At 45.5% G+C, this 288,358-nt stretch overlaps 3 protein-coding genes and 2 non-coding genes across 9 annotated transcripts; 2 read left to right on the forward strand and 3 right to left on the reverse strand.

Annotated features, from left to right (window-relative positions):
• Positions 1 to 353: 353 nt before the first annotated feature.
• On the reverse strand, positions 354 to 167,942 carry E2F4 (E2F transcription factor 4). 5 transcript variants are annotated; one of them, XM_033941018.1, is made up of 11 exons: positions 167,650 to 167,750; positions 166,903 to 166,992; positions 165,147 to 165,256; positions 164,908 to 165,069; positions 134,818 to 134,861; positions 121,937 to 121,998; positions 102,493 to 102,778; positions 74,329 to 74,517; positions 23,178 to 23,225; positions 5,961 to 6,008; positions 354 to 2,223 (listed from the first exon to the last, which is right to left on the reverse strand). In XM_033941018.1, the coding sequence occupies exons 2-11, from the start codon at positions 166,903 to 166,905 to the stop codon at positions 2,108 to 2,110; spliced, it is 1,068 nt and encodes a 355-aa protein (XP_033796909.1). In that variant the 5' UTR covers positions 166,906 to 166,992; positions 167,650 to 167,750; the 3' UTR covers positions 354 to 2,107. The 5 variants fall into 5 exon arrangements, with proteins under 5 accessions (XP_033796909.1, XP_033796907.1, XP_033796906.1 ...); XM_033941016.1 differs by lacking the exon at positions 166,903 to 166,992 and having other exon boundaries at positions 167,653 to 167,941; XM_033941015.1 differs by lacking the exon at positions 166,903 to 166,992 and having other exon boundaries at positions 167,650 to 167,940.
• LOC117358992 (60S ribosomal protein L36a-like) lies at positions 150,635 to 151,030 on the forward strand. Its single transcript, XM_033941020.1, has one exon. The coding sequence runs from the start codon at positions 150,656 to 150,658 to the stop codon at positions 150,974 to 150,976; it is 321 nt and encodes a 106-aa protein (XP_033796911.1). The 5' UTR covers positions 150,635 to 150,655; the 3' UTR covers positions 150,977 to 151,030.
• A 42,623-nt stretch (positions 167,943 to 210,565) lies between the features above and the next one.
• On the reverse strand, positions 210,566 to 269,951 carry TMPPE (transmembrane protein with metallophosphoesterase domain). Its single transcript, XM_033941014.1, has 5 exons — positions 268,999 to 269,951; positions 267,951 to 268,061; positions 255,227 to 255,392; positions 230,245 to 230,384; positions 210,566 to 210,869 (listed from the first exon to the last, which is right to left on the reverse strand). The coding sequence occupies exons 1-5, from the start codon at positions 269,705 to 269,707 to the stop codon at positions 210,679 to 210,681; spliced, it is 1,317 nt and encodes a 438-aa protein (XP_033796905.1). The 5' UTR covers positions 269,708 to 269,951; the 3' UTR covers positions 210,566 to 210,678.
• A 380-nt stretch (positions 269,952 to 270,331) lies between these two features.
• TRNAL-CAG lies at positions 270,332 to 270,414 on the forward strand. Its single transcript has one exon. It is a non-coding gene; the product is annotated as a tRNA-Leu (tRNA).
• Positions 270,415 to 270,828: 414 nt separating this feature from the next.
• Positions 270,829 to 270,911, reverse strand: TRNAL-CAG. The gene has a single exon. It is a non-coding gene; the product is annotated as a tRNA-Leu (tRNA).
• Between the last annotated feature and the right edge of the window lie 17,447 nt (positions 270,912 to 288,358).

The following is a 288,358-nucleotide window of genomic DNA, read 5'->3' on the forward strand; positions in this document are numbered from 1 at the left end:
ACAGATTATGAAGCACACGGTTATAGTGTGCAGAAAGCAAGTGTATGATACGGACATGTCCCATGAGCCAAGACCCCGAGAAAGAGATGTAGAAGTATTGCAAAATCTCAGCAAAGCAAAACATACCCTGATGGCCAAAGAGCATCCATTTCTCCCCAATATATGAGGCAGCTGTCAGTTGAGACTGGGCAAGCAGCACCATGCCAGCGCCAGCCTGCCTAGCACCAGCTACTGGGTGCTTTCAGTTCAGAGAAGGAAGGAGGTAAGTTCTGCATGGAGAACGGGAAAGAATAGCATGTTCTTTTTCAAAGCACAGAGTTGTTTCATAATAAAAGTTTCTTTTCAACTCCATCTAAAGTGCTAATACAGGAGGCCACATCTCTTTATTAATCAGAAAACGCTTTACAAAAATTATAAGCCTCTCTAACAAAAAACAGGTATAAAAAATAATTTTATATGACGCAAAGTATTTTTTGTTAATGTATATTTTTCTAAATAATTTTCTTCAAACATTTTCTAACTGATATTCAGAGATGAACAAACAGGTTGAGGAAGAGAGCAGGAGTCTGGGCAGTATTATGGATAAGCAATAAAAGGAATGTGGTCACTGCTCTGCTCTGTACCTAGCTGCTCCAGGGCAGTTTTAAACTGGAGTGGGGAATAGGATATTTTGATTCTGTTGCTTTGCTATTAAAAAGTTCACCACCCACCAATCTATTCTTGTTCACTGGGGCACAAAAAAAGAGATAGAAGTAAGCACTGTTTTTACAACATATATAGTGAGTCTTAAGAATCTTCACTAAATTCCAATGGTGTAGAGGATTTGGGGCTCTACTGTGTCATTGCTCACATAAATGCATACTGCTAATGCCTTCAACTCAAGTTTCTGTGTAGCAGCCCCCTCTCCCTGTCTAGCAATTACTGAATACCTCTTTCTCCCATTTTATCCTTCCATCCTAGCAGACATGACTAGATTTGGTGTCTTTACTCCAATTTTATTCCTCCTAAAAGATATTGGCTGGAACTTGTGCTTTTTATAGTTCATTCTTTTCAGTAGGCCTTAGTTACACACAAAACACCTATCAAAGATATAAAACTAGTGAGAATACATTTACTCTCACAGTTCATTCTAGCACTTGCCCTCCTCCTCAACTTCCCACAAGTGGTATCACAAGCAAACAGCAACTATCACCAGCAGGGAAGGGGGATCTCATTTATTGTATCTTCCTCTACCTCAGTGTTCTTTCCCTATTAATTTTAAGGGTAAAATCAGTCACCGTCTCTTGCTCAACTTCAGCAAGAATCACTTGTGACTACTTCTCCCTAGTTCTGTATCCTCAGTAGCTAAGTTGCACATTCAAAATATATCCTGTCAAGCAGCAGAAATAGCCTGAAATTTTCCTGAATACTGTGGCAGCTGGACCTTAATCAGCAACTTGTTGGCTTAGCAGCAGGGATTCTTTCAATTACACATTAAATGCTTTCTCTCAATGAAAGCGTTACCAGATAGCACCAACATGATCACACCCAGTCCACTGAAATATATGCAATGAAGAGGCACTTCTGAGCCCCAAAGCAACTTGTGAATAGCCAGCTCTGGAAATGCTGACATACAAGTCAGGCTTCTTAGCCAAAACTGTGTGTGCATGAAGATCGATGAGGAAATAGGCATGTCAAACTGCTCCAAGGGCTACAGCTTTCTTGAAAGGTCAAAGCCATCCGCTCTCTTGGAGGACTACTGTTAAAACATTGCCACAACTTGTGTTGAAATGAGTAGCCACTGAATCCTCTGAAGGGACTTTAGACCAGAACCAATATTCAATGGAGGAATTGACTCAGATCACCCTTGCAGTCTCTGTCACAAAGGATGTCAGAGGAAATAAGATGGTGAGTCAAAATTGTCCTCCACGTGTGTTTTTGTCTCAGTGAAGTGAGATGATTTCCCCTCACTGAATATATTTCCTTGTTCAAATTCCAAAAACACAAAAGCATTTAATTTCCTTGTTAGGTTGTCACTCACACACAAAGAATCCAAAAATAGACATTTTATCCAAAAATGGTTAAAAGACTGTTCATAGTCACAGAGTTGACTAGCAGAGTTCAAAGGTCAGAGGTTGAGAATGGGTACATCAAAGAGGTCACAGACGCCTTCACTCTCATCTAAATTGTAGATGTAGTCATGGTCTCCAGGAGGAGGGGAAAGTCGGAGCAAGGGAGCAAACACTGGCAAAAAAAAAAAAAAAAGAACATGCTATTAAGGTAACATACAATGTCAAATGTGACTGGCCTTCCCATCCCTCAGTTTTCTACTATAAAACCACCCCACCTTTTAATCCAGCTCTCAAAAGTCCAATGATGCATTGGGCAACCTCAGACTCAATGCTAAATTCAAACTAGAGTCCATCAACATTAAAACACAAGCATTTCCAGACACATCTCAAGGAACTAGTCTACTGGTAAAACTGTAGTGTATAAATTTCCCTTTCTATGGCATCAATATTTTGATTCTTCAACAGCTTCACACAACATGCTCTAGTACTGGCTTAGATTATTCAGAATTCAGTACTCGCTTTGCTGTTATACTCATACAAGGAAACTACTCTAGGTATAATCCAGTTAAATTCTGGAGTTACTTTCCTGCACAAAAAGAATTGGCAGTGAAGTCAGACTAATTAATCCTGACCACCACATTAACTAATCCAGGACCACAAGAACGTGTGCATGAAAACAGTAACTGTTGTGAGTTCAAACCCCATGCTGCTCCTTGTGACCCTAGGCAAATCATGTGATCCTCTACTGCCCCAGATACATGAGATAGATTGTGAGCCCACTGGGACAAATTGGGAAAATGCTTGAAGTACTTGTATGTAAACCACTTTGAGTGTGGTTGCAAAACTACAAAAAGGCAGTATACAAGTCCCAATCCCATTCCCTTACCTGCATCCACATGTTAATCAGGAACAAAACTACATCTAAAGAAAAACTATCTTTTTTACACATACTGTTTCAGATTTTTTAAAGTGCAGTTTTGGTCTATAGCTTTGCTCTGTTCACATTCACAGTGCAAAGTAAACAGGATGTAAGTGCATATTAATACCAAATCAACTAACCCTCTTAGAAGCAGTTTCAATTCTAGATTAGTTATGCTGGGTATAATTAATGCTGGATTAAATGTATACAAATTAAATTTTGCAGTCAGTTCCAGAATTGTTTAAACCAGTGGTTCCCAACCCTGTCCTGGAGGACCACCAGGCCAATCGGGTTTTCAGGCTAGCCCTAATGAATATGCATGGAGCAGATTTGCAAGCCTGTCACTTCCATTATATGCAAATCTCTCTCATGCATATTCATTAGGGCTAGCCTAAAAACCCGATTGGCCTGGTGGTCCTCCAGGATAGGGTTGGGAACCACTGGTTTAAACCACATGTGTCAAACACAAGGCCAGCAGGCCATATCCAGCCCGCCTGGCCTTTTTATGTGGCCCGCAGCAATGTTCCCGAACTTCTCCTTCTCACAGCCAAGCTTGTCTTCCCTCCTGTGCCAGTTTGATGTTGCTGTCATGCTGGAAAATCTGCCGGCCTCGGCAGCGATTCAGCGGTGTTGTCTGTGGCCCCCCTTTCTGCTATCCATCTGCTGTGGTCCACCCGGGCGGAAACAGGAAGTTGTGTGTCATTGGAGACAGACCACAGCAGGCGAAAAGCAGGCGGGGGAACCATATACAACATTGCTGAATTGCCGAGGCCAGCAGATTTTTTGGATTGGCGACATCGGACCGGTGTGGAGGGAACACGCTGGGCTGTGAGGAAAGAGGGACTGGTGCTGGAGGGAAAGACATGCTGGGCTATGAAGAGAGAGAGATGAAGGGAGAGATGTTGGACCTGGGGTGGTGTGAAGGAAGAGTGAAAAAGATACTTGAAGGGAGAACCATTGGGAAGAGAAAGAGAGAAATGGTGGACCTGGGGGGGGAGGGAGGCAGGCAAACAGGGGGAGAGATGGGATGGGGGCAGTTGGGAAGAGAAAGGGAGAAAAGTTGGATCTGGAGATGGAAGGGAGGGAGAAATGTTAGGCCTGTGGGTGGAAAGAAGAGAGAGAGATGCAGCATCTCTTTTTTTCCTCCCATCTCATTGTTCAGCATCATGGGAGGGGGGAGAGAGAAGAAGAACAACAGAAAAGAAAGGGAGCAAAATGTTGGACCAAGAGGAGAGAGGAGGAGAGATAGAAGGAAATAGGAGGCTGGGAAAGGAGTGAGATGGGAAATGGGAGAGCTACAGAATAAGAGAAGATGGAAAATTGATAGGTAGCTGAAATTTTTAAAAGAAGGAGGAGAAAGAGGGCGAGATTTGAGTGGACAGAAGCAGAAAAGAAAAAAGGAGAAAAGTTGAAAGGGAAAAATCAATATTTGAAGACAGGAACTGGAGCAAGAGAGAAGAGGATAAAAAAATGGACAGAAGACACTGGAAAGAGATTAGAAGATAGACAAAATCAGAAAGAGAAACTGGGACCAAAAGCAAAATGACCAGACAACAAAAGGTAGAAAAAATAATTTTATTTTCTATTTTGTGATTACAATATGTCAGATTTGAAATGTGTATCCTGTCAGAGCTGGTGTTAGACAGCAAGCGTGAACTAGGACCTAAAAGAGAGAGGAATACTCTTTTTTATTTATTTTGTATGTAACACATAGCCGGCGTGGGGTTGGAGAGATTATATCCCTATACTTCTACTAAGACTAACCCCCTCCTTTGCTGGCACATAGCATGGGTTTTGGTGCCGGCGACGGTGATTGATCCTACGCTCATAGAAGTCCTGTGAGTGTTGGAGCAGTTGCCGTCGTTGGGGCCCACACTGTACATTAGTAAAGGAGGGGGTAAGTATCTTAATAAAAAATTTGGCCCGCAACTTAGCCTGTGTTATAGATTTCGGCCCCTTACGTGATTTGAGCTTGACACCCATGGTTTAAACAATCTTACATTCAATCTTAAGAGTAGTCTCATTATATGTAAAGAACAAGGAGAGAAGGCAGACTTGACTAATCCTGAATTGAATATAATATTAACTAATCCAGCAATAGAAGAGTCTGTGTTTGAAACTTACATTAGTTTAATATATCAATGTGCAACTCTAGTATAATGTTGAACTTAAAACTATGGAAGGGTTACTGCTTCAACCACACTCCTTACATAAAGTAGAATAAAAGAGATTTATAATGGATTTCAAGCGCTCACTGTTGCACTGCCACTAGAACAAGTCTCGGCGTACACCATACTTGTGAGCTATCATCGGTCCTTGATACTCTTTATTCTTATCAAATTCTTTATGTATTATTCTATCTCTTTTCTTTTAATCTCTATTTTGCTTAAATTATCATTATAATCCCCTTGCGTTGTAATTGTTATGATTGTACTTAACTTGAAGTAAAGTTATACTGCCCTACTTTATGTAAGGAGTGTGGTTGAAGCAGTAACCCATCCGTATTTTTGGAGATTAAGTGTGGAGCACTACCATTTGAAAGAGGAACTTAAAACTATGACAAACAGCGTGTGTGAAAATGTTATTAATGGGGAGATGTTGAGTAAACTCTATTCTCCCCAAAATTAGAACCTTCCATCAGGTAAATAAACAAAATTGAACTTTCCATTTAGGAATGGTCTTTTACAAAAGAAAGGCCCATATCCCAATCTATTTAATCAGGAGAATTTACATGGTTCCACTTAAAATTCTCAGGAACTGCTATGAAGCAAAAGATGCAGCAATGCCTTATGTATTCCATCTGTGGTGTATATCAAGCTCTTCCTGTGATCAGTAGTCCATCTTCTACTATCTCTCCTATGTTTTTCTTCAATTTTTATGTAACCACTCTGGTGCTTTACATGAAGGGCAGTATATCGAGTTTTGAAACAAATAGACAAACATAACACTAGAAAACAAGATGGGAAGAATGAAAATCAGCCAAAACATACCTTCTGAGGACATCAATTCATGCAATAAAAAGTCGGAATTCATACATTCTAAGGAATGAAAAAGAATGGTTAGAAATATTTACATGGGTAGACCCATAAAAAAACAGACCCATACCCTATCCCAAACTGCTGCTGACAAGACTCTTGCCAATCCCCTGCCATATTCCTTAGATGCCAAATGGTGTCCTTCTGAACTCTCATAGAAAGATAACATGCCCCCTACCACAATCCCAGACTGCCTCAGTCAGACACACTTGTTTGCTACACATTGTGATGCACAGAGAAAACAGTAAAGAAATAAGCAGTAGAAAAAAACATGAAGAAAAGCCAAGGAGAATCTCTCTTTGAATCTAAGTTTGACTGGGTGTTAATCTATGCTGTTTACTCAGGCACTGAATACCGTATTTTCACACATATAACGCGCGCGTTATACACGGTTTTTACAAACCGTGCATAACCTTGCGCGTTGTACAAATTTTTTTTTACATAGTTCCCCCCCGACGTCCGATTCACCCCCCCGCAGGACCGCTCGCACCCCCACCCCAAAGGACCGCTCGCACGCACCCCCACCCCAAAGGACCGCTCGCACGCACTCCCACCTGCACCCGCACCCCCACCCTGAAGGACCTCTCGCACCCCCACAGCCTCCCGACCCCCTCCATCATGTAGAAGCTCCTACTGGTGTCCTGCTGCTTCCTCTTGGCGGTCCCGGCCCTTCTGTGAGCACTGCGCCTGCGCTGCTTCTTCCGGCGGTCCCGCCCTTTCTCTAACGACAAGCCCTCTTGCCCCGCCGACTCCCCGACACGATCGGGGCAAGAGGGAGCTCAAGCCCTCTTGCCCCAGCCAACCACGGCACCCCCGACACGATCGGGGCAAGAGGGAGCTCAAGCCCTCTTGCCCCCCCGACTCCCCGACACGATCGGGGCAAAAGGGAGCCCAAGCCCTCTTGCCCCGCCGACTCCCCAACTCCCCGACAATATCGGGCCAGGAGGGAGCCCAAGCCCTCCTGGCTCTGGCGACCCCCCCCCCCGCTAGTTGTTCGGGCCAGGAGGGAGCCCAAGTCCTCCTGGCCCTGGCGACCCCCCCCTGCTAGTTGTTCGGGCCAGGAGGGAGCCCAAACCCTCCTGGCCACGGCGACCCCCTACCCCCACTACATTACGGGCAGGAGGGATCCCAGGCCCTCCTGCCCTCGATGCAAACCCCCCTCCCCCCAACGACCGCCGACCGCTCCCCCAGCCGACCCGCGACCCCCCCGGCCGACCCCCACGACACCCCCCTCCCCCGTACCTTTGTGTAGTTGGCCGGACAGACGGGAGCCAAACCCGCCTGTCCAGCAGGCAGCCAACGACGGAATGAGGCCGGATTGGCCCATCCGTCCCAAAGCTCCGCCTACTGGTGGGGCCTAAGGCGCCTGGGCCAATCAGAATAGGCCCGGGAGCCTTAGGTCCCTCCTGGGGGCGGGGCCTGAGGCACATGGGCTCAACCCGTCCATGTGCCCAAGGCCCCGCCCCCAGGAGGGACCTAAGGCTCCAGGGCCTAGTCTGATTGGCCCAGGCGCCTTAGGCCCCATCAGTAGGCGGAGCTTTGGGACGGATGGGCTAATCCGGCCTCATTCCATCATTGGCTGCTTGCCGGACAGGCGGGTTTGGCTCCCGTCTGTCCGGCCAACTACACAAAGGTACGGGGAAGGGGGGTGGGGGTGTCGTGGGGGTTGGCCAGGGGGGTCGCAGGTCGGCTGGGGGGGCGGTCGGAGGTTCTTGGGGGGGCAGTCGTTGGGTGGAGGGGGGTTTGCCTCGAGGGCAGGAGGGCCTGGGATCCCTCCTGCCCATAATGTAGTGCGGGGTGGGGGTCGCCGTGGCCAGGAGGGTTTGGGCTCCCTCCTGGCCCGAACAACTAGAGGGGGGGGGGTCGCCAGGGGCAGGAGGACTTGGGCTCCCTCCTGGCCCGATATTGTCGGGGAATTGGGGAGTCGGCGGGGCAAGAGGGCTTGGGCTCCCTTTTGCCCCGATCGTGTCGGGGAGTTGGGGGGGGCAAGAGGGCTTGAGCTCCCTCTTGCCCCGATTGTGTCGGGGAGTCGGCAGGGCAAGAGGGCTTGATGTCAGAGAAAGGGCGGGATCGCCGGAAGAGGAAGCAGCGCAGGCGCAGGGCTCACAGAAGGGCCGGGACTGCCAAGAGGAAGCAGCAGGACACCAGTAGGAGCTTCTACATGATTGGGGGGGGGGTCGGGAGGCTGTGGGGGTGCGAGCGGTCCTTCAGGGTGGGGGTGCGGGTGGGAGTGCGTGCGAGCGGTCCTTTGGGGTGTGGGTGTGAGCGGTCCTGCGGGGGGGGGTGAATCGGACGTCGGGGGGGGCATCAGGCTTTCAGGGTGGAGACAGGACTTCAAGGGGGAGAGGAGAGTCGGGGCGGGCGAAAGGAGAGTCGGGGTCTCCAGAGGAGTCGGGGCGGGCGAAAGGAGAGTCGGGCGGCGACTGGAGAGTCGGGCAGCATGCTTGGTATACGGGTGTGCGCGGTATATAAAAATTTCTTTACATAAATTTGTGTTCCCCACGCGCTATATCTGTGTGCGCGTTTTACACGGGTGCGCGTTATCTACGTGAAAATACGGTACTTAAGAACTGATGTACTGTACACAGTATCTGACAAAAAAAAGAAACAAACGCTTATGGAATCTTTCAACATTACAAATTCTAAACATTCCAGAAAATCTCATTCACTATTCTTGTTTCCTTTTGCAAAGAGATGCAAATATAAGAAATTCCAGGAAAGACTGTTGTCCTTCCAGGCAGGATTAGGGATCTGACTCACATATTTACACTTTCAAATTCGTATCAACAATTTTGATGTGCTTTAAAGACGCATCTTTTTATAGAATCTTTTGGAAGTTAGACATTAGATATTTATTCATTTGTATTGCTAATCTCTGTGAACCACATAGAACTTAACAGCCGAAGCATACTGAAGACCATTACAACTCTTATACAAAAGAGGTCATTTGCAGATCATAACCAAAACCAAAGCAATTTCATTAAGCAAGGAATTGGTAAACTGATAAGCTTTAAGGGTTGGGGTTACATGTACATCTAGAAAATGTGTTTTTCTAAGTAATTTCGAGAAAAAGAATTATTGATTGATTGATGCCTGGAGATCATGATAATTTAATTATAGATCTGCTCTCAAGAGGTAGATCTGGAGGTTCGATTTTGTGATATGCATTAGATGTCTTTACAACCACTTCATTGTCTTCTGATTCAGTGGTGAATTCGTTTTACAGTTTTAATTACGATATTCAAAGTTCTTACAGATGAAATTTCATATTGTCTTGCTGCCACCTTGAAAATTCATATGCTAACAAATACTTAGATCCATCATTCAGTACCTCTTAGAGGTTACCAAGTTTAGACATATTAGATTGGAAGAGTACATGAAGTCATTGTTTATGGCTACAGGTCACTATGGAATACATTACCACCAGATTTATGGTTCAATGAATCAATGCTTCAAAATCAGCTAAAAGCCTGGTTATTTCAACAAGCTTTTTCTTAGTCTCATTATATTGTATAATAGTAGTAGTAGTAGTATTGTATAATACTATTGTATAGTAGTAGTAGTATTGTATAATAGTAGTCTTATTATATTATAAGAACATAAGAAATGCCTGCACCGGATCAGACCTGGGGTCTATCCAGTCCGGTGATCCGCACACGTGGAGGCTCAGCCAGGCGTACCCTGACGAATACACTAGTCACTCGTATCCCTCAATGTCTCCTGCAAGAAGATGTGCGTCCAATTTTCCCTTAAATCCTAGAATGGTGGTTTCCTCCACTAGCTCTTTCGGGAGAGAGTTCCAGGCGTTCACCACTTGCTGTGTGAAGCAGAACTTTCTGACGTTTTTCCTGGCCGTGTCCCCTCTCAGCTTCAGGCTATGACCTCTGGTCCGAGTCTGGGTTATATTTGCCAATGTGAATAACGCTGTTTCTTGCTCTCCATCCTTTCCCCCTGCTGGTGAGTGAGCTTGCTCCATTTTGTCGATCCCTTTTAGCAATTTAAAAGTCTCTATCAGATCCCCTCTCAGTCTTCTCTTCTCAAGGGTGAATAATCCCAGTTTTCTGAGACGATCTTTGTAGCTCAGGTTCTCCATACCTTTTACTAGCTTTGTTGCTCGTCTCTGCACCCTCTCCAGCAGTGTTATATTCTTCTTCAGGTATGGAGACCAGTGTTGGACACAGTATTCCAAGTGTGGTCTGACCATCGCTCTATAAAGCGGCATTATGACCTCCCTTGATCTACTCGTGATTCCCTTCTTTATCATGCCTAACATCCTGTTAGCTTTCTTTGCCGCTGCTGCGCATTGAGCTGATGGCTTCAGGGTCCTGTCTATCAGTACTCCCAGGTCTTTTTCTTGTTCGCTCTTCCCCAATGTTATACCTAACAGTTTGTACCCATGCTTCTTGTTTTTGCTGCCCAGGTGCATCATTTTACATTTTTCTACATTAAAACTCATCTGCCAATTTTCTGCCCATCTCTCAAGTTGCTTCAAATCTCTCTGGAGTTCTTCGCTGTCTTTTTGTGGCCTGATTGCCCGGCATAGTTTTGTGTCATCTGCAAACTTGATGATATCACTGGTCGTTTCTTCTTCCAGGTCATTTACGAAGATATTGAATAAGATAGGCCCAAGAACCGAGCCCTGAGGCACACCGCTAGTTACTTCCTTCCAGTCTGAGTACTTCCCATTTATGCCCACTCTCTGTCTTCTGTTTTCTAGCCATTTTCCTATCCATCTTAGTATATCCCCTTCTATTCCATGACTTTGTAGTTTTTTGAGAAGTCACGCATGAAGTACTTTGTCGAACGCTTTCTGGAAGTCCAAGTATATTATGTCAACTGGTTCTCCGCTATCGACTTGTTTGTTCACTCCCTCGAAAAACTGAAGTAAGTTTGTCAAGCACGACTTCCCTTTCCTGAAGCCATGCTGACTACCTCTCAGCAGGTCATGGTTATCCAGATGCTGTACTATGCTGTCTTTAATCAAAGCCTCAACCATTTTCCCAGGGACCGATGTGAGACTCACAGGTCTATAGTTTCCCGGTTCTCCCCTTGATCCTTTTTTGAAGATTGGTACGACGTTCGCTATCTTCCAGTCTTCTGGTATCCATCCGGTTCTAATTGACATGTTAGCGAGGGATTGCAGTAGTTCTCCGATTTCCACCTTTAGTTCCTTTAATACTCTCGGGTGAATTCCATCTGGGCCAGGGGATTTGTCACTTTTTAGTTTGTCAATCTGATAGTATATCTGGTCCAGATCCATCTTCATTGTGGTGAGGCTCTCGTCTATTTCCCCCTTGAAAACTTTCACTGTTTCGGGTATTGATGTGGTGTCTTCCTTGGTAAAGACAGAAGCAAAGAAGGAATTTAATCTGTCTGCAATCTGTTTGATGTATCCTTTTCTTCCTTGGTCGTCGAGAGGACCCACTGTCTTCTTTGCAGGTTTCTTCCCTTTAACATATCTAAAAAAGGGTTTGAAGTTTTTGGCCTCTTGGGCTATCTTTTCCTCATAGGCCCTTTTGGCTTCTCTCACAGCCTTGTGGCACTTCTTCTGGTCATCTTTATGACTGTTCCAAGCCTCAGTTGTTTTCTCGCGTTTCCATTTTTTAAATGAGTCTTTCTTTTCCCTAACTGCATCCTTCACCTCTTTGGTTAGCCAAGCTGGTTCTCTTTTGGCTTTAGTTTTCCTTCCTTTGGCTATCTGCGGGATGTAGATTCTGTGCTTCGGTGATAGTATTTTTTAGTAGGGACCATGCTTGCTCTACCGTTTCGATTTCGGCTATCCTTTTCTTGATCCTTTTTCTTACCATGGCTCTCATGTTATCGTATCTTCCTTTTTTAAAGTTAAAGGTCATGGTTAAGGTCTTTGTTTGCTTCCCCTTCCCGATGTTGAGTTTAAAGTAGATCTTACTGTGATCGCTCGTCCCTAGCGGGACCGTGACTTCTACTTCTTTTGTTTGCCCAGTTATGCCATTTAGGGTCAAGTCCAAGGTGGCGTTTCCTCTTGTCGGTTCTCCTACCATTTGTTCTAGGAAGCAGTCACCCATCATTTCCAGGAACTTTATTTCTTTGCTGCAGCTTGAGGTTACTAGGTTCCAGTCTATTCCTGGGAAATTGAAGTCTCCCATGATTGTTACATTGCCCATCCTACATTCATGTCTTATTTCTTCTATCATCTCAGAGTCTGTTTCCTCCGTCTGACCTGGGGGTCGATAGTAGAGACCTATTTTTGTGTCTGCTCTGTTCTGTCTGGGGATCTTTACCCAGAGGGACTCCAGTTTCTTTTTCTCCTCCGCCTTTCCTTCTCCAGTAGATTCCAGTAGATTCCTTCTCCAGTAGAATCCAGTAGATTCTACTCCTTCCTGGACATATAGGGCAATGCCTCCCCCTTTCTGCCCTGTTCTGTCTCTTTTGTAAAGCTTGTATCCCTGCAATACTGTATCCCATTCATTTTCCTCGTTCCACCATGTTTCTGTTATGCCAATGATATCTATTCCTTCGCGTCTTGCTAGTGTTTCCAACTCCCCCATTTTATTTCTCAGGCTTCTGGCATTCGTGTACATACATTTAAGCTCCCTTTGTGCTGCCTTCTTGGATTTTCTGGGCTTCACAGTCCTTATTGTATCTTTCATGGCATCTATTTGCGCTCCATTGTTGTCTCCCTCATTTGCTTCAAGTTCTTCCCCTTCATCTGAGCGGACATCCTTATTTCCTGCTGTCCGGGCCATCGACTGTTTGTCGACTGTCCGCTCTCCCCTGATCTTCAGTTTAAAGTCTTCTCAATGATCCTCTTCATGTTTCCAGCCAATATTCTCGCCCCTTCTTTGGTGAGGTGTAGTCCGTCCTTCCTATAGTACCTGCTCCTTCCCCAGAACGTCGTCCAGTTGCGCTCGAAGTCAAAGCCTTCTTCCTCGCACCATTGTCTCATCCAGGCGTTGATTTCTCGCCTCTTCGCATCTGCTCTCGGTACCGGGAGGATCTCAGAAAATGCCAGTCACCTCCCTGACCTTCAGTTTTCTTCCAAGTGAGCGGAGCTAGTTCTTCATTTCCTCCCTATCATACTTCCTCCCTATCATATTGTATGTTATTTTATTAAGTATGTGATTCTGTAAGATGCCTAGATCAGTAGATAGGCAGGATATACAATTTTTTAAAATAAAATAAAATAAATATGTTGATGCTTTACCAAAAAGTCTCCACTAGAGAGCATAAAGGAAAGTAAAGAGCTTTCATAGCACCAATTCCACTGGTCAGCTGCTGTCAAAGTTTGGCCCTGAATGTGCGACACACAATACCACAATCCAGTGTTCTCCCAAGCGTCTTTTAGCTAGGCGCTTTACCAGGCTAATTTAGGTGAGTGCCTGGCTGTCATCTCACATGAAAAATGCTGAATCCCAGAATGAGGCTTGAAATTCAGACAAACAGTCTGGAACAGCACTGTCAAATAGTGAAACCACAACTACCCTTCAAAATCTGGTTGACAGGACAATACTGGCTACAGTGGTTCTTATTACAGGAGAAACTCACAAATCTCTCCGGTTTGTTTGGTCCTTTGTATTTTTGTACTTTTCCGGTAACACCTCCTTTCCACTTCTCTCCATCAACAAAATTGGGAAACACTGTCAGGTTTGCGCGGTGGAAAGCCACTCAATTCAAAAAGAAGTTGGACACTTTGGCAGGAGTCTTATTTTTGTGCAGGAGTTAAGAGCTCAGAGGAGCATCTGTTGTTCAGTATAAAGTGATTTGGTGGTACGACTGGTATGTTTACACGCTCAGGGAGAGTTTCAAAAGAAGAATGAGAGTTTGGTGTTGAGGGAGAGGGGTAGACGACGTACACTAGCAGCTATGCTTGATATTACAGGGGAAAAGGCATATGAATTTGTCTTTTTTGTAACTTTTTAAAAAACATTTCTGCATTGGCACCTTCTCTGCCTGGCCAAGGGTGCTTGGGGGTTGGCCCCCTTTTATTTTCCCATCTTGGTTGCAGCAGAGTGGTGCTGATGATGCTGCTGAAGATTGGGAAGGTGAGTCTTTAGCAGGGTGTTTGGAGGTGCACTTTGGTGGGCGGGCGCTAGTGGGGGGGGGGGTTCTGTTTACTTCCCCTTTCTCCATCATCATCTTCCATAGGCATTTGCTTGGCACTGATGCACCTTCTTGTTTTGGTTGTCTCTTGACTAGAGAGTAAACTCTTTTGAGCAAGGACTATCTCTTCTATTGTGTGAAAATCGTATGAGGTTTAAGAAACAGCTAAAGCCACATTTATTTGTAGATGCCTTTATATGATGTTTATAGTGTGGCCATTGCTTTCTCATGATGTTCTGTTATGCCCTCTAGGGTTGTGAGATGCTGAAGATGTCTAACCGAGTATATCATTGTAACATTCTTAGATTTAGTTGATGTTTGCTTTGTGTACTGCTGTTTGTTTTTAATATTATATGTTTTGTTCACTGCCTAGATTTCAAGTGGTTTATGAATTTTTTTCAATAAATAAAATTAATATGTTTTGATGTACAGCAGTGTATATGTCTATTAGCACTATAGAAATGAGAAGTAGTAGTCATCTTGCTTGGCGGGTGGGGTGGTATAGCGATGCAGAAAAGCACAGTTACTTACCGTAACAGGTATTATCCAGGGACAGCAGGCATATATCCTCACATGTGGGTGACATCATCCACGGAGCCCTGATGCGGACAGCTTTTTCAAGCAAACTTGATTGAAGATTTTTAAGTTTGCTCTGCTGCTCCACGCATGCGTGCCTTCCTGCTCCACTAGAGGGCGCGTCTCCTCCTCGTGGTCTCCAGTTCACTTAACCAGCAAAGAAGCCAACTTCGGGGAGGCGGGTGGGTTGTGAGAATATATGCCTGCTGTCCCTGGATAACACCTGTTACGGTAAGTAACTGTGCTTTATCCCAGAACAAGCAGGCATGATATTCTCACATGTGGGTGACCTCCAAGCTAACTGAAAAGGGATGGAGGGAAGTTGGCAATTTAAGAAAATAGATTACGCAAAACCGATTGACCAAACCGGCCATCGCTCCTGGATAATTTATCCTGACAGTAGTGGGAGGTGAAAGTATGAACCGAAGACCATGTGGCAGCCTTGCAGATTTCCTCAATAGGCGTGGACTGGAGGAAGGCTACGGAGGCTGCCATCGCTCGGACCTTATGTCCCGTTACTCGACCGTGCAGCGCGAGACCAGCCTGAGCGTAGCAAAAGGAAATACAAGCAGCCAACCAGTTGGACAAGGTGCGCTTGGAAACTGGGTGACCCAACCGATTAGGGTCGAAGGACAAAAACAATTGTGGGACTGACCGATGAGACTGAGTGCGTTGAAGGTAAAAGGCCAATGCTCTCTTACAGTCAAGGGTGTGGAGCGCCACCTCTCCGGGGTGAGAGTGGGGCTTTGGAAAAAACACGGGCAAAACAATGGCCTAGTTGAGATGGAAATCAGACACCACTTTGGGCAAGAACTTAGGATGAGTGCGGAGAACCACCTTGTCGTGGTGGAATACAGTGAAAGGCGGGTCCGCCACCAGGGCCTGTAGCTCACTAACCCGCCAAGCGGAAGTGAGTGCAAGCAGGAATATCACCTTCCAAGTGAGAAATTTAAGATGGCATTTGTCAAGCGGCTCAAATGGAGGTTTCAGGAGTTGAGCCAGAACCACATTAAGGTCCCAAACCACCGGGGGAGGTTTGAGAGGAGGGTGGACATTCAAAAGACCTTTCATGAAACGAGAAACTAAGGGGTGGAGTGAAAGGGCTTTCCCCTCTAGGGGCTGATGAAAGGCAGCAATCGCACTAAGGTGTACTCGAATAGAGTTGGTCTTCAGGCCGGAGTGAGATAAGTGAAGTAAATACTCCAGGACCAAAGAGACCGGGACCGATACCGGGTTCTGGCTGTGAGAGGAGCACCAGGACGAGAATCTGGTCCACTTTTGGGAATAGCAGATTCTAGTCGAGGCCTTCCTCGAGGCCTCCAATATCTCCTTGACTGATTGAGACATCGGAAGAGAAGTCAGGGGGAAAGAAACCAAGCATTCATATGAAGAGACTGAAGATTGGGATGTAACAGTGAGCCCTGACTTTGCGATAACAGAGAGGGAAACAGAGGCAGAGGCAGCGGATCTCTGGCATTGAGTTGCAGTAGAAGGGAGAACCAAGGCTGGCGTGGCCACCGAGGAGCGATCAAGATCAGGGTGGCTCGCACCGATTTGAGGTGGACCAGCGTCCGCAGAATCAGAGGAAAAGGCGGAAACGCATACAGAAATCTTCCCTCCCAATCCAGGAGGAAGGCGTCGGCCTCGAGACGGTCCGGGGAGTATATCCGGGAGCAGAAGTGAGGCAGCTTGTGATTGAGGGGGGAGGCGAATAGATCTATCTGAGGCGTCCCCCACCTTTCGAACACCTGTCGCAAGGTCTGAGAGTGCAGTGACCACTCGTGCGGTTGGAGGAGGCGGCTGAGTCTATCTGCCAGACAATTCTGCTCTCCTTGTATGTACACCGCTCGAAGGAAGATGTTGTTTGCGACCGCTACTTCCAAAGGCGCAGAGCTTCCTGACAGAGGGGCCAAGACCCTGTCCCCCCTTGCTTGTTTACGTAGTATATTGCCACCTGGTTGTCGGTCCGGACGAGAACCACCCGGTCGTGTAGCAGATGTTGGAAGGCCACGGCAGCGAGGTAGATGGCCCGAAGTTCCAGCACGTTGATGTGACAGCGACAATCCTCTGCTGACCACATTCCCTGAGTGCGTAGGCCGTCCAGATGAGCCCCCCCAAGCGTACTCCGACGAGTCCGTGGTGAGTACCTTGCTGTGTGGAGGGGCAAACCTTTGGAAAGATTTGAAGAGTTGGCCCACCAGCGGAGCGATCGTTGCAAGGAAGGAGTCACTTGCACGGGGCGGTTGATCGGGTCCCGGTCCTGACGCCATTGAGAGGCCAGAGTCCACTGAGGGATACGCAGGTGGAGACGGGCGAAGGGTATGATTTGGATGGTAGAGGCCATGTGGCCCAGGAGTGTCATCATCTGCTGCGCTGAGACCGAGGTCAGCAGCGAAATCCGTCGACTCAGACTTACTAACGCCTCCAGACGCGGAGGGGGAAGGAAGGAACGGAGGCGGGTCGTGTCCAGCACAGCTCTGATGAACTGTAAGGATTGAGAGGGGTGTAGCTGGGATTTTGGGAAGTTTACCTCGAACCCCAGACCCTGAAGGTAGATAATAGTCTGTCGGGTCGCTGAGATAACCCCCTCCCTGGACGGGGCTTTGATCAGCCAGTCGTCCAGGTAGGGGAATACCTGAAGACCCTGAGAGCACAAGGCAGCTGCGACCACCACGAGGCACTTCGTGAAAACCCGAGGTGACGATGCTAGGCCAAAGGGAAGGACTCAGTATTGTAGATGAAGGTCTCCCACCTGAAAACGCAGAAACCTGCGGTGAGCGGGATGCACTGGAACATGTGTGTAGGCCTCATTCAGATCGAGGGAGCAGAGCCAATCACCCTCGTCGATCAGAGGATAGAGAATCGGTAGGGAAAGCATTCAAAACTTTTCCCGTACCAGGAATTAGTTGACTCGTCTCAAGTCCAGAATTGGGCGCAGGTCTCCCGTCTTCTTCGGCACCAGGAAGTAGCGGGAGTAGAACCCTTTTCCCCGTTGGTCGGGGGGAACCTCTTCCACTGCCCGCAAGCGAAGCAGGTCTTGAGCTTCTGAGAGAAGGAAGGGTAACTGAGACCGATTGGGAGGGCACACTCTTGGAGGGCTGTCTGGAGGAATGTCCCGAAAGTTGAGAGAGTATCCTGATGAGATCACGCCAAGGACCCATGCGTCCGATGTGACTTGTTCCCAGCGAGGGTAGAAGGCTCTGAGGCGACCCCCGATGGGAAGGAGGCCTGGGACTGTGGCGGAGGGGGCCAGCCCCCATCCGCGTATCCCGTCAAAAGGACGGGGATGGTTTGGCAGTTGCAGGCGGTTGGGACTTGGGCGGAGCCCGATGGTGAGCTTGCGGACGTCGAGGTGGAGGCCGCGAGAAGGCAGGAGCAGATTTTTGTGGATAGCGGCGCGGGGAGACCCTGAACGGCCTGGACGCGAGAGGTTTAGGCTTAGGCCTGACGAGGGAGGCAAACGAGCGTTCTTGTTCCGAAAGGCGTTTCGTAGCTGCCTCGATGGTATCGTCAAAAAGTTCTTTGCCCACACAGGGGAGGTTAGCCAACCGGTCCTGTAACTTGGGGTCCATGTCTACCAGGCGCAACCAGGCTAGATGGCGCATGGCGATAGCGAAGGCTGCCACCCTGGAGGAGAGTTCAAAGCCATCATAGGCCACATGGAATAAATGGAGGCGTAGGTTGGAGAAAACCTCCAAAAGCAGGCCAAAGGCTCCTTGGCAGGAGGCCGGCAAATCAGTCGCAAAGGCTCCCAGTAGTCCAATGAGGTGTTTCAGGTAGGACGTGAAGGTGAAGGTATAATTTTGCACCCTGGAGGCCATCATGGAGTTCTGGTACAGTCTCCTGCCGAACTTGTCAAGGGTCCGACCCTCTCGACCTGGGGGGACCGCCGCTGAGACCCGGGAGGAGTGAGCCTTTTTTAAGGAAGATTCTACCAACAGCGATTGGTGGGAGAGCTGTGGGTGCTCGAACCCCGGACAGGGTATTGTCCGGTATTTGGACTCCATTTTGGAGGGGACGGCTGTTACCATATAGGGGGTCTCCAGATTCCTGATGAAAGCCTGTTGGAGTACCTGGTTGAGCGGTAGGCGAAGGGATTCTCTGGGCGGTGACGGCATATCCTGCTCCGCAAGGTACTCCTTAGAGTATCTTGAGTCGGACTGGAGGTCTAAGTCCAGAGCGTGGCCCATGTCCTGGACAAAGCGAGTGAAGGAGGGATGGGACATTCCCGAAGCCCCGTGTGGGGACGGTGAACGAGACCTCCGTCGGGCGGAGAAGGACGTGGAGGCTTCCCTCGAATATCGAGGTTCAAGCTCCGACCCCCGCTCTGAGACCGGGGAGACACTGCGAAAGTGTTCCGGGGTCGTGGATCTGCGTCGTCTCGAGGAGCCCCTCGGAGACGATGCCAGGGTACGAGGTACCGATCGATGTCGAATCAGCGACCTGGACCCGGACTCCCTCGGCAAAAGCCTGGGACCTCGGTTCGGAGCCCCGGACCGAGGGGGAGATAAGATAATCTGAGGGTTGGAGAGTGATAACTCCGTCACCTTCAGCGGTTCCGCACGAGTCGTCGGGGAACGGCCCCGTAGAGTGGGAGAACTCCAGGCCTTCTTCGAGGTATGGCGGTTCGAGGTATCGATCATTTTGGAGCGACGCTTCGCCCCACGGCGGTCCGTGGAGGGAGAGCGTCTCGAGCGCCTCGGCGAGGAATCCGAGGAGGATGGGATGCGGCGAGGCTGGCGCACCTTGCCCCGAGGGGGCTCGACGCGAGGCTCAGGCTGGTCCGGCGCACGCGAGATCGAGGTTGGTTGTAGCTGGGCCAGCGCAGCGGACAGCTCCGACGAGATCATCGCCCTGAAGTGGAAAACAGGTACGGACAGCATCGAGGGCATGTCCGATGCCGCAGTGCACTCCACCGAGGGCGTCCTCGATTTTGAGTATTCCCGGGTGGTGGAGGCACGTCCCGAGGGCTTGGAGGACTTCGCCGGGGCCGAAGGTATGGAACTTCCACCATGTGCCACCGGTGTCCCCGAGGCTGGCTTCTTTGTCGGCGTGGATCCTGAAGAAGGAAGAGGAGACTTACCCGGAGCCGAGGCTTTCTGCGTACCCGAGGACTTCGGGGTCGAGTCTCGAGGCGGTGCCGAGGTCAAGGCCGGGGCCGAGGCCGACCTCGAGGCCGAGGTGGTCTGGTCGGCGGTAAAAAGATCCGCCATGCGGGCTTTCCTTCGATGGAGGGCCCGGTTCTGAAAAGTAGCGCACTGGGGGCAAGAATCGGTTGGATGGGCGGCCCCCAGGCAGAGGATGCACCGGCAATGCGGGTCTGTGATGGAAAGAAGCCGCTTGCACCGGGTGCACTTTTTAAAACCGGTCAGAGGCCGGGACATAGAAAACGAAACTGGCCGCGGCCGGAGTAGCCACGCGGCCACGGCGACCCGGAAGCCTCTGGGTCGGTCCAACGAAGCAGGAACAAATAATAAAACAAGAGAAAAAACGCGCACAGCGACTTAATCGATAAAAAGAAAAAACAAATCGCGGTGCTAGAAGGCAGTTGGGGCAGAGCCTAAAAATACACGACTTCTAGGCTCAGCGGAAAAATTTAAACTGGAGACCACGAGGAGGAGACGCGCCCTCTAGTGGAGCAGGAAGGCACGCATGCGTGGAGCAGCAGAGCAAACTTAAAAATCTTCAATCAAGTTTGCTTGAAAAAGCTGTCCGCATCAGGGCTCCGTGGATGACGTCACCCACATGTGAGAATATCATGCCTGCTTGTGCTGGGATAAGAGCTGTTTCCCAAATAATGACCCCTATACTCAAAAGCTTTACGTGCTGGTAAGCCTCATTAAAGCAGGCCGTCACGGAAGCTCTCCTCCTGATGTTCATTAGAGTTCTCTGGGACTGTTACTGATCCCTGTAGTAGCCATCAAAAACCATTTGCAAATGCATTGCAAGGAGCTTATTAGTATTTTAGTGCACTCTTGTAATGTATGAAGCTGCTGGTAGCTATTGTGCCTGTGCGCTGCACAACAGCTGCATATGCCCCCCCCCCCAACAAGACAAAAAGAAAAAAAAAATGTAAAGCCTGCAGTGCTGTTCTTCCCTTTTGCCCAGCTAATGGTGGCTCTGGAATCCCAATCAGCTGATAGCTGGCAGAGGGGAGAGCCAGTTCTGCTGATTTGTAGCTTCCTCTGTTTTTTCATTGTTTTCACTTTTCTTCCTGACAGCGACAATACTTGTGCATCTTGATTTATGTCATAACAACTATTTAAAATTTTTGTTAGGATTGCAGGATCCTGAATTGGATACTTCTTAAATTTAATAAAAATATTCTGGAGTAAGTCTGAAGTTCTCCCGCTTAATGTTCACTGTACCAAAGGTTTACTTGACTCATACTCATTTATATGGAAAGAAGATGGATTGAAATACTTAGGTATTATCATTAAAAACACAATAGAAGACACAGTGAAGGAGAATGAAAAACTTTTATTAAAGAAAATAACAGAGATGTGTGAGCAATGGAATCCTTTACATCTTTCTTGGTGGGGAAGAGTTCAAACGATCAAAATGATGATATTGCCTGTGGTTTGTTATCAAATGAGTATGATACCAATTTTTTTCCAGGGGTCATTCTACAAAAGGTTAAATGGTATCCTTACTAAATTTGTTTGGTTGGGTAAAAGACCTAGAATTGCTTTAGTATCTACAAAAGATGATTATGGAGGGAGGGGTAAATTTTCCAAATTTTTATAGGTATCATCAAGCCTATATTTTAAGACAGGGTATGTATTGGATCCTCCCAGATCTTATGGAAAATGTTCCAGATTGGTTATATTTGGAACGGCGGCTCCTGTTTCCTTTACATTTGTCTCATCTTATTAGTATAAATTTGCCCAGGAAATATAAAGATAATAGAATTTTGCTTGACACATGGAAGACCTTACGTTATGTTAGTAATTTATCACCAGATCCAATTTCTAAATCATTAAATCAATCCATTTGGGTAGACTAAAAATTGGCGGGTTTAAAATCATCTGGAAGCATTGGATTATTGCAGGTATACGGACTTTAAATGATGTTATTATAAATGGATCAATGCTTAGTTTTTCACAATTGCAACATAAATATGGTTTAAATAAGTCACAAAGTTTTAAGTGGTTGCAATTGAAGCAGGCTATTCAGGAGGGGTTCCCTGAATGGAAAGTTCTTAATTCTCAGTATAGTTTGGAATTCCTATGCTTTCAGGTGGATTTCTTGGGTCACCAAGCCGCACAGTGGTATAAATTGTTGTATGGGTATTTGAATAAAAAACTGTCCTTAGAGATATTTGGAGCATTGAGCTTGGGCATCAAATTTCTGTCTCTCAATGGCCACGTTTTTGGTCTTGGGAGAATAAAAACCACAAGGGCAGCATCTATGAGACAGACTTGTTTTATTTTGTTGCATACAGCTTTTTGGACCCCAGTTCGTTTACAGAAGTTGGATAGCTCTAGATCCAATAGATGCTGGCATTGTGGTTTAGAAGCAGGGACATTAGATCATTTAATATTTTTCTGTCCCTATATAAATGCCTTTTGGAAGTTAATTTGGTCCCAAATTAATTCATTGTTAGAAAATCATGTTGCCCTTTCATACAATACTATATTATTTGGTACATATATGAGATTTAAAAGCCCAATTTCTGCAAATAATAATAAACTTCTATTAATATTGACAGGGGTTGCCATTCAGCAGATTACTGGAAACTGGAAAGATTACACTTTTTGGTGGAATTCAGTATGTGATATTTATAAAATGGAGAGGGTGATTGCCATGCAACAAGGAAATTATCATAAGTTCAAAAAGATTTGGGGGCCATTGATTAATTATTCTAATGATCAGACATCTTAAACACTTTAGTATTAGATAAAATATAGGGGGGTGGGAATGTGAAAGATAATTATTGATAATTGGTTACTATTAATATGGGTGGGTGGGTAGGGATTCTTTTATATTTATATATTTGAAGGAATTTAAGTAAGATTGTCAAGTGATTAGTTAAAGTTTTTTCTGTTTGAACATTATACACTTGCTGTAATATTTGAAAATGAATAAAGATTTAAAAAAAATAAATAAATATTCTGGCACAAGTGTCAAACCTTAAAAAAAAGTCATATTGAGCATCGGAAAATAATTAATAATAATTAACTAGTGCACATTTAATTTTCTCCACTATCAAATTTCCCCATCCCGCCCCACCTGGCTACTTTTTCATGCCACCCAGCTGGAAAACATTTCTGGGGAGAACACTACAATCTATTTCACTACTTTGGAAATCTGGTACCAAATCACTGAACTAAAGAAGCAGAAGTTATAGGAGATTGCTCAAAAGAATTAGTCTTTGCCATACCCTGTTCTAAAACCAGCTTTAAACTACATGGGAATAAAGAAGGGAGATTTGCATGAAAAGAGCAGGAGAGGGAAAAAAATCAAAAGATTAATAGAGTAAGACAGGGTTTGAGAAAAGAGAAAGAAATGACATACCTTTAGTGGGGTCAAACATTTCTGATAGGTCTTTGGGAAATTCCAGTACTGGAATGAAAGAAAGATATTAGGTTCCATCATTTGTCACATGCCTACACAGTGGAAATATATTACATTACATTACTGATTTCTATTCCGCCTCAATTTATTCATAGGAGATTTGACCCAAGGACTTAGAGGAAAAGTATCACTGTTTGCCGACGACGCCAAACTATGCAACATAGTAGGCAAAAGCAGTGTACCTGACTTTATGACGCAGGACCTACGACAGTTGGAACAGTGGTCATCAACTTGGCAACTAAGCTTCAATGCCAAAAAATGTAAAGTAATGCACCTAGGCAAAAAAAACCCACACAGAACTTACACACTAAATGGTGAAACCTTGTCCAGTACCACGATAGAACGTGATTTAGGAGTGATCATTAGCAATGATATGAAGGCTGCAAATCAGGTGGAGAAGGCTTCGTCCAAAGCAAGACAAATGATGGGCTGCATCCGTAGGGGTTTTGTCAGCAGAAAACCTGAAGTCATAATGCCACTGTACAGATCCATGGTGAGACCTCATCTCGAGTATTGTGTTCAATTCTGGAGACCACACTACCGGAAAGATGTGTTGAGAATTGAATCGGTTCAGCGAATGGCTACCAGGATGGTCTTGGGGCTCAGGGATCTCACATATGAAGAAAGACTAAAAAAACTGCGGATGTACTCGCTGGAGGAGCGAAGAGAGAGGGGGGACATGATTGAGACCTTTAAGTATATCACGGGGCGTATAGAGATGAAAGATGATATCTTCAGTCTTACAGGGCCCTCGATAACCAGAGGACACTCGCTGAAAATCAGGGGAGGGAAATTTCAGGGTGATGCTAGAAAGTACTTCTTCACCGAAAGGGTGGTCGATCATTGGAACGAGCTGCCTCAGCAGGTGATTGAGGCCAACAGCGTGTCAGATTTTAAGAGAAAATGGGATATTCACATGGGATCAATAGGGAAGTAAAAGTCAGGGAGTAGGTCATTGGTATGGGCAGACTCGATGGGCTATAGCCCTTTTCTGCCGTCAATTTCTATGTTTCTATGTAACCTTGGAGTTCTGGGCGGATTACAAAAGAGACAACTGGACATTTCCAGGATAATTACAGAGAGAATTCTGGTCATTTTCAGGAGAAGTTGCAAAAATAATGGAGCTATATATTTCAAGAGCGACAAGATGCTGTACAAATAGGAAATAGTGCAGATCCAGTATATATACCGTTAGGGAAGCAGTTGACATGCTTGAGGCTAAAGAGAAGGGAACTGGTGAAGGGGGGAGTTGCGTTGAGAGGGGTCCGGTTGGGGTTAAGCCATCTGTATAAATTTTTTGAAAAGGTGGGTTTTGATTTCTTTGCGAAAATATTTGTAGTCGTTTGTTGTTATCAGCAGGTTGGAGATAGTGTGGTCCAGTTTCGCTGCATGCGTCGCCAGCAGACTGTCAAATATCTTCTTGCACTGGGTGCCTTTGAGTGGGGGGTAGGTAAAAGGGGTCTTAGTTCTTCTTTGCCTAGTGGTGGCATTTTGGTACAGGCGGTTGTTTAGGTAATTGGGGGCTGTGCCATTTATTGTTTTGAATAATAGACAGTATAGTTTGAATTGAATTCGTGCTTGCATTGGCAACCAGTGTGAGTCCAGGTAGGCCGCGGTGACGTGGTCAAATTTTCTCAGTGAGTAGATTAATCTGAGTGCAGTGTTTTGGATTGTCTGTAGTTGTTTTATCATTGTTGCAGGGCAAGGCAGATAGAGTATGTTGCAGTAGTCCAATAGACCTAGTACTAAGATTGGACTACTAGCCTATATTGCTCTTATTCTACCCCTCCCTAACTCTTAAGCACAGCCCTATCATTAGGATAGAAAGATGTGAAGGAAAATTATGTTCTTACCTGTTAATTTTCTTTCCTTTAGAAGCAGCAGATGAATCCAGAGATTAGTGGGATAGCTCACATCGACCAGCAGGTGGAGATAGAGAAACTGATTAATAGGTGGTCTTATAGACTGGCATTTCTCCTGTCCATCCAGTAACGCTCCTTGCCCAAGCATCCAGGAATAGGAAAAAATGAGCAGTCAACAAAAAAACTTCTTTCCAGCAATGAAGAACAAAGAGGAAAATACAGAATACAACTACCAACAATAACACAACTGAATCGCGCAACACAGAAAACCGACAGACCATCCGCAGAAATGGTGGGGCTCTGGATTCATCTGCTGCTTCTAAAGGAAAGAAAATTAACAGGTAAGAACATAATTTTTCCTTCCTTAGCGCAGCAGCAGATGAATCCAGAGACTAGTGGGATGTAGCAAAGCAAAACTCAAACAGGGTGGGAAGCCAACGCCGCCTCCGCAATAACCGAAGCGCCAAAACTAGCCTTTGCATGGGCTGCCACATCCAACCGGTAATGCTTCGAAAAGGTATTCCCAGAAGAACAAGTAGCTGCACGACAAATCTCCTCCAAGGCAAGACCCCCGGACTCCGCCCAAGACGCAGCCATCCCGCGAGTTGAATGAGCACGAAGCTGTTCTGGCAACCGCTTCTCTGTCATCAAGTACGCTGAAGCAATCGTCTCTTTGACCCAACGAGCAATGGAAGCCTTAGACGCAGCCATACCTTTGTTCCGGCCGGCGAACAACACAAAGAGGTGATCTGACCGACGAAAGTAACAACTCTTCGTACATCAAGGACACACAAGGAAGAGAAGCGCTCCCCCCAATCCTCCCGCTGAAAAGCCGGTAGGAACAAACACTGGTTCACATGAAAGGAAGAAACCACCTTCGGCAGAAAGGATGGCACCGTTCGAACAGACACACCAGCATCCGAAATGCGCAAAAAAGGATCCCGGCAAGACAGAGCCTGCAACTCCGACACTCTTCTGGCCGACGCCATGGCCACCAAAAATACCGTCTTCAACGTGACATCCTTCAGAGTAGCACTGGACAAAGGCTCGAAGGGAGCCACCTGCAACCCCCCAAAGACAAGCTTAAGACTCCACTCTGGACAGGTTTTCTTAAGAGGAGGCCGAATATGGTGAACCCCTTTCAGGAACCTCGCAACATCAGGTTGAGACGCAAGCGCTGAACTAGACACCCAGCCTCTGTAACAAGCAATGAACTTTCAGGGAATTATAGGCCAACCCTTTGGTGACGCCTTCCTGCAGAAAGGAAAGAATAGCTGACAGGGACGCCCGGAAGGGCGAAAGACCCTGAGCATGACACCAAGACTCGAACACCCTCCAGATTCTAGCATAGGAGGCAAAGGTAGAAATCTTTCTGGCCTGAAGAAGAGTGGAAATCACCTTTTCTGAATAGCCCCTACGCCTCAGCCGCGACCGCTCAAGAGCCAGGCCATAAGACCAAAGTGAGACGGATTTTCCACGGATATCGGACCCTGAGTCAGTAAGTCCGGAGTCACTGGAAATTGCAACTGATCGCCCGTCGACAGCCGTATCAGGTCGGCGTACCATGGACGAAGCGGCCAATTCGGAGCCACCAGGATTACTCTGTCTGGAAAGAGAGAAATGCGGTGCAACACCCGACCTGTCATCGGCCAAGGAGGGAACACATAAAGAAGACGACCTGGAGGCCACGGAAGAGCCAACGCGTCTACCCCCTCCGAGTCCCGTTCCTTCCATCTGCTGAAGAACCGAGGAAGCTTCGCATTGCGAGAAGAGGCCATGAGATCCATCTTCGGAAAACCCCACCGTTGGACCAGCAGGTCGAACGCCCAAGCGGACAACTCCCATTCGCATGGATCTAGAAGATTTCTGCTGAGAAAGTCTGCCTGAACATTTTCGTGACCCGCAATGTGCGCCGCTGAGAGAAGAGGAACATGAACTTCCGCCCAGCGAAATAGGACCATCGCCTCGCCGGCTAACTGAGGACTTCGGGTCCCCCCCTGCCGGTTGATATATGCCACCACCGTGACACTGTCCGAAAAGACCCGTGTCGGTCGGTTCTGAACTAGGGACTGAAACGTCTCAAGCGCAAGCCTGATGGCTCTCAACTCCATCATATTGATCGACCACTGCGCTTCCTCCTGAGACCAAACTCCCTGCGCCGAGGACTGAAGGCACTGTGCTCCCCAGCCCAGAAAACTGGCATCCGTCGTAACCACGACCCAACCCGGCGTCGCAAGCGGCATTCCCCTGAACAGATTGACCTCGCTGAGCCACCACTGCATGCTGAGGGCAGCTTGAGAACTCCACCGGAGACGCCGATCGTAGTCCTGAGACACCGGGGACCACCGGGAAAGAAGAGACTTCTGCAATGGCCTCATGTGGAACCGAGCCCAAGGGACCACCTCCAGAGCCGCCACCATCGAGCCCAGAACCTGCACATAATCCCAAACCCGTGGTCTGGGCGACTGGAGAAGAAGATGAACCTGAGACTGCAACTTCTCTCCCCGGTCCCGGGGCAGAAACACTTTCCCCCGACAAATGTCGAACCGGATGCCCAGATGTTCCAACGACTGGGACGGGGTCAGGGAGCTCTTGGGAAAGTTTATGACCCACCCCAAAGACTGAAGGAGAGATATCACTTTCTGGATAATCGACAAACTCTCCTGCCTGGAAGAGGCGCGGATCAACCAGTCGTCCAAGTAAGGGTGAACTCGAATCCCCTCTCGGCGCAGAAACGCGGCTACCACTACCATCACCTTCGAAAAGGTGCGTGGAGCCGTGGCTAGACCAAAGGGCATCGCCCGAAACTGATAATGTTGGTCTAGGATCGCAAACCGAAGAAATCTCTGATGCAGAGGCCATATGGGTATATGGAGGTAAGCCTCCTTGAGATCTAAGGACGTGAGGAACTCCCTTGGCTGAACCGCTGCAATTATTGAACGAACCGTCTCCATACGGAAATGCCGGACCCTGAGAAATTTGTTGACCCGCTTGACCCCCCCTTCTTGGGCACAATGAAGTAAATGGAATACCTGCCGAGATCCATCTCCTCCGGGGGAACCGGCACCACAGCCCCCAGATCCAGAAGCACTTGAAGAGTGAGACGCACTGAGTCCCGTTTGGCCGCCCCATTGCACGGGGACACCAAGAAAGAATCGGCGACGGGAGAGGAAAACTCTAACTTGTAACCGTTGCGAATAATGTCCAAAACCCACTGATCTGACGTTATCTTGGCCCACTCCGCGAGAAAGGCAGACAGCCGCCCCCCCCAAGAGAATGGCGGAGGGAGCCGAGACCCCGTCATTATGGATTGCGCATCCGCATCCGCCGCCCAATGACGGAGCCACAAAGATCTGCGAGAAACCACAGACAGAGACATCTGTTTTGCAGAAGCACGAATAATATCATACAAGGCATCCGCCAAATACGCCAGACCAGACTCCAGATCTGCCACTTCTGCGGGAACCGAACTCCCGGACTCCATCATGTTATCCGCCAACGCCTGAGACCACTGCAGACATGCCTGAGCAGCATAAGAACTGCAAACCGCAGCTTGCAAGGTGACCGCTGCCACCTCAAAGGACATTTTAAGCGAAGATTCAATCTTCCTATCCTAGACATCCTTCAGCGCAACGCCCCCTTCAACAGGCAAGGTAGTCTTTTTCGTGACAGCGGCCACCAATGCATCAACCCTAGGCAGCTTAAATTTCTCCAGTTCATTCGGAGCAATAGGGTACAACTGCTGCAAGGCTTTCGACACCCGCAGACTGGCCTCAGGCGTGTCCCATTGCGTCGCAATAAGCTCCTGCATGGCTTCATGAACCAGAAAGGACCCAGGCGGCTTTGTGTCCTCGCCATAAGGGGGTTCGCGGACCCAGAAACCTGCGGATCCTCTTGCGAGATGTGCAACCCCTGCAAAGCCTTAGAAATTAAAGAGGAAAGTTCTTCCCTGTGAAAAAGACGGAGCGCGGAAGGATCATCCACGTCCCTACCTATCGGCTTCTCCGCATCCCATTCCGCCACCTCACCTTCCTCCAACGACTCTGGAAGAGACAGAGACAAGGGGGAGACCGAGGCAGGGTCTCCCTCCTCCGCGGGCGCAAGTCTGCAACGCTTCGCTGCCTGAGACTGCACCGGAGGGGAAACATTGGCAGTAGGAACAGGAGCAGAAGTAGTAGAAATAGTAGCCGGAGTAGGCATCAAAGGAACATTTAAAAACGCAGCCTGAGAGCCCTGTAAGAGGAAGGCACGGTGCATCAACATTATAAATTCAGGCGAAAATGAGCCCTGCCCAAATCCTGCCGGCCCGGCCTGTACCGCGCAGGGGAGTGAAACCGCGCCTTCCCCCATCGCTCCCACTGCTCCAACAGCCGCCGAACTCCCTTCAGATGCAGACGTGCCCTGAAGCGTGGCCGACTCGACCACGAGAGAAGAGGAGCTTGAGCGTGCCTCCCCAGCGCGGGAAAATTCAAATTCACTGGCCGGGAGCAGTGCATCTTCGGCCGGCGCAGCAGCACAGCCCCGACGATGTTCTGCGCTTCCCACAGCGTGAACACCGTTTAACCGACTCAGCCGCCATATATATATATATTTTTTGCTTGGATTACAATGGAGAAAGCCCGCCAAACAAACGATGCTGCCCCAAAACAAACACCAGTAATCAGCCAACCGAACACATCAAACCAGTAATCTCTACTCATCCAAACCTTCCACCTAGCACAACATCACAAGTTAAGGCTGGCAGTTGCAAACTGTAAGCTGACCAAAGGCACAGCACAGCACAGTTGAGGCTCTGTTTTTTTTTGGGGGGGGCGTTTAACTGGAAAGAAGAAAAAAAGGCAGAGCCCAAAGGAAACCCCTCAAGCCACTGGAGGGGAGGGTGGAGATGGGACCTGGGAGGGCCCAGGTGTAGCTCCCAAAGCTGGCACCGCTCAGCCAGACACCCCTTTCTCTCTGAAGAGAAAAATTCTCAACAGAAGAAATGAAAATTTATAGAAATTCACCCGGCACAGCCAGAATCCAGAAGCTAGATGCAGAGTGACTACCCCTGCTGGGAGATAGAGCATACTGGATGGACAGGAGGAATGCCAGTCTATAAGACCACCTGTTAATCAGTTTCTCTATCTCCACCTGCTGGTCGATGTGAGCTATCCCACTAGTCTCTGGATTCATCTGCTGCTGCGCTAAGGAAAGATGCGTTGTCTGGTAAAATATTCAATACATTTATTTTAGACATAATTTTGTGATCATCCCTAGAAAATTGCTTTTAGTAACAAGCCTGTGAAGATAGAGATTCACATATCTAGGTCAGGAGACAAGGAACTCTCATACTATTTTACAAGATGCACCACAAAACATAGATTATAAAATAGAGTCAGGACTGAATGTAAAAGACCTTTCACTTACAGTCCCCATCTCTGTTCCCCATCAGTACATTTCTTTTTCCTAACATGTCAACTTTATCCTTCTCCTCTGCTGAAATCTTAAAATTGATTAGGTCTGAAAACACCCATGAGGAAAGCTGGTAGAAAGTAAAATGGTAACTAAATTCAAACACCCTCAGGACAGATACAGGAGGTGGTAACTAGATATCCAACAGAAACTGTACTGGTGCAGTCCACAAGAGCAAGTGAGCAGGCTGGGCAGGCCAAGAGCCCCTTATTCACCTAATGACCACAAATTCATATAATAATTATGTAAATATCTACGACATTTGAAATGTCTACTGCTTGAAAGCACAGGGTATTTCTAGCTAATTTTCATTTTTTAATACTGCTGCCTCTTGTAGATAAAGTATCATTATTGCAGTTGCATGAAGTATATGAATGGAGCACAGTTATATGCAAGACCTTTACTAGTTTTGTCATAGTTCATTTAGAAAATACAGGAATTATTACATATTGCTATAGTAATTTACTATACTGTAAATCATGAATTTGCAGGATTGGGATGAGACTAAAAGGAGCAGAGGGGGTGGACAAAATATGAAGCTTGTTAGTAATCAAAGGCAAAATCCACATGTTTACAAAGCTCAAAAGATTTCTGAATCTTAGCCTGGTTCTGGCCCATATCACCAAGTAGGTCAAAAATAAAGCAGCAGCCACAAAATAGCTGTCCCATGCCAAATCCTAAACACTCTCCCGGAAAGTAGTACATGTTTTCAGTTTCTGTCACTACAGGCAGAAAGCAATGATGCTCTGGAAAGCTAAGCTTTGTCAAAATGAGAAACAGCAAAACTATTCAATAAACCTGGCCATTCTGGCAACTTTAAACAGCACAAGATACCTAAAGCTCATGGAGTGAGTGTGCTAGGGCACAGCTGAAAGCTGCAGCTGCTGGCAGAAAACCTGCCAACATCCACCTCATAATGGAAATAGAGTAGGCACACAAAATTACTCTCTCCCATCTGGCATGAATTAAGGCTGTTTGGACTCCTGGGAACAAAAAGTCTATACTCCCCACCCCTAATTCTTCTCAAAATATAGCATAAGTGATTTTCTATATTTTAGACAGGTTGAAAGAAGGATATCTAAGGCATCAAAAGTCCCTTATACCCATTTACCCTTTTCTAATTCTTTCAAGCCAGCATGGCCTATTTCTTCTTCCAACCAACTCCCATGCACCTCTCCCTGTTTCAGGGCCATGGACTGACAAGTTGCTCCTCTCCCACCACTAACATTTAGGGATGATACTGAGCTGCAGCTGCTGATCTTTTCAGCATCACAACAGGACAGTGAAACTCCTATTTTAACAATGCCAGAATGGTGTGAGCTCATCTTTAGCTTCGGTTTGGCTGCAGCAGGGCAACTCAACCTGTGTCCAGATAACATGAGTGTAAATCCAGCTATGCCCTCCAATTTTCCATCTCTCTCTAACACAATAGGAAGGATTAGATTTTTACCTTGATAATCCTCTTTCCTGTAGAACACTATACGATTCCTTACAGATAGGTTAAGCACCCCAACTCATGTCATTTTCTTCTCTCCACCCCCTTGTCTTTCTGGGTTGTGCCCTCCTCTTCTCAGGCCATACCAAAGCAAATGAGAACCCCTAGGACAGGAAATGTAAACAAGATGGGGGGCCCTCAGGGAACTCCCCAATCCAGATAATTTGAATCTGCTCTGCAATAGTAAACAAGAGTTAATAAACAACTATCCTAACAAGGCAGCAAATAAGGTGAGAAAGCAACCAACTACCTGTGTACAACCGGCATTAACAGTTGTACAGCTCTTAGCAAAACAAAATATGCCGATATTGATCTCGGCACTAACATGCCAGCATTGAAAGAACTCTGCTTCTCTTCCTTGGCTACCTCCGCTGAATACTCATAAGAACATAAGCAATGCCTCTGCTAGGTCAGACCTGAGGTCCATCGTGCCCAGCAGTCTGCTCACGCGGTGGCCCAATAGGTCCAGGACCTGTGCAGTAATCCTCTATCTATACCCCTCTATCCCCTTTTCCAGCAGGAAATTGTCCAATCCTTTCTTGAACCACAGTACCGTACTCTGCCCTATTACGCTCTCTGGAAGCGCATTCCAGGTGTCCACCACACGTTGGGTAAAGAAGAATTTCCTAGCATTCGTTTTGAATCTGTCCCCTTTCAACTTTTCTGAATGCCCTCTTTTATTATTCGAAAGTTTGAAGAATCTGTCCCTCTCTACTCCCTCTATGCCCTTCATGATCTTGTAAGTCTCTATCATATCCCCTCTAAGTCTCCTCTTCTCCAGGGAAAAGAGACCTAGTTTCTCCAATCTCTCAGCGTATGAAAGGTTTTCCATCCCCTTTATCAGATGCGTCGCTCTCCTCTGAACCCTCTCAAGTAACGCCATGTCCTTCTTAAGGTACAGTGACCAATATTGGACACAGTACACAGTAACCTACCACATCCGCATCTATTCCCTGTGCATATCTCAATACTACATCTGTCAGGAATAAAGCTTTCCTAATTCATGATTGGATCATTAGCAAGCAAATAGCCTGTCTTTTTCTAACCGAAACATGGCTACTATCGGAAGATGATCCAATAGTAATTGACCTCCTACCAGACAATTTCAAAATCCTTACGCTAAACCGCCTGGGAAAAAAAGGAAGGGGATTAGCAATTATTCTTAAAGAAGGTTTTGAGTTCAAATTACTAGATTCCAAAGTGACCGACCAACTAGAAATTTTAGCCTGCAAAATCAGCAACCGTCAGTTAGAAGAATCCCTATCCTGCATATTATTCTATGTCCCACCAAAAAGCTGGCCAAAAGCCAAAGAAGACTTCTGTGAATTTGTCCTACATAATGTAATTGGTCCTTCCTACAATATCATTGCAGGAGATATAAACATACACTTAGATGAAGAGGACAACACAAACGCGAAAGAGTTTAAACACTTTCTATCCCTACTCAACTACAACCTCCCTTTACCCACACAAACACATGAAAAAGGTCATCATTTAGATGTGGTAACCATGTCCATAAAAGAAATCCCAGACCCTGTCTTCTCTCTACCGAAAGGCTCCTGGTGCCACGATATCTGGTCTGACCATTTTACTTATTATTTCAAGTTAATCTGGTCTTATAGTAAAACTAAAACACGTCCAATGATAAAAAGAGAACACCACACAAGAGGCTATATTAATCCAGAAGAATATTGGTCACACTACGAACTGCAAACGGAGATAGAAGGAATCGATTTCTGGGATCACTGGATGATAACCAGCACATCCATTCTAGATAAAATTGCCCCCAAACGTAATAGCAAAAGCAATGCTAACAAATATAACAAATGGTTCGACACCGAACTTCTATAAACGAAACAACTAGCCAGACGATTGGAAAGAATCTGGATAAAAACAGGAGAATCAGTAGACCGTAACAAATGGAGAGCTAATATAAAAATCTACAAATAAATGATAAAAGACAAACATAAAGCATTCTACTCCACTAAAATCAACTCATCTTGCAATGATTCGCAAGGAGTCAATACAAAAGAGCTATTCAACCTGGTCACGAATTTATTCGACACCACTCGATACACTATACCCACACACGACACTAAGTTACCCTCTGCGAATGACTTAGCACTGCACTTCGATTCAAAAATTAAAAACCTTAGAAATCACTGCTCAACAAACAACCCTAATGATCATCACATAGCTAACACTCAAGGAAATGACATACCAGCAGACATGATCTGGAGCTCCTTTCAAGACCTAGAATGGAGTGATTACACCAAACTATACAACAAATACTCTAAAACTTATTGCGTTCTGGACTCATGCCTCCCAGAAATTATGAAAGCGGCACCATTACAATTCAAACTATCGATGCTACAATACCTGGCCCACAACCTAAAAAAAGCAATGTTACTTACCATAACAATTGTTATCCAGGGACAGCAGACAGTTATTCTCACTAGTGGGTGACGTCATCCGACGGAGCCCCGATGCGGACGTCTCACAAGCATATTTGCATGCGCGAGTGCCTTCCAGCCCGATGCACTGGGCGTGTCTCCTCAGTTCAGATAGCTAGCAGAGAAGCCAACCCAGGGGAGGTGGGTGGGATGTGAGAATAGCTGCCTGCTGTCCCTGGATAACAACTGTTATGGTAAGTAACATTGCTTTATCCCAGGACAAGCAGGCAGGTATTCTCACTAGTGGGTGACCTCCAAGCTAACCACAATGGGATGGTGGGCGAGTTGGCAACTTAGGAGAATAAATTTTGTAATACTATTTGGCCAAACTGTCCATCCCGTCTGGAGAAAGTATCCAGACAATAATGAGAAGTGAAGGTATGAACCGAGGACCAAGTAGCAGCCTTACAAATCTCAATCGGTGTCGATCTGAGGAAGGCTACAGAGGCTGCCATTGCTCTGACCTTATGGGCTGTGACTTTACTGTGAAGGGGTAATCCAGCCTGGGTATAGCAGAAAGAGATACAAGCCGCCATCCAGTTGGAGATGGTACGCTTAAAGATAGGGCGCCCCAACTTGTTCAGATCAAAGGAGATGAAAAGTTGAGGAGCAGTTCTGTGTGGCTTGGTGTGTTCCAGGTAGAAAGCCAAAGCACGCTTACAGTCCAGAGTATGAAGAGCTGATTCTCCAGGGTGAGAATGAGGCTTTGGAAAAAACACTGGAAGAACAATGGATTGATTCAGATGAAATTCCGAGACCACTTTGGGGAGGACCACCTTGTCATGATGAAACACTGTAAAAAGGGGGATCCACAACCAAAGCTTGAAGCTCACTGACTCGACGAGCAGAAGTGAGGCCAATGAGAAACACCACTTTCCAAGTGAGATACTTCAGAAGAGCCTTGTTAAGAAGTTCAAATGGAGGCTTCATAAGCTGAGAAAGAACAACATTGAGGTCCCAAACCACTGGAGGTGGTTTGAGGGGAGGGTTGACATGAAAAAGTCCTTTCATGAATCTGGAGACCACAGGATGAGCAGAAAGAGGTTTCCCTTGAAGAGACTGATGGAAAGCAGCAATCGCACTCAAATGGACTCGGATCGATGCAGACTTGAGGCCAGAATGAGATAAGTTCAAAAGATAGTCCAACACAGAGGATAAGGAGGCACGTTGAGGCTCCTTATGACGAGAAAAACACCATGCAGAAAATCTAGTCCATTTTTGGGAATAGCATTGTCTGGTAGCAGGCTTCCGTGAAGCTTCTAAAACATCCCTCACAGCTTGGGAAAACTGAAGGGAGGTTACATTGAAAGGAACCAAGCTGTCAGGTGTAGCGACTGCAGGTTGGGATGAAGCAAAGATCCCTGATGCTGCGTAAGCAGAGATGGAAACACTGGTAGAAGGAAGGGCTCCCTGCTGCTCAGCCAAAGTAGAAGGGAGTACCAGGGTTGTCTGGGCCACCGAAAAGCAATCAGAATCAAGGTGGCCCGGTCGGACTTGAGTTTTACCAGTCTTTTGAATGAGAGGAAACGCATACAGAAAGAGATTCCTCCAGTCCAGAAGAAAAGCATCTGCCTTGAGGCGATGAGGAGTGTAGATCCTGGAGCAGAACTGAGGCAGTTTGAAGTTATGGGGGGCTGCAAAGAGGTCTATCTGAGGCGTTCCCCACAGAGAGAAGATGTGATGAAGGGGCGTGGAATGGAGAGTCCATTTGTGAGGCTGTAGAAGACGACTCAAGTTGTCCGCCAAGGCATTGTCCGCCCCCTGAATGTAGACAGCTTTGAGGAAGGTGTTGTGGCGAACTTTCAGAGCTTCCTGACAGAGGGAGGCAAATCCCGTGCCTCCCTGTTTGTTGACTTAATACATGGCGACCTGGTTGTCCGTGCGAATGAGAACCACCATGTCGTGAAGGAGATGCTGAAAAGCATTGAGAGCATTGAAAATCGCTCTGAGTTCCAGTAGATTGATGTGACACAGGCGGTCCGCACTGGTCCAATAGCCCTGAGTGCGCAGACCATCCAGATGAGCCCCCCCAAGCATAGGTCGAAGAGTCGGTCGTGAGAACCTTTTGATGGGGAGGCATGTGAAACAGCAAACCTCTGGAGAGATTGGAAGACAGCATTCACCAGCGAAGAGACTGTGTCAGAGCAAGAGTGACCTGAATGTAGCAAGTCAGAGGATTGGATACCTGCGTCCATTGAGATGCCAGGATCCACTGAGGAATTCTGAGGTGAAATCTGGCAAAAGGAGTCACGTGTATTGTAGAGGCCATGTGGCCCAGAAGAACCATCATGTGGCTCGCCGAGATGGACGGGCGAGAGGTCACTGATTGACAAAGACGAAGAAGGGCATCCAGGCATTGCGGAGGAAGGAAAGCCCTGAGTTGAATGGTATCCAGAACAGCTCCAATGAAGGGAAGAGTCTGGGAAGGTTGCAGATGGGATTTTGGGAAGTTGATCTCGAACCCCAGACTCTGCAGGAACCAGATCGTCCTTTGGGTCGCCTGGACGACTCCCTGAGACATGGAATCCTTGATGAGCCAGTCGTCAAGGTAGGGAAACACCTGAAGACCGTGGTTCCTGAGTGCTGCGGCCACTACCAGGCTCTTGGTGAAGACTCTGGGAGACGAAGCCAGGCCGAAAGGAAGCACTCGGTATTGAAGATGAAGATGTCCCACCCGAAATCTGAGGAATTGTCAAGAGGCTGGATGGATGGGAATATGAGTGTAGGCCTGCTTGAGATCCAGAGAGCATAACCAGTCGTTCTGCTCGAGGAGGGGATAGAGAGAAGCCAAAGTTAACATGCGAAACTTCTCTTTGACCAGAAACCTGTTGAGCACCCTGAGGTCCAAAATAGGCCGCAGATCGCCTGTCTTCTTCGGAACAAAGAAGTACCGGGAGTAAAAACCCTTGTTCCGTTGGTCCAAAGGGACCGGCTCGACAGCCCAAAGCCGGAGCAAAGCCTGAGCTTCCTGAAGAAGAAGGGCGGTCTGGGTTAAATTGGAAGGATACTCTCTTGGAGGATGTTCCGGAGGAACTTGATGGAACTGAAGAAAGTATCCCTCTCTTACGATGGAAAGGACCCAGAGGTCGGTGGTGATAGTCGTCCATCGATGGTAAAAATGATGGAGACGACCTCCGATGGGAAAAACAGGGGAGGGCAGAACGATGGCAGTTATGCTCTCTATGAGACAGTCAAAAAGGCTGAGGAGCCTTGGGAACAGCAGAAGTTGAAGGTTTTAGCTGCTGCTTCGGCGTGTGCTGTCTCTTAACAGAAGCCTGTTTCAGTGAGTAACGCCGCTGGTAGATCAAAGGCGGGCGTGATGGACGAGGCGGAGCAGGCTTGGGCTTCGGACGGAGAATAGCCTGGAAAAACTTCTCGTGGTGAGATAGCTTCTTGATCGCCGCCTCGATGGACTCATCGAAGAGGTCGGCTCCAGCACATGGGACGTTGGCCAGCCTGTCCTGAAGATTCAGGTCCATATCGATGGTCCGAAGCCACGCCAGGCGTCGCATGACCACCGAACAAGCAGCAGCCCTCGCCGAGAGCTCAAAGGCGTCGTAAGCAGACTGCATCATCTGGAGCCTCAGTTGGGACAACGAAGCCAGGACCTCCTGGTACTCGAAGCGAACCTGCGAGTCCAAATAGGGCAGAAACTTTTGCAGAACTGAGAGGAAAAACTCGAAATAGGTGGCAAAATGAAAACTGTAATTCAGGACTCAAGAGGCCATCATCGAGTTCTGGTAGATGCGTTTGCCAAATCGGTCCATGGTCTTGCCCTCCCGGCCAGGTGGAACGGTGGCATAGACCTGGGAAGGGTGAGACCGCTTTGAGGAGGATTCCACCAGTAGAGACTGATGAGAGAGCTGAGCCCCATCGAATCCCTTGTGGTGAACAGTGCGGTACCTGGCATCCAATTTCCCCGGAACAGCTGGGATGGAGTAAGGAGTCTCGAAACAGCGCATGAAGGTCTGGTCCAGCAGCTTATGCAAAGTAAGCCGGAGGGACAGCAGGTGGTTGAGGGAGATGCATCGTTTCCAAATATTCCATGGAAAATTTGGACCCGTGTCCAGGGTAATGTCCAGATCCACAGCCATCTGTCGGAGGAAAGAGGAAAAAGACAGCTGGTCAGCCAGAGCAGGGCCTCGAGAAGAACTCGAGGACGACGAGGCCTCCGGGTCCAACGAGGCCAGGGATCGGCAGGGAGAAAAAGATCCCAAAGTGTCCTCGAGCTCTGGCATAGGAGGAGGTGAAGACTCCAGAGGCAAATATTCAAGGAAAGGCTGCTTCCGACGAGGCGAGTCATGCCTCGATGAATGCCTCGAGCGATGGCCAGAACTGTGCCTGGAAGTCGGCCTCGATCGTCGAGGCGAGCGAGGCACCGACGAGGCTACCAGCGGGTGAATGGGGCTGGAGGCGGTGGATCGAAGCAGGTGGCTGAGTAGACGCACCCGCCAGGCCTCGAGGCTCGGCATCGAGTCCGGAGGAGGCCCTGGCAGAGTCTCGGCTCCTGGCAACGAGGGAATTGGTTCCAACAGAGGCATTCACAAAGACTCTGCTCCTTGCATCGAGAGAAGCGGTTCCAATAGTGGCATGAGCAAAGACTCTGCTCTTTGCGATGCATGCATCGATGCCAGACCAGACACTCGCAGAGACTCGGCTCCCTGCAACGAGAGTGTACGACGTGGAGGCACCGGAGGCGGCTCAACCTCGCAGGAGGCCCCCGCGTGCCCAGGCTGGATTTGGGAGAGAAGCTTCGGCCCCATAGTAGTAAAGAGATCGATGAACTGCTTCTCCAGCAAGGTCCAGCAAGGAGGGATTCGCATCCGCAATGGGACCTCCTGCACGGATATCGGGATCCCTGCCACCCAGGTGCTTGGACTTAGAAGTCTTGGCCACCTTGAGCACCACAGGGGGAATGGGCTGTTTAGCTACATAGTAACATAGTAGATGACGGCAGATAAAGACCCGAATGGTCCATCCAGTCTGCCCAACCTGATTCAATTTAAATTTTTATTTTTATTTTTTTAATTATTTCTTCTTAGCTATTTCTGGGCAAGAATCCAAAGCTTTACCCGGTACTGTGCTTGGGTTCCAACTGCCAAAATCTCTGTTAAGACTTACTCCAGCCCATCTACACCCTCCCAACCATTGAAGCCCTCCCCTGCCCATCCTCCACCAAACGGCCATACACAGACACAGACCGTGCAAGTCTGCCCAGTAACTGGCCTAGTTCAATATTTAATATTATTTTCTGATTCTAAATCTTCTGTGTTCATCCCACGCTTCTTTGAACTCAGTCACAGTTTTACTCTCCACCACCTCTCTCGGGAGTGCATTCCAGGCATCCACTACCCTCTCCGTAAAGTAGAATTTCCTAACATTGCCCCTGAATCTACCACCCCTCAACCTCAAATTATGTCCTCTGGTTTTACCATTTTCCTTTCTCTGGAAAAGATTTTGTTCTACGTTAATACCCTTCAAGTATTTGAACATCTGAATCATATCTCCCCTGTCTCTCCTTTCCTCTAGGGTATACATATTTAGGACTTCCAGTCTCTCCTCATACTTTCAGTTTTGCCCACCGCATTTCCACTCCTTCCAGACGTTCCCACCCACACAACAATTCCTTGACGTAAACCCCCATCCGAACAAAGTTAGTTTTTTAAAAAATCTAGAACCTTTGCTTTTGAATGAGCCTCTCTATACCCATCTTAATATTTAAACCGTACCATGCAGTAATCACTGGATGCCAGATGATCACCCACTGTAACATCAGAAACACTTTCCCCGTTTGTAAGCACTAAGTCCAGTATGACCCCACCCCGCGTGGGTTCTGTTACCAACTGCTGGAATAGTTCTCCTTGTAGAGAATCCAGAATCTCCCGACTTCCATTTCTGTTCTACTGTACTTAAATCATACTTTTTCCCGTAATGAAAAGCAGAGAGTGCCAGACTGGGGTGAGCGGAGGGAAGAAGAAGAGGGACTAGCCTGATGGTTAGGACAGTGGTCTGGGAAGCAGGGGAAGGGGGTCCAATTCCTATTGCAGGTCCTTGTGTCCCTGGGCAGGTCACTTATTTATTTATCTTAAATAATAAAATGCTAGCCGCACATGCGCACTTGCCTCGCGTGTTCCCTGATCCCTTTTCTGTCGGGATGTGGCAGTTAGTTTTTTTTTCAAAGCTGTGATCGAATGCACTGCTTGTGCGTGTGATTGTTAATGTCCTGGTGGCCCTGACGCAGCGGATGTATGTAATTCCCGTGAAACGCTGGCCGTGTCGGCAGACGGACATGAACTGACTGAGGTTTTTTAAAAAAGACTCCCACAGCGAAGACTATTCAACAATAAAGATAAGTTGTATGGTCTAGCTTTTCAAATTTGGACAATATGCACAGTATTTGCTGAAGATTTTTTTGAAAATGCACTATATCTTCAGTAATGATTGGTGAAGGGTTTATATTAGCTTAGCTTTAAAAAATAGCACAAAAAAAAGTTAAAACTAGTATTTATTGGCCAATGATTGGAGCAGGAGTATTACATCTACGCGGATCATCCCAGCTTGTGATTGTATGGCTGTGCGTAGGCTCCATCTCTGAGGCCGTTTAGCAAGCCCTATAGTGTTAGGGTTTAACAATACTGATGTGTATTGTTTTATATAAGTGGTATTCTATAGTAATTTTGTGATTGAATTTTAGTTGCCAGGCATTAGACCATTCCTCTAACTTTTGCAGATCCTTTTTCATATTTTCCACTCCCTTCAGTGTCTACTCTGTTACAAATCTTGGTATCATCTGCAAAAAGGCACACTTTTCCTTCTAACCCTTCAGCAATGTCACTCACAAACATATTGAACAGGATTGGCCCCAGCACCGAACCCTGAGGGACTCCACTAGTCACCTTTCCTTCCTTCGAGCGACTTCCATTAACCACCACCCTCTGGCGTCTGTCCGACAGCTAGTTTCTGACCCAGTTCACCACTTTGGGTCCTAACTTCAGCCCTTCAAGTTTGTTCAACAGCCTCCTATGAGGAACTGTATCAAAGGCTTTGCTGAAATCCAAATAAATTACATCTAGCATATGTCCTCGATCCAGCTCTCTGGTCACCCAATCAAAAAATTCAATCAGGTTCGTTTGGCACAATTTACCTTTTGTAAAGCCATGTTGCCTCGGATCCTGTAACCCATTAGATTCAAGAAAATACACTATCCTTTCTTTCAGCAACACTTCCATTATTTTCCAACAACTGAAGTGAGGCTCACCGGCCTGTAGTTTCCTGCTTCATCCTTGTGACCACTTTTATGAATAGGGACCACATCCGCTCTCCTCCAATCCCCAGGAATCACTCCCGTCTCCGGAGATTTGTTGAACAAGTCTTTAATAGGACTCGCCAGAACCTCTCTGAGCTCCCTTAGTATCCTGGGATGGATCCCGTCTGGTCCCATCGCTTTGTCCACCTTCAGTTTTTCAAGTTGCTCATAAACACCCTCCTCCGTGAACGGCGCAGAATCTACTCCATTTTCTCGTGTAACTTTGCCAGACAATCTCGGTCCTTCTCCAGGATTTTCTTCTGTGAACACAGAACAGAAGTATTTGTTTAGCACATTTGCTTTCTCCTCATCACTCTCCACATATTTGTTCCCAGCATCTTTTAGCCTAGCAATTCCATTTTTTATCTTCCTCCTTTCACAAATATATCTGAAAAATTTTTTATCTCCCTTTTTTACATTTGTAGCCATTTGTTCTTCCGCCTGTGCCTTCGCCAAACGTATCTCTCTCTTGGCTTCTTTCAGTTTCACCCTGTAGTCCTTTCTGCTCTCCTCTTCTTGGGTTTTTTTATATTTCATGAACGCCAACTCTTTCGCCTTTATTTTCTCAGCCACTAGGTTGGAGAACCATATCGGCTTCCTTTTTCTCTTGTTTTTATTGATTTTCTTCACATAAAGGTCCGTAGCCATTTTTATTGCTCCTTTCAGCTTAGACCACTGTCTTTCCACTTCTCTTATGTCCTCCCATCCCAACAGCTCTTTCTTCAGGTACTTTCCCATTGCATTAAAGTCCGTACGTTTGAAATCTAGGACTTTAAGTATCGTGCGGCCGCTCTCCACTTTAGCCGTTATATCAAACCAAACCGTTTGATGATCGCTACTTCCCAGGTGAGCACCCACTCGAACATTAGAGATACTCTCTCCATTTGTGAGGACCAGATTCAATATCGCTTTTTCCCTTGTGGGTTCCATCACCATTTGTCTGAGCAGAGCCTCTTGAAAGGCATCCACAATCTCCCTACTTCTTTCCGATTCCGCAAACGAACATTCCAGTCCGCATCCGGCAGGTTGAAATCTCCCAACAGCAGAACCTCCTCTTTCCTTCCAAACTTTTGGATATCCACAATCAGATCCTTATCAATTTGCTGCGATTGAGTCGGAGGTCTGTAGACTACCACCACGTAGATAGAAGTTCCATCTTCTCTTTTCAGAGCAATCCATATCGCTTCTTCCTCTCCCCAGGTCCCTTGCATTTCGGTCGCTTGGATATTGATCTTTATATAGAGAGCTACTCCTCCACCTTTATGACCATCTCTGTCCTTCCTAAAAAGATTATATCCCGATATGTTTGTATCCCATCCATGTAATTCACTGAACCATGTCTCTGTGATAGCAACAATGGTTCAGTGAATTACATGGATGGGATACAAACATACCGGGATATAGTCTTTTTAGGAAGGACAGAAATGGTCATAAAGGTGGAGGAGTAGCTCTCTATATAAAGATCAATATCCAAGCGACCGAAATGCAAGGGACCTGGGGAGAGGAAGAAGCGATATGGATTGCTCTGAAAAGAGAAGATGGAACTTCTATCTACGTGGGGGTAGTCTACAGACCTCCGACTCAATCGCAGCAAATTGATAAGGATCTGATTGTGGATATCCACCTGACCTGAGGAGGCAGAGGAAGGCACCGCAGCAGGCGGCGGAGGCGAAGCCGGCACGAACGAAGCAGGCTTGAGACTCGGGGTCGCAGAGGTGGAAGACGGAAGAGTCGAGGCAGAAGTCGAAGGTTTGGCGCTCTTCGATGAGGTCAGCTCCAATGAAGCCTCCATGCTGAACAGCGACTCCCACAAGAAGCAGCGACGCTTGAATGCACATGCTGTAAGTGTGGAGCAAGGCCGGCACGATTTCGGAAGGTGTTGAGACCCGAGACACTGAAGGCAGCATCGATGAGGGTCCGTCAGCGAAATCGCGCGCTGGCACTTGACACACTTCTTAAAACCGGTGATAGGCCGGGACATAGGCTGAAAAAGCTCCGCTACTAGGTCGAAGCCGCGGGGCAGCAGCCACGTGGCCTGCCCGGTTGAACGGAAGGAAAAAATTCAGAGCTGTGGAGTCGGAGTCGGAGGAAATTTTGGGTACCTGGAATCGGAGTTGGAGTTGCCAAACAATGCACCGACTCCGACTAAATTTAGATTGGAATTAAAAAAAAGCAAGTTTAAATGTCCCAATTCACAAAAAGTTATAATTAATGACTTCTCTACTGTAAGAATAAAGACCAATGCATGCAGTGCCTCACGTAACCGCAAAACGAACACGTGCTTCACTATATGGCACGCAACACACAATTTGGAGCACCAATACTTATAAATGTATTCTCCCTTGTTATTGTTTACAACTTATTTCCAACGTTCAACAAGGTTTTCAATACCTCGTTGGTAGAAATCACCTGGTGTAGACTCGAAAAATTCATCCAACCAAGCTCTCCCACCATACGCACAACATCTTTTTACGTGGATGAAGATCTTGTTTCACGCGGAGTCGGAGTCAGAAGTACAAAAAACTGAGGAGTCGGAGTCGGGGAGTCGGAGTCAGAAGTACAAAAAACTGAGGCGTCTGAGTCGGAACATTTATCTACCGACTCCACAGCCCTGAAATTTTGAAAAACAATAAAACACGACGAAAATCAACGATTATGAGTTAAAGAACCCAAAACCGCGGACTTAGAAGGCACAAGTGAAGTTACTTCGTGCAGAGAGTCAAAGACGGACTTCTCGGCTCTGCGCAAAAGTAAGAACTGAGGAGACATGCCTGGTGCATCGGGCGGGAAGGCACTCGCGCATGCGCGGTGCGGGCGACTCGAAACTTCGAGTTTTCTACAAAGAAGCATCCGCATCGGGGCTCCGTTGGATCACGTCACCCATTAGTGAGAATACCTGTCTGCTTGTCCTGGGATAATGGAAAGTTCCTCTCTAATAACGGTCACATAATAATAACAACCCCAATTCTAAAAAATCGCAAAGAACCCTCAGCCCTAATAACCAACTACAGACCGGTAGCATCCATTCCGTTTATTGTAAAAATCATGGAGGGACTAGTACACACCCAACTGATGGACTATCTTAATCAGTTCTCTCTTCTACACGAAACTCAATCCGGTTTCAGACCTTTATTCAGTACGGAGACAGTAATTGCAGCTATTTTAGACAACCTGCACCTACTGTTTAGCAGGGGCCTCAATGCACTGGTTATGCAATTCGATATGAGTTCAGCCTTTGACCTGGTAGACCACAGGAAAATGCTACAATGCCTAGACGCCATTGGTATCAAAGACGAGGTGCTGAACTGGTTTCGTGGCTTCCTTACATCCCGCACCCTATCAGGTATGCTTCAATTATGAGCTTTCCGATACCTGGAACAATCCATCCGGTGTGCCACAAGGGTCACCACTGTCTCCATTGCTATTTAACGTCTACATGTCCTCACTGGGCTTGCAATTAACTCAACTGGGGATAAAACTATTCAGTTATGCAGATGACTTCACGATTATAATCCCATTTGCTGACTCTATCTCAGAAACTATTCCCAAGGCTTCAGAAGCCATAAACGTGATGGAGCAATGGATGACAAACTTCAAGCTCAAACTTAATTCAGAAAAAACAAAAAATTCTTCATTACTTCACCACATCCATTTGACACCAAAACACCTCTATGCATCAATGAACTTAATTACCCCATCCAGCCCACCATAAAGATACTAGGCGTAACTCTAGATCAATGCCTAACCATGAAAGACCAGGTGGACTCCTTAATCAGAAAGGGTTTCTTCACTCTCTGGAAACTCAGATCCATTAAAGCTTATTTCAATACGTCGGCATTCAGAACCCTGGTCCAATCCCTCGTACTAAGTCAACGTGACTACTGTAACATCGCCTACTTAGCCATTTCCCAAAAAAATATGCAACATTTACAACTAATGCAAAATGCAGCAGTCAGACTAATCTTCGGACTAAAGAAATTCGATCACGTATCTCCCTACTACCGGCAGTTACATTGGCTACCGATGGAAGCACGCATAAAGTTTAAATTCGCCTGCTTCTGCTTTAAAGCACTATACGGACTTGCCCCTAAATACATAACTGACCTTTTCTCCTTCTCTGCCAACAGACACAGCACTGTGGGGTAAAGACCTAGATCAACTGCTTTCGCCCACTACTTATGAGGAATTCAGAAAACGTCTAAAAACTCACCTGTTCCTAAAGTATCTAGACAACTGACCCACTCATCTTCTTTCTCCTCCATAGTGATTCCTCTGTCCTATTATCACTTTCTCCTCAACAACGCATTTCCGGTCCTATTAACTCTCTTTCTTCTCCCCTCTTAAGTTCAATCAATTTGTACCTCGCTTAATCTTTTGTAAACCGCATAGAACTTAACGGTATTGTGGTATATAAACTGTTATTATTATTATTATTACTCCAGATGCGGACACACCATCGCCCGATACAATGGCAGGATAACTTCTTTCGTTCTAGTTGTAATACCCTTCTTTATTATGCCTAGCATTCTGTTTGCCTTCTTAGCAGCCACTGCGCACTGTGCCGTCTGCTTCATTGTCATGTCCACCATTACCCCCAAGTCCCTTTCTTGGGTACTCTCATTTAATAACATCCCTCTCATCGTACAGTTGTACCTCAGGTTTCTGTTTCCCAAATGTAATACTTTACATTTCTCAACGTTGAACTTCATCTGCCATCTCGTCGCCCATTCCCCTAGTTTGTTCAAGTGCCTTTGCAATTCTTCACCTAGCCTACAAGTCAACACAGGCATAACAGACATCCGACAGGGCAGGGTGTAAGAAATCATATGCTGTTCTACAGGAAAGAGGGTTATTGAGGTAAGATCCTAATTCTTCCTTCCTGTGCAAACAGTATACGATTCCTTATGGATGGGATGTACCAGAGCAGTCCCGTGCCTATGGTGGGACAGATGAGCTTATGCCCAGCACAGAGGACCCAGAAGCCCCGTCCATTTTTGCGGTCATGTCCACTCTGTAAAATTTTCTAAAGGTATGGAGAGTAGATCATGTGGCTGCCCTACAAATTTCATCAGGCAGCACTGCCCAGGACGAAGCCACACTTCTGGTAAAGTAAGTTTTCATGGTAATTGGAGACTGCTTGTTACAGCTAATTTATGTCGAGAAAACAGCCATGCGGATCCATCGGGAAATAGATTTGGAGGCTGGTCTTCCCTAACAGCAAGAACTGGTCAAGACAAATAGATGATCTGACAGGAGGAACTCATTTGTCAGCTCAATGTAATGAAGAAGAACTTTCCTGGCATCCAGACACTTCAATCCTCTGTCATGTTTCTTCTTGACCGTGGGTTGAAGGTGGAAAACCACACTTTCTGATTCACATGGAATGCCAAAACTTCCTTTGGCAAAAAGAATATAAGAACAGCCTTACTGGGTCAGACCAATAGTCCATCTAGCCCTGGCAAAAACCCAAAGAGTAACATTCCATGCTACCGATCCAGGGCAAACAGTGGCTTCCTCTATGTCTGTCTCAATAACAGACTATGGACTTTTCCTCCAGGAAATTGTCCAAACCTTTCTTAAAACCAGCTACGCAATCTGCTCTTACCACAACCTCTTTACTAAAGAAAAAAAAGAGGGTAATAGGATGATCATAAAGACCATCATATTCTCATTGTTCCAAAAAATGATAATTGCCCAAAACAATTTCTGGTTTCATAACTTCATTTTGTCATCTAGAGTTTTATCTTACTACACTTTAATGAAATTCTTATAGAAAAATCAAACACCAAATATTACTAAGGGAGATGAGCATATCATAAAATTTAAGAACTCAGGTCATAGGACTTTCTATGATTAAATACCATTCCAGGTTTGCATCCTGCTCTCCATTTTTTAATCATATATGCTCACTCCTCCCACCCTACCATATAAATCAATTGTATAAGTTAGGGTGAGAGGAGTGAGAATATATGATAAAAAAATGGAGAGTAGGATTCAGACCTGGAATGGTATTTAATCATAGAAGGTCCTATGACCTGAGTTCTTAAATTTTATGATATGTTCATCTCCCTTAGTAATAATCTTCTTCCGTAAAGACCGAAGCAAAGAATTTATTCAGTCTCTCCACTATGGCCTATCCTCCATGAGTGCCCCTTTTGTTCTTTGATCATCCAACGGTCTCACAGATTCCCTCACAGTTTTTTTCCTTCTGATGTACCTAAAAAATTGTTATGAGGTTTTGCCTCATTTGCAAGTTTCTCTTCATATTCTTTCTTAGTTTTTTTAATCAATGCTTTGCATCTAATTTGCCAGTGCTTGTATCTCTTATTTTCTTCCTTCGTTTCCTTTTTCCATTCTTTAAAGAATATTTTTTTGGCTCCAGTAGCCCCTTTCTCTTCACCTTTAAACCATGCCGGCTCTCAACTTCATCTGCCATCTCGTCGCCCATTCCCCTAGTTTGTTCAAGTGCCTTTGCAATTCTTCACCTAGCCTACAAGTCAACACAGGCATAACAGACATCCGACAGGGCAGGGTGTAAGAAATCATATGCTGTTCTACAGGAAAGAGGGTTATTGAGGTAAGATCCTAATTCTTCCTTCCTGTGCAAACAGTATACGATTCCTTATGGATGGGATGTACCAGAGCAGTCCTGTGCCTATGGTGGGACAGATGAGCTTATGCCCAGCACAGAGGACCCAGAAGCCCCGTCCTCTTCTTTCCACCTTTATTAATACGTGGAATACATCCATGCCTGGTTAACAGTTCTAACCTTTGTAACTGATCCTTTGAGCTTCTTTTTAACCATTTTCCTTATTTTATAATAATCGCCCTTTCAAAAATTAAATGCCACTACAAGAGATTTCTTTTGCGACGTCACTCTAGGTATCAGCTCAAATTTGATCATGTTATAACCAGTGTTTCCCAGCAGAGCCAACAGTTACCTCTTGTACTATGCCTTGCATTCCATTAAGGACCAAATCTAAAATAGCTCCTCCTCTTGTTGGTTCTTGGACCAGTTGCTCCAAGAAGCAGTCATTTATGACATCAAGGAATTTTACCTCCCTAGCACTCGCTGATGTAACATTTAACCACAAAATATAATGGGAGAAAAAGACTTCAGATGTGCTTCATAGGTCTGATAAAACTCTCCAATATCCAATATTCTTCTAATCTTCTGCTTTATATCAATCTCATTAAATAGTTTGTCTATTGTTCACAGAAGTTCTCAGAGTGTGTCCATAGAACAGGTAGATGTAAGCTTTCAAATTAACTGCACATATAAGCAATTAAATTAGTACTTAGTTTGCTATCCCGGATCTCTCTGGTAGCTGACTTGAATTCACTAACTGTTGTGACCAGCTTTATTGGTTTATGTATTCAAGAGAGACACTGCTTGCTATAACACATCCTACCAGCAATCACTCTCAATGGTAAACAATAATTGAAATCGCCCATTATTATATTGCCCAATCTGCCAGCTTTCCTAATTTCTGAAAACATTTCATCTTTATTTATTTTATTTATTTAGATTGTTATCCTGTCCTCCCAGTAGCTCAGAACGGTCTACAAGTAAACATAAGAACATAAGCAGTGCCTCCGCCGGGTCAGACCATAGGTCCATCCTGCCCAGCAGTCCGCTCTCGCGGCGGCCCAAACAGGTCACGACCTGTCTGAATCACCAGAAGGGGCCCCCTTGCCACCTTGGTTTCCCATTGAAGTCCTATCTTCTCATCGAAGTCCTAACCCTCCGGTCTTGCATATTCACGACCTGGTTAGCTTTCTATACTTATATTACATCCCAGCACCTCTTTCAGTATCCCACGATCCCTTTATCACTCAGGAATCCGTCCAATCCCTGTTTGAATCCCTGTACCGTACTCTGCCTGATCACTTCCTCCGGTAGCGCATTCCAAGTGTCCACGACCCTTTGGGTGAAAAAAAACTTCCTTGCATTTGTTTTGAACCTATCTCCCTTCAGTTTCTCCGAATGCCCCCTCGTACCTGTTGTCCCCTTCAGTCTGAAGAATCTGTCCCTATCCACCCTCTCTATGCCCCTCATGATCTTGAAGGTCTCTATCATATCTCCCCTGAGCCTCCTTTTTTCTAGAGAGAAAAGCCCCAGCCTATCCAACCTCTCGGCGTATGGGCAGTGTTCCAGCCCTCTTACCAGTTTCGTTGCTCTCCTTTGGACTCTCTCAAGTACCGCCATGTCCTTCCTGAGGTACGGCGACCAATATTGAACGCAGTATTCCAGATGCGGACACACCATCGCTCGATACAATGGCATGATGACTTCCCGCGTCCTGGTTATGCCCCTCTTTATGATGCCCAGCATCCTGTTGGCTTTTTTCGAGGCTGCTGCGCACTGTGCAGATGGCTTCAGTGATGCATCCACCAGCACACCCAAGTCTCTTTCAAGTCTGCTGTCTCCCAACAATGCCCCCCCCCCCAATTTGTAGTTGAACGACGGGTTCTTTTTCCCTATATGCATGACCTTGCATTTTTCCACGTTAAAGCGCATTTGCCATTTGTTTGCTCAGTCTTCCAGCTTGTCCAGGTCCCTTTGCAGGTCCTCACACTCCTCCCTGAACCTAACTCTGCCGCACAGTTTGGTATCGTCTGCAAATTTTATAACCTCACACTTTGCCTCCTTTTCCAGGTCATTGATAAATATGTTGAAGAGTAACGGCCCCAGCACCGATCCCTGTGGCACACTGCTCGTGACTCCCCGCCAGTCAGAATATTGGCCCTTTACTCCGACCCTCTGCAGTCTACCCGACAACCAGTGCTTGATCCATCTGTGCACATCCCCTCCCACCCCGTGGTTCCACAGCTTCCTAAGCAGCCTTTCATGTGGCACCTTGTCGAAAGCCTTTTGAAAATCGAGGTAAATGATGTCTATGGGTTCCCCATTGTCCACCCGACTGCTTATTCCCTCAAAGAAGTACAGAAGGTTCGTTAGGCACGACCATCCCTTACAGAATCCGTGCTGGCTTGTTCTCAGTAGGCCATTTCTCTCGATGTGCTCGCAAATGCCGTCCTTGATCATAGCTTCCAACATCTTCCCTATAATTTAAGTCAGGCTCACCGGCCTGTAGTTCCCGGGGTCACCCCTCGATCCCTTCTTGAAGATAGGTGTGACATTCGCCAATTTCCAGTCCTCTGGTACCTCTCCAGTTTTCAAGGATAGGTTGCAAACATGCTGGATTGTGCCCGCTATTTCTTGTCTTAGTTCCTTCAGAACCCTTGGGTGGATCCCGTCTGGGCCCGGTGATTTGCCGCATTTTAACCTGTCTATCTGTTTGAGGACATCCTCCTTACTTACCTCTATGTGCTCCAATTTTTCGGCCTGTTCCCCACTCATGAGCTCCTCTGAGTCCGGTATATTAGATGTGTCTTCTCTCGTGAAAACCGACGAGAAGAACGTGTTCAACCTCTCAGCTACCTCTTTATCCTCTTTAATCACTCCCTTCCTATCCCCATCGTCCAACGGCCCCACCTCCTCTCTCACTGGTCGCTTCCCCTTTACGTAACTGAAGAATGCCTTGAAGTTTTTCGCCTCCCTGGCCAGCCCCTCTTCGCATTCCCCTTTTGCTTTTCTAACCTCTCGGTGGCATTCCTTTTGGCATTTCCTGTGCGCCTGGTGATTTTCTTCCGTTGGGTCCTTTTTCCATCTCCGGAAGGATACTTTTTTGTCATTTATTGCCCTCTTTACTTCAGTTGACATCCAAACCGGGTTCTTTGACCGCTTGTTCTTGCAGCCTTTCCTGAAACTGGGGACGTACATTCTTTGTGCTTCCTGCAGGGTGTCCCTGAATAGGGTCCAGGCGCTTCCTACAGTCTCCATCCTAAAGATGTTTCTGAGCTTCCTCCCCACCATTTCCCTCATAGCAACATAGTTTCCTTTCCTGAAGTTGAGCGCAGTTGTTGCGGTCCTCCTTACTATGGGTGTCCCCCTTTCTAATGTGAATCTGATTGCGTTGTGGTCACTGTTGCCTAGTGGTCCTCCCACTTCTACCCCTCTTGCAGGCCCCCCTAATCCGTTTAGGATGAGGTCAAGATAGCACCCCCTTGCGTCGGTTCCCTGACTAGTTGCTCCATGAAGCAGTCCCTCACGGCTTCTACAAATCCTGATTCCCTAGTGCAGTTGGAGTGACCTGTACTCCAGTCTATCCCCGGGTAGTTGAAGTCCCCCATCACTGTTACACTTCCAGTCCTGCATTCCTGTCTCAGTTCAGCTTCCAAGTCGTGTCCGACTCCTTCTGGCGTACCAGGTGGGCGATAGTACAGCCCCAGTTTTATGCCTGCACCCTTGTTTCCCGGCAATTTGACCCATAGCGATTCCAGCCCCTCTGCCTTCGTTGCTATATCCATCCCGACCGAGTAGATAGAGTCCTTTATATATAGTGCTATGCCTCCCCCCTTCTTGTGGGTCCTGTCCCTCCTGTAGAGCTTGTACCCCGGCAGCGCCACATCCCATTGATTTTCCTCTGTCCACCAGGTTTCTGTAATTCTAATGATATCCAGGTCCTCCCCCTTGGCCACGACTTCTAGTTCACCCATCTTGGCCATGAGGCTTCTTGCATTTGCGTATAAGCACCGCAGGTCCCGTCGTTTTTCCTCCACCTCTGCATTTACCTGGGCCGCCTCCCCTTGAATTTCGGGCAGTTTTCCTGTTCCCTGTGCTTCTGCTTTGCCCTCAGCCTTTACCCTCGTAGCTTTTGGCTTCCCACATTCCCGCCACCCCACCTCCCCGCTTTTCCTCTGGGTTTTCTAGCCCTACCGGCCCCCTCCTGGGCTATCATCCCTTGAGCCTCTGTTTGATCCCCCTCGCCTTGTGGCACCCCTATATTGCCCTCAGCTTTCGCCCTCGTGCCACCCAGTCCCCCTGTGTCTCCATGCCCCTTAGTCTCCTCCCAGCAAGCTCCCTTTGCCTGATGTTTTCCACGCTGTCTGATCATAAGATCCACTGGTCCCTCTACTTCCTCCTTGCAGTCAGCCCATTCAGCATCTGTTCTGGATACTGTTGTCCGAAGCGTCAACATCAGATCAGCTGTCGGCTTTCCCCCTCTCCTCAGTTTAAAGCCCTCTCGATCTCCTTCCTCACATTGGCTGCCAGTAGTCTGGTTCCCGCTGTGCTCAGGTGCAGGCCGTCCCGCCGGTAGAGCTTGCTCTTTCCCCAGAAGGACGTCCAGTTCCTCACAAAGTGGAAGCCCTCCTCCTGGCACCATCTCCTCAACCATGCATTCACAGCCTGGAGGTCTGCCTGCCTCTTTGCATCTGCTCTCGGTACAGGCAGGATCTCTGAGAATGCTATCCTCCGGGTACTCCGCTTCAGCTTTCGTCCCAGGACCCTGAACTGGTCAGTCAGTGTGGCCATGCTGAAGTTCCTCCGACTCACATCATTCGTTCCGACGTGGATTATCACCGCAGTCTCCTCTGTCTCTGCTCCGTCCAGGATTCTCTCGATCCTATCAGTGATGTCTCGTGTCTTGGCCCCTGGGAGACAAGTCACTAGCCGGTCCTCCCTTCCTCCAGCTACGTGACTATCTACCTCTCTCAAGACCGAGTCTCCCACCACAATAGCAGTGTAATTGGACATACAAGATTATACAGTAGATTTAAATGTTTGGACATATACGCTGTGCAGCAGTTTAAATACAGGGACTATACAGCAAATTAAGAGCAGTAGTTTAAATATAAGTAGTTTAAATACAAGTTATTTCAGTACAGGCTGAGAGAGGACTATATAGGAATTAGGGGGAAGATTAAAAAGGAGAAGGAAGAGTAGAGGTGGGGCTTAAGGGGAGGGGTGTAGACTGAGGGTGACCTTTAGTTGAAGATGGGGGTCTTTACTATTTTCCGGAATGTCATTAAAGAGTTCTGTAGTCTGAGTTGAGGGGGGAATTGGTTCCAGAGATGGGGAATGTAGTGGCTGTAGGAGCGTTTGCGGGCAGTTTCTGAGAGGAGGGACCTTCCGGGGGGAATGCATAGGCGTGTCTCCGATTCTGAGCAGAGGGTGCTCATTCTGTCCCGGTGTTGGTAGTATAACCCTATCTTTATATTCTGCAGTTTGCACAGGAATGCTTTTCAACATTTTCATAAACATGCTTGTTAACTCTCAAGCAGGATACTGGTGTTAGTGCCTATTACTACACAAATAATATCCTCCTGATCTTATACACCTATTCTCTTTAAGCAAACATTACACCTATGCAATCTTGTCTTGATCCTGCCTCTGACTTGCTTCTTGGCTTACCGGCAGTTCTTCCTGCCCACAAATCTGCCTCACAATTACCCTTGTGGACTGTTTTAAATATCTGGGATCCCTTCTGATCAAAAAGTCTTCACAGTAGTTGAAATTTTTCTTTGCCTTATATCAATTTCAGCAGCCTGTCTCTTTCTGGAAAATTCATCTAAGCAGAATCTCTTATACATTTTAGTGGCATCTCATATGGATTACTGTAATCCTGTCTATATTGGTATATTCTGTTTCCCTAAACCACTGTATCACAAACTGTGTGCCGTGGCACACTAATGTGCCTCCTGAGATTTGAGGTGTGCTGCAAGACCCTGGGGAGGAAAAGAGGCGCCGAGAGGCACATCTGCTCAGATTGAATCCACACAGCAATCTCTTCTTTTTAGCACCCTCCCTTTGAAGCATGCTTCCTAGGGATCTCCATGTGGAGCCTTCATTTTCTAAATCTAAGTCTGGACTCAAGAAACATCTCTTTGGTTTAGCACTAGCAGTGTTTGACAGCACACCATAGCACTGGTTATATTCCACCTCTCTTTAGTCTCCTTGCTCTCTCTCTAATTGCTAGCTTCACTGTTTCCTTTCCTTGACACTCTTGTTTATGGTCTGTCATATACTGGCATTCCCGATTCCTTTTTGTTTTCTATAAGACCATACGAATTGCCGCTGCTGGGTTAGACCAGTGTTCCATCGCGCCCAACAGTCCGCTCACACGGCGGCCCCCAGGTCAAAGACCTGCGCACTAACCGAGATCAGCCCTACCTGCGTTCGTTCTGGCTCAGCAGGAACTTATCCAACCTTGTCTTGAATCCCTGGAGGGTGTTTTCTTTATAACAGACTCCGGAAGAGCATTCCAGTTCTCTACCACTCTCTAGGTGAAGAAGAATTTCCTTACGTTTGTACAGAATCTATCCCCTTTTAACTTCAGAGAGTGCCCTCTCATTCTCTCTACCTTGGAAAAGGTGAACAACCTGTCTTTATCTACTAAGTCTATTCTCTTCATTATCTTGAATGTTTCGATCATGTCTTCTCTCAGTCTCCTCTTTTCAAGGGAGAATAGGCCCAGCTTCCCTAATCTCTCACTGTACGGCAACTCCTCCAACCCTTTAACCATTTTAGTCTCTCTTCTCTGGACCCTTTCAAGTAGTACCGTGTCCTTCTTCATGTATGGCGACCAGTGCTGGACGCAGTATTCCAGGTGAAGGAGTACCATGGCCCAGTACAACGGCATGATAACCTTCTCCGATCTGTTCGTAATCTCCTTCTTAATCATTCCTAGCATTCTGTTCGCCCTTTTCGCTGCCACGCATTGCGCAGACGGATTCATTGACTTGTTGACCAGTACTCCCAGGTCTCTTTCCTGGGGGGTCTCTCCAAATACTGCCCCGGACATCTTGTATTCGTGTATAGGATTTTTGATACCGACATGCATTACCTTACACTTATCCACATTGAACCTCATTTGCCATGTTGCTGCCCATTTCTCGAGCGTGGTTATGTCACGTTGCAGATCTTCACAATCCCCCTGTGTTTTCACTACTCTGAATAACTTCGTATCGTCTGCATATTTAATCACCTCACTCATTCAGAAAAGGACAACAGTAAGCAGCAGTACTTAGAATCACCAATCCCAGTATCATAAGTGTGTTCAGTCCTCACATAAAACTGAGCATGCTGGGGGGAGGAAACTTCCAAGTTGGATGCCTGAGCTATTAGCTCAATGTCCTCTCTAGCTTTAATTGCTTTTTTCATGGCTTCTTTTCACAGCAGTGATATTGCAGCCTCCTGCGTGACTCTCCCTAACAGACAACTTCCTCCATACTATGGAGGCGAAACAGTAAGCTCTCAATCTGGCAGAGTTTACCTACATAAAGAAAGCAAATCCAGACCACAAGGTGGGCAAGTGGGTGGAAAAGACCTCTCCAGAGAGCATAATTGAAAGACCCGGTGACAAATTAACAGGGGCAGGAGGGCCTGACGCAGTTATGGACTTGGGCACTTTTAGCAAACTGAAAGCCTGGATGGCAGAAATAAAGTCAAATGTGAAAGTGGTTCGTGCAGATCTTACCACGGCACAAAGGCATTCCAGCAAAACATTGAAGAATAATGTAGAACTAACCTGCTGTGTGCAACGAGCACCCACATGAGACAGCAGATCTTTATAAGGCAAATTACCCTGCATTACTTAAGACCATTTTTGTAGAGTTGGATAGATGGGAGGGGTTAAATACAAGCTGGTTGGGACATATTTCAGCGATGAAAATGATGCTCCTCTCAAAACTGCTATATTTATTTATGGCATCACCGGCCTATTTCCATAGGCTTAATAGAAAGTTTTTGCTTACATCTGGAGAAAGTGTCCTCCTAGGGTTTGGTGTTCTATCCTTTACCAAACAAAGCTAAGGAGTGGTATGGAGGTGCTCCGTTTTACACTGCATTATAGAGCTGCTCTACTGCAGGAGATTGCTATTTGGGTTTCATATGTGGATCACCCTTGGCTCCAAATTTTTATACCCGATTTTACATTATGATATTGCCTTGGGCTCCACTGGCAGCATTACGTGCATGGCTTCACCAGGATAACCCCTTCTTGGCAGTAATTTTGCATAATTGGTACACACTTCTCAAGCTTATGTTCCCTGAGCGTGTTTATTTTCTTCATACACCCATCCGTGCTACTTAGGGTTTCATAGCGGGTAGGGAGGAACCAATCAGATATCCACCGAGGATCGGGCCGGCTCCTTCACAGAGCTCTGCTGCGGCCCCCCTCCACATCCAACGACGATCGGGCCAGCTCCTGCATGGAGCTTTGCTGCGGTCCCCTTCCCCCTTCAGGGCGTGTGAGCTTGCTCCGCCCCTCCCGTCTAGCTGAGAGCATTCAAATTCGGAGGAGGGAACGGCCTCCTTAACAGATCCACCGACAATCGGGCCGACTCCTTCACGGAACTCTGCTGCGGCCCCTCCTTCACATCCACCGACGATCGGGCTGGCTCCTGCACGGAGCTTTGCTGCGGCCCCCTTCCCCCTTCAGGGCGTGCGAGCTTGCTTCACCCCTCCTGTCTAGCCGGGAGCATTCAAATTTGGAGGAGGAAATGGCCTCCTCAACAGATCCACCGACGATCGGGCCGGCTCCTTCACGGAGCTCTGCTGCGGCACCCCCTCCACATCCACCGACAATCAGGCCTGCTCCTGCACTGAGCTTTGCTGCGGCCACCCTTCCCCTATCAGGGTGTGCGAGCTTGCTCCGCCCCTCCCGTCTAGCCGGGAGCATTCAAATTTGGAGGAGGGAACGGCCTCCTCAACAGATCCACCGACAATCGGGCCGGCTCCTTCACGGAGCTCTGCTGCGGCCCCCCCTCCACATCCACCGACAATCAGGCCTGCTCCTGCACAGAGCTTTGCTGCAGCCCCCTTCCCCCTTCAGGGCGTGTGAGCTTGCTCCGCCCTCCCGTCTAGCCGGGAGCATTCAAATTTGGAGGAGGGAACAGCACTTAGCCGTTCGGCGCACCGGCTAAGGCGCACAGCAAAGGCATGCGCCTTTGCGAAGCGACTGAGTGGAGCATAACCAAGCTCCCTTGCTCTACAGCTCCTCTCCTCCTGTTGCCTGGCACGTCCAAACAATGGGCAAAAGATACTACTCCGCCGCCACCTCCTTCCCCCAGCTACTCGGGGACTGCTAAGGAGAACTTCTACACACCTCCACAAGTCATTCTCAACAACCTGTGCCTGCGTGACAGATCTCTACTTCTGCCCTGGAAGACCCCCACAGGCCCACGGACTGGAATAAATCTGATATGTATCTACTCCAGCAAAACCATTAGCATGACTTTTCCGCATAAAGCATCTGCATGATTACTCCGGACAATTCCTAACCTATTCTCTGCATGATTTAATCTACTAGTTTTACTTCTCTCAAGCCTTTCAGTCTCTTTAACCACTCTATATAAGATGGCTCTCTTAACTAATTATCTGATTTGGGTCCTTATGGTCTATTGCAGGGGTGCCCAATAGGTCGATCGCGATCGAGCGGTAACTCGCCAAGGCAAAGAGAGTCGATCATCCAGGACTCACTTTGCCTTGGCGATCTATCGGGCGATCAATCTTCCTCTCCCCGACGTCAATTCTTCCGTCGGAGAGAAGTTCGGGCCAGTCAATCGCTGCCTAGCTGGGCGGAACTTCCTCTCCGACGGCAGAATTGACATCGGGGAGAGGAAGATTGATCGGCCCGAAGCAGAGAAAGCATGGGGCAGCGGCGGCGTTATCCATTGGTGGCGTTTGGGTCCTGTTCCCCGATGGCAGCGGCAGTAGCAGTGGCTTGGGGAAGGGCAGAGAGAAAGAAAAAAAGGGGGGCAGGCAGGGAAACAGAAGGAAAGAAGAGAAACAGAAAAAAAGAAAGGGGGCATGAAGAGAGAAAGAAAGAAAGGTCAGGGAGAGAGGAAAAAAAGTTGGGGGAGGGAATGAGGTGTGGAGGAGAGGAACATACAGGCTGAAAGAAAGATTGGATGCACAGTCAGAAGAAGAAAGTGCAACCAGAGACTCATGAAATCACCAGACAAGGTAGGAAAAATGATTTTATTTTAAATTTAGTGATCAAAATGTGTCTGAATTTATATCTGCTGTCTATATTTTACAATATGGTCCCCTTTTACTAAACCGCAATAGTGGTTTTTAGCGCAGGGAGCCTATGAGGGTCGAGAGCAGCGCTGGGCATTCAGCGCAGCTCCCTGCGCTAAAAACTGCTATTGTGGTTTAGTAAAAAGGGAGGGGGTGGGTATTTGTCTATTTTTGTATGGTTGTTACTGAGGTGACAGTGCATAGAGTCATCTGCTTTGACCTCTTTGAAAAAACCCCGGAATAGGAATGATAATTAACAATTCTATGCGTACAGTGTGTGTTGTGTTTTTTAAAAATTTTATTCATTTTGACTTGGTCATTTTAAAAGTAGCTCGCGAGTCAAAAAAATGTAGGCACCCCTGGTCTATTGGATCTGCTACAAAAGCAAGTCAGTTGCCGCATTTTTTGCTATCCCTATCCCAGTACTAATAAGATCTCGCCCAACGACTGTTCAGAATGGGGTCCCTTCCAAATCCCGGTTATACCCCCCTCACAAAAAACTAGCAGACCCTATTGTAAAAGACAGCGGAAACTGAGAAAGATTACCTATTCTGTAACCACCGACGCTCCTTACCATCAAAACCTTCACGGTTTCTACTTAAATATACGTTCTATTAGGAACAAGTCACAGCTAGTCAAAGACTGGCTGGAAGAAGCCAACCCCGATTTTGTTCTTCTAACTGAAACTTGGTTGGTCTCAGATAACGACATTATTATACGCGACTGTCTACCTCCTGGGTTTAAAATTTTATCTCTACCTAGAAGCAGAGGTAAAGGGGGAGGATTAGCTATCATCTTAAAAGAATCATTCAAGTCCACAATCCTAGCCTCAAATTCCTCAGCAGACCTCAAAATCATTTCTTGTAAACTCTGGACAGATCATTTAGAAGATGCTCTAATAATTACCCTATTCTACATTCCTCCTAAGAAATGGCCCGCAGGCAAAGACATCTTCTACGAATTCCTCCTTACAAACTCTACACTAGGCCCACACAACCTACTGACAGGTGATCTAAAAATTCATCTAGAGCAGACAGAGCAGGGTGACTCCAAAGATCTTATATCCTTCATTTCTTCACTAGATTTCTTTGTGCCCCCTCCAGAAAAGACCCATCAAAAAGGCCACCAGCTAGACCTAGTCACTTTTTCCACCAAAGAATTAGACAATTAGATTTAATGGAACCAAGCCATATGGACTGACTCTCTTTGGTCAGACCACTGTTTATGTAGTTTCCAATTTATCTGGCAAGTAAGATGCTCCCCAACCAAACCCAAGGTGACAAAAATACCTAAAAAAATGGTAGCTAGCAGAGATATGGTAAACCCAGTAGAATTCTGGTCACACTATGACTTAACTTCTAGTCCAGACTTGGACTCCTTTTCGGTGGACTCTTGGACCAACATGAGTATGCTGATATTAAACAAAATGGCCCCCACCAAACTAAGAAAAATAAGAAACAAAAATCTGGATGGCTGGTACAATACCGAGTTAGGATATATGAAACGGGAGTTACGGAAACTCGAAAGACAATGGTTGAAATCAAGAGACAGTGTGGGAAGGTCAAATTGGAGACTAAAATTAAACGAATACAAAAAACTAATAATAAAGAAGCGCACTAACTTTTACATCCAAAAAAATCAGATCACCGAACACCAACAGTAGAAATCTCTTTGAATTAGTAAACATTCTCTATGTTCTACCCTAGATTCCCCACCATCTGCAGATGATCTGGCAGAATTTTTCAACACCAAAATCATCAATTTGAGATCCAAACTAGCTGGCTCCTCAACCAACCATTTGAACTACCCAGTTGCCCAACACAAAGATGACCCTAGGTTAGATTTGGCCTGGAATAATTTCTCTACCCCATCCTGGCAACAATTCTCCAAATATTACATGAAATACGCCATGTCCTACTGCAGATTAGACTGCTGCCCCCCAAACATTATGAAAGTTGCTCCAGTCTCATTTAAAGCCAAGTTATACAACTTACTAACCAGTACTTTCTCTGAGGATTTAGGCCAGATTTTGATCACCCCAATCGTTAAAAACCCAAGAGAATCTACCAAACTGACATCTAATTACAGACCAATTGCGAGTACTCCCCTATTCGTTAAGCTAATAGAAGGACTGGTCAACCAGGAACTAGTAATGTATCTGGACAAATTTAGCATACTGCAAGACAATCAGTCTGGTTTTCGTTCTGGATTCAGCACTGAAACTGACATGGCATCTCTAATGGACTTCCTTCATACCTTATTCAGTCAGGGTACCAGTGCTCTTATTCTGCAATTAGACCTAAGTAGTGCCTTCGATTTGGGTGACCATGCTATTCTGATTAGAGAATGACACGGTGAAAAAATTGGTCCCCGTCACCGCCCCGTCCCCGTCTCACCATCCTCTGCACCGCCCCGTCACCGCCATTCCCTTCACCGCCCCGTCACCGCCACTGCCACCCCATTCACCGCCCCGTCACCGCCACTGCAACCCCATTCACCGCCCCGTCACCGTCACCGCTGCATACATAAAAGCCTCAAACGGGTACGATTTTATATACTTTTCTTTATTTACGTATAAAGGAAACATTCTTTAAAACTTTAAAACTTAGTTAAATATTAGTTAATAACTATACAAAAACAAACACGACATGTACTTTTAATTGTCCTTATTTTTTAACCCGTGGATGAACAACAAATCATCCACAATCTCTGGATTCAGTCTAGTTCTCCTTTCTTCCACAGTCCTTCCTGCAATAGAGAATGCCCTCTCTGAAGATGTGCTGGTAGCTGGAATGCACAGTATCCCTCGTGCAACTTTTGCTAATTTTGGCCAGCATTCTTGTTTATTTCTCCAAAATCTTAAAACATCAGCATCTAAATCAGTAGAACAAAGATAGCTATCCACCTCATTAACAGCAGCCTTCTGAGGTGATAATGTTTCAAAAAAGTCACTCAGGAAACCAACGGTTGCATCTATTTTCCTTTTTTTGGAGGGACCTGGCCCTGGGAGTTCATCCACTGTGTCGATCTCTGGAAGTGTTGAATGTTGGTCCAGTTTTGAAGTTGAGGGGTCTTCCATTTCAATCTCTTCGTACAACCTCTTTAAAGATACGATTGCCTGTGTTTTTTCATCTTCTGGGAAGATAACTGCATTATTTTTCAGACATGGGTGTAACAGAGAAGCAATGCTGTGTAATGGATAAACTGGGAAATAAGTGGTGAGTAACTGTTCCAAATGTTTCTTTATGGAAGCAATAATTGATGAATCTGTCGCAGTAACAGTTAGATGTTTGAACAACTGAGCACGTGTTGGAAGGACATTGCAGAGGGTAGGTGTTTTATCAGCAGACAAGGTAGATGTAGCTTCATTAAAGTTTCGCAAGACACAAATTGTGTCATTTAATAGTGCTTCATTCAAATCCAAAAGCAGCCTCTGCAGTTTTTTATCCCTATACTCACTGGCCAGTTCTTTAAGATGTGGTAGGTTTTGAGATACCGATTCCAGCATTTTATAGATGCTATTCCATCTTGTTGGAACAGCCTGTTTAAGGCTAGTCTCTAGCTTGTGATGTATTTTTGAATGCTTGACATGTGCGACGGTGTCTTTTGCAAGATTAATCAGCACACTTACATCGGCAATAGGAGAATCTAAGTCGTCATTATGCTTCAATCCATGAACCAACACAAGATTCAAATTGTGGCCTGCGCATGATAGCCACTGTTGTTCTTTGAAGGCAGCCTTAACATTAGCCCCATTGTCAGTGATATAGACATTGTTCTGACGATAAGCACCAAACTCTTCCAAGATTTCCCTCACAGTTGATCGAATGTTAGCTGCAGTGTGCTTATCAAGCAGAGTTCTGGTGGCAAGAATTCTTCCGTGGAGATGAAAATTGTCGTCTACATAGTGTAGAGTCACGGTTATGTATGGCATACCAGTTCCATCTTCAGTCCACAGATCAGTTGTAATGCCAAATTTATTTTGCCGAACCAACACCTCAGACAATGCAGCCTTTTCTTTTTCAGCAATTGCTGAAATATGTCTGGACACTGTTCTTGCAGAGGGGAGTACTTGATCAGAAGAAACTTGACCATATTTCGCACCAATGAAAATCAACATGTCAGCAAGGCGAGCGAATCCTATTCCCTCGACCACAGAAAAAGGTCTGATGTCCATGGCGCACATAGAAGCAACTGAATCAGTAATGTCTGCTTTCGCTGCTGTAGGCAAGGTACTTCTGCTGTTGTCTTCCTTCGGATTCTCTTTGTGTAAAAAGTCCTTGATGCTTTTCGTCACTGCAGTATACTTTTGCCCATTACAGATTGCTGCGTGTGATTTCAGGCCACTGGTACCATCACGCGACCTCCACCTCAAAGCTGACTTGCACTTCTTGCACATGGCGAAACCGCTGTATTGACCATCCACGTTGATGATAAGAAATAACTTCCACACCGGACTAGCCCCATTATTTTCCATGAGAGACAATCGATCGCTGTTCGTTACGATGAGATTCAGCACGGTACTTTTATTCATGATAGTCTAGAAATAAAACAAAAAAAATGACCAAATAAACAAAAAAAGCAATACCAAAAATAGCAGCAAATTACAAACTGTTACAATGGATTCGACTGAATTCATTGCAGCAGTTTGCTTCAGTCATTGTCTTACATATAAATACTCACCTTTGCAGAATGACAATACTTCTTTCAATGATAATGTTTTCTGAAAGATGACAGTATCTTTCCTAGGACCGACATGAAAAAAGGAAGTATGGTTATGAGACTGTGTAACACACTAAAAGACTAAACAGCACATTTTAATTTCTTAATCATTTAGAAAGCATAAAGTTGATATACATGCTGGCAGCACCAAAAAAATAAAAATAAAAAACAAACAAACCATATGATAATCAATATGTACTACTACCAATCGTGGAGAAAATGGAAGATGGAAAATAGAGAATGACACGGGGACATCCTTGACCCCCATCCCCATCATAATAGTAAATAGTACTAATTGTAATTCATTTATCATGTACACTACTGTATATAATATTAATTCATTAAGGTAACCACAAAATTAAACAACCTCTGAAACAACTATAGAAAAATAGACTGATATAAATTCTCAAAACTGACACATTTTTATCACTAAATTTAAAATAGTTATTTTTCATACAATTTTTCAATCACTAATCTTCCACCACCCCTGGGGCTAGCAATGCACAGACATAAAACTACACAATCTTACATGCGAAGGGGTTGGAAATAAAATAATCTTATTGGCTTTGCACTCTGATTAAAAAAAAAGAACCAGCTCAGTGCTGCAAGAGTAGCCAAGCCAGACTTCAGCACGGAGCTGGGATTTTTTTTTTTCACACAAACAGTCCTACTAGAAACCTCTAATGTGGCTTAGTAAAAGAGACCCTAAAAGCAAATAATCTCACCTGCATCAGAGCAAATGAAAATTTAAGCATGAAAATGTGTATGCTATTGGAAAGAGTAGCTCAGCCAGACCTCAGCACCTTACCTCAGCTTGTAACCAACAAAGTTTTCAGGTTTTCAAGAAGCTGCGAAATCCAAATCCTCTGCTCGGCTCCGAAATCACAATCGCTACTGCTGCACTACAAGCCATTTAATATCATGTGCGGCAGTAGCAATTGGTCCCCTACTTAGATCTGACAAATGAGGAGCCAGTATATTGGGGGGCGGAGTCAATGCGGCAACGTGCAAGTTGGATCGTGATTAGCATAGTGACCGCGGCTACGGCTGCAAGTCTCCCCTCCCCCCAGCGATCACGGCAGGAGGGCAACCAACCCCTCCTGTAGACCCCCCCCAACGGCCCTCCCGACAATCGCAGCAGAAGGGTACCCAACCCCTCCTGCCAGTCCTCCCAATGGCCTCCCCTAAGATCGCCGGCAGGAGGGTACCCAACCCCTCCTGCTGGACCCCCCCCCCAACGAACCCTCCCACCCCGGAACCCCCTTAGTCTTACTTTCCAAGTTGGACCGGACGGCTCCTCACACGTATGGCCAGCAGGCTTGCCTCCGTCCAAATGAGGCGGGCCCGCCCCTACCCTGCCCAACCCACAGGATCCTAGGGCCTGATTGGTCTAGGCACCTAAAGCCACTCCCGCTATAGGAGGGGCCTTAGGTGCTTGGGCCAATCAGGCCCTAGGATCCTGTGGGTTAGGCAGGGGAGGGGAGGGGCGGGCCCGCCTCATTTGGACGGAGGCAGGCCTGCTGGCCAGACGAGCGAGGAGCTGTCCGGTCCAACTTGGAAAGTAAGACTAAGGGAGGTGTTTCGGGATGGCGGGGTTTGTTGGGGGAGGGTCCGGCAGGAGGGGTTGGGCACCCTCCTATTGGCGATATGGGGGGCCGGCAGGAGGGGTTGGGCACCGGTCACGAACACGGTGAAACACAGGTAAATAGCGGTTCCTAGAAGGGGGTACATTGGCCTGCGGGGACAAATCTTTTCACCGTTTTTGCGGGCGGTGAAAACTTTTGTCCCTGTGTCTGCGGCGATTTGGCTTTGGAGTCTCCATAACCCGCAGCCAAACCGCAGCCACGCCGCAGCTACCTGCGGGGATCGCTCCCCGTGTCATTCTCTAATTCTGATCGACTGTCTGAAGTCAATTGGTATTTCAGGTAACGTGTTAAAATGGTTTCAGGCTTTTTTGAGCACACGGTCATATCAAGTGTATAGTGACAATAAAAAATCCTTTAATTGGGTAAACTCATGCGGAGTCCCACAAGGCTCTCCTCTTTCCCCCACATTGTTCAACATCTACCTTGCCTCATTAGGGAACTTACTACAAAGCTTAAAAGTTAAATTTTATATCTATGCTGATATCATCACCATCGTTATTCCCCTTATGACTCTGACCTCCAAGACTAAGATTCATCTATTATCCATTCTAAAGCAAATTGAACTATGGATGACCAAATTCAAATTGAAGCTCAACACTGACACAACTAAATTTTTCTTTGCAAGCCCTAACAACAAAATCAAAGACTCATCGATCTCCTTGAATGATCAGGACTTCCCTATTGCCCACTCCATTAAGATCCTGGGAGTCACCCTGGACCGCCAACTCACCCTAAATGCTCACACAGATTTATTTGTTAAAAAACGCTTTTCGGTACTATGGAAACTCAGAAACCATCAGAAAATACTTTGATGCAGCATCCATTCGCTTACTGGTTCAATCTTCCATCCTAAGCTTGCTCGATTATTGCAACATCATTTACTTGGGATCCATCAAAAAAAACATTCTAAGACTCAGAGTCATTCAAAATTCAGCAGTTCGACTGATCTTTGGACTGAAGAAATGGGAACACATAAGCTCCTACTATCAAAAATTCCATTGGCTGCCCCTAGAGGCGCGAATTCTGTTTAAGTTCTCTTGTCTGTGTTATAAATCAATATTTGGTCTGGCCCCCCACTTACCTAGTTTCCCATTTTAATCTGGCAAGTACTTTTAGGCCCACACGAAGAATACATCTGTTCACCTATCCGACAATAAAAGCCTACCACTACAAAAGATTCTTGGACAGAACTCTTGCCTTCCAGGCAGGCAAAAGGAACGATTGGCTTAGTAACATTATCACGCTCTCCTCATCCTACTTCAATTTTAGAAAACTGGTAAAAACGAATTTGTTCAATCGATTTGTAAACTAAAAATCTATACAGCTCTGCTTATTCAACCAGTAACCCTAAGAACTATATAGCTTTCCAATTCTTTCATTATGTAAGATTGTATTGTTGACTTTGATTTTAACCTCTTCGCTGATTGTCCAGCGCTTCTTGCTGTAAACCGCCTCGAACTTCCATGGCTTTGGCGGTATATAAGAATAAAATTATTATTATTATTATTATTACTTGGGTCCGGGCAGGACTGCATACACTGGGACAGCTTTGGGGGGGGGGGAACAGGTGTGATCCTTTGATTTTCTCCATGAGGAATATGGTCTTACTGCTCGGGACGCCTATAGATATACTCAGCTTCATACTTTTTTGTATAAGAAAGCTTTTTGGGAATTAAGCCTGAGAAATATAGCTCTTAAAAAGGCACTACACTCTGGAATGGGTCAGGGTGGCATTTCCAGGATTTATTATGCAAATATATTTTATTGAGCTCAACAAAATCAGCAAACAAGAAACAAACCAAGAACAAGCTAGCTCAGCATTTTAAATAACAACCTCCAATCCCCACAAAACACAGTCCCCAAAGGGAACCCCCCCCGCCCAACCCAACCCAACCCAAAAGAAATAACCCCCCCCCCCCGGGTCCTCCTTCCAAGTACAGTTCAGTCAGCTAAAACAAACAATGGTCAAGCAAACCAGATATCACAAAAGAAAACAGAATACAGAAATTCAACAGTTCAACAAGCGGCTGCGAGCCAGCGGAGTCATAGTCGTCCAAAATGGTTCCCAAGTACGTTGAAAAATACGGCCTGGGAGAGAAGAAAGATCGTTCACATCTCTCCATTCCCGACATCTCCAAAGAGAGTAATCTGGAGCAGCATCCTCAAGCCAATTCAGCAAAATACATTTCAGGGCCACAAGCATAGTCCATTTAAGGAAAGCAGCAGCTCCCCGTACACGAGGGAAATAATGAGGAATAGTTCCAAACAATAACAAAGGGGAGCGGCGAATAGTAATTTTCCAAATGCGCTCCACAAAGACAAAAATAGCATTCCAAAAAGCTTGAACATTTGGGCAAGTCCAGAACATGTGTCCTAAGCCCACTTCGGGAGCCTGGCAACGGAGACAGGCAGCAGTTTCCCGAAGATGGGATAAATATGCCCTCTTTGGGGAGATGTATAAACGAAAAATCAACTTATAATGTTGTTCCCAAAAAGCGGTATACTTTCGAAAGGCAGGCAATCTGCGTACAGCATGCAAAAGCACATTATCCGGCAAATCTACTGCAAGGTCACGAGCCCAAGCCTCCCGTAAAGTGGAATAGTCAAACAAGGGGTACCGTATTTTCGCGGATATAATGCGCACCTGTGTAAAACGCGCACAGGGGTATAGCGCGCAGAAATCACGATGATATGTACCAAAACTTTTCTATACCGCGCTCAGGCATATAACGCGCATGATGCCCGACGCTCCTTTCGCCCGCCCTGACTTTCCGTGCGCTGTCCCGACTCTCCGTTCACCCCCCCTGACTTCCGTGCACTGCCCTGACTTTCCGTGCGCTGTCCTGACTCTCCGTTCACCCCCCCTGACTTTCCGTGCACTGTCCCCCCTTGAAGTCCTGTCCCCCCTTGAAGGTCTGTCCCCATCCTGAAAGCCTGATGCCCCCCCCCCGACGTCCGGTACCTCCCCCCCCCCCGGCAGGACCACTCGCACCCTCACCCCGAAGGACCGCCGACTCCCCAACAATATCGGGCCAGGAGGGAGCCCAAACCCTCCTGGCCACGGCGACCCCCTAACCCCACCCCGCCCTACATTACGGGCAGGAGGGATCCCAGGCCCTCCTGCCCTCGACGCAAACCCCCTCCCCCCAACGACCGCCCCCCCCCAAGAACCTCCGCCCGTCCCCCAGCCGACCCGCGACCCCCCTGGCCGACCCCCACGACACCCCCACCCGCCTTCCCCGTACCTTTGTGTAGTTGGGCCAGAAGGGAGCCCAAACCCTCCTGGCCACGGCGACCCCCTAACCCCACCCCGCACTACATTACGGGCAGGAGGGATCCCAGGCCCTCTTGCCCTCGACGCAAACCCCCCTCCCCCCCCCAACGACCGCCCCCCCCCAAGAACCTCCGCCCGTCCCCCAGCCGACCCGCGACCCCCCTGGCCGACCCCCACGACACCCCCACCCCCCTTCCCCGTACCTTTGGAAGTTGGCCGGACAGACGGGAGCCAAGCCCGCCTGTCCGGCAGGCAGCCAACGAAGGAATGAGGCCGGATTGGCCCATCCGTCCTAAAGCTCCGCCTACTGGTGGGGCCTAAGGCGCGTGGGCCAATCAGAATAGGCCCTGGAGCCTTAGGTCCCACCTGGGGGCGCGGCCTGAGGCACATGGGCCAAACCATGTGTCTCAGGCCGCGCCCCCAGGTGGGACCTAAGGCTCCAGGGCCTATTCTGATTGGCCCACGCGCCTTAGGCCCCACCAGTAGGCGGAGCTTTAGGACGGATGGGCCAATCCGGCCTCATTCCTTCGTTGGCTGCCTGCCGGACAGGCGGGTTTGGCTCCCGTCTGTCCGGCCAACTTCCAAAGGTACGGGGAAGGGGGGTGGGGGGGTCGTGGGGGTCGGCCAGGGGGGTCGCGGGTCGGCTGGGGGGGCGGTCGGAGGTTCTTGGGGGGGGGCGGTCGTTGGAGGGAGGGGGGTTTGCGTCGAGGGCAGGAGGGCCTGGGATCCCTCCTGCCCGTAATGTAGTGCGGGGTGGGGGTAGGGGGTCGCCGTGGCCAGGAGGGTTTGGGCTCCCTCCTGGCCCGATATTGTCGGGAAGTCGGCGGTCCTTCGGGGGGGGGGGGGGATGTATCGGACGTCGGGGAGTCGGCCGGGCAAGAGGGCTTGGGCTCCCTCTTGCTCCGATCGTGGATGCGGGTGCGGGTGGGAGCGCGTGCGAGCGGTCGTTCGGGGTGGGGGTGCGAGCGGTCCTGCTGGGGGGGTGAATCGGGCGTCGGGCGGGGTGGGAACTATGTTTAAAAACTTTTCTATACCGCGCTCAGGCATATAACGCGCGAGGGGTATGCGCGGTAGGTAAAATCGCGTATAACGCGCGCGTTATATCCGCGAAAATACGGTACTCATCTTTCAAATGGCGATGATGGAATTTGAAAGGGACTGGAAGTTGGGAACCAATGGTGAAAGCCGTAGATAACAGCTCGTGGCAAGAGGCATTCAAAGAACCAGAGGGAAAGAGGAAATGTAGTGATGAATTTGCATATAAGCAAAATAATCAGTGGGCGGAAGACCAAACTTCTCTTGCAACTGCTGAAAAGGCTTAATTTTACCATCATCATCAACCAAATAAAATACATAGTGAATCCCCCTAGTTTCCCACCAAGCAAAACTGGGCCCTTCTATCCCAGGTTGGAAGGAACTATTAAAGCGGAGAGGCAGAAAAGGAGTTACAGAGGCAGAGAGAGCATGGAATTTACAGACCCAGCGCCAAACCTTCCGCAAGGGAAGGTGAAGCACTTTCACAGAGAGAGATTCAGGCCCAAGAAAAGGAAGAGAGTGAAAATATGCACTAAAGTGAGTAGTGCAAAAACAGAAGAGTTCCAAAGAAGTGTTAGTGAACACTGAAGTACCCCTAAAAAGATCATTAATGTGGCGCATGCCACAACCAACAGTTAAATAGCAAAGGTTCAATAAACCCAACCCACCCCTGAACCACGGGGCCGCTGCCCTCTTATAAGGCAGACGGGGCCGCTTCCCAGACCAAAGAAAGTGCTGAACCAAGCGTTCCAGACGCCGTTCATCCCGAGAAGACAAATACAGAGGAAGGACCTGAAAGACATATAACCAGCAGGGAACAATTAGCATATTGTAAAGATGCACCCGACCCAAGAGCGAAAAGGGAAGAGATCCCCAAAATTGTAATTTATTCTGGAGAGTCTGGAACAACGGTTCCACATTCAAGCGATACAGAGTAGACAAGTCCTGAGGAATAAAGACACCCAAATATTTCAAGATGGAGTCCGCCCAACGAAGAGGAAATGTACACCTCCACTGGGAACGCAACTTAGGCGGAAAAGGTAAAGCCAAGGACTTATCCAGATTAAGAGACAGCCCAGAATAAAAGCCAAATTCAGAAAGAAGATCTAAGGCCGCCGTCAAAGAATCTGCCGGCCTAGTGAGAATCAAAAACATATCATCCGCAAATGCCAAAGTCTTCAACTCAGTCCCATCAACACGAAGGCCCCGAACTTCCTCAAACCCCCGAAGAGTACACAATAAAGGTTCTAAAGAAAGAAGAAACAGCAAGGGGGAAAGGGGGCAGCCCTGTCGGGTTCCGCGAAGAATAGGGAAAGAATCGGTGCGGGTCCCATTAACTAAAAGCGAAGCCCGCGGGTTAGAGTAAAGAGAGCGTTCAGCATCAAGGTAGAAACCCCCCAACCCAACATATTCCAGGGTACGAAACAAGAAGGACCAATGGACACTATCAAATGCCTTAGAAACATCATGACCGACAAACAGAGCCGGAATCTGATGAGAATGACAATGGGCAAGGGCAAAAAGAACCTTACGGACATTGCAGACCGATTGACGCCCCCGGACAAATACAACTTGATCCTCATGAATAAGCTCGGGAAGATGTGGAGCAAGACGGTCAGCCAACATGCGGGCAGAGCTTAAGATCCACATTGATCAAGGAGATTGGACGATAGGAGCCCGGGGAGTCGGCCTTCTTGCCAGGCTTCAGCAATAAAGAGATAAGAGCCTCGTTTGCATAACGCGGAAAAGAGCCCTGAGCAATAGCCGCGGTAAAGTAAGCCAACAGAGGGCCACAAAGATTGGAAGAGAGAAGTCGGTAAAAGTTTTTCCAGGATTTATAAAGCTTTGCTGATATGGGAGGCCTCCCTGAATCCATATAGGAATACCTGGGAGAGAGGTTGGAGTCTTTTGCACGGAAGGGACCTGGCAGAGGTATTAATAATGTTTATTTCAACTTCCTGTTTCCTATACTGTGGTGGAAAATGGATATAAGATGCATTATCAATGGTATTATATACCATCCAAGTTTAGGAAATTATCAAGATCAGGCACTGATCTTTCCTGGCAATAATGTGGTCAACGAGGGGATTTCATGCATAAGTGGTGACACTGTCCTCTTATTAAACCATATTGGCACATGGTGGACCAACTAGTGATACAAATTATTCATGGACATTACCCTTTGCTTCTGGACTGCTGTCTGTTGAATGCTCCACTTCCAGGTTATAAAAGATCATAGCAAAAACTGGTGGCCCAAATCTTTACTGCAGCACATCTGGCTTTAGCTACATGATGGAAACATCACTCGCTACTGGGGCTACCAGTTTTATGCGCTAAATTAGATTATTTACAAATCATGTCCCAATTGATTGCATTGTGACATAATGCTTTGAAAGCATACCACAAAGTGTGGGACATGTACACTGATTAGAGAGCAGGGAAGTAAAGACTGGTTAGGATTTTAGCCTTTTGCTTTTGCTGAGGTGTCTCATATATTATGTAACTGATGTAAGATCTCGGGAGGTGGGGGAACAAGTGTGGTCACATGTTTAGTAGGGCTAAGAACTCATTATTATGCTCTGTTTTTCTGTATTATCACACTTGTAACAACTGTGCATTTTCATTTGTATATTTTGGAAAGAACATAAGAACATAAGAAGCGCCATCTCCGGATCAGACCTTCGGTCCATCAAGTCTGGCGATCCGCACATGCGGAGGCCCTGCCAGGTATACACCTGGCTTATTTTATAGCCAACCATATCTTTATATGCCTCTCTCAAGGAGATATGCATCTAGTTTGCTTTTGAAGCCTAGGACTGTCGATTCCGCAATAATCTCCCCTGGGAGAGTATTCCAGATGTCAACCACTCTCTGTGTGAAGCAGAACTTCCTGATATTAGTCCTGAACTTGTCCCCCCTTAGCTTCATTTCATGTCCTCTTGTCCGTGTCAAATTGGATAATGTAAATAATCTTCTCTGCTCTATTTTGTCGATTCCTTTCAGTATTTTGAAGGTCTCGATCATATCCCCACGCAGTCTCCTTTTCTCAAGGGAGAACAATCCCAGTGTTTTAAGTCGATCCTCATATTCCAGTTTCTCCATACCCTTCACTAGTTTAGTTGCTCGTCTCTGCACCCTCTCCAGCAGTTTTATATATAGGGAGACCAATGTTGGACGCAGTATTCCAAGTGGGGTCTAACCATTGCCCTATAAAGCGGCATTATAACTTTCTCCGATCTACTCGAGATTCCTTTCTTTATCATGCCCAACATTCTATTTGCCTTATTTGCCGCTGCCGCGCCGACGGCTTCAGGGTCCTATCTATCAGTACACCCAGATCCCTTTCTTGTTCACTTTTTCCCAGAGTTGCACCTGACATTCTGTACTCGTATTCCTTATTTTTATTGCCTAAATTCATTACCTTGCATTTCTCCACGTTGAACTTCATCTGCCATTTCTCCGCCCATTTTTCTAACCGACACAAATCTCTCTGGAGTTCCTCACTGTCCTCCTGCGATCTGATTGCCCGGCAGAGTTTTGTGTCGTCTGCAAACTTGATGATCTCACTGGATGTTCCGTTTTCCAGGTCATTGATATAAATATTAAAAAGGATTGGCCCAAGTACCGAGCCCTGGGGTACACCACTAGTCACTTTCTCCCAGTCGGAGAACTTCCCATTAATGCCCACTCTCTGCTTCCTGTTATCCAGCCATTTGCCTATCCATCTTTGTATATCTCCCTCTATGCCATGGCTTTGTAGTTTCCTGAGAAGTCTTTCGTGTGGAACTTTGTCAAATGCTTTCTGGAAGTCCAAGTATATTATGTCCACCGGCTTTCCACTATCAATTTGCTTGTTCACGGTCTCAAAGAATTGGAGTAAATTCGTCAAACACGATTTCCCTTTCCTGAATCCATGTTGACTGGGTTTCATCAAGTTGTGTGTGTCCAAGTGCTGAACTATGCTATCCTTGATCAGTGATTCAATCATCTTGCCGGGGACAGACGTAAGACTCACAGGTCTATAGTTGCCCGGTTCTCCTCTCGATCCTTTTTTGAAAATTGGCGTGACGTTCGCTTTCCTCCAGTCGTCTGGTATCTGACCAGTTCTGATTGACAGGTTTGCAAGTTTTTGCAATAACTCTCCGATTTCAACCTTCAATTCCTTCAAGACTCTCGGGTGAATTTCATCCGGTCCAGGGGATTTGTCACTTTTAAGTTTGTCGATCTGGTAGTATATCTGATCTAAGTTCACTTCAACTGTGGTGAGGCTGTCTTCTATTTCTCCTGTAAACAGTTTCTCCGCTTCAGGTATTGTTGAGGTGTCCTCCTTCGTAAAGACGGACGCAAAGAAGGAATTTAGTTTGTCTGCGATTTGTTTATCTTCCTTGATGTACCCTTTTCTTCCCTTGTCGTCCAGGGGTTCCACTGCCTCTTTTGCAGGTTTTTTCCCTTTCACGTATCTAAAGAAGGGCTTGAAGTTTTTGGCCTCCCAGGCTATTTTTTCCTCATAGTCCTGTTTTGCATCCCTCACCGCCTTGGAAACATTCAATAAAATGCAAACCTAAACAAAACATGCCTGTGGTGTTGGTGTCAGATGTTTAAAGTGCTGCTACTGATTACTGTGATTTTCTGATATGGGGGAAAGGGGTGTCACTCTGGATGTCTTCAGCTGGCAGGGCTTGGGAATCTCCACCAGTTAAAATATTTAATTTTCACATTTGGTTAAGGAGCAGGGAGGAGGGGAGAAAAGAGAAAACACATGCCCATCCAGATTACCCATTGGCTTGCTCAAAAATTATCATCTGGTTAAACTACTGCTAAGGATGTCTTTTGGATAAACTCCCCTTTCTCCACTTCTCCTCCACTACTTCAGACTTCAAGCTGTGAAATATTTCTCATAGAAAAGAACACTACTGAACAGAAAGGCAGAAATACTTGGCACGTGTACTACTAATTCCCAAATGAAAGGGTACTCACTTTCTGTTGGATCTGGCTTGATTGGCTCAAAGGAGGTGGAGGGATGATGCAGACTAGAGCTGCTGTCTAATGAGGCAGAGGATTGCAGTGGCTGTGTCTCTAAAGAGGTTGGCGATACAGTACTGAGAGGATCCAAGTCCAGAACACTATTACTGTGACTTTGGGAGTCTGTTCCTGACGTGCAGGATACTGGAATAGTACAAAATACAACAGCATGTTTATTAAATGACAATTGAGTCTGAAAATAATAATAACAACAGTTTATATACTGCAGGACCGTGAAGTTCTATGCGGTTTACAATGATTAAAAATGCTACAAATTGAATAGAACTAACAAAGTTGAAAACTAGTGACTAACAGCTCTAGAGATCAGTTAATGTGGGAAAGATTGTACACTTCCCCCTCCCCATTCGCGGTTTCGGCAATCGCGATTTCACATATTTGTGAATTTTTGGGTAGGGGAAAAAAAAGAAAAAAACCCCACAGTTTAGCCTTCCCCCCAGCGTCCCGGCCTTACCTGGTGGTCTAGCGGGCTTTCGGGGCAGGAGCGATCTTCCTACACTCCTGCCCCGTGTAGATCACCAATAGGAAATGGCTGTGGGGAGTTCCCGTCGTAGGCTTGAGAGACTACGGGAACTCACGGCAGCTATTTCCTATTGGGGATCTGCATGGGGCAGGAGCGTAGGAAGATCGCTCCTGCCCCGAAAGCCCGCTAGACCACCAGGTAAGGCCGGGATGCTGGGGGGAAGGCAGGAGGGAGGCGGGGGTGGGTCAGAGCCGGACCAGAAGATATTCGTGGTATTTCACCATTCGCGGTCCGGCTCTGCCCCTATCCCCCGCAAATCCAGAGGGAGAAGTGTACAAATCAGCTACCTAAGTACTTCAGGAACAGATATGTTTTTAGGTGCCTCCTAAATTCCCCATAAGTATTAGTAAGCATAAGTAATTGTTCCAGATCTTTACCCCATAATGCTGCCTGATATGAGAAAAAAATGTTGCTGATGTCTTTTAAATTTACATCCTCTAACCGGTGGAGAAACAAAATTCAAGTGTGAGCTTCTCTTATGTCTATTGGTTGAGAAAGAGAAGAGGTCAGTTATATATTTAGGAGCTAAACCGAATAGTACCTTAAAGCAAAACCATCCAAGCTTAAACTTCACGCATGCCTCGATTGGCAACCAATGCAGGAGTCGGTAGGAAGGAGTTATATGATCAAACTTCTTCAACCCAAAAATCAGCCTGACCGCCGCATTTTGCACCAGTTGTAATCGCTGCATATTCTTCTGGGAAACTGCCAGATAGGTGATATTACAGTAATCAAGTTGGCTCAGTATAAGGGATTGTACCAAAATTCTAAATAATGAAGCATCAAAATATGCTCTAATGGACCGAAGCTTCCAGAGAATTAAAAACAACCCTTTCTAACCAAACAGTCCACCTGGTCTTTCATGGTTAGGCCCTAGTCCAGTATTACACCCAAAACCTTCAAAGTAGATTGAATAGGGTAATTAAGTTTATTGATGCACAGTGATGTTTTAGTATCAAGCGGGTGTGACGAAGCTGATACTGATTTAATAAGGCCAAGAACCAGAAGCAACCAAATATAAAATATTGAGCCATATCCACTTTCAAAAACATTCACTATCCCAAACCCTTGATGACCAAGGACTGCAGAATTATACATCATGCTCCTCATTCAACAAGTGTCAATTCAACCCTCAAAACTCTCCTGCACCTCAGATACCTAGGGATAGGTTCCCCCTCCTGAACTGTCATACATCCCCATCTCTTCTCCCATTGTCCTATACCCCTAATTCCTTCAGCATCCATACTTACTTACACACATCCTTGGGTTCTGTACCAAAAGTATATTCCTTTCTATAGAGCTGCATGTGAATGCGGTTGTTGGGGATTCCACGTGGATGGAATTAGTTTCTCAGGGGCTCTCACAGGTGTGTACCTTTCTCCAGCATTCTTCTCGAAGCTGTACTCGCTCTCTTCCAGCATGAATCCCTGCCCTGCCAGCAGTGCTTCCTAAACACTGCCGGTGGCTGAACCATAAGCCTTCCCTCTGACACAAAATGCATCAGAGGGAAGGCTTCCAGGTCAGCTTCCAGTAGCATGTAGAAAGCACGGCCAATGACTGTGTGAGAAGAAATGCTGTATGGGCTGGGAAGGGAGGGAAAGAGAGCTTTGGGGAAATGAGCTTCAGGGAGGTGGTAAGGGAGGGAGAGATACTGCCATAGGGGAGGGAAGAGAAAAGGAAAATGGATGTGTGTGTGGAATGGGAAGGAAAGAGATAATGCACATGGGAAAAGGAAGAAAGAGAGAGAATTGTTGGACATAGTGGTGGAGAGGAGGGAAAATATTGGATGTGGTGGAGGAAAGAGAATTGTGGGTTATATGAAAAGGGATGCAAGAGGTAGGAATGTTGGACATGGGGGTGGAGGGAGGGAAGGGAGAGATGCAGCATGCTGCTGGAGAGGGGCAATAAGAGAAATGTTGGGCATGGGGCTTTGGGGGGAGGGACAAACGATTCTGCACAGGGGCCAGGGGATGAGATAGGGAGAAATGTTGGATGTGGCAGTAGAGGGGGTGGGGCAAATGCACCCTGGATCCCTCCTATACAGCAAGGGAGGGAATGAGAGAGATGGACAATGAGAGAGACACATTGCACACACAGGTAGAGGAGAGAGGAAAAAATGATATGCAGGAGTGGGGAGAGGGAAAAGAAGGAGATGGATCCAGAGACAGAAATGCTGGATTATGGTAGGAGGAACAGAAAAATGCTGATTGTGGGATGGAGCAGAAGGGGCAAGGAGATTTCAGGCTTCAAGGATGGGGAGGGGAGAAAGAGGCAGCAGATGTTCGGCAGGAAGGGTGAAGGGAGGGAGAACCTGGAAATGGGGCATCATGTGGGGGTGGAGGGTGTTAGCAGGGAAATAAATGAGCAGAGGATTCCCTACAAGAACTGTTCCAGCAGTTGGTAATGGAACCCACACAGAATGGGGTCATACTGGACCCCCATGCTTATAAACAGGGAAAGTGTTTCTGATGGGTTATCATCTGCCATCCAGTGATCACTGCATGGTACAGTTTAATATTAAGATGGGTATAAAGAGGGCTCATTCAAAAGCAAAGGTTCTAGACTTTAAAAAAACTAACTTTGTTCGGATGGGGTTTACGTCAAGGAATTATTGTCTGGATGGGAACATCTGGAAGGAGTGCAAATGCAGTGGGCAAAACTGAAAGGAGCGATTGTAAGGGCGACAAACTATTTTTGAGGCAAGTAAGTAAAAGTAAGAGGAAAAGAAGGCCACTTTGGTTCATAAAAGTAGCTGAGAAGGTAAGGAATAAGAGGTTAGCTTTCATAAACTACAAAAAAATCATAGAAAGTGGAAGACAGGCAAAAATATCTGGAAAAGTTAAAAGAGGCTGGTCTTTTAGTCAGGAAAGCAAAGAAAAAATAGCTGACAGAAAAAGGGGAGACAAGACATTTTTTAGATATATTAGTGATAGGAAGAAGTGCAAAAGTGGCATTGTGAGACTCAAAGGTGAAGGGGAGGACTATGTAGAAGCTGATAAAGGAAAGGCTGAAATGCTTAACGGATATTTATGTTCAGTGTTCATGGCTGAAGCGCCGGGAGCGGGACCACAGAAGACAAACGTGAATAGGGATGGAGAAGTAATAGACCCTGATTGATTTTCAGAGGGTTGTATTCGTGAGGAGCTAACTAAAACAAAGGTAGACAAAGCAACGGGACCGGATGGTGTATATCCAAGGGTGCTTAAGGAACTTAGGGAGGTTCTGGTAGCTCTGCTGACTGACCTTTTCAACGAGACTAGTCAGGAGTGGTACCGGAGGACTGACGAAGATGTGGTCCCTCTCCACAAAAGTGGAAGTAAGGAAGAAGCAGGGAATTACAGGCCAGTAAGTCAGACTTCTGTGATAAGCAAATTAATGGAAAACTTTTAAAACAGAGAATGGTCAAGTTTCTGGAATCCTGTGGATTACAGGACCAGAGGCAGTATGGATTCACTACAGGTAGATCTTGTCAGACAAATCTGATAAATTTCTTTGACTTCGTGACCAGAAAATTGGATAGAGGATGTGCGCTAGATGTGGTGTATTTAGATTTTAAAATTCTTTATTCATTTTTCATCTTACAACAAATACATATATATTAAATATTTGAGACAAGGCTGTCCATTATCTTCTTTGCTTTTTGATATTGTATTAGAACCCTTGTTATTAGCCATTCAACAAGCTAAGTGTATTCCTTATACAGATCGGGAATATAAAGTCTCTGCATATGCAGATGATATACTGCTTCATTTGAGGAATCCAGAAATTACTATTCCATATTTGCTGGGTGTATTTAGATTTTAGTAAAGCTTTGACAGTGTTCCACACATACGTCTAATAAATAAACTGAGTGCCCTCGGGATGGGTCCCAAAGGGACAGGCTGGGTCAAGAACTGGTTGAGTGGAAGGTGACAGAGGGTAGTGGAGATCGCTCTGAGGAAAGGCATGTTACCAGCGGTGTGCCGCAAGGTTCTGTTCTTGGGCCTGTTCTTTTTAACATTTTTAAAAAATCTGAAATATAGTAGACATGCCAGATGGTATGAATAACAAAGAAAGACCTGGCGAAGCTTGAAGAATGGTCTGAAATTTGGCAGCTAAAATTTAATGCTAAGAAATGCAAGGTCATGCATTTGGGCTGCAAAAAACCCCGAGGGTACGGTACAGATTAGGGAGTGAAGAGCTTATGTGCACGACAGAAGAGCGGGACTTGGGTATGATTGTATGTGATGATCTTAAAGTGGCCAAACAGGTTGAAAGGTGACGGCGAAAGCTAGAAGAATGCTAGGTGGCATAGGGAGAGGTATGGCTAGTAGGAAAAAGGAGATAATAATATAATAGTTTATATACTGCAGGACTGAAGTTCTATGCGGTATTGATGCCCCTGTATAAGACTTTGGTGAGACCTCATTTAGAATATTATGTACAATTCTGGAGGCTGCATCTTCAAAATGATATAAAAAGGATGGAGTCGGTCAAGAGGAAGGCTACTAAAATGGTATGTGGTCTTCATCATAAGGCACATGGGGACAGACTTAAAGATCTCAATCTGTATACTTTGGAGGAAAGGCGGGAGAGGGGAGATATGATAGAGACATTTAAATACTTACATAATGTAAATGTATGAGTCGAGTCTCTTTAATTTGAAAGGAAACTCTGCAATGAAAGGGCATAGGATGAAGTTAAGAGGTGATAGACTCCACAGTAATCTAAGGAAATACTTTTTTACAGAAAGGGTGGTAGATGCATGGAACAGTCTCCCAGAAGAGGTGATGGAGACAGAGACTGTGTCTGAATTCAAAAGGGCCTGGGATAGGCACATGGGATCTCTCGGAGAGAGAAAGAGATAATGGTTACTGCAGATGGGCAGACTAGATGGGCTATTTGGCCTTTATCTGCCATCATGTTTCTATGTCTCTAGGATAGTAATTACAATGGGTAAAAATATGGTAATGGGGAGTAGACTGAAGATGGAAAGAACCAGAAGAGTGAGTAGAAAAGAAGATGGAAATTGATAGATAGCTGAAAATTAAGAAAAGTGAGAAAGAGTGAAATCTGAATGGACTTTGGGTAGAAAAGATAAAAAAAGGAGGAAAGAGCTAAATGAAAATATGTTAGAGGTAGTTGTATTGAGGACATGGAATTAGATAGGAGAGACAGATTGTGAGCCCATCAGGACAGATAGGGAAAATGCTTGAGTACCTGATTGTAAAAACCGCTTAGATAATCTTGATAGGTGGTATTATAAATATCTAATAAAAATGAACTTGAAACCAATGGACAGCAACTGCTTGAAGAATTTGCAAAAGACAAGAAAGCAGAAAAAGAGAAACTGGAAAATATTTCCAGACAAAGGTATAAAAGAAAAAAAACCCAAACATTTAATTTTGAATTTATTGACTGAAAATACATTAGCTTTGGGAAATGTGTATAGCAGATGTCTTTGTATTGTATTCAACAGAAAAGGAAATGCACTTCTGTTTTTATTTGCCAAATTTAAGTTTTGGGGTTACATAGTAACATTCCAAGTTCAATTTTTGTCTACTTATTTTTGTTTCTAATTTGTGACCCCTTGTTCTGTATTTGGTGAGGGTCTGTCAACATGATAGAAATGACAGGTGGGAAACTTGGAGGAAAGGTAATTGGGAGGAGGCCTCCTTTATTTTCTTCCATGGCCACCAGCATGTCCCACACTGACCCTGACCCTTGCTGTAGCTGGGGGGATCCTCAAGCATTGCCAGCTGATGACCTCCTCCAAAAAAGGTGGCTGAACTCCTTTCACTGGCAGCATCCTTTTTTTAAAAAAATATTTATTAAATTTTCAAGGCTAATACAGAGTGCAGAAAATTATACATACATTAATAATCAGAATCATCATTACAATCAATCAATAACAATACAAAATGAATTCCTCCCCTCTCCCTTCCAGTACATCCTTGAGAAAACTGAGGTGCCAGCATCTGTGGCTTAAGGATGCTGCTATTGCCTTCCAAGCTTAGTTAAAAAGGAGTTTTGGACACTTTCAGAGGAAGTTTTCAGCTGACACAGGTTGAGAGTCCTCATCGAGTATTTATATTTTATACGAAGGATGTTCAATAATTTAATCTACCACTGTAGGAAAGAAGAGTTTTCAAAAATGTTTTTCTTTATTTAAAAATGTATATACCACATAAAACTATGCGGTTAACATATTGGTTACATACATAAAGCACAGTTACTTACCGTAACAGTTGTTATCCAGGGACAGCAGGCAGCTATTCTCACATGTGGGTGACGTCATCCACGGAGCTCAGATGTGGGTAGACTTGCTTGTAGAAAACTTAGAAGTTTCGAGTTGCCCGCTCCGCGCATGTGCGAGTGCCTTCCCGCCTAGCGCAGGGCACGTCGCCTCAGTTCAGATAGCTAGCAGAGAAGCCAACCAGGGGAGGTGGGTGGGTTGTGAGAATAGCTGCCTGCTGTCCCTGGATAACACCTGTTTATCCCAGGACAAGCAGGCAGGTATTCTCACATATGGGTGACCTCCAAGCTAACCAGAATGGGATAGTGGGAGCGTTGGCAATTTAGGAGAATAAATTTTGTAATACTGTTTGGCCAAACTGTCCATCCCTTCTGGAGAAAGTATCCAGACAATAGTGAGAAGTGAAGATATGAACCGAGGACCAAGTAGCAGCTCTACAAATTTCCTCAATAGGTGTAGATCTGAGCAACGCTACTGAAGCCACCATGGCTCTGACTTTGTGGGCTGTGACTCGACTCTGTAGATGCAGTCCAGCCTGGGCATAGCAGAAAGAGATACAAGCAGCCATCCAGTTGGAGATGGTATGCTTAGAAATGGGATGTCCCGGAATACTTTTGGCGAGATCCAAGATGGCCGCGGTCACGGTTTGCTGAGCAGCTGCCCACAAGCCTTACTCTTTGAAACTTCTCTCCCAGCGATTTTTCGTTTTGGTGTTTCATAGCAATGCCGAAGAGGAGAGGAAAGGGTGTCCCTGGAACCTCGCGGCTCCCTGGAGCGATCTTCATCAACATTGAAGACTTGCTGAGGCGGTTGCAGGGCGCCTTAGGAACGCCGGTGTTGCCATTGCCTGTGGTGCTTCCGGGAGACGGAATGGAGGCATCTTTTCAGGCACATGAGATCTCTTTGAGCCCCGACATGAGAGCTCCCCCTCCCAATCCTCGGGCTGCTAGTTCTCCGGGGATAGAGAGGCAGTCGGAAGTCGGCAAGCGCTCTCTCCCCCAGGTTCCTGGGGACAGCGAGACTACTAACATCGATTCAGGATCTCTGAGTTTGCACCAGAGCCTGAATGTACACGAGGACGGTACAACATTGGGACTAATCCCGACCCAGGAGGAACAGAGAGGAGGAAAGCCCCTGGTTGGTGAGCCTGACTTTTCAATTTCAGATTTGCAAACTTTTAATATTGTAAAACCCCAAGAAGTGACTTTAGAAGCCTTGTGGGATCTGACTGTCAATTTGGTTAGAACAGTTAATACTAACTATTTTCAGATTGAGGGAAAAATAAAATCTCAGGAGAAAGAAGTTCTTCAAATAAAGCAAGACCTGGATGAAACAAAAATAGATATTCAGAATATTAAAGATCAACTTAAGTCTTCCAAATTGCTTCAAAAGATTTTAATTAAGGACAATGTTAATTTAAGAAGGAAGATGGAGACATTTGAAAATTTCTCTAGAAGTAATAATCTTAGATTGATTAATTTTACCCGAATATTAACAGTTACCCCAAGAGAAATGTTGAAACGTTACTTGTTGGAGATATTGGAAGTATCGGAAGATTCATTACCTCCTTTCACTCAGGTCTATTATTTACCGAGTAAAAATCAAGATCACCAAGAAAGGAATCAAGGTCCAATTGATGTTTCAGCTTTACTTGAATAGTCAGATAAAGAAAGTGTAACATCTGCAACACTGATTGTGACCTTGGCTATTACATTGGATAAAAACTGGCTTCTGAGATTATTCTTCAAAAATAAAGAGAAAAAGTTTCTTGATTTTAAGATACAAATGTTCCCAGATTTGGCAAAAGACACACAGAGGCGTCGAAGAGAGTTCTTATTATTAAAACCTGGTATCTTGGCTCTTGGGAGAACTTTCTATTTCCGTCATCCTTGCAAATGTATAGTACAATATAATTCTCAGAAATATGTTTTCTTTGAGCCGTACCAGCTAACGGCTTTTCTTTCTATGTCCCCCCTTGAGAAGGGAAAGGAATGTGGGCTTTGATATTAGGCGCCTGAATATCAGTTAACCGTGTTCCACATATCTTAGTTATTAATTTCTACTTATTCCGTTTATATTACATCATGGATCTTATTTGTGGATTTGAGTGATTAAGCAATATTTACGTTCTTATATAAAATTGGAAGATGTTTTGCTTTTCTTTTGCTGTGATTGCTTTCTGTACAAGTTAATCTTGAATTGATAATTGAAATCTATAAATAAATAAAAAAAAAAAAAAAAAAGAAATGGGATGTCCCAACTTGTTCGGATCAAAAGAGACAAAAAGTTGAGGAGTAGCTCTGTGCAGTTTGGTGCGTTCCAGTTAGAAGGCCAAAGCACATTTACAGTCCAGGGTATGAAGAGCTGATTCTCCAGGATGAGAATGAGGCTTTGGAAAAAACACTGGAAGTACAATAGATTGATTGAGATGAAATTCTGAAACCACTTTAGATAAGAATTTAGGATGAGTACAGAGGACCACCTTGTCATGATGGAAAACTGTGAAAGGTGGATCAGCAACTAAAGCTTGCAGCTCACTGACTCTTTGAGCAGATGTGAGGGCAATGAAAAACACCACTTTCCAAGTGAGATATTTCAGATGAGCCGAAGCCATTGGTTCAAAAGGAGGCTTCATCAATTGAGCAAGAACAACATTAAGATCCCAAACCACTGGAGGTTGTTTGAGAGGAGGTTTGACACTGAAAAGTCCTTTCATAAATTTGGAAACCACCAGATGAGCGGAGAGGGGTTTCCCGTCAATAGGTTGATGGAAAGCAGCAATTGCACTGAGATGGACTCAGATCGATGTAGACTTGAGGCCAGAGGAGGATAAGTGCAAAAGATAATCCAGAACAGAAGATAAGGAGGAATCTTGAGGTTCCTTATCATGAGAGATGCACCAGTTAGAAAATCTAGTCCATTTTTGGTGGTAGCATTGTCTAGTGGCAGGCTTTCTAGAAGCCTCTAAAATGTCTCTTACAGGTTGAGAAAACTGAAGAGGAGTTATATTGAGAGGTACCAAGCTGTCAGGTGCAGAGACTGCAGGTTGGGATGAACTAGAGATCCTTGACTCTGTGTAAGCAGAGACGGAAAAACTGGTAGAAGGTATGGTTCCCTGCTGCTGAGTTGAAGTAGAAGGGAGTACCAAGGTTGCCTGGGCCACCGAGGAGCTATCAGATTCTTGAGCTTGACAAGAGTCTTGAGAATGAAAGGGAATGGAGAAAAAGCATACAGGAAGAGATTCGTCCATTCCAACAGAAAAGCATCTGCCTTGAGTCGATGAGGAGAGTATATCCTTGAGCAGAACTGAGGCAGTTTGTGATTATGGGGAGATGCAAAGAGATCTATCTGAGGAGTGCGCCCCACTGAGAAAAAATGTGATGAAGAGGCGAGGAATTGAGTGTCCATTCATGAGGTTGCAGAAGACAACTCAACTAGTCCGCCAGACTGTTTTTCTCTCCTTGAATGTAGACAGCTTTGAGGAAGGTGTTGTGAAGGTTTGCTCAATCCCAAACCTTCAGAGCTTCTTGGCAAAGAGGGAGAGATCCCGTTCCTCCCTGCTTGTTGACATAGTACATGGCGACTTGGTTGCCGTCCGAATGAGGACTACCTGGTCGTGAAGAAGATGCTGAAAAGCTTTGAGAGCATTGAAGATCGCTTTGAGTTCCAACAGATTGATATGACACTGATGATCCATGCTGGACCAATAGCCTTGAATACAGAGACCATCAAGGTGAGCCCCCCAAGCGTAGGTCGAAGAATCTGTCGTGAGAACCTTCTGATGAGGTGGCGTCTGAAACAGTAAACCTCTGGAGAGATTGTTAGAGAACATCCACCAGTGGAGAGACTGTCTCAACGAAGGAGTGACTGTGATATGTCGAGAAAGTGGCTCGCAAGCCTGCGTCCACTGAGGAATTCTGAGGTGAAGTTTGGCAAAAGGAGTCACATGAATGGTCGAAGCCATGTGACTGAGTAATATCATCATGTGTCTCGCTGAGAATGAAGAAAGGGAAGACACTTTGTGACACAGCTGAAGAAGAGCATCCAGACGCTGCTGAGGAAGGAATGCTCTGAGCTGAATAGTGTCCAGGATAGCTCCAATGAACTGCACATTCTGAGAGGGCTGAAGATGAGATTTGGGAAAGTTGATTTTGAATCCCAAGCTTTGTAGGAACCATGTAGTCCATTAGGTCGCTACAATAACCCCCTGAGATGCTGAATCTTTGATGAGCCAGTCATCCAGGTAGGGGAATACCTGAAGGCCATGGTTCCTTAGAGCTGCTGTTACCACTACTAGGCACTTAGTGAAAACTTTGGAAGATGATGCCAGGCCGAAGGGTAGCACTCTGTATTGAAAATGCAGATTCCCCACCCGAAATCTGAGGTACTGACGGGAGGCTGAATGAATGGGAATGTGAGTGTAAGCCTCCTTGAGTTCTAGAGAACATAACCAATCATTCTGATCTAGAAGGGGATACCAGGAACAACATGCGAAATTTTTCTTTGACCAAAAATTTGTTGAGAGCCCTGAAATCCAGTATGGGTCACAGATCGCCCGTCTTCAAGTTTCAAGTTTATTAAAAGATTTTTTAGACCGCTTAATCAAATATCTAAGCGGTTTAAAATGTAGAATTACATAAAAACATACAACTTTATAAAAACAAATAAAACAAGGGGAACTGGAAGACAATCCGATTATTAAAAGCACAAGACGTATGGACCAACTGCCAACAATAGGGGAGTAGGAGAGAACTACAATTTATATAGAAAAAATTCAACATAAAGGGAAAGTACGATAGGCTGGGGTAAAAGATTACAATTTACTTTATATTTTAAGGTTTTGAAAATTTTAAATTATTAAATTATCAAAATATTATATTATACAACTTTAACAAGATAGAATATTAAAGTATTAAAATATTGAAATATAGAGTATTAAAATATGCCCTTAAAAGGACAGTAGTTATCCAAAGGCGTCTTGGAACAGTTTCAGTTTTGCTTTAAATTGTTTTAAGTCTGGTTCACTACGCAAATAGTTAGGCATCAAATTCCAAAGAGAGGGGGCTGTGACAGCAAAGTTGTTGGAGCACAATGTATTAATCAGTTTTAGAGAAGGTATAACAAGGAGATTCTGAAACGACAAAAGTAGATATTTTGATGTATTATAAGGAATTAAAAGTCTGTTAATAAAATCAGGTTGATTATTTGTTTTAGTCGTGAATGCTAAAAGTAGAATTTTATAACTGATTCTATGTTCAACTGGTAACCAATGTGCATTAAACAGAAGAGGTGAAACGTGAACTAGGAAGTAACGGGAGTAAAAAAAACCTGCTCTGCTGTTCCAGAGGAACTTCCTCAATGGCACAAAGATTAAGCAGAGCTTGAGCTTCCTTTTATTTATTTATTCAATTTTCTATACCATTCTCCCAGGAGAGCTCAGAACGGTTTACATGCATTTATTCAGGCACTCAAGCAGTTTTCCCTATCCTGGTGGGCTCACAATCTATCTAACGTACCTGGGGCAATGGGGGGATTAAGTGACTTGCCAAGGGTCACAAGGAGCAGCATGGGTTTGAACCCACAACCTCAGGGTGCTGAGGCTGTAGCTTTAACCACTGCACCACACTCTCCCTGAAGAAGGGTGGTCTGGGATGGATTGGAAGGCTACTCTCTTGGAGGAAGCTATGGTGGAATCTGAGTGAAATAAAGAGAGTATTCTTCTCTGATTATTGACAGCATCCAGAGGTTGGATGTAATGGACTCCCATTGATGGTAAAAACGATGGAGACGACTTCCTATGGGGAGAGGGGAGGAAAGAGGCAGAACGATGGAAGTTTTGCTCTGTGTGAGACAGTCAAAAAGGCTGCACAGCCTTAGGTGCAGCAGAAGGCTGAGGTTTTTGTTGCTTCTGCTGCTGTTGTTTCTTGGGAGGTGCTCGAGTATAAGGAACCACCCTTGGAGGATAACGCCTCTGGTAGGATGGAAGAGGTCGAGAAGGCTTTGCAGGAGCTGGCTTAGGCTTTGGTCTGACAATAGAAGCAAAACATATTTCATGTTCAGACAATGTCTTGGTGGCAGCCTCTATGGATTCATCAAAGAGGTCATTGCCCTCACAAGGAATATTAACCAGACGATCCTGAAGATGGGGATCCATATCGATGGTGTGAAGACAGGCCAGGCGGTGCATCACTACCGAGAATGCAGTGACCCTGGAGGAAAGTTCAAAGGCATTATAAGATGACTGGAGAAGATGCAACCTGAGTTGTGCAAGGTAGCAGTGAGTTGCTATGTCTATGCTGACAAGGTCTTTAGAAAAACCAGGAAGTATATCAATCAAGTACTTGAAATAAGTAGTGAAAATAAAATTGTAATTTAGGACCCTGGAGGTCATCATTGAATTTTGATAAAGACGATAGCCAAACTTATCCATGGTCCTACCCTCTCTTCCAGGTATGGTGGCATAGATCCTGGAAGGATGGGTCCTCTTCAGTGAAGATTCCACAAAAAGGGATTGGTGAGATAGTTGTGAATTCTCAAAGCCCTTGCAATGTAGAGTTCTATACCTTGATTCCAACTTGCCTGGAACAGCAGGAATTGCATAAGGAGTCTCGAGGTTTCATTTGAAAGTTTGAGACAGAAGTCTGTTAAGAAAAAGCTTGAGAGACTCTGCAGGAGGCTGAGGCATACTCATTTCCTCTAAATACTAGAGTATTTAGAACCAGCGTCCAATTTAAGATCCAGATCCTCTGCCATTTGCTGGAGGAAAGAGGAAAAGGAGAGTTGATCCGCCAAAGCATGGCCTCGAGAGGGATGCAAAGACCACGAGGCGCCTTGGGTGGAAAACGAAGGAGAAGCCTCTCTGGAGTATTGGTATCCCAGTGAATAGACAGACTGGGAAGAGGCATTGGAATCAGCTGAGTCCTCAGGTTCTGCTATTGGTGTCCTCGATCGAGGGATTGGAGGCCTCGAAGAGCTGGAAGGCCTGGACGAGGGAGGCTTCTCCCTGGAAGAGGACCTGCGCTTCGATGAATGCCTCGATGAGGGCCTTGACCGGCGACAAGAGTGCTGCCTGGAAGCAGGTCTCATGCAAGGTCGAGGAGACTTTGCCCTGTGCCTCGAAACGGGCAATGTCTTTGGTGAGGGTATAGGGCTGGAAGCTGTAGATCGAAACCCCATAGACTCAGTGGTTTGGCTCGAGGAATCTCGAAGCACTCCCAAAGACTCGGCTTCTTGTAAGGAGTGTGTATATTTCTTGACCAGACACTTGCAAAGACTCGACTCCTTGCATAGAGTGTATAGATTCAGCTCAAGGCACAGGCAAGGCTCAACCTCTTGTGAGATTGCTGAGTGCCCAGGCTGGACTGCAGGAAGAGTCGAGCAGGACTGTATTTGCTCAGTAACTGAAAAATTCCCACTCTAAAATGGTCTGGATAGTAGCCTGCAATTGTTGATCCGAGTCTGAAACTGGACCACTTGCTGAGGCTAAAGGCTACGAGGTGGCAGAGAAAGCATGTTTCGGCTTGGAGTGATGCTTGGATAGCTTGAGGACCACCGCTGGAACTGTCTGCTTAGGAATCTGACCTGAGAGAAGCTCAGAAGACTTGTCAGATTTACTCGAGGTCAAGGACGATCCAAACGAGGAAGGTCTGATGAGACTCGAGGTCGGAGTTGTGGAGGTGTTGGAGATCGAGGTCGAGGTCGAGGGTGTAGCAGAAGAGTTCATCCTGAAAATCTTCTCCATTTGAACCCGACGACATTTGAGGGCTCGAGGCTGAAGAGTAGCACAGTGAATGCACGACTCCAGGCAATGGTCAGGCCCCAGACACTGAAGACACCAGTGGTGTGGGTCAGTGAGGGAGATCGCACACTGGCACTGGCTACACTTCTTGAAGCCAGTGACTGGCCGGGACATAGAAGGGAAGATAGCCGCTGCAATGTCGAAGCCTGCAGGCTGCGGGCATGTGGCAGGCCCCCGCCAGTCAGTCAACGAAAAAATTAAACTTTTTTTTTTTTTTTAAATGAAAAAAAAAAAAGCACAGAGATCCGATAATAAAGAAAATAAACCACAAACTGCAGTGAAGAGAAGGCATGAAGCGAACTAAGTTCAGCACAGAGAGTCAAAGACATACTTCTCGGCTCCGCAGAAAACTGAGAACTGAGGAGACCTGCCCTGTGCTCGGCGGGAAGGCACTCACGCATTCGCAGTGCGGCAGACTCGAAACTTCTAAGTTTTCTACAAGTAAGTCTGCTTGTGAGGCTGTCCGCATCCGAGCTCCGTGGATGACGTCACCCACATGTGAGAATAGGCTGCCTGCTTGTCCTGGGATAATATAGAGATCACCCTTTATTTTTCAATATAGTCGCCTGATAGCTATATACATTTTCCTGCAATGATTTTAACCCCTTTGACTTCAAACCAGGATGTCACAGTGCCATGACTTTGCCTACAGATTTTTCTGTCTTGAACTTTTCTGAGGTGGGGGATGTGCTTTTACTGTATTCACTCCATTTTGGACTCAGGATTAGAGAGTTGTGCGGGGACAGAAATCCCACCTGTCCCCGCCAAAGTCCCACCCGTCCCCACCCATCTCCGTGAGGACTCCCACCCATCCCCGCGAGGAATCCCTCTGTCCCCACCCATCCCCGCAAGGAATCCCCTCCGTCCCCACGAGGAATCCCCTACGTTCCCACCCGTCCCTATAAACTTCACAAATAGTTATTTCAGTTAATTATGCTACTGAATTAAAGGCTCTGGTAGAAACCCATTTAAAAATAAGCAAAAAGACTTTATTAATTTGGAAATATTAATTGGGAAGAATACATACTTTGTAAACGGGTTTCTACCAGAGCCTTTAATGTTTATAAATTTTTATCAACACAACTAATATACTACTTTATCCTGAAGCAAATAAAAAAAAAAAGAATTTTTTCCTACCTTTATTGCCTGGTTTCTGCTTTCCTCATGTTCTCATTCAATTCCTTCCATTCACAGTAAGGGAATTTCTAAGTACCATTTTACTTATAATTTTAATGCACCCTATTGTCTATTTTCTGTAAACCGCTTAGAATCCTAACGGAGTTTAGCGGTATATAAGAAATAAATTATATTACATTCTCTCTGCGTCTTCCATTTGCTCTGTTACGGTGCCTCTCCCTTTCTCCCTCCTTCCAAATTGGTCTGGCACCCATCTTCTTCCCTCCGCTCCCCCCAAAGTATCTCTGTCTTCTTCCCTGCCAGCGTCTTCTCCTCACTCTCTCTTCCCCATTTCCTTTCAGCGTCCTTCTCCCCATCTTCCCCATGTCCTGTCAGCATCCTTCTCCCCGCCTCTGTTTTCCCCATGTCCTTTCAGCGTCCTTCTCCCCCCTCTGTCTTCCCCATGTCCTTTCAGCGTCCTTCTCCCTCCCTGTCTTCCCCATATCCTTTCAGTGTCCTTCTCCCCCTACCCCCCATCTTCCCCATGTCCTTTCAGCATCCTTCTCCACCCCTTTGTCTTCCCCATGTGCTTTCAGCGTCCTTCTCCCCCCTCTGTCTTCCCCATGTGCTTTCAGCGTCCTTCTCCCCCCTCCCGTCTTCCCCATGTCCTTTCAGCATCCTTCTCCACCCCTTTGTCTTCCCCAGTGCTTTCAGCGTCCTTCTCCCCCCTCAGTTTTACCCATTTCCCTTAAGCGTCTTTTCTTCTCCACTCCACCTTTCCTCCCTTTCTCCCTCCCTGCCCCTTACCTTTGTGGTGCTTCCCCACCCGACCGACAAACGAACAGACCCGGTCCAACAAACCTCCCTGCCCTGTAGCAGCGAATCTAAATTACCTTCTTACAGCAGCTGGAACATTGAAGCTGCTGTAAGAAGGTAATTTAGATTCGCGGCTACAGGGCAGGGAGGTTTGTCGGCCAGGCCTGTTGTCGGTCAGTCGGGGGAAGCGCCACAAAGGTAAGGGGACCTGACCGGCTGTGCACACTCCCCACCCATGGCTGCACCCGGGGCGGACAGCCCCCCCCCCTTTGGTACGCCACTGCCTTTTCCCTACCTGCCCTGCCGCACACAGCCGACCGGAAGTTTTCCCGATGTCAGCGCTGATGTCGGAGGAAGGGAGAACATAAGAACATAAGAACATAAGCAGTGCCTCCGCCGGGTCAGACCACAGGTCCATCCTGCCCAGCAGTCCGCTCCCGCGGCGGCCCAAACAGGCCACGACCTGTCAGAATCATCAGAAGGGGCTCCCTTGCCACCTTGGCTTCCCATTTGAGTCCTGCCTTCCTATCGAAGCCCTAGCCCTCCGGTCTTTCACATGCACGACCTGGTTGGTTTTTACTCATTACCTGGTTAACTTTCTATACTTGTGTTACATCCCAGCTCCTCCTTCAGTATCCCATGATCCCTTTATCCCTCAGGAATCCGTCCAATCCCTGTTTGAATCCCTGGACCGTACTCTGCCTGATCACTTCCTCTGGTAATGCATTCCAAGTGTCCACGACCCTCTGGGTGAAAAAAAACTTCCTTGCGTTTGTTTTGAACCTATCTCCCTTCAGTTTCTCAGAATGCCCCCTCGTATTAGCTGTCCCCTTCAGTCTGAAAAATCTGTCCCTATCCACCCTCTCTATGCCCCTCATGATCTTGAAGGTTTCTATCATATCTCCCCTGAGCCTCCTTTTCTCCAGTGAGAAGAGCCCCAGCCTATCCAGCCTCTCGGCGTATGGGCAGTGTTCCAGCCCTCTTACCATTCTCGTTGCTCTCCTTTGGACTCTTTCAAGTACCGCCATGTCCTTCTTGAGGTGCGGCGACCAATACTGAACGCAGTATTCCAGATGTGGGCGCACCATCGCTCGATACAGTGGCATGATGACTTCCTGTGTTCTGGTTGTTATGCCCTTCTTTATGATGCCCAGCATCCTGTTGGCTTTTTTCGAGGCTGCCGCGCACTGTGCAGATGGCTTCAGTGATGCATCCACCAGCACACCCAAGTCTCTCTCGAGTCTGCTGTCTCCCAACAATACCCCCCCCCCCAATTTGTAGCTGAACAGCGGGTTCTTTTTCCCTATATGCATGACCTTGCATTTGTCCACGTTGAAGCGCATTTGCCATTTGTTTGCCCAGTCTTCCAGCTTGTCCAGGTCCCTTTGCAGGTCCTCACACTCCTCCCTGGTCCTAACTCTGCCGCACAGTTTGGTATCGTCTGCGAATTTTATAACCTCACACTTTACTTCCCTTTCCAGGTCATTGATGAATATATTAAAGAGTAACGGCCCCAGCACCGATCCCTGTGGCACACCGCTCGTGACTCCCCGCCAGTCAGAATATTGACCCTTTACTCCGACCCTCTGCAGTCTACCTGACAACCAGTGCTTGATCCATCTGTGTACATCCCCTCCCACCCCGTGGCTCCACAGCTTCTTAAGTAGCCTTTCATGTGGCACCTTGTCGAAAGCCTTTTGAAAATCGAGGTAAATGATGTCTATGGGCTCCCCATTGTCCACCCGACTGCTTATTCCCTCAAAGAAGTACAGAAGGTTCGTTAGGCATGATCTTCCCTTGCAGAATCCGTGCTGGCTTGTTCTCAGTAGGCCATTCCACTCGATGTGCTCGCAAATGCCGTCCTTGATCATAGCTTCCACCATCTTCCCTATAATTGAAGTCAGGCTCACCGGCCTGTAGTTCCCGGGGTCACCCCTCGATCCCTTCTTGAAGATAGGTGTGACATTTGCCACTTTCCAGTCCTCTGGTACCTCACCAGTTTTCAAGGATAGGTTGCAAACATGTTGGATTGTGCCCGCTATTTCCTGTCTTAGTTCCTTCAGAACCCTTGGGTGGATCCCGTCCGGGCTTAAGCCCTCCCTCCGACGTCAGCGCTGACATCGGGGAAGACTTACGATTGGCTATATGTGCTGCAGCAGGACAGGCAGGAAATGGAAGACGAGCCTCGCAGCAGGGCAGATAGGAAAATCAGATGAGCCTCGCATTGAACCCTGCGGGATCCCCGAGAGCACGAGGGGAATCCCCACGGGATCCTCACACCCTAGGGGGCGTCCCCAAGGGATCCCCATGACCCGAAGGGGGAACCCGCGGGATTCCCATCGTCCCCGTTCAGCTCTCTACTCAGGATCTCTGTGATAAACCCAAGTCTAATCTCCAGTCACAAAACAATCAAAACAATTCACTTGGTCTTCACAGAGCAAGTTCTCCTGAGAACACTGGAGCCTTGTGGCCTTCTGATATGGCATCAGCATTCTTGGAACCCATTTTGCATTAACCTTGGACATGCCCAACTTTTCATGAATTATTTTCCAAACTGTATCTGCTGGGCAAAATAGTGGAAACAATTATAAAAAATAAAATTGTGGAACATGTAAACAAAAATGATTTAATGGGACACAGTCAACATGGGTTTAGCCTCACCAATTTGCTGGACTTCTTTGAAGGAGTGAATAAACATGTGGCTAAAGGTGAGCCGGTTGATATAGTGTATCTAGATTGTCAGAAAGCTTTTGACAGTTTCTCATGAGAGGCTCCTGGGAAGATTAAAGAGAACCATGGCATAGGAGGCAAAGTTCAGTTTTGGATTAGGAATTAGCTATTGGATAGAAAACAGAGGAAGACTGGGCATCTAAGTGGCAGATGAAATGTAAGGTTCATAGACATAATCGCAGAAGACAAAGGCGCGCGCCGACAACTGAGCGCAAGACGGAGGCACGCGCCGAAGAAAATTACTGTTTTTAGGGTCTCCGACGGGGGTTTTTGTTGGGGAGCCCCCCCCCCACTTTACTTAATACAGATTGCGGCGGCGTTGTGGGGGGTTTGGGGGGTTGTAACCCCCCACATTTTACTGGAAACTTAACTTTTTCCCGAAAAACAGGGAAAAAGCGAAGTTTTCAGTAAAATATGGGGGGTTACAACCCCCAAACCCCCAACGCCCCCACAACGCTGCGCGATCTGTATTAAGTAAAGTGGGGGGGTTCCCCCCCACGCCCCCCCCGTCAGAGCCCCTAAAAACAGTAATTTTCTTTGGCGCGCACCTCCGCGCTGCGCTCAATTGTCTGCGCGCGCCTTTGTCCCAGCGCGCTTTTGACCTGACACCGAAATGTAATGTGGACAAATGCAAAGTGATGTATATTGGGAAGAAATAACACAAATCATAGTGGTGTCAGGTCAAAAGCGCGCCGCGACAAAGGCGCGCCCAGACAATTGAGGGCAGCGCGCGCCACCGCACCGCTCTAAATTATTGTTTTTAGCGCTCCGACGGGGGTGTGGGGGGGGGAACCCCCCACTTTACTTAATAGACATCTGGGGGCGTTGTGGGGGGTGGGGGTTGTAACCCCCACATTTTACTGAAAACTTCACTTTTTCCCTGTTTTTAGGGAAAAAGTTCAGTTTACAGTAAAATGTGGAGGGTTACAACCCCCCAAACCCCCCATAATGCCGGCGCGATGTCTATTAAGTAAACTGGGGGGATTCCCCAACAAAAACCCCTGTCGGAGCCCCTAAAAACTACAGTGGTGCGGCGGTGCGCGCTGCGCTCAATTGTTGGCACGCACTTTTGTCTTTCGCGCCGTTGTCTATGAACCATCATAGTTATAAGATGCTAGGGTCCACCTTGGGGGTTAGCACCCAAGAAAAAGATCTGAGTGTCATTGCAGACAATACAATGAAACCTTCTGCCCAATGTGCAATGGCGGGCAAAAAAGCAACAAAGATGTTAGGAATTATTAAACAAGGGATGGTTAACAAGACTAAGAATGTTATAATGCCTCTGTATCGCTCCATGATGTGACCTAACCTGGAGTATTGCATTCAATTCTGGTTACCTTATCTCAAGAAAGATATTGCAGAATTAGAAAAGGTTCAAAGAGCGACCAAGATGATAAAGGGGATGAACTCTTCTTGTATGAGGAAAGACTAAAAAGGTTAGGGCTCTCCGGCTTGGAAGAGAGACGGCTGAGGGGAGATATGATTGAAGTCTACAAAATCCTGAGTGGAGTAGAATGGGTACAAGTGGACCGATTTTTTTACTCCGTTAAAAATGACAAAGACTAGGGGATAATCAATGAAGTTACAGGAAAATACTTTTAAAACCAATAGGAGGAAATATTTTTCTCTCAGAGAATAGTTAAGCTCTGGAATGTGTTGCCAGAGGATGTGGTAAAAGCGGTTAATGTAGCTGGTTTTAAGAAAGGTTTGGACAATTTCCTGGAGGAAAAGTCTGTTATTGGGAAAAGTCTGTAATTGAGACAAGACATGGGGGAAGCTACTGCCTACCCTGGATTGGTAGCATGGAATGTTGCTACTATTTGCGTTTTTGCCAGGTATTAGTGGCCTGGATTGGCTATTGAGAGGAAGAGTTACTGGGGTCAGTAGCATGAAATGTTGCTACTTTTTGAATTGTTGCCATGTACTAGTGACTTGGATTGGCCACCATGAGGATGGACTACTGGGCTAAAAAGACCACTGGTCTAACCCATTAAGGCTATTCTTAAGTTCTTATGAGATGCCTATTTCTTAATTTCTATCTGACAAAATAAAATCCTCAAATTTCTTGGCATATTTCTGTGGAAGTTGCTTCAATAGACTGTCTAGTGTGAGGATCATCTTCAATGGACTCTCTATCCCACTTAAACTGCTTGTTCCAAAATTTTACTTTGTAGAATGGTGTGAGAAATGTTATCACTGAACAGTGCTCCAAATTTAGCAGTTATTTTTTTTTTTTAATTGAAAAGCTTTTATTGAAAAACACTCCAAACATTACAGAACAATTGCACATGAAAGGCAAAAACAAAAATACATAGAGCTGAATATCACACTCAAAAATAGCACATAGAATTAAAATCAACAGCATAGACATGTGCAAGTCCTTCAAACTAATAAAACAATCTAGAATACCCACCAAAACACAGCCAATATCCCCCCTCCCACCCCCCAGGGACAAAGCACAATACCTACAGCTCTCAATAGGGTTGAGAGATAGTCAATTCCAAATAGATACCAAAGATTGAAAAGGAATATGGTTATGAGATCCCCCCCAGCATCGCCCATCTATTCCAACCCCCAGACCAACTCAACGCCCCTGACCACCCCTACCACAGATCCCCACAGAAGCCCGGAATTTGCGCCACACATGAGCATAACCATGTAGTTTACCATGCTGCAAGGCCGTTAAATGATAAAGATTCTGCCAATTAAGCAAACGTTGCTCCACCAGGGCCCACGTGGGAGAGAGCGCCTGATTCCACAGAGAGGCAATGGCCAATCGAGCAGCAGTGAATGTCAACTTACAGAACAAAGAGTCACCCCCAGCCAGATCCAATTGATGCCAGAACAACAAGGCGTGTCGCCAATCGGCCGGTATCTGGACATCTAAGATCCGGGACACCCGATCAAAGACCTCAGTCCAGAATCCACATACCTGCCCACACTGCCACCACATATGAAAATAGGTACCCACTTCCCCACAGCCCTTCCAACATAGATCACTCGCACCTCCCCGCCAACGAGCAACAACCTGAGGGGTATAGTACCACCGAAAGAGAACCTTGTAACCATTCTCAATCAGCAAAGCAGAAATCCCCGCCGAGGAGATCGCCGACCATATGTCACCCCAAGTATCCCAGGGAATAACCGTACCACAATCATTTTCCCAGGCCCTCATGTAGGGAAGGGAGGCCCCCCTACCGTTAAGGCACCTATATATTGCAGAGAGAGCTCCCCTCCGAAGCACCGGGCCCAATAGCAGCTCAAAGGGCATCTTCCCACTCCTCAAGTCTCCTAAGAGTCCTGAGGTCCTAATATAATGTAAAACCTGTAGGTAGGGGAACAGATCTCTTATCCTGAACCCAAACTTACCCCTGAGTTCAGTAAAGGGTCTAACACCTCCCTGGACCGGGTCCCACAACTGTCCCACACACACCAAACCCCAGGACTCCCAGTCTGCAAACACTCCCCCATCCCCTCCCGGAGGAAAGTCAGGGTTGTGTCTCAGCGGGGTGTACCAGGAATGTCGCCTATTCCCCAATAAGCAAGCTCGGGTCTGATTCCATACCCTCAAAGAAGTCACTACTGAGGATACCCCCCCTACCAGTCGCGCCCTACCGGGTACCCATGGCCTATGTAACAAAGGCACCCCATCACTTAAATTTTGCTCAATTTCCACCCACAGTTTCGGCGTCTGCGTCTGCCATTCTAAGAGGGCACGTAGCTGAGCAGCCTGATAATATTTCACCACATCTGGGACCCCCAGCCCTCCATCCCCTCTTCCCATACATAGGACCTTCCTACTCACCCTTGGCCGCCTACCAGCCCAAATAAAAGTAAAAATTTGCCTTTGAACCCCCTCTAGCTTTTTTCTACCCACCCAAAGAGGCAATACTTGGAATAAAAACAACAAACGAGGTAAAATCATCATCTTCACGATGGCCACCCGGCCCAACCAAGAGAAATACAGATCTTTCCAATTAAGCAAATCTTGGCGAATACGACGAAAGAGCGGGGGAAAGTTAAGGTCATATAAATCCACTCCCGGCGGTCCAAAATAAACACCTAGATATCGCAAAGAGCGCTAAACCCACCGAAACGGATATCGATCTCGAAAATGGGACACCCGGTCTGCAGGCAAATTAATGTTGAGGAGCTCTGATTTACCAACATTGACCCGAAAACCCGACACCCCACCATAGATGTCCAACTCCCTCAATATAGCTGGCAGGGAGGTCGCAGGTTCTTCCACCGTGAACAGAATATCATCCGCAAACAAGGCCAGCTTAAAATCCCCTCCCGGTACCATAACCCCCTTAATATCCTGATTCATCCTCACTCACTGCGCCAGGGGTTCTACCGTCAAAGCAAACAGGAGCGGGGAAAGCGGGCATCCCTGACGTGTGCCCCTTGCCAGAGAGAAAGTCTCCGAATAACCACCATTCACCTTAATGCAGCTCAAAGGGCCACTGTACAGAACCCGAATCCAGTCCCGCATGCGTGGGCCCAACCCCACCGACTCTAGGACCCGAAATAAAAAGGGCCAAGCTACCCTATCGAATGCCTTCTCAGCATCGATAGATAAAAACACCGTTTCTCGCCCCCCCCCCCTCGCCCTATCATATAAGTTATAAACCCTACGAGTATTATCACCTACCTGTCTACCTACCACAAAGCCCGACTGATCTGGATGGATCAGGCGAGGAATCCAACTCATCAATCGATCCGCCAAAATTCGCGTGAAGATCTTAGTATCGACCCCCAGCAAGGATATCGGCCTGTAGGAAGCACATTGGAGGGGATCCTTCCCCTCCTTAGCTAACACCGTCACTCCCGCCAAGCGCATAAAGTAAGGGAGGGTACTATTCCCTTGTAAAGAGTTAAGAAAACGCAATAAAGGAGGCAGTAGCAGATCTTGAAAACGTTTGTAGTACCGGACAGTAAAACCGTCCAACCCAGGTGATTTACCAAGCTTCATAGAACGCAACGCGCTACGGGCCTCAAGCAATGTAAGAGGGCGGTCCAACCGCACCCCATCAGCCTGTGTAATCTGGGGCAACTCTGCTGAAGTTAAGTAAGCGTCCTGGTCCCGCGAGGGCCCTGGCTCTTCCGGGGTATAGAGCTGGGAATAATATTCCACAAAACGAGCACGGATAGCATCCTCATTCTGCAACACTTCCCCAGAAGCCGCCCGAAGTGACAAGATCTGGTTGCGCGTCTGTCGCACCCTAAGACGGTGTGCAACCAGTCGACTAGCTTTGTTAGAGAACTCAAAATATCTCTGTTGGAGAAGCTGTAAGTTATGATGTAATCTGTCCAAGTCTAAAGCCTGGAGATCCCTACGGGCCTGAAACAAGCGCTCCCGCAATGTCGCATTCCAAGGAGAACGCTTATGCAAACTCTCCAACCTACCAATCTCGGTTAACAGGCCCGCTGCCTCCTCCCGCCGCTTACGCTGTCGGGCCGATGCCAGGGCTATTAATCTTCCCCTAAGGGTAGCCTTTAACCCCCTCCCAAACCGCTTCCAATGAAGCTCCACACTCCACATTTACATCAAGATATTCTTGTATCCACCCTTCGATCTGTGTTCCCACCTCTGGGTCATCTAAAAGACTATCATTAAAACGCCAAAATTTCCGTCCCGAGCCTCCACCCTCCCCCTGGAATCGCAACCAGACCGGGGCATGGTCCGACCACGTTAGTGACTCAATCCCCGCGGACTCCACCCTCCGGAGTAGTCCCCGCTCCACAAAAACATAATCAATTCTAGAATATGAGGAGTGTATTCCCGAAAAATAAGTATAGTCCCTAACCGAAGGATGTAGCTACCTCCAACAGTCCACCACATTCAAATTGGCCAATGCCTCCCGCAACAGTTTACGATCCCTTCTCCCATAATGATCTGCCCTCCCTGAGTTATCCAAATGGGGGGTCACTGTAAGATTGAAATCCCCACCAAAGACCAGGGCACCCCCCTTGAACTTGAGAATCCGAGGGACCAACTCACGAAAGAAGGTCCCCTGACCCTCATTAGGGGCATAGATATTTACCAGGGAGTATAAGACCCCCTCAATCAAAGCCTCCAACATAATATATCTGCCTGAGGATCCCGCACCACCCTACGTACCTCACACCGGATCCCCTTACGAATAAGAATCCCAACCCCACCCCTCTTAGAAGTGCCCACCCGGGAAGCCCAGAAGGCCTGTGGGAACCTGTGATCTCCAGCCAAGGATTCATGGGACTGCAGTAAATGTGTTTCCTGGACAAAGCAGACATCAGCCCTCAAACGGAGCAATTCCCTATAAAAGGCCCTTCTCTTGTTGGGAGAATTGAGACCCCTAATATTATAAGAGACCAATTTAAACGCCCCCATATTCCAAATGAAATAATGACAATGCAAACCCAACCCCTACAAATATGTCCCCCCTTCCCCCCCCCCCCCCCCCATCCCTCCCCACCCCCCCCCCCCCTCCCCCACAGTGAGAGTCCTCAGATCTCCCACCAACATATAAAGAAGTGAACCATCTCCATGGCCCCTTACACACATCCCTCACACAAACAACAACTATCAAAAACGCTGTGTACAAGATTCCCTCACACACCAACCCCCCAATCCCTCCAGCCCCCATGGCACCATTTACACTCCCCCCTCCCCCACCCCACACTACCCCCCATTTAACATCAACCTGAAACCTTCAACGTCCCCCTCTCCCCTCATCCCAAACCAGGTAGTGTATAACCCCCACACAACACTCTCCCAAGGGGAAAGATTCAACTGTCCATTCCCCCGGAGGGGAGTCCAAAGACCCCCCGCCGAGGCCTGAAACTGGCATTGGAAAAAGGAAATAGACAAGTACATTCAGTCAGCTCTCAGGGAGGAGCACTTGAGGACGAAGCAGTGGCCCGAAGAGGGGGTCCACCCCCTCGGCCACCCCTCCCGCCTCGGGATCCATTTTCCACTCGTTGCCAGCGGGAGGTAGAAGGACGCCCACCCCGGCCAGGCACTACACCTCCCGCCGGGACAGCCTCCTCAGGGATCTCAATACCCGCTTGTTGTAGTAGCCCACGAGCCTCTCGAACAGTGGTAACTCTGGTGTGAACTCCGTTGATGGTAATAACAACACCAAAAGGGTAAGTCCAACGATAGCGCAAATTGCTGCGCTGCAAAGCCTTGGTCACTTCCCTGAACGCCCGCCGTTTCTGGAGCGTGCCAGCAGCTAGATCCTGATAGAACTCCAGCCGGTGGCCCTCCCATGTGACCGTGCCCATCTCCCGGGCTCTGCGGAAAATCCGCTCTTTAAGAACAAAGCTCTGAAGACATAACACTATATCTTTCGGTTGATCCAGTGTCCGGGGTCCCAGCGCACGATGAGCCCGCTCCAGCCCCGGCTCCAATGTGTCGTCTTGCAGGAGCCACCTGATCAGCTTGATTGTAGTAGCACGAACATCCTTAAATTCAGGCAGGTCTGGCAGGCCCCGCACCCTCAAATTGTTACGCCGGGTGCGGTTCTCCAGGTCCTCAACCTTATCCTGAAGAAGTTGGTAATCCGCAGACACCGTCTCCAGTGATCTCTGCATTCCAGTTACACTGTCCTCACAGCTATCCATGCGCATCTCCACCACCTCGACCCTCGTGCCCACCTCCACCAGGTCGGTGCGCAGCTCCTGCACCGCCTCCCGAACCTGCACCGCCACCGCAGAGATTTCAGACTTTACCTCTGCGATCCATCGCTGCATATCCGCTTTAGTAAGCGGGTCCATCGGTAAACTCTCTGGCACCGGGTCCTCCACCATATCTGCCACAGCCGCCAGGGCCCCGCTCGATTTCGCTGCCTCCCCGCTGCATGTCTCAGGGCCCATGCTGCCACGTGTAGCCCGGTTCAGCGCTTGTTCCATCGTGCGCTGGCCTGGTTTGTCGCCGGGCAACTTTTTCCGCGTTGCCATAGTGAGCGCTGCGACTTCACACACCTCACCAGCCCCCGGGAACAAAAAATTGCGCCGTTTTCACACCGAAATGATAGTTATTTCGCCGGCCCGAACAGGAGCTCTCAGTTCAAGCTCCCATCCGTGGCGATGACGTCACTTCCTCTTTCCAAATTTAGCAGTTTCTTACTTGATTCGCACATGGACTTTCCTGATACCGTCTTTTGGAATATTAGACTCACACTAAGCCACAAATGTGCATGAGTAACCTTGAGACATGTCACAACATGCAGAGACTTGTTTCAACACACTTGCTACTTTCTTTCATACTCAGGTAGATAAATTATTGAACGCCCCTCATATTTACATCAGAAGCTCTGGCAGAGACCCATTTACAATGTATGTATTCTTTCCCATTAATATTTCCAAAATAAGTGTCTTTGCTTATTTATAAATGGGTCTCTACCAGAGCCTCAGCAGCATAATTTAATGAAATAACTACTTCTGAAGTTTATGGGGATGGGCGGAAATGGAAAAGATTACTTGTGATAGATGGGGATGGGTTTGATTCCAGCAGGGATGGATTTGATTTCTGCCCTTGTGCTCTTCCCTCCCTTCTGCATCTCCTCAAACTCACAACCACACCTATCTGCCTTGCACCCTGTAATTTCTTTACTCTTCCTTTCAGTGTTCATACCTGCTCACAGACACATCTATGATCTTTTGCTTTCCTGTTCTCGACATAACCATATCCTTCTCTTCTCCTGCACCCACACACCCTTCCTTCGAGATATCCACAGTTCTTCGATATCATCTTCCCCCTTCTGCATCATATCCTTCCTGAACCACTGGACTGCCTTCTCTTTCACTCTTTTACACCCATTCCCTTTTCACTATCCTCCCCTGGCATGCATCTAACATTACATGGGACAGGCCTGCATAAATCTGGCTTTGACTGACCTGTTTTTGTTACTGTAGGGGAACTGGAGCAGTGGGCCTGAGGGCTGGCAGAGGTGGGTGTACCAGGCTGTGCATGGTTGGGAACAGAAGCCTCTTGGTGCCGAGTCAAAGCAGGTCTCTGTGGTGTGGTTGGCATAGCAACCTGAGATTGGACTAGATCATCAGGTGGTGGTACAGGTACTACTACTGGAGGAGAACTGCAAGCATCCTTATTTACCAGCAGTACATCGATTGGACCCGTTGTGCTTTTCAAATGGATCTGATATTTCTTCTGTCCATTGAGACCCTAGAAAACAAACCAAAATCAATAGCAGGACATATGGTGCTATAAATCTCAGCGGAACATGTAAAACATTTAATTAAATTTGTGTATAACTTTTCCTACAACTGAATTTTTACTTAATGCTATTCTGAATATATTTATTTTAATCCAATTTTGCTACAATGGACAAGCATAATGGAGGTCAAAGTAGTTCAAAAATAGGACTACAAATAGAGGTCAAAGTAGTTCAAAAAAGGAGATTATGTACTTACCCTGGTAAGCTCTTTTCCAGTAGACATTCTAGACAGTAGGGTTATTTCCCCATAGCCTCATGCTGAAGAAGGAATCCACTCTGAATTTTTCACTCTGCCTCTATAGTACTTCACTGGGCTGTTAAACTCCCTCTACAGTTAGTACTCAAGCAAGTAGAGCCACCCAATACATGTGAAGTAGAGGCACTTCTAGCAACATGTTCTGCTCAATTGTTCTGCTCAAAGTAACTAAACAGTACTGTTAACTGTCAACACAGGCCTCAAAGGAGCTCAGAAACTACTCCCCAATAAATTGAAAAATATATACAAATTATTCCCAGTCCCCCAAGAGCTGACAGGCATCCAAGAATCAGCTTGGAGAAGCATAAACAGAATGAAAACTGTAAGCAGGCACAGGAAGGACTGGACGGGAATTTAGAATGTCTCACTTATCTACTGGAAAAGAGCTTACCAGGGTACATACATAATCTCCTTTTCCAGTGCAATAGGCAAGACATTCTAGACCAGGGCTGCCTAAGACCGGTCCTCGAGATCTACTGGCAGGCCAGATTTTCAGGATATCCACAATGAATATGCATGAGAGAGATTTGCATACCAAGAAGGCAGTGCAGGCAAATCTCTCTCATGCATATTCATTGTAGATATCCTGAAAACCTGGCCTACCAGTAGATCTCGAGGACCGGACTCGGGCAGCCCTGTTCTAAACAGTAGGGATATACAAAAGCAATCCCCCAAAATCTAGGGTGGGCTTGCTGTGCCGACCCTTAAGACCAAGGACCCAAAGGCAGTGTTATGTCTTGCCGCAACATCCACTCGGTAGAACTTGGCAAACGTGTGAAGAGAAGACCACGTTGCTGCTCTGCAAATCTCCTCAGTGGAGACAGCTCTAGCTTTGGCCCACCAAGAGGCCACACTTCTGGTAGAATGTGCCTTGACGGAAACAGGAGACTATTTCCCAGCAAGAATGAAAGCTAATGAAATGGCCCTATATATCCATCTGGAAATCATGGCCTTGGAAGCAAGAGCACCCCGTTTAACCGAATGAGTCAACACAAACAAATGGTCACAGAGACGAAACTCGTTGGTGACCTCCAAATAATGCAGAAGTTCTGTGACTTGAACCCTGTTGGGTGAAAGGCAGGCAAACACACTTCCTGATTGACATGGAAAGCCAAAACCACTTTTGGCAAGAAAGGAAGGAACTGTCTGAAGGGAAACTCCCATCTCAAAAATGCAGAGGAAAGGGTCCCTGCAAGACAAAGCTTGCAGTTCCGACACACAATGCACCGATTTAATGGGGACTAGAAAAACGGTCTTGAGCGTCAAATCCAAAAGGGTAGCATCTCAAAGAGGCTATAAAGGAGCCTTAGGAAGGCTAGACAATACCAAGTTAAGGTCCTAGGAAGGAAAAGGGCGCTTAACCGGTGGACGGACACAGAGAGCCCCCTTCAAGAATCTGAGATGCCAAGGAAGACTGATGCACCTGGGCTCTAAAACAGGAGAGCCTGGCCACTTGGACCCCAAGAGAAGCCATAATAAGACCTTTATCCAAAGCAACCTGAAGAAAGGCAAGAATTAGTGAGATCAAAGCTGAATAAGGGTCCACCAATGTTGGAAGGCCTTCCACGCCTTAGTGTAAGCCGACACCATAGATGGTGTCTTAGATTTCAGAAGAGTATCAACAACTAGGGCAGAATATCCTTTATCTCTAAGGCTGTGCGCTCAAGAGCCATGCTGTAAGAGCAAAGTGACCCTGATCCTCCATGGAAACTGGACCCTGCATGAGAAGGTCCAGATAGGCACTCAGGCAAATGCTGCAACCCTTGCGCAGCCTCATCAGATCTACATACCATGGTCTGCGAGGCAAATCTGCAGCCACCAGAATGACACGGCCCAGATGAGCTGTGATCCCCTGAATGATCTGGCTGAGCATTGTCCAAGATGGAAAAACATACAGGAGAATCTCCTGAGGCCACGGCTGCACCAAAGCATTGAGCCCCTCATTTCCAGGCTCAGATCTTCAACTGAAGAAGTGATTTACTTTCTTGTTTCTTGCCATGGCCATGAGGTTGAAGCGGGGCCTCCCCCAATACCCCACTATCACTTGGAATGCTTCAGGGGATAGGACCCACTCGCCTGGATTCTGCTTAGGAAGTCTGCTTGAACGTTGTCTACTTCCACCACATGCTCTGCCATCAGTGATAGGAGATGACGCTCTGCCCAAAGAAAAAGAAGGCGGGCTTCACATTCAGGTGCTGAAGATCCAGAATAGGCCTCCAATTTTCTGAGCCTTTCTTTGGCACAATAAAGTAAATGGAGTATCTGCATGAGTCTGAGAGGTCAGGAAGAGTGTGACGCAGTGGTTAAAGCTACAGCCTCAGGACCCTGGTGTTATGGGTTCAAAACCACCCTGCTCCTTGTGACCTTGGGCAAGTCACTTAATCCCCCCATTGCCCCAGGTACATTAGATAGATTGTGAGCACACCAGGGCAGACAGGGAAAAATGCTTCAGTACCTGAATAAACTCATGTAAACTGTTGAGCTCTCCTGGGAGAACTGTACAGAAAATTGAATTAATGAATAAATAAATAAATAAAAACTATAGCTTGAATATCCAGCAAGCGCTGAATGATGGCTTGAATCCTGAGCACTTTGTCCGTCGACTTGAAGGAGAGTCCACAAATCAATTTGTCAGAGGTCGAGCAAATTCTAGGTTGTAATCCAACTGAATAATGTCCAAGACCCACTGGTCAGACGTAATGCGCATCCAAGCAGGAAAAATGCTGAGAGCCAGCCCCCTATCCGCAGAGGGGCATCCATTGGCCTGGCATCATTGAGTCTTTCTGGCAGAGGGTGCAGAATGGGAGGTGGAAGACTGGGAATGCCTGTAGTCAGTGTATCGTCATCTGGAGCCCTGGGAAAATCTCCGCAACATGGCTTTGGTATATGGTCTAGAACGCCATGAGTCATGAAAATTAGAGTGACCAGAACCCCTGGAGGGTCTGGGTCTACTATCGGGCAGAAACTTAGGGTGACTGTCCATCACCAAATTCATAAGGTCGTCCAGACCATTGTGAAACAATAACTGCCCTTTAAAAAGCAGCCTAGACAAAGAAGCCTTGGAAGTGGAATCACTAGCCCATTGACAGACAGAGATGGAGTATGCTCACACTTCTGTCAAAATTCTCAAGAGATCATACATCTGCCATATAATCTGTTCTAGCCATCAGAAGTGGAGAAGGGGGATTCACTGCCTCACTTTCCAGGATGTGCAGTCAAGAGAGACAAGCCACAAACGATGTCACCGAAGCAGCTTTGATACCCAAAGTAGCTGCATCAAAAGGTTTTCTGAGAACCACATCCACCCTGCGGTCCTCCATGTACTTTAACACAACACTACCCTCACTGGTGAGAGAGTCACCTGTGCCACCATAGAATCCATCCTGGGCTGATCCAAAAGCTGACACTCCTGTGCCACAGGGTATAAGCAGGACATAGCTCTAGCAATATTAAGAGAACTCTTCGGCAAGTCAAACTGCTCCGAGACCAGAACATTCATATCAGTGTGCCAGGGGAAGGTAGCTAACAGCAAGTGCACCACATAGCAAGGAAGATGGAGTGGACAGAGCCAGCTGAGAAACTAAATTTAATTCCTGCAATGACACAGAAATGAGATCTGGCAGGGCTGCAAGGTGCAAGGATGCTCCAAAAGCGCTAAATTTGCGCAATCCACATGAGGAAAGCCTAAGGACTTCAAAAGATTAGGTTCTTACCTCTGCTAATCTTCTTTCTTGTAAATCCACTCTTTATTCTGGGAACTGGTGGGGAAGTAGTTATCCCCTAATGCCAGGGGCTCTAGGAAACTTCAGTCCATAGAATTGAGCCCCTCCCATTGTGCTTATCTCCTGGGGCATGCTCTCTGGATCCCAGTTAGTAAACAAGCAGCTAGGAAATTCTACAGGATAAACAGGAAACACAAAAAGAAAGAGCACAGGAAGGGTATAGGGGTACAGAAAGGTTGTTCTGAGATTGAAAACTGGTTTACCAGTAATTGGGCAGGCGACCTGCGAATCAGACTGAAATAAGGTGGGCTCCCAGAATAAAGGGTGGATTTACAAGAAACAAGATTAGCAGAGGTAAGAACCTAATCTTTCACTCTTGTACAATCCCCCTTTATTCTGGGAACTGGTGGGATGCATCAGAGCAGTCCCTAAACATTAGGAGGGAGGAACCGATGAGCCCACTGCCAACCCCAATGTCCCAAAAGCAGCATCCTGCTTGGCCACATCAATCCGATAAAACTTAGAACAAGTGGCTGTCCTGCAAATCTCTTCTGGCAAAACTGCTTTAGATTCTGCCCAAGAAGAAACACCTCTAGTAGAATGAACCTTGACCCCAATAGGGGCTTTTTCCCGGCCCTACATAGGAAGTAGAAATGGTTGCACGAATCCGTCTGGAAATGGTAGTTTTAGAGGCAGGCCTACCCATGTGGGCAGGGCCTGAGAAAACAAACAGATGGGCTGAGAGTCGAAATTCATTTGTGAATGTCAGATAACACAAAAGTAGGCGGCGAATTTCTAGGGACCACAAGATTCGTTCCCGGGTCTTGGAACCAGTGGAAATAAACAATGGAAGAGGAACTTGCTAATTCACATGGAATATAGGAACCACCTGCGGAAGGAAGGCACCATCCGCAAGATCCAAGCGGGAACCGTGAGCCATAGGGAAAGGATCCCGGCACGAGAGGGTCTGAAGGTCCAAGATCCTACGCCAGATGTGACTGACACCAGGAAAACAGTCTGATGGTAAGATCCTTCAACGAGGCCTGTGCAAGGGGTACATATGGCAGATGAGCCAGCGAGCGTAGAACCAGAATAAGTATCCATGGCAGATGCAAGGGAGACTGCAACTGAAATGCTCCTCTCAAGAACCGGACAATGTCCAGAGGAGACACTAGGGAGCCTCTGAGCAAGACAGGACCCAAACAAGAAAAGACCCACGAACAGTACCCTGAGGGAAGCCACAGCAGGGCCCTTTTCCAGGCCCTCCTGCAGAAAACCAGAACCTATGCCACCGAGGCATCCCCTGAGAACTTTTGAACACAAAGCCTGGAAACACTTCCAGCCCTTGGCGTAGGCCGCGACTGTGGAATCCCATTTGCTATGCAGCAATGTAGGAAAGACCGCGGTCGAGTAGCCTCTGGTTGTCAAGGCTGCACAAGCAAGATCCATGCCGTAAGACCAAAATGGTCCGGATCCTGCAAAGTGAATGGACCCTGAGTATGAAGACGAGGGTGGCAAGAAAGCCGAAGGCCCTGACTGAGCCAAAACAGAACCATATCGGCATATCAAGGTTTCCTTGGCCAATCTGGGGTCACCAAAATCACCAGGCCTCCATGTTCTGCAAAGCGATGCAAAACATGCCCTCTCATGGGCCACGGGAGGAAGACGTAGGGTAGACAGCCTCGAGGCCAGGACTGCACCACAGAGTCCAGGTCTTCGCTGCCGGCCTCTTGCCGAAAACTACAAAACCTGACCGCATTCTTAGATTTGGCAAAGCCATGTGGTCAAACGTTGGGTGACTCCACTGTCTCACTATGCACACGTACGCTCTTTGGGAGAGACACCCCTCTCCGGGAGCTAGTGACTGTCGGCTGAGGAAGTTCACTTGAACATTTCTATGCCTGCCCCGAGTGCCGCAGAGCCACTAGGAGCTACTCCCCCCAGGAAAAGAGTAGCCGAGCTTCCATGCTCAGAGGAGGAGTCCCGGTGCCTCCCTGCCGGTAGACATATGCCACTGCTGTGGATACGTCTGAGAACACTTGGACAGCTTGATGATGGAGACACCTCTGGAAATGTAGTAAGGCGAGGTGAAACACCCTCAGCTCCAGGCAAATGACCGACCACTTGCTCTCTGAGAGAAACCACCGGCCCTGTACCGGGGAAGACATATAGATTGCTCCCCAACCAGAATGACACGTCTGTGGAGTGAATCACCCAGTCCAAAATCCGAAGCGGAATGCCCTTGGACAGAAACAGAAAATTCAGCTACCACGGCATGCTGCTGCTCGCTGCCACCATCTGGGGAAGTGGAGCATGCAATGATTCCCGCTGTGGGTTCCATCGGGATAATGACTCCTGCTAAAGGGGGGCGTAGATATCCGCCAGAAAAACTACTCCGGGAATCAGAAAATCCAGATCACGGAGGCCACAACATCAGGATCATGTTGAAGATTAGAATAGCACGCCCGTACACCAAAAGAAGTGACAGCAGTTGCTCTGATCCCGGTCACCGCAGAATCAACAAGGTGGTTGAGAATTAAACTACCCGCCTGTCCTGAACCCCAACATCAGAGGGTAGAGAGGTAAGTTTGGTGACCTTTGGAGAAGGAAAGCACTGGAAAAACTCTAGCACCATGGGGAAAGCTTTACCATGGTCCGAGCGCATATAAGGGTTATCCCAAACCTCCGAACAAATCCGGACCAGATCCATATTATTCAAGTTTCAAGTTTATTCATATTGTTTGATTAAACGCTTAACCAGAAGTACAAAGCGTTGTACAAATAGTAAAAATAAAAGGACATTAACATTTTAAGAAATTAAATGTACATAATTCATTACAGGACATACTTGGGTAACTGTTTTTTAAAGCCATCAGGAAAGGAGGCAGAGTGTGGTCTTCTGGGTGGACTGAACCAACTGCAGGTTCAATTCCCGTCGGGATTTTGAGATGACATCCTCAAGACAATAAGGTTTGAAGAATCTGTGATCGGAGGGATCGTCCACTAGATCTCGAAAGCCACACACAGCTAGGTTAGCCACATCAGCCGAAGCCCCCAAGGAACTCTGAAAAGATAGGGGGGATGGAGAGAGATACCAACTCAATGGCAGGCATCATCTGTCTCCATTCCAGGGTCCCTGGCTGAGAGCACAGGAACAGACTAGAGTCCGGCTTCTGAGGGGGACCAATATGCATAGATTTTTTTTTTTTTAACCAAGCATGCCTGATATCCCCCCGGCAAGGGCCGCTCTGTGCATCTCAGATTTGGAGTGCTTAAAAGATTTATGAGACTTTGCACCAGAACTGCGCTTGCATTTCACTGAAACATCGCAATCACCCTTCAGAGGGTCTCCAGGCGCAGGGAAGATAGCAGTAGATCCAAGAAGGACATCTTCAGAGGTGGAAGGCACTGAATCCATGCACACATTGCCCCTCTTATGGGCCGTGGCACACGTGGAACACGGCTGCGAATCCAACAGCCATCCTCACCAAACGAGGCATGAATCCATGCCATCATGTCCTGAGGAGGCCATCTGAGAAGTATGAAGCAAAAATGACGCTTCTAAGTATAAAAAATATACTTTAAAAAAGTTTAGAAAAAATTCAAGATGGCCGCCACAGGTGCCACTTTTGCCCTAAAATAGCCCAGGAAAAACACAAGGAACCCTGGAAAATAGCGATTTTGCCATTTTAGAGATGGGGGGGGGGTGGTTAGGGCATGCAGGGAAACCACCCAGAAACCCTTTTTCAGGACCTCCCCAAAATTGCTAAACCAGGCAGGCAAACAGCTACTCACCGTGCTCTGTGCTGTAAGGGAGAAATGGTAGGAAAGCTGAACACAGCATGCACAGAGCTTTCTAACCTCAGGAAGCTGCAAAACTGGATTTCAAGTCTTCTGAATATCTCACCTGTCTGGTCAACCCCAGTCAGTGACTTCCGAGACCTCCGGATTACACAGGGAAGATACGGAGTCCGTTCCCGATTCCAGGCGCACCACCATGGAACCGCGCAGCCTACGCTCCACCCATTAGCGAATGAATCCTGGGTGAACTAGCTCCCAATCCCAGAGCCCCAATCTGAAGTGCAAGCTGTCCGGGGGGCTTATTACAGTGGCAGGTAACCCACCCAAAGGCAGACTTTACTTCAAAGTCCACGATCTCCCACCAAAAGAATGTCCCCACAGGGTATTTCCATAGCATAAGGGCAAACCTGCAAAAAGTAGTAAAACAATACACTAAATTTCAGGAAATAAAACATGAGCAGAAGAGAAGAACTCCTACAGCTTGGCTTGTAGGAAAACAAAACTGGGATCCAGAGAGCATGCCCCAAGAGATAAGCACTATGAGAGGGGCTCAATTCAATTGATTGAAGTTTCCTACAGCCCCTGGCAATAGGGGATAACTACTTCCCCACCAGTTCCCAGAATAAAGGGGGCTTGTACAAGAACATCCCAGCAGTTTTCCAGGCAAAATTTACAGTTTTGAAGAAGCAGGGAATCTTAGAAAAAAACAATTGCTAAAAAGCCAAGCCAAAATCGTGATATTTTCCACACTTCCCAAACAGCAAAAACTGCAATTTTAGGATTTTTCAGGAGGAGGAACGCAGTGGAACATTCAGAAATCTTCAAAACCCCACTTTTTCAACCTCCCCGATGTCTCTCACAGGTTGTCAGTCTGTGTACAGAATCAGTACTGCAGCCTGCTTTCAGTTCTCACACAGTAGCTGAATGAGAAAATTTGCTTCAGTAAATCTGATCTTCAGGCTGCCAGTCAGATTGTTATAATCTGACTACCTCCACCCTTGCGAACCATCGAGGCACACCGGGACAGGCAGAGGTGAGATGCCGCAGCTGGCACCCTGTGAGACCACACCAAGCCTCCTAAGGGCAGCTAACAGCCTGCGGTCGATCCCTGATTAACAGAAGGTGAGACCACCTCAGGGATAGCTGGCTAACAGGTATCCCAGAGGGATCGGCCTGTCAGCTACAGACCAAAGTCTGTGAATTTTCAAGCAGGCAGAGCTTCAAATTCTCTCCAAGCACTAAACTACCCGAAAAGGGGATGAAATTACATCGAATTAAAAATAATAAAATGGGGCAAGCAGAACACACACATCTGCAGTCATTGCGTGCAGAAGGGGGGTCACGTGATGCACACTGCCTGGTAAGATGTGTTTCACTTAGGATCCATAGATTCTCAGCTATTAATCTTTGTTTGCCTTGCTAATTCAGCTTGATTCCTGGATATCTTGCATCTGAGGGGTACAGGACTGCGAGGAGCATCCCACAGCACTTTTTCTGCAGAACAGAGAGATGGTAATGCCTGCCAAAACCTTGAAATCCACTCATGAAAAGGGAAAACAATCACCAAGATGGTGGAGGGCCCTCTTCCAGAACCTGCAACTATGAGTGCCTGCCCGCATGGTATCCACAGCATTGGAAAATTGGCTAAATAAACAGCAATCAGCAGTGGAGGGTATCAATGATAAACTTGACTCTCAATCTCAAAGACTCACAGAAGTAGAGCGCAGAATATCGTAGCGATAAGAAGTACAACATGTGCAAACTCAGATCGACCTTCTCCAAAAACAGGTTTCCCACCTTACAGAACGGCTGGAAGATCAAGAAAACCGCCAGACGAGGAATAACCTGAGTGTAGTGGGATTATTGGAATCAGTAAAGGACAATGATTTATACTATTTTTTTTTCACTCCTGGTGCCTCGGGCCTAGCAGGTGAGTCTGCCAGTTTTGTCTGTGAACACGCTCATTGCATTGGCCCGCAGAGAGAAGTAGATATGCACAGATCTGCTATTGCCCAATATTTGAACTACAGAGATAAAGAGCAGATCTTGCACACGTATTGAAAAATGGAAGCGATAGAATATGAGGAATGCTGTCTACTCCTATTTAATGATAATTCCAGCAAGACAGCTCTTCTATGACGAGAGATGGCCCCCAACCTGCACATCTCTCTACAAGAAAGGAATTTGTTTTGCGCTTGTATATCCTGCTAATTTTTGGGTTTAGAGGGGTGGAAAGATGACCCTTCTGCATAGCCATGGTATCGCACAAAAATCATCGGATGATGTTAATGCAACTCCTGCTAAACCTCCCACCCTCTGCGGGATAGTTTTAGCTCAGCTCCTGCATGGTATCAATTTCCTCCATGCACTCTAAGATCCTGAATTCCTGATCACTGGTTTCCTTGCCTGCAAAGTTCCTTACAGGGCCTGAGGGACTTATTCTCTCATCTTACTTTTCTTGTACTATCTTGAGACAAAACGATTGGGACTGCTCTAACATGGAGGCATGACTTTTCCCATTACTGGTTATCATCATGGTGGATCTCTTTGGGGTACATCTCATTGGACTCCCTCTGCTCTATATTGCCTCAGGCTGGTTACTCTATAGGCCAGTGACTCTATAGGACATGGAGGCGAGCTCTCCTCCTTTTGTAGAGAGGTCCGCTGAAGCTCACTCCCACACTTGATATGTTTATATTTGATATTTAAGGCTTGGTATTATTTCAGGTTTTTAAGGCTGGGAGATGGGGGGAATTGGGATGTGTATGGAGTATGGGGTATGCCTGGGGCATATATGAGTGGGGGTGGGGTGGGAGGGGATTTAGTAGACATAGGGTACAATTAATGACTGTTATCACATCAGTATTTGGGGCCCATGGAGAATTATTGATTGGGAAGGCCTGGCTGAGGAGGATCTTTCGAATCAGTCCAAAATTAGTCTATTACTGGCTTTATCATCTTTCAGTTGGACTACAATTAAACTAAGGTGGCTACCTTGAATGTGGATAGTATCCATTCTCCAGTCAAATGGAAAATGATCTTAAATTGGTTTAAAAAAGAAAAAGTGGATATTGCATTCCTCCAAGAGACCCACCTTATTAATTTAGATCATGGCAAGTTGAAGCACAACTGGGTGGGAATGGTGGGCTCCTCTACTTACAATACTCAGAAAAGGAGGGTAGCTATATTAATCTATAAACAACTGCCTTTTATTACCCCAAAAATTCTGACGGACACTGAGAGACGGTATGTTATGATGTTGGGGGATTTGCAATGCTTATGCTCCCTAATGTTTATAATCATAGATTTTTCTCCACCTTGATTTCTAACATAGCATTATAACCCGACTATAAGCTCATTGGGGGGGGATTTCAATATCACGGCTGACCCTGTTATGGATTGCAATCTGGCCAAGCATAGTCCCAAAGACCATTACCACAAAGATGTTAATTTTCTTAAGGAGCAATTGGATGCAACCCTCCATTTTTATACGTTCTACTCTAACCCACATGGTGTGTATGCCAGACTAGATTATCTGCTAATAGCAAAATCTTTAATCTCTATGGGGCGGTGTCCAGATTATGGAGGTCACACTTTCAGATCACTCATCTGTGGTTCTCTCCCTGGTGGTAGTTTTGGAGCTGACAGAGAGAGTGTGGCAGTTCCCTAGCTATCTCTACAGAGACTTGGAATTTCATAAGTTTTTACAAGAGTAGTGGCTAGATTACTGCCGTAATAATACGATGCCAGAAGTTGACCCTCTCGTATTTTGAGATGCTTCCAAGGCAGTGCTTCATGGCCATGTTATTGGCTATGTTGCAGGGAAAAACAAAAACTCAGAGGCCACTCTCCTACAACTCTATAAGGCACTTCAGACTCTGCATAACTCATATTTCTTCTCTGAATGTGACTGATAAGAACAGAACTGGGAGCTTAGAAGGCAAATTGATGATATCTTAATGCAGTAGGTGGCTAGGGACCTTTACGTTCAACACTATAAATTACATAGATGGGTGACAAGGTAGGAAGATAGTTGGCAAAATCAGTCCCCCTAGGAAGAAACAGGTAGTTCTCTCAATAAAAGATTCGAAGGGTATCACTTACACCAAAGAGAGTGACATCATGCTCCAATTTGTCCAATATTACTAGGAGCTTTATAGTAGCTGACCCTTTAATGAAGAGGTTAAAACTACTTTTTTTTTTTAGGATATAACGCTACCTAAACTTCAGGAAGACTAAATTGCCCATCTTAATGCCTCAATATCCAGAGCGGAGGTACTCTTGGGAATAAAAAGATTAAAAGTAACAAAAGCACCTGGTCTAGATGGCTATGGCCCGGAGTACTACAAAATCATATCAGATCTAATCCTAGATCCGCTATGTGCAGCGTTCAATGGCTTAACAGCAGATCAGGGATTGGGAAAATATAACCTAGTACCTACTAAAAGTACCAGCTAATTGAACAATGCATGCCCATGCATGAATTCAATATGCCTGATGCAGACTGGAACTCATTTTCAGCGACAACCAGCGGTAGCAGGAGGCTCTTAACCTCCATAAAGGGAGCACGTCTCAAACAAATGGTAACGGAGCCCACTAGGGCCCAGGCGATCCTCGACCTGGTACTCATCAACGGGGAAAGCGTTTCAGAGGTCTCAGTAGGAGATACGCTAGCCTCCAGCGACCACAATATAGTATGGTTCAACCTTAGGAAAGGCTTCCCTAGATCAAACACGAAAACAAAGGTACTCAATTTCCGGGAACAGACTTTGCACGCATGGGAGATTTCGTCCATCAGACGCTGTAGGACCAAGCGGAGACCGATGATGTAGAAGCTAAGTGGTTAACACTGAAATCAACCATACATGAAGCAACTAGCCGCTTCATAAAATCAGTAAATAAATGACAAAGAAACAATAAACCCCAATGGTTCACCGTGGAGATCTCGCACCTCATTAAGGAGAAGAAAAAAGTGTTTCTCTCCTACAAGCGCACGGAGAAAAAAGAGGCAAAAGTAGAATATAGGACCAGGTCTACAGCGGTCAAAATGGCAGTTAGGGAGGCAAAACTTCGAGTGGAAGAAATTCTGGCAAAAAACATTAAAAAGGGGGACAAATCCTTCTTCAGGTATATTAGTGACAGAAAAAGGAACACAGGCGGGATAGTACGCCTTAGAAGACCGGACGGAAGTTACGTGGAAGCAGATTCCGATAAAGCCGAACTACTGAATGAATACTTCTGCTCAGTCTTCACCTGTGAGGCACCGGGACACGGTCCCCAGTTGAAGGCAACACAAAGCACAGAAGACCCGTTTCAGAATTTTGAGTTCACACCAGGTGAAGTTTACAGTGAACTGGCAAGACTCAAGGTGTACAAAGCCATGGGATCAGATAATTTGCACCCAAGAATGCTCAGAGAATTGAGCGATGTCCTGGCGAAACCGTTGGCTGAGCTATTCAATCTCTCCCTAAGTAAGGGGAAAGTTCCCCTGGACTGGAAATTAGCTAATGTCGTTCCTCTGCATAAAAAGGGTTGCAGGGCAGAGGCTGCGAATTATAGACCGGTGAGTCTCACATCAATAGTGTGCAAACTCATGGAAACACTAATTAAAAGCAAATTGGACACGATCTTGAATGAAGGGAATCTTCGGGATCCCAGTCAGCATGGAGTCACCAAGGGTAGGTCCTACCAATCCAATCTCATCAGCTTCTTTGACTGGGTAACAAGAAAGTTGGACTTGGGAGAGTCTTTGGACGTCGTGTACCTGGACTTCAGGAAAGCTTTTGACAGTGTCCCACACCGCAGGCTGCTAAGCAAGATGGAATCGATGGGGTTAGGAGAGACACTAACTGCATGGGTCAATGATTGGCTGAGTGGCAGACTTCAGAGGGTGGTGGTTAATGGTACCCTCTCTAAAACATCGGAGGTGACCAGTGGAGTGCCGCAGGGCTCGGTCCTGGGTCCACTCCTTTTCAACATATTCATAGGGGATCTGACTCAAGGGCTTCAAGGTAAAATAACACTATTCGCCGATGACGCCAAACTATGTAATATAGTAAGTGAATGCAGTTTACAGAATTATATGGCGCAGGACCTGCTTACATTGGAAAGTTGGTCCTCAACCTGGCAGCTAGGCTTCAATGCTAAGAAATGTAAGGTCATGCACCTCGGAAGCGGAAATCCATGCAGGACGTACTTCTTGAACGGAGAAACTTTAACTAGGACTTCAGCAGAACGAGATTTAGGAGTAATCATCAGTGCAGACATGAAAACTGCCAATCAAGTGGAGAAGGCTTCATCTAAGGCAAGGCAGATATTGGGTTGTATCAATAGAAGTTTCGTCAGCCGAAAGCCTGAAGTCATAATGCCGTTGTACAGGGCCATGGTGAGACCTCATCTGGAGTACTGTGTGCAATTCTGGAGGCCACATTACAGTAAAGATGTGCGCAGAATTGAATCGGTTCAATGGACGGCCACCAGGATGATCTCAGGGCTCAAGGGTCTCTCGTACGAAGAGAGACTGAACAAATTGCAGCTCTACACTCTTGAGGAACGTAGGAAGAGGGGAGACATGATCGAAACATTTAAGTACCTCACGGGACGTGTCGAAGTGGAAGATTATATTTTCTTTCTCAAGGGACCCTCGGCCACAAGAGGGCACCCGCTCAAACTCAGGGGCGGAAAATTTCATGGCGACACCAGAAAGTATTTCTTCACAGAGAGAGTAGTTGATCATTGGAACAAGCTTCCAGTGCAGGTGATCGAGGCAGACAGCGTGCCAGACTTTAAGAATAAATGGGATACACATGTGGGATCCCTACGAGGGTCAAGATAAGGAAATTGGGTCATTAGGGCATAGACAGGGGGTGGGTAAGCAGAGTGGGCAGACTTGATGGGCTGTAGCCCTTTTCTGCCGTCATCTTCTATGTTTCTATGAATTTTTTTGAAAAAGGAAAAAAAAATATCTCAGATATCCATACCAGTGGCACATAAGTGTCAAATGGTAATATTTGGATGATGGTATCTATCATCGATCATTACATTCTGAGAATTTAGCTTTACTGAAAACGAAGCTTATGGAGACTGGTAAAATGACATTCTGCTGTGCAGGAGTTAAAATATGGAAGTCTCTTGTGGGCCAAATACAAAATGCCGTGAAAAGGGTAGTTTTAGAAAATTGCTCAAGACGCAATTATTTGTAGATGCCTTTTTAAGTCAATAATTTTTTTTTTTTAGTGTTGTTGATGAATCATTCATGAACCTTTATATAAGCCTTTGGTGTTATTTGACAATATGTTCTCCGAGGATGATTTGTTTCTTTGTCTAATTATGTTTTTTACAACTCTATGTAAGTAACATATGTAAACCGTTTAGTTTTAAACGGTATAGAAATTTTAAAAATAAAAAAAACTTTTATTGCCATATTTTTCACGCCATAAGATGCACTTTTTCCACCCCCAAAAAAGGGGCTGGAAAAGGGGGTACGTCTTATGGAACAAGTACACCTCCACCACCCCTCCCCCCAACATTCTGCTGCTGCTCGTCGCCCGCTCGCCCCCCACTGCTCCCTGCCACTGCTGGTGCTGCTCGCCGCTAGCAATAGGGCCCACAAATCTTGTCCCGACGTCAATTCTGATGTCGGAGAGAAGATCCGGGTCAGCCAATCGCTTGCCCGGACCTTATCTCCAACGACAGAATTGACGTTGGGTGAAGGCTTGTGGGCCCTATTGCACGCCGTCATCCCTTCCCTTCGTGGAGTTGCGGCAGCAGGAGTCAGCCGCTTTGCCGTGTCTGCAGCGGCATCGGGTGTGCGCGTTGGATGCCGGCTGTTTGGACTTCTGTTGAGGGATTTTCATTGAGGGATTTTCAAGCTCCTGGGACGTCGGCAGTGCTCTAGTTCCTGCGGTGTGGCCTTGAGGATCTTGACAGCCCATTCCTGTGGCAAGTTCAGTGGGGATGTGTGTGTGTGTGTGTGTGTGTTTATGGGGAGCTTGGTGCAGGTGTGCTAATGGCACTGGTGGGGCACGGCCTGGGAAATGAGCCTCTGGTTATTTGGGGTAGTGGGGTGTTGGTAGGTTGGGGTTTACTAGGGTTTGGTGAAGGGTTTTTTTGTGCTCCTTATGGCGCCTGCTAAAAAGTCTTGTTCCAGGGGAGGGAGAGGTGGTGGAGGGGTCGTTCTGCAGCGGTGGCAGTGCCTGTTGGCGGACCAGGGAGGAAGAATCGGCGCGGCAGGGAGGAAGGCAGGCTGGCTTCAGTGTGGGAGGGAGGCAGGCAAGCAGGTTTCAGTGCAGGAGGGAGGAAGGCAGGAAGGCTTCGGTGTGGGAGGGAGAAAGGACAAAGGCTGGAAGGCAGTGAGGGGGACGGGGCAAGAACTCGGGACAAAGGAATGAAGGATGGAGGGAGGGAATAGAGACAATTGTTGGGCCTGAAGAAGTAAGGAAGGAAAGAAAGAAAAAGAAAGAAAGAACTATCTAGTGCAACCAGAAATCACCAGACAACAAAGGTAGGATTTCAATTTAGTGATCAAAATCTGTCTGCTACAGGGTTCAAAGGCATAATTTGGTTCAGAATATTTTTTTCTTGGTTTTTCCTCCTCTAAATCTAGGGTGCATCTTATGGTCAGGTGCGTCTTATGGAACGAAAAATACGGTAAATATTTTAACGTTTTTTTTCTTTTATCAATTTATCTTGATTCTTCAGTTAAACTTGTGATTCTATTTATTTCAAAAAAACAAACTACGTGTCAAAAAACAATAGTCACACAGCGAAGCAGCAAAAATAAAGACTGTTAGAGATAATTTTCTTTGGCAGTGATATAGCTCCATATGCAATGACAACGGGGCAAACAATTTACCTTGAAGAAGTCTTTTCAGCGACACAGGTCCCGTCGGATCATTTGTCTACACAGTGTCAGTTTGATCTCTATTTGAAACAGTCCTGCTTTATCACTGAGCTTAACAACAGAGCTCAAGATGTCTTTTGAAGATCGGAGCTAAGTGTTCCTCCTTTTTCTTTGTAGCAGTTTAAGTGGTTTCTTTATCATAAGAATACCAGTATGTATCATGGAAAGTTTTAACAGTGGATTGAGAGTTATCAGATCGAACAACATTAGTAACTCACTCCACTCATAGACTGCTACTTTGTTTTCTGTCATTGCATATAGAGTTGTATCACTGCCAAAGAAAGTGATATCTAGCAGTCTTTATTTTTGCTGCTTCACTGTGTGACTTTTGGTTTTGCACACAGTTTGTTTTTTGAAATAAATAGAATCACAAGTTTAACTGAAGAATCAAGATAAATTGATAAAAGAAAAAAAAGTAAAATGATTTAACAAAATATTTTTTAGGATTGATGATAGATACCATCATCCAAATATTACCATTTGACATTTATGTGCCACTGGTATGAATATCTGAGATCCTTTTTTCCTTTTCAAAAAAATTCATGAATGGGCATGCATTGTTCAATTAGCTGGTACTCTTAGTAGGAACTTGCATGAATGACTAGATTACATTTTCATTTTTACATAATAGTTTGACATATAACCTAGCTCATATTGTGCTACTGCCCAAGCCTGGGAAGGACCTGGCTCAGATGGGGTCATACCAACCAATTTATTCGTTAAATCAGGATGTGAAACTGCTAGCAGCCATTTTTGCAGCATGTTTGAATGCTTTTCTCCCCTCTCTTATACACACTGACCAGGCTGGCTTTGTCCCTGGATGATACGCCTCTATAAACCTTACTAGAACTTTATTGGCCATTCACAAACACAGGGGCAAGGGAGACCAGGCAGCTATTTTTGGCCTTGATACGGAGAAGGCGTTTGACAGAATCTCCTGACAATACCTGTTTTGGGTCCTCCAAGAGTATAGTATGGAGGGGCTAAGTGGGGTGAAACGCTGAGATATGGCCCTCTAGTCACCCAGCTGTTTAAACTGTCCCCTGCAAGTAATCGTCTATCCACATGATACAGATTGCTGAAAATGGAGATCCCTCTGAATCCCATTACTGGCTAGGTGCGCATTTGAAACATGGAGCTGGGTACCAGCTATGAATCCTTCCAGTTTCTACAGTTATTCCATAACCTCCACATTATGGGAAGTTCTGTGGATCTTAGGGAAACCCAATATTATATCCTACATAGGGCTTATATAACCAGAGAACGGGGAGCAGCAATGGGACTTTGGGAGAGTGGCCTCTGCATAAAGTGTCTGAAGGCGATGGGCACATATACACACTTACTTTTGGAATGTTCTATGTTTACACTGTGGAGACAAACACTGCCTATTTTGAAACAGATTGTTGGTTGCTCCATACCCTGGGATTAGCCTATGCTGTTCTTTGGCGATAAGAGTCAGTGGGAACAGCTGGGTATATCTGCCCCCTACCAGAAATTTTTATACATGACTATTCTTTTGATTAAAGAAGACTTGCTCCAATATTGGCCATCTCTCGATTCTGCCCCGGTACAGGGCTGACGCCAAAGATTGCAAGAAATGGCTGGGTTTGAGATCCAAACTTATAGAGCTTCTCAAAACAGTTTAACCTCTGTGTATGTCTCCTTGTGGAAGGCTTTCCAGGCCAGATGTGTGGTGCGCCCTCAGACAGTCTCTGCTTAGAATGCTGATACCCTATGAGGTACTGGGTGGGAGGGGAGGGTGGTATGAATGTGAGGGGGATGAGTGTTGTGTTTTTTGGAATGGTGAGCTCTTGGTGGTGAAGAATTATGGCTGAGAAATGTAGTGTCTGATATTTTGAGTCAAGTGGATTTTCTTTTTGGGGTTTACTAAGAAACAAAATAAGCTGAATTTGCTATACAAGTTACTATTTAGAGGAATCACAGTCTTCTTCTAACTTACTGTATCCACGGGACTGGACACTCTAGGCCTTTGTATTGGTTCTATGTATAATTTCTGGAATTAGTCAGAGTTATGCTCCACTCCTATTTATTCCTTCCTGAGTTGCTATTGTTCATTGTATGGTTTTGAAGCTTCAATAAAGATTTAAAAAAAGAAGGAAAGAACTGTAGAGGGAGCTAAACAGCCCAGTGAAGTACTATAGAGCAAGAATTAAAAAATCTGGAGTGGATTCCTTCTGCAGCATGTGGATAAAGGGAAATAACCCTACTGTATAGAATGTCTCACCTATTGCACTGGAATAAGAAATTATACAAATAAAATCTTTTTGTAAAACTCATTTTGATAGAAAGGTACCGTCAATTATTCAGCTCTTCAACCCATATCCTTCCTTGCTTTTATACCAATTTCTCCTATACATACTCCACTGCCACTAGCTTTTCTACATGGGACACAATATCCACCTACCTCTGGGATAGGAACTTCTAGGCGAGTGCCTGATGGTGCTCTAATGGCCAAAAGTGTGTCACCTGAAAAAGAGAACCCAGACTTTCAAAAAACCTGTATTGCCTTCTACAAACGAATATCCCTCCAAGCTACCCAAACCCCTTACACTCCTGCACCTAACACCATGCTCTTCTTTTCCTTCCCACATCCTGGGGACAGAAAAGATAAGGATTGTCATATCATTGCCAAAGGGGAAGGCAGAGAAGATTGAAGTCTGCTGGGGCTCACTAAGAACCAGCTAACCAATCTGATCTTCATTCAAATTGAAAGACAACTACAAATTCATCCAATTCAACATACCGTATTTTTCGCTCCATAAGACGTACCCACCTCTAAAAGAGGATAAACCAAGATAAACCATCTATTGGTGGGCATGTCTAATGGCAGGCAGCCCCAAGCCAGTCTGCCTCCAGCCAGCCTGCCACAAGCCAGCCCACCAGCCCCAGGCTAGCCTGCCAGCCCCAAACCAGCCCACCAACCCCAGGCCCGCCAACTCCAAACCAGCCAGCCAGCCCCAAACCAGCCAGCTCCAGGCCAACCAGCCAGCCCCAGGCCAGGCCAATCAGCCAGCCCCAGCCAATCCCCCCGTACCTTTTTTAACTCTGCCTTCCAGCTCCAGCCGGCTTCGCTCCCTCCCTGTCTGCCGCAGTAGCCTTCGCTCTTCCGGGCTCATTTCCTGGCCAGCGGCAAAACAAAGCAGCGTGGCCGTCAGAAGCAAGCTTTACATTCTCCCGCTCGGCCCCGAGCTGCTTTCCGAATGGCTGCCGTAAGTTTTTGCAAGTCCCGTGAAAAACTACAGCAGCCATTCAGAAAGCAGCGCGGGGCTGAGCGGGAAAGTGTAAAGCTTGCTCCTAACGGCCGTGCTGCTGATTTGTTTCGCCACTGGCCGGGAAATGAGGAGCTCACTGGACCACCAGGTAAAAAAAGGGAGAACGGTGATGGCAGATGGACGGACCGAGAGGGGGGGTTAAAACAAAAGGTAGTGCGGCGGCAGCGGGCAGGTGGGTTTAAAAAGGAAATGTGGCGGCAGCGGGGGAGTGGGTTTGGAAAGGTAGTGGAGCGGCAGCGGGTGGGTGGGTTTACAAAGGTGGTGCGGTGGCAGCAGCAGGTGGGTTTAAAAAGGAGGTGTGGCAACAGCGGGCGGGTGGGTTTAGAAAGGTGGTGTGGCGGAAGGCGAGTTTTATAATGGTACTGGGTGGGGGGGTAACAAAATTTATACCTTCGCTTCATAAGATGCTCCGACATTTCCACCCACTTTTGGGTGGAAAAAAATTGCATCTTATGGAGCGAAAAGTACGATATGTCTAATTGTTAAAAGTTCTCTCTGTAAATCACTTGCAAGAAACAGAACTTCAACATGCACATGTAGCCACTTCTGCAACAATTAAAATCTCCTTCCTAACACCTAGGCTCTTCACTGTAGGAAGATGACCATCAATCTCCTTTTCCTATATATACTGACTGCCTCTACTAGTAACACAGTATGTGCTATTATCTCACCCCAGTCTTACTGAATACCACTAACATGCACCCTCAGTTTTGGCTGCAGCTCTCGGCTTTGCACACTCACTTCCAGTTTGCATCCACTAATATAACCAGGTCTTTCTCCTGCTTAGGGTTAGTAGAGTTTCATGATGCATATGTACTTAGGTTAAATCCCATCTGCCATTTTTTATACCAACTTGACCAAAATATCTATATCCTTCTGAATCCACAGTGTAATGCAATCTGCAAAAATAGTTCTCATACATCTCTATGGAACCCCATTTAATGAAAGATTAGGTTCTTACCTTCCTAATCTTCTTTCAGTGATAAGACATAGGATTCTGTATGAAAGCTGTTACTTCCCCTTAGCCACGAATCTGCAGAAGAGTATCTCTTTAAGACCCTGAACTCCCCTTCTGTAGTGGAGAGCAGCTACCTCTTCAGTTGGTCCCAAAGCAATCGAACTCCACTGAAACAGAAGAAAAGAGAAGGAGGGGCATGGAGAGCTTCCCCAGTAACAAATTATATTCTGCTCTGTTCTATGATGTATGATAAAAGAACAAAGATTAATAAACATTTAACATTTTAACACTGAACAATAAGTATGCACATGTGTAGCTAGGCGCCATGATACATTAGATACAAGAAAAGTCATTCCAATATTAACACTGGCTACATCCGAGGCAGGAAGCAGGCAAATCAAAGGCAATGACAGGGCGTGGCATACAGAATCCTATGCTTTATCACTGAATAAAGATTAACAAGTTAAGAACCTAATCTTTCATTCAGTTTCAAAGATTCTGTACAAAGGCTGACATACCAAAGCAGTGCCAGATGTCTAGAGAAGGAAAGATGAGCCTGCCCGCAGTACCCAGAACTCAAAAGTGGCATTCTTCCATGCCACCACATCCACTCAGTAAAACTTCATAAAAGTGTGGAGAGAAGACCAAGCAGCCGCTCTACAAATCTCATCAGATGAAACAGCCCAGGATACCACCCAGGAGGTAGCCACACCTATAGTCAAATGTGCTGCAATTGAGATAGGAGGCTGTTTACTACAGGCAATGTAGGCAGATTAAATTGTCATGCAAATCCATCTGGCTTTCGAGACCTTGAAGGCTGGCTTGCCTCATCTTGAGTGGTTGGTCAACACAAAAAGAAGGTTGGAAAGCCGGGAATCATTAGTCCTCTCCAAGGAGTGCAGGACTATGTGCATCTAGCCTCTGCAAAATCTTGTCCTGTTCTGCTGAACCCGTGGGGTAAAAAGTGGGTAAACAAATCTCCTGATTGGTATGGAAGCAGAAACTATCTTTGAGAGGAAAGCAGGAACAGTCTGCAGAGAAACACCTAACTCCGTAAACCAGAGGAAGGGTTCCCTATAGGAGAGGGCCTGTAATTCTGAGCTCTGCTTTGCTGAGACAATGGTGACCAAAAACACAATCTTAACCATAAGATCCAAGAGGGCCGTGCCCGACAGGGGCTCATATGGAGCCTGAGATAGGCCCTTCAGAACTACATTTGAGGTCCCAGTATAGGAATGGCTTGCACAACAGGGGTCACAATCCAAGCGCCCCCTTGAAAAATAAGTAACGTCTGGATGTAATGCGACGGCAAGCCTCTCCGAGCCCTAAAGAATGAGAGGCCGGCAACCTGTACTTTGAGAGACAAGACCGCTAGTCCCCTTTCAAGAACAGCCTAAAGAAAAGCTAGAATCACAGGGATAGGAACCTTCCCAGGCTCTACTTGGTCCATGACACACCATAACTGAAAAGCCTTCTAGGTCTCCGCATAAGCCACAAAAGTTACAGGCTTCTTCACTTTAAGGAGAGTTGTAACAACAATCTCCGAGTAGCCCTTCTGAATTAGGGCCATGCGCTCAAGAGCCATATCGGAAGATCAAAGCACTCTGGATTCTCCATGAGAACTGGGCCCTGATTGAGGAGCCCTGGGTGAACCAACAGTTTGAGACACCTGCCCCTCTGAAAACACACCAGATCTGCATACTAATGCTGGTGGGGCCAGTCCAAAGCTACCAGAATCACCAGCCCTTGATGATTTGCTATTCTGTGGATGACCCAGCCTACCATGGCCCATGGAGGACATATGTAGAGCAGATCAGAGGGCCAGGGTTGAATGAGTGTGTCCAGCCCTGCTCAGCTCTTTAATTGTAGAAGCAATCTGCCTTCACATTCTTGGCTATAGCCATCAGATCTATGTCTGGTCTTCCCCAGCTCTGTACAATGAAGGTGAATACCCTCTGAGCCAGAGACCACTCCCCTGGATCCAGAGTCTGTCTGCTGAGAAAATCAGCCTGGATGTTCTCTACTCCTGCCATGTGGACAGCTGAGAGGACTTGTAAGTGAACTTCCAAACACCGGAATAACATCTGTGATTTAAGGCATAGGGAAGCACTTCTGGTGTCTCCTTGTCTGTTCACACCACTCTGGCATTGCCTGAAAACAATCTGACGACCTTCCCTGACAGCTCCTTCAAAGCCAAGTAAATGGCTCTCAGTTTCAGATGATTTTCATTTATGGACCATTTGCTCTCTGATGAGGTCCGCTTGCCCTGAAGCAGACGGCCACAGCAGTGAGCTTCCCAGCCACTCAGGCTGGCATCAGTTGTGAGGGCCACCCATGCTTGGATTCTGAGAAACATACCCCTTGACAAAGCATCCCCCTGTAGTCACCAGCACATGCTGTGCTTCACCTCTGAGGTCCAGGAGAGCTGCATCAGCAAAGAGTGGTGCTGCGGAGACCACCTGGACAGAAGAAAGTACTGGAGTGGTCGCATATGAGATCTTGCTGTCCGAGAAGGATTTGGGATGGCAATCCGCCATACTAGCTATGACGTCATCCAGCCCTTTACCAAAAAGCATCTTTTGGAGAGTAGTTTCCTGAGAGTTTGGAGAGTAGTTTCTCTTTGGAGAGTAGTTTCCTGAGAGTTGCCTTAGAGCAGGGGTGTCAAAATCCTCCTCGAGGGCCGCAATCCAATCGGGTTTTCAGGATTTCCCCAATGAATATGCATGAGATCTATTAGCATACAATGAAAGCAGTGCATGCAAATAGATCTCATACATATTCATTAGGGAAATCCTGTAAACCCGACTGGATTGCGGCCCTCGTGGAGAGACTTTGACACCCCTGCCTTAAAGGCTGAGTCATCCGCCCATTGCCTGATCCAGAGCATTTGACAGGTAGAAATGGAGTAAGCTGAAACCTTACTCAGGACTTTAATATCCTAAAAAGCATCAGCCACATAATCCACTCCCTCCTTAAACATGTGTCCCCAAGCTTCGATGAACTTATCCGCAATCTGGTATGACAGGCCCATGCCATGAAGGTGGCAGCTACTACAACTTTGATACCCAAAGCCCGCGCTTCATACTGTCTTTTAAGGATCCAACTTATGGTCCTGTACGCCATTCAGCATCATTCCACCCTCACTAGGAAGGGAGGTGTGTTGGTCATTTGTTCTACTGCAGAATCCACTTTTGGCTGCACAAATAGCTGTTGGAAGTCCGAAGCCATAGGACAGAGCTTAGACATAGCTTGGGCCACTTCAGAGAGGTTTCAGGGGACTCCCATTGGTCAGTGACTAAGGAGGTAATATCTGGATGACCAGGAAAAAAAAAGGTTATCTGTGCGTTACTACCGGTCATAACAGAGCACTGAGAGCTGGAGGACTGCTGGGCATCGAACTTCAATGCAGAAAGGATGTGAAATGGAAGCTCATTTAAAAAGGCGACGAACTGAGGGATTATCACTATGATCCGCAGCTGATCCTATCTCCTGACCTCTGGACCCCAAAAAGGATTCAAAATCATCCACAGACGCAAAGGCTGCTCGACTAGTCAGGAAAGCAAAGATACAAATGGAAGAAAAAATAGATGATATGGTAAAATGGAGAGACTTTTTTTTTTAGATATATCAGTGATAGGAAGACGTGCAAAAGTGGCATTGTGAGACTCAAAAGTGAAGAGGAGAAATATGTAGAAGCTGATAAAGGAAAGGCTGAATTGCTTAACAAATATTTCTGTTCTGTCTTCACGGCTGAAGCACCAGGAGCGAGACCAAAAAAGACAAATGCAAATAGGGATGGAGTAGTGGTAGACCCTGATCAATTTTCAGAGGATTGTGTTCATGAGAAGCTAGCTAAATTAAAGGTAGACAAAGCGATAGAGCCAGATGGCTCTAACATATTAAGCTCTATTAACATATTAACATATTAAGCTCTAACATATTTAGCATTTAGAAAATTGTTATAAACATTTATTTGATAAATTTTTTTAACCTTGGGTTATAATTCACTATGAATGTACAGGAATTTATCACTTTGTTATCTGCATTGAACTGAGAGGTAGCTGCGGTATACAAGTAAATTGTTATATTATGCTGAAGGAACTTAGGGAAATTCTGGTGGCTTCACTGACTGACCTTTTCAATGCCTCTCTAGAGTCAGGAGTGGGACCGGATGACTAGAGAAAGGAAGATATGGTCCCTTTATACAAGGGATCTCAAAGTCCCTCCTTGAGGATTTTCCCAATGAATATGCATTGAAAGCAGTGCATACACATAGATCTCATGCATATTCATTGGGGAAATCCTGAAAACCCGACTGAATTCCAGCCCTCAAGGAGGGATTTTGAGACCCCTGCTCTATACAAAAGTTGAAGTAAGGAAGAAGTACAGAAATACAGGCCAGTAAGTCTGACTTCTGTAGTGAGCAAATTAATGGAACACTTTTAAAAACAGAGAATGGTGAAGTTTCTGGAATCCGGTGGATTAAAGGACCGGCAGTAACATGGATTCACCAGAGGCAGGTCTTGTCAGACAAATCTGATCAATTTCTTTGACTGGGTGACCAGAGAATTGGATAGAGGGAGTGGTGTATTTAAATTTTAACCAAGCTTTTGATAGTGTTCCACACAAACGTCTAATAAATAAATTGAGTGCTCTCAAGATGGGCCCCAAAGTGACGGGCTGGGTCAGAAATTGGTTGAGTGGAAGATGGCAGAGGGTATTGGTCAATGGTGATCGCTTGGAGGAAAGAGATGTTACCAGTAGTGTGCCTCAAGGTTCTGTTCTTGGGCCTGCTCTTTTAAACATTTTTATAAGCGATATTGCTGAAGGGCTGTCAGGTAAGATTTGCCTCTTTGCGGATTGATACCAAAATCTGCAATAGACACCCTAGATGGGGTGAATAACATGAAGAAGACCTACTGAAGCTTGAAGAAATTTGGTAGCTAAAATTTAATGCTAAGAAATGCAAGGTCATGAATTTAGGCTGCAAAAACCCAAAGGAACGGTACAGTTTAGGGGGCGAAGAACTTATGTGCATGACAGAAGAGCGGGACTTGGGTGTGATTGTATGTGATGATCTTAAGGTGGCCAAACAGGTTGAAAAGGTGATGGTGAAAGCTAGAACAATGCTAGGTTGCATAAGGAGAGATATGGCCAGTAGGAAAAAAGAGGTATTGATGCCCCTGTATAAGACTCTGGTGAGACCTCATTTAGAATATTGTGTACGAGGGACCACGATCCAAGATGGCCGCATGCAGGGTTGTCTGAGCTACACTCTCCCTGAAGCTCGCTCGAATTTACTTACTTCGGTATTTTTTTTTTACTTGCTCAGAGCAATGCCGAAGAGGAGGGGATGCAGCGCTGCTGGAGCCTCGCAGCGCTCCAGAACAGCATTTTCGGCAACATCGAGGAGCTGTTAAGGATAATGCAGGGCACGCCGATATCATCGGGGAGTCCCCTGCAGGAGACGCACGGTGGAGGCAAACCTGTGCCGTTCTCCATAGGGTTGGAGACATCGTTGAGCCCCGATGTGAGAGCACCTCCCCCACACCCTCAGTCCACCAGTTCCCCGCAAGCGGAGGCACTTCCGGAAGTCGGAGTTCACCTCCTCTCTGAGGCTAAGGAGAACAAGAGGGGGACTGGGTTGCCGGATTCCTCGTTGGAGCAGAGGAACCTGAGCGTTGAGACTGAGGAGGAAGCGGCAGGGGATAAATGAACCAGACAGGACGTTCGACAAGAGATGTTGCCAGAGGGTGAGCTAACTCAATTAAAATTAAAATTACACTCTGTTCAAATTGAGAAGCCCCAGGAGGTAACATTGGATTCTCTGTGGGATCTTGTAGCTCATTTGGCAAGATCTATAAATCCGCAATTACAACACCTGGAAAAAAAATTTAATGATCATGAAACTGAGATTAAAAATTTAAAGACTGAAATTGAGGGCTCTAAGACTTCAGTACAGAATGTCCACCAAGAATTAAAAGTCACTAAGCAAATCACTGAGACATTAATTAAGGACAATACTAATTTAAGAAGGAAGATGGAGGCAATGGAAAATTTTTCTCGAAACAATAACCTTAGATTGATTAATTTCCCCAGGGCTCCTATGATAGCCCCTAGGGAAATGTTGAAACGTTATATGATGGAAATATTGGAGCTCTCTGAAGAATCATTACCACCATTCACGCAGGTTTATTACCTTCCGCAAAGGACTCAGGATCAACAACAACAGAAATTGGGACAAGATTTAATGAATATATCTAATATCTTGGAAATATCTGACAAAGAATTAGTGACCCCAGCAACTTTACTTTTGATGGTAGCTCTCGCACCAGATAAAAACTGGTTGCTGAGACTTTTCTTTAAAAATAAACAAAAATAATTTTTAGGTTGTAAAATTCAGATGTTCCCAGATTTGGCTAGGGATACGCAGAGAAGGAGACGTGAATTTTTGTTAAGGAAACCTGGTGTTTTGGCCCTGGGGGCGACTTTTTACCTGCAACATCCATGTAAATGTGTAATTATCTACCGTTCACATAAATTTGTTTTCTTTGAGCCATCTCAACTGACAACCTTTCTCTCAACTTCATGTCTGGAGAAAGAGAAAACATGAATGCTCAGTTTAAGAAAGGATGCATTAACCTCATTCAACTAGTCATTACTTTGTAAATGTGATTTTCTTTTTCCTATTTTCGCCGATTACCCACCTTGGATCCTTTTGAGGACTTGAGTTGAAATTTATGCTTATATTTGATATCTTTTATATAGTTTTATATTGTTTGTTGTTATATTAGTTTCTTGCTGAATTTCCTTTCTGTACAAGTTAATGCTTGATTATATTGAAAAATTCAATAAATAAATAATAAAAAAAAAGAATATTGTGTACAATTCTGGAGATCATATTTTCAAAAAGATATAAAAAAGGATGAAGTCAGTCCGGAGGAAGGCTACTAAAATGGTGTGTGGTCTTCATCATAAGGCATATGGGGACAGACTTAAAGATCTCAATATGTATACTTTGGAGGAAAGGCAGGAGAGGGGAGATACGATTAGAGACATTTAAATACCTATGTAATACAAATGCGCATGAGTTGAGTCTCTTTTATTTGAAAGGAAGCTCTGGAATGAGAGTGTATAGGATGAAGTTAAGAGATGAGAGGCTCAGGAGTAAATCTAAGGAAATACTTTTTTTACAGAAATGGTGGTAGATTCATGAAACAGTTTCACGGAAGAGGTGGTGGAGACAGACACTGTATCTGAATTCAAGAAAGCATTGGATAGGCACGTGGGATCTCTTAGAGAGAGAAAGAGATAATGGTTACTGCGGGTGGGCAAACTGAATGGGTCATTTGGCCTTTATCTACCATCATGTTTCTATGTGAAAACAGGAGCATGGAAAAAGACCGGTCATCTCAGTCCTTTTCCAAAGGATCACTGATACTAGGAGCCAGCATGGTATGAGGTGAAGATGCCTGCTTGGGAGAAGTATCCCCCTTAGGCAGAGCCAGCATGCCCACAGGCAGCACAGTGTTTCCTGAACCTGTTAAGTAGGTTTTCCATAAAGGGCTGACAAAGTCAGAAAAGCCTTGCACCAGAATCCCTGAGGACCTGTAAGACCCCAGACTAGAGAATTAGGCTCTCTTCCACCACCATGTGCTTGCTTTTCACCCCTTCATTACTTGTGGTCTCTGAGCGGGACCTCTTCCTCACAGACTAGTCTATCACCTACAAACATCTTGGGAAAAGGGAGGCAAAAGAAGACTATCTGGCCAGATCTAAGGCTGTCAAAAAGGCAGTCAGGGAAGCCAAACTTCAAACAGAGGAAGATCTAGCACGGAACATTAAAAAAGGGGACAAATCCTTCTTTAGGTACATTAGCGACAGGAAGAGAAACAAAAATGGAATAGAACGCCTTAGGCAATCAGATGGAAACTACGCAGAATCTGATACTACCAAGGCAGAACTGCTAAACGAATAATTCTGCTCAGTATTCACCTGTGAAGCACCGGGAGATGGTCCACAACTACAAATAAGAGACAGCCAAAATGACCTGTTTTGTGATTACGAGTTTACACCTAGTAGCGTCTACCACGAACTTTCAAGACTCAAAGTAGACAAAGCCATGGGGCCAGACAATCTATACCCCAGGGTACTCAGAGAGCTGAGTGAAGTTCTGGCTGAACCACTATCCGTACTCTTCAATCTTTCCATGTGCACGGGAAAAGTACCCCTAGACTGGAAAACAGCTAACGTAATTCCACTCCACAAAAAGGGCTGCAGAACAGAGACAGGAAATTACAGACCGGTGAGTCTTACATCCATAGTGTGCAAACTCATGGAAACACTGATCAAACAGGAACTTGACAAAATTCTAGACGAAGAAAATTTACGTGATCCACATCAACACGGATTTACCAGGGGAAGGTCCTGCCAATCTAATCTGATTGACTTCTTTGATTGGGTGACCAGTCATCTGGATGCCGGTGAGTCCCTTGACGTGATATATTTGGACTTCAGCAAAGCTTTTGATAGCGTCCCACACCACAGGCTGTTGAACAAACTAAAATCGATGGGATTAGGGGATACATTCACTACATGGGTAAGGGATTGGCTAGATAGTAGGCTTCAAAGGGTGATGGTAAACGGTACCCCCTCGAAAACGTCAGCAGTGATGAGTGGAGTAGCTCAAGGCTCCGTCTTAGGGCCGATTCTATTCAATTTATTCATAGGAGATTTGACCCAAGGACTTAGAGGAAAAGTATCACTGTTTGCCGACGATGCCAAACTATGCAACATAGTTGGCAAAAGCAGTGTGCCTGGCTTTATGACGCAGGACCTAAGACAGCTTGAACAGTGGTCATCAACTTGGCAGCTAGGCTTCAATGCTAAAAGATGTAAAGTAATGTACCTAGGCAAAAAAAATCCACACAGAACTTACACACTAAATGGTGAAACCTTGTCCAGGACCACGGTGGAACGTGATTTAGGAGTGATCATTAGCGACGATATGAAGACTGCCAATCAAGTAGAGAAGGCTTCGTCCAAGGCAAGACAAATGATGGGCTGTATCCGTAGGGGTTTTGTCAGCAGAAAACCTGAAGTCATAATGCCACTGTACAGATCCATGGTGAGACCTCATCTCGAGTATTGTGTTCAATTCTGGAGACCACACTACCGAAAAGATGTGTTGAGAATTGAGTTGGTTCAGCGAATGGCTACCAGGATGGTCTTGGGGCTCAGGGATCTCACGTATGGAGAAAGGTTAAAAAAACTGCGGATGTACTCGCTGGAGGAGCGAAGAGAGAGAGGGGACATGATTGAGACCTTTAAGTATATTACTGGGCGTATAGAGGTGAAAGATGATATCTTCAGTCTTACAGGGCCCTCGGTAACCAGAGGACACTCGCTGAAAATCAGGGGAGGGAAATTTCGGGGTGATGCTAGGAAGTACTTCTTCACCGAAAGGGTGGTCGATCATTGGAACGAGCTGCCTCAGCGGGTGATTGAGGCCAGCAGCGTGTTAGATTTCAAGAGAAAATGGGATATTCATGTGGGATCTCTAGGAGAGTAAGAATCAGGGAGTGGGTCATTGGTATGGGCAGACTCGATGGGCTATGGCCCTTTTCTGCCGTCAATTTCTATGTTTCTGGGCTTTTCGGGATTCCAAACCCTTGGAAGATCAAATAGAGGCTGTCCAAAGCTCCCATCCCCTTCTCTCGTGGAACACAGTCACTCCTCAGCCGACACATCTTTGCAATAAATGCAAGAATTGGGGCTAGTCTGACCTGGGGCATCCATAACAAAACAAGGGGGTCTGAGGCAGAAAAAGAACTTAAAAATAAAAAAAAATTGCTAAAAATCCAAGATGGCCGACACCAGAAAATTTGTGCTAAAAATCACCCATTGAAGCTAAGCAGAAAAATAAAAAATAGAAATTTAGGGGTTTTGGAGGAGGGGGAACTTAACCCTGACCTCAGCAACCCTCAAAACTGAGATTTTTAGACCCCCGATTTTCCCCATAGGGAATAATGGGAATACTCACTGTGACTTCTGATGCTTGTCAGCTCTTTGAATCAACCTGTCTGCAGAGAAAGGATTTCTACCTCAGAGAGTAGTCCAGCAGATAGTAGTCCAGCATAAGTCGACTGAAGGATATCTTCCGGCTGCCAGTCAGACAAACCTTGATCATGGATTTCCACCCCCAAAGTCCTTGCAACACGCTGGGGGAAGAAATTTCACAGTCTGCCCCCTGAGCTCCTGAAGGAACACAAAGCAGGCTGGCTCTGCAGGTACTCAGAGAGATTGGCCTGGGAGCAGCAGTCCATCCATGTGGGACTGCATCCTTTCCTCAGTGGAGTAAGCTCAAGAAGGGGACCTCTGAATATTGAAGCCACATAGAAAAGTCCAAAGGTCAACGGCAAAAACCACCGAAAATAATAAAAAAGAAGTAGAGCAGATCAAAACACACTTTCTGAGTTTACTTGCAAAAGGAAAAGCTGAAGAGGGAGCTGTTCTCCATTGCAGAAAGGGAGCAGCTAAGAGTCTTAAAGAGATACCCTTCTGCAGATTCGCAACTAAGAGGAAGTAACAGCTTTCATATAGAATCCTTTGTTTTTGAAATTGAATACCTTCTAATCAGAATAGGTGCCAATGCATCCTACTATGCTGGGCCAAATTTTTCTCCATCCCCGCAGGAACTCATTTTCCATCCTGGCAAATTGTTTTCCTGTCCCTGCACCAGTCCTGCAAGCTCTGTCCTCATCTGCACAAGCCTCAAACACTTTAAAATCATAAGTGTTCAAGGTCTGTGCAGTTAAGGATGAATTTACAGGAATAGGGCAAGGACAGTGACAAAACTTGCAGGGATGGGGAAATTGATTCCTGCATGGATGGGGGAAAAATTTGTCCCCTTGTCATTCTCTACTTTCTAGCACAAGAGAAAATTTAATTAACACCTGGACACTGAGTTCCTTGTTCTCCCTAAGGAGCTGGTATCCTTTCGTTAGGCTGACCAAACAGAATAGCCTCCCTTCCCTTTCACCTTCACATTCTTACCTTTGAAGCATCTGCAGATGTCCTCATGTGTTACATATGCTAACGTTTCTGAGGTTAAGGAGAACTTTCTGGTACACACAATGTGCCTTCTGCCTATAAATTCCTATCCAAGCCCCTTCTAGTCCTCTCAAGATTTAAATATACAGATCTTGCTCACATCTATAAGTCATAGAAGGCCTGTGCACACAATACAAATAGGTAGCAACAATGGCTACAATCAATACTGCATCATTTCCAAAGCTGAAATCAGAAAAAAAATTATATGAAGCAGCCCTGGATTAACCATTAAGCAAAATAAGTACATGCTTAGGGGACCAAGGGGAAGGAGGTCACCACAGGAGTTCCCACCTCCCCAGCTATCATGACACTAACTCTTTCACTGCCATCTGCAACATCTATCTCTAATCATTATAAATATATATAGATGTATTGTTTCGTACAACAATTCAGCACTTATTGAGTCTTATTGTCTTTACAGTTAAGCAATGGAAGGGCCAAGGGGCACCATATTTGGGCTTTGCTTAGAGCATCACTTAGACCATCTGGGCCCGGTATGAAGAAAAGCAATCAGAGCAAAAAAATGTGGCAGGATAAAGAAATAGCCCCGATAGGTGATTAAAAAGAATTTCCAAGTGCACACCAATTTGTTTCCTATTAAGGGTTGATAAAAATTAATGATTTTTTAAAAATTGATTTTTTTTAAAGCTCTAAATCAGATATTTTTATGTAAAATCTATTTTTATTAATTAGCAAAGAAAAACTGTCAAGCAACAGTACAAAGGCTCTTTAAAGTACAGTCACAACAGATAACATAGAAATCAATCCCCAAAAACCCTCCCCCCCTTGTAAAGCCCAAGTCAACAATCAACAGCACAAATCACATAAATTGAAAAATAATCATTCTGACAAGGGGGTCCAATACCAAAATAATGATTCTAAACTAATGAAATCTTCTAAGTAATCATCCCCAACACCCAAGCCCCTAAACCTTCCCAAATTTACCAAACTTAATATCCAGGAAGCACAACATAGAAAAGGTCAGAGGTACCATAAAACATCTAGGGAGACGTCATTGCAGGATAAATATAGTGTGAAAAATACAGTACAAGACACACCAGACCATAAGGAGGAAAAAAAGAAAAAATATTTTGAACCAAATGGTGTACTAATATATTTAATAAAATATAGCAGAATAATATTCCAATCATGTAAAATCAACAGCAGTATTAAGAGCCATCATCACTGTCATTAACAAATGAGGAGAGATTTAAGGTTCAAGCACTCTTCTAGTTTTCTATGCTCTGCACTCAACCCCCCTCCCTGCCAGTCTCTGAACCCAGCCCCCTTCCCTCCCAGGCTCTGCACCCAACCCCACACTCCTTGCCAGGCAAATCACAATATGAAGTAATATCAACCCTAATACCTTTTGGCTACAGTTAAAACAAAACTTGCCTAATTCCCCTTACGAACTTGAAGAAATCTGGACAAAAAAATCTGAATCTATATTTGAGTCATTAGCCCCTATTAAAACAAAGGAGATCTCGCCTAAGAAAAAAGTCCCTTGGTATTCTCAGAATCATTGTCAACTTAAGCAAATGTGTAGAAAGTTAGAAAGAAAGTGGAAGAAAAGTAATGCGGAAATAGATAAGATAAATTGGAGAAAGAAGATAAAGGAATATATTTTTGAGATTATTAAAGCAAGAAAAATATATTATGGTAATAAAATCAATACAGCTAAAAATCAAAGTAAGGCTTTATTTTCATTATGAAAATTGATAACATCATCATCAGAACAGATAGGTCAATCTATGAAACCTTCTATAGAAGACTTAGCTACTTTCTTCAGTGACAAAATTTTGAAAATAAGGTCCTCATTTTCCAATGTTTCAATACCTTTTAATATACTTTGTAATGATAAATTCTCTGATGAGATACCAGCTGATACATACTGGCATACTTTTGATATAATAACAGAACATCAACTTAAGCAATTCTGTGTTAAATTTGGTCAGAAAAAATGTTTACTAGATCAGGTTCCTTCATATCTTTTCTGTAATATTCCTTCCTATATTACTACCTGGCTTACAATGCTGATCAACTATATTCTTACCAGTGGCTTCTTTACATCAAATATGGGACAAATTATACTTAACCCATTTTTTAAAAAAACTCTGAATTAGATCCAGCAATAGCTCTGTTACCGCCCGGTTGCAAACATACCATTGTTAACAAAGATTTTAAAATCTATTGTTTCAAAACAACTATCAGAATATTTAGACAAATTTTCAATGCTTCTTCCATTTCTGTTTGGTTTCTGTCCGAATTATAGCACCAAAACTCTCCTTAATTCATTAGTTGCGAAGGTTCAACATTTTCTGGTCCATGGCCATTGTGCTGTCTTGTTGCAGTTTGATCTTTCGGCAGCCTTCAATGTCGTAGATCATGATATTCTTATACAACTTTTGACTGACATTGGATTTGATCAAGGAGTTTTGAACTGTTTTAGTGGTTTCTTAAAACTACGATCTTATCAAGTATATACAAAGAATAAATTTTCTTTACCATGGTCTCCTGTTTGTGAAGTACTTCAAGGATCTCCATTGTCATCCATATTATTTAATATATACATGAAGACATTGAAATATTTGAAATTATCTGTTTCAGAATCAATTTTTATATAAGCTGATGACATTTTTATCTTACTTGAAGTGGATCCATCATTGTTGAAATTTTTTTTTTGTATACTTTAATTTTTTATTGTATTTTCATTATATAACAATAAAACATGTCAAAAGGAAAAATACCATGGAAACAGAAATATAGCTAAATATAAAAAATCAAAACATTCCTGCATAATAATTACAAGTAAAATGATACATTCCAAAGTTCATTAGTCCACAATGAGAGGGACGGACCTATAAGATGACTGAATAAACTTTTACCATCAAAAACAACATTAGGAAAATAAAGATGGCACTTGATAGTCCCCGAGCAATTCCAATTGAGCAGATTAACTGGAGTACAACTCTCATGAAGCAGGTATAGACTGTGTGGAAATAAATTTAGATAATTGCTGCGGCTCATAAAATACATATCTATTACCTTTATATACCATTACACATTTACATGGATATCGTAAAACGAAGGTTGCTCCTAACCGTAATACCTGGGGTCTCAAAAGAAGAAATTGCTTTCTTCTTTTCTGGGTAGGTTTAGATACATCAGGATACATTCTTACTTTATATGACATAAAATAAATATCTCTATTTTTAAAGAACAGTTTAAGTAACCATTCCCTATCGGAATCAATGGCAAACTGTACCAAGAGAGTAGCCGGAACTTGGGCTTCACTATCAGAACTCTCTAGGAAATTAGTTAAATCAAGGCTATCAGCAGACAAATTCTGCTGATTAGCAACTTGAGATTTTATTCTCCCAGGCAAATAATATATTTTAAAGAGGGGTGGGTATGAAGCCTCTGGTACTTTCAAAATCTCATTCAAATATTGCTTAAACATATCTTGTGCTAAGATAGAAAAAACTTTTGGGAAATTTATAATCCTAAGATTACATCTTTTAGTTACATTCTCCAACATTTCAATTCCCACTATCTTTAATCCAATTTAAAGCTTGCTGTTCCAAATTGTTCAATCTAGTTTCAATGTGCCGTTTTATTCTCCAAAGTAGATAATTTGTTCTTAATTTCTGTGTGCTCAGAGAGCATTGTCATGCAAGAAGTAGATAACTGTTGAATTTGATTACCCAGAGAAAGTTATAGACTGGAAATTGCCTCCTAAATTGTCTCCATATTGATGACCTTAGGTCTTTGAAAGGAAGCACTCTCCATTCTAGGACCCATAATAGACAAAGTACCTTAAGCTGCAACAATCGAAGAAACACGAACCAGTTCCTCTTCACGGGTTTGCTCCATTTCCTTCACCCGACTTGTTGAATTATCCTCCTGCCCCTGCACAGGGTCAGGAGACCCGCTCTGTTGAGGCAGAGAGGAACTACCCAGGGCCGATCTAACCTCCGAAATCTCCTCATAGCTCCTGGGTGACTTGGTGGGCTCTGCTCCTCTGGAGATAAGCTGGTGCCTTCAAAAGAGGATCCACTCGCTTCAGCTCGCGAGCCACCTCCAGCCGAAGATCCCTCCGGTCGCTCGACTCGGGAACCGTGCTCCACAAAGGTGTCCATCGGCCTGGTAAAAGAAACAGGTACCTCCGGGAACACCCAGGTCTTAGATTTTCTTTTTACCATCAGGTAAAGTTAAAGAAAAGGTTTTTCCTGGTGACGGCGTCTTCGTGGTAACTTCAAGACGCCATCTTAGGTTTGCTCCGCCTCTCTTATCATCATTGTTAAATTTAACAGCAGATATTAATTCTTGCATATCTAGACTTCAAGATTGGGCCTCCTTTATGCGTATGAAGTTGAATGCCACTAAAACCAAATTGTTATGGTTTCGTCCTATTACTTACAATTTACCTTCTTCTATAAGATTACGTTCCAGTGACTCTAAAGATTGAATACTCATCTAGAATTCTAGGCTTTATTTTGGATTCCACTCTTTCTATGGCAAACCAAATTAATTATTTTAATGGCTCATTACAAATTTTATTCATCAGTATAGATATCCTCATTTATTTATATATGAAAGAAGTTGAGAAACATCTTCCGATATACCTCAATATCTCATAGTGAATATTTCGTCTTCACTTTAACAGACATTCATCGTCTCAATCATTTCATTTCATTTAAATACTATGGGATAAGACCTCAGCGGCTACTTCTGTACAGAATAAATCTGTTATAGTACAGAATTTCCAACGTAGCTAGCCTCCTCATTGGTCTTGTCCCCTACTTTTTCTTCTAGGTAAACTTTTAGACATTAAGGGGTCCTTTTATCAAGCCGCGCTAGCGGGGTTAGCACGGACATTTCATTACACGCTAACCCCCGCGGCCGGCTAAAAAACTAACGCCTGCTCAATGAAGGCGTTAGTGGCTAGCATGGCAGGCGGTTTAACGCATGATATTCCACGCGTTAAACCCCTACCGCAGCTTGATAAAAGGACCCCTAAATATTTTCATGGAATAAATAAATAAATTAATTAATTAATTAATTAATTAATAGCTTAGCTTTTTTTTTGCTTGAGCACTTAAACAGGACTCAAGCAAAAAAAGCTAAGTTACTAATTTATTCCATGAAAATATTTAATGTCTAAAGGTTTACCTATAAGAAAGAGGAGGGGACAAGACTAATGAGGAGGCTAGCTAATTTGGAAATTCTATACTATAATAACTATATGATTCTCATTACAAATTTTAGACATGAAGACAGGAGTTCTAAAGCAGCCTAAGAAATGATCTGTCCATGGTTGCTTAGACCATTCAATTTCCAAAATTGATGATCTTAAATAATCAGAGTCCATATAACAAATAATATCTAAGGCATGACCACGAATATGAGTAGTAACTGGCGAGAAATTAAAATTTAAAGAATTTTTTAAAAGATATAAATTAATCACATCACTGGTATTATCTACCTACTAAGAACATAAGAATTGCCGCTGCTGGATCAGACCAGTGGTCCATCATGCCCAGCAGTCCGCTCACGCAGCAGCCCTCTGGTCAAAGACCAGCACCCTAACCGAGACTAGCCCTACCAGTGCATGTTCTTGTTCAGCAGGAACTTGTCTAACTTTGCCTTGAATCCCTGGAGGGTGTTTTCCCCTATAACAGCCTCCAGAAGAACATTCCAGCTTTCTACCACTCTCTGGGTGAAGAAGAACTTCCTTACGTTTGTACAGAATCTATCCCCTTTCAACTTTAGAGAGTGCCCTCTTGTTCTCCCTACCTTGCAGAGGGTGGACAACCTGTCCTTATCTACTAAGTCTATCCCCTTCAGTACCTTGAATGTTTCATCATATCCCCTCTCAATCTCCTCTGTTCGAGGGAGAAGAGGCTCCTCCAACCCTTTAACCATCTTAGTTGCTCTTCTCTGGACCCTTTCGAGTAGTACCGTGTCCTTCTTCATGTACGGTGACCAGTGCTGGACGCAGTACTCCAGGTGAGGGCGCACCATGGCTCGGTACAGCGGCATGATAACCTTCTCTGATCTGTTCGTGATCCCCTTCTTTATCATTCCTATCATTCCGTTTGTCCTTTTTGCCGCCGCCGCACATTGCGTGGACGGCTTCATCGACTTGTCGATCAGAACTCCCAAGTCCCTTTCCTGGGAGGTCTCTCCAAGTACCGCCCTGGACATCCTGTAATTGTGCATGAGATTTTTGTTACCGACATGCATCACTTTACACTTATCCACGTTGAACCTCATCTGCCATGTCGATGCCCATTCCTCGAGCCTGGTTATGTCACGTTGTAGATCTTTGCAATCCCCCTGCCGTCTTCACTACTCTGAATAACTTTGTGTCATCCGCAAATTTAATCACCTCGCTCATCGTACCTATGTCCAGATCGTTTATAAAGATGTTAAAGAGCACGGGTCCAAGCACCGAGCCCTGCGGCACCCCACTGGTGACTCTCTTCCAGTCCGAGTATTACCCCCACTCTCTGTTTCCTATTCTGCAGCCAGTTTTTAATCCACCCTTGATTCCATGGCTCGCAATTTTCCGAAGTAGTCGTTTATGCATAACCTTGTCAAACGCCTTCTGAAAATCCAGATATACAGAAGGTGTTCGACAAGGTTCCGCATAAACGGCTACTTCTGAAATTTCAGTGAAGCTTTAATATACTATCTAAAAGAAGATCTACAGATTTATTCCAAGCTCCAGGGGGCCGATAAAATAATACTACACCTAGAGGATAAGATTGTAATTCATCCTTTATAAATAAAATCATATATTCTAAATTAGGACTATTCTCTTTCTCTATTAAATTAACATCTAAAAAAGAATGAAAAATAGTAGCCAAGCCACCTCGCTTCCCTACTCTTGAAGTAAAAAGCCCTTTACATCCCTAGGGAAGCAGTTCTTGCTGGGTAAATGTATCTCCTTCAGGTATCCATGTTTCCGTAATGAATAGAAGACCCAATTAGATCATGAATAATCTGTTGTTTATTACATATTGATCGAGCATTGCAATAAAAAGATGGAACAGGAGTAAGAGTATCAATTAAAGACTTAGACAGGCAGTTCTCAGAGGCTAAGGATCTTAACACATTCAAATTCCTGTGTTTCACAGTTTTTCTGCAAAAGAATTTCCTATTACTAACAATGATTGGTATATTATATTCATCCTGAATTAAATTATGGTAAAGATGAAGAGGAATTAAGGATAAACTGAATGACAGTACGTATAGAGCAATATACAGCATAACCAATAATAAAAATCCATAATTTAATTAATAAAAAGCAATAAGATAGTATAAAACCCAATTAATTACCTTGAATCATACATGTAATATTTAAAAAACAGGTCTTAAAAATTAATACTTACAGTTAAAATGAATCTATATAATTCTCAATGTTAAGAATTAAAATCTAAATAATATAAGACTGTAAAATAAACTTCATGGCCATCTTCGAGATCACTATCCTCCTGTTCTACAGTTTCAGCGTTATCTGTCCAGGATAATATTTCAGTCACATCATATACATCAGTGTTCTTCAACCTTTTTTATACCTATGGACCGGCGGAAATAAAAGAATTATTTTGTGGACCGGCAAACTACTAAGACTGAAATTTAAAAACCCATCTCCACCCCATCCCCGCGAGCTTGGTCCCACAAACCAACTGATCCTATACATACAAGCCTCAAATAGTAATGATTTTATATTGAACGTATTTTATTAAACTATAAAAAGAAACAATATTCTGTATAATTGTCATTTTATAAATACAAATAATACAGAGGAAGGATCAACAAAACCCGTCTCCCCTCCCCTTCACATATATCCCATCTTCTATCAAGAAATTATGACAGAATGGTACACAGAAATATCATGCTAACAGAATACCGCAGTCACACATGACAGGAATAGTGTTAGGGGAGAGCAACTAGTGCAACTGCTCCCTGGTCAGAGAGAGCTCCCAGTTATGTCAAACACCAGCTCTAGCAGGATATTTCAAATCTGATATATTCTAATCTCAAGATAGAAATAAAATTATTTTTCTACCTTTTGTCGTCTCTGATTTCTGCTTTCATCGTCTTTTCACTCTTCCATCCAGCTTCTGCCCTCTGTCTTTTCAATCCAGCATCTCCCCCTTCCATATGGTATCTACCTTCTTTCTATGCCCCTCTCCCCTTTCCATCCAGCCTGTGCCCCCTCTCTCCTTTTTACATGATTCATTTTGCTCTCATTTTTATCTTTCCTACACCAGATCTAGCATCTTTGTCCCTCTCTCCTTATTTCTCATCTGACCCCCTTCCCAACAGGTAGGCCGGCCTACATTGCATCATTGAAGCGGGCCAGCCTAGCAAAGGCCCCGAGGCTGCCTCATGAAACCGCGGCTAAACTACTGCTTAAGGGCAGCTGTGTGCCAAAGTTAAAAGCACACAGAGCTACCGCTGCTGGTCTGGAGGTGTGGAGACATATGCGGCAGGAGACCCGGCGAAGGCAGCAGTCCCGGCATACGTGACGGCAACAGGAAGTTGCAAGTCAGCTGACACCAGCACCGCAGTCTCTCTTCCTGCCTAGTATGCAGTTTTTGAAGACCCAAATCCTTCACGGACCGGCAAGAAATTTTTGCGGACCGGCAGTTGAAGAACACTGATATATATATCACATAGCCACAGTATATCACCAAAAGAAATAAAAAAAAATCTGACCATCCAGAAACCACCATAGATAAGTTTGTGATAAAAACCAGCAGATTAGAAAAAGAGATGATCAATAAAAACACTTTCCAGTTAGTGTGACAAACTCTTCTTTCAATCTGATTGAAAACCCACACTTCATTAATATGGTTCAGTCATTGATATCAGGATAGAGTCCACCCAGCAGAGCAGATGTTGCAGGGAAACTGCTGGATAAAGTGTATGACACAGAAATGGAGCAATGTTCAACAGGTCTAGAGGGTAAAGTTATCAGCCTAAATCTTGATGGGTGGAGTAATGTCTACAATGATCCTATTGTATGTGCTTGTGTAACAGTAGCAGTCTTTCTTGTAGAAAAAATTGATAGTTCAGGAAATGACTTACAGCTGAATACTTACAGGAAATAACAGCAAAAGCTATAATAAAACGTGAACAAAAATTCCAGTGTCTACTATACAATTTAGTCACATACAATGCTGCAAATGTATCCAAGATAATGAAGAAATTTGTAAGAGCATGACGAGAATACCAAGCTAATAACATATGTTGCGGTGCTCATTTGCTGCACCATCTAGCCAAAGACTTCAGTGTCCCAGAAATAAAGACTGAAATTGCTAAATACTTCCCTATCATTTTGCAGCAGCAGCAGCTCTGAAAAGAATGGGTGGACCAAGCTAACACTTCCATAACATGTTAGATGGAACTCTGTAGTGGACTGATATGAAAAGTATATCAAGAACTGGCCTGTTCTGATGACAGTTTGTGAAAAAAAAATGAGTGAAAACAGATGGCATTGTTATGGCCAAAATCCTCAACACTGGGCTTAAGAGAAATATTGAAGATATGCTGAGAATTCTGAAACCCATTTCTGAAGCTCTAAACAAAATATAGAACAAATAGCTGTTTTATTGCTGATGCTGTTGAAATTTGGAAGGAAATGAGTGAGCACTTAAAAACAAAACTGGCACAATGACAGAATTAAATTGCGAATGGGACAAGCACAGTCTCCAGCAGTGTTCCCGCTAAGCTGCGCTGGCGTGCGCTGGCGCACAAAATATTACATCGCAGCGCACAAGTTTCTCGTCACAGCGCACACACGTGCTTGCAGGCAGGCGAGCTGGCAGTCCATGTAACGCGTCGCAAAGGTAAGGGGAGGCTGGGGGAGGAATCGGACGTCGGGGTGGGGGTGCGAGCAGGGAGGGGGGCGATCAGAAGAGGCGTACGGCAGATGGCAGGGCGGCGAGAGGAGAGTCGGGTGGGGGGGGGGAGTAACACCGGAAGAGAGCGGCAAATCCGGGCAAGGCAAGACTTGCAGAGGCGTACCTAGGGGGTGCGGGGGGTCGATCCCGACGGTCCGCTCAGCTCGCCAACAAGGAGAGGCAGCCGGACTCGCGTACGCTCCGACCGCCTCTTCTTGGGGATGATGATGAAGATATTGATGATATCTAACTTGAGTGAAGAATTGATTCCATTCCAGTTTCACAACAATTATTCTACAACATATTGAGTGAACTCTTCTCACTGAAGGCAAACTTTGTGCCCAATAAAATGGTTTTCAATATTTTGTTTTAATGTATTTATACTTTTGTGTAGAAGCTGGAATTGATAGATTGTCTAGAAATTGAAAGCATCAAACGTATTGTCTTCTGGACTGTTTTTAATTTACAGTTTACACATATGGATGTAACAGACATAACTACATTTGTTGTAAAACATTTATTAAGATATCATTTCATCCCTACAATTTCTGTAGACTGTTTTAAAATAAATTTGAGTTTTTCTGGTAAAAAAAAAAAAAAATAAAGAATTTTGTACTTTCAAGAATTAATGCGTTGTTTTGTGTTCTTAAAAATATTATTTAACGTTATTTAATTTAGCGTGTAGGCCTAAAATTCCTTTGAATACCTCGTCCTCATGTATCAGCAACTTTGACAACATATTTATTTGGCACTTAGATTTACAGACTGTTGAAGTAATGATTTCACTTTTAACAGCAGTAGCTGACATAGAAAGAATATTCTCTTCCTTTGGACTCATTCATTTCAAAATGAGAAATCATTTGAGACCCAATAAATCAGGAAAGCTTGTTTTTCTTTTCCAGATTATGAACATACAAGAAGATGAAGATCAGTGAGCTACAGAAGACAGTATTTTAAGTTTTTCATGTGTGGGCCTGGCTGATAGTTTAAGGTTTTTTTTAACCACATCAGTTAATATGAATGTTTAAGCAAATACAAGAATACATATGATATGGAACGCTTAGGTTCTTACCTTGATACTCTTCTTTCTAGTAGACATACACTATTCCTCATGAGAACTCTTTTAGGGAGCTTCATTTGCATACTTTTTTGCTCTTCCTCGCTTACATCTGAACAGTCCTTCAACTTCTCAGTGTGTAACAAAGCAGACGGCCAGCTTTGAAGAGGAAACAGAAGAGGAAGAGTTACGGGGACTCTCCCTGAGAAACATATGAGTGTGGAAGATATGTATACATACCCCCTGGATAACATAACATGGTAGCTACTGCCTCTATTCTTGTCAAGGCTGGATCGAAGAAACAAGATGTCTGAATTATCAGGTCTTATTGAGGCAAGAAGCAGGCAAATTCACCACTGACAGGGCGGGCTTCAGGAACAGAGTGCATGTCTACTAGAAAGAAGATTATTGAGGTAAAAACTTAATCTTTCCTTCTAGTACGACAGACACCTGAACCTATGGGATATAACAGAGCAGTCTCTCAAGCTTAGGGTGAAACAGATGAGCCTGCCGCCAGAATCGAAGATCCAAATGTGGAATCCTGTTTAGCCACCACATTCACTCTGTAAAACTTTGTGAATGTATGCAGAGAAGATCAAGAGGCAATTCTACAGATCTCTTCTGGGGAAACTGCAGAGGATTCCGCCCATGAGGAAGCAACACATCACATGGAATGTGCCTTCACAGATATAGGTGGACGTTTTCCACTTCTGATATAGGTGGAAAAAATGGCCATATGGATCCACTTTGAAAGTGTTGCTTTTGATGCTAGACCTTTATGGGCTCTCCAGCCAACACAAACAGATGATCTGACAATCGATATTCATTCATAGCTTCTAGGTACTGCACCCTAACATCTTTTCTCGAACCAGAGGGTGTGTAGGCTTACTTCCTGGTTGATGTGGAAGCTGGAAATCACTGGGCAAGAAAGATGGAATTGTGTACAAGGTCACAGAAACATGACGGCAGATAAAGGCCAAACAAACTATCCAGTCTGCCCATCCGCAGTAAACATCTCTTACTCTCTCCGAGAGATCCCACGTGTCTATCCCAGGCCCTTTTGAACTCAGACAGTCTCTGTCTCTACCACCTCTTCTGGGAGACTGTTCCATGCATCTACCACCCTTTCTGTAAAAAAGTATTTCCTTAGATTACTCCGGAGCCTATCACCTCTTAATTTCATCCTATGCCCTCATTGCAGAGTTAAATATCTATCATATCTCCCCTCTCCCGCCTTTCCTCCAAAGACTGAGATCTTTAAGTCTGTTCCCATATCATTTTCGTAGCCTTCCTCTGGACCGACTCCATCCTTTTTATATCTTTTTGAAGGTGCAGCCTCCAGAATTGTTCACAATATTCTAAATGAGGTCTCACCAAAGTCTTATACAGGAGCATCAATACCTCCTTTTTCCTACTGGCCATGCCTCTCCCTATGCAACCTAGCATCCGTAATCCCAAGAAAAGGATCTCTGCAGGATAAAGCCTGACGTTCTGACACTCTCCAGGCGGACGTAATTGCCTCCAGAAACAGCATCTTGATGGTAAGGTCCAACAAGGATGCTTGGTCCAGAGGCTTATAGGGCATTCTTGTTAGTGCCTGGATAATTAGATTAAGATTAATCTTTACTAAACGCCCATAACCAATTATAAAAAAAATTCTCATTTGTACTCTTACCTAGATGTTACTACCTTGGATTGTCTTTCTATCCTATAACGAATGTAGTTCCTCCCCATCTTCTCTCCATGTTCCAGTATGTTTGGTTAGTTTGGAATTATGTTAATGTGGTTTTAACATTGTATAATTTTTATTTCTGTATTTTGCCTAGAAATTTCTGATAGGTTGAGTGCCCTTTGCTGAAGGGCTTTTGGGCCAAGATTTGGTCTCATATTACCTCCCTGGCGGGTAGTAATATCCCACTCACATATGCATGCTTGATCTCTACTATGCACTCCACTCAGGATCCCTCTATGCATGAGATGTATCACTTAATGTACAACTTCTTTTATTAATTGCAATCTGAATTATTTTAGCCAACTGGAAAGATTTTTCTAATATTTCATACACCGAGTGGTGGAACACTGTTTGTTTGTATGCCCGCTATGAAAGGGTTGCTGCTGAACGTAATAACTCACTCTGAAAGTTCACAAAAATGTGGGCACTGCTGTCCGGTGAAGTAGCATTTGAGTTGCCCCATGTCCATCCTGGTGAGCCAGAATCATGAATACATGACTTGCCTTACTGTATCATCTTTTTGACATATATGACTGCATGAGCCATCTTACAATTTTTAAGTGACACATTCTAATGTTATTATGTCCTCTTATACTTGCGTGTTTCTCTTAGATCTGTACACATAGCTGATAAGCTTGTTAGTTGAGTTACGTTATTTTTATTTGTTCTGTTTTTGTTGATATGTCATGGACCACCTGTACTTACGATTTGTGAAGACTTTGTTATGTATATGAGGTCTGTGCTTGTATTCCTATGACAAAATGCTAATAAAACTGATTGAACTTAAGAAATTTCTGATAGGCGATTATATCAAATTTTAATAAAATTTGAAATGTGAAAGCTTAATTCCACGATGGAAAAGGCTGTCACATTGGAGGGCAGAGCTGTAACATGCCCTTCAAAAATCGTCTACAATCAGGATGAGCAACAAGAGCATTCCTATTGATCCTTGGTCCAAAGTAGGAAAGCCCAGGTATCTGAACTCGCAGGGAGCCATTAGGCCCTTTTCTAGACCTTCCTGGAGAAAGACGAGTACCACCAAGATCTAAGCCAAGCTTGGGTCTTTGGCTCCTCTAAGCGCACCAAGTTTGGAAACACTTCCAGGACTTCGCTTATGCTGTTACAGTCGACTGTTTCCTACACCTCAGAATGGGGGAGCCCACTCTATCTGAGTAGCCTTTGTGCACTAGCACTGCACACTCAAGAACCATGCCATAAGGATCCTGAAGAGCAATTGGGCCCTGCATGGAGAAGCCAGAGATGAAAGGGAAGTTTGAGACTTTGATCTTGTTGCAAACGTAACAGGTCTATATACCACAGGCATCCCAGCCAGTCTGACGCTACTAGAAACACCCTTCCTTGGTGCACCATGATCCTGCGCAGAAGTCATCCCACAGAGGGAAGGCATGTAGAAGACCTGCCTTTGGCCAGGGTTGAACCAGGGCGTCTAGACCTTTGTTTCCCTAACTCATGTTCGACTGAAGAATCGATCCGCCTTCTTGTTGGTGGCTGACACCCCCACAGATTCACTATGCAGGTGAAGGCTTCCAGGACAGTGACAATTTTCCAGAATCCAGGGTCTTCCAGCTGAGGAAATCCGCTTGTACTTTGTCCACTTCTGCTACATACACCACCAAGCGCACTAGAAGATGGGCCTCCGCTCATCAAAACAGCATTTGGGCTTTCTAGCGTAGAGGGACACTCTAGATGCCCCATAGCAATTGACATAGGCCACCACCATTGCATTATCTGAGAAAACTTGAACCGCTTTGTTTTGTAAAGCGCTCCTGAACTCCAGGAGAGCTAGGTGGACAGCTCGAAGTTCCAAGCAGTTAATCAATCACTTTCCCTGAGAAAGGGACCAGCATCTGAACTGGACAACCCTCACAATGTGCCACCCCCCCCCAACCGTAAAGGCTGGCCTCCATCACTAGAATCACCCTGGACGAGATGCTGATGGGAAACCCTCTGGTAAGAGAGTAAGGATTCAACCATCAGACCAGACTGTGAGGAGCTTTTGCTATCCAAGGAAGCTGTAGGTGCAGTGCATCCATCTGTGGGCACCATCAGGAAAAGCAGACACAAGTGCACCCTTGCCCAGGGGACTATGTCCATGGTTGCAACCATTGACCCCAAAACCTGCAAGTACTGCCAGGTCATTGAAAACAAGCTTGCTCCGAGACTCCCATATCTGATACAGAAGCTTTTCTTTGCAGGCTTCCGGAAGACTGGGCACAGGGAAATTTATCAACTATCTGCCGGAACCCGAGTCTTTCTCTTGGACGGGATCCATGGGTTCTAGCAATCTTTTCTAGCTTCCCCACTACAGAGTCTATAAAAAGGTCTGGGAGGGGATGAAAGAGCACAAGCTTGTACCCCTACCATATAATTTCCAGCACCCAGCAATCTGAGGTGGTCTCCGCCTATGTCCCCAAATAGGCAGATAACCTCCCACCGATGTGGGGAGGCTTGGCTGATGACTTGGCATCATAACTGCATCTTTGGAGCTGTGGCACAGTGGAATCCTGAAGACTGAGGGAGTCTGGCCCCTCTAAATCTTTGTATGGAGTTCTGAAATACTCTCTGGCTCGAAGGACCTCCTGAGAACTGGCGGTATCACTTGAGGGTCCGAAAATTACTGCAACCTATCCCCCTAGGGCAGGGGGAGGCAATTTCGGTCTTCGAGAGCCGGAGCCAGGTCAGGTTTTCAGGATATCCACAATAAATATGCATGAGATAGATTTGCATCTCAAGGAGGCAGTACATGCAAACCCATCTCATGCATATTCATTGTGGATATCCTGAAAACCTGACTTGGCTCCGGCTCTCAAGGACCGGAACTGCCTACCCCTGCAATAGCTCAAGGCCTGCTGTCCGGTAAGGATTGCAGCTTATAGACCTGTAGCTAGCCATAAGATCATCCAGGCCCTTCCCAAGAAGTAACTGTCCCTGAATGGCAGTTTCGAGTCACGTTTGAGGAAGAATCACCCTCCCCCACTCACCGGTCCACTGTCTGAGCTACAGCATCCCGCAGGTAGAAAGGGAATAGCTATCTGGTCTGTTGCAGGTGGCAAGATGGTGAACGTCCCAAAAACTCGTAGGACTTATTGCAAAAAATGTTGTAAGCATCAGCCTCACAAAGTGACCCAGTACAAGAAGGGCAAGGACTCTCTTTATGCCATGGGAAAGAGAAGATATGATCGTAAGCAGAGTGGCTATGGTGGTCAAACGAAGCCTATTTTCCGTAAGAAGGCTAAGACCACCAAAAAGATTGTCTTGAGGCTCAAGTGCGTGGAGCCAAACTGCAGGTCTAAAAGGATGCTGGCTATTAAGAGATGCAAGCATTTTGAGCTTGGAGGTGACAAGAAAAGAAAGGGCCAGGTCATTCAGTTCTAAGCTCCTCCTTCCATTGCTTTGTTGCATATTGGAATAAAGATATTTGAAACTTTCTTCTAAAAAAAAAAAAAAAAGAAAGGGAATAAGTTGACAGTGTGCTCATAACTTTGAAAAGATCAAACAAAGCATCAGCCACATTAATCCACTCCAGCCATTACAAACTATAGACCTTTGTCCATTATAATGTCTGGATCGAGGCGATCTTATAGCAGCAAGATCGGGTGACGAAAAGATGCAACCGCAGCTGCTTTCAATCCCGAGGCCATGGTCGCAAGAGCATTTTATGCACAAATCCAAACTGCAGACCTGGGCATTCTTTGATACCACACCACCTTCACTGGGAAAAGAGGTACATTTGGTAACCTGTGTCACCAGTGAAATAATAATAATAATAACTTTATTCTTATATACCACCATACCCAGTGAGTTCTAGGCGGTTCACAATGATTAAACACAGTTACATGCAGTTAAGTATTAATTGGACAGATTTACATTGATTAAACATAGTTACATGCATAGATACATGTGGTTCCCATTAAGTAAACATAGTTACATGCGGTTAAGTATTAATTGGGTAGGTAGGGTAGCGGGATAGGGTGGATGGGGGGTGGGGGTGGGGGGTGAGTAAGATAAAGGGGGGTGGGGTTCTTTAAGGAGGGGGCAGTTAAGTGTCGTGACGTTGGAAGAGGTGTGTTTTGAGTAATTTTCTGAAGCTGAGATATGCTGATGCCTCGAGGATTCATTGGGCTATCCATGGGTTTAGTTTGGCGGCCTGGAAGACGAAGGTTTTGTCGAAGAATTTATTGGAGTGGCAGAGTTTTAGGGAGGGGAAAGCAAATAGCTGGATTCTGTGGGAGCTCTTATTTCTGTGATTCAGGATGAAGTGTGGGTAGATGTAGTTTGGGGCTAGGCTGAATACTGTTTTGTAGCAGAAACAGGCGAATTTAAATAGTACTCTGGATTCCAATGGTAGCTAATGAAGTTTGTGGTAAAAAGGGGTGATATGTTCCCATTTTTTCAGGCCAAATATAAGGCGGACAGCGGTGTTCTGGATCATTCCGAATCTTCTGATAGTTTTCTTCATGGAGCTCAAGTAAATGATATTACAGTAGTCCAGTATGCTGAGAATGGAGGATTGCACTAGCAGGCAGAATGACGTGTCATCGAAATATTTTTTTATGGTGCGTAGTTTCCAGAGTACCGAGATGCTTTTCCTAACTGTGATGTCAGTGTGCTTCTCCAGGGTTAGATGTTTGTCCAGTGTGACTCCTAGTATTTTTAGGGTTTGTTCGAGGGGAAAGGTCGATCCTTTTACTTGAATTGTGGTGTCTGTGATTTTGTCTTTGGGGCTAGCCAGGAAGAATTTTGTTTTGTCGGGGTTTAGTTTTAGTCTGTAGGATTGCATCCAAAGTTCTATCTGATTGAGTGTATTTGAAAGGGAGGTGTGGAATTCTGGTGTGAAACTGGGTAGCGGGATGACTATTGTGATGTCATCGGCGTAGATGAAGAATTTGAGCTTGAGGTAAGGTAGACATTGAACAGGGTGGGGGACAGGGGGGAGCCCTGCGGAACACCACAGGAGTTAACCCAGCTGTATGAAAAGGAGTCATTCTTAAATACTCGGTATGATCTGTTTCTTAGGAATCCCTGGAACCAGTTGAGGACCTGGCCGGAGATGCCGATGAATGCAAGGCAATCTAAGAGAATGTTGTGGTCGACTAAGTCAAAAGCACTGCTCAGGTCTAGTTGCACGATCAATGCGCTGGAGCCCTGGCTAAAGAGTGTGTGTAAGTTGTCTAGTAAAGAGGCTATGATGGTTTCAGTACTGTGGTCGGAGCGGAAACCTGATTGATTGTCATTTAGGATGTTGAATTTTTCCAGATATGTGGTTAGCTCGGTATTCACCACCCCTTCAGTGATTTTGGTGAATAGTGGGATACTTGCAATTGGTCTGTAATTAGACGGTGAATTGGGTGGTTCTTTCGTGTTTTTTATGATAGGGGTTATCGAAATGTGGCCCTGTTCTGCTGGAAAGCTCCCTGTGGATAGAAGGTGGTTTGTCCAAGTCAGCATATTGGCCTTGAAGTGATTCGGAGCAGTTTTCATGATGTGAGGTGGGCAGGTGTCCAGTCTGCAGAAGGAGTTGGAGTATTTGTTAAAGTATTTGTTGAAGGTGTGCCAGTCGATGGTTGTGAATTGATTCCAACTTAGGTCCGTTCTGGACCCTTGGTCTCGTGTAGTCCTGTCTGTGTCTGGGAGGATTGGAAAGTCCCCGTGGGGGTTGAGGGGGGAAGTTAACGAGGATCTTAGTTTCTGTATCTTAGAGTTAAAGAAGTCAGCTAGGGTGTTAGCGGTTAATGAAGATTCGTCATCACGGTTATCAGTGAGTGTCTCTAGGTTGTAGAGGTCGTTGACCAGTTTAAAGAGGTTGCTACTGTTGATTGTGACATTTCCGATTTTGTGGGCATAGAAATTTTTTCGTTTTTCTGTGGTGAGGTTTTTGTAGTTTTTTAGTTTGAGTCTCCATGTTTCTCTGTGTTCCTGAGTTCCAGATTTAATCCAAATTCTTTCTAATTTTCTAAGGTCCCTCTTTAACAGTAGTAGCTCTGAATCAAACCATCCCTCCTGATTTGGAGATCTGGTTCTACGTGTTTTTATGGGGGCTATTTCATTTAAAATGTTTGTGCTGTCTTTGATCCAGGAGGTCATAAGTTGATCCGGTTCATCATTTTGTTTAACAGTGGTTTCATAGTGGGACCAGAATTTGACCGGGTCAATCTTACCTCTGGAGGTGTGGGTTTTGGTGTTTCTTTTTTTGCTGTTTTTAGTGGTTTTTTGTTGGCCGCGAATGGTGAAACTGCATAATTTGTGGTAGGACCATAGGGAGTCAGTCCAGTTGTCTTGGTTCCAGAGGAATTTGGGGTTTATTTGTTCATTGGTGGAGAATGTCACCAGGTCTAGTTGGTGGCCTCTTTCATGGGTTTTGATGGGCGGGGGTTTGAGGTAGCCTAGTTGGGAGATTAGTGACCAAAAGTCTGAAATGTCTGGCTTGTCTGTTTGCTTAAGGTGAATGTTGATGTCTCCGCATAATAGGTTGTAAGGACTTGATAAAGAGTTAGTTAGTAGGCATTCGGCGAAGTCTTCCTTGGCTAGAGTCCATTTATTGGGTGGGATATAGAACAGTGTGATTGTTAGGGAGGAGGCCAATGACTTTGCGGTTAGTGAGATGGCTAGTGTTTCTAAGTTGGGGGAAGATTTGGAGTTGAGAGTGGTGCAGTTTAGATGGTCTCTGTAGATTATTGCTAGTCCTCCTCCTCTTCCCCAAGTTCTGGCTAGGGATAGAATCTTGTAGCCTTGGGGAAGACAATCTTTGATAATAATATCTTTATCTGATAGCAGCCAGGTTTCCGTGAGTAGGACCAGGCCAGGGTTAGTTTCAGTTAACCAGTCTTTGATCAAAATGGATTTGTTTCTCATCGATCTTATGTTTAGGTAGAATTCTTGGAGGATCTGGATGTTAGTGGGGTCTGTTGGGAAGTAGTGGGAGTAAGCTAGTTTTTTCAGTGATCTTTGTATTTTTTTGCGGGGCTTGGTTGATCTGTGGGAGAGGGGGGGGATTGAGGTGGGGGGGGAGCCTGTTTCAATGGGTGAGCTTATTTCTGGATAGTTGTAAGGAGAGTGGGCTGTGATGGTGTGGAATTTGGATTTTACCATGCGGTATGAGGAGTAAAGAACTGGGATGGGGGCAGAGTATGTAGGATCGGCTGTGCAAATCTTGATGGTGAGTAGATAAAGTAGGAGCAGTGTGGCACATTGGTGAAAGTTTGGTCGGGCCATGGCGGCGCGTTTATCTGCTGAAGACAATGTTGTGAGAGGTTATGGGCTGCTGTGGTGTAGTGCAGGCCACGAATTACGATAGGGTTGCAGGGCAATTGGTGGGTTACAGAGTAGCAGGTTATGGGTTGTTACTTTGTTGTAGGGCTGTGCAGTTGAGAGGTTACAGGCTATGGTAGAGATTTGCAAGGTTACAATGGTTTACAAGGCTATCAGCTGTTACAATGTATTACAAATTATGGACTGCCTTGGTTGCTAGTAAGGTGCCCCAATGAAGACTACTGGGTCAAACTTAAAACTATGTCTCCCGAAAGAGCAGAATCATACAACAAAACTGATACTAGTAAGGTGCAGCAGTGTGTTGCAGGTTTACATCTGAGGCTTTTACAGTGTCATGCACAGCTGTACAGAAACAGTTAAGGGTTTTGTAATACTTATTGATCTGGAGGACTGCGTCTGAGGTCCGTGCTCCCACGCTCCTCTCCCGGGGGCAGGGCGCTGCTTTAAAGGAAGGCAGCAGAGTCGCTGGGGTTTCGGGAGGCGGAGCAGGGCTCCCACGCGGTCCGAGGTCGCTAGTGTAGTGCAGGCAGCTCCCGGTGGCAGAGGAGCTGCTCTGAAGGCAGGTAGCAGAATCGCTGGGGTTTCGGGGGGCAGAGCAGGGCTCCCACGCGGCCCGAGGTCGCTAGTGTAGTGCAGGCAGTTCCCGGTGGCAGAGGAGCTGCTCTGAAGGCAGGTAGCAGAATCGCTGGGGTTTCGGGGGGCGGAGCAGGGCTCCCACATGGCCCGAGGTCGCTAGTGTAGTACAGGCAGCTCCCGGTGGCAGAGGAGCTGCTCTGAAGGCAGGTAGCAGAATCGCTGGGGTTTCGGGGGGCGGAGCAGGGCTCCCACACGGCCCGAGGTCACTAGTGTAGTGCAGGCAGCTCCCGGTGGCAGAGGAGCTGCTCTGAAGGCAGGTAGCAGAATCGCTGGGGTTTCGGGGGGCGGAGCAGGGCTCCCACGCCGCCCGAGGTCGCTAGTGTAGTGCAGGCAGCTCCTTTGGGGGAACAAAAAACTGGTTAATTGCAGCATCCATCGGAAAGAGCTTTGGACATAGCTTTGGCCAACCGAAGGGGCCTCTGCAGTACCTCCCAATACACTGTAAACATTCTTTATAAAGTCTTAATGTAATGGAAAACAAGAGGTCTATGCCTTGGTACTGATCAAAAGTGAGCACTGCTTGGCAGAGGACTGAGAAGCCTCTAGCTTTAGTTCTTGAAGGGATTCCATGATTATCCCCACAAGTGCTGAAGGTTTAAACAGCTTGCACACAATTGGGTCCTTGCCAAAATCAGGGGCCTCCACCAGATCCAGCTCCCTCAGAGATGAAGCCACATCTTCTGCTATAAAGTATCCTGAATGAGTGAGTAAAGGCATAGAAAGCACAGTTACTTACCGTAACAGGTGTTATCCAGGGACAGCAGGCAGACTTGCTTGAAGAAATTCGAAGTTTAGAGTCACCCGCACCGCGCATGCGCGAGTGCCTTCCTGCCCAGCGCAGGGCGTGTCTCCTCAGTTTAGATAGCTATGCAGAGAAGCCAACCAGGGGAGGTGGGTGGGTTGTGAGAATAGCTGCCTGCTGTCCCAGGATAACACCTGTTACGATAAGCAACTGTGCTTTATCCCAGGACAAGCAGGCAGGTATTCTCACATATGGGTGACCTCCAAGCTAACCAGAATGGGATGGTGGGAGTGTTGGCAATTTAGGAGAATAAATTTTGTAATACTCTTTGGCCAAACTGTCCATCCCATCTGGAGAAAGTATCCAGACAATAGAGAAAAGTGAAAGTATGAACCGAGAACCAAGTAGCAGCTCTACAAATTTCCTCAATAGGTGTAGATCTGAGGAAAGCTACTGAAGCTGCCATTGCTCTGACTTTATGGGCTGTGACTTTACTGTGAAGGGATAATCCAGCCTGGGCATAGCAGAAAGTGATACAAGCCGCCATCCAGTTGGAGATGGTACGTTTAGAAATAGGATGACCCAACTTATTAGGATCGAAGGAAACAAAAAGTTGAGGAGCAGTTCTGTGTGGTTTGGTGCATTCCAAGTAGAAGGCCAAAGCACGTTTACAGTCCAGAGTATGAAGAGCTGATTTTCCAGGATGAGAATGATGCTTTGGAAAAAACACTGGAAGTACAATGGATTGGTTGAGATGAAATTCCAAGACCACTTTAGGTAGGAATTTAGGATGAGTACGAAGAACCACAGTGAATGGTGGGTCAGTAACTAAAGCTTGCAGTTCACTGACTCTTCGAGCAGAAGTGAGGGCTATGAGAAACACCACTTTCCAAGTGAGATACTTCAGATGAGCCTTATCAATTGGTTCAAATGGAGGCTTCATGAGTTGAGTAAGGACAACATTGAGGTCCCAAACCATTGGAGGCGGTTTGAGAGGAGGGTTAACATTGAGGAGTCCTTTCATGAATTTGGAAACCACTGGTTGAGCAGAGGGGTTTCCCTTCAATAGGCTGATGGAAAGCCGCAATTGCACTGAAAAGTACTCGGATAGATGTAGACTTGAGGCTAGAATTGGATAAGTGCAACAGGTAGTCCAAAACAGAAGATAAGGAGGAATGCTGAGGCTCGTTATGATGAGAAAAACACCACGTAGAAAATCTAGTCCACTTTTGGTGATAGCATTGTCTAATGGTAGGCTTCCTAGAAGCTTCTAAGACATCTCTTACAGATTGAGAAAACTGAAGAGGAGTTACGTTGAAAGGTACCAAGCTGTCAGGTGTAGAGACTGCAGGTTGGGATGAAGCAGAGATCCTTGACTGTGTAAGCAGAGAAAGAAAAACTGGTAGAAGGTATGGCTCCCTGGTGCTGAGTTGAAGTAGAAGGGAGTACCAAGGTTGTCTTGGCCACTGAGGAGTAATTAGAATCATGATGGCATGATCGTTCTTCAACTTGACCAGAGTCTTGAGAATGAGAGGAAATGGAGGGAATGCGTAGATGAAGAGATTCGTCCATTCCAGAAGAAAAGCATCTGCCTCGAGGCAGTGAGGAGAGTATATCCTGGAGCAGAACTGAGGCAGTTTGAAGTTGTGGGGAGCCGCAAAGAGGTCTTTCTGATGGGTTCCCCACTGTGAAAAAATGTGATGAAGAGGCGAGGACTGGAGAGTCCATTCGTGAGGTTGCAGAAGACGACTCAAGTTGTCTGACAAGCAATTCTTTGCGCCTTGAATGTAGACAGCTTTGAGGAAGGTGTTGTGGCAAATTGCCCAGTCCCAAAACTTCAGAGCTTCTTGACAAAGGGAGGCAGATCCCATCCCTCCTTGTTTATTGACATAATACATGGCGACTTGGTTGTCCGTCCGGATGAGGACTACCTGGTCGTGAAGAAGATGTTGAAAAGCGCTGAGAGCCTTGAAAATCGCCGAGTTCCAACAGATTTATGTAACATTGACGATCCGTACTGGTCCAGTGACCTTGAGTACGGAGACCATCAAGATGAGTGCCCCAAGCGTAGGTCAATGAGTCTGTCATGAGGACCTTCTGATGAGGGGGCATTTGAAAAAGCAAGCCTCTGGAAAGATTGGAAGAGAGCATCCACCAATGGAGAGACTTCTTCAAGGAAGGAATGACTGAAATGTGTCCATTGAGATGCCAGGGTCCACTGAGGCATTCTGAGGTGAAGTCTGGCAAAAGGAGTCACGTGTACTGTGGAGGCCAAGTGACCCAGAAGTACCATCATGTGTCTCGCTGAGATGGAAGAGCGGGAAGACACTGTATGACAGAGTTGAAGAAGAGCTTCCAGACGTTGTTGTGGAAGGAATGCTCTGAGTTGGACAGGGTCCAGAACAGTTCCAATGAATTGTAGATTCTGTGAGGGCTGAAGTCGAGATCTGGGAAAGTTGATTTCGAATCCTAAACTTTGTAGGAACCAGGTAGCCCATTGGATCGCTACAATAACCCATTGAGATGTGGAATCCTTGATGAGCCAGTCGTCAAGGTAGGGAAATACCTGAAGACCAAGGTTTCGGAGAGCTGCCGCTACCACTACCAGGCTGGTGAACACTCTGGGAGACGAGGCCAGGCCAAAGGGTAGTATTCTGCATTGATAATGCAGATTCCCCAACCGAAATCTGAGGTATTGACGGGAGGCCAGATGAATGGGGATATGAGTGTAGGCCTCCTTGAGATCCAGAGAGCATCACCAGTCGTTCTGCTCAAGGAGGGGATAAAGAGATGCCAGGGACAACATTTGAAACTTTTCTTTGACTAAAAATTTGATGAGAGCCTTGAGATCCAGAATGGGTCGCAGATCGCCCATCTTCTTAGGAACAAGGAAGTAACGGGAGTAAAATCCCCTGTTCTGCTATTCCAAGGGAACTGGTTCGATGGCATGGAGAGAAAGCAGAGCTTGAGCTTCCTGAAGAAGAAGGGCGGTCTGGGATGGATTGGAAGGATATTCTCTTGGAGGAAGCTCTGGTGGAACCTGAGTGAAATGAAGAGAGTATCCTTCCCTGCTGATGGTAAGCACCCAGAGGTCGGATGTAATTATCGTCCATCGGTTTTAAAAAATGATGGAGATGACCTCCTATAGGGGGAAAAGGAGACAGAGACAGAACGGTGGAGGTTATGCTCTGTTGTAAACAATCAAAAAGGCTAAGAAGCCTTAGGTGCAGCAGAAGGTTGGGGTTTCTGTTGCTTCTGAGGTTGCTGTTTTCTCAGAGGAGGGCGAGTATAAGGAGCTGGCTTTGGAGCAAAACGCCTTTGATAGATAAGAGCAGGGCGTGCAGGCTTGGCAGGAGCTGGCTTTGGCTTAGGTCTGACTATAGAAGCAAATGATTTTTCATGGTCAGATAATTTCTTGGTGGCTGCCTCGATGAATTCATCAAAGAGGTCATTGCCCTCACAAGGAATGTTAGCCAAGCGGTCTTGAAGGTTAGAGTCCCTGTCAATGGTACAAAGCCAGGCAAGACAACGCATAGCTACAGAGCAAGCAGCCGCTCAGGCAGATAACTTGAAGGCATTATAAGATGATTGGAGGAGATGCAGACATAATTGAGATAAAGAAGCAATGACTTCCTGAAACTCAAAATGCATTTGGGTATCCAAATAATTCAAAAACTTTGTTAGAAGAAAAATAAGGATTTCAAAGTAAGTGATGAATTGAAAATTATAATTGAGGACTTTAGAGGACATCATAGCATTCTGGTAGATACGACGTCCGAATATGTCCATAGTTTTCCCTTCCCTTCCAGGAGGGACGGTGGAGTAAACCTTGGAAGGATGGGACCTTTTCAAGGAGGACTCGACGAGCAGGAATTGATGAGATAACCGAGAGTTGTCAAACCCTTTACGATGCACAGTCTTATACCTAGAGTCCAATTTTCCTGGAACAGCCGGTATGGCAAAAGGTATTTCCATGCAACGACCAAAAGTCTGATTTAAAAGCTTATGAAGTGGAAGCTTAAGAGACTCTGCCGGAGGTTGAGGAAGATGCATGACTTCGAGATACTCCTTAGAATATTTGGAGCCAGTATCCAATTGAATATCCAAGTCTATAGCCATCTGTCGCAGGAAAGACGAGAAAGATAGCTGATCTGCCAATGCTTTGCCTCGAGAAGGACTCGAGGATGCTGAGGCAGCCTGTGTCGAAGATGAAGCTTCAGCAGGGAAAAAGGCATCAAAGGAACCTGGTGACTTGGACGAGGCAATCGAGACCAGGACATCCTCGAGGTCCGGCATCGGAGACTTCGAGCGAGGAGTCGGTGGTCTGGTTGAGGTTGGAGTAGATCGAGGCTTCGAGGAAGATGGTCTATTGTGAGAAGAACTATGCCTGGAAGAATGCCTTGATGAAGGCCTCGAATGTCGGTGAGAACTGTGTCTGGAACCAGATCTCGAGGATCGAGGAGACTTCGTCTCAGAGACGTGGGCAGCCGATGCCGATGTATGAATAGGACTAGAGGCTGTAGATTGAAGCTCCAGAGGCTTGGTGGAGGAATCTCGATGCACTCTCAAAGACTGCTCCTTGTATAGAGTGTGAGGATTCTCATAGAGGCACTCGCAAATAATCTGCTCCTTGCTTTACGTGCTTGGATGCCAGACCAGACACTTGCAGAGACTCTGCTCCCTGCAAAGAGTGTGTAAGTTCAGACTGGGACAAAGGAAGCGGCTCGATCTCGCAGGAGTCTGCTGAATGCCCAGGCTGGATAAGAGGAAGCAGTTTGGGTCCCATGTTAGTAAGGAACTGAATAAACTGCTTCTCTAACATGGTCTGGAAAAAAAACGGCAAGCATGGATCCGTGTCTGAAACCGGACCACCTGCTTTGGCTGGAGGTTCCTTCGAGGTAGTGTGAGTGTGCTTCGACCTGGGAGTCTTAGACACTTTAATCACCACCGGCGGAACCGACTGCTGAGCTATCTGACCTGCGGAAATAGGGGAAGATAAAGCAGATGACATCGAAGCAAGAGCCGCTGCAAACGAAGAAGGTCTGATGAGGCTCGAGGTGGAAGCAGGAGGCGCAGAAGGAGCCTCGGTGGGAGTCGAGGCCGAAGACGCCTTCGAAGTCGAGGGATCAGTAGAAGACTCCATCTCGAAGAGCTTGTCCACCAAAATGCAACGACGCTTAAAAGCACGAGGCTCAAGTGTTTGGCAAGGCAGGCACGACCTAGGATGATGTTTTGGCCCAAGGCACTTGAGGCAGCGTCCGTGAGGGTCCGTAAGAGAGATCGCACGCTGACACTTGCTAAACCTTTTGAAGCCCGTGGCAGGCCAGGACATAGAAGGAAAAATAGCCGCCACAAAATCGAAGCCCTCGGGCTGCGGCCGAGCGGCTTGTCCCAAAAAACGAACGGAAGAAGAAAATTTTTTTTTAAAAACTAAAATAAAAGAAATAAACTAAAAACAGCGATTCGTGAGTAAAAAAACACAAACCGCAGTTGAGAGAAGGCACAAAGGAACGAAGTTAAACGCAGAGAGTCAAAGACGGACTTCTCAGCTCCGTGGAAAACTGAGAATTGAGGAGACGCGCCCTGCGCTGGGCGGGAAGGCACTCGCGCATTTGCGGTGCGGGCGATTCGAAACTTCACGTTTCTTCAAGTAAGTCTGCTTGTGAGGTGTCCGCATCCGGGCTCCGATGACGTCCATATGTGAGAATACCTGCCTGCTTGTCCTGGGATAAATAGAGTTATGTTCACTCCCGTCATCTCTTCCAACTGAACTTCCCTGCCTTTTACATGGCACTGCTGCTGAAGAAATGTGCTCTTGGGGAGAGGAAACACCCAGAGCCAGCAGGGCAGGGATCACTGAGGGATCCATGCAGCCCTGGTTAATCAAGTAAGCTGTAAACCCCACATTAATGAATCCAAGGGGAAACTGCTGACCAGGACTTCCACATGGCCCCTGTCATGTCCTTTTCTGAGGTTTTCCAGCTGCATCACAGCTGTGTTTTGCCAGGGACACTCATATGCTGTTCTCTAGTTAAAATTTAGACTTTTTCCCTGGCCTTGGACCAATTGTGCACTGATACCCCCCCAAGGGACCAGAGAAGGCTAAGCCAGCAGCTCCTGCCTCCCCCTTCACGCGCCACAAGGACCACAGATGCTCCTCAGTCAGCCATCTACCTTAAATTTGGCATGAATCCACGTTATCCTGGCCTAAGGAGTAAATCCCACCTATTTTTAAGCAAAAATGAGGTGTTTTGGAGGCAGATAAGAGGCATTTGTTTTCAAATCGAGAAATCCAAGATGGCTGTAGCAGCTGTGATTTTAGCTCCAAAAATGGCCTGGGGGAGCTACACTGAAAAATTAAAAATGAAGAAAATCAAATTTTAAAGACACTCCTCCCCCCCCCCCCCAATTTGGTTTTCCCAGCTGTCAACCTCTTACTCACTGTGCCTTGCTGTGTGCTGGGAGTTGCAAGTGTGGAAGCTACAAACAGCTTACAAGGAGAACCACTGCCTCAACAAGCCTGGAATCCAGACAGCTTGTATCTTCTGACTGCCACTCGAGCCTGATATACTGGTCGGAGAGCTTGAACCCCACAAATGAAAAACAGGGGGGGGGAGGTTTGAGGAAAGCAATCGACTCCAATCCTGCATAAAATCTACTACAGAGCCAAGCAGCCTGCACTCAAGCCAACTGCGGACAAACCTGGAGCAAGCTGTGCTCCCAAGGGAATAATCCCCAAGCCCTCAAGCTGTTAAGTTTCAAGTTTATTAATATTTTCATATACCGACCATCACAAGTATCTGGTTGGTTTACAATAATAAGAGTTAAAAATTATTTTTTTAAAAATTGTATATAAAGAAAATGAAATAAAAATAGGGGGGATAATGTCGATACAAAGACTTAATTACGAGGGATATGAGACATGCAGGCTGTCCAAGTGGATGCACTGCAAAGCAGTCTGCTCCTTGGAAGCAGACTCCCAACCTCAGAGTCAGTGCTCTCCCATAACCAGAGCATTAAGATAAGTAACTTTTACTGCTGATTGATATAAAGTTGAAAAATAAAAAATATTATAATACAGTAATTTCTAAATGGAACATTAAAAAAGAGGAGGTGATATGGGTCTATGATGTAAATTATGAACCGTTAAAAAGCTTGGTACTGGACAGAATGCCCTTATCCAAGTTGGTTTCTGAGACCCTTTAACCTCCTTGTTCTCTTAAAAACACTCTAGTGTGGGATTTTTTTTGTATCTGTGATTTGTTTCAAAGGAATCCTACAAACCATCTTCCTTGATTGGTCAAGTTGAAGGACAGCCCAGAGGTAAGGGCAGAGAAGGTGCAGCAAAAAAGTATACAAACAAAGATCCCTAAAAGAACTCTCACAAGGAGAGGTTGATTACCCACAGGTTTAGGGATAAAGTGTCTGTTGTACTAGAAAATATTATTGTTTTGGTTAAATAAAACTATTTAAACTATTAAGGTAATTATTATTTTTCTTCTTTCAACAAAGTACAACAGAATTAAACTGGAGAGAATTCACCTCACAATAATTTTATAACTATTTGTCTATGTATTTCTAATAGTATAACCAAATCAGTAATTTTTTATAGAACTTTAAAAGTAATCTGAAAAGTTATTTTTCACAAAATGAAACCTTCATCTGGTTGTAAATATTAAGATTATACCAGCAAGGATGAATCTTTCTATAGAAAATTGTGATTTAAATTAAGTCTTTCTGACTAGTGATTTAAATCAAATCCATCTTGTTCCTATTCAAATTACATCTTATAAACTCTAGGACACAGCTCTCTTTGGCATAATGCAATTCTTGAGACCAGCCCTAGCAGTATATCTGAGAGACTGGGATTATAACCAATAAACCTTGGCTTAGAATTGATGTTCAAAACTAATCCATTTTGGAGACATTACTTGGTCTGAGATCACTCTCATGGTTAATAAAGTATTAATCTCAGAAGCATTACATCCACAGGTCACTACAATAACATCTCCCTCTAACATACTGTTCAGGCTGTACTGTAGCATATCTACTTTGCTATGGCAATGATACAGGCATTATTTCAACAGAGATGTGCATTCATTAGAATGCATTTGGTTCATTAATGAGCCTTAATTTTACAGGAAAAATGTACTTAGGGCCTCTTTTACAAAGTCACAGTAATGATATTGCTGTGGTAAATGCACCGAAGCCCATAGGAACTGAATGGGCTTTGGTGTATTTACCATGGCAAAGTTACTACTGTGACATTGTAAAAGGGGCCCTTAATGGGTATTAAACCTATGAATTCACACTAATTCAATCAATTTGCACACATTAAAATATTTTTAAAATGTTATTACATGAATGTACGAAAAATCAAAACACCTACAAATCAGGGATAAAAAGCAAATGAACCAAAAATATCTGTCCTATGCACATCTCTGACAGACAATACCGAATCCCACTACCACTATCCATATAGTGTTGCTGCCAGCTGTTGTTTCTAATAGCACATTACTCCTAAAGAAATGTTGCCACTCATACCCAGGAAATTCTTCTATTAGCAGACCAGGCAGTGGTATCATCAGAAGCAACACGATATATAAAGTTAATGCAGAGAAGAGAGACAGTGTTGTCAGAACGGAGACACAAAGGATATCTACTGTTCTGCACATCATCCGTGACATTTTTGATGCTCTGCTGGACACGGACTCTCTGCTGATCAAGTTCCTGCTCTCGTCGCTCCAAGTCAGAAATCTCTGCCTTCAGATCAATGAGTTTATCTGCAATTTCTCGTGTATTACAGCCAGGCCCCACACCCCTGAGAAAGACATACAAGTAGATTATGCAAGCTAGGAAGCAGGCAGAGCTCAGAACAGAATGGATAGAGACACTTACTTCCATTGAATGCTATTCTTGGATTTCTTCTCAATGAGTCCAATCCCTTCCAGTACGTTTGTGATATCATAGATTCTTCGCTTCTGCCTCACAGCAAGTGTATCAGCTGCCTATCAAGAGCAGAAGGAGATGATCAAGTCACCTGCAGAAATATATGCAGTGCCCAAAAACTTGTTTCAATGCTAAGTGGGAAACTGGTTTAAAATATTTGTGTCCTAAATATAAGACTTCATCTTTTTAACTCAAAACCTCTTTTTTGTCAATGTATCTTGCCTATCCAGCACATCACCTTCAAACTCTCCCTTTCAAAACCAGTATCACCCATGTGTCCTTCTTCCCTTCCCACATCCTCATCATAGTCAGCATCTCCCCCTCATATCCTGTGCTGCCACCCCACCCCCCCATACTAGCATCTTCCTTTCCCTTTTGCTGCAGCATGTATAACAAAAGTGAAAATCTGTATAAAGCTATGTTCATAACAAAACATAAAAAGAAATGGAGCCAGATTAGGCTCATGCAAGGGTACTGTTAGAACACAAGGAAGTTCTGGCAGTTCCACTGTCTGCCATTTTCAGTGCTTTCTTAAAAGGTCAAGAGTGGCTCCAAAGGACTGAAGGCAGACAGATGTAGTTATTCTTTACAAGAGGAAGAGGAGAGGAAATACAGGCCAGTTCATCTGATCTCTGTAGAACTGCTGCTACAGGTGCAGTATCTGGAAATCAACAGACAACATGATCTAACACAATGTGGTTTAATCAGAGGTAGGTCCTGCTAGACAAATCAGATCAAATATTTTGACTGGGTGACAAGAGAGTTGGATCAGGAGACAGCATTAGATGTGTTGTATTTGGAATCAATATGGTTCAGCATGTAACAAACAAACTTGAGGGCTCTACAGAGAGAGTGGTTTGAAAACTGGCTTAGAAAGTGACAAAAAATAATTAATTAATTAAGAATGGCTATTTTATTAGATCACAGCATAAGTATTTTAATCTCTACATCTACCCACTAATGCTGTCATGAAGCATGACAATAGTATGAATAATTAGCATAAATATCTGCAGTTATTAGCTTTGGAAGGTTCTGTGCACCATCCTTAGACAATGAACACACTATCTCAGGAGAGTGATACATGCTGTTATATCTTTACAATGGACTGTACATTATGCTAAACAAGTTTTGGCAAGCTTTCCTTGCCAAGTTAAAGAGAAAGTACTGACTGCTTATTGGTACTGTAAATATAAGGAATATAACAAGAAACCATTTGCACCACGAGGGTCACTGCACTTAGGGCTCCTTTTACAAAGGTGAGCTAGCGGTTTTAGCACACGCTAGCCACTACCACCTCCTTTTAAGCAGGTGGTAATTTTTCAGTTAGAACACGCTATAGCGCTAATCTTGTGCGTGCGCTAAAAATGCTAGCGCACCTTAGTAAAAAGAGCCCTTAATGTATGCTTGCTGGCCAGAACTACTGTAGTTATTAGAGCATCACTATAATCAACAAGGTGTGCATCAATGGTGAAAAATAATAACATTCATACATCCCAACAAGGAACAAGGAGATAGTCTAAAACAATGATGAAACAACAGAGAATCTGTAAAAACCAGTTAGATTGTGAACTTGCTGGGGGATAGATAAGGAAAATACTTATACTATTATTCAGTGTATTGTAAACCACTTTGGGTAAGTCTCTAAATTAAAAAAGGCAATTAAAAGCCCAATAAACAATCATTTTGCCCATTAATTTACTTTTACCATAATATCCAGCTAGCATCTGTATTCAACACTAGTAACAACATCAAATGGTAGAGGGCCTGGAAAGATGCACATTTTCATCATTTTATTCTGAAACATAAAGCCACATTTAAAATTAAATTCAACTGTATATGTAATCTGATGGATTACTAGAACATAAAGATAACATTCCTCAGTAAAGCATAACTGAGTAAGCAAAATAGCATCTATGCTGCTACAATGTGTAGCAAAGGCCAATATATGTGTAGCAAAGGCCAGTATTTCAGGGATATTTCCACTACCCTGTTCATATTCACCAGGCAACCCCAGCAGTACCCAACACCATGTTATGCAGGTTAGGTACGGTTGCAACATTAATCGTGACACAGGATCTTGCTTATATGACAGCATTTTATTAAAACCCCTGCCATGCTGTCATTGGGCACAAGGAAGTGGGGGTACCGCTCGTACACGATGTTCCTGTCACCGGGCAGTGTGTAAGCGGTACCACCAGCAGGCAGCCCAAGCAACAGCCATTGGTTGAAAGAGAGTCGAGCACTAGAAAAGCATGGAGACTGCCAACATAGGAAAATGAATACAAGTGAGTGCCTTTAAACATTCTTAGCAGCATTTTCATGTTCAGCACGCAGACCCCAGTAACAGTTAATGGCTGAGAGAGTCAAGCCACGAGTAAAGCACGAAAAGTAACAGAGGAGAAGAATTTAGGCGATCGACTCCGAAAGGAGTGCATTTAAAGGCTCTTATTACCACTTTCAGGTCCAGCACGCCGTCCTTGGCCTCCTGCAGTAGGGACACGAACTTGGTGGTGAGGAGGCCGAGGCTCTTCTCATGCCGGCTCGGGATCACAGGCAGCTGTGCTGCCGAGTCGGCCATGGCAAGAACGAACCGAGCAAGAGAGGAATCGCTTCCGGGGTCAGGGGGCGCACGCCAGGCTCGGTTCGGCAACGCTGGGCTCTCTGCCTAGCAGCCGTTGGAGGGGGAGGGGGGGTCCGCATAGCACGCCGGGACGGGTTTGAACAGCAAGGAGCGTCTCGCAATTGCACGGCAGACAAAGGGAGGAAAAGGAGAGAGCTGCGAGGGACCGTCTTCAAATTAGCACTCCAGGAGGAAATCGCAGGTCTGTTAAAGACGCGCTTGGCATCTAGGGCTAGTTTACTTTCCAAATTCTATTTGCTTTCATAGCTGCCATTGCTCACTGAGCAGGGTTTCAACATATCATCAGCGATAACACCTAGATCCTTTTCCTGCTTGGTGATTCCGAAATGTGGAACGTTGTAGCCCTCATGCATCACTTTGCACTGTTACATTGAATGGCACATGCCATTTGAATACTTAAACTCCCAGTCTTGCATTTTTTTTACCATCCTCTTGCAATTTAACAACTTTGAATAGCTTTTTGTGTCATCAACAAATTTAATTACCTCACTAGTTATTCCCTTCTAGATCATTTATAAATATCCCACTATCTACCCTTCTCTATCAAAAATGCTGACCAGTTAACCCTACTGTCTGTTTTCAGTTCTTAATCCACAATAGGACACTGCCTCTTATCGTATGCCTTTTTCATTTACTCAGGAGTTGTTCATGAAGTAAGTTGTCAAATGCAATTTGAAAATCCAAAAACACAATGCAAGGTCACTTGGTCAGACACAAAACCAGAGACGTGAAGAAAGTACAAAAGTATCTTTATTCAGCTTATGCAGGACTTCTGTGCAATAAAGGTTCTGCCTCAGAAGTGCTCAAATGAGGAAAAGCAAGTTCCTTTATACCATTCTCATATACATATTGGACACTACAAGGGAGTTTCTAGAGGTTAACTATTGACAGTTTTACAACTCATGATTGGTCCTAATACAAAGCATACCATGGGTCATCTGGGTGTCCTTATGAGCCTATAGTAAATACACACCTTATCTATGCATTGCAGTTTTGATTGTTACATGTTCAGGAGGCAGGTACATTAACACTTTCTTACAGCAGAAACAGGAATGCAACACGTGATTTCCCTGAAAAGGCACCCTACTATAAAGTGACCATATGTCCCGTTTTGAACAGGACAGTCCTGTTTTCGGATCCCCTGTCCCATTATCCCCACACACAGCTTCGGGACACCAAAATGTCCCATTTTCAGGGACAGCGTCCCGAAGCTGTGCGCGGGGACAACGGGACAGGCGATCGCTTCCTGTCCCTCCATGCCGCACCCAAAAAAAAAAAGCGCCTCCCTCCAGGCCCGATTTAAACTTCCCCCCTGGTCCACCGCCGCTGCTCCTCTGCTTACCTCCCTGCCACTAATCACGCCCAGAAGCCTTCTTCCCGACGTCAATTCTGACGTCGCAGAGGACGTTCCGGGCCAGCCAATCGCTGCCTGGCTGACTCGGAACGTCCTCTCCAACGTCACAATTGACGTTGGGAAAGAAGGCTTCTGGGCGCGATTAGAGTCAGGGAGGTAAGCAGAGGAGCAGCGGCGGTGGACCAGGGGGGAAGTTTAAATTGGGCCTGGAAGGAGACTTTTGTTTTCCGCAGTAGGGGGGGGGGGGAATGAGGTAGGCAGGCAGGCAGGCTGGCTGGCTCTGGGGGAGGGAGGTAGGCAGGCAGGCTTGCTGACTCTGGGAGAGATAGGCAGGCAGACTGGCTGACTTTGGGGGAGACAGGTAGGCTGGCTCTGGGGGAGGTAGGCAGGCAGGCAGGCTGGCTCTGGGGGAGGTAGGCAGTCAGGCTGGCTTTGGGGGAAGTAGGCAGGCAGGCTGGCTCTGGGGGAGTTAGGCAGGCAGACTGGTTGACTTTGGGGGAGGCAGGCTGGCTGGCTGGCTCTGGGGGAGGTAGGCAGGCAGGCTGGCTTTGGGGGAGATAGGCCTGCAGGCTTTTTGGAAGGGGGTGGGACAAAGGCTGGAAGGCAGTGAGGGGACATAGGAAGGAGGGATGAAGGAAGGAAAGAAAAAAAGTCAGAGAAGGGGTGGGGTGGGGTTTGTAAGTAGAAGAAAGACTAGACAGATAAAGGCCTGGACCAAAGGGGAAAGACAGGAGGCAGAAGCAGGACTTTGGGATGTGCAGACAGAGGGGGAGAGCCCTGAGGAAGAGCAGAGAGATGCAAGATCATAACAGAGGAGAGAAAGAGAGGGAGTCCTGGAACAAAGGTACAAAGGAGAACTGACATTGGATCTGGGGACACTAAGGACATAGGAAGGAGGCACTGGGGGCACTAAGGACATAGGAAGGAGGCACTGGGGACACTAAGGACATAGGAAGGAGGCACTGGGGGCACTAAGGCCATAGAAAGAGGCACTAAGGACATAGGAACTAAGGCCATAGAAAGAGGCACTAAGGACATAGGAAGGAGGCACTGGGGACACTAAGGACATAGGAAGGAGGCACTGGGGGCACTAAGGACATAGGAAAGAGGCGCTGGGGACACTAAGAACATAGGAAGGCACGAATGGAGTGCCGCAGGATTCGGTGCTTGGACCCATGCTCTTCAACATATTTATAAATGACCTGGAAATTGGTATGACGAGCAAGGTGATTAAATTTGCAGACAATACAAAGTTATTCAGAGTAGTGAAGACACAGGGGGGATTGTGAAGATTTGCAACATGACATAATCAGGCTTGAGGAATGGGCATCAACATGGCAGATGAGGTTTAACGTGGATAAGTGTAAAGTGATGCATATCGGTAACAAAAATCTTATACACGAATACAGGATGTCTGGTGCGATACTTGGAGAGACCCCCCAGGAAAGAGACTTGGGAGTACTGGTCAACAAGTCAATGAAATCGTCCGCGCAATGCGCAGCAGCAAAAAGGGCAAACAGAATGCTAGGAATGATTAAAAAGGGGATCACGAACAGATCGAAGAAAGTTATCATTCCGCTGTACCGGGCCATGGTACGCCTCCACCTGGAATACTGCGTCCAGCACTGGCCGCCGTACATGAAGAAGGACACGGTACTATAAAGGGTCCAGAAAAGAGTGACTAAAATGGTTAAGGGGCTGGAGAAGTTGCCGTACTGCGAGAGGTTAGAGAAACTAGGCCTCTTATCCCTTGAAAACATAATGAAAATATAATGAAGGGAATAGACATGTTGTTTACCCTCTTCAAGGAATGCTCTTCCGGAGGCTGTTATAGGGGAAAAGACCCTCCAGGGATTCAAGACAAAGTTAGACAAGTTCCTGTTGAACCGGAACGTACACTGGTAGGGCTGGTCTCAGTTAGGGCACTGGTCTTTGACCTAGGGGCTTCAGCGAGAGCAGACTGCTGGGCACAATGGACCACTGGTCTGACCCAGCAGCGGCAGTTCTTATGTTCTTAGGTCCTCTATAACCATTAAAAAAAAATTGGCATTATACCGTATTTTTTGCTCTATAAGATGCACTTTTTCCCCCCCAAAAAGTGGGTGGAAATAAGAGTGCGGCTTATGGAGCGAATACTAACTATCCCTCCCCCTCCCCTACCTTAATTTCTCCAGCGGTACAGGCAGTCTAGTGCTGTAGGGCAGGAGTTTTCATCCGGCTTTCTCTCCAGGCAGCGGCAGATCAGAACGGCAGAAGGCATGCGCAAGTTTTTCGCTTCCTGACTTGCCGCTCCGTGAATGGCGCAGTAGGGCAGTAGCTTTCAGCCTCCTGCCTCCTGCCCTTCTCTACCCGAGCGGAACCAGCAGCGGCAGAGCAGCAAGCAGGCAGGTGCGAGTTTATCGTTTCCTGCCTTTCCCGCGCCACTCAGTGAATGGATGTCCAGCAGTTTAGAAAATGGCCGTTTCTCTGCCCTTGATTTCAGACATCTTGCAGGAACAAAAAGAATATTTGATGCAGTTAATGATACCACCTTATTACAAATCAAGAGACCAGACACGGTTCGTGTTTCGGAGAACACACCTTCTTCAGGGGTCCTTGGTTTATAAGGTTTGCAATAAACCGCAATAAAATGGTATAAAACGAACGCCTTTTTTGCGCTGTATTAATAATAATAATAATTTTATTCTTATACTAGTCTTATAGCCCGTTACATTAACGGGTGCTAGAATATGTGTGTATGTCTGTCTTTATTTTTTTTCTCTCTCCTTAGCCGCTTTCTGTATTTCTGTCCGTCTTTTTTTTTTTTTTTTCCTTGGCTGTCCACTACCACCCCTTGCCTGCTCCCCCTTTCCATTCTCCCTTCCTTTTACCTCCCCTGTGTCCTCCACCACCCCATCACTGCTCACCTTATCCAGCAGAAGCCCTTCTCCCTTTGTTTTATCGCCCCCTGTCCATCATCTGTCCAGCAGTAGGCCTGTCTTCATTTTTCTGCCCCCTTCCCTATTCATCAGCACCTCTTTTCTGTGTGTTGCAGCATTTCCCTCCCACCCCACTTCCCTGTGCAGTATTTTCCTTCCCCCCATACCTTCCTCATACTTTCCTTCCTACTTATTTTAAAATGCTTTCCGGGTTTGGCTACCGCCGCCGCAGCCGACATCCGACTCGGGCCGCCGTGGCTGACATCCGACTCGGGCCGCCGCGGTCGACATCTGCCTCGGGGGGGGGGAGGAAGAGAGAGAGCGGAGAGAGTATTGTAGGGGCATGCGCAGTCCTACCTGCGGGTCCCTACATCGCGGCGACGTCAAGAGCAATAAACGCAGGCGGGGATCGTGAGAGTAGCCACCGCTCACCACTCCAGACTGTAAGCCGCGCATGCGCATTTCCTATGTGTCACTACAGCTCACGGAAAACCGGCGCACACATAGGAAGTGCACATGCGCGGCCTAGCGTTTTATTATATTAGATACTGCCAAAGCCATGATAGTTCGAGGCAGCGAAGAGGTCACAATTCAAAGTCATCAATACAATCTTACATAATGGAAGAAGTGGAAGGCTATATAGTTCTTAAGGTTACTGGTTGAATTAGCAGAGCTATAAAAATTCTTAGTTTACAAATCGATTGAACAAACTCATTTTTACCAGTTTTCTAAAATTGAAGTAGGTTGAGGAGTGCATGATAACGTTACTCAGCCAGTTGGTCCATTTGCCTGCCTGGAAGGCAAGGGTTCTGGCCAGGAATCTTTTGTAGTGGCAGGCCTTTATTGTCGGATAGGTGAACAGATGTATTCTTCGTGTGGGCCTAATAGAACTTGCCAGGTTACATTGGGAAACTAGGTAAGTGGGGGCCAGACCAAATATTGATTTATAACACAGACAAGAGAACTTAAACAGAATTCGCGCCTCCAGGAGCAGCCAATGGAGTTTTCGATAATAGGGGTTTATGTATTCCAATTTCTTCAGCCCAAAAAATCAGTCGAACTGGTGAATTTTGAATGACTCTGAGTCTTAGAATGTTGTTGTTTTTTTTAAGGATCCCAAGTAAATGATGTTGCAATAATCGAGCATGCTTAAGATGGAAGATTGAACCAGTAAGCAGAAAGATGTAGTATCAAAGTATTTTCTGATGGTTCTGAGTTTCCATAATAACGAGAAGCATTTTTAATCAATAAAACTGTGTGAGCATTTAGAGTAAGGTGGTGGTCCAGAGTCATTCCCAGAATTTTTATGGAGTGGTCAATAGGGAAGACCTGACCATTCAAGGAGATCGATGAGTCTTTTATTTTGTCGTTAGGGCTTGCCAGGAAAAATTTAGTTTTTTCTGTGTTGAGCTTCAATTTGAATTCGGTCATCCATAGTTTAATTTGCTCTAGAATGGATGATAGATGAATCTTTGTTTCGGAGGTCAGAGTAGTAAGGGGAATAACTATGGTGATATCATCAGCATAGTTATAAAATTTAACTTTTAAGCTTTGTAGTAAGTTCTCCAGTGAGGTAAGGTAGATGTTGAACAATGTAGGGGATAGAGGAGAGCCCTGCGGGACTCCGCAAGTGTTTACCCAACTACAGGATTTTTTATTGTCACTATAGATTTGATCTGACCATTTGCTCAAAAAACCCCGAAACCATTTTAACACGTTATCTGAAAGACCAATTGACTCCAAACAGTCAATCAGAATGGCATGATCAACCAGATCAAAGGCATTACTCAGGTCCAGTTGCAGAATTAGAGCACTGGTACCCTGACTGAATAAGGTATGAAGGAAATCCAGCAGTGATTCAATGACAGTTTCAGTGCTGAACCCAGAACGAAAACCTGACTGATTGTCTTGCAGTACGCTAAATTTGTCCAAATACATTACTAGTTCCTGGTTGACCAAGCCTTCCATCAGCTTAACGAACACGGGAGTGCTCACAATTGGTCTGTAATTAGAGGTCAGTTTGGTAGATTCTTTAGGTTTTTTGACGATTGGGGTGATCAGAATCTGGCCTAAATCCTCAGGGAAAGTGAAAGACAGGAGAGCCAATTGTATAACTTGGCTTTAAATGTGACTGGAGCAACTTTCATTATATTTGGGGGGCAGCAGTCTAATCTGCAGTAGGAATCAGCGTATTTCATGTAATATTTGGAGAATTGTTGCCAGGATGGAGTAGTAAAATTATTCCAGGCCATATCTACCCTAGGTTCATCTTTGCGTTGGGCAACTGGGTAGTTCAAATGGTTGGTTGTGGAGCCCGTTAGTTTAGATCTCAAATTGTTAATTTTGTTGTTGAAAAATTCAGCCAGATTGTCTGCAGATGGTGGGGAATCTGGGGTAGAACATGAGAAGGCCTGTATATCATAGAGATTGTTGACTAATTCGAAGAGATTTCTACTGTTGGTGTTCGGTGATCCGATTTTTTGGGCGCAAAAGTTAGTACGCTTCTTTATTAGTAGTTTTTTATTTTCGTTTAATTTTTGTCTCCAATTTGACCTCCTCACACTGTCCCCTGATTTCAACCATTTTCTTTCGAGTTTCCTTAACTCCGGTTTCACATTTTCTAACTCAGTATCATACCAGCCATCCAGATTCTTATTTCTTACTTTTCTTAGTTTAGTGGGGGCCATTTTGTTTAATATCTGTGTACTCATATTGTCCAAGAGTCCGCCGAAAAGGAGTCTGAGTCTGAACTAGAAGTTATGTCATAGTGTGACCAGAATTCTACTGGGTTCACCATACCTCTGCTAGCTACCATTTTCTTAGGTCTTTTTGCCTCCTTGGATTTGGTTGGGGAGCGTCTTACTTGCCATCTAAATTGGAAACTACATAAACGGTGGTCTGACCATAGAGAGTCGGTCCAAATAGCTTGGTTCCAGTAAATCTTGGGATTGACTAGTTCTTTTGGAGGAAAAAGTGACTATATCTAGCTGGTGGCCTTTTTGATGGGTCTTTTCGAGGGGCGGCACAAAGAAGTCTAGTGAAGAGATGAAGGATAGTAGATCTTTGGAGTCACCCTGCTCTGCCAGCTCTAGGTGAATATTTAGATCACCTGTCAGTAGGTTGTGTGGGCCTAGTGTAGAGTTTGTAAGGAGGAATTTGTAGAAAATGTCTTTGGCTGTGGGCCATTTCTTAGGAGGAATGTAGAATAGGGTAATTATTAGAGCATCTTCTAACTGATCAGTCCAGAGTTTACAGGAAAGGATTTCAAGGTCTGCTGAGGAATTTGAAGCTAGGATTTTGGACTCGAATGATTCTTTTAAGATAATCGCTAATCCTCCCCCTTTACCTCTGCTTCTAGGTAGAGATATAATTTTAAACCTAGGTGGCAGACAGTCGCGTATAATAATGTTGTTATCTTAGACCAGCCAAGTTTCAGTTCGAAGAACAAAATCGGGGTTGGCTTCTTCCAGCCAGTCTTTGACCAGCTGTGACTTGTTCCTAATAGAACGTATATTTAAGTAGAAACCGTGAAGATTTTGATGGTAAGGAGCATCAGTGGTTACAGAGTAGGTAATCTTTCTCAATATCCGCTGTCTTTTACAGTAGGATCTGCTAGGTTTTTGTGAGGGGGGTACAACTGGGATTAGGAAGGGTCCCCATTCTGAACAGTCGTATAGAGAAGGATTAGCAGCTCTAAGATGTTCTGAATTAGTTGAGCGAGACCTTACAAGTACTGGAATGAGACTAGCATGAAATGCATCAACTGACCTGCTTTTGTAGCAGATCCAATAAACCATAAGGACCCAAATCCTGCAACTTCATCCAAACAGGCGTTTGTTTTATACCATTTTATTGCGATTTATTACAAATCTTATCAACCATGGACCCCTAAAGAAGGCATGTTTGCCGAAACACGGACCGTGTCGGGTCTCTTGGTTTGTAATAAGGTGGTATCATTAACTGCATCAAATATTTGGTATAAATAAACTTAGCCTGCATCTTGTACTTATCAGTCTGCAGTTTTCATTTTGTTTCTTCGCTTGCTGCTTTTGCACTACAGACCCTGTTGGATTTCTTTTGTTGTTAGACATCTTGCAGGAAACATTCAAAGTTGGACTTGGACCACTATAAAAAATGGCCCTCCATGCATCCCAGTGGCCATATTTATGCATTCCAATGATGTCATCACAATGGGAGGTACATAAAACAATTAAAACAGTTTAAAAAATGTACAGAAACCATCTGCCCACTTCTAAAAACAGATTAAAACCAGAAAATAATCCATAAATACTACAAAAACTAGAAAATCTTCCACAAATACGTTAATAAATAATGTAAAAAGATATCTAAGTGAAAAAAGTATATTATATAAATAAATACATACAAAAGTAAATAACCCCCCCCCCTTTTACAAAACCGCAAAAGCAGTTTTTTGCGCAGGCTGGTGTGCTGAATGCTCTACGCTAAAAAACGCTATTACGGTTTTGTAAAAGGGGGGGGGGATAAACAAACTATACCACAGCCAAAACGTAAAATGCTAAAACTAAAGAACATGTCACAAAAATACAGCTAAATTCATCTCTTGATTGAGATCATAAGGCCCCAAAGCATCCAGAGTGAATTACACGTACTCCAAGTGCTGCCCCATCCTATTTTCCCAATAGGATCCATTGTTCCCTTTCCACAGTTTTGAGGCACAACATGTAAAAGGTACATCTACATTTTTTGGCTCCGACTCCTATATCACTGTGTTGTATCTTTCTCAGTTTTATCTTCTACACGCAAGTTGAAAGTGTCTGATCTGCTCTGTTTTCAGTTTGTTATTTTTGGGTTTTTATCCTGAATTTAAGGCTTCTTGGTTCTTCAGAGGTCCTTAGTTTTATTTGGGAAGCTCTGCCTGGGAGAAGACACACACGCACCTATCTGAAGTCTATAGCTGGGAGGGCAACCCTTTTACACGGCACCTACCTAGCTGGCTTGCATTGACACTTTTGGAAGGCTTAGGTCCCCTCCCCTAGTAGCAAGGCTTGCTCCTGGTTATTACCAGAGCTTGAGTGCAGGCTGTGTAGTCCTGTGTTTTCCTGAGGACTATCAAGTGCTGGCTGCATTCTATCCCACCCCCGTCTATGTGAGTGGAGCTGTAGGGGTCTTGGGTCTCAATCTATTTGATGGTATGTCTGGCAGTCCAAAGAAACAAGCATTTGGATCTTCTTTATATGCTTGTCTGAGGCAGTAATATTCTCCACCTTCCAGCTGCTGTTTAAGCTGAAGCAAGCACAGCACCAACTGTAATATGAGTACAGTCTATTGTAGTCTATGAGAAACAATGAAGGGGGGGTAACGTTCTTTAATTGCATTTTTTAGTTTTCTGGGGCTAGGATTTGGGTCCCCTTCCTCAAAAAAACCCTTTCCTGAATTTTTTGAATTTTTATTTAGGTCTCCCGGACCATTTTTTAGCTAGAAAATGCTGCTGTGATGGCCCTCTTGGATTTCTCAGTCTGATTTTAAAAGCCTATATAAGTCTCAAACACACCTCAGTATTGTTTAAAATTGTTAGAGATGGACTCCTCAGGCTGTTTTATCCCTGAGTTATGCCAGATTTGCACTAGATAACCGGCTGAGGAGTGTTCATGTTCCACATGCCGCAGGACACATGAGGGGGGTGGGAGTGCTGGGCTTAGCCCCCTCTGGTCCATCTAGGGCAAGGAGTTGCAGGCAGTGTTCCCTCTAAGCGGGCGGGTGTTGTGAGCAAACTTTTTTCACCGTGAGCCAAAAATATCGGGCGCCAGCAAGTTATGAGCCAACTCGCCCGATTCTCCTCTCGCCGCACTGCCATCTGCCGTACGCCTCTTCCGATCGTGCGCTGTGACGAGAAACGTGTGCGCTGCGATGTAATATTTTGTGCGCCAGCGCACGCCAGCGCAGCTTAGCGGGAACACTGGTTCAAATGGTTTTATTTATTTCCCCAAATTTATTTTTGTTATACGCATTGAAAATATTTGATATTGCGTTTAAATCAAAATCTCAATAAACTTGAAACGAGTGCCCGTGAGATTGTGGGAGGGTTAAATACTCAAAACTTAGAAGTTTTTGCTACGCCAGCTTTCTGGTATCTTTACATACAGTGGCGTACCTAGCATATGTAACATCCGGGGCCCATCATTTTTTGGCACCCCCCCCCATCTGTAAGAAAAACATGATTTTTAGTAACAAACCACACGTCACACATGAGTACCTAGGAAAAGGCAGCATCTTACATATTGCAGTGAGCAGTACATCAATACACCCATTGTAAAACTAAACAAGCCAGACCAGCACAGATCAATCCTACACCGTCAATCCTAACAGAAAACCATGTCTTTCGAACACACAGAACACAGAAAACACCTTCGCCTAGTAAGGAATATGTAATCACAAACTAACCCCTCCCTCTTTTACAAAACTGTAGTGTGGATTTTAGCTACGGAGGTAACAGCTCTGATGCTCATAAAATTCTGAGCATCAGAGCTGCTACCACCAAGGCTGGTGCTAAAAACGCTTCACAGTTTTGTAAAAGGGGGGATAAAATAAAAATACATAGACAAAGGTTAAATTGAACCAGCAAGAAGCTGGACTCTGCATACAATGCTTCACAGAAACAGTGACACATGTCTCCTAAAGCAATAAATAAATAGAAATTTTTTTCTACCTTTGTCTTCTGTGGTTTCTCCTTTCCTCATCTTCTTGTAACTCTCTTCCTTCCATCCACTGTCTGCCGTCTCTCTTCCCCTATATGGCATCTTCTCTCCTTCTATGCCCCTTCCAGAAACTGTATGCCTCCCCCTTCCATCTCTCCTTTCACCCCATTGGTCTGGCATCTCTCTCCTCGCCTTCCCTCTCCCACACCTCTCCTCATAGTCTGGTATCTCCCCTTCCCTGATTCTCTGGCATCTCTCTCCTTTCCTTTTCTTCCATCTTTCGCTCCCCCTCCATGCTCTCACATCTCCCCCTTCCTTTTCCCTTAGACTGGCATACCTTCCTCCTACGCTCCAAGCCCTGGCATCTCCTTTAATTCCCTCCCTCATCTTCCTTCTCCCTCCAGCTGGGTACCGCAACACTCTTCCCTGCAGCTCTGCACTTCCCCACAATTGCCATGCTTCGGTTCCTCTTCTTCCTTCCTTCCTCCCCCCCCCCCGCGGGACCCTGCGGCACCATCAACTCTTACTCCCTCTAATGTCGGCCCTGCAGCTCCAGACTTCCTCGCACCTTCTCCCCTCCCCCTTTGGATCGCTATTATTTTAAATGTTATAGCCGCGGAGCTGTATCCATCAGTGGAGATGTCTAACCTCGGCCTGCCCCGGAACTCTTACTGCAGCAGCCGCCCGTCTAGGCAGGAACAGGAAGTCACTGTTGCAGTAAGAGTTCCGGGGCAGGCCGAGGTTAGACATCTCCACTGATGGATACAGCTCCGCGGCTATAACATTTAAAATAATAGCGATCCAAAGGGGGAGGGGAGAAGGTGCGAGGAAGTCTGGAGCTGCAGGGCCGACATTAGAGGGAGTAAGAGTTGATGGTGCCGCAGGGTCCCGCGGGGGGGGGGGAGGAAGGAAGGAAGAAGAGGAACCGAAGCATGGCAATTGTGGGGAAGTGCAATCCCCCCAATGCGTCCCCTTACCTTACCGACGCGTGTGTGCGCTGTGAAGAGAAACTTTGCGCTGCGATGTAATATTTTGTGCGCGAGCGCAGGCCAGCGCAGCTTAGCGGGAACACAGGTTTGCAGGTGGCTAATTTTCTGGGGACAAAAATCCCTTCTAGAGTCTTTGGATAGTGTACAAATGCACAGACGCCTCTGGGCCCTGAGACAAGGTGAGTACCTGCAGATGTCCTTAGAACAGTCTGGTCAGGGCTTTACCCCCAATTTTGTTGGTCTTATATTTGAAGCCTATTTGGAGTATGTGGTGCAGTGGTTGTTGCTACAGCCTCAACACCCTGGGGTTGTGGGTTCAAATCCCGCGCTGCTCTTTGTGACCCTGGCCAAGTCACTTAGTCCTCCATAGCCCCAGGTACGTTAGATAGATTGTGAGCCCACCGGGACAGATAGGGAAAATGCTTGAGTACCTGATTGTAAAACCCACTTAGATAACCTTGATAGGCAGTATATAAAAACACCTAATTATCAGGGTCACTCTGCACCATCTGGGTTCCTGTCAGCTGTTGTGCAGGGGGTATTTGCCCTTTCAGAGTGCAGTGCCACCTCTGAAGATTCACCTACAGGAATCAGAGGTCCAGTCAGAAAAAAACTACGATGACTGGGAATTAGAATCAATTCCTTTACTCCTTCAGAATGAATCTTCAGCTTTGGAGGATTCAGGGTCTCAGGCTGGGGCTAACAGTGAGAATTCTGTGGCAACCCTGGACTAAGAAGAGGACCCAATGGTCTGCCACTTTTTTTAAGCCAGCGGCTTTGCTAGAGGTCAACAGAGAATCTGCGGGTTTTGAAACTTGATCCCCTACAGACTCTTCTGCTCGGATCTGAAGTCAGTCAATGCCATACTGAAAGTGCCCCTGTTCTGGCTGGAGACTATATTTTGGTCATAGCTTCAGTGACTCTGGGGGAATTTTTAGCCTCGCTGGATTTGACAAGGCTTACTTGCATATTCCCATATTTCTAGTTCACAGGTTCCATGTGCTGGAGAGACATTTCTAGTTCATGGTGCACCTGTTTGTCTGGCCACGGTGCCTCATACCTTTACCAAAGTGATGGTCATTGCAGTAGCACACCTGTGGAAGGCAGAGATCTAGGTGTATCCATACTAGGTCAATTGGCTGATTTGAGCCCCTTCCAAGACCAACAGTGGCACAATTTGTCTAACTGCCGCATAGCCTGGGTTGAATCATCAATTTTCAGAAGATCCACCTGGAGCTAACACAATCCCTAGAGTATTTGGGGATCCACTTCAACATGGTAGCAGGCCAGTTTTTCTTCCAGAGCCATACAAACTGAAGCTAAGACACCAGAGTTTGGAGATCCAGGTAAAGCCTTCTCCTATGGCTTAGTGACCACAGAGGTTATTCTGTGGGCCTAAGCTCACCTATCTCCAGGATGTGCTGTTGTCCCACTGGTCTCCATTTGCATTGGTGGTTCCAGCCAGAGTCATTGTCCAAAGGCTTGCCTTTCCAAATATCCTCTTGGATGATCCTGACAACAAATGCAAATCTTTATGGCTGTGTGGGCCCTATATGCGAGGGTCATCCAGTTTAGGTCTGATGGTTACCCTCTGAGGAAATGGTCCACCAACAGATTGGAGTTACAAGCCATTTGTCTATTATTTATTTAGTCAAATTTCTAGCTCGTCCTCCCAGAAGAGCCCAGAACGGGTTACAAGTTTACATACACAGTAGAAGGTTTAGCAACAAGATTACAACTTCATATACAGCAGATAAACAGAATAATAAATTAAAAGAATGAAGAGCACTAGTAGAAATTCCTATGTACATGCTTTGGACACTGAGCACATTAGCCTGGCAAACGATGGGCAACAAGGATGCAAAGTCACATATATAATATACAGAATAACAGATTAAAGGGAAGAACAGCAACAGAGGGATAGTTCTTATGAACTGCATGGAGGAATGAATACATGATTTAGGGATGAGCACAGTAACATGGCAAACAATAGGCCCTATAAGTAAAGAAGCTAGAATTGCAATACATTCTGAAGTATAGGACAGTTTTAGGCATTTATGGTGTGGTTACATGAAGTAGGGAGATAAGATCTTGCATAGTTTTGCACCAAGTGTGCATCTCAAGACTTAGTTACATTACATTAATGATTTTTATTCCGCCATTATCTTGCGGTTCAAGGCAGATTACAGAAGAGGATTTCTGGACATGTCCAGAGGTGTTACAGAGTAGAGCAGGTTGCTTCAGAGGATTGAAATGTTTCATACAGTGTTAGTTAGTCTTCAAGGATTTCTTGAATAGCAGGGTTTTAGTTCTGCCTGTAAGTCATGTGGAAGGCACATTCAGTATGGCAGAATAATTTTGCTGACGTAGAAATAGAGGTTAGGGGCGTGTTTGCAAGAGTCAGGTAAAAAGATGGGTTTTTATTAGTGCTGCCCGATTCAGGAAAAAAAATTTTGATTCGATTCAGCCTATTGAATTGGTTTTTCGATTCGATTCAATTTTCCTGCCCAATTGGGTGTTTTTTTTTCAAACTTCCTGGTGGGTTTATTTTACAGCCTCTTCACCCCCTTTGCCTTCTCCTAACCACACTGGTGCTCTGGTGTAAACAAAATAAACAAAAAAGACTTTTCCTCTCGCTGTTAAATCCTAGTTCACGTTTGCGGTCTAACACCAGCTCTGGCAGGATACACATTTCAAATCTGACATATTGTAATCACAAAACAAAAAATGAAATTAGTTTTTCTACCTTTTGTTGTCTGGTCATTAATCAAATTTTGTTGGTCTCAGGCTCTGGTTGTCTTCTGATAACTTGTTTGCCAGAGTCTCCTTCTTTCTTCTTTCTCCCTGCTAACCATCTATCTTCCATCTCTGTCCTCCCCTTCCGTTTCTCTTCCCTCCCCAGGAGGTCTGGCATCTTTCCTTTTTTTCGTCTCCCTCCACAGATCCACCTTTTCTTAACTACCCTTTCATCCAGCATCTCTCCTTCCTTCCCCACCACCCCAGGGTCCACCATCTCTCCCTTCCTTTTCCCAACTCCCTTCTATCCAGTATCTCTATACCCCCCTCCACACCATCTCTTGCGTCCAACTTCTCACCCTTTCTGTTCCTTCCCTCCTTAATCCCATTGTCCATCATCTCTCTCCCTCGCTCCCTCTCCTCTATTTTCAGACCCATTTCTTTGAACCCCCTTCCCTCCCTCCGTGTACTTCTGTACCAGGGCCCCCCTCCCCTGAAGGTCTGTCCCCCCTTTGAAGGCCTGCCTCCCCCCTTGAAGGCCTGTCCCCCCCTTGAAGACCTCTCCCCCCTTTGAAGGCCTGCCTCTCCCACCTTAAAGGCTTGTCCCCCCTTGAAAACCTATCCCACCCCTGAAGGCCTGCCTGTCCCCCCCTTGAAGACCTGTCCCCCCCCTTTGAAGGCCTGCCTCCCCCCCTTGAAGGCCTATCCCACCCCCCTTTGAAGGTTTGCCTGCCTGTCCCACCCCGAAGGACTGCTCACTCCCCCCACCCCGGCGTCCGGCTTCCACCCCCCTGGCCTTCCGTTTCCGCTTCTTAAATTGCCAACTTCCCTCCATCCCTTTTTACGTAGCTTGGAGGTCACCCATGTGTGGGAATATGCTGCCTGCTTGTCCTGGGATAAAGCACAGTTACTTACAGTAACGGTTGTTATCCAGGGACAGCAGGCAGATATTCTCACAACCCTCCCTTCTCCCCTGATTGGCTTCTTGACTTGGTATCTGAACTGAGGATCCTCACAGGAGATGCGCCCCCTAGTTCGGGCTGGAAGGCACGCGCGCATGCACGGTGCAGCACTCGAAAGCTCGAGATCTTCAAGCAAGTTTGCTTTCGAGGCTGTCCGCTGCGGGGCTCCGTCGGTGACGTCACCCATGTGTGGGAATATCTGCCTGCTGTCCCTGGATAACAACCGTTACGGTAAGTAACTGTGTTTTCTGGGGAGTAGGGGAAATAGAAGGCTGGGTCAAGAAAAATAAGAAGCAGAACAGGCTAAACAGATTTAGAGAGTGGAGTAAGAAGAGTGCTATTAAATTCCCTGTCCCCAAATATAAAACATTAAATTACACCTTTGCAGGAGCAATGGGGTGGGTGGAAAGGACCAGGAGGAGTGAGAGGTAAGAAAAAATTAGGGGAAATGAAATATAATTGGGGGAATAGAATATTGTGTAGATGGGATGAGGGAAGAGAGGAACTTTTTGAGAAAAGTGCTATGAATGATTTGGAGTGAGAGAGAGAAAGTATGATCTTCCTTCTACTCTAAGGACCTCCGCCTGCAGCTGCCGGCCCAGTACCTTGCATTGGAATCAGTGCAGAGGAGGGGGAATAAAAACAGAGAGGATTTTTAAATGTCTGTATCATATCACCCCTGTCCCTTCTCTCTCCTTCAGAGTATACATGTTGAGGTCTTCTAGTCGCCTCTTGTACTTTTGGCACAAACCTCCTACTATTTTCATTGCTTTCCTCTGGACCCCTTCAAGTCTTTTCATATCCTTCGCCATGTATGGCCTCCAAAACTGAACACAATACTCCAAGTGAGGCCTCACCAATGACCTGTACTGGGGCATCAACACCTCCTTTCTTCTGCTGGTTACGCCTTTCTCTCTACAGCCTAGCATCTTCCTGGCTACAGCTACTGCCTTGTCACACTGCTTTGTTGCCTTCAGCTCCCCAGACACTGTCATCCCAAGGTCCTTCTACTCTAAGCTGACAAGTTATGTATACAGTGGGGATGGAACTATATACATCAATCAGGGATAAATCAAAATGAATAAAATATTTATTAAAATATTAATACAACAGTCTCTATTGTGTATTCAATCTGTGTCATGGACCGACATAGTCCGTGTTTCAGCGTTTGAGCCTGCCTCAGGGACACGAATTACATCTAGAGGACAAATATTGATAATGTCAAATATCAGCAATACAATAAACCAAAGACAAAATGAATAAAAATATAGTGTCAGCAAAATAATTGTATAATCTCTGGTTCATGACACAGATTGAATACCCGATAGAGACTGTTGTATTAATATTTTTATTTTTCTCTAATTTCTTTAAGTTTTCATAAACAAAACAGCCAATACAAATAAATACACATATCAAAAATGAAACAAACAGCAGAGTATCCCCAAACCAAACCAATCAAATCCAGAATCCCCATAGAACCCCCCTCCCCCTCCAATTTAAAGAGTGTGCTGTCTTCACCGTATATAAGGTTCTCAAATTTTAGAATAAGAAACAAGAGTATTATATCTCAAAGCGGTCAAAATTTAGACATCAGTTGCAAATGATCCAAACGAGAGTACACAGTTTGTAAAGCAGGAATATTAGGGGAACGCCAACATTGTGCCAAAGCCAAGCGAGCAGCCGTAAATACACAGGTCGCTAATTTCTGCTCCAGGAGAGCAAAGCCAGGAACTCCCACATTAAGTAACAGCATTCCATTAAAACACAACAATGTTTCTGCAAGATTTTAACTAAAACACAACCCACCTGCTGTCAATATAGACGCACACCCGGACATGTCCACCAAATATGGATAAAATCCCCCTTCTGTCCACAGTTGCGCCAACAACGTTCATTGCCCAAATGGGATATAGAAAACAGGCGTTCAGGGGTATAATGCCACCAGTAATACATTTTATAATTATTTTCTATAAAATTAATTGATAAGGTCAATTTCAACAATTCAAAGAACATCTCCACCAGGTAAACTGCGCTCTTCAGGCAGATCACGTTCCCAAGTCACTTTATAAGGGTCAAAAGGGGATTCCTGTTTCAACAAGGCTCGATATATACGAGATACTCCCCCTTTCCCAGCCCCAGCTCATATAGCTTGCTTAAGCCAAGTATCACCCAACGAGAGCTCCCAGAAAGCCCTCTTATATAGATAAGTCCGCAAACGCATATACAAAAAAGACTCTCTATCTGCTTGAAACGAACGCATAGACAGATTATCCCAAAGTTGGCCCAACGTACGGAGGCCAGCTGGTATCCATATATGGCAAACTGAATCATCCCGACCCGGAGAACCAGCTGGCAACGCCACTATAACCATGTGCGAAAAAACCCTACGTTCCGGAAACATCCGTCTACGAACTACATAACAACTATGAAGAACCGCCTGCAAATAGGGGTTAGGTGTTTTCCACGCCAAACGCAAACGGACACTTGGCACCCAAGGCAACATCCATAGGGAAACCCCTGGAAGAAAGCTCTGTTCAATATGAATCCACGGTCGATCTTCATAGGTCTTCAAACATTACAGCTTGCATAATGAGACTCCGTGCCTGGTCCCTCTCAGTACAGATGAAACTAAACGAATCAAAAACAAAACTACTTTGGCTCGGCACAAAATTCGAACACCTGCCCACCCTTTTCGCACTACCCACAGGCGATACACTCCAGCTCGAATTCTCATGCAAGGTCCTTGGTATCATTATCGATTCCTCCCTCTCCCTCAATGACCACTTCAACTCCTTGGCAAAATCATGCTTTTTCAGCCTCCACATGCTGAGGAAAGCTAGATCCTACTTCAGCCAACAACACTTTGCCATCCTTGTCCAATCCATCATCCTCTCCAAACTAGATTACTGCAACGCCATCTACTTAAATCTATCAAAAAAAAAGTCTTCTAAGACTCCAGCTAATCCAGAATACTGCAGCCAAACTGATCTTCTCAAAACGCAAATCTGACCATGGCTCCCCACTCCTTGCCAAACTTCACTGGCTCCCAATAATCCCCAGAATCCATTTCAAATGTTCCTGCCTGGCTTTTAAGATCATTCATGGCATCCTCCCTCCTCTTATCTGGCTTTTCAACAAATTGTAACTCTATCCTTCACCCCCTTTCCCCCCCCTTCTTCATATAAATTCATGTAATCCTTTTTTTTCTTCCTCTCTACCTACTATTTTAAGTTCTTGTAAACCGTGTCGAGCTCCATACTCATGGAGATGATGCGGTATATAAACTTAAGGTTTAGATTAGATTAGATAGGTGACACACATTATTACTTCCTGGGGGGGAAGGGAGTTCTATGGGGATTCTGGATTTGATTGGTTTGGTTTGGGGATACTCTGCTGTTTGTTTCATTTTTGATATGTGTATTTATTTGTATTGGCTGTTTTGTTTATGAAAACTTAAAGAAATTAGAGAAAAATAAAAATATTAATACAACAGTCTCTATCGTGTATTCAATCTGTGTCATGAACCAGAGATTATACAATTATTTTGCTGAAAGTTGAGGACCCCCATACCGCCTTCCAATTTAGGCTTATATAGAATACTCCGGCGAACTCATGGTGGTTTCTTTCGCCAGATATGGGCAAAGCCTTACTTGATAATGAGCGAATAAAAGCAGCAGGTAACACAACGGGAAGAGCCAAAAAAGCATATAATAATTGCAGTAAAATCATCATTTTAATAGCTGAAATTCGGCCAATCCAGCTAAGGTTCAAGACCTCCCATTGTTCAAGGTCATCAAACAAAGCAGATAAACGCTCTGGAAAATTATATCTATACAAATGGGAAGGATCTGCAATAAGACTGACTCCCAAAAAAGTAATAAAACGGGAAGCCCACGTAAAAAGAAAAGCAGATTGCAAGCACTGAATAACATCCGGCTGCAATGTGACATTTAAAATTTCTGATTTAGCCATATTAACCTTAAAACCTGAAAGAGGGCTAAAGCTATCCAATTCTCGAACTACAGCAGGAAGGGAATGCTCCGGGTCACACAAAAGAAGCAAGATATAATAACAGTACCGTGAAGTTCTATGCGGTTTACAAAAGACTAAAAAAAGTTCAAATTGATTGAACTTAAGAGGTGAAAGAAAGAAAGTGGTAATAGGTCAAAAGAACCGTTGAGGAGAGAGAGATGATTGGGTCAGTTGTCTAGATACTTTAGGAACAGATATGTTTTTAGGCGCTTTCTGAATTCCTCGTAAGTAGTGGGCTAGAGTAATTGTTCTAGATCTTTACCCCATAATGCTGCCTGATGTGAGAGAAGGTGTTCATGGTGTTTTTTCAGTTTACATCCTTTAACTGGGGGGAAACAAAGTTCAAATGTGAGCTTCTCTTGTGTCTGTTGGCTGAGAAGGAGAAAAGGTCAGTTATGTATTTAGGGGCTAGTCCGTATAGTACTTTGAAGCAGAAGCAGGCGAACTTAAACTTTACGTGTGCAACTGCCGGTAGCAAGGTGTCACGTGATCAAATTTCTTTAGCCCAAAGATTAGTCTGACTGCTGCATTTTGCATTAATTGTAAACGTCGCATATTCTTTTGGGAGATTGCTAAATAGGCGATGTTACAGTAATCAAGTTGACTTAGTACGAGGGATTGTACCAGGATTCTGAATGCTGACGTATCAAAATATGATTTGATAGATCTATAGAGTAAGATTTTATATTGCTGGGCACCGAGACAAATCCCCTGTATCTCCCCCTGATGACGAATTCAACTCGCAAATGGCTGTAGAAAGTGCAAAAAGCAAAGGTGAGAGGGCACAATCTTGGCACGTCCCATGCGCCAGAGTAATAGCAGGTAGCAAAGTCCCATTAAGTTTGAATCGGGAAAGAGAGGCATCATATAATAATTGAAGCCAACCATTAAAACGCTGTCCAATACCCATTTCACGCAAAACTGTAAATAAATACACCCAACTCACCCGATCAAACGCTTTCTCAGTGTCAAGAGATAAAATCAGTGCAAGAGAGCCCACCCGGTGAACATGCCATAGCAAATGTAAAGCAGATTTAATATTAGCAAATGTTTGTTGGGAGATAAAACCTGCCTGATTAACATGAACTAATTGCGGCATATAGGCCTGTAATCTCAAAGCCAAAACTTTAGTAAATATTTTATAATCAACATTAAGCAATGAGATCGTCTATAGGCCACACACAACAAGGGGTCTTTACCCTTCTTATGAATCAAAGTCACCGCTGCAGTATGCCAAGTGGAAGGTAATGGATGGGAGGTAACGGATGGGCTGCATCAAAATGATTAAACACTCAAACTAAGACATAAGAACATAAGAACTGCCATCTCCGGATCAGACCCATGGTCCATCGAGTCCGGCGATCCGCACACGTGGAGGCCCAGTCAGGTATACACCTGATGTAGTTTTAGTCACCCATATCCCTCTATGCCTCTCGTAAGGAGATGTGCATCTAATTTGCCTTTGAATCCTAGCACAGTGGATTCCTTAATAACCTCCTTTGGGAGAGCATTCCAGGCGTCTACCACTCGCTGTGTAAAGCAGAACTTCCTGGCATTTGTCCTGGACTTGTCCCCCCTTAGCTTCAAACCATGTCCTCTTGTCCGTGTCGCGTTGGACAATGTAAATAATTTATTTTCCTGCTCTATTTTATCGATGCCTTTCAGCATTTTGAACGTCTCGATCATGTCCCCTCGCAGCCTCCTCTTCTCAAGGGAGAACAGTCCCAGTTTCTTGAGTCGTTCCTCATATTCCAAGTTCTCCATACCTCTTATTAGCTTCGTTGCTCATCTCTGCACCCTCTCCAGCAGTTTTATATCCTTCTTTAGGTTGGGAGACCAATGTTGGACACAGTATTCCAAGTGTGGTCTGACCATTGCTCTATAAAGCGGCATTATGACTTTCTCCGATCTACTCGTGATTCCTTTCTTTATCATGCCTAACATTCTGTTTGCTTTCTTTGCCGCTGCCACGCATTGTGCCGACGGCTTCAGGGTCCTATCTATCAGTACACCCAGGTCCTTTTCTTGTTCGCTCTTACCCAGAGTTGCGCCTGACATTCTATACTCGTGTTCCTTATTCTTACTACCTAAATGCATTACTTTGCATTTCTCCACGTTGAACTTCATCTGCCATTGCTCTGCCCATTTCTCTAACTGATACAAGTCGCTCTGGAGTTCCTCGCTATCCTCCTGCGATCTGATTGCCCGGCATAGCTTTGTGTCGTCTGCAAACTTAATGATCTCACTGGATACTCCTTCTTCCAGGTCATTGATGTAAATATTAAATAGGATCGGCCCAAGAACCGAGCCCTGGGGCACACCACTAGTCACTTTCTCCCAGTCTGAGAACTTCCCATTTATGCCCACTCTCTGCTTTCTGTTTTCCAGCCATTTGCCTATCCACCTGTGTATATCTCCCTCTATTCCATGGCTTTGTAGTTTCCTGAGAAGTCTTTCATGTGGAACTTTGTCGAACGCCTTCTGGAAGTCCAAATATATTATGTCCACCGGCATTCCACTATCAATTTGCTTGTTCACGGTCTCAAAAAATTGAAGTAAATTCGTTAAACATGATTTCCCTTTCCTGAACCCATGTTGACTGGGTTTCATCAAGTCGTGTGTATCTAGGTGCCGGACTATTCTATCCTTGATCAGTGCTTCAACCATCTTTCCAGGGACAGACGTAAGGCTCACAGGTCTGTAGTTGCCCGGTTCCCCTCTCGATCCTTTTTTGAAAATTGGCGTGACGTTCGCTATCTTCCAATTTTCTGGTATCTGTCCAGTTCTGATTGTCAGATTGGCAAGTTTTTGCAATAGCTCTCCGATTTCAACCTTCAATTCCTTTAAAACTCTCGGGTGAATTCCATCCGGTCCAGGGGATTTGTCACTTTTAAGTTTGTCGATCTGGTAGTATATCTGGTCCAACTCCACTTCAACTGTGGTGAGGCTGTCTTCTATTACTCCACTAAACACTTTCACTGCTTCTGGTATTTTTGCGGTATCCTCCTCCGTAAAGATGGACGCAAAGAAGGAATTTAGTTTGTCTGCAATTTGTTTATCTTCTTTGATGTACCCTTTTCTTCCCTGGTCGTCCAGGGGTCCCACTGCCTCTTTTGTGGGTTTTTTCCCTTTCACGTATCTAAAGAAGGGTTTGAAGTTTTTGGCCTCTTGCGCTATTTTTTCCTCATAGTCCTTTTTGGCATCCCTCACCGCCTTGTGACATTTCTTCTGATCATCTTTATGTTTTTTCCATGCTTCGGTTGTTTTCATGTGTTTCCATTTTTTGAAAGAGTCCTTCTTTTCTTTTATGGCTTCCCTCACCTGTCTGGTAAGCCATGCCGGTTCTCCCTTACCTTTTGTTCTCCCCTCTTTGGAGATCTTCGGAATGTGGAGATTTTGTGCTTCTGTGATAGTATTTTTCAGTAGGGACCATGCCTGGTCTACCGTTTCAAGTTTGTCCACCTTTTTCTTGAGTCGTTTTTTCACCATGGCTCTCATGTGATCGTATTTGCCCTTTTTAAAGTTTAAGGTTTTGGTTAAGGTTTTGGCATGTATCAACTGCTGGAAAGTTTTGTAAAATTTATTAGAAAACCCATCCAATCCAGGAGCAGTATTCAAGGAGAGAAAATGAACAACCTCCTCCACTTCAACTGCAGTGATAGGTTGCGATAGGCGGGCCGCTTCCCCCTCAGAAAGCCGCCAAAGGGATCTGATCTAAATATTCCACAATCTCTGGCTCCTGAGAGGCTGGATCACCCTGATAAAGTTCAGTATAAAACTGCAAGAAAGCATTGACCATATCCTGTAGAGAAGTACAGCGTGTTTCCGAGGAATCCAGAATAGCTAAAATATAATTTCTCGTGGCCTGAGTTTTCAATCTATGGGCCAATAGCTTACTGCTTCTATCATTAAATTAAAAATATTTTTGACGTGTCTGCCGTAACGCCACCTTAATACTAGCCAATTCCAAAGCTTTCATATCCAGATGCAGTCTAGCTAACTGAGCATTTTCCAGAGCTGACTTACACCGCCCCTTAACCCGCAATTCAAGAATAGAAAGTTCTTGTCACTTGGCCACTTCAGCTTTCATTTTTTCCCGCTTAAGATGGGCTTGCAAAGTAATCACCTTCCCCCGAATCACAGCTTTCAAGGCTTCCCATAATAAAAGGCCTCCCCCAGCTTCCCCGCTCTTACCTCCTTAAGGCAGCTTGCAGGCTCATTGGTGTTATAGCGATCCCTGCAGCTGCCCGTCGTCCTCAGCGGCACGTTCTCTCTGCTACGTCCTGCCCCTGCTCTGACGTCAGGACAGGATCGCGGCAGAGAGAATGTGCTGCTGAGGACGACGGGCAGCTGCAACACCAACGAGCCTGCAAGCTGCCGTGTTAACTTAAAAGTAAAAGCGGGGAAGCTGGGGGAGGATACAGGCTTGCGGGGGGAGCAGGTATTCGCGGCGGGGAGCAGGTCGAAGAGTGCCTTCACGGCAAGAGGGCAGGCTATTGTGGGGGGGGGGGCAGGTCTTCGCGGCGGGGAGCAGGCCGAAGAGTGCCTTCATGGCAGGGGGGCAGGTTTGTGCAGAGGGAAGAGGAGGAAGAGTTCCTTCGCGGTGAGGAGGCAGGCCTGTGCAGAGGGCAGAGAAGGAAGGAGTAAAAGAGGGGAGGAGAGATGCCAGACCTGGGATGAAGGGAAGAGAGAGACCAAACAAAAAGGAGGGGGAGGAAAGCAAAAGAGGTGCTGGACTAAAGGAGAGAGGGAGAAGAAATGCAAGACCACAAGGGGAAGGGTACAAGAGGGACAGATACTGCTCTAAAGTAGGTGGGCAGGGTGCAGGATGGCAGGAGAGATAGTAGGAGAAAGCCTGCACCTGGGGAAGGGGATACAAGAGGTAAGGAAGACAGAAAGAAGAAGCTGGATATGGGGAGAGATATGATGCTGGATATGGAGGGAGCATAGGAACGGGGACAGTATTGGAGAGGAGAATAGGTACAGGGACACAGAAGAGAGATGCTGGATGAAAGGGTAGTTGGGAAAAGGAGAGATGGTGGATCTGGGGATGGTGCGAGGTCCATCGCTGCAGCTGTGGGGGGATGGAGATGAAAAAAAAGAAAGTTGCCAGACCTCTGGGGGAGGAAAGGGAAACAGAAGGGGAGCACAGAGATGGAAGATGGATGGTTAGCACGGAGAAAGAAGAAAGAAGGAGAGCCTGATCAGAAGACAACCAGACCAACATGGGACCAACATGATTTGAAAAATAACCAGATAAGACAAGGTAGGAAAAATAATTTTATTTTCTGTTTTGTGATTACAATATGTCAGATTTGAAATGTGTATTCTTCCAGAGCTGGTGTTGGACCGTGAACGTGAGCTAGGATTTAACAGAGAGAGGAAAAGTATTTTTGTTTGTTTATACCACAGGACCAGTGTGGGTAGGAGAGGGCAAAGGGGGTGAAGAGGCTATAAAATAAACCTACCAGGATGTTTGGAAAAAACCACCCAATTGGACAGGAAAATCAATAGGCTGAATCGAATCGAAATTTTTTTTCCTGAATCGGGCAGCACTACTAGAGACCATCTTCTTTCACTGTTATAATATAATGAACATAAACCCTATATACTGCCTTTTCCTGTTATTGGCTATAGACAGGTTAAAGTGGTACTTCATGACTAGTCCAGCTTAATGAGAAGACACAGTTGCTGTGACATTAAGCTGACCACCTGAAAAATATATTGCGTATTAGTAGTTCTCCACACCGACAAAGGAAACTGAAGTCCCTGGTGGAAAGTCCTTATTGTCCAAAAAGGGCAATTAGGCTGTTGCTGTGTGAGGAATATGCAAATATTTACATAATCTCCTCCATATCTGATGGAGAGGTTTAAAAAATATGTCACCTACAGGTGTGGGTCCATTTGGAAGACGCTGCGTGTGTAACAGATAGCTAAAATGGTACGGGTCACAAAGAATAAGTTCCGAGGCAGTTGATGAAAAATGATGGGTTCCCCGAAACCAATCAATTATAATTTATATTTGAGAACGCATTTGGAGCATTACCATCCGTCGCTCCCCTTTGCTCTTATTTGGAGCAATTCCCCATTACTTCCCCCGTCCACAGGGGGCGGCTGCTTTTCTTAAGTGGACTGTCCTAGTTGCTCTGAAGTGTATTTTGTTGCAGTGGCTTGCGGTTGATGCTCTGGACTACTCCCTTTGGCGCTGTCGAATGATTACCTACTTGATGTGGGAAAGGAGAGATGTGACAGACTTTTCCTCTCTCTTGGGCAGCAGATTTCAGCGCACTTGGGAACCATTTTGGACTACCATGACTCCATTGGCTCGCAGCCGTTTATTTAACTCTTGATTTTTGTTTTCTGTAGCTTACTTTGGACCCTAAACTAAACTAAACTAAACCTTGGGTTTATATACCGCACCATCTCCACGAATGCGGAGCTCGGCACGGTTTACAGGAAGAAAGATGAGAGAGGAACTACAGTGGAGAGATTAAAGAGTTAGGTGTAAAGGGGGAAGGTGAGAGGCCTAAGAGGGGGGAAGTGTTACAGTTTTGAGAATAGCCAGGTTTTTAGGTGTTTGCGGAAGAGTTGGAGGGAGCTTGAGGTTCGGAGAGGGGAAGTAAGGTTATTCCAGATCTCAGTGATTCTAAAGGGGAGGGATGACCCAAGTTTGCCTACATGGGAAATACCTTTTATGGAAGGGAAGGATAGTTTAAAAATTTGGGAGGATTTGGAGGAAGTAGGGGTTGGGGAGTTCCAGTATAGAGGGATAACGGCAGGAAGGATGCCATGTAGGATCTTGTAGGCCAGACACGCACATTTGAAGTGGATCCTGGGGATTACTGGGAGCCAATGGAGCTTAGACAGGAGTGGTGAGACGTGATCAAATTTGCTTTTCGCAAAAACAAGCTTAGCTGCGGCGTTCTGAATCCGCTGAAGTCTGTGGAGGCTTTTCTTGGTTAGGCTGAGGTAGATAGAATTGCAATAATCCAATCTGGAGAGGATGATGGATTGTACTAGGACTGCAAAGTGTTTTTGGTGAAAATAGGGTCTGACTTTCCTTAGCATGTGAAGGCTGAAGAAGCATTTCTTCACCAGGGATTGGAGATGTTCGTTGAAGGATAGAGAAGAGTCTAAGGTGACACCCAGAACTTTGCTTGAGAACTCGAGCTGTAATGGGGGGCCGGTGGACAATGGGATGGAGGAAGGTAGATGGTCTAATTTTTGGCCGAGCCAAAGGAGTTTTGTTTTGGACTCGTTTAGTTTCATATGCATTATGAATGCCCAGGATTGGAGGTTCTTTATGCATGAGGATATGTTCGTGGAGAGGTTAGTGAGGTTCGAGTCGGTCTCAAGGAGGATGAGGATGTCATCAGCGTAAGTGTAAAGAGTTTCAAGGGGGGATAGTTGGAGTAGTTTCAGGGAGGACATGTAAATGTTAAAGAGGATTGGGGAGAGGGGTGAGCCTTGTGGGACACCACAAGTCGGGGTCCAGGGGGAGGATGAGGTGCCGCTCATGTTAACCATGTAAGAACGGGAGCGCAAGAATTTGGAGAACCAATCAAGAACTATGGAGCTAATGCCTATCTCGGAGAGTTGGAAAATTAGAATGTCGTGGTGGACAACGTCAAAAGCTGCGGAGAGGTCGAATTGTAGAAGGACAGCAAACTTGTTACGAGAATGCAGTTGCTGAACCTTAGAGATTAGAGAGGCCAATAGGGATTCAGTGCAGAAGTTGGGTCTGAAGCCATATTGGTAAGGTAAGAGGATGGAGAATCTTTCTAAGTAGGAAGAGAGCTGGGTAGATATGATAGACTCGAGCAGTTTGGTGAGAAGAGGAATATTTGCTATTGGACGGTAGTTGGATGGTATGGAGGGGTCTAGGTCAGCTTTTTTCAGTAAAGGGGTCAATGCGATGTGTCCTATTTCAGTGGAGAATAGGCCTGATAATAGGGCAGAATTTATGAGTTTGGTAAGAGATGTGATGGCCTGTGCAGGGATTTTCTCAAATAGGTAGGAGGGAAATGGGTCCAGGATGCAGTTGCATGATTTTAACTTGAGGCAGAGTTTAAGGGTCTGAGAATCAGATATGAGCTTGAAGACAGTCCAGGATCGGTCGGCAGGGATGGGGTTGAGAGCAGCTAGGGTGGGGTTGGGTTCGGGAGGCACCAGAGAGTTGTAGGAGATTGCGGGCGGGAAGGAGCGCCTTAAGGTAGAGATCTTATCATTGAAGAATTTTGCTAGGACCTCGGCTGAAGGAGATGAGGGAAGAAGGGTGGAGTCATTTTTAGTGGTTAGGGAGCGCCAAATGTTGAACAATGTGCCATTCTGGTTTTTGGATTTGGAGATCTTGTCTCCATAGAAGTTCTTCCTTGCTTTTTTTAATATTGAGTTGTAGAGTTTGATATTGATTCTCCAAGCCTGTCTGTCAGATGAGGATTTGGATTTTTTCCATTTTCGCTCTAAGGCTCGACATTTTTGTTTCAGGTCTCTATGGAATGGAAGGTACCAAGGGACTTTATGGGGATAGGTGATGGATTTAGTGGTTTGGGGGGCGAGGGAGTGGTAGGTGGACTTGGAAAGGGCGATCCAGTTGTGCCAATTGTTTTCAGAGTCTGCAAGCTTGGGAATGGAGGGGAGGAGGTTGAGGAATTTGGTCCAGAACAGATCGCTCGAAATTTTTTTCCGGAAGGTAATAGAATTGGGGGATCGGGGTGGGGATCCGAGATGAGACATGAAGATGGGGAGGCAGAAGGCCCCTAGGAGATGGTCTGACCACGGGATGTGTTCCCAACGGGTGTCTTCGGCAGACGTTTTATAAGCGGTGAGGTCGAGGAACTGGATGAGGTCTAGGGTGTGCCCTTTTTCATGGGTAGGAGCGGATGTGGGGGGGGAGAAACCTAGGGAGATGAGGAAGTCATTGAATTCTATCGTGTCCTTGCTGGTGGAGTCGTCAAGGTGGAGATTAACGTCTCCGATGATTAGTAATCTTTGGAATTTGAGAAAGGCATTAGTTATGGTCTCGAAGACAAGGTTAGAGGAATTGGACCAAGGGATAGGTGGACGGTATAGTAACAGGATGCCCAGTGGGTGAGGACGGAGCTCATCATTGATTGAGGCTAGCATATATTCTAATGAAGCGTGGGTGCCTCTCTCGAGGAGCTGGACATCAAAGAAGGATTTGTAGAGGAGTGCCAGGCCACCTCCTTTGCGGTTGATTCTGGGTGAAAAGAGGCCTTGGTAGCCATGGGTGCAGAGTTCGTTTTGTGTGAAGAGGTCATCTTTTGAGATCCATGATTCTGTGATGCACAGGAATCCAGGATCGAGGTCCTCAAGGAGGTCCTTCAGAATTTGAATTTTATTGCATGCGGATCTGGCGTTGCAGTAAAGGGTCGGGACAGGGGTGAGAGAGTTAGAGGCATGGCAGGGGAGGTTAGCATGGGGGACAGGCTTTAGAGAGGTGGGATTGACTTTGCGGGGTTTTTTTCTGGTGGGGTGATATGCCTGTTTCTTTTTGTAGGTTTTATTGCTACTGTTGTACTTGGAAGGAGGACCCGGGGGTGGGGGGTTGGGAGAGTTTGATTTGGGGGGGGCAGCTTGGGGGGAAGTGTTGGACAGGGTTTGGTTTTGTAATCTAAAATGTTGAGCTTGTTTGTGGTTCCTTTTGTTCCAGTGTTTACTGTTTTTCTGAGCTCAATAAAATATATTTGACTATAATTTATATTTGTTTTTTTTCAAAGAGGTCAAGGCAGATGACTTAAAAATATGCAATGTCACCTCAGTAACAACTATACAAAAATAGACAAATATACTCCCTCCCCTTTTACTAAACCGCAATAGCGTTTTTTTAGCAGAGAGCTGCGCTGAATGTCCCGTGCTGCTCCCGATGCTCATAGGCTCCCTGCGCTAAAAAACACTATTGCCGTTTAGTAAAAGGGGGCCATAGTGCAAAATATAGACAGCAGATATAAATTCCCAAAATGGACACATTCTGATCACTAAATTTAAAATAAAATCATTTTTCCTACCTTTGTTGTCTGGTGATTTCATGAGTCTCTGGTTGCACTTTCTTCTGACTGCATCCAATCTTTCTTTCTTTCTTCCTCTTGCATGCTTCCTCTCCTCCAGACCTCATCCCAACCAACATCTCTTTCTGCCCCTCCACGAGTCCAACTTTTTCTTCCTCTCTCTCTGCCTGCCCCCTGCCACTCCATTTCCTCCCCCAACTTTTTCTTCCTCTCTCCCAGCCCCCACCCCTTTCTTTCTCTCTGCCCCCCCTCTTTCTTTCTGTCTTTGTTTCATTCTGTCTGTCTTTCTCTCTGCCCCCCCTTTCTTTCTCTTGTCTGTCTCCAGAGAAGGCAGCACTGTTAGTTGCCCAATGGAGGAACAGCAGCTTGTTTAGTTCTAGGAAGCATGAAGCTCTGTGTCTGTCTTTCTCTCTCCCTGCCCCCCCTCAAGCTGCCACCGCTGCCGCAAATTTCTTCCTGCTTCCCCAACGTGCAAAAGCCAGGCCCGTGCAGCCATTAAACAAGTGTTCCCCCACCCCCCGACATTAATTCTAACGTCAGGGGGGACGGGACGCTTGTGTATTGGCTGCATGGGCCTGGCTTTTGCGCGTCGGGGAAGCAGGGAGAACACAAAGGCAACGCGAGTCTATTGCGATTGACCTTTTGGGCACCCCTGGTCTAGTCATGGAAACAACTATGAATGAAAATTGTACTTTCATTGCTACCTGTTATATACACTCATTACAGTCCATAGAATGGAATAATTCCTGATGCTGAACTGTTTGGGTTGCTGAGTACTGAGCTCAAACTGTGAAGTCAATCTTATATGGCCGTTTGGGGGAGGATGGGCTGGAGAGGGCTTCAATGGCTGGGAGGGTGTAGATGGGCTGGAGTAGGTTTTAATGGAGATTTTGGCAGTTGGAACCCAAGCACAGTACCGGGTAGAGCTTTGGATTCTTGCCCAGAAATAGCTAAGAAGAAAAAATTTAAATTGAATCAGGTTGTGCAGACTGGATGGACCATTTGGGTCTTTATCTGCCATCATCTACTAGTACCAGGTGTGTAGCCAGACCTAGAGGACACAAATGAGCAGAAATACATGCCAAAATGTAATAGATTAGAGGACTGAAAGTGGTGACAACCATTGTACTGGCTGGCCCGGAACGTCCTCTCCAACGTCAGAATTGACGTCGGAAAGACTTCTTGTCGGCGGGGGGAGGTAAGATTGCAGGCGCGGGCCGGGGGAAAGGAAGGGGAGAGGTGCTTCTTTTTTTCCGTGGCAGGGAGGGAACGATGTAGGCAGGCAAGCTGGCTGGCTTTAGAGCAGCAGGGAGAGAGGGAGGGAGATAGGTAGGCAGGCAGGCAGGCTGGCTTTGGGGGTGGACAAAATCTGGAAGGTAGTGGGGGAACATAAGGAGGCACTGGGGGCACTAAGGACACGGGACAGAGGCACTGGGGGCACCATGGACACGGGACGGAGGCACTGGGGGCACCATTGACACGGGACGGGGGCATCATTGACACGGGACGGAGGCACTGGGGGCACTAAGGACACAGGACGGGGGCACTGGGGGAACTATGGATACAAGACAGAGGCACTGGGGGCACTATGGACAGGATGGTGGCACTAAGGACATGAGGAGGCACTGGGGGCATTATGGATACAGGAAGGAGGCACTGGGGGCACCATGGACACGGGACAGAGGCACTGGGGGCACCATGGACACGGGACAGAGGCACTGGGGGCACTATGGATACAGGACAGGGGCACTGGGGGCACTATGGATACAAGACGGAGGCACTGGGGGCACTATGGACACAGGACGGCGGAACTAAGGACATGAGAAGGAGGCACTGGGGGCATTATGGACACAGGAAGGAGGCACTGGGGGCACCATGGACATGGGACGGAGGCACTGGGGGCACCATGGACACGGAAGGAGGCACTGGGCACCATGGACATGGGACGGAGGCACTGGGGGCACTATGGACACAGGACAGGGGCACTATGAATACAAGACGGAGGCACTGGGGGCACTATGGACACAGGACGGCGGAACTAAGGACATGAGAAGGAGGCACTGGGGGCATTATGGACACAGGAAGGAGGCACTGGGGGCACTATGGACATGGGACGGAGGCACTGGGGGCACCATGGACATCGGAAGAAGGCATTGGGGGCACCATGGACATGGGAAGGAGGCACTGGGGGCACCATGGACACGGGAAGGAGGAACTGGGGGCACTAAGGACGCAGGACGGGGACACTGGGGGCACTATAGATACAAGACGGAGGCACTGGGGGCACTAAGGACACGGGAAGGAGGCACTGGGGGCACTAAGGACATAGGAAGGAGGGAGGAAATAGAAAGGGACAATTGTTGGGCCTGAGTGCAGAAAGAAAGAAATGAAAGAAAGGATACACAGTCAATTAATAGATGTCCCCTTTTGATGAAAAAAATAAATGGTCATGTTACCTCTGACTTACTTTCTCTGCAGCAGAGTTGGCAGCTGCGCTGAGGTGCAGGAAGGTCCCGCGATGACTCGTCTGGCGGCTCTACTCCAGAAGAAGTAAGTTACGTCGGAGGGTGTGGACCCGGCAGACGCAGTCATTGCGAGACTTTGTCACAACTCCCTGCGTCTGCCGGGTCCACCCCTTCCGACGTAACTTACTTCTTCCAGAGCAGAGCCATCAGACGAGTCATCTCAGGACCTTCCAGTTTGTGGCTGCCGAGTCCGCTCCAGAGCAAGTACGTCGGAGTGGGGTGGACTGGCAGCCGGCAGCTAGTCATCGTGGGACCTTGCTGCATGAAGGGAGAGAAAGGAGCAGGATTGCTGGAATGGAAGAGTGGTGGAGGGAAAGAAAGGGGGCAGGGTGGTATGGAAGGGTGGTGCTGATAGAACTGATGTACAGAGAAAGGGGAGAGACATAAGGGGGAAGGATATTGGAGGGAAAGAAAGGGGGCAGATGCTGATTGAAGAGGGGTGGCTGGCGAGAGAAAGGGCAGACATTGGATGGTAGTGGGGAGCCTATGCGTGCAGATGGGAGAGATAAGGGAGCAAATGCAGGAAGGAAATGGGAGGAGAGAAAGAGGGGAGCAGATGCTTGATGGAAGTGGACAGAGAGAGAAGGTACCAGATGGAAGGGTTGGAGAAAGAGGGTACATGATGGAAGGAGGGGATAAATAAAAGAAGGGCACATGATGGAGAAAAAAGGATTGAGTTAGGGAAACACTGGAGAGGTGAGGCAAAGAGGTGGCAAGCTTTAGGTAGACAGTAAAAAAGGACATTGATGAGAGAGTAGTAAGAACGTAATCTAGACAGATGCAGAAAAGGAAAATGAGGGAAAAAAGGGAAAGGGATTGCAGAGGAAAGGTGTGGGAGAGGGAAGGAGAGGAGAGAAATGCCAGACCAATGGGGGTGAAAGGAGAGATAGAAGGGGGAGGCATACAGTTTCTGGAAGGGGCATAGAAGGAGAGAAGATGCCATATAGGGGAAGAGAGACAGCAGACAGTGGATGGAAGGAAGAGAGTTACAAGAAGATGAGGAAAGCAGAAACCACTGAAGACAAAGGTAGAAAAAATTTCTATTTATTTATTGCTTTAGGAGACATGTGTCACTGTTTCTGTGGTGCACTGTATGCAAAGTCCAGCTTCTTAATGGTTCAATTTAACCTTTGTCTATGTATTTCTATTTTATCCCCCCTTTTACAAAACTGTGGAGTGTTTTTTAGCGCCAGCCGTGGTGGTAGCAGCTCTGATGCTCAGAATTCTATGAGCATCAGAGCTGTTACCACCGTGGCTAAAATCCGCACTACAGTTTTGTAAAAGAGGGAGGGGTTAGTTTGTGATTACATATTCCATACTAGGCGAAAGTGTTTTCTGTGTTCTGTGTATTCGAAAAACATGGTTTTTTGTTAGGATTGACTGCAGGATTGATCTGTATTAGTCTGGCTTGTTTAGTTTAACAATGGGTGTATAGATGTTGTACTGCTCACTGCAGTATGTAAGATGCTGCCTTTTCCTAGGTACTCATGTGTGACATGTGGCTTGTTACTAAAAGTCATGTTTTTTGTACAGATGGGGGGGGGGGGGAGTGTCAAAAAATATTGGGCCCCGGGTGTCACATATGCTAGGTACGCCACTGGTATATATACAGCATAGCAGGGCAAAAATAGTATTATATATACAAACACAGTGTGGCAAACATAGCATGGTAGATGTGGAGGGGCATAATCAAAACATACGTCTAAATCCGATTTGGATGTAGGGTGGTAGTCATCCAAAGTTGGCAGAGGCAAAATGTCTATTCTTGAAAAGTATGTCTAAAATTTATTTATTTATTTTTTTTTTGGGGGGGGGGATTCGTCTCTACTTTTATGTAACTCTATTCCCTCTTCTGAAAACTAAGCTATATTGTATCATGTACAGTATATATCAGCATTGTGCAATTTTGCATACAGTAGTTGTTCACTTGTTTATTTTATATTATGCTTTAAAAATTGTTACAATAGACAATTTTCATGCTGCCTCAGATCCTGCAATCCACTGCATTCCAGAAAGTACACCCTTCACTGTTTTAGCAGCATTTCCAATTATGTCCATCCAGGACACCGATCAGTGGCATGACAGCTGTAAATAAGCCGAGACTCACAGCTCAGTAGCTCAGTGATGCCTTTAAGCCAGAACTATAGCAAATAAGGGCAGCCAGCAGCTATCCACTTCAGACAGGATCTCACAGGCAGTAATGTCACAGATGGGCAGAAAACACTAGCTAGTAATCTTGATGAGAGTAGCAGAGCAGAAAGCTTCTTATGTTTGTGGTTTTCTATGTCCTGCAGAATGAATAATCTTCAGTTACAGAGCACAGCTGGGATCCTGTTACAGAGCCTGAGCTGAGTACTGACATTCAGAGGGCACATTAAATAACAGCACTGACTATGATTATTGCCTATGCTATGCACTTCAAAACACTGTGGTAATATTAAATTGTGCCTTAATAGACACAGATAAGAACATAAGAAGTTGCCTCCGCTGAGGCAGACCAGAGGTCCATCTCGCCCAACGGTCCACTCCTGCGACAGCCCATCAGGCCCATTGCCTGATCAGTGGTCCCTGACTACCGTATTCCTATATCTTGCCTCTCACTCCTATCCCTATAACCTACCTCTACTCCTATCTGTACCCCTCAATCCCTTTGTCCTCTAGGAACCTATCCAAACCTTCTTTGAAGCCCTGCAACGTGCTCTTGCCTATCACAACCTCCGGAAGCGCGTTCCATGTATCCACCACTCTCTAGGTGAAAAAGAACTTCCTAGCGTTTGTTCTAAACCTGTCCCCTTTCAATTTCTCCGAGTGCCCCCTTGTACTTGTGGTTCCCCATAATTTGAAAAATCTGTCCCTGTCTACTTTTTCTATGCCCTTCATAATCTTGAAGGTTTCTATCATGTCTCCTCTAAGTCTCCGCTTCTCCAGGGAGAACAGCCCCAGCTCTTTCAGCCTGTCAGTATATGAGAGGTTTTCCATACCCTTTATTAGCTTTGTTGCTCTTCTCTGGACTCCCTCAAGTACTGCCATGTCCTTCTTGAGGTACGGCGACCACTACTGGACACAGTATTCCAGATGCGGGCGTACCATTGCACGATACAGTGGCAGGATGACTTCCTTCGTCCTGGTCATGATACCTTTCTTAATGATGCCCAACATTTTGTTTGCTTTCCTTGAGGCTGTGGCGCACTGCGCCAACGCCTTCAATGTTGTGTCTACCATCACTCCCAGGTCTCTTTCAAGATTACTTACCCCTAGCGGTGATCCCCCCATTTTGTAAGTGAACATTGGGTTCTTTTTCCCTACATGCATGACCTTGCATTTCCCTATGTTGAAGCTCATTTGCCACTTTTTGGCCCATTCATCCAGCGTCGTCAGATCCTTTTGGAGATCTTCGCAGTCTTCCGTGGTTTTGACCCTGCTGTATAGGTTGGTGTCATCTGCAAATTTAATGACCTCACATTTTGTTCCCGCCTCCAGGTCGTTAATAAATATATTGAACAGGAGCGGTCCCAGCACCGACCCCTGCGGAACTCCGCTCGTGATCCATTGCCAGTCTGAGTAATGGCCCTTTACTCCAAACCTCTGTTTCCTGTCTGCCAGCCAGTTTTTGATCCATCGGTGGACCTCCCCTTGCACCCTGTGGTTCCATAGCTTCTTAAGCAGTCTTTCGTGTGGTACCTTGTCGAAGGCTTTTTGGAAGTTAAGGTAAATGATGTCTATGGATTCCCCTTTATCCACCTGGCTGTTTACCCCCTCAAAGAAGTACAATAAGTTTGTGAGGCATGACCTTCCCTTGCAGAAGCCATGCTGGCTCGACCTTAGCTGTCAATTGTTTTCAATGTGTTCACAGATGCTGTCCTTAATCAGCGCATCCATCATCTTTCCCGGGACTGAAGTCAAGCTCACCGGCCTGTAGTTTCCTGGGTCACCCCTTGAACCCTTCTTGAAGATGGGCGTAACATTCGCTATTTTCCAGTCCTCCGGAATCTCTCCAGTTTTTAAGGATAGGTTGCATATTTGTCGAAATGGCTCTGCTATTTCGTTCCTTAGTTCCTTGAGTACCCTTGGGTGAATGCCGTCCGGATCTGGCAATTTGTCACTCTTTAGCCTGTCTATCTGCCTGAGTACATCCGCTTGGCTCACTTCTAGTTGGACCAATTTATCATCCTGATCTCCATTTACGATCTCTTCGGGTTCCGGAATATTGGTTTTGTCCTCTTTCGTGAAGACTGACATGAAGAATTCATTTAACTTGTCAGCTATCTCTTTTTCCTCTTTTACCACTCCTTTTCTGTCTCCATCATCCAAGGGTCCCACTTCCTCCCTTGCCGGTTGCTTCCCCTTAACGTACCTGAAGAATGATTTGAAGTTTGTTGCTTCCCCCGCCAGTCTCTCTTCATATTCTCTTTTTGCTTTCCTAACCACTCGGTGACACTCCCTCTGGTGTTCTTTGTGCTCCTTATGGTTGTCATTTGTTTGGTCCTTTTTCCATTTTTTGAACGATGCTTTCTTGTCACTTATCGCCTTTTTCACTGCATTTGTCATCCGCACTGGATTTTTTGTTCTATTTTATTGCACCCTTTCCTGAACTTGGGGATGCACAGGTTCTGTGCTTCGTGCACCATGCCCTTGAGTAGGGTCCAGGCTTTTTCTATGGACTCCATCTTCCATGTGTTGAGTTGAGTTTCTTTCCCACCATTTTCCTCATGGCATCATAATTCCCTTTTTTGAAGTTGAGTGTCGTCGTTGTGGTTCTTTTCACCTTTGATGATCCAATTTCTAGCCTGCAATGGATCGTGTTGTGATCGCTGTTTCCTAGTGGGGCTAGTACCGCCACCTCTTTTGCGGGTCCCCCTAGTCCGTTGAAGATTAGGTCAAGAGTAGCATCTCCCCGTGTTGGATCCGTGACCAGCTGTTCCATGAAACAGTCCCTCGTGGCCTCCAGGAATTTGGTCTCCCTCGTACAGTTTGAGTGCCCGATACTCCAGTCTATCCCAGGGTAGTTGAAGTCCTCCATCGCCACCATACTTCCGCTCTTGCATACCTGCCTCAGTTCAGCCTCCAGGTCCTGGTCAATTCTTCCGATTGTCCAGGTGGGCGATAGTACAGTCCCAATTTTATGTCTGCTCCAGTTCCTCCTGGTAGCTTAACCCATAGTGATTCCAAGCCATCCGCCCTTACTGTTGTTTCCATCCTGGTTGAGGGTATGGAGTCTTTTATATATAGCGCTATTCCTCCACCTTTTTTGTGTGTCCTGTCCCTCCTGTAGAGCTTGTACCCTGGTATGGCCACATCCCATTTATTGTCATCAGTCCACCATGTTTCCGTGACTCCAATTATGTCCAGGTCCTTCTCGCTGGCTATGACTTCCAGCTCTCCCATTTTGGCCCTTAGGCTCCTAGCATTGGTGTATAGGCAATGTAAGTCCCGGTTGATTGCCTTCCCTGTTGGTTTTTCTCATGGTTTGGTGTCCCCCTCATGGGTGGTTAGTCCCCCGAGCCGAGCCTCGGTCATCCTCCTCCTGCGGTGTGTCTGTTACATCTTCAGCCTGTTTCCCCATTTCTGGTTGCCCCTCTGGCTCCCGTTGTTCTCTGTTAATCCTGCTTGCCCGTTTCATTTGCACCCTGGGCCCCTGCATTGCGTCCTTAGGTCCTTTTTCCAAAAATTACCACTCAGTCCCGAACCCTCTTTTACAATGATCTTGCTCAGTATCCTTATTTGATACATTTCTACGATGTGTCGAGGTCAGATCGACTATCGGCTTTCCCCCTCTCCTCAGTTTAAAGCCAAGTCTATGATGCTCTAGACGTTGCGTGCCAGCATCCTCATCCCAGTCGTGCTCAGGTGTAGTCCGTCTCTCCTGTAGAGCTTGTTCTTCCCCAAGAAAGTTGTCCAGTTCCGAACAAAGTGGAACCCCTCCTCTTTGCACCATCTCCTCAGCCAATCGTTTATTGCTTGTAGTTCGCTCTGCCTCCTTGCGTCCGCTCTCGGTACTGGCAGGATCTCTGAGAAGGCTATCTTCCTCGTCCTCGATTTCAGTTTCCTCCCCAGGATCCTGAACTGGTCAGTTAGTGTAGTCCTGTTGTAGTTCCTCCTGCTGACATCGTTGGTTCCAATGTGGATCAACACTGCTGTCTCCTCCGTCTCGGCTCCCTCCAGGATCCTCTCAATTCTGTCGATGACATCCTTCATTCTTGCCCCCGGGAGACATGTCACTAGTCGGTCCTCTCTCCCTCCGGCTATGTGACTGTCCACTTCTCTCAGGATTGAGTCTCCCACTATGATAGCAGATCTCCCCTTCCTCAACTGTCTCTCTGGTCTCAGGTCTGTGTCAGTGACGCAGTCTGCTGGTCCTTCCTCCGGGCTCTGCTGGGTTTCCAGATCACCAACTTTGAATGTGCCAAAGGAGCTGCAGACTTCAACAAGTACAGTAATCCTGATAAATCACATCCTAGCACACTTTTCAGTTACTCAGCATGTTAAAGATCAGGTAAAGTAAAGATAGGAGAGTGCATTGCATGCTGTTATCAAACTCAACAAATAATTTTAATATTTAAAAAACAAACAAAAAAAATAAAGAGAAATGTAAAAGTTCAAATTTCCTAAAAATTATTTAAAGAATAGTAAGACTTTTTATATTTGGTTTTGACTTCTGTCTCGCCTTTCCAAAACTTTGTTTGACTGTTTACATAATAATAAGAAAGCATGTATTTATATACTGTATTTACCATATTAGCTTGGCAGTTTTCAGTTTGTTTAAACTTTTTTTTAAACTTTATTTTTTATTCATTATCATATTATTCACAAGTAATACAATTTGTTAAAGCAATAGAGTCATAATCCATCATGTAAAAAAAATAAAAAGACAAAACAAGAAATATCACATTCCTATCGGAAACAAAACCAATTCTTAATGGCTATAACTCCTTCTTAGACCTCAATTTAGAGGAACGATCTAAATTATAGGGAGATATTCAAAGTAAAATTACAAATTATAAGATAAAAAACATGCTTAATACGTCTACCCCCCGGATTTTAATTTTTAGAGCTAGACTCTCCACCTCTGATTAACCCTTTAAGGTCCAAAAAGGATTTTAGATGATTAGGTGTATAAAAAACATATTTTAAACCCATATACTTAATTATGCATTTACGAGGATAAGCTAAAGTAAAAGTAGCCCCCAACTTCCTTGTATCTTCTCGCATTGCCAAAAATAGCTTACGCCTTTCATGTGTTGGTTTTGTAACATCGTGGTGTAGCCATAACCTATTTTCTTAAAGAATAACCTTATGATTGAATTGAGATCTTGCTCAAATATAAGATTTATGATTAATGTAGCTCTGTCCTTTACATCAGTGAAAGAATTTTCCAAGAGAGCTGTTAGATTTTGGAAGTCAGTATCAACTGGTAAATTCCCAGAAACTGGTAAATTTTCAGAAACAAGTAATTCTTCCGAGCCACTATTTCTTTTTGGTGTTGGTAAGTAATAAGCCTTATTTATAGGTGGTAATTGATCTGGTGGAAAAGAAAAGTTCTCCACCAAAAATTTTTTGAAGACATCAATTGGCGAGATAGAAAAAATTTGTGGACATTTAAGTACTCTCAAATTGAGACGACGATTGTAATTTTCAATCATTTCTATCTTGCGTGAAAGAGTGGTTTAGTCTCTGATTATTGTAGTAATGGAATTTTTCAAGGGAGTAGTCTCAGAGTCTACCTTCTGTTTCACTTTTTCAATACTTGAAGTAAAGGAGTCTACTTTAGTTACCAGTGCTTGGACATCAGAAGCAGTCTTCCCCACTTTCTCTTCCATTTTCCTCATGGCCTCCAGAAGGATATCCAGGATGTTAGCAGGTTTTTTGCTGAGGCTTCGGCTCCCTCAGAGTTCTTACTCCCCTGCTCTTCAGCCGAGAGTGTAGCTCCGCCCAGTACCTGCTCTGGGACAACTCCCTCCTCCCCTCCGGAGAATGAGTCATTGCTCTGCCTGCCCACTGGACAGAGCGGTGCAGAGATCGTAGGCGGTGACAAAGATGTTTCCAGTTCCAAAGGCTCAAGTGCTCCCTCACTCAGAGCCACCAGGGAAGTCTGCCGCCACTGGGAGATCTGAGGGTCAGCAGCGTTCCGCGGCTCAAAGAAACGCTGAAGTGTTTGTTGCGTCGGTGAAGAGGTAAGAGCCGCAGGTTGAGGTGCTCTCACGGCCCATTTCCTCTTAATATGGGGTATGTTATTAAAGTTCTAAGAAGAAAAAAGCAATATATTTTCAAGGAAAAAAGGCACAGCCGGGACGCCACCGCTACACGTCAGCCATCTTGGATCATTCCTCTCTGGTCAGTTTGTTTAAAAACTTTTGACTCCTTTAGAGCTAATCCCTGCTGAGGCGACCATATTATAAAGTTTTCATTCACAGGTACCCAGGTTTTTATCCTGGATATTGAACCTTCTTTCGCCTGTTGTCTACCCAGCACTGCAGCAAGTCTCTGTCCTGGGAACAAAGTGTTTGATTCCCTTCAGAATAGGCTACGTTTCTCGGATTCTATATTTAGCACCCAGAACTGGCTAATGAGCATCTTGGTAGGTTTTTCTCAAAACTGTACCCCCCTTGCCAGTCAGGTTTTCAAGATATTCACAATTAATATATATGAGATTTATTTGCATACACCACTTCCATTGTATGTAAATCTTTCATGCATATTCTTTTTAAATGAGCATGTTTCTCTGGTCTGAACTCTGGTATTTCCGATATCGCTTCTTTTTGTTGTTGCATGTTCTTGTGTAATGCTCAATAAAAGCTTCTTTATACATAAATATGATAACGATAGTAAAACAATAATGTACAAATAAAACAACAGAACTAGGATAGCAGACACAAAATACCATGATTCATAGAAACATGATGGCAGATAAAGGCCAAATGGCCACAGTAACCATTATCTCTTTCTCTCTCCGAGAGATCCCACATGACTAACTGAGGCCCTTTTGAATTCAGACACAGTCTCTGTCTCCACCACCTCTTCTAGGAGACTGTTCCATGCATCTACCACCCTTTCTGTAAAAAAGTTTCCTTAGATTACTCCAGAGCCTCTTAACTTCATCCTATGCCCTCTCATTGCAGAGTTTCCTTTCAAATGAAAGAGACTCATGCACATTTACATTACGTATTTAAACATCTCTATCATATCTCCCCTCTCCTGCCTTTCCTCCAAAGTATACAGATTGAGTCTGTCCCCGTATGCCTTATGATGAAGATCATATACCATTTTAGTAGCCTTCCTCTGGACCGACTCCATCCTTTTTATATCTTTTTGAAGATGTGGCCTCCAGAATCATACAAACGAACAAGAGAAAGCCACAGAAAGAACTATTAAACACCTTGTACTCAGGATTGCCAAATTGTATACAAAGCTCCTCAACATCCTTCTCTCTCCTCATGGGCCAATCTGTAACCACCATTCATAGTCTCTTGCATATCTTGCTCAGACATGGAAACTCTGAGACAGTCTCCAGAAATTCTAGGTTCAAAAGAACAGGCTATCCGGGCACTCATCTACAAATCTCCAGGCCCTATTTATGTATCTTCCTGGTTTTACACACTTCCAAGTTTATTTACATTTTAATATACCGACCATAATCATGTATCTGGCCGGTTTACAAAGCTAAAAACGTTAAAATAAATTTAAGTATGGAGGTAAAAAAAATAGGTTGAACATAGAATTGATGAATACGTTGACATACACAAGTTTGAGGGAGAGAGGGAAAGGAAAGTTTGTAATTACATCATTAAATAAAATAAAAATAAATGAGAGGAAGAGGGGGGAGGAAAAAAACACCAGGAGATGGGTTAAAAGCAGTTCTTCTTGTATACTGAAGTGCTATTGGAAAGGGGTATTGTCAAACACTATGGTATGCGTCTTGAAATAAGAAAGTTTTTAGTTTCGTTTTAAATTTATCAAGATAATTTTCTTCCTATTCTCTTCCATCATCTTATTTATTTATTTATTTAATTTTCTATACCATTCTTCCTGGGGAGCTCAGAACGATTTACATGAATTTACTCAGGAACTCAAACATTTTTCCCTGTCTGTCCCGGTGGGTTCACAATCTATTTACTTTATCATGTGAAAAAAAACTCTCCCTGCTCTACACTTTTGATATGCTTCAAGACTGACATACACTTACAATGCATTTTCTTAATCTATGGAAAGTCCACATACCAGTTATGCACCTGAATCCTGCTGCACTCTCCTACTTAAAGATACACACCATGGAAAGGAAACTATATTTCCAGATCTTCAGTAATATATTGAACCTGTGGGCTGAATGAATTATAATTAAATAGTTTGGATGTGGCCTTAGCAGATCATAAAGCTCTGAGAAGAGATGACTGGTCAATATCTACTCATGCATTCTCTGTTTTTACATTCATATATCATGCCCCATCACATTCATGCTACCAAAATTATGTATGTAGTATAGAAAAAAAAGTATTATTTAATACAAAGTACTGGGAAACACTCAAATCACAGAAACATTTTATTGATATTACATGGTTCAATTGGACACTGTAAATATGTGTCTTATGACATTCATTAATGCAGATTTTGGAGTGAGGACACAGTCAATAGTTCTGTAGGACAAACTCTGTAATTTCAGCCCTGCTCAATAGCCTCATTGGTATTCCATAGTATACCGTTCCAGGACTTACATACACAAAGGTTTTCTGGCCAACTTTATATAAACCAGAAAAAAATGGATTAAGCAAATAGGCAAGAATAGTTAAAGGGAACATCTGTCCTCCGTGTGTGTGACCTACAAGATAAATGAAAGCTGTTAGCAATAAATAGAAAAGGATTCGGTCAGAAGCATTCCTTTACCTGCTGGTAGTCTATGCTTTCAGTATTTTGCCACTTATGGTGGCATGATATTTAGGACAAGAGTAATTTTACTTTTTAAATATAACCAGAATAATATCCTGAAAATATCTGTTTCCAAACAGTGGCATTTTAACAAGGGTGCACTGTGTAGGCCAAAGATGGAAACAGAAAAAAAAGCCAATCAAAACTCTAGAAATCGTTTTCTATGAAATTATCCTCCTTTCATACCTCCTCTTCCTACCCTTTCTTTCTTTTCTCCTCCCCTCTCATTTTCCTTACTGTCAGACATGTTTATATACATATGCATAATTATTTCCATATAGCTAAAAGCACTTAACATTATGAACATACAATTCATAGGCCTGGCTGGATATATTCCGCTGATTAACAATGTGCATTGTGATCAATCCCAGTAGCCCATTCTCATGGTGGCCAATACAGATCCCTAGTACCTGGCCAAAACCTAAGGAATTTTAGGTATGTTGGAATGGGGGAGGCCATAGGGGCCATGGCCTCCCTAAAAATTGGCAATCAGAAGTATAGCTCTCCACCTCTCCCAACTCCCCCACCTACTGTAATTTAAAATCTTCCCGCAGCACAATAAACGAGTCTCTCGCTGTCGGTCTGCCCCAGAAGTGTTCTTTCTGCAGCATCCTGCCTACACCAGAAGAGGAAGTGATACAGAAAGAACACTTCCAGGGCAGGCCGACAGCGGGAGGCTCGCTTCGTTATGCCACCAGCTGCCTGAAGATTTTAAATTACAGCAGTGGGGAGGTGGGGGGAGTTGATAACTGGGGAGAGGTCGTACCACAGGATCCAGCTGGGGGGGGCTGGGGTTGGGAGTGAGGGAAGAACAGATGCTGTACAGGATGTGGTGGGGGGAGGTTGGGAAAGCAAGAAGGACAGATATTGCATGAACTGGAAGGGGTTTAGGAAGGCAGGGAAGGACAGATGCTGCATGGACTGGGAGGGAATTGGGAAAGAAAGATGCTGCACAGGCTGGGGGTTAGGAAAGAAGGGAGTCATGCATGGGTGGAGTGGTGGGAAGGGAGGGAAAGAGATGTTGCTGGTGGGGAGGGAAGAGTAAAAGTGAATTGTTGGACATAGGTGTGTAGAGTAGGAGGGAAAGAGAGATGGTATACATGGGAAAAGGAAGAAAGAGGGCTCCCCTTCCTGCTTTCCGTCTGCCACGGTTGGTTCCTCAATGACGCAACTTCCTGTTTCTGCTCGGGTGGACCAGGACAGATGGAAAGCAGGAAAGGGAGCCACCAGCAATGTTTCTGAATTGCTGCCGAGGCAGGTGGATTTTTCAGCGAGACAGAACTTGAGGGTGACATTGGACTAGTATGGAGAGAAGGGGGAAGACGTGCTTGGCCATGGGGCCCCCCCATAGCCTTGGGGCCCAGGACAGCTGCCCTGTTTGCTACCCCCTAACACTGGCTCTGGGTAGGAGCAACCAAAATCATAACAATTCAAGTATGCTTGGGACAAATGTAGTGCACAGTAGTAGAACAAGGCTAGGAAGTTGCAGTATTAAGTCCTTTACTGCTTCAAGAGCTGAAGCAAGGAGAAACGTGATAAGAAAGAAAGAATGAGTTAGCATAAATAGCTCTGTTAAGTTGGCTACAGCAGGCCTTGGAGATACTCAAAGAGAACCAGCAGACTACAAATCCCCAGAAACTAACAGGGTCAATGCTAGCATGTGTGTAGTGAATAGATACCATCCAGCAAGGGCAAGGGAACAATGGTGGGCAGAAATCAGGGTAACAACTTTGCAAGTTATAATAGTTTAGAATCCTGTGGAGAGCAGGGAGTCCAGCGAGTGTAGGTAGAGGCTGGGGACTTGCGTATGCGCACTCCTGCAGCCACGGACCTACAGAACATGGAACAGGGAAAATGGAACACGCAAGCAGGAGTGCGCATGCGCGGCTAGGGTTTTATTATATAGGATATTGGAGCTGGCAAAATATTTGTAGATATTTTTGTACTATGTATGCTGCATACAAATTACAGATACAAATCATAGACAATGAAATTCTCAGGCAGTCTGAAGAGAGAGAGAATCATAAAAAAAATTTATTCGGCCAACACCTCCAGCCACTTGAAAGCGATTATCCACCAATTCACTTCAGTAAATTCACCAATTCACTTCAGTAAATCAATTCAAATTGATTTGGTTCCTTAAAAAACAGACTCACCGATTCAGTGCGTCCCGAGCCTCTTCCGGGTCTCATAAAGAAGCAGCAGCGGTGAACAGGCTGCTCCTGGCCTGCCCACTGGGGCCTTCCCTCTGCTGCGCCACTGATGAAATCACTGATGATGCAACAGAGGGAAGCCCTGGCAAGCAGGCTGTGAGCAGCCTATTTACCGCTGCTGTTGCTTTAAGAGGCCCAAAAGTTTAAGGTCTCACAGAGTGTGTGGGGAGGGGGGATGACGATTGGGAAGTGCTGCACAGGGGGATGGGAGGGAGGAATGGAATTCCCTTTTCCTGTACAGAATCTAATTGTTCTGGCCATGTCATGGTATCAGCAGCAATTCCCACATGGTGCCTGCTGCTGACCTGGAAGTCTCTCCATGGCAGGTTAGCAGCAGGCAGCATGAGAGAGTCATTGCCAATACTGCAACCCGAAGAAGCAAACTTTGGACTACAGGGGAGGAGAGGAAGGAAAGTTGGTGACACAGGGGGAGGGAAGGGGTGAAAGGAACTTCAGGAAGGAAAGTTGGTGGTACAGGGGGAGGGAAGAAGTAAGAGGAAGAAAAGCTGGTAGCATGGGGAAAAGGGAGGGTGAGAGGAAGGAAAGATGGTTGCACAGAAGGAGGAGAGGGAGCCATGCATGGTGAGGGGAGAGGATGAAATTGCACATAATCCTAAACTAAACTAAACCTTGGGTTTGTATACCACACCATCTCCATAGTTGTGGAGCTCTGCACGGTTTACAGGAATTGTAATGAGAAAGGAACTCCATGGAAGGGCTAGATGAAGATCAGAGGGGAGAAGAATGTTAGAGGGCTAGGATGTCAGAAGAGGGGAGGAGTGTTAGGTTTTGGAGAAGAGCAGGTTTTCAGATGTTTACGGAAGGGTTGAAGAGCACTCAGGTTTAGAAGAGGGGAGGTAAGGTTGTTCCAGAGCTTGATGAATCTGAAGGAGAAGGAAGTCCCCAGTTTTCCTGGGTGGGAAATGCCTTTTAATGAGGGGAAGGATAATTTCGATTTTTGGGTAGATCTGGTGGTATTAAGATTTGAGGAATTCCAAGAAAGTGGAATTAAAGGAGGAATGATGCCGTGGAGGATCTTGAAAGTTAGGCAGATGCATTTGAAGTGAACTCTGGAAATTATCGGGAGCCAATGAAACTTGGAAAGGAGCGGTGAGACGTGATCGAATTTACTTTTTGCAAAGATAAGCTTGGCCGCAGCATTTTGGATCCGTTGGAGTCTGTGAAGGTTTTTCTTTGTTAGGCTTATGAAGATAAAATTGCAGTAGTCCAGTCTGGAGAGGAGATGGATTGGACGAGAACGGCAAAAATGTTTTTGGTGGAAACAGGATCTTACTTTCCTCAGCATGTGTAGGCTGAAGTAGCATTTTTTTACCAGGGAGTTGAGGTGGTCATTGAAGGACAATGTAGAGTCAATGATGACGCCCAGGACCTTGCTGGAGAATTCGAGCTGCAGAGTGGAGCCAGAGGGCAGTGGGATTGAGATGGGTAGCTGAGCTAAATTTGGGCCAAGCCAGAGTAGTTTTTTCTTGGATTCATTCAATTTCATTTGGACGGTGTGGGCCCACGATTGGAGGTTCGAGATACAAGAGGATATGTTCTCTGAGAGATTAGTGAGGTTCGAGTCGGTCTCGAGAAGGACGAGGATGTCATCAGCATAGGTGTATATTGTTTCAAGGGGGGATAGATGGAGGAGTTTTAGAGAGGTCATATAAATGTTGAAAAGGATAGGAGATAAAGGTGAGCCTTGCAGGACTCCACAGATTGGTATCCAGGGGGAGGATGAGGTGCCATTACTAAACTAAACTAAACCTTAGGTTTGTATACCGCGCCATCTCCGCAAGCGCAGAGCTCGGCACGGTTTACAGAGTTAAGAGGAAAGGAACTACAATAAGGAATAAAGGAGAGGGACTAAGAGGAAAGAGAGAGACAGAATACTGGAGAATGGGAGGTGATTAAATTTTTGCAAAGAGCCAAGTTTTCAAGTGTTTGCGGAAGGATTGGAAGGAGCTTGAGTTTCTGAGTGGGGATGAGAGGTTGTTCCAGAGTTCTGTGGTTCTAAAGGGGAGAGATGTTCCAAGTTTTCCTGCGCAGGATATACCTTTTATAGAGGGGAATGATAGTTTCAGTTTTTGGGAGGGTCTGGTGGAGTGTGGTTTTGAGGAATTCCAAAAGAATGGGATAACGGGAGGAAGGACGCCATGTAGGATCTTGAAGGCTAAGCAGGCACATTTAAAGAGGACTCTGGAGTATACTGGGAGCCAGTGAAGCTTGGAGAGGAGTGGGGAGACATGATCGAACTTGCCTTTTGCGAAAATAAGCTTAGCCGCGGCGTTCTGAATTAGCTGAAGTCTATGGAGGTTTTTCTTAGTTAGGCTTATATAGATGGAATTGCAGTAATCCAGTCTAGAGAGGATAGTAGATTGAACGAGGACGGTAAAGTGAGAATGATGGAAGCAGGATCTCACCTTCCTCAACATATGAAGGCAAAAGAAGCATTTTTTTATCAAAGAGTTGAGGTGATCATTGAAGGAGAGAGAGGAGTCTATGACGATGCCTAGGACTTTGCTTGAAAACTCAAGCTGAAGAGTGGGTCCAGAAGGTAATGGGATGGAGGTGGGTAAATGATCTAATGTTGGGCCAAGCCAAAGTAGTTTTGTTTTGGACTCATTCAGTTTCATTTGTACAGATTGGGCCCAGGATTGGAGATTCGTAATAAGAACATAAGAAGCGCCATCTCCGGATCAGACCTTCGGTCCATCAAGTCCGGCGATCCGCACACGCGGAGGCCCCGCCAGGTATACACCTGGTTTATTTTATAGCCACCATATCTTTATATGCCTTTCTCAAGGAGATATGCATCTAGTTTGCTTTTGAAGCCTGGGACTGTCGATTCCGCAATAATCTCCCCTGGGAGAGTATTCCAGATGTCCACCACTCTCTGTGTGAAGCAGAACTTCCTGACATTAGTCCTGAACTTGTCCCCCCTTAGCTTCATTTCATGTCCTCTTGTCCGTGTCAAATTGGACAATGTAAATAATCTTCTCTGCTCTATTTTGTCGATTCCTTTCAGTATTTTGAAGGTCTCGATCATATCCCCCCGCAGTCTCCTTTTCTCAAGGGAGAACAATCCCAGTGTTTTAAGTCGATCCTCATATACCAGTTTCTCCATACCCTTCACTAGTTTAGTTGCTCGTCTCTGCACCCTCTCCAGCAGTTTTATATCCTTCTTTAGGTAGGGAGACCAATGTTGGACGCAGTATTCCAAGTGAGGTCTGACCATTGCCCTATAAAGCGGCATTATTACTTTCTCCGATCTACTCGAGATTCCTTTCTTTATCATGCCCAACATTCTATTTGCCTTCTTTGCCGCTGCCGCGCATTGTGCCGACAGCTTCAGGGTCCTATCTATCAGTACACCCAGGTCTCTTTCTTGTTCACTTTTTCCCAGAGTTGCACCTGTCATTTTGTACTCGTATTCCTTATTCTTACTGCCTAAATGCATTACCTTGCATTTCTCCACGTTGAACCTCATTTGCCATTTCTCCGCCCATTTTTCTAACCGACACAAATCGCTCTGGAGTTCCTCACTATCCTCCTGCGATCTGATTGCCCGGCAGAGTTTTGTGTCGTCTGCAAACTTGATGATCTCACTGGATGTTCCGTTTTCCAAGTCATTGATATAAATATTAAAAAGGATCGGCCCAAGTACCGAGCCCTGGGGTACACCACTAGTCACTTTCTCCCAGTCGGAGAACTTCCCATTTATGCCCACTCTCTGCTTTCGGTTTTCCAGCCATTTGCCTATCCATCTTTGTATATCTCCCTCTATGCCATGGCTTTGTAGTTTCCTGAGAAGTCTTTCGTGTGGAACTTTGTCGAACGCTTTCTGGAAATCCAAGTATATTATGTCCACCGGCTTTCCACTATCAATTTGCTCATTCATGGTCTCAAAGAATTGGAGTAAATTCGTCAAACACGATTTCCCTTTCCTGAATCCATGTTGACTGGGTTTCATCAAGTCGTGTGTGTCCAAGTGCTGAACTATGCTATCCTTGATCAGTGATTCAATCATCTTGCCGGGGACAGACGTAAGACTCACAGGTCTATAGTTGCCCGGTTCTCCTCTCGATCCTTTTTTGAAAATTGGTGTGACGTTTGCTTTCTTCCAGTTGTCTGGTATCTGTCCAGTTCTGATTGACAGGTTTGCAAGTTTTTGCAATAACTCTCCGATTTCAACCTTCAATTCCTTCAAGACTCTCGGGTGAATTTCATCCGGTCCAGGGGATTTGTCACTTTTAAGTTTGTCGATCTGGTAGTATATCTGATCCAAGTTCACTTCAACTGTGGTGAGGCTGTCCTCTATTTCTCCTGTAAACAGTTTCTCCGCATCAGGTATTGTTGAGGTGTCCTCCTTCGTAAAGACGGAGGCAAAGAAGGAATTTAGTTTGTCTGCGATTTGTTTATCTTCCTTGATGTACCCTTTTATTCCCTTGTCGTCCAGGGGTCCCACAGCCTCTTTTGCAGGTTTTTTCCCCCTTCACGTATCTAAAAAAGGGCTTGAAGTTTTTGGCCTCCCGGGCTATTTTTTCCTCATAGTCCTGTTTTGCATCCCTCACCGCTTTGTGACATTTCTTCTGCTCATCTTTATGTTTGTTCCAGGCTTCGGTTGTCTTCGTGCATTTCCATATTTTGAAAGAGTCCTTCTTTTCTTTTATGGCTTCCTTCACCTGTATGGTAAGCCATGCCGGTTCTCCTTTGCCTTTAGTTCTCCGATCTTTAGAAATCCTCGGAATGTAGAGATCTTGTGCTTCTGCAATAGTATTTTTCAATAGGCACCATGCCTGATCTACTGTTTCAAGTTTGTCCACCATCTTCTCGAGTCGTTTTGTTACCATGGCTCTCATGCAATCGTATTTACCCTTTTTAAAGTTTAAGGTGGTGGTTAAGGTTTTGGCATGTTTCCTTTTCCCGATGTCCAGTTTAAAGTTGATTACATTGTGATCACTCGTTCCCAATGGAGCCCTGACTTCTACTTCTGTTATCGGTCCCTTGAGACCATTTAAGACTAAGTCCAAGATGGCGTCGCCTCTTGTCGGCTCTTTTACCATTTGCTCCAGGAAGCAATCCCCTAGCACCTCCAGGAACTTGGCCTCCTTGCCGCAGTTGGAGGCTCCTAGTTTCCAGTCTATTCCTGGATATGTTCTCAGCGAGGTTAGAGAGGTTCGAGTCAGTCTCGAGGAGGATGAGGATGTCATCGGCGTAGGTGTACAGAGTTTCTAGGGGGGATAGATGAAGGAGTTTCAGAGAGGACATGTAGATGTTGAAAAGGATAGGAGAGAGGGGGGAGCCTTGCGGGACTCAACATTTCGGTTTCCAGGGGGGGGGATGAAGTACCGTTTAGGTTAACGGTGTAGGAGCGGAAGCGTAGGAATTTCGAGAACCAATCTAGGACTGTGGAGCTTATGCCTATTTCAGAGAGTTGGAAGATAAGGATATCGTGATGGACGACGTTGAAAGCTGCGGAGAGGTCGAATTGTAGGAGAACAGCGAATTTCTTGCGAGAATGGAGTTGTTGCACCTTAGAGATTAGTGAGGCCAGAAGGGATTTGGTGCTGAAGTTGGGTCTGAAGCCGAAATTGGTGGGGTAGGAGGATAGAGAATCTTTCTAGGTAGGATGAAAGTTGAGTGGATATGATGGATTCTAATAACTTGGTTAGGAGGGGGATATTTGCTATTGGGCGGTAGTTTGATGGTATGGAGGGGCCAATGAAATATGTCCCATGTTGGAGGAGAAGAGGCCCAATGTTAGGGCTGAGTTTATAAGTTCGGTGAGGGAAGCGATGGCCTGTGTAGAGGTGTTCTCGAATAGGTAGGAGAGGAAAGGGTCCAAGGTGCACTTGCAAGTTTTTAGTTTGAGGCAAAGTTTGGAGACTTGCGATTCGGAAACAAGTTCGAAGACGGTCCAGGATCTGTCGGCTGGAATGGGGGTGGAGACAGGTAAGGTAGGGTTGGGGTCAGTAGAGACCAGGGAGTTGTAGGAGACTGTGGGTGGGAAGGAGCATCTTAGGGTGGTAACCTTTTCATTAAAGAAGATTGCAAGGGCATCGGCTGATATGGACGGTGGGAGCAAGGGTGGGTCTTTTTTTGTAGTTAGGGAGCGCCAGATGTTAAACAGTGCACTGATCTGGTTGTTGGATTTAGAGATCTTGTCTCCAAAGAAGTTCTTCCTGGCTTTTTTTAGTGTTGAATTGTAAAGCTTAATATTGTCCCTCCAGGTCTGTCTATCAGAGGGGAATTTAGATTTTTTCCATTTGCGCTCCAGAGCGCGACATTTCTGTTTCAAATCTCTGTGAAGAGGTAAGTACCAGGTGGCCTTTCGGGGGTAGGAGATGGTTTTAGTGGATATTGGAGCAAGGGAGTGGTAGGTGGCCTCTGAGAGGGCGGTCCAGTTGCGCCAATGGGATTCAGAGTCTGTAGGTCTAGGGTTGGAGGAGAGTTGGTTGAGGAATTTGGACCAGAATAGATTGCTCGAGATTTTTTTGCGGTAGGTTATGGAATGAGAGGTGTGGGGTGCGGATTCAAGATGTGACATGAAAATGGGGAGGCAGGTAGTCCCTAGGAAGTGGTCAGACCAAGGGACTTGTTCCCAGCGAGTGTCGTCGATTGAAGTTTTGAAGGCGGTAAGATCGAGTAAAGTGGTGAAATCTAGTGTGTGCCCTTTTTCATGGGTTGGAGATAGGGTGGGTGAGGGAAAACCTAGTGAAGTAAGGAAGTTGTTGAATTCAGTCGTGTCCTTGCTGTTGGAGTCATCAAGGTGGAGGTTGATGTCACCAACGATCAGAAGTCGTTGAAATTTAAGGAAGGCGTTTGTTATGGCCTCAAAGACCAGGTTGGAGGAATTGGCCCAAGGGGTAGGTGGGCGGTATAGTAACAGGATGCCCAATGGGTGGGTGCGGAGTTCATCGTTGACTGAGGCCAGCAGATATTCTAGAGAAGCGTGAGTGCCTGTCTCGAGGAGCTGGACGTCAAAGAAAGATTTATAGAGGAGTGCCAGACCACCTCCTTTTCAATTGGGTCTGGGGGAGAAAAGGCTTTGGTAACCGTGGGGGAGGAGTTCGTTTTGTGTGAATAGGTTGTCTTTGGCGATCCATGATTCTGTGATGCACAGGAATCCGGGGTCAAGCTCGTCTAGGAGGTCCTTCAAGATTTGGGTCTTATTGCATGCGGATCTGGCATTGCAATAAAGTGTCGGGACTGGGGTGAGAGAGTCCGAGGCAGTGTAGGGAAGATTGGCAGGGGGAAGGGGCTTTAGTGAATCTTGGTTGACTTTTCGGGGGGTTTTCTTGAAAGGTGAATTTCTGGTGTGTAGCAGTGTGGGGATTGTAAGTCCAGGGCAGATGTTATTGGTATTAGAGGGGTCGAGTAGGTTGGGAGAGGGAGGTTTCAGACAGAGGTAAGTATGGAGGGGTGAGCAGAGTAGGAGGAGAAGGAGCCAGAAGGATGGATTCATGGCGGGGTTAGGACCGGGTGGTTGGAGTGTGAGAGTCTGCAGCAGGGGGGGGGGGGGATAGAGTTAGTTGAGGAATGGAGCAGGGGAACTTGAATTAGGCTGGCTGATTGTAGGGCTAAGAGTGGGAAAATATATTTATTTTTTTAGGAGTAGGTCAAAGGGGGGGCTTTACGGTGAAGGTAATTAGCAGCTGAGCGTTTTTCTTATGGAACTTGAAACGGAGAGGCTTGGGGCAATAGATGGATAACAGGGTAGATGCGCAGTTAAGGTTAGTGTGTGGCCCAAGGATGTGCTGGGGGTGGGACAGGGCAACAGGGAGGTGAGAGACTGGTGAAACCTTTGGCAGAAATATAGTTTGGTGCTGAACTAAGCAGAGACAGAGTAAAATTTAGCAACTAAACAAGAGCATAGACAGTAATAGAGTATAACACCGAAACAGGAATATAAACAATGGTAAACTTTGGCCGCGGGCAGGAACCAGGTTGGACAAGGGGAGCTGTGAATCTGGGGGCCCCCAGTGGACTTCGATAAGTCAAGAAGGGGAGAAGGTGGTGAGGTGAGGCAGAGAGGAGTCCGAACGTGTTTGTACTGTCTTGCACGGACTTCGGCAGTTCCTGGGTGGGCTATGGACGGCGGAGTTCAGGTGAAAAGCAGGAGCAGGGCTGATCACTCCTGCTCGAGTGGCGTCGGGCGGAGGAAGGAGGGACAAGATTCCTATTGACAATGTAGGATCGGGAGCGGAGGAATTTTGAGAACCATTCAAGGACTGTAGAGGTGATGCCGATCTCGGAGAGTTGGTAGATTAGAATATCGTGGTGAACAACGTCGAAAGCGGCAGAAAGATCGAATTGCAGGAGGACGGCAAACTTGTTGCGGGAGTGAAGTTGTTGAACCTTGGAGATTAGGGAGGTCAGTAGGGATTCGGTGCTGAAGTTGGGGCGAAAGCCATATTGGTAAGGTAGGAGAATGGAGAATTTCTCTAGATAGGATGAGAGTTGGGTCGATATGATGGTCTCGAGCAACTTGGTTAGGAGAGGGATATTTGCTATTGGGCGATAGTTGGATGATGTGGAAGGGTCGAGGTCGGGTTTTTTCACTAGAGGGGTTAAGGCGATATGGCCCATTTCTGGGGAGAAGAGGCCCGAATGTAGGGCGGAGTTTAGGAGTTTGGTAATGGAGGAGATGGCCTGAGTGGGTATTTCCTCGTAGAGGTAGGAGGGGAAAGGGTCCAAAGAACAATTGCAAGATTTCAGTTTGAGACAGAGTTTAAGGATGTGGGATTTGGATACGTGCTCAAAGGCAGCCCAGAATCTGTCGGCTGGGATAGTGCTAGGGGCCATTAGAGAAGGGTTGGGGGTCAGTGAGCACCAGGGAGTTGTAGGAGATTGCAGGTGGGAAGGAACAACGTAGGGTAGTGACCTTTTCATTGAAGAATTTTGCTAGAACTTCGGCTGAGGGAGAGGAGGGGAGAGAGATGGAGTCTTTTTTGGAGGTTAGAGAGCACCAGATTTTGAAAAGTGTACTGCTCTGGTTGTTGGATCTAGAGATTTTCACACCATAGAAGTTCTTCCTTGCTTTTTTTAGTGCTGAATTGTAGAGCTTAATGTTGGCTCTCCAGCACTTTCTGTCTATAGGGGAGTTAGATTTTTTCCATTTGCGCTCCAGGGCTCGACATTTCTGCTTTAGTTCTCTGTGATAAGGGAGGTACCAGGGGGCTTTGCGAGGGTAGGAGATTGATTTGTTGGAAAGGGGGGTGAGGGAGCGGTAGGTGGACTCGGAGAGGGCGGTCCAGTTATGCCAGTTGGATTCGGGGTCTGCAGGCTTAGGAGCAGAGGAGAGTTGTTTGAGAAATTTTGTCCAGAACAGGTCGCTTGAAATTTTTTTGCGAAAGGTAATGGAATTAGAGGAGCGGGGGGGAGCCCCAAGATGCGACATGAAGATGGGGAGACTGAAGGTCCCAAGGAAGTGGTCAGACCAGGGGACTTGCTCCCAGCGGGTGTCGCCGGCTACGGTTTTGTATGTGGTAAGGTCCAGGAAACTGATGAGGTCTAGAGTGTGTCCCTTTTCATGGGTTGGGGAAGGTGAAGGGGGGGAAAAACCAAGAGAGATGAGGAAACTCTTCAGTTCAATCATGTCCTTGTTTGAGTTGTCATCAAGGTGGAGATTGATCAAAAGTCTTTGAAATTTGAGGAAGGCGTTTGAAATGGTTTCGAGAACGAGATCAGAGGATTTGTTCCATGGGGTAGGTGGGCGGTAAAGAAGTAAGATACCCAGTGGGTGAGGTTGGAGTTCATCATTGACCGAGGCTAGCATGTATTCTAGAGAGGTGTGGCTGCCCTTTTCGATGAGCTGGACATCGAAGAATGATTTGTAGATTAGTGCCAGACTGCCTCCTTTTCGGTTGGTTCTGGGAGAGAAGAGACCTTGGTGCCGTGGGAGCAGAGTTCATTTTGAGTAAATATGTCGTCTTTTGTGATCCAAGATTCCGTGACGCATAGGAATCCCGGATCAGAGTCTTCGAGTAGGTCCTTCAGGATTTGAATCTTATTGCAAGCGGATCTGGCATTGCAATAGAGTGTTGGGACTGGGGTGAGGGAGTCTGAAGCAAGGTTGGGGAGATTTGCGGAGGGAACAGGTTTTAGGGATGTGTGGTTAACTCTTCGAGGGTTTTTTTTGGAGGGATGGTTTCTGGTGCGCAGCAACGTGGGGATTTTGAGGCCAGGGCAGATGTTAAAGTCAATTGAGGGGAGGAAGGGAGAGATGGTGCATGGAGAGGGATAGAGAGATTTGACATAGGGCACAAAGACCTGGGTGTTGGACCTGGGGATATATGAGAAGGAGAGAGATATACACAGGAACTGGAAGGGAATAAGGAGGGAGATGTTGGATCCAGGAGCAGAATGGAGAGATGCCTAGAAATGGGAGTGAGGGAAGAGAGTGGGAGAAATGCTGGACTATGGGGGAGAGTGCAGCAGGGAAGAAATGGAGAGATGTCAGGCTATGAGGGTGGGGAGTAGTGCTGCCCGATTCAGGAAAAATTTTTTTGATTCGATTCAATTCAGCCTATTGAATTGGTTTTTCGATTCGATTTTCCTGCCCAATTGGGTGTTTTTTTTTTCAAACATCCTGGTGGGTTTATTTTATAGCCTCTTCACCCCCTTTGCCTTCTCCTAACCACACTGGTGCTGTGGTGTAACAAAATAAACAAACAAAAAAGACTTTTCCTCTCTCTGTTAAATCCTAGCTCACGTTTGCTGTCTAACACCAGCTCTGGCAGGATACACGTTTCAAATCTGACATATTGTAATCACAAAACAGAAAATGAAATTATCTTTTGTTGTCTGGTCATTATTCAAATCTTGTTGGTCCTAGGGTCTGCTTGTCTTCTAATAACTTGCTTGCCAGGGTCTCTTTCTTTCTCCGTGCTAACTATCCAACTGCCATCTTTTGTTCTCCCCTTCCGTTACCCTTCCCTCCCCAGTAGGTCTGGCATCTTTCCTTTTTTTCGTCTCCCTCCACAGATCCACCTTTTCTTAACTATCCTTTCATCCAGCATCTCTCCCTCCTTCCCCACCACCCCAGGGTCCACCATCTCTCCCTTTCTTTTCCCAACTACCCTCCTATCCAGTATCTTTATCCCCCCTCCACTCCCTCCCTTGTGTCCAGCTTCTCTCCCTTTCTGTTCTTTCCCTCCCTAAATCCCATTGTCCATCATCTCTCTCCCTATTTTCAGACCCATTATTTCTTCCCCCCCCCCAAAGTCCGGCATATGCACATCTCTTTGAACCCCCCCTTCCCTCCCTCTGTGTACTTCTACACCAGGGCCCCCTTCCCCTGAAGGTCTGTCCCTCGCTGAAGGCCTGCACCCCACCCCTAAATGCCTGTGCCACCATCCCTGAAGGCCTGTTTCCCCCTTGAAGGCTTGTCCCCCCCTTAAAGGTCTGCATCTCACCCCTGAAGGCCTGCCTGTCCACTCTGAAGGCCTGCCTGTCACCCCTGAAGGCCTGTCCCCCCCCTTGAAGGCCTGCATCCCCCCGAAGGCTTGCCTGCCTGCCTGGCTCCTCCCCTTTGAAGGTCTATCTCCCCCTCTTGAAGGCCTGTCCCCCCCTTGAAGGCTTGTCCCTCCCCTTAAAAACACTGCATCCCACCCCTGAAGGCTTGCCTGACTATCCCTCCTGAAGGCCTGCCTGCCTGTCCCCCCGAAGGCCTGTCCCACCCCGAAGGACTGCTCACCCCCCCCCCAGAAGGCCTGCGTGTTGCCCTTGTCCTCCCACTGATGTCCAGCTTCCCCCCTGGCCTCCCTGCACTGTTTACCTTTGAGGAGCAGCCTGCAGACAAGATCGCGGTGCTAGCGATGTTTGCACTGCTTCGGAGCTGTTTCCTCTGCCACGGTCCCGCCCAAACTTTGACAGCAGAGGCAGGATCACGGCGGAGGACACAGCTCTGAAGCAGTGCAAAGATCGCTAGCACTGCGATCTTGTCTGCAGGCTGCTCCTCAAAGGTAAACAGTGCGGGGAGGCCGGAGGGAGGAGGCCGGATGCCAGGGGGGAAACCGGACACCAGGGGGGGAAGCCGACAGTAGCACTTCCCGACTGACCCTACCCCCTCACCCTCTAAAGCAGGTGCAGCAGTGGCCGGCCAGCAAGAGCAGCACTGCCGCTCCTGCTTTAGGGGGCAAGGGGGGAGGGTCAGCCAAATCGGGAAGCCAATTTTTTTTGTTTTGTTTTGAATCGATTCAAATCGATTCACCCGAAGTGAATCAGGGAACCAATTCAAATCGTGAATCAGGCAGCACTAGTGGGGAGGAGATGCTGGGCTATAAGGGTGGAGGAAGAAAGATGCTGCGAATAGTAGAACCCTGAGGGAGAGGAGAGGGAGGCAAGGAAATGGATAAGAGGATAGATATAACAGAGCGTAGAAAAAATATATGATAATGGAGGTACATTGAAGATGAAAGGGAATGGGAAAGAAGATGGAAATTTGATAGGTAGCTGAAAAGTGAAAAAGAGGGGAAGGGTAAGAAACAGGCAGAAAAAAGCTAAAAAGGAATGATCAATATGTCTGAGGCAGGTGTAGTGAGGGAAAATATTGTTTAAATTTTAATAAATAAACTTGCAGAATTTGCTAGTTTTGTGCATAGAATTTTGAATTTTTTTGCACAGAATTCCAGTGGCGGTCCGCCCCGGGTGCACACCCCAAGGGGGTGCACAGAGAGAGCTGAACGGAGATGACGGGGGACCTGCGGGGTTAAATACAACTCGAGTCGCGAGGCTTGTCTTCTGTTCCTACCTGCCCAGCCACGCACACATAGCCGACTGGAAGTCTTTCCCGATGTTAGCACTGATGTCGGAGGGAGGGCTTAAGCAAAGCCTGCCCTCCGACATCAGCGCTGACATCAGGGAAGATTTCCGGTTGGCTATGTGTGCACGGCAGGGCAGGCAGGAAATGGAAGACGAGCCTCACGGCTTGAGCTCCATTTGGCTGAGAAAGTTGCTAAGATGAGGGCTGGGAGGCAAACACAGAACACAAAAGGGGGAGGGAGTGCATTTTTGGACACCTGGCATGAACTTGGGAAAGAGGATGGAGGAAGGGAGGGAAAGAGATGCTGAGGTGGGGAATGCGTTTTTGGACACAGAAGGCATGAACTTGGGAGAGAGGAAGGGAGGGAAAGAGATGCTGAGGTGGGAGAGGGAGTGCGTTTTTGGACACAAGGCATGAACTTGGGAGAGAAGATGGAGGAAGGGAGGGGAAGAGGTGGGGGAGGGATTGCGTTTTTGGACACAGAAGGCATGAACTTGGGAGAGAGGAAGGGAAGGAAAGAGATGCTGAGGTGGGGGAGGGAATGCGTTTTTGGACACAGAAGGCATGGACTTGGGAGAGAAGAAGGGAGGGAAAGAGATGGTTGTGTACACGGGGAATGGAAGAAAGGAGAATTTTTCGTCATAGGGAGGGAGTGAGGTACAGATGAGAGGGAGAAATATTGTGGTGGAACGGACAGATTGAAATGGATGCACGAGGAATGTTGGACATAGTGGTGAAGGGAATGGAGGGAGAGATGTGGCATGGTGCTGGAGAGGAGTGATAGAAGGAGAAATGTTGGGCATGAGACTGGTTGGCAGAAGCGAAAGTTGGATAGCAACAGAAGAATTTACAGAAGATGGGAAAGCAGAAAAAAGAAACTGGGACCAACTTTATGGAAAAATAAGTCTCCAGACAACAAAGGTAAAAAATGGAATTTATTGACTAAAATATGTTAGCTTTGGGAAATGTATATAGCAGATGTCTTTGTATTGTGTTCAAAAGAAAAGGAAATGCATTTCTGGTTTTATTTCTACAGTGTTGAAGTACTTGCTGACCCTTGCTGTGACTGGTGGGGACCCCCAAGCACCGCAAGCAGAGGACCTCCTCTAGAGACGGCCAGAACTCCCCTCCACCAAGCACAGTAGTCGCTGGCAACATCCATGAGCCACTGAGGTGCCAGCATCTGTGACTCAGGGACGCTACTGCTGCCTGCCAAGCTTGGCAAAAGGGACCCTCGGCCAATTGCAAAGGAAGTCCTCAGCTGACAGATTGGGGGTTCTCATCAGCTGAGTATTTATATATTATATTTATATTAGAGGCTCTGGTAGAAACCTGTTTAAAAAGTATGTATTCTTCCCAATTAATATTTCCAAATTAATAAAGTGTCTTTGCTTATTTGTAAATGGGTCTCTACCAGAGCCTCTAATTCAGTAGCATAATTAAATGAAATCAGAAATAGTTATTTCATTTAATTATGCTACTGAATTAGAGGCTCTGGTAGAGACCCATTTACAACTATTTCTGAATTTTATAGGGACGGGCGGGGACGAAGGAGATTCCTCGCGGGGACGGGTGGGGACGGAGGGGATTCCTCACGGGGATGGGTGGGGATGGAGGGATTCCTCGCAGGGACGAGTGGGGACGGAGGAATTCCTCACGGGGACGGGTGGGACTTCTGTCCCTGCGCAACTCTCTAGTGCACAGCCGGCCACCCTCCCTATTCTGCCGCTGCTGCTTTCCTTAACCAGCAGCAGCGGCAGTAAACAGGGGTGTCTGCGAGTGCTCACCAGGGTAGCTCATCTTCTGGCCGGCTCCCCTGCTGAAAGCCATGGGCGTCCGCTCCTTGTGCGATCCGCAGCTGCGTCGGAAGTGTTCCCTCTGACGTCACGATGTCAGAGAGAAGGCTTCAGATGCAGCTGCGGATCGCGCAAAGAGCGGACACCCACGGCTTTCAGCAGAGGAGCTGGCCAGACATGCTGGGCAGGGAAGGGGGGGAGGGTAGACATGCTGCACAGGGAAAGGTAGAAATACTGCACAGGCAAGGGGGGAGACATGCTGCTGCTGCAGCACCCAATTGGGGAGAGAGAGGGAAGGAGGGAGAAGGGAGAGGAACCAGGCATGCCAAGTCCATGGGAGGGAGGGAAAGGAAAAAAGGAAAGATACCAGACCATGGAGGGGGAGGAAGAGATGCCATGGCATGAGGGAAGGAAAGAAGATAGAGATACCACACCATGGTGTGGAGTGGGAAGGAAGGAAGGAAAGGAGAAGAGAAAGAGAGAGGAGGTGGAGACAGAAAAATGGAGAGGGATGAAGCTGAAATGAATCATGTGCAAAGGACAGAAGGGACCCCAGATATACAGTTTATTGAAGGGACATAGAAAGAGGGAAGATGCCATATGGAAGAGAGAGATGGTAGACAGTAGATGGAAGGGGCAGAGAGAGTGTGGGCAGTAGATGGAAGTGGTAGAGAGAAAGGGAAGAAGCTGGGTGGAAGGGGCAAAGAGAGAGCAGATGTTGCATGGAAGGGAGAGAGGACAAATGCTGTATAGAAAGAAGAGAGCAAAGAAGATGATTAAAGCAGAAACGACAAAAGGTAGAAAGATTTTTTTGTTGCTTTACTTAGAATCAAGTAGTATTGTAACTGTATTGATAAAAGTTTATAAATAGGAAATGGAAATAAGGCAATTTTTTGGACTAAACCCCTTTCCTCAGGCCAGGATACTGTACTGTTCTGAAGAAAGATTTGGCCTCTGAAAGCTAATTGAAAAATGGATTAGTCCAATAAAATGGTATTTTCTTATTTCTCATTATTTGTTTTATTTTTATTTGTTAATTTGTAAAGTGGTGATTGTTATATATCAGTTTTTTCAAATTTACATCTACTGTTTTTATATTTTGCACAGTATTAGGGGACATGTGTCACTGTTTTTGTGGTGTTGTGGTGTTGCATTGTATGCAGAGTCTGGTTTCTTGGCGGTTCAGTTTAACTTTTGTCTACATATTTCTATTTTTAGTTTGTGATTATTCCATATTGGGCGAGGGTGTATCTCTGTTCTGTGTGTATGAAAAGGACATAGTTTTCAGTTGGCATTGACTACAGGATCAATTGACTGTGCAGGATCTGGCTTGTTTAGTTTTACAATGTATGTGTAGGTGTTCTAGTGCTCACTGCAGTGTTTAAGATGCTGCCTTTTCCTAGGTACACTCTTGTTGTGCGATATGTGGAGTGTTACTAAAAATCATATTTTTGATATAGATGGGGGGGTGTCAAAAAATGAGGGGCTCCAGGTGTCACATATGCTAGGTACACCACTGTAGAATTCTGCCAGGAGTAAACAAAGAAGTAGAAAGGGGTTAGAGAGAGAGAAATCTTGCATATGGTGGAGGGGAGGAAGTCATGCATGGCTAAGAGAGAGAGAGAAATGTTGGACATAGGGTAGAGGGTAGGGAGAGCTGGTGCATGGGGACAAAGAAATAAATGTTGGATATGATAATGGAAGGGAGAGATGCTGCATGTTGGAGAATAGAGAGGTTTGACCCAGGGCACAAGGCAGGGAAAAGGGACAGAGAGAGAGAGAGAGGAAAAAAAACAAACCCAAAACGGTAGACAGTGGGAAAGAAACAGAAATGTTGGGATATGGCAGTGGAAGGGAAGGTACAGAGATGAAAGATGAATGGTGAGCACAGGAAAAGAAAAAAAAAAGTCAAATGAGCAGGAGACCCTGGTAAGTGAGTTAACAGGACACAAACAGAAACCAGAGCCTGGGACCAGCATGATTTGAATAATAAGATGACCAGACAAGAAAAGGTAGAAAAAATAATTTTATTTTCTATTTTGTGATTACAATATGTCAGATTTTAAATGTGTATCCTGCCAGAGCTGGTGTTAGCAAGCCTGAGCTAGGACCTAACGGAGAGAGGAAAAGTATTTTTTGTTTTGCTTATACCACAGCACCAGAGTTGTGTTGGAGAGAGCAAATGGGGGTGGGGTGGGTGAAGAGGTAGCAAAAATAAACCTGACAGGCCATTTAAAAAAAAATACCCAGTTGGGCAGGAAAAGTGAATCTAATCGAAATGAAAAATCAATTCAATAGGCCAAATCGAATCAAAATTTTTTCCCTGAATCAGGCAGCACTAAGCTCTGGCTGGAGTACATGATGGGCCTTAAGGAGAGGAGTCTGGAAGGCTGAGAAGACAAAGCTCCACTCTGAGTTACTATTATTGTTATATAGCTTAGTCATCCTTTCTCTAGTACTTTTATTTATTTTAGAAAAATCTCCTACCTGAAAGGATCAGATCTATGTCTGGTCGAGCTTGGAGAGCCCATTTTGCAGCAAGGGGCTGGTGGGCCAGAAGCACTATGGTGTGGTCCTGGCTGCAACCATTCAAGGCTTTGTTTAAATCCATTCCATGCCCAATATGCCTGTAACCATAAAAAGAAGTATTATTATAAGTTATGAAAATAACAACATATAAATAAATACAGTTGATGCCGCTTAAGTGCACACCCTTCAGACCCGGTCTCCACATGCACTTAAACGAAGTGTGCGCTTAATAGGAGTGGGGGGGAGAGGCTGTAGTTAAGCTGGCTCAGTTTAAAAATGACACGTGGGCTGCTGGAGCCTAAAGTACAAGAAAGTTATACCCTACAGCTTGAATGAAAGTAGAGCACTCACTTTCCCAGTTGTCCCAGCACTCACTTTCCCAGCTGTCCCAGCGCTTAAGCTGCTGTGTGAAGCTTAGCCATTCCCAGTCAGAATGTAATTGCATTTAACCGGAGTGAAAGTAACGTGAAAGAATAGAGGTTGGACCTATGACATCAGTGCACAAAAGCAGATTGTGTGCTTATCCGAATTGCAAATAACTGGAGTTTACGTACATTGACTTTAATGTAAAAAAAAAAAACGGGACCTTGGTGGTAGGCTGCAGATAACTGAAGTGTGCGCTTAACCGACATGCACTTAGGTGGAGTCGACTGTAAACAAACCATAACATAACATGCAATCTGACAGCCAAATGTGCAAATCAATGCCGGTGTCTGTGGACACCATATACATGCTGGCACTGATTTCCAAATCTGTTCTCTGTGTCATCCATCTATAATCACCAGGGACAGTGGCTTGGGATGGCTGTTGCTTTAATAAAGGCAAGTTTCAATTAAAGCATTCTTCCCGAAGTCCAAACATGTGGCAATTAAATTGACCAAGAAAGGCATATCTTACTATCTACATCTACTGAAAACTGTGAAACATATGAGTCGGTCATATAGTTGTACACATGGTCTGCAGTAGACAAAGACAGATCATCATAACTTTACGTAGTGTCAAGTATATCACATCACCTAGGAAATGAGAAGTAATTTGAAACACTGAATGAATTGACCACCAAACTAAGATGACAGTCAGTGGAAACATTTAGGCCTACTTCATATTCTATGCCATAGAATAGGCCATTCTTTATAAATACTGGTACATTAAAATACAGACCAAATATCAGAAGAACCCTCCACCAAGGGTCAAACTGGAGAAGATGACATTATTAGTACCACTCGTTGCTATTAGAGATTTTCCCTTTAACTCAAGTCAGACTTACAAGAGCCATCCCAATCATTAGGTAAGACTATACTGTATACAATAATCTAGGTCAATATTTCTCAACTCTGGTCAGTCAGGTTTTCAGGATATCTACAATGAATAAACTTGATTTGCATACACTGCCTCCATTATATGCACATTTCTTTCATGTATATTCATTGTGGATATCCTGAAAACCTGACTGGCAAGAGGGTACTCCAGGACCAGAGTTGAGGAACACTGATCTAGGACAACAACTTCTGGGGATGCCAAAAAGCAGCTGTAATCAAAGAAAAATAGACTAAACTAAACAAAACCTTAAGCTTATATACCGTATCTTCTCTATAGAGATAGAACTCGGCACGGTTTATAAGAGTTTTAAAGAAAGGAAAATATAATAAGAATTAATGATTATATAGAGAGCAGCGGAATTTACATTTTTGAAAATAGCCACGTTTTCAGATATTTTCAAAATAATTGGAAGGAGCCCAAGTTATGCAGCTAGACAAGAAAATTATTCCAAAGCTCAGTGATTTTATGTTTAAATCATTTTTATTGAGCAAAAGAAAACAAGTACATCCAACACGAAAACAAGCAATACAAAAAAAAAGAGCAGCAAAGACAGCAAATAGCAAACTCAAACAATTTTCAATTTCAACCACCAATCCCAACCCCACCCACCTAATTCCAAAACTGAGACAAGTGAGCAAAAGAAAAAAAGAGAGGACAAAATGAAGTATCACAAACATAAGATGACTCTCACAGCATCTTAAAAGTTCAAAAGTCTACTCCTTGCAATTGGGGAAAAGGAATTCCAGAAGGGTCCCCAAATGTACATAAACGGCCGGCCCACTGAAGAATCCAGGGTTCTGAGCTGGGTGCGCTCCATTTTCAGCAAAGTGGTCATATGCTGTCTCCATTGTTGAAGAGTAGGGGCCCGCTGCTCCAGCCAAAGCAACAAAATAGTCTTTTTTCCTTGAAGCATCATCGCCCGTTGAAGAAAAGTGGGTAGCCCTTCGGAGTAGGGAATTGCAGAGAGAAAACATCAAAAAGGACTTGTACCTCCAGCTTTACGCCACACTTCCAAAGAGAGGAAAGGGCCCATAACAACAGGTCCCAAAATCGCTGCACCTGAGGGCACTGTCAGAACATGTGACCCAAAGTGGCCTCTCGACAGCCGCACTTGGAACAACAGGAGGTCTGAGCTATCCCAGCCAAGTAGGTCCGGCGGGGAGATATATGGAGATGAAGAGCAAATTTATATTGCAGTTCCCATCAGGCTACATTAACCGTAACCTTACGAATAGCAAGAACAAAGGACTTAAAGGTAGCCTCCATCAATGTAATGGAGAGATCTGACTCCCATGCTGTTGCATATGCTCGATACACAAGGGTAGGAGAGGAGTCCAAAAGTGCTCATTGATGGTATCTCAGAGGAACCTTAATCTGGCTCTGCAGGGTAAATAGAAATCCTAGTTCCTCCTGGACATCTTTGGTCAGATCAGTCCAACAGAGACTCCTGATGTAATTACGAAGCTGTAGATAAGGAAAAATATCCCGTGAAGAAAGAGAGAATTCCCTTTGCAAATCTGAAAAGGGCATCATCTTGCCCTCCTCCGTGAGCACATGAAAAAGATAATGAATACCTTTCTGCGCCCAGCGTTGAAAGTCCGGAGAGGAAGTACCCACTGGAAAGTGCGGATTGTGTTTGATGGCCAGGTACGGTTAAGCCTTAATAGAAAATGGTGACGTCTGGAAATCCATCTCCATGCAGCAACAGACATAGGAAGCAGATGAGACAGCGTGGAAACAGGCGGGGGACGCAGTCCCATAACATGGAGGTAACAACTGAAATGCACAGAATCCAAGAGTGACAGTTCAAGGCTAGTAGCTCTAAAGTCCTCAGCAGAGTGAAATCAGTCACTGACGTTCCGCATAGCACAAGCAACAGTAAGAAATGTGACATTCAAGAGGCCCAGGCCCCCCATGGAGACTGGGGTACAAACAAAAGGATAAGGGAGCCTCACCCTCTTTCCCAGCCACAGATAGGCCTGCAGAAATTGTCGCAATTTCCGTTCACCTCTAACCCTCAAAAATAGGAGTAGTATCTGGAAAATATATATCCACTTTGAAACCAAAATCATATTAAACAATTGAATTCTACCAAGCAGGGAAAGAGGGTAGGCTTGCAATAAAGGCTGCACACTGAAAGCATACAAACGGGAGAGGGGAACAGGAATTAAGATCCCTAAATATTTTATATGATCTGTTGCCCACTGTAAAGGAAAGGGACCCACCCATGAAGACCTAACCTCTGGAAGTAAAGGAAGAGCCTGAGACTTATTATAGTTTAAAGTAAACCCAGAGAAGGCCCCAAAATGAGAGATGGTATCCAAAAGAATAGGTAAAGACTCCTGGGGGTTAGAACTAGCAAGAGATCGTCAGCATAAACGAGTGCCTTAACCGAGACCTCTGAGAATGGGACCCCCGTGATGCCTAATCATGGAAAGTAGAAGTTCCAATGTTAAAACAAAAAGCAACGGGGAAAGGGGACACCCCTGTCTGGTTCCTCGAGCAATAGGAAATGGGGAAGGAGGACCGTATCCCATTGACTAACACACAAGCTGTTGGATTATGATAAAGAGCTTTAATAGCTTGCAAAAACATGCCTTGCACACCCAGATGTGAAAGGACCCCAAATAAAAAGGGCCACAACACTATCAAAAGCTTTTTCGGCATCCAGGCTAATCACCATGGAGGGCACTTCATGATGTTGGCAGTAGGCCATGGCCAAAAGCAATTTCCTCACATTCAAGACCGATTGACGGCCTCTAACAAAGCCCACCTGCTCCTTCCCAATCAACTCCAGAAGGATCATGGCCAGCTTAGACGCCAAAAGAGTAGAAAGCAACTTGAGATCCACATTTATTAAAGAAATCAAGCGATAGGCGGTCACTAGTTCAGCATCAGCCTTGGCTTAGGGAGCAAAGTGATCAAGGCTGTATTAGCCTGGTCTGGAAATGCTCCCTCCTGCAAAGCAGTGTCATAATATGCAAGGAGGGGGGGTCGCACCAAGGGAACCTGCAATATCCTATAAAACTCCCTGGAGAACCCATCAGGCCCTGGAGCAGAGCCCAATTTAAGAGAAGCTATGGCTTTCTGGAGTTCTTTGGCAGTGAAAGGAGAATTTAAAGTGTCTGTTTCAGATAGCTGAGGCAACTGAGACTGAAGCAAGAAATCCCTGAGGGAGGCCTCTGAAAGAGAGGCTCCCCTGGGGACTCCAGCTTAATCCATACCATGCAGTGATTAGAAACCTCCCCAGGGCCCACTGCCACCAAGGAAATGAAGGGAAACAGCCCCCGCTGGACAAAACCATAGTCCAAACGGGAATAAATACCATGAGCCCTGAAGAGGTGTGTAATCCCGCTCCCTTGGGTGTAAAGAGTGCCACGTATCCACCAAATCCAGAGCTGTGGTAAAAGTAACTAAATCATTTCTCGCCCCCTCACCACCAGAAGGGAGACCCGTGGGTCTATCCAGACTAGGGTCAAGAACCAAGTTCATATCCCCCACCACCATCAAGTTATCTAATTGAGAAGTAGTACAGAGGCACAGCAGATCTCTATAGAATCGCTTATCTTTATGTGCGGGACCATATACAACTAACAAGGAAAGGGCACGGCCTCTTAAGTTCAAATCAAGCAGAAGGTAGCGGCCCTGAGAGTCCCTCTGGCGGAGTGTAGCTGTGCATTGTAATGATTTGCGTATGAGAACCGCCACCCCCCTACGTCTGCCCCCCGAGGAAGAAAAGTGGACAGCGCCAACCCATGAACGCTGTAATTTTAGGTGTTCCAAGTCTGAGAGATGTGTCTTGAAAACACGCTATATCAGCCCCTTGCCTCTGAAGAGCTTGTAAGACTTTGGTGCGTTTTATAGAAGTGATACCCCCCCCCCCCCCCCCCCCACATTCCAAGAAACAATTTTAGTGCTAGCCAGACTAAGTAAGGGTGAAGAGTAAGAGAAGTAAGATTGTAATGCCCAACAGAACTAAGGAGGAAGGCACCCAGCCCACACCTTCCCCCTCACTCAAGTGCAAGAGAAGCCATCCAGTCCCCTCAACAAAAGGAACAGAACAGAAAATCCACAAGAAACAGAAAAAAAGGAAAAACAGTAGAAAGAAGAACAGAAGAAACAAAAAAATACCACCCCAAAACCCAAGTTGCAAACCACCCCAAACCCCACAAAAACCACATGGGCACAAGTCCCACAGAACACAGCACAAAGCGCTGGGGAGATTCACAAAAATGCACAGGGCCCCACTCTACATCACCAACCACCTGTGCAAAGGCCCAAAGAGGGCCCGGGAATGTGCAAAACACAACTCCCAGAGCCCCACAGCAGGCCTACAAGGATAAGGAGCTCATGAGCAAGCTAACAACCAAGTCAATGATTAAGGGAGTCCAGGAATACTTGGGCCTTGTCCACAGAGTCGAACACTGTCCAGGAACCATCCCGAAAAATCTTCAGGATGGCCGGGTAGAGGAACAAAAATCTGATCTTCTTTTCAGCCAGAGCAGCGCAAAGAGAGTGAAATTTCTTCCAGCAGGACTGCAGTGCAGAAGAATAATCTTGAAAGATATGAACCCGGTGATCTTCATATTGCAATGTGTCCCGATAATCTCTGTATTTACACAGCAGTGCCACTTTATGAAGAGGTTTATAGACAACAACGCGGAAGACAAAGGCGTGCGCCGACAACTGAGCGCAAGATGGAGGTGCGCGCCGAAGAAAATTACTGTTTTTAGGGGCTCCGACGGGGTTTTTTGTTGGGGAGCACCCCCAGTTTACTTAATACAAATCGCGCCGGTGTTGGGAAGGGTTTGGGGGTTGTAACCCCCCACATTTTACTGTAAACTTAACTTTTTCCCTAAAAACAGGGAAAAAGTGAAGTTTTCAGTAAAATGTGGGGGGATACAACCCCCCAAACCCCTCACAACGCGGCGCGACATCAACCTGTCCCAGCTGACAGGATAACTTTTCCATCTGCGGTTCTAACACATTTCACAACGTTAGATAGCTGAGTCAGCTGGGCCAGAGTGAAATCCTCCGTGAAAGCCGTCAACAATGGCGCCATTTTCTCTGTTACCTCCCTGCTTGCCTCTCGTGGTTTTTAAGTGAATTTACCTGCCATCCCGGTATCTAAATGCTGTAAGAATCTGTCCATATGGGAGGCAAGACTAGGAGAAAGGTTCAGCAACCCAAAAAAGTAAAGTTTATAACGCGGTGAATAGCGAGGTGGAGTAGAGCCCAGGAGCAGAGCTAACCCACGTCGTGCTCTGCTCACATCGTCATGTGATCTCAGTGATTTTAAATAAAGAGATTTCCCTAATTTTCCAATATAGATAACACCTTTTAATGAGGGGATAGATAATTTAAGCTTTTGGATAGATCTGGTAATATCAGCTCTTGCAGAATTCCAAAATAGAGGAATTAAAGGAGGAAGAGTGCCATGCAAGATCTTAAATGTTAGGCAAGCATATTTAAAGTAAATTCTAGAGATTTCTGGGAGCCAGTGAAATTTTAACAAAAGCGGGGCAACATGATCAAATTTGCTTTTTGCAAAGATCAACCTAGCCGCAGTATTCTGGATCTGTTGAAGTCTTTTCTTGGTTAGACTTAAATAGACCGAATTGCAATAATCCAACCTCGAAAGAATGATTGATTGTACACGTACAGCAAATTGTTGTTGGTGGAAACAGGATCTCACTTTCTTCAGCATATGGAGACTGAAGAAACATTTTTTTTACCAGAGAATTGAGATGATGATTAAATGAAAGTGTTGAGTCTATAATGACACCCAAAACTTTACTTGAGAATTCAATCTGTAGTGAAGATCCAGAAGGCAGTGAAATGGACAAAGGTAGTTGATCTAGTTTTGGGCCAAGCCAAAGTAGTTTTGTTTTGGACTCATTCAGCTTCATTTGCACAGTAAGGGCCCAAGATTTAAGTTTCATTATACATATTATTATATTCTCAGCAAGGTTTGATAGGGGATAGATTCCGTACGAAAGTAAAGAAGTCCTTCTTCACCCAGAGAGTGGTAGAAAACTGGAACACTCTTCCAGAGTCTGTCATAGGGGAAACACTCTCCAGGGATTCAAGTCAAAGTTAGACAAGTTCCTGCTGAACCAGAACGTACGCAGGTAGGGCTAGTCTCAGTTAGGGCACTGGTCTTTGGCCAGAGGGCCGCCATGTGACCGGACTGCTGGGCACGATGGACTACTGGTCTGACCCAGCAGAAGCAATTCTTATGTTCTTATGAATCTACCTCAAGAAGGACAAAGATGTCATCTGCATATATATATATATAATGTTTCAAAGGGAGATAGATGGAAAAGTTTTAAAATAGACATATAGATGTTGAAAAGAATAGGGGACAGAGGTGATCCCTGCGGGACTCCGCATAATGGCTTCCAAGAAGATGACAAGGTCCATTCATATTAACAGTATATGAGTGAGATCGTAAAAATTTCGAGAACCAGTCTAAGATTGTAGAATCAATGTCTATCTCAGAAAGTTAGTAGACCAAGATATTGTGGTGAACGTCACAGGCTGCAGATAGATTGAATTGTAATAGGATTGCAAACTTATTACATGAATGTAGTTGCTGAACCTTTGAAATTAGTGAGACCAATAGAGATTTGGTACTGAGGTTGGGTCTGAAACCATATTGGTAAGGTAGAAGAATAGAAAATTATGAAAGCTGAGCAGATATGATAGACTAACATTTTGGTCAGGAGAGGAATATTCACTATAGGTCAATAACTAGATTATGAAGATGGGTCTAGATCAGCTTTTTTCAGTAGTGGAGTCAGAGCAATGTGACCCAACTCTGCAGATAATAGGCTTGATAGTAAGGCAGAATTTATAAGTCTGGTAAGAGATGAAATAGCCTGGGTGGGAATTTTCTCATATAGGTATGAAGGAAACGGATCCAAGGCACATTTACAAGATCTTAGTTTGTGACACAATTTTGAGACCTGAGCCTCAGATACATACTCAAAGACTGGTCCTGACAACCACACAAACTCAAAGAGACAAGAGGAGATAATTTTACTAGTAAGGAGGGTAGGCACTTTTCAAATAGCCCATTTACTCAGGTTACACTGGGAGGGGTGGTATTGGGGAGATCTTGATTGTTATGAGGCAGGGAGAACCAAGGGGTTTAAAGGATTATTTTGCCAGGAGGGTATAAGGCTAAAGGTTTGTCTATGGTACCTAACATCCTTGCACATTCCCTGAGAGTGACCAGTTCTAAAACAGAGAGTTGCCATTTCTGCAGGCCAAAGTATAAACTGATGAGTTTTTGAGTTTCTGTGGCAGTTAGGATATATTGTTTTGTTTTGACTGCAGCTGCTAGTATTGTGTCTCGACTCTATCCTAGATAGTTCAAGTTAGACTGAAGGCTCTATACTTAAGAAATTGTTAATCTTTCTACTAAGTCAACCAGGAATACAAAGGCACTGGTAGGTTGAAACTGTAGCTCTGTAAATTAAGCATATTTTTAAAGTTCTTTCTCTGCAATTGTTTACAAATTTGTAGGAATCGGCATCAACAGAGAAGTTGAGTTGGTCTGATAAAAATGGTATCACCTATTTGTTTAACTTTATTCTTACACATTCAAGTGGAATAAATTTTGCTCTACAAGTGGAATAAATTTATTCAAGTGGAATAAATTTTGCTCCAATATTTTGCTCTACAAATTTACAAAGGGTAGGCCCAGTGACCATGCCATGTACTTCCATGTAGGTTTATTTCTTCAGTACCGTTTCTGCTTCCTGGTTCAGGCAGAGTTAGGGAAGCAGCATTCACAACCTTGGAGGAAAAAGGAGGAGGAGGAGTCTAAGCCAATGCACACTTGTAGGATAATTCTGTAACAATGAACTTATATTTAGGTGCTTAAATCTTTAAGTTTGACTCAACCTCTCACTTTTGCTATGGCACTGGACTCGGGGGGTGGGGAGAGATGGGGAGGGGGGGTGATTGCATTGTTGTTTGCTGAATGATTCTGCTACTTGTATTTACTGGTTTGTTGTTGAAACAATAAAAATTATTTGAACATATTTAGGTGCTTATTCTATAAAAGAAAGTAGGTGTCTACTTTATAATGCACTAGCAAAATAGGCGAAATATAGCCTATAATGTAAGTGTGAGCACTTATGCCAGCCATAAAACTAAATGCCAAAGATACTGTAGGGTTCATGTTCAAAACAGAAAGATATAAAAAAAACAGCATAAAGTAGCACTTGGACATTTTAATTGCCAAAACGTCCAAGTGCCAATTTTCAAAACTACCCTCCAGAATGTCTAAATCTTAAAGGGGCATGTTAAGAGGCATGTTTTGGGCTGGATTAGAGCAGCCTTAGGACTTGGATGTCTTGCAGGAATAATCAAACTTTTTTGAAGACGTCCAGGAGTTAGACCTGTTTTAAAAGCACATAAGAGTCAAAAAGGTACCCAAACTGTGCAGATGGCTACTAGATACTTGAAGGCATGACCCCCCCTCCCACTCCTTCCCAGCTCCCAAAGATGCGTCGGTAACAAAAATCTCATGCACAAATACAGGATGTCCGGGGCGGTACTTGGAGAGACCTCCCAGGAAAGGGACTTGGGAGTTCTGATCGACAAAGCTGATGAAGCCGTCCACACAATGTGCGGCAGCAGCAAAAAGGGCAAACAGAATGCTAGGAATGATAAAGAAGGGGATCATGAACAGATCAGAGAAGGTTATCATGCCGCTGTACCGGGCCATGGTACGCCCTCACCTGGAGTACTGCGTCCAGCACTGGTCGCCGTACCTGAAGAAGGACACGGTACTACTCGAAAGGGTCCAGAGAAGAGCGACTAAGATGGTTAAGGGGTTGGAGGAGCTGCCATACAGCGAAAGATTAGAGAAACTGGGCCTCTTCTCTCTCGAACGGAGGAGATTGAGAGGGGACATGATCGAAACATTCAAGGTACTGAAGGGGATAGACTTAGTAAATAAGGACAGGTTGTTCACCCTCTCCAAGGTAGGGAGAACAAGAGGGCACTCTCTAAAGTTGAAAGGGGATAGATTCCGTACAAAACATAAGGAAGTTCTTCTTCACCCAGAGAGTGGTAGAAAGCTGGAACGCCCTTCCAGAGGCTGTTATAGGGGAAAACACCCTCCAAGGATTCAAGACAAAGTTAGACAAATTTCTGTTGAACAAGAACGTGCGCTGGTAGGGCTAGTCTCAGTTAGGGTGCTGGTCTTAGACCAGAGGGCCGCCGTGTGAGCGGACTGCTGGGCATGATGGTCCACTGGTCTGACTCAGCAGTGGCAATTCTTATGTTCTTATGTGAAAGAAACTACATACCAGTCTCTATGTTAGCTGTAGCTATTATGGGAAATCCTAATTAATGGTGTAGCGAGGGTGGGAGGCGCCCCCCTCGCCCTCTTCTCCACCCCCTTCACCGCACGCGCTCCCCTTCTCTTCCTCCATACCTGTTTAGCTCCCCAGCGCGAGCAGCATCTCTACCTTGCTGCCCGCACCAGCACTGGCTTTCCCTCAGATGTCACTTCTTAGTCGTGGGACCCGGAAGTAACGTCAGAGGGGAGCAGAGGCCGGCACAAGGAGCAGGTTGGAGCTGCAGCTCGTCGGCAAAGAGCTAAAGGTATGGTAGCAATGAATTGAAGCGAAGGCCCTTCGCAGCGGGAGAGGAGTGGGACGGAGCGGGGGGGGGACAGAGAGGAGGAGAGGTGCCAGCACCCCCCATCAAGACTCTGCCCAGGGTGGTCCGCCAACTCCCCCCCTTACTACACCACTGATCTAATAAAGAAATAAGCATATGTCTGGAGTAGCCTGATGGGCAGTGTAGTGAACCATAGAGAGGGAGATCCAGGCCTATATCCTACCATAATCACTACATTTATGGTGGAAAGTGTGAGGCCACCAAAACTCACTCATAACCTATTGTACTGCCATACAGGTGACACCTGCTATTGGGGTGATACACAGAAGGGTATAGTAGGTTTGGGGGAAGTTTTGGAGGGTTCACCATATACTATAAGTGGGTTATGCTAAAATGTGTATCTGGTACCCTTTATCTGATGTTCACAGCCGTGCCCCCTAAGGTGCCCACCTGCTCTGTTGCCATATTTGTGTGGCCAGTCCATTCAAATGCTGGCCTTCCCACATCCAAATGGGTTTTTTTTGGACATTTTGATTTTTGAAAGTGGCCAAAAAAGATAGATGTCCTAAGGACCAAATCATCTAGACGAGCCATTTTTCAAAAACAAAGACAGCTTGCGGTTTCGAAAATGGTCATTTTTCCCAATCCAACTTTTGGACGTCCTTGCAGAAACATCCAAAGTTGGACTTTGAAGTCCTATTGAAAATGCCCCTCCACATGTGCAGAATTTATAGCATTTTATAAGTTATACACAAAAGGGTAAGTCCCACCCATGCTCTGTCCAAACTCCACCTATGTGTATTCTTACTTGTAAAATATGCACTATGTAAGATGTGCATATATTTACAAAATAAGGTTTAGGTGGAATTTTGGCATGTACGTACATATGTGCAAACCTACACATGAATATGCTGTTATTCTAAACATTGCCAGAATATGTCCGGATATATTTAGATGTTAAATTACTTAAAAACCTGACGCCTCAGCCCCACCACTCCTCCGCATTGTTTGATTCAAGAAAGCGGGAAGTTTTAATGTGGGAGCTTCATCATCGGCTGTCTGGTTTATTACAGTTTTCACTTATTTCTTTGTTTTACTATTCATTTATAAAGAATCAGTGTTTTAAAACTTTTCAATTCTTCAATTCTTAATTTGGTGATATAAACTCATACTCTAGGCTCATAGTGTGAACTTTAAGAGTTATTCATATACTCATCTCAGTGTCAACCCAGGGAGTCAGACCCGACATGTTTCACACGAATGTGTTTTATCAAGGGTCTCCCTGTCGAGTATAAAGAAAGAGAAAACAATCAATTATAGTTATATAGCCTCTCCCTCCCATATCTAATAAGTTTCAAACTTTATATTCATTTTTGTGGTATGCTCACCAAGGGCGCCGCTGTCATCCGACTCCACTTATTTCGTGAGGAAAGATGGCGGCGGCGTCCTCGGAGTGAAATTTAAATCCCCTGTCACTAGTTTCAAAATCTCCGCCCCCTGCTTCCTATTGGTCCTTTCTGAGTTACATCGTGCCCCATTCAATCTCTGCATTTAATCCTTGGGGCTCCACCGTGTCTAAAGAAAAAATGAATCTCTGTTCTATCTCGTTTAGTTTCAACCGATCAACCTCCCCCTCCCGCCCTCCTACTTTCCTGATGACCCGCCATCGCAAGTCTGTCACTGTGTGGTTAAATCTTCCCCAATGTTCAACCAGCGGCGCTTGTGCGATCTTGTTTAGAATTCTTGATTTATGCTCAGTTAACCTGATCTTAATTTTCCTGCTTGTGCGCCCCACGTATATAAGGTCGCACGGGCATATTATAACGTATATCACCCCTTGGGAATCACAGTTAGTAATGTTAGAAGCTTTTAAAATAACAGGGCGCCCCGGAACTTGCCAGGATGTGCCCTGGATGGCAGAAGGGCACCACTGGCATCTTCCACATGTGCCGTGGTGACCTATCCTGCCTTCTTCTTCCGAACGAGTGCCATATTTCTGGAAGTTACATTGTTGTCCTAACGTGCTCCCTCGGGTGTAAGCGATTCTTGGAAAAGAACTCAGCTCTATGTGAGATTGAACTATAAACCAATATTTCCTAAATATTTTTATTACCGCTTTTACCGCTCTAGAAAAAGGTAAAACGCAGGTAAGCCTATCATCTTCCTCTTGAATGGTGGTGGGTTCTTGCAGTAAAAGTTCTCTTTGGGCATACTTGCCCCTATAGAAGGCCTGTTTTATAGAACGTAAAGGATAGCCCCTGTTTAAGAGGCGTGTTTTTAGATCTTTGGCTTGTTGATGGTATTCTTCTATAGTAGAGGATACTCTACGTAACCGCAAGAACTGTCCCACGGGTAGGTTGAAACGCAATTTAAATGGGTGGAAGCTACTAAAATGTAGAATCGTATTGCGAGTGACTGGTTTACGATATAGAGACGTGTGGATTTTATCCCCCTGTATTCGTACTGTAATATCTAGAAAGTCAATTTCTGTCCTGTGGTAAGTCATCGTAAATTCTACTGAATTCAAAAATTCTACAAATAAATGTAGGTCGTGTGCAGTACTTCGCCAAATGAAAAAAATGTCGTCTAGAAATCTACCCCAAGACTCTATATATATCATCCATGGTGATGTATAGACCCAAGTCTCCTCAAATCTAGCCATGTATAGGGCTGCCACAGAGGGGGCGAGGGTTGCGCCCATAGCCACCCCCTGTATCTGTTGGTAAAACGCCTGTTGATGTTTAAAGTAATTGTTCTTGATGACCCAAGTGGCTAACTGCATCAGGAATTCGGTTGGGATCCGGTGGGGCTCACGTCTTTGGAGGGACTCTCTGATCACTCCCAGAGCTTCATCTTGAGGGATCTGTGTATATAATGACACAATGTCTAGAGTGACCAACCATATTTCTGTTGTGTTGTTTTGAAAATTTTCTAAACTTCTCAAAAAATGAGAAGAATCCTTGATATAGGATTTTATCTTTGGTACTTCTTCCCTCAGAAAAAAATCTACCACTTTTGAAAGAGGTTCCAGAATAGAGGAACGGGTATTAACGATGGGTCTCCCCGGTGGGTTGTCTAAGGTCTTATGAATTTTCGGTACAAATGAGATCCTCGGAATCCTCGGGTTTTTCTCAAATAAAAAAGTGTATTCTTTCTTAGTAATTATCCCTCGTTCACGATAGTCATTCAAGAGTTCAAGAATTTCTTCCCCCAACTTTGTCGTGGGGTCCGTGTGTAAAAGTTTATATGCTCGGGTATCTGCTAGTTGGCGTGCTGCTTCATGTTCGTATTTTACCCTATCCTGGATAACCGTGGCGCCCCCTTTATCGGCCTTGATGATGATAATATCTTTTTTGGCCAATAGTTCTTGAAAGCCTATATTTTGGGCTCTTGTAGTATTATAAGGTGCCATGGTATGCCAGGTTTTTTGCCCGAATTCCTGATGCAGTTAGCCACTTGGGTCATCAAGAACAATTACTTTAAACATCAACAGGCGTTTTACCAACAGATACAGGGGGTGGCTATGGGCGCAACCCTCGCCCCCTCTGTGGCAGCCCTTTACATGGCTAGATTCGAGGAGACTTGGGTCTATACATCACCATGGATGATATATATAGAGTCTTGGGGTAGATTTCTAGACGACATTTTTTTCATTTGGCGAAGTACTGCACACGACCTACATTTATTTGTAGAATTTTTGAATTCAGTAGAATTTACGATGACTTACCACAGGACAGAAATTGACTTTCTAGATATTACAGTACGAATACAGGGGGATAAAATCCACACGTCTCTATATCGTAAACCAGTCACTCGCAATACGATTCTACATTTTAGTAGCTTCCACCCATTTAAATTGCGTTTCAACCTACCCGTGGGACAGTTCTTGCGGTTACGTAGAGTATCCTCTACTATAGAAGAATACCATCAACAAGCCAAAGATCTAAAAACACGCCTCTTAAACAGGGGCTATCCTTTACGTTCTATAAAACAGGCCTTCTATAGGGGCAAGTATGCCCAAAGAGAACTTTTACTGCAAGAACCCACCACCATTCAAGAGGAAGATGATAGGCTTACCTGCGTTTTACCTTTTTCTAGAGCGGTAAAAGCGGTAATAAAAATATTTAGGAAATATTGGTTTATAGTTCAATCTCACATAGAGCTGAGTTCTTTTCCAAGAATCGCTTACACCCGAGGGAGCACGTTAGGACAACAATGTAACTTCCAGAAATATGGCACTCGTTCGGAAGAAGAAGGCAGGATAGGTCACCACGGCACATGTGGAAGATGCCAGTGGTGCCCTTCTGCCATCCAGGGCACATCCTGGCAAGTTCCGGGGCGCCCTGTTATTTTAAAAGCTTCTAACATTACTAACTGTGATTCCCAAGGGGTGATATACGTTATAATATGCCCGTGCGACCTTATATACGTGGGGCGCACAAGCAGGAAAATTAAGATCAGGTTAACTGAGCATAAATCAAGAATTCTAAACAAGATCGCACAAGCGCCGCTGGTTGAACATTGGGAAAGATTTAACCACACAGTGACAGACTTGCGATGGCGGGTCATCAGGAAAGTAGGAGGGCGGGAGGGGGAGGTTGATCGGTTGAAACTAAACGAGATAGAACAGAGATTCATTTTTTCTTTAGACACGGTGGAGCCCCAAGGATTAAATGCAGAGATTGAATGGGGCACGATGTAACTCAGAAAGGACCAATAGGAAGCAGGGGGCGGAGATTTTGAAACTAGTGACAGGGGATTTAAATTTCACTCCGAGGACGCCGCCGCCATCTTTCCTCACGAAATAAGTGGAGTCGGATGACAGCGGCGCCCTTGGTGAGCATACCACAAAAATGAATATAAAGTTTGAAACTTATTAGATATGGGAGGGAGAGGCTATATAACTATAATTGATTGTTTTCTCTTTCTTTATACTCGACAGGGAGACCCTTGATAAAACACATTCGTGTGAAACATGTCGGGTCTGACTCCCTGGGTTGACACTGAGATGAGTATATGAATAACTCTTAAAGTTCACACTATGAGCCTAGAGTATGAGTTTATATCACCAAATTAAGAATTGAAAAGTTTTAAAACACTGATTCTTTATAAATGAATAGTAAAACAAAGAAATAAGTGAAAACTGTAATAAACCAGACAGCCGATGATGAAGCTCCCACATTAAAACTTCCCGCTTTCTTGAATCAAACAATGCGGAGGAGTGGTGGGGCTGAGGCGTCAGGTTTTTAAGTAATTTAACATCTAAATATATCCGGACATATTCTGGCGATATTATACATTACCGGTCTGGGTTATACTACATATTTACCTTTCAGCCACTTGATTTAGAAACTGTAAGTTATTCTAAACATTTACATGCATATTTGGTGTATAAATGTTAGTGCTCACTTTATGGAATTACCCCTAATGCCCAGATTCAGGGTAATTGATGGAAACAACAGTTCTCTGTGACCACTGGTTGTGACTGCTGCTACAATGATTAAGTTGGACAGTGGAAATAAAAAATAGGGAAAGGAATTGGGACATGTATACAGCTTTTTTTGTAGTTTTACAACCACACTCAAATAGGTACTTTTCCTTATCTGTCCCGGTGGATTCACAATCTATCTAATGTATCTGGGGCGTGGAGGATTAGGTGACTTGCCCAGGGTTACAGGAAGTAGAGTGGGACTTGAACCCACAAACTCAGGGTGCTAAGGCAGTAGCTCTAACCACTACACCACACTCTTAGGCCCGATTCACTAAAGTCAGCGATCGTCGCTAAACCTGTTTTCACAGGTTTAGCAACGATCACTGCTAACTGACCCGATTCACAAAACGTCCCACCGCATGTTTTTCCCTTTGATCGCCCATTTTCCGATCCAGCCATGCAAATGTGTAAAACCCCATGCAAAATAGCCAAGCAATTGATTCACTAACATTTGCTTGGCTATTTTGCATCAGGTTTTACAATCCTAAAACCTGACTGCTGTAGACCTGTCTAGAGAATGACACGGGGAAAAAATTTGTCCCCGTCACCGCCCCGTGCCCGGCCCACCATCCTCTGCACCGCTCCGTCACTGCCATTCCCTTCACCGCCCCGTCACCGCCATCCCTTTCACCGCCATCCCTTTCACCGCCACTGCTATCCCATTCACCGCCCCGTCACTGTCCACGCAGCATCCATATAAGTCTTAGTACTGTAATATTTAGCTTATTCCTTTCTTATAAATCAAAGTTCCTGCTGCTGAACTAGAGAAAGAGATATTCAGCTGGCAGGGCTATGTTTATAAATTTTTATCAACACAACTAATATACTACTTTATCCTAAAGCAAAAAATAAATAAATAAATATAATTTTTTTTCTACCTTTGTTGTCTGGTTTCTGCTTTCCACATCTTCTCATTCAATTTCTTCCATCCACTGTGTGTCTTCTCTCTGCGTCTTCCATTTGCTGTTACTGTGCCTCTCCCTTCACCCTCCCACAATTGGTCTAGCACCCATCTTCTTCCCTCCGCTCCCCCATAGTCTGGCATCTGTCTTCTTCCCTTCCAGCATCTTCTCCCCACTCTGTCTTCCACATTTCCCTTCAGGGTCTGTTCTTCTCTACCCTCTTTCAATGTCTGTTCTATCCTTTCCACCACCACCCTTCCCTCCCTCCTTTACAATCTGTTCCTTTCTACCACCCTTCAGCTCCTCTCGGGTGGCCTATCTATCTACCTCCTTCCCTCTTATTTTCATGGCACATTACAATGTAATTTGTGCAAGCCGTTGGAGCCTGCGAGCTCTGTCCCTGTCCCATTCCCACAAACTATCTCGCTTCTGTGTTCCTATTTTCCCCATTTCTAATATATCTCCTATGTATCTACCATTGCCCCCCCCCCCCTGTGTCCATATACCATCCCCATGGCATGTCCCCTTTATGTCTCTGTCCCTATGCCCCATGCACATAATTTCCCCTCTTTCTGTTACCTTCCTCTGTCCAGATTTCCCCTATCTTCCTATTCCATACCAGTGTGTCTCTTCTTTTCAACCCCATCTAGCTTCTTTCCCTCTTTCTCCCCCCACTGCTTCCAGCATCTGGCTCACCTGCCTGTCTTCCCCTTTCTTTCCTGCTGTGGGTTTCTTTCTTTCCCTCTTCATCCCTTTGGCCCAGAATATTTTTTCCTTTCACTCCCTTCTTCCTAGTATGAGCCGGGAACAAACGCGATCTCATGGTCTAGCAGCCCTCACCTACCCGATCGCAGTGTTTAGCCAGCTCCCTCCCTCCACCTCACCTTACATTCTGAGTTTGCCGGCTTCCTTTTTCCCCAAGCCGCACGCGTTTAAAAAGACGCGCACGCGTGGCTGCGTGAGTCCATCAAGCTTCTCCTCTCCAGCAACTTCCTGTTTCCGGTTGCATCAGAGGAGAAGCTTGATGGACTCGCGCAGCCACGCGTGCACGGCTTTTTGAACGCGTGCAGCTCAGGAAAATGTAAGCTGGCAAACTCAGAATTTAAGGTGAGGTAGAGGGAGGGAGGGAGCTGGCTAAACGCTACGGGCGGGCGGTGGCTGCGGGGACCGCGCGATCCTAAATGCCTCATTGCGGAGACAAGACCATTCACCGCTCCACGGGCGGTGAATGGCCTTGTCCCCGTCCCCGCAGCGACTGTTATTTTTCATTCCCCGTTCCGGCAGGTTACCCGCGGCTAACCGTGGCTAGCCGCGGGTAACCGCCACCGTGTCATTCTCTAGACCTGTCGGTGACTGGGTTGTGCGCATGATGCAACATGTGATACATGGGGAAGGGCCTAAGGCCCTGATTGGCTCAGGTACCTCAGGCTCCTCCCTTGGGAGGGGCCTGAGCCAATTAGAAATTTCCTTAGGGAGGCACCAGAGCCAATGAGGGCCTTAGGCCCCTCCCCGTCCATCACATGATGCACCGGGGAGGGACCTCCTGCTCCCAACTTAAAGGTGTGGGAGAGCCTGATGGCAGGAGGGAGTGGGCATCCCTCCTGCCATATTCGCGCAGGGGGGGAGGAGTGGGCATCCCTCCAGCCATTTTTTTTTAGGTTCGGGGAGGGTGAGAGGGAGGGGGCACTTTGTCGGGGGAAGGGGGGCTTTTTTTTCTTTTTATTGGGCAGATATTTTGCATATGTAATAAACGCAAATTATCTGTGCCATTAAAAAAAATGAAACAATACCGACAGCAGCCCTTACAATAGTGACAGGAGGCTGTTTCTCCTGTCACTACTGTCAGGGGTCTGCACCAACTCAATCGCTCACAGTGAGTTTGCATGCAAATATGATAGGGAATCAATCATTGTTGAAAATTGGCCAGAGAATCGGCCAACAGTGATTGAGTCGCTATCTTTAGTGAATCTGGACCTTAGTAGCTTGAGTGTTCATTTTCAATGGCCCAGTATTTATCATCAAAGAGAGGCTGAATCTGACTGAACTGGAAGCCCCAGAGAGCAGAAAGGAACTGCCAACATAAAAGCAAAATTACTTGCAGTGAAAGATCAGTATCAGCTTCCTCTACTGAATGCTCATGGCTAAGAAGTTTGGAGGTTGCACTAAGTAATGGTAGAAAACAAAAGGAATTGACCCCAAAATATCCACAAAGAAGAAAATCCAGAGAAAACCCAAAAAACTCTGTGAAGTGACGATGTTCCTAAATGGACTTTATTTGAAAGTGTCAAAGTTCTAAAGGTACACTGAAATCATCCACATAAAAATAAATCATCCACATAAAAGCCTTAAAGGACCTAGTCCGCTAGGGATACAGGACCCAACACGGTCCGCATTTCGACAAAAAGTCTTCTTCAGGGGTCCCTGGGGGTCCTATAAATGTGTATATGTGGGAAACAATTGTGTGGTGAGCCGCAAGCAGTGTTGGGTCCTGTATCCCTAGCAGATTAGGTCCTTTAAGGCTTTTATGTGGATAACCTATTTTTATGTGGATGAATTTATTTTTATGTAGATGAAATTATTTTATGTGGATGATTTCAGTGTACTTTTGGAACTTTGACACTTTCAAATAAAGTCCATTTAGGAACATCGTCACTCCACAAAGTTTTTTTTGTTTTCTAAGTAATGATAGCCAACTGACCATTTATGCACTGGGTAGTGGACCAACATTAACTAACTTTACTATTGACCGTTTATGCCTAGTTTATCACAAATTTGTTCTCATTTTGTTCTAATGGGGATGTCTGACAAATCAGTTCTTGAAAGCATAGAATCACTGGATAGAATTTCTGGTATTTGCAAACCTGAATTATCCACCAAGACCAGAAGTGGTCTAGTGACAACAGCACAGGACTGAGGTAGAGAGTTGCGCAGGGACAGAAATCCAACCCGTCCCCACCCGACCCCGCCAAAGTCCCACCTGTCCCCGCGAGGAATCCCTCCGTCTCCACCCGTCCCTGCGAGGAATCCCCTCCATCCCCACCTGTCGCCGCGAGGAATCCCCTCCGTCCCTATAAACTATAGAAATAGTTATTTCATTTAATTATGCTACTGAATTAAAGGCTTTGGTAGAAACCCATTTAAAAATAAGCAAAAAGACTTTATTAATTTGGAAATATTAATTGGGAAGAATACATACTTTGTAAACGGGTTTCTATCAGAGCCTCTAATGCAGGGGTGCCCACACTTTTTTGACTCGCGAGCTACTTTTAAAATGACCAAGTCAAAATGATCTACCAACAATAAAATTTTAAAAAAACACAACGCACACTGTACACATAGAATTGTTAATTATCATTCCTATTCCGGGGTTTTTTCAAAGAGGTCAAAGCAGATGACTCTATGCACTGTCACCTCAGTAACAACCATACAAAAATAAACAAAACCCACCCCCCTCCCTTTTTACTAAACCACAATAGCAGTTTTTAGTGCAGGGAGCTGCGCTGAATGCCCAGCGCTGTTCTGGATGCTCATAGGCTCCCTGCGCTAAAAACCACTATTGTGGTTTAGTAAAAGGGACCATATTGTAAAATATAGACAGCAGATATAAATTCAGACACATTTTGATCACTAAATTTAAAATAAAATAATTTTTCCTACCTTGTCTAGTGATTTCATGAGTCTCTGGTTGCACTTTCTTCTTCTGACTGTGCATCCAATCTTTCTTTCAGCCTGTATGCTTCCTCTCCTCCAAACCTCATTCCCTCCCCCAACTTTTTCTTCCTCTCTCCCTGCCCTTTCTTTCTTTCTCTCTTCATGCCCCCTTTCTTTTTTTCCTATTTCTCTTCTTTCCTTCTGTCTCCCTCCCTGCCCTTCCCCAAGCCACTGCCACTGCCATCGGGGAACAGGACCCAAATGCCACCAATGGATAACAGGCCCCAAAGCCGCCGCCGCAGCTGCCCCATGCTCTCTCTGCTTCGGGCCGATCAATCTTCCTCTCCCCGACGTCAATTCTGCCGTCAGAGAGGAAGTTCCGCCCAGCCAGGCAGCGATTGGCTGGCCCGAACTTCCTCTCCAACGGCAGAATTGACGTCGGGGAGAGGAAGATTGATCAGTCCGATAGATCGCCAAGGCAAAGGGAGTCCTGGATGATCGACTCACTTTGCCTTGGCGAGCTACCGGTCGATCGCGATCGACCTGTTGGGCACCCCTGCTCTAATGTTTATACATTTTTATCAACACAACTAATATACTACTTTATACTGAAGCAAAAAAAAAAAAAAAAGGATTTTTTTCCTACCTTTGTTGCCTGGTTTCTGCTTTCCTCATGTTCTCATTCAATTCCTTCCATCCACTGTCTCTCTTCTCTCTGCGTCTTCCATTTGCTCTGTTACTGTGCCTCTCCCTTTTTCCCCCTCCCAAATTGGTCTGGCACCCATCTTCTTCCCTCCGCTCCCCCCATAGTTTGACATCTCTGTCTTCTTCCCTGCCAGCGTCTTCTCCCCATTTCCTTTCAGCGTCCTTCTCCCCCCCATCTTCCCCATATCCTGTCAGGCAGCATCCTTCTCCCCCCTCTGCCTTCCACATGTGCTTTCAGTGTCCTTCTCCCCCCTGTCTTCCCCATGTCCTTTCAGCGTCCTTTTTCCCCCTCTGTCTTCCCCATGTCCTTTCAACGTCTTTCTCCCCCCCGTCTTCCCCATGTCCTTTCAGCGTCCTTCACCCCCCCGTCTTCCCATGTCCTTTCAGTGTCTTTCTCCACCCCTTTGTCTTCCCCATGTGCTTTCAGCGTCCTTCTCCACCCCTTTGTCTTCCTCATGTGCTTTCAGCGTCCTTCTCCCCCCTCTATCTTCCCCATGTGCTTTCAGCATCCTTCTCCCCCCCTTCCGTCTTCCCCATGTCCTTTCAGCGTCCTTCTCCACCCCTTTGTCTTCCCCAGTGCTTTCAGCTGCCTTCTCCCCCTTCAGTTTTACCCATTTCCCTTAAGCGTCTTTTCTTCTCCACTCCACCTTTCCTCCCTTTCTCCCTTTCTCCCTCTCTGCCCCTTACCTTTGTGGTGCTTCCCCACCCGACCGACAACAGAACAGGCCCGGTCGGACAAACCTCCCTGCCCTGTAGCCACGAATCTAAATTATCTTCTTACAGCAGCTGGAGTATTGAAGCTGCTGTAAGAAGGTAATTTAGATTCGCGGCTACAGGGCAGGGAGGTTTGTCGGCCGGGCCTATTGTCGGTCGGTTGGGGGAAGTGCCACAAAGGTAAGGGGACCTGACTGGCTGTACACATTCCCCCAATAGCTGCAACCAGGGCGGACCGCCCCCCCCTTTTGGTACGCCATTGCCTTCTCCCTAACTGCCCTGCCGCACACAGCCGATGTCAGCGCTGATGTCGGAGGAAGGGAGGGATTTGCTTAAGCCCTCCCTCCAACGTCAGCGTTGACATCTGGAAGACTTCCATTCCGCTGTGTGCTGCGGCAGGGCAGGTAAGGAGAAAGTGACTAGCCTTGCGGCTCGTGTGCAATCCAACCCCGCAGGAACCCCGCGACCCTCGGAGGCATCCCCACGGGATCCCCGTGACCCAAAGGGGGAACCCGCGGGTCCCACGGGATTCCCGTCGTCCCCGTTCCCATGCAGCTCTCTAGACTGAGGCCCAAATGCACTAAAAATGGTTGTTAAGACCATGTGGGTTGCTGTGGGCTGATTTTTTTGTACAATTTTAAAACAATGAGCAATGTTCTAACAAGTTTGTATGGAAATGAATTTTGTGGAAGTTCATCATAATCCCATCCGATTGGTTGTTGAGAACGTGACTCTCACACACGCGTAGAGCTGGCAGGGGAAGTCTGAACAGCTGAGCAGCAGGGGAAGCCCCAAAGCAGCCTCTTGCCACTCAGCTGTTCAGGGCAGAAAGACTTTTTAAAAAAAAAGAAATTTTAAAGGCACAGATGTTGTACGTATGTTACATACGCCAATACCTGACCCCATTAAAAAAAAAAAGTTGTGCCACTGCCCCCCCCCTCCCCGACAACCCCTAAAAAAAGAGAGGCAGGAGGGATGCCCACTCCATCCTGCCTCAGAAACCTGTAACCCCACACTCTCAAACCCCCCTGCGAAGATCGCAGCCACTCAGACCTCCCCATGTTTCCACCTTCCCTGCGATGATCGCTGCTACCTGAAACCTCTCCACCCGCAAAAATCATCAGCAGGACAGATGCACACACCCTCCTATCTTGGCCACCCTAACCCCCTCACACACATCCCCTCACACACACCTGGATCCCTTCCCAAAACTCAAAAAAATAAGTCAGCAGGAGGGGTGCCTCCTCCCTCCTCCCTCGGCCACCTGGACCACCCCCACACCCCTGACTGATCAAAACCTGAACCCCCACCCACCCCCAACAAGGCCCCCCTTCTTAGGGTTGCCAGATTTTCCAATCAGAAAATCTGGACCTCTAGACTTGCCCCCAGACCTGCCCATCCCTGCCCTAGTCCCGCCCTAGCTCCTCCACTCTTGTCCATCTCCCACCCCCCTCCACCCACTGCCTGCTCATCCACAAATTGTGTCGGGCAGGGAGGAAGTTCATGCATGCGCTGACTTCTTCCCTGCCCGATGCAATTTGAGGAGGCTTTTCAAAACCCAGACAAAGTGCTGGGTTTTGAAAAGCCGTCCAGACCCCCGGACATGTCCTCAAAAGGAGGACATGCCCGGGGAAATCTGGACATCTGGTAACCCTAGCCCTTCTGAGCCCTCATATCACCCTACCACCAAGTCCCCAAGAGAGAGCCCTGTTGGGCTGGGAGAAGACAGGTCAGAACCCCTCAGCTCAAGCATATATCCCCAGCTTCCCCTTCCCCCGGTACCTTGTTGTAGAAAGCTGGCCCACCTCTTCAAAATAGCAGGCCTTACCCTTCCCGGTGCATCCTGGGATGCACTGGGAGGGGCCTAAGACTCTGATTGGTTCAGATACATAAAGCTCCTCTCATAGGTACTTTAGTTAGATTGGGAGCCTTCGAGACAGTAAGGGAATTTTTCAAGTACCTTTCTTATTTATAATCTTAATGTATATTTTCTGTAAACCGCTTAGAACCTAACGGATGTAGCGGTATATAAGAAATAAATTACAAATTAAATTACCTGTTGTTTTTTCAGGTCGGTATAACTAATTGCTATTTTATGTGCATCGCGAAGCAACGTTAGTCCATCAATCAGTGGGCTGGTTTTAATATTAATGATCTCATTGTAATACAGTGAGGTCATTTGCATAGCAGAGCTGGAGGCTGCAGTGGATGCACAGAAAAGCGTGCAGTGAATCATTGAGTACATCGGTGGGCAAAATAAAGTCATCGCTAAACTAGTTCAACCGATATGGTGACGATTGTTAGATGCATGGTGATTTTAGGGCATCCGGGCCTGAGACCCAGGGTTCAGTTCCAGCTTCTCATACAAACACTCCTTGTTACCTTGGCAAGTCACTTTATCTCCCATTGCCTCACACTGTATGCTGTTTGGGGTAGGACATATTGTACCTGAGTATTTATGACCACTGCTTATGTCCAATAGTGCTATAAAAATATTAATTAGTATAATAACTACCCTAAAGCATTTGCTTCTATATCATCTACCCCAGCCAAACAGAACCAGTCCTGGCTATTCCTTAATCCTGTGATCTTCACATTTTCATTGTGAAGAGGGTGAATGTTCATTGATTCAAGAAGTTTAAACCAGTTGTCCACATCGGAGGTGTAATATTCATGGTTTCCTGAAAAATGAAACATGCCAATAGATAAATAAAACACCATAATAAAAAGATTTATTGAGAATAAAATCTTATTAATCTGCTGCCTTACTGAACGAACCAGGCTGTCTGGCCACCCTTTATTATACGACTGCTCACTGAAATCATCAGGTTCACACTAGTACCATACTTATGTCAACGGCACAGATCTGCACAACTCCCAACATTTCAGACCCTAAAACAGGTAGGTATTTAAAGTAATACCGTATTTTCACGAATATACTGCACACCCGTGTAAAACGCGCACACGGGTATAGCGCACAGGAAACCGAAATTTAAGTAAAGAAATTCATATATAGCGCGCACACGCATATACCGTGCATGCTGCTCCATGAATTAAAACCTCCTTCTGCCGTCCCGACTCTCCTCTCGCCGCTCTGCCCTCTGCCCCGACTCTCCTCTCGTCCCGACTCTCCTCTGGCCCCCCCACCCCGAAGGACCGCTCGCACCCCCACCCCGAAGGGCCACTCGCACCCCCACCCCGAAGGGCCACTCGCACCCCCCAACCCGACGTCCTATTCATCCCCCAGCCCCCCACACATGGAGAAGCAGCCTACCGTTGGTTCCCGATGCCAGTGAGCCCTGCTGCTTCCTCTGCCGGCGGTCCCGCCCCTTCCCTGAGCCCTGCGCTGCTTCCTCTGCCGGCGGTCCCATCCTTTCTCTGGCATCAGTTGCTGCTCATTTTTATTGTTATTTTTAGTGGAGTTCTTTTCTGAGACCAATGACTGGTATTAAACCTGGTTACAGGACATTTCTGAACTGATTATAAGAGTCGTCGTTTTCTGAGGTCTCTTTTTCTCCACTTTTTAAAATTTACATAAGAGTAGCTGTGTGTGCATCTCTACTTGTAGATTTTTGTCTCTATGACTGTGTGACTGTGACTATTATATATAGACATAGTTCTTGTGTGTTTATTTGTTTATTATTATTATAGTGACAGCGAAACAAAGGTCAGAAAACCAATGATCTAGTAAAAGGTTTACCTACTAAACAGGCTGTTAGCTTTATTAATGACTAGTCTTATAGCCCGTTACATTAACGGGTGCTAGAATATATGTGTGTGTGTGTGTCTTTAATTCTTTCTCTCTCTCTGTCTCTCCTTTGCGCTTTCTGTCTTTCTTTTTCCTTGACTGTCCACCACCATCCCTTGCCTGCTCCCTCTATCCATTCTCCCTTCCTTTTACCTACCCTGTCCTGCAGTAGGATGTCTGTCTGTCTGGGTATTTTTTTTCTTTGTCTCTCTCTCCTTGCATGCTGCCTGTCTGTCATTTTTTCTGTCTGTGAATCTCCCTGTACCTCCTTCCTATGTCCTTAGTGCCCCTTCCTATGTCCATAGTGCCCCCAGTGCCTCCTTCCTCCCCCCCCTCCGATGCCAGCCTGCCTTCCATTGAAACCCCCTCTCCATTGCCTCCCAGCCTGCCTGCCTCCCATCCCCCTGAGCAGCATATTTCCATGGAAACCCCCTCCCCCATGGCATCCTGCGTGCCTGACTTCCATTGAACCCCCCACCCCCCTCTAATGCCAGCCTGCCTGCCTCTCATCCCCCTGAACAGCATGTTTACATGGAAACTCCCCCCCCATGCCATCCTGCCTGTCTGCCTTCCATTGAACCCCCCACCGATGCCAGCCTGCCTACCTCCCATTCTAATGCCGCGACTCCCCCCCCCCGACCCTACCCGGCACAACAGAAACCCCCGTTGACCCTCCCACCGCTACACGGCTGACAAACCCGGCAGGAGCAGCAGCGTCCCAAGCACACTAAACGCTGCTTCGGGTCTTCTACTGGCCTAATTTCCTCTGCCGCGTCCCTGATGACTCGGGGACGCGGCAGAGGAAATTAGGCCAGTAGAAGACCCGAAGCTGCGTTTAGTGTGACTGGGACGCTGCTGCTCCTGCCGGGTTTGTCAGTCTTGTAGCGGTGGGAGGGTCAACGGGGGTTTCAGTGTGCAGATCCGGCATCTCTCTCTACCTCCTTCTCAGAGTCCGGGCAGCTTTTCCGATTGGGGAGAGCTCTTCTTTGGTGACTCTGGAACGAAGGCGAGTCGCGAGTGTGGGGCCGTTACTGCAGCGGCGCGAGGTGGAGAGCAGGGAGGCTGTGGTGACGTAATAAGCGCGCATGTGCACTCTCATGTCCGCGACGGGTCAGGGAACACGACTTTAGAGTGCGCATGCGCGGCCTAGAATTTTATTATATTAGATATCTTCTAAATATCAAAAGTAGGAAGAAAAAGTGTCAGAGACACAGGCAGTGGCGTACCTAGGGTATGTGGCACCAGGGGCCCATCATTTTTTGACACCCCCCCACCCACCCTCCATGTAAAAAATATTTTTTGTAATAACCATAAAACGGTATAAATGAACAGAATAGAAACAGGGAGTGAAAATATTCTTTTATTGAACCTCATATATGTAACCATTATTCCAAACATAACATAAATTATGTCTGAATTGTCATGACATCAGAAGTACATATGGAGTAGTTGCAGGTGATGCTTGGTACAGTTCTGATTGTGTTAGTTCGGTTTTATGTGTTTTTTGAATAGAAGGGTTTTTATTTCTTTTTTGAAGGTTTTGTAGTCTGTGGTCGAGGTCAATAGGTTGTAGAGTTGGGGGTCGAGTGTTAGGAGGTTGTCGAACAGTTTTTTTCTTTTGACGTTTTTGGTTGGAGGGTGTGTGAATGGTGTGCGAGTTCTCCTATGTCTGTTTGAGGTGATTGAATTATTTAGCTGAAGAAATTAGTTACCCCCCCATTCCACACACATTAATTCTCTTCCATTTTTGTTCCCATTATAAAAAACACTGATAAGTTCCCAGAAAAAAAATACATTAAAATAAGAAGTGAAACCAAAGGCCCTTACAGATGAGAACATAACATAAGAATAGCCTAACTGGGTCAGACCAATGGTCCATCATGCCCAGTAGCCCATTCTCATGGTAGCCAATCCAGGTCACTAGTACCAGGTCAAAACCCAAAGAGTAGCAACATTCCATGCTACCGATCCAGGGCAAGCAGACACTTCCCCATGTCTTAATAACAGACTATGGACTTTTCCTCCAGGAATTTGTCCAAATCTTTCTTAAAACCAGCTAAGCTATCTGCTTTTACCATAACTTCTGGCCACTTCATTTTTAAGCTTAGATCTTTCCTTCCAAACAGAGACCTTGCTAGATGTAAAATACAACACAAGGGAACTTCACACGGACTTAGCTGTGCAGGAAATGTGAATCTCCTCATACACCCACCTATAGTGCAAAAATGTGCAAAGGTCTGTTTTTTTTTCTTTCGATCACTAGATAGCCTAATGCCACACAAGCAGCACTGTTACAAAAGGTCAATGCTAAGGTTAACAAAGTTTCCTTCCTTGGACCACAAGGAGATACTGACAAACCACTGGAAGAGATTCCAAAACAACTACTTAGGCACAATACCCAAAGACCCACTCAGTGTGTGAACCAGTTGAGTGGAGTGGACTAACTGGGAGGTGGAAATGGGCCCGGAGTTTGCTCAGCAGAATTTCCCAGACCACCTCTTCCTCTCAACACATTGACACGCTGCCACCACCACTAGGAACACCTCACCGGGTAGGCCAGCAATGCTTATAAACTTTATAAAACACATTATTATATTTTTTTTATAAAGCACATATTTTAACTGAACTCTCTGACATCCTCAGCCTTTCCATTCACAAAAAAAGAAGGAAAAGTTCCCATTTCCTGCTGTCTCATGTCCCCGGCCTATACAATATTTTTCTTCTGCAGACCCTTCAAAAGTCTGACCAAATCCTCATTTCACTTGCATTATAAAGTACTGAGGATGCCATCTCTCCCCAATCCCAGGTCCTAAAGTCTGAGATAGTAGCGCAAACTGCCCAATTCAGGAAGAAAAATTTCGATTCAGCCTATTTAATTGGTTTTTCGATTCGATTTTTCTGCCCAGTTGGGTGATATTTTTCAAAAATCCTGGTGGGTTTTATAGCTTTTTCACCCCCTTTGGCTTCTCCTAACCACACTGGCGCTGTGGTGTAAATAAAATAAAGAAACAAAAAGGACTTTTCCTCTCTCTGTTAAATCCTAGCTCACGTTTGCGGTCTAACACCAGCTCTGGCAGGATACACATTTCAAACCTTGACATATTGTAATCACAAAACAGAAAATAAAATTAATTTTTCTACCTTTTGTTGTCTGGTTATTTTTCAAATCTTGTTGGTCCCAGGCTCTGGTTGTCTTCTGATAACTTGCTTGCCAGGGTCTCCTTCTTTCTTCATGCTAACCATCCATCTGCCATCTCTGTCCTCCCTTTCCATTTCCCTTCCCTCCCCAGGAAGTCTGGTATCTTTCCTTTTTTTCATCTCCCTCCACAGATCCACCTTTTCTTAACTACCCTTTCATCCGGCATCTCTCCCTCCTTCCCCACCACCCCAGGGCCCACCATCTCTCCCTTTCTTTTCCCAATTACCCTCCTATCTAGTATCTCTGTCCCTCCTCCAAACCATCCCTTGTGTCCAATTTCTCTCCCTTTCTGTTCCTTCCCTCCCTAAATCCCATGGTCCATCATCTCTCTCCCTCTCCTCTATTTTCAGACCCATTATTTCTTACCCCCCCAAAGTCTGGCATATGCACATCTCTTTGAACACCCCCTTCCCTCTGTGTACTTCTACACCAGGGTCCCCCCCAAAGGCCTGTCCCCCCCATGAAGGCCTGCCTGCCTGTCCCCCCCCTGAAGGCCTGCCTGCCTGTCTCCCCCGAAAGCCTGTCTCCCCCCATGAAGGCATGTCCCCCCCCCTTGAAGGCCTGCACCCCCTTGAAGGCTGCACCCCCCGAAGGCTGCACCCCCCAGAAGGCCTGCACCCCCCAGAAGGCCTGCACCCCCCCAGAAGGCCTGCACCCCCCCAGAAGGCCTGCACCCCCCAGAAGGCCTGCACCCCCCAGAAGGCTGCACCCCCACAGAAGGCCTGTACCCCCTTGGCCTGTCCTACCCCCTGTCCCCCCCTTAAAGGCCTGCCTGCCTGTCCCCCCCCCCAAAAGCCTGTCTCCCCCCATGAAGGCTTGTCCCCCCCCCCCTTTAAGGCCTGCATCTCCCCCTGAAGGCCTGCTTGCCCGCCCCACCCTGACGGACCGCTCACCCCCCTCCCACCCCCCATCCAGATGTCCGGTTCTTCCCCTCTGGCCTCCCCACACCATTTAGAGTACCGAAGCAGCCTGCAGCAAGATCACGATGTCAGCGATCTTGAGCTGCTTGTGCTGTCCTCCGCCGCGGACCCGCCCCCCTCCTCTGACGTCAGTGTATGTTAATGTAACGGGCTTAAAGACTAGTTTAAAATAATAGTCTAACATAAACATGGAATCTGATCATATATGTATCATCCAAGTATACTGTTTGAGTAGGGTATGTCAGTTCTGGAGATGCCATAATTAAAAAAAGCAATAGTGAAAAAATGGTACAACGTCATGCAGAAAATCAACAGGCTTTAACTTTTGTGCAATATGTTATTTACCTACCTGGAATTTCTAGGAAATTATGCAAAAATACATATATTATTGAAATACTGTATGTTTAAGTGCTCTGATAATAGTTATGGGTTTCCATTGTATATTAATATCTTTTGTGTCTCAGTTTATCTTACTTATTTACTCATACTGACACTAACACATTAATTTCATTTTCTCATTCACAGATTTTCAATATAGCGTCATCATAGAGATACTGGTAATCTAATTGTGACAAGCAAGGGGCATGTCATGTAGGGCAGAGGCCACTGGAGGGAGCTCTAGGCCTAGGGCTGGCCTGGATAGATGTATTATATGCCCTGAGGCAATTGGAGAGAGCTCTGGGGCCCTAAATACATCCAGATACATCTAAATACAACCGGAGAAGGTCAGGCTATCTTCAAAGGGAACTACAGTTCTCAAGAGGCAAGTCCTAGGGACTAGTCCTTTAGTGTTCTGGGCAGTATGAGAAAACCTGGGTTGGAGGAACCTTCCAGTAGCCAGGAGGGCAGAGGTCCCCAAAGAGGAACCCTGGGTTGGTCCAAGGTGGAGTTGCTCCAGAATCTTCTCTCCCACAGTATAATAGCTGGTAAGCTAGAAGAGAGAGGGAAGATAGGAAAGGACCTGCTGGAACCTGAGCCCAGAGGAAGAAAAGGCTGCCTGGAGTTACTAAGAAGCTCCTGGGGACAAGCCCAGTTCTGCAAGCCAGGAAGAGTAAGTCTGGACAGAGCTGTAACTTGAACACATTTTCCAGTGATTGTGCATCTAAGAGGAAGTATCTGTGAGCAGTTGTAAGTCTTAGCAGGGGGAGAGCACAGTGAGAGAAATGCCAATGGTCCTTTTGTATGAGTAATATATTAGTACTGGGGGAGGGGGGCAGAATGGAAAAGCCCCAGTAAGACTTTTTGCTAGTTTTCCTTTTAATTATGAGGTATTAGCTGAGGGTTGAGGATGACATAGAAAGCAGAGTGGTAAAAAGTGTTGGTGTCATCCAGTGTGTGGAGGCAAATAATTAAAAGGAAGGACTCCCCAGTCCTTGGTAAAGCAAGTTAGGCAGAAGCCTAAAGGTGTTGATAGATGCCTGTATTTGCATATGGAAATAAGACTAAATGGATTATCTTTGTAAACCTTGTTCTCCAGTGGAGAAGTGAAAGCAAGCGAGTGAGTGATCATATAGAGGTCACCAGGACGCTTCCTAAAAAGCCAAGTGACATCTGGTGGAAAGATGTGGGTCTTTATGAAGTCATCCTGAATTTCCTAGTACCTGTACATGGAAATAAAGACTACTGGCAGGAATTGCCTTAATAACAAAGTCCGTCTCTGAGCTTTCTTCTTAAAGGCAAAGATTCTCACTGTGTATAGCAGACCAGTGGCTGAACTGGTCAAACTCTGAAAAGGTCCTGGAAACCTTTATCCAATTAAACTGGTGCTTGATCCAGGTAATGACATGTGGTATTGACTTTCAATTTTGAAGAGGGCACCCAGACCCTTAATTAGGTGCCATTGACTCATGTTTCAGTCCTAGCGACTTCAATTACAGATCTAAAAAGAAATCAGTTTTGTACTACTCTGGTAATGTCCTCCAGCGTCATCCTCATGGTTGTTTTCAACAGTCCAGCCATCTGATTGCAGGTCGCCGTCTTCACCTGGTTCCTTTGATCCTCCCAAACATGATGTCCTTTTCCAGTGGTCTCTCTCTTCATACGTTGTGACCAAAATAAGACAATCTTAACTTCATCATTTTGGGCTTCGAGTGACATAGCCGGTTTGATCTCTTCCAGAATTGATTTGTTAGTTATGTCAGAAGTACATATGGAGTAGTTGCAGGCGATGCTTGGGACAGTTCTGATTGTGTTAGTTTGGTTTTATGTGTTTTTTGAATAGAAGGGTTTTTATTTCTTTTTTGAAGATTTTGTAGTTTGTGGTCGAGGTCAATAGGTTGTAGAGTTGGGGGTCAAGCGTTAGGAGGTTGTCGAACAGTTTTTTTTCTTTTGACGATTTTGGTTGGAGGGTGTGTAAATGGTGTACGAGTTCTCCTATGTCTGGTTGAATTGGATTTAATTATTTAGCTGAAGAAATTAGTTACCCCCCCCTCCCATTCCACACACATTAATTCTCTTCCATTAAAAAAAAAACACTGATAAGTTCCCAGAAAAAAAATACATTAAAATAAAAAGTGAAAACAAAGGCCCCTACAGATGAGAACATAACATAAGAATAGCCTAACTGGGTCAGACCAATGGTCCATCATGCCCAGTAGCCCATTCTCATGGTAACCAATCCAGGTCACTAGTACCTGGTCAAAACCCAAAGAGTAGCAACATTCCATGCCACCGATCCAGGGCAAGCAGACACTTCCCCCATGTCTTAATAACAGACTATGGACTTTTCCTCCAAGAATTTGTCCAAACCTTTCTTAAAATCAGCAATGCTATCTGCTTTTACCATAATTTCTGGCCACTTCATTTTTAAGCTTAGATCTTTCCTTCCAAACAGAGACCTTGCTAGATGTCAAATACAGAAAGAACAAGGTAACTTCACAAGGACTTAGCTGTGCAGGAAATGTGAATCTCCTCATACACCCACCATATAGTGCAAAAATGTGCAAAGGTCTGGTTTTTTCTTTCGATCACTACATAGCCTAATACCACACAAGCAGCGCTGTTACAAACATATTCTGAAGGTCAATGCTAAGGTTAACAAAGTTTCCTTCCTTGGACCAGAAGGAGATACTGACAAACCACTGGAAGAGATCCCAAAACAACTACCCAGGCACAACACTCAAAGACCCACTCAGTGTGTGAACCAGTTGAATGGAGTGGACTAACTGGGGGGTGGAAATGGGCCCGGAGTTTGCTCAGCAGAATTTCCCAGACCACCTCTTCCAATCAACACATTGACACGCTGCCGCCACCATCACCACCATTAGGAACACCTCACCGGTAGGCCAGCAATGCTTATAAACTTTATAAAACACATTATTATATTTTCTTATAAAGCACATATTTTAACTGAACTCTCCGACATCCTCAGTCTTGCCATTCACAAAAATAGAAGGAAGAAAAGTTCCTGTTTCCTGCTGTCTCATGTCTCCGGCCTATACAATATTTTTCTTCTGTAGACCCTTCAAAAGTCTGACCAAATCCTCGTTTCACTTGCATTATAAAGTACTGAGGATGCCATTTCTCTCCAATCCCAGGTCCTAAAGTCTAAGACACTAGCGCAAACTAGTGCTGCCCGATTCAAGAAAAAAAAAGTTTTTCGATTCGATTCAGCCTATTAAATTGGTTTATCGATTCAACCTTCCTGCCCAATTGGGTGTTTGTTTTTCAAACATCCTGGTGGGTTTATTTTATAGCTTTTTCACCCCCCTTTGGCTTCTCCTAACCACACTGGCGCTGTGGTGTAAATAAAATAAAGAAACAAAAAGGACTTTTCCTCTCTGTTAAATCCTAGCTCACGTTTGCAGTCTAACACCAGCTCTGGCAGGATACACATTTCAAATCTGACATATTGTAATCACAAAACAGAAAATAAAATTAATTTTTCTACCTTTTGTTGTCTGGTTATTTTTCAAATCTTGTTGGTCCCAGGCTCTGGTTGTCTTCTGATAACTTGCTTGCCAGGGTCTCCTTCTTTCTTCATGCTAACCATCCATCTGCCATCTCTGTCCTCCCTTTCCATTTCTCTTCCCTCCCCAGGTAGTCTGGTATCTTTCCTTTTTTTCATCTCCCTCCACAGATCCACCTTTTCTTAACTACCCTTTCATCCAGCATCTCTCCCTCCTTCCCCACCACCCCAGGGTCCACCATCTCTCCCTTTCTTTTCCCAACTACCCTCCTATCCAGTATCTCTATCCCCCCCTCCACACCATCCCTTGTGTCCAACTTCTCTCCCTTTCTGTTCCTTCCCTCTCTAAAAACCATGGTCCATCATCTCTCTCCCTCTTCTCTATTTTCAGACCCATTATTTCTTCCCACCCAAAGTCCGGCATATGCGCGTCTCTTTGAACCCCCCCATTCCCTCCGTGTATTTTTACACCAGGGACCCCCTCCCTGAAGGCCTGTCCCCCCTTAAAGGTCTGCATCCCACCCCTGAAGGCCTGCACTCCCCCTCCGAAGGCCTGCACCCCCCCTTGAAGGCCTGCATCCCCCCTTGAAGGCCTGCATCCCCCCTTGAAGGCCTGCATCCCCCCTTGAAGGCCTGCATCCCCCCTTGAAGGCCTGCATCCCCTCTTGAAGGCCTGCCTGCCCCCCCCTTGAAGGCCTGCCTGATCCCCTTGAAGGCCTGCCCCCCTCAAAGGCCTGTCCCCCCCTTGAAGGCCTGTCCCTCCCTTGAAAACCTGCCTGCCTGTCCCCCCACCTTGAAGGCCTGTCTCCCCTTTGAAGGCCTGCCTTTCCCCCCCCCCTTGAAGGCCTGCATGCCTGCCCGCCCCACCCCGAAGGACCACTAGCCCCCCTGGCCTCCCTGCACCACCTATGAAGCACCCCGCAGCGGGATCGCGATGTCAGCGATCCCTGCACTGCTTCGGAGCTGCTTCCTGCGCTGCGGTCCCACCCCTCCTCTGACATCAGAGGAGAGGCGGGACTGCGGCGCAGGAAGCAGTGCCGAAGCGGCTCAGGGATCGCTGATATCGCGATCACGCTGCCAGCTGCTTCTTGGTGGTGCAGGGAGGCCAGGGGGGCTAGCGGTCCTTCGGGGGTGGGGGGAACTGAACGGCAAGGCCGGGAGCACCCCCTCAGGGCTTGTCACCCGGGACGGACCGCCCCCCCGCCCTCCACCCCCCCCTTAGTACGCTACTGCTCTATCATCATTGTGCGATTCCCCAAGTGTGGTGCTGGCTTTTTGTGACCAAAAACCACCAATGAATGAAAGGGAAGGAGGGGAGAGAAAGATGCCAGACCGCAGAGAGGAGAGAGATGTTAGACCTCGGGAAGAAGGCGGGAAGGAGAGAGATATTCAGGCTGTGTATCTGACTACTGATGCTGTAAAACTGTCCATGGTCGTGACATCCATTATTTCCAGATAACAACGCAGCGTATGTAGGGACTTCAGCACATCCGAGAAGGAAACAATCTCTGTAGATGTTTCATTAGCATCTCCGTCCTCATCAGACTCTTGGTTGTCTGCAGTGTTCTTTGACTGTACAGATATTGGAATTAGTGCTGTCAGACGATGTGGGCACATCGTTGTCAACTCTTGTAGTGAGAGTCCAACTGGGAGTTCAATGGACGAAGCGTCAGCTTCAGTTGTCTCATCAGGTGCATGAACGAAACTTGCCCGTCAATAGCAATTTGAAATTGATGAAGAGACTCAATTCCATGCCTCCTGTACCATATGATGAGAGTCGAGCACCATCATTTTTTTTTTTTTACAAGCTCAGCTGCTCGGTGGCTGGATTCTGTGCTTCCAGCCATCACTGCCATCACATATCTTAGGACGAGTGACCTGTAATGACATTTGAAGTTTGCGATTATCCCTTGGTCCATCGGCTGGATCAAAGAGGTTGTGTATGGCGGCAGAAACACAAGTTTGATGTTGGTTAGTCTTACATCATTGCTGTGTGCTGCACAGTTATCACACAGCATTACAATGTGACTCCTATGCCTTCTCATCAGATTGTCAAGCTTCTGCAACCATTCAATCCACAATATCACTGTCTTCCATGCATTTTTGTTGCTTTCATATTCAACAGGCAAGCGTTTAATGTTTTTGAAGCACTGAGAATTTCGATTCTTCCCAATCAGTGGCTCGAGCTTTTCACTACCGTCCATATTGCAACTGAGTAGCAATGTCAGTCATTCCTTTGGCACCTTGAAGCCAACAGTTTCGCTGCATTTCAAAGCCAATGTTCCATCAGGGATGGCATGCCAGTACAGGCCCATCTCACTGAAAACGTCGCATGGTTCATATCCACCAATGACTGATGGCAACACTTCCATGACCCATCTTTCTGCACCAAACTCATCCACGTCTTATTCTTTGCCATGCTGCTTCTTAAATTTTATGCCGTTATGAACTTTCCACCTCTCTAGCCATCTGTTTGTTGCTTTAAAGTTTTCTACACCCAGTTCTTCTGACTTCTAGCTTCAGCAAACCATCTCAGCCTGTTCAACATCTCCTGCCTTCCCAATTCTTTTCAGTTTTCTGGTAGGATTGCTGTTTTGCCAGTCTTTCAATATGGCTTGCTTTTTTGTAAATCCAAGAAATCTGGCTAGGATGAATGCTGTAATAGAGACCTGACTCTCCTGTTGGTCAAGTCTCTTTAAGACATTGACACGTTCAGCAAAAGACAATGATTTTTGTCCATGTGACGCCATGGTGCAGTTCTGAAATTTCGAACACCTGGCCAGGCCTAGACTGCTGTTCAGAAACACGTGGTTCATCCACGTCAGAATGTAATTGCTTTTAACCAGAGTGAAAGTAACATGAACGAATAGAGGTGGTATCTACAACATCAGTGTGCATAAGCGGATTGTGTGCTTATCAGAATTGCAAATATCTGGAATTTACGTCCATTGATTTTAATGTAAAAAAACAGGACCATGGTGGTCGGGTGCAGATAACCGAAGTGTGCGCTTAACCAATGTGCACTTAGCTGCAACACTCGACCCCTTACTCTACAACCTATTGACCTCGACCACAGACTACAAAACCTTCAAAAAAGAAATAAAAACCCTTCTATTCAAAAAACACATAAAACCGAACTAACACAATCAGAACTGTCCCAAACATCACCTGCAACTACTCCATATGTACTTCTGATGTCATGACAATTCAGACATAATTTATGTTATGTTATGGTATGTTTGGAATAATGGTTACATATATGAGGTTCAATAAAAGAAAATTTTCATTGCCTGTTTCTATTATGACCATTTATTCCGTTTCATGGTTATTACAAAAAAATATTTTTTTACATGGGGGGGGTGTCAAAAAATGATGGGCCCCGTGTGCCACATACCCTAGGTATGCCACTGCAGGTAAGGCCTCTTAATTCTAGCAAAAGTTACCAAAGTATTAAAAGGGCCTTACCTGTAACAAAATATGTTCCCAGCTCAGAGTTCAGCTCCTTAAGGGGTTCAGCAGCTTTTTTAAGATTTGACACTTCAGCATCTGTTAGGTCGCCAACAATGACAGTGATATCTATAGGGAATACAACATAGTAAAAAGTTAGTACTGCTTTCTCATACTGTATGGCCCAGATAACATTAAAACAAAGCATATTAAACCAGAAAACAAGCTCAAAATGGCATGAAGTCTGGCTAGGTGTAACAGAATATCGTTATAATGCAGTGGTCTCAAAAAAAACCCTTTGCAGGGCCACATTCTGGATTTGTAGGTACTTGGAGGGCCTCAGAAAAAATATTTAATGTCTTATTTAAAGAAATGACAATTTTGCATGAGGTAAAACGCGATATAGTTTATAAATCTTTCCTTTTGGCTAAGTCTTAATAATAATATTGGAATTTATAGCTAAAGAGACATATGATCAAGAAACTGTTTTATTTTACTTTTGTGATTATAATAAACATACCAAGGGCCTCAAAATAGTACCTGGTGGGCCGCATGTGGCCCCCAGACCGTGAGTTTGAGACCACTGTTATAATGTGTAAGTCACTTGCAGGATTTGTCATATGTTTTTATTCTTGAGCTTCTGTTTCACTAATTTTTACTTTAGATGTAGTTACCATTAAGCTAAAACTTAGCAATCAGGGAATGTTTGAGACTTATTCTCCAATAGCTGCACATCTTTGATACTTTAAATAAATAGTTTAATAATGTTTTGATGCGATGCCTATGGCATTTTAGAACAGGAGGTAGTGCTCAATTATTTTTCTCTGGCTGTGCTGCATGTTTTCCCTGGGTATTTTAAGTGAGGTGCAATAGTCCTAAAAATTAATTGTGTTCTTGCTTTCCTTTTGTCTGAGCGCTTTAATTAGTAGTTTCAGGTACAGTATTTATTTATCTGTGAGGTTTATCATGTACAAAGGGTTACAAGAGGGATGCAAACGCAAACCCCACCTAGCACAGTTAATTAAGAAAAAACGCTTTTTGTTCATATGTTGCTTAACTGTATTACCTGGTTTCAAAGCATTCACCATTCCAACAACCATGGCCATTTTAGTCTTTCCTACTGTAGGGCCAAGATGAATATCTGACAGGAGCACCAGCTTCAGTTTATTGAGGGATGGGGGCAGCCTGGACAAGGGAATTGTCACGGAGCTCACTACAGGTGGCTGGGAAGCGTTCAACAAGCCAACAATGCTCAGGGCAGCGGTCACAGCAATGGCTGCAACTGGTTTTACCACGTTTTTACTAGTCTTAGGGGGGAAACTCCCACGTTTCTTCTGCACCAGCCTATAACTTTGCTGCAGACAGGTTAAAGCAAACAAGAAAAATATCAAGATAGCATAAGCCCCTAGGCAAACATAGGCAGCTAAGGAAATAAAGTAGGGCTCTTCCGCAACCAGGAAGATCGGAGTAAAGAAACTGAAATGTGCCAGGGTTAAAAAGGTGAACACAACGATTTTCCATAGTATATACGAGCGAAAATATGGATGTGATGATCTGCAGAGAGCGGTCACTGTATTTTTCCAGATATACCTAGAGCCAATTAACATTAGTAGGTTCGCGAATAGCGTCAGCTGGAGACGGAAAAGAGGCTTTGTGGCGCCGGGAAGCCTGCTCTCGCCCAGGTACTTCCGTGTTAGCAACATGGAGATGAGCACAAGCCCAGCAACAGCCACAGCCTTTACTTCCAGAGACAGCGCCCTGACCGATGTCATCATCTCTGCACGGACTTGCCGCTACCGCCTGATCACGGACCGCGAGATACTAATTGGTGATTCGCGATATCGCTCTTGTTCTGCTGCCAGCGAGTCGTTGGATTAACGTATTGGTCGCTCGCAGGACACTACCCGCTTCCCTAGCTGGTGTCACTGACGCTGCAGATCGATGACTTTGGGTGAACATCTCATTAACCAAGGAAGAGTATACCCGGCCGAACCCTGTTGTGATAATGTATCTTCACAACCTAACCTGTCTTTAGGGGATGGTTCAGCTGCAGATTGTTTCTTTCCGGGGATAAGGAGCTCAGACAGAGCACTTGAGTGCATTATGGTTAAATTATTTCCAACCGTTCTCCCGCTGGAGTCACTGTGGCGTTCAACTACAGCACGTTGCTCTTCCTGGAACAGCATATCCTAGACCACGCCTCCTCAACTGGGTCACAGGCTTTTTGCCCCCTAAACACGCATATTGATTATTATCAGTATAGTAGAAAATATGACCTTCACGTTACTTTAGCCTCCCAAAAACAATGAAAAATTAATATATACTAAAATATATTTAATTAAATATAAGACCTTGAAATGCAGTATAACAATGGAAGAAAATGCAAGCTTTTCAGCCGTGTCAGGATGGCCGAGCGGTCTAAGGCGCTGCGTTCAGGTCGCAGTCTCCCCTGGAGGCGTGGGTTCGAATCCCACTTCTGACATATTCAAGTTTTTGTTTTTATTTAATAAAAAATAGAATAATTACTTTTCTATTGCTGAAGGGCTTTAAAATGGTGACTACTAGTAAAATAGTGAGTCACTAAGTCTCTTCATCCTTCACTGCTAAGCCTTGAACTAATACTTAAAAGGCACAACTACATTTTTAATAAAACCTGGAATCTCAAAAATTACCTTAACTCTATCTTACCTTGCTTTAACGTTTAACTTAGTTCTATTATATTGATTTATATATTTGACATGTATACTTATGTCTCCTCCTATAGTGAGTTTAAATATTTGCACTCAAATCAAACACTGAAACCCATAATAAAGTATTTTTATAATTTCTGTTGCCATAATAGCAGGGAATATAAGGTATAATAGAAAAAACCACTAACCAAAGCATAAAACATAGTTGTCAGAAGTGGGATTCGAACCCACGCCTCCAGGGGAGACTGCGACCTGAACGCAGCGCCTTAGACCGCTCGGCCATCCTGACTACTATAGTAAAACGAGTTAGCATTTTCATTATCTAGGTTTATACAGCACTGCCTCACTTATATTTGCAGATTTAACATTCGCAAATTCGTTATTCACATTTCTCTAAATGAAACAACCTGTCAGGTGCGATGCTGCAGATGCCACTGGAAGGCACCGGCCCAGTTCAAAGGGACAAAACCCTCTCCCTGCATTCGAAGTGTAGTTCCAGGAGGTCGCACAGAAAAGCTGCCTTGTGGCTGATGCCTGTCAGGCATGATACTACCAAAGGCCACCAGAGGACACAGGTCTTGTAAGTCCAAATAAAACATAGAAACATGATGGCAGATAAAGGCCAAATGGCCCATTCAGTTTGCCCATCTGCAGCATCTACTATGTCCTACTCTCCCTAAGTAGGGCTACCAGATGTCCTGATTTAACCCAGACATGTCCTTTTTTTAGAGAATTGTCCAGGTATCTGGATGGGTTTTCAAAATCTCACGTGTGATTCTCATGCACAGATGCCCTCCAGAAGCGGCCCCGAAGAGCAGTGGTGTAGAAAGGAGGGGGCTGTCCACCCTGGGCGCAGTCTTCCTAAGGGCACAGGCACTCCACCTCCTCTCCGTCCCCATCACTGCACTCTTCTCCTTGCATGCGCACACCTTGCCTTCCCCATACCTTTTTTACTTCCCTGGTGCAAGGTTGCTGCCCGTGTCATCATCAGCACTCTCTCTGATGTTACTTCCTAGACTCGTGCCTAGGAAGTGACATCAAAGGGCACACTGACATGGGCATGCTGCTAATGCCGGAGAAGTTAAAAAAGTACAGAGAAAGGGAAGGGAGTACGTGCGCAGAGGGGAGGAGAGGGGCACCACCACCCAGTGGCGTACCAAGGGAGGGGCGCTCCGCCCCGGGTGCCAGCCCTGAGGGGGTGCTCCTGGCCTTGCCGTTCAGTCCCCCCCCCCCACCCCCGAAGGACCGCTCGCCCCACTGACGTTCCTGCACCACCTGTGAAGCAGCCCACAGCATGATCGCGACGTCAGCGATCCCTGAGCGCTGCTTCCTGCGCTGCAGTCCCGCCCCTCCTCTGACATCAGAGGAGGGGCGGGACCGTGGCGCAGGAAGCAGCGCCTAAGCAGCGCAGGGATCACTGATGTCGCGATCCTGCTGCGGCTGCTTCATAGGTGGTGCAGGAAGTTCAGTGGGGCGAGCGGTCCTTCGGGGGTGGTGGGGGGGATTGAACGGCAAGGTCGGGAGCATAGGTAGTGCTGCTTCATAGGTGGTGCGGGGAGGCCAGGGGGGCAAGCGGTCCTTCGGGGTGGGGCGGGCAGGCAGGCAGGCAGGCTTTCAAGGGAGAGGGGGGTGACAGGCAGGCCTTCAAGGGGGGACAGGCCTTCAAGAGGGGGGACAGGCAGGCCTTCAAGGGAGGGACAGGCCTTCAAGGGGGGGGGACAGGCCTTCGGTGGGTGTGCAGACCTTCAAGGGGGAGGGACAGGCCTTCAAGGGGGGGGCAGGCAGGCCTTCAAGGGGGGCAGGCAGGCCATTAAGGGGGCAACAGGTCTACAAGGGGGTGGGACAGGCCTTCAAGGGGGGGACAGGCCTTCGGGGGGGTGCAGGATTTTGGGGGGGTGCAGACCTTCAAGGGGGTGCAGGCCTTCAAGGGGGTGCAGGCCTTCGGGGGGTGCAGACCTTCAAGGGGGTGCAGACCTTCAAGGGGGGAACAGGCCTTCAAGGGGGGGACAGGCAGGCAGGCAGGCCAACAAGGGGGGGACAGGCCTACAAGGGGGAGACAGGCCTACAAGGGGGAGACAGGCCTACAAGGGGGTGGGACAGGCCTTCAAGGGGGGGACAGGCCTTCAGGGGGGTGCAGGCCTTCGGGGAGGGGTGCAGAACTTCAAGGGGGGGACAGGTCTTCAAGGGGGGGACAGGCCTACAAGGGGGGGACAGGCCTACAAGGGGGTGGGACAGGCCTTCAAGGGGGGACAGGCAGACCTTTAAGGGGGGACAGGCCTTTGGGGGGGACCCTGGATTAGAAATACACGGAGGGAAGGGGGTGTTCAAAGAGACGTGCATATGCCAAACTTTGGGGGGGGGGAGGAAGAAATAATGGGTCTGAAAATAGAGGAGAGGGAGAGAGATGATGGACCATGGGATTTAGGGAGGGAAGGAACAGAAAGGGAGAGAAATTGGACACAAGGGATGGTGTGGAGGAGGGATAGAGATACTGGATAGGAGGGTAATTGGGAAAAGAAAGGGAGAGATGGTGGACTCTGGGGTGGTGGGGAAGGAGGGATAGATGCCGGATGAAAGGGTAGTTAAGAAAAGGTGGATCTGTGGAGGGAGATGAAAAAAAGGAAAGATACCAGACTTCCTGGGGAGGGAAGGGAAAGGGAGGACAGAGTTGGCAGATGGATGGTTAGCATGCAGAAAGAAGAAAGAAGGAGACCCTGGCAAGCAAGTTATCAGAAGAAAACCAGAGCCTGGGACCAACAAGATTTGAAATATAACCAGACAACAAAAGGTAGAAAAATTAATTTTATTTTCTGTTTTGTGATTATAATATGTCAGATTTGAAATGTGTATCCTGCCAGAGCTGGTGTTGGACTGCAAACGTGAGCTAGGATTTAACAGAGAGAGGAAAAGTCGTTTTTGTTTCTTTATTTTATTTACACCACAGCGTCAGTGTGGTTAGGAGAATCCAAAGGGAGTGAAAAAGCTATAAAACCCACCAGGAGTTTTGAAAAAAAAATCACCCAACTGGGCAGGAAAATCGAATTGAAAAACCAATTCAATAGGCTGAATCGAATCGAAATTTTATTTCCTGAATCTGGCAGCATTAGTTTGCGCTACTGTCTTAGACTTTAGGACCTGGGATTGGGGAGAGATGGCATCCTCAGTACTTTATAATGCAAGTGAAACGAGGATTTGGTCAGACTTTTGAAGGGTCTGTAGAAAAAAAATATTGTATAGGCCGGGGACATAAGACAGCAGGATATGGGAACTTTTCTTCCTTCTATTTTTGTGAATGGAAAGGCTGGGGATGTCAGAGAGTTCAGTTAAAATATGTGCTTTATAAGAAAATATAATAATGTGTTTTATAAAGTTTATAGCATAGCTGGCCTACCCAGTGAGGTGTTCCTAGTGGTGGTGGTGGCAGCGTGTCAATGTGTTGAGAGGAAGAGGTGGTCTGGGAAATTCTGCTGAGCAAACTCCGGGCCCATTTCCACCCCCCAGTTAGTCCACTCCACTCAACTGGTTCACACACTGAGTGGGTCTTTGGGTGTTGTTTTGGGAACTCTTCCAGTGGTTTATCAGTATCTCCTTCTGGTCCAAGGAAGGAAACTTTGTTATCCTTAGCATTGACCTACAGAATATGTTTGTAACAGCGCTGCTTGTGTGGCATTAGGCTATGTAGTGATCGAAAGAAAAAAACAGACCTTTGCACATTTTTGCACTATATGGTGGGTGTATGAGGAGATTCACATTTCCTGCACAGCTAAGTCCATGTGAAGTTACTTTGTGCTGTATTTGACATCTAGCAAGGTCTCTGTTTGAAAGGAAAGATCTAAACTTAAAAATGAAGTGGCCAGAAGTTATGATAAAAGCAGATAGTGTAGCTGGTTTTAAGAAAGATTTGGACAAATTCCTGGAGGAAAAGTCCATAATCTGTTATTAAGACATGGGGGAAGTGTCTGCTTGCCCTGGATCGGTAGCATGGAATGTTGCTACTCTTTGGGTTTTGACCAGGTATTAGTGTCTCGGATTGGCTACCATGAGAATGGGCTACTGGGCATGATGGACCATTGGTCTGACCCAGTTAGGCTATTCTTATGTTATGTTCTCATCTGTAGGGGCCTTTGTTTTCACTTCTTATTTTAATGTATTTTTTTTCTGGGAACTTATGTTTTTGTTGCACCCACCAGTCTGAAGAATCTGTCCCTCTCTACCTTCTCTATACCCTTCATGATCTTGTAATTTTCTATCATGTCCCCTCTAAGACTCCACTTTTCCAGGGAAAAGAGCCCCAGCCTCTCAGCATATGAAAGGTTTTCCATGCCTTTTATCATTTTTGTTGCTCTTCTCTGAACTGTCTCGAGTATCGCCATGTCCTTCTTAAGGTACGGCGACCAAGAACAATAGTCTCTACTCAAAGAGCATGTAGATAATAACTAAGATGATAAGGTTTCCAAAATTGAAGCTTTACTTGAGTCCAGGAAAAAAAAAACATGTGGAGAGGAACCAATCATAAATATGTCTCATGTGACATGATTCTACAAATCTCCTTAAAGACAACAATCCCAAACCTTCCTTTTCGACTGGTAAACTCATTTTACATAAGGGAAGACGAGATCGTTTTCCTTGCCATAGAAATCCTCTAATCATTTTATTTAATTGAGATTCAACTTTCTTAGAAAAAAATAAAGGTAACATTTGATAAATATACAGCCATCCAGGCAAGATCATCATATTATATAGCGCAATGCGCCCCATTAAAGATATAGGAAATTGTCTTCATACCAAAAAACGTGATTTTGTCTTGGCTAATAAAGGCTGTATATGTATCTCATGAAGTTGAGAAATATCTTGAAGTATTGTAATTCCCAAATATATTATCTTCTCAGACGCCCATGTTAGAGGGAATGGGCCAGTCCATTTTGTTGGTAACTTGGATTGAAATGATAAAGCTACAGATTTTTGATAGTTCAATTTAAATCCAGAATGAAACCCATGTTCATCCAATGCATCAAATGTGATAAGGAACTCTCTGGATCTATCAAAATTAGCATAAGATCATCCGCAAAAGCCAATACTTTTAATTCTTGACCTTTAATGTGAACATCTCAATGGTTCTAAATAAAGAATAAATAATAACGGGGAAGGGGACATTGCTGTCGAGTTCCTCTCAAAATTTCAAATGAAGAAGAACGGGTTCCATTAACCAGTATAAATGCTCAGGGATCAGTATATAGAGTTTGTAAACTTTCTTAAACTCATCCAGAAAACCCATAGAGGATATCAGAAAAAGAAAAGACTATGCTACTCTATCAAAAGCCTTTTGTGCATCCAAACTAGCCAACAATCCAGGAAGTCCAGCCCTCTGACCAGTCACTAATGCCATCAAAACTTTATGTACATGTATTACTGACTGTCTACCTGTAACAAATCCAACCTGCTCAATCCCAATTAACTGAGGTAAATAACCTGCTAATCTATCTGCTAAAACTCTTGCAAAAATTTTTAAATCTACATAAAGCAGGGATATAGGGTGATATGAGTCTATATTTTGAGGATCCTTCCCTGGTTTTAGCATTAAAGTAATTAATGCATCTGTAGAACCTAAAGTGAAGGTTCCATCTTCTATACATGTATTAAAATAAAGCACCATTGGCCCTGGTAAATGATAAATTAACATTTTATAGTATTCAGTAGTAAACCCATCAGGTCCAGGCGTCTTGCATGTACATAAAGGCTTAGGGCTCCTTTTACAAAGGTGCGCTAGGGTTTTTAGCGCATACACAAAATTACCGCGCATTATAGCACATGGTGGCTAGCGTGCTCGGGAATTTAACGCGCGCTATTGCATGTGTTAAGATCCTAGCACACTTTTGTAAAAGGAGCACTTAATAGTCTGTTGTATTTCCATTGCCCTTAAAGGTTTGTTTAGATTCTAACGTATGAGGGGTTAAGCATTGTAATCCAGCATCCTCTAAATATGTCTTTACCAATGAAAATTGAGAAGAGGAATCTGCAGTATAAAGACATGAAAAATATTCACAAAAAGGTTGAGAGATCTTTTCAGTATTATTAGTAATAGTCCCATCTGTCAACATTCCTTCTTTATATGCTATTGTAGAACGACGTAAATAAGTCTTAGCATTCAAGAGAGATAATCTGTTATTGCAATTCTTCGATTTCTTGCAGATACATATACAATGACATGTCACCTAATTACCGCTTTAGAGGCTTCCCAGTACAAAACCAGATGGGAAAAGTTAAATAATTAAATTTCCTGATGACATAAAGTTGTTAAGTCGCATGAGGATGTTGTGAAACTGGGAGATTGGGCATAAGAATGGCAGATGACATTTAATGTGAGAAAGTGAAAAGTGATGCATTTGGGAAAGAAGAACCTGAACTATAGCTACATAATGCAAGGTTCCATATTAGGAGTCACAGCCCAGAAAAATGATCTGTCATTGTTGAGGATAAGATGAAACCCTCTGTACTGCAAATAGAATGTCAGGAATTATCAGATATGGAATGGAGAACAAATATAAAAATGTTATAATGCCTTATATTGCTCTATGGTGTGGCCACACCTCAAATATTGTGTGCAATTCTGGTTGCTGTATCTCAAAAGATATAACAGAATTAGAAAAAGTATAGAGAAGGGCAACAAAAATGATTAAAGGGATGGGACGACTTCCCTATGAGGAAAGTCTAAAGCAGCTAGGGCTCTTCAGCCTGGAGAAGAGGTAGCTCAGGGGAGCTCTATAAAATAGTGAGTGGAAAGGGTAGATATGAATTGATTGCTTTCTCTTTCCAAAAATACTAGGACTAGGGGGCATGTGATAAACTGCTAAATAGTAAAGCAAACTGGAGAAAATATTTCATCACGTAATTAAACTCTGGAATTCATTGCCAGAGAATGTGATGAACACAGCTTAGCAGGGTTTAAAAAAAGGTTTGAATAACTTCCTAAAAGAGAAGTTCATAAGCCAATATTAAAATAGATTTGGGGAAATCCAGTGCTTATTCCTAGGATAAGCATAAAATATGCTTTAGTCTTTGGGATCCTCCCAGGTACTTGTGACCTGCGTTGGTCACTGTTGGAAACAGGATACTGGGCTAGATGGTCCTTTGGTCTGTCCCAGTATGGCAGCTCTTATGTTCGTACCCATGGCTATGCTACTGCTAAGTAATTCTTATCAGCTTTATATCTGGCAGTCCATATTTTCTGCTTATTAATCTCAGAGCAACATGTCAGCTATGAGATTTTAATTTATTGTGTTCAGGCAGCAAAACACTGACTGGTTTCTTCCAAGTCTCCTGATTTTGGGTTGAAGATGGCCCTCCAAAACAGGAATCTCATTTTCTTTGTAGGAGACTTGGCAATCTGAGTGTATGTGAAAGGCAGAAAGGAAGAAATCAAGAGTTTTGAGGGGGAGTGTAAGAGAAGGTAGGTAGATTGTGAGAAGAGTGGTGCATGTGTGAGAGGGAGAGAATGAATGAAGAGATGAGTGAGAGAGTAGGGTGAGCCAACCATTAGGCACAACTGAACAGTCACTTAGGGCAGCAGCCTCTAGGGCACAGCAAAGAGAGCGTCAATCAATGCAAAACAGATCCCGACAGCCACACAGTCTCAAATAATGATCAAATACATACTTTTATCTGCAGCAAGGCTGGACAATTTTCAAATAGCCCATTTTCCTGATTTATACATTTTCCTGATTTTGGACATTGCCCTAATTATTCGTATAGGTGTAATCCTCCCCCAAGTTGAATATTTAAAGCATGATGTCATGTGGGGAATCAGGGTCCTGAAAATTAATTTAGGGTAGCTTGTCCAGATGGATACTCTAGTCTAGGAAATATAGTCAGCAACCCAGGAAACCGAATTGTGGAGTCCCGCAAGGCTCTCCACTATCCCCTATCCTTTTCAACATCTATATGTCCTCCCTAAAACTCCTCCACCTATCCCCCCTTGAAACAATTTACACTTATGCAGATGACATCCTCGTCCTCCTCGAGACCGATTCAAACCTCACCGACCTGTCTAAGAACATATCCTCTTGTATAATGAACCTACAATCCTGGGCCCACACTGTGCAAATGAAATTGAATGAGTCCAAAACAAGACTTCTTTGGCTCGGTCCAAAACTAGATCACCTACCCATCTCCATCCCACTACCCTCTGGCTCCTCTCTGCAGCTTGAGTTCTCGAGCAAGGTCTTGGGCATCATCATTGATTCCACATTGTCCTTCAATGACCACCTCCAATCCTTGGTAAAAAAATGCTTTTTCAGCCTTCACATGCTGAGGAAAGTTAGATCTTGCTTCCATCAAAAACATTTTACCCTCCTTGTCCAATCCATCATCCTCTCCAGATTGGACTATTGCAACTCTATCTACTTAAGCCTAACTAAGAAAAACCTCCACAGACTCCAACGGATTCAGAATGCCGCAGCCAAGCTCATCTTCGCTAAAAGTAAATTTGACCAAGTCTCCCCGCCCTGGCCAAGCTCCACTGGCTTCCGATAATCTCCAGGGTCCACTATAAATGCGCCTGTTTAACTTTCAAAATCCTATATGGTATCCTCCCTCCCTTTATCCCTCTTTCTTGGAAATCCTCAAACCCTAATACCACCAGATCCTCCCACAAATTAAAACTATCCTTCCCCTCGCTAAAAGGCATTTCCTACACAGGAAAGCTAGGGACCTCCCTCCACTTCAAAATCACTGAGCTCTGGAACAACCTTACCTCCCCTCTTCGGAACTTGAGCTCTCTCCAAGTTTTCCGCAAACATCTGAAAACCTGGCTTTTCTCAAAAAATGTAAGTCTCCCTCCAACTTAGGAATCAAGGAAACTCTTATATCTTGGCATCCCAAGTCCTCTAAATTTTCTTCACACTTCTACCTCTAACCTCTGTTGTAGTTCCTTCCTATTTCTCCTACTGTAAACCGCGTCGAGCTCTACGAACGTGGAGATGATGCGGTATACAAACCTAAGGATTAGATTAGATTAGATTAGATTAAAAGTAAGAACAAAAGAAGGTTGCTTTGGTTCTCAAAAGTAGTAGCTGAGAAGATAAGGAAAGATAGCTCCATCCACCCCTCTGACATCAGCAAACCACTGATCCAGAGCTCCCCCTTAAAAGGGGAGGAGCCAACGGCGAGTTGAGTTGACCAGTTGAGCCCAGAGAGCAGGGCAGGCAGGAGAAGGGAGTCGGGAGGCAGGAGAGAGCCTGAAAAAGGAGAGAAGATGGGAAAAGAGGCAGAGGAGGCAGAAAAGAGTGAGGGGCAGTGGCGAGAGGTAACTCCGTCCACCCCTCCGACGTCAGCAAACCACTGATCCGGAGCTCCCCCTTAAAAGGGGAGGAGGCAATGGCGCTCAGCTGTTCAGTGTGCATCAAAGGTGAGCGTTAAAGGCGCTCATCTTAGTGAGAGCACCTTTGCGAAGGGCCTTCAGAAGGGTTGAGCAGCAGCAGCAGACGCAGGGAACACCAGCAGCAGCAGATGCAGGGGACACCAGCAGCAGCAGACGCAGAGGACATCAGCAGCTATGGAAGCAGCAGACAGAAGCAGGAAGATGAGCTACCCAGTTTTCTGCATCTCTGCCATATGTATGACTACCTCCTCTCTGGGAGGTGAACTTATGTATGCACTCGATGTGGAGAACTGGAGTGCCTGAAGAAACAAGTTAAACTCCTAGAGGGCAGAATACTGGAACTAGAAGCATTTCGAGACATGGAGGAGGAGGACAGAGATGCAGAACATAAGAGCAGAGAACGTTAAAATAGAGGAAACCATTGAGGATGAAGCTGGAAGCTGGAGAAGTTCAGCCAGGAGGCATACAGGGAGGCCGTGGAAAATCACCAGCAACAGTGGAACTGCCGAGATACACCTACAGGGAGTGAGGACCACAGCCACAAGGAAGAAATAGGTGACACAGCAGCGAGATCAGAAAGCAGCGGAGTGAACCCACAAGAAGATGAGTCTGGTGCAAGCCAACACCAGGATGAGGGAAAATGGAAGTGCATGGACAATATGGACCTACAGCTGGAAAGATGGTCATACACCAGGGACACGGACCTGCGGCTAGAGAGGCAAGAGAAGATAGAGAAGACAGCAATCATCATGGGGTACTCCATTATCAGATAAGTCGACAGCCACATAGTGGGAGGAAGACAGGATCGGCTGGTGACCTGCCTACCAGGAGCCAAGGTAGAAGACATAGTGAGCCGCATCGACAGGATCATCGACAGTGTGGAAGAGGCGATACGGCGGTGGTGATATATGTGGGGACAAACAACTTGAGCAACAGGAACTACAGCAGGGAAGAACTGAAGGACCAGTTCCGGATGCTAGGAAAGAAGATGAAGACCAGAACGCAGAGGGTAGCGTTCTCAGAGATCCTGCCGGTACCCAGGGCCGATGAGAAGAGGCAGACGGAGCTGCAAGTAGTCAACTCATGGATGCAACACTGGTGTGAGGATGAAAGATTCCACTTCGTGTGCAACTGGACAACGTTCTGTGAACCAAATTTAGAGAACAGCTCAAAAGCTGTGCTCATCTTATGCGGGCACCAAATGAATATTGGGTAGGAGGGCCTGCATAAGTATTTTGTGCTATAAAATTAAAACCCCTGAGTTCCTGATTCCCTTTCCATCTCCCCCTACCAAGGATGCCCTCTTCTCCCCTCCCCCCGGTCTAACCTTAGTATCTGGTGATCCAGCAGGGTCTTTGAGAGGAGCCCAGCCCCCTCATGGCAGCCATTCAAAATGGGGGGGGGAGGATAAGGGGGGAGGGAGTTGGTTTGTTTTGGGGTTTTTTACAGTGAAAAATACTTAGGCAGTCCCCAGCCTGCTATTTAGCTAGGACCCGCATAATTAATATATGGTACTGGCTGAATATTGCCTATATACTTATAAGCTCTGATTATGCCCAAATATTCAGTGCCGATGCCCGGATATGGCCTTGCCACTGAATACTGTGGCATAATTTAGCTGGCAAAGGTAAACATTTAGAAAACCAGTGATTACCCACAAGCTGATTATCAGCAGGAATAGTGTATATCTTAATTAGAGTTGTGCCCATCCCCACAAGTAATCTCTTCTGCTCCGCCCTTCCCCATAAACTTCAGAAATAGTTATTTCATTCAATTATGCTACAGAATTAAAGGCTCTGGTAGAGACCCATTTACAAAGTATATATTCTTCCCAATTAATATTTCCAAATTAATAAAGTTTCTTTGCTTATTTGTAAATGGGGCCTTAATGTAAATATCAAATATAAATACTCCAGCTGATGAGGATCCTTCAAGCTATGTCCCTGAGGATTTCCTCTGAAGGTGGCTGGGGGGTCCCTTTTGCCAAGCTTGGCAGGCAGCAACAGCGTCCCTGAGTAGAGAATGACATGGGGCCAAATTTTTCCCCATCCCCACGGAAACATATTTTCCCAGCTCAGCAAGTTCTTTTCCTGTCCCTGCCCCATTCCTGCAATCTCTGTCCTCATCTGCACAAGCCTCAAACACTTTAAAATCATAACTGTCTGAGGCTTGTGCAAGTAAGACTGAGTTTACAGGAATGGGACAGGGACAGCAACAAAATTCGTGGGGACAGAATGGGGAAATTAGTTCCTGCAGGGACGGGGAAAAATTTATCCCCATGTCATTCTCTATCCCTGAGTCACAGATGCTGGCACCTGAGTGGCTCAGGGATGCTGCCAGCAACCTCTGTACTTGATGAAGGGAGGTTCTAGCCACCTATGGAGGAGGTCCTCAGCTGGTGGTGCTTGGGGATCTCCACCAGCCACAACAAGGATCAGCAAGTCCTTCAACACTGGAGAAATAAAACCAGAAATGCATTTCCTTTTCTGTTGAACCAATACAAAGACATCTGTTATATGTATTTCCCAAAGCTAACATACTTCAGTCAATAAATTCCTTTTTTACCTTTGTTGTCTGGATATTTATTTTTCCATCAAGGTAGTTCCAGTTTATCTTTTTTTCTGCTTTCCTGTCTTCAGCAAATTATTTTTTAAGCAGTTGCTGTCTATTGGTTCCTCCTACCATGGTCCAGCATTTCTCTTCCCTCCCTCCTTCCCAGTGTACGGCATCTGGGCCATTCTCCCTCTTTTTCCCCTTTTCACTCCTGCAGAGCATTTCTTCTTCTCTCCTCCACCCCCATGTGTAACATGTCTCCCTCTCTCACTCTGTCCACCATCTCTCTCCCTCTCATTCCCTCCCTTGCTGAAAAGGGAACAGAAAAAGAGAGAGGGATCTAGGGTGCATCTACAGCCATGTCCAACATTTTTCCCTCTCTCATCCCCTGGCTCTTGGGTAGCATTTTTTGCCCTCCCCACCAGTCCCATGCTCAACATTTCTCCTATCACACCTATCCAGCACCATACCATGTTTATCAATTCATTCCCTCCATGTCCAACATACCTCCCTCTTTCATCCTTTTCCATGTCCCATCCTCATCTCTTCACATCAAATATTTCTCCCTCCTCTCCACCATGTCCAACAATTCTATGATTTACAAAGAGCAGCAATGGATAGAGAAGGGGGGTTTGAGATATTCTAAGTCTCTCACTCTCTTCCCTCCCCAAGGTCTAGCTTCTCTCTCCTCTTTCTCCCCTCCAACACCTCGCAGGTCTCTGCACCTCTCATCCTTCCCCCCATCAACCTATAGCCAAGACTCTCTCTCCAGGCCCTGACCCTTTTTTTCTCCCTCCTAACCTATGATTTCCTGTCCCCCTTGGAACAAGGTCCAGCAAGGGGATCTTGGGGGCAGGAGCATGGCCCTCTCATAGCATCTCAACTCTACAATACCCTTCTACTCTGCCATATTTGGGTCATGCCTCCCACAGGTTTACCGAGGTACTTGGTGGTCCAGCAGGGGTCTTCGTGGTAAGAGCACAGCTCTTTCACGCCTGCCTCCTCACTGCTCCCTTCTAAAATGTCTGCTGTGACCTTTTACAGGTGCTTGTGGCACTTCTTGTAGTACTGCAGGACATTGTGGCAGCCCTTTTAGAAAGGAGCAGCACTCCTATACCATAAAGACCTCCGCTGGATCACCAGGTACTTCAGTAGGTCTGGAAGGCCATGGGAGAAGAGCCATAGGTTGCCAACTCCCTCAAGTGTGGCAATGGGGGGATTAGTAACTTGCCCAGGGTCACAAGGAGCAGCGTGGGTTTGAACCCACAACCTCAGGGTGCTGAGTCTGTAGATTTAGCCACTGCACCACACTCTCCCCCACACTACTATAAAATTTGGGGGATTTGTACCTAATTTAGACGTGGGGATAGCTGGTGTAAATCCTCATGCCTAAAACTTAGGTGTGGATCCCTATGCACTATTCTATAAACAGCAGTTACCGCTTTCACGTAGAAGTCTAGGCCCCTTCATTTATTTCAGAAAGCTCTGAAAACTTTCTTGTTTATTAAACAATTTGGAAACTAAGCCATTCTAGATTACATTCTTCTATATTTATGTACTATATGTGTACTTACATTATTGTAAACCAAGTCGATAACCATTTTAGTTGAAGACCCGTTCTATAAAATTAAGTTTTAGTTTAGTTTAGCACCCAACTCAGTGGCATTTTTTAAAATAGTGCTCAGTGCACATTTTTTTCAGTGCCCAAATTGTAGGCATTATTTACTGAATTTAGGCCATGGTAACTTACTCCACTGATGAAATTTCCAGTTTCTCCAGCAATGACTTAGCTTCTTCTACTGAAAACCATCCTCTTTGATAACTAAACTTTACATGAACCTCTCAGTACACCCTTCCTACTAATCAGTCTCTTTCCATTACTTCTCTATTTTCCCTATCTCCTAGACTCAGTCCCACCCCTGTTCAACCTAATTCTCTTTGTAAGTCGCCTTGAGATTGGTTAGGTATGCGTGACACACAAATAGATTAGATTAGATATACAGATATGCCATCTTCCCTCATGTTGGATTTTCAGTACTGTATAATATTGCAATATAAACCTGTCTTCTGTTACTTCCCTTCCGGATTCCATACGTTAGGTGTTCAATCCCCATCTGCATTCTGGGTGTTGCAGAAATCTACATCTTTTCTGGAACACATGTTCCACCTCCTTAGCCTGAGAGTCAGCAAACAACCTTAGTTTCAATTTCTGCAAGAAGTCTGAGCAGAAGTCTTTTGCTGTTGCTCTGCTTCTGTTTCTTATTTTTTTCGCTTAAAGTTCATTTTAAAGTTAATTTTTTGGTGGCTTCAGTGCCTTGAAACCCCTTCCTGGTGATTCCCTGTTGGAGAAAAGAACAGTCCTGTGGACCCAGACTGCAGCTTCACAGAGAAACTCTAGTGGATCTTTGGAGCCAGCCTGCAGAGTGCCACCCTCTTCAAGTGCCTGGGGTCCTTTCCTGTGGAAGTCTGCTGGCCACAAGTTTCTAGCGTAGGCTGTGTGAGTCTGGACAGAAACCCACCCGCCTTTCCCGCCCCCAACTGCGTGGCAGAGGATCCGTGGGGGCAGAGGTTGTAGTCGGTCTCTGGCTGGCTGGCAGTCCAAAGGTCTTCATTCCTGTGCATTTGGAGCTGTTTCTGGGGCACAAAGTCCTTTCTCTCCACTCAATTGCTTTAAAAATGCTGACATGCAAAGGCATTACAGAGACTGTACCTCCATTATTTTCTATGGGAACTTCGGGGATGGCTTGTGGATCGATTTAAATTTTGCAGTTTCTATGGATAGGGTTCAGGTCCCCCACCTCCCCAGGCCCCAAATTGCTAACTTTTATTTTCAGTTTTTGTTTATTTTTGCCATTTTTGGTGCGAATTCATGATGGCAGCCATCTTGGATTTTAAAATTGATCTTTCTAACTTTGATTTCTGCCTCAAAAACCCCTCAATTTGACTCAAAATCGATTGGGATGGACTCACCAGCCCTAATCTATTGAATGTGGACATTGATTACACCAGATCACTAATTGCATACCGCATGCCATTGCATGCCAGGGAGGGGGCAGAAGCTTCGGACTTTACCTCCTCTATGTTCTCTTGGACTGGGGAGCCAGCCCGTCTGTGCCTTCTGAAGAAAATTTCATTCAGAGGCCATTCTGGAGTCTGGCACAGTACATCTACATTCTGATTTTAGGGACTCTTTTGATGCAATGTATATACCTCAACAGAGCCCTGCCATGGTTGCGGAGTGGCCCTTTTCACCAGATTTTATTTGGCTTCTCTGAATGGCGTATCCTCATACCCCGCACGTTTGATGCAGCCAGCGGGTATGTCAGGGCTTTTTCGGTCTATGGTGTCTGTGGTGAAGTTTCCTTTTCGGGAGCTCTTTTGTCTGGCTGTGCCAATCCTCGATTGCAGTTGTTGCCAAGCATATTTTTTGTTTCTTCTGTCTCCTGCCACTGTATTTAATCTGGATCTGGCTGATGCCTTTGCTGAGACTGGTATCCTCGGCCATCCTGAATGTCTGGACTTGGAGGTACTGATCCTTATTCACATTTTCAGCAGGCTTCTATCCGCCTCATTACGGCTGATGTTCTAAAAGAGTTCCATTTGGATTTTCCACCTTCCAGGCTTTGGTCCTGGACCGGTCTCTTGTGACTTTTCCATTCTGTCCTCATCTCCTGGGTCTGGTTTCAGAACAATGTGATCCCCAGAAAGCTCATCCCAATCTCATACGTCTATGCTTTATTATCTGAATTTTGCTTTTAGGCAGGTTTGCACAGCCTGAGGTAGATTCCACCGTGGTGCAGGTTTTTCCAGCACACAGCCCTCCCTAGAGAAGGGGAGTGAAGTTTCAGGACTCTCAGGATCGCAGGAGGCTGTTGTTACAAAATATTTTTTCTAGCATCCTCAGGTAGCCGAGTGGCGGTGGTCACTTCCTTTATGGTGCGTGCCTGTCATTCCAGCCTGCGAAATGCCTCCTCTGTGGAAATGCATGCCTGTCCTCCGCTGGTGCTGGTTGGAGTGACTGTGGTGCCAGGTGACCTTTATGATTTCATTCGCGTTCTTAGTACATTTTATGCTGGTGCAGAGTCTGGGCACCAAACTCTTTGGACTGTCTTTGGATGGGGATGCTACCTCGAGGATCTCCTTCAGTGGCTGTCCTTTCAAGAGCCGGATTCTTGTTGGTATAGGTCTGGATGACCTCTAATCAAGTGTTGTGAACGCCACCCTACGTTGCTGCCTGTGAACCAGTTTTGCTGGACGTTGGGAGAGGATCGTTGGTCTCTTCGTTCCTTCCGCAGGTGTCATCAGGGATACTAAGGTTTTCACGATATACTGGCACCAATTCCAGGCGTCCTCAGGTTCCTGTGCAGTGGCTACACCATGGGGGGCATCTCACATGATTCATCCTGATTAAATTTGCAGGCCGGTTTCTTGGTCTTCTCTTCATACTTTTGCCCGGTCTTACCGAGTTGTTTTGGCAGCACATTCTGATGCCATTTTTGGGGGGACCTTGGGTTTGAGGGCAGGCTCTTCTGTACCTCCTTAGCTAACGTGGCTTTGGTACGTCACCTGGTATATGGACGTAACAGAATGGAAGATTACATTTATACCTTCGATAATCTTCTGTTAGTTCCTGGAGGATTCCACACAATCCGTCCTCTCTGTCTTTACTCAGTTGTTGGAGTAGCCTGCTCCTTTCTGCCTCACTCACTCTCATCACTCTCAATATCTCATTACAGGTTTGAAGTTTTTCTGTGAGTATACACATTACCAAAGGCCTTTCTTGGGGTGCTCGCTGCACACAGCAGGTTAGTACTGCATTGTTCCTCAATTTTTTTCTGAGTTTCCTTTGTGCCTGTTTTTCACTTGTTAATATTTTGCAGAACAAGCCAGTTCATGATTTACTTGTGTTGATGGGGATTCTCCCCCGTACTCCCTTGTCCTGGATTTGCAGGTATGTGCTTGGCTTTGGGACTGAACTAAGGTTGTTTGCTGACTCTTAGGCTAAGGGGGTGGAGCATGTGTTCTGAAAAGATGTAGATTTCTACAACACCCAGACTACAGGTTGGGATTGAACACCTCGTGCATGGAATCTTCCAGGGACTAAGAGAAAGAAGACTATTGAAGGTATAAACCTAATCTTCCAATGCTTTGCATAAAAGTAATTACATATCGGCATAAATGCCTTCCACTTGACATTAAACTGGATTGAATACTCCTGAAAAATTCTAATCTGATTGCTGTCATATGATAGATTGGGCAGATCTCCAATTTGTGCACATAATTTAGGAACTTTGCATTGACTACATTAGTTTGGGTGTAAGCTGCATGGAAATGGGGATTGTGGGAATCCTATGAGTTTAACATCAGAGTTTGTCTATTTCCCATGAGCATATAATCAACCCCCCTTACCCAATCTCAAATCAGTCAGCAGGAGAGATGCTCACTCCCTCCTGCCGGCGTCCCCTCCGTGCTATCATCCCCAGCAGGAGGGATGCCCAATCCCTCCTGCCGTCAGCCCCCACTAACACCCCCACTCCCAGACCCTTCGCCGTACCTTTTAGTGGAAGGCCGGTCAGAGGGATGCTCACTCCCTCTGGCCGGCAGGCCCGCCTCTTCCAAATGGCGAGCCTTCACCTTCCTGGTGCATCCTGGGATGCACTGGGGAGGGAGCAGGCAGAACAGAAGAACACCTCACCTTTGAGAAAGGACAGTCAAACAAAGAAGGCAAGGGTGGTGTCTTTTCAATCGGTAATAAAGTCTTTATTAAACAATTAAAAGTCCCAACAAGAATCCCTGTTTCGGCGTAT

The sequence above is a fragment of the Geotrypetes seraphini genome, chromosome 4 (assembly GCF_902459505.1).
Source record: "Geotrypetes seraphini chromosome 4, aGeoSer1.1, whole genome shotgun sequence".
NCBI lineage: Eukaryota > Metazoa > Chordata > Amphibia > Gymnophiona > Dermophiidae > Geotrypetes > Geotrypetes seraphini.

Coding starts and splice junctions, on each gene's coding strand:
- E2F4 (XM_033941015.1), bottom strand. CDS start 167,775: ATGGCCGACTCGGCAGCACAGCTGCCTGTGATCCCGAGCCGGCATGAG. Junction 165,257..167,649: donor GCGTGCTGGACCTGAAAGTG/GTAATAAGAGCC, acceptor TGCTCTTGATAG/GCAGCTGATACACTTGCTGT. Junction 121,999..134,817: donor CATCTGCAGATGCTTCAAAG/GTAAGAATGTGA, acceptor TCTCTTTTTCAG/GTGACACACTTTTGGCCATT.
- LOC117358992 (XM_033941020.1), top strand. CDS start 150,656: ATGGTGAACGTCCCAAAAACTCGTAGGACTTATTGCAAAAAATGTTGT.
- TMPPE (XM_033941014.1), bottom strand. CDS start 269,707: ATGATGACATCGGTCAGGGCGCTGTCTCTGGAAGTAAAGGCTGTGGCT. Junction 268,062..268,998: donor GGTGAATGCTTTGAAACCAG/GTAATACAGTTA, acceptor TATTCCCTATAG/ATATCACTGTCATTGTTGGC. Junction 210,870..230,244: donor CATAGATCTGATCCTTTCAG/GTAGGAGATTTT, acceptor TTTATCTTGTAG/GTCACACACACGGAGGACAG.